The following is a 241,682-nucleotide window of genomic DNA, read 5'->3' as shown; positions in this document are numbered from 1 at the left end:
AGTGCTGCTGCAAGCAAGTACAGGCTGAGTATCAGAAGTATTCCAGGATCATTTCAGATAAGGATTGACAGGTACTGGTCAAGTTACTGTTCCAGAATTGGCTAGAGGATCATGGAATTCTCCCCCCCCATTTTGATCAGAAATAATGCTCAAATGGGACACAGACAAGATGCTGGCTAGAAAAATGGCAAATGTCCACAACTAAAACTTAATAGGGACTTTTATTAAAAAGTGACCTTACTTGATTCCCTGCCATTTACTAGCGACAGAAAGTTGGGAATACAAACGACAAAAACAAGATGTTTCCGCCCTCTATCTCTTCAGAGACTTGTGCCCTATATTTCAGAATCCATTTTAGCAAATGGCCATGTCTCATTGGGGACAGTTATGTTCTAGGAAGGTCAGCCAGTTTTTGTGGTGGTTTTAAATTTCAACTGAGCATAATCAAGGTAACAAAATTTGAGTCCACTTTTTAAGGCCCCCCCCCCCCCCCGCCCCCCGACCTGGGCCTAGAACTTGAGTCTGGGCGCTGTCCCTAAGCTCCTTTTGTTCAAGGGTTGCACTCCACCACTTGAACTGCAGCACCACTTCTAGCTTTTTCTATGATTATTTGGAGATAAGAGTCTCATGGACTTTTCCTGACCAGGCTGGCTTTGAACCACAATCCTCAGATCTCAGCCTCCTGAGTAGCTAGGATTACAGGCGTGAGCCACCAGCGCCCGGCCATCTTTTAGTTTTAACACAAGGAAAAAAAGAGGGTCATGCCATGGGGAAGTAGCAATACAGGTATATTTTATTTCACATTTTATTAGTAGACAGATGGGCAAAAAAAAAAAAAAAAAAAAAAAAAAGACAAAACCACTAAAGGGGAAGTCAACAGAAAATGCATCAGATAAATCTTTTCTCATAAGTTAAACTGAAGAAAAACATCTACAATTTCATCTACGAAAACTATTAAAGTCAGGTGTATCTTGCTGGTTTCAGAGTAGTTGAAAATTGCATCTGAATCTTTTTAGTTGTAAATGTAAACCTTTTTAAAAAAATCAGGATAGGAGGGTGGAGAGTTAATTTTCAGCAGAGAACTGTAAGCTGTCCCCTTCCAATCTTTTACTAGATACATACTCAAACGTAAAGAAACCAGCAAGTAAAAGAGCAAATAATTGCCAGGGAAGGGGGAAAGAAAAGAAAGGACTAAAGAAAAGAAAAAAAAAAGGTAGAAAAGAACTCTGGAATGATAGGAAAGGAAGGGAAACTCGGAAAAGCAACAATGGAATCATGATATTATACTTTCTCCACTGAGCTTCAAAATACATGGAACTGAAGAGAATTCACTGAGGCCTCAATTAGAATCAAAAGCAATCTAAAAACAAAGGACTCTGAGTTCATTTCACACCAAATAAGCAGTACAAGTGTACTCAAAAGGTTCTGGCGTGAGCCTGAGACTCCCATCCACTCTCCCAAAGAGAAACATACTCAAGTATTTTTCCACTGGATATGTTCTCAGGGACAAGTCTGGAACCAGCATCATCTGGGTTTTATAACTCATCTAAACTACCAGAATGTCTACCTGCCAACAAGTCAGCACACCCCAGTCTCCTGGAACTGGTTGTATCATCAGAGGCACACCCAGCCAACAACAGTAACACCAAGAAGTGCTGAGAGGCACAACTTCCACTTGGCTCTCTGGCTCCCTGAGTCAACATGCAACACATGCTAAACAGGGCCTAATGGGACAGCTGAACATCACAGCACCTCCCAAAATGCCGAGGTGCCTGGACTAACTTGGGAGTAAGACGTTTCAGCAGTAAGTAAGGGGAACAGAAGGCTGAATTTTAGAGCTCTATGAGAATGAGACCAACCTACTGGCTGCTGTAAACTTGTGGGGTGGGGAGGTAAATCAGAGCATTGAGAGGCTTTGGCTCTAGGTTTGCAGGTTATCTGGAAGCATTTAAGTGTGGGGAGCAACAAGCTAGTTCTAATATCCTTTTAGGAGAGTTTGCACTCCTGCACAGCTGCTCTGTTCCTCGATTAAGTAATCAAGGGTACAAATAGCAGCTCTGGGGGGATTAAATAGAGATTCTGGGACCAGGCTCAACAGAGTCCCTTAAGAATCATAACATGTTAAAACATTCCCATTTAATAAAAGACCAAGCTTTAGAGGCTAGAGAGGGCTTCTGGGAAATAGCATATGTTTGGGAGAGTTTGAAGAGTGAATGAAAACCCTGAGATCAGAAAGGAAGGAGGAGCTACGGAAGTAAGGATCATCTACTCTGGACATCCTAGGATCAACCTATTCCTGTCCCTAATCTGCCCTTTGGTTCTTTCTGAACTATGATCTGAAGAAAAAGATGATACTGGTGCACAGGGATCTTATGCAGGACTGCAGTCAATCCTTGCTGTTTTCCTTCTGAAATCTGATTTTGCATTATAGGTTTTCCCCAAAGAACAGTATGAACTTGCATACCCTAGTAATAAAAATCACCTTCAAATTCTGAAGTCCCTGGATGGTGAAGGCTATTGGATCTCAATCTTGATTGAAGCAACACTTGATTAAGACCTGGGAAACAAAGCTGCAATTGTATGGTCAAAAAAATCTAGCCTTGCCTGGGCTGAAAACTGCCAGCAGTCACCTCCCTGGGCCCTACCCTACCAGAAAAGAAAAGCCCAGGGGAAGCTCCATGCACAATTTCTGTTGCACTCCACAGCCAAAGTACATTGAAAGAAAAAAATCCAGATCACATCCAATTTGAAGAAAGCAAGAAGCAGTCACTCATGTCTCACACATTTCCACATTTATCACTATAAGCAGCTCAATGAAAACCAAAACCTTAACACATGCACCTAAGATTAATACTGAGTAGTTAAAAGTGGCTAAATTAAAATAACATTAACAACAAAACCTCATGGTGAGAATGAATCTTTGAGGGGAAGGCCAAGTTAAATACATAAACAGATGTTTTCTCTCCCAATCGTGGCCACCAGTAGTTTGACTTTTTCCCTCAGTAGCATCAACCAAAAACTGGTGTGATTTTTTTTTTTTTTAAAGAAAAAACCCTTTGTTCTCATCACTAAAAATCCACACATTTCCTCCCCATTTGTCCCACTCCCTGGTGGGGATAAAAATAACCCTACCTTTAAAATAAATAGCAACCAAGTGCTCAGGTCTATGTAAAGTATGAATATTTATTTCAGGCTTTAGATCCCAATTGATTTCAAAAAACAAAATCTGATTTCTCTCCTCAGAATAACTGAGGCCACCATGTTCAGATGATTTCATGGAGGCAGAAGAAGCGCATTTCATCAGGCTTAGCATGAAGTAAGTCCCTGATGCCCGCCATATCCCAGCCTTAGGAAGGGAAAGAAACAAAATTTACTACAATGGGTCTGAACAAATATGCACGCACACTAATGTAGATGAGCAGCTAAACCTTGGCAAAAAAAAAAAGAAAAGGATTTTTTAGTTTGTTTTGTGGTTTTTTTGTTTTTGTTTTGTTTTTCCATTTTCTTTTGCTACCCAGTATATTATATGCAGCACTTATGAACTCCCAATGGGTTCCCAGCTTTAAACACATTAAATGTCTTTAACTAATTCTTCAGGAATCTAAAATCAGACCAAATGTGTTTTGCTGTGAACATTCTTGTAGACACGAAGTGAGGTGGGAGTTTGGATGATGGTGGTTTTTTAGGGGGGAAAAAAATCAATACAGTGATGGAAGGATAATGAATGCAAGAATTCAGACATTCTGTGGAGGGTTACTTTCTCTCCATTAAAGGTCCATAAAAAGGAGCAAACTGAGATCCATAGGGGAGTCAGCAGGAGCTGTCTGTTTTCCCCACCCCCTGTGAATAAGTTTTTGCTGAGGGGCCACTGCTAGGTCCCCACTTGGCTCCCCTCCCTTTGGCCTGAGACGGCAGGGCAGTACAGGGCCATTGAAGGAGCCCGTCACGACTCCTCATTCCCAGAATCATCATCGTCGTAACAGTCGGCATCTTCCTCCTCTTCATCTTCATCATCAATGTCATCATCATACAAGTCGTCATAAAGCAAATCTGAGCTGTTGTCATTGGAAGGCACTTTAGTTTTGATGCAGTATTCCGCCAGAGTTGTGGGGACCTTCACGCCATCTTTTTCTGCTTCGGCCTTAGTGGCTGAAACCTGTTTCCTGAAGGTAGGATGACATAAAAATGATTGTAAGTCTCTGTCTTAAAGATGTATTTTATAACTGGCTTTAATCAAGACTCCTTCTCCATTTGCTTTCCAAACTTTGTTGCTTGCCTAAAAGTATCCGGCAGATTCCCTGTACATACACAAAAGGCCTTTAATATGCTCACTTTTAATAATGACCTTTTTTTTGGGGGGGGGAGAAGGGTAAAAAAAAACCTGAAAAATTTAAAACAATGGTTCTTAAATAGTAGACGTTCTGTTTTTGGAGGAAGGGTTCCTTTTTTCACACCAAGTCGTTATGCAGCCCTTAATAATTAACAATCATAATAAAATCCCAGTTTGTGCTGCATTCTAGAGCCCACTGCTTTCTTTAATGCTAGCACATTCCAGCCACCGAGGCCATTAGTGCTTTATTCTCTGGTGGCATAGAGACAGAGCCCCAGGCGCCCGAGTGCTCCAGCTTCCTGTTTGGGTTGGCTTCAAACTGTGACCTTAAGGTCTCTGTCACCTTCGTACTTAGTCTTACAGACATGACTCTCCGGCACCCAGAGAGCCCAATCTTTTTTTAATGCTTGGATATAGATGCCTTTTCTGTCTAGGTCAGTTTCTTCCTCTGATCTCCCTCCTTGGTTTATGCCAATTTAAAAAAGGCTTTCCCTGATAAGCTTCTTTTTGAGTGGGGGGTACTGCGCTAGATAACTGAACTATACCCCAGCTCCATGGGCAGCTCAATGGCAAGTAGCCATCTAGTCACTTTCATACCACTCTTACGTTATTCTCCATCTATGATTAGTGTGAACTATGTAACTTGTGGGCAGGGACAGAGAGGGAAACTGGGGAAAAGTGAAGGAATGGGTAATATTATACTCATTACCTGACTTATGAAATGGTAACTCCCCTGTGTATCACCTTAATAATAACAATAAAATGGGTTTAGGTTTATTTTTTTATTTTTTGGCCAGTCCTGGGGCTTGAACTCAGGGCCTGGGCACTGTCCCTCAGCTTCCTTTTGCTCAAGGTTAGCTCTTGACCACTTGAGCCACAGTGTCACTTTCGGCTTTTTCTGTTTGTGTGGTACTAAGGAATCAAACCCAGGGCTTCATGAATATGCAAGCACTCTACTACGAAGCCACATTCCCAGCCTAAAATTGTATTTTTAAAAAACAAACTAGTCAAGCTGGGCACCAGTGGCTCACACCTGTAATCCTAGCTACTCAGGAGACTGAGATCTGAGGATCATGGTTCAAAGCTAGCCCGGGCAGAAAAGTCTGTGAGACTCTGATCTCCAAAAACCACTAGAAAACCGGAAGTGGCACTGTGGCTCAAGAGGTAGAGCGCTGACCTTGAGCTGAAGAGTGTAGGGACAGCGCGTAGGCCCAGAGTTCAAGCCCCACAACTGACAAAAAACAAACCAAAAAAAAAAAAAAAAAACTAGTAATCAAGATTGGAAGAAAAAGTAAACAACTTGAGTTCAAATCTCCGTACCATCCAAATCAAGAAGAAATTAACAAAATATCAGAACATCAGTTTTCTTGAATACACCAGTGTTCTTGAGACAAAATAAAATATATACAAAATACAAACAAAATAAAATTTTGAAACAAAATAAAATTTATACAAAATAGAACGGAAGGATTACTACCAAACACATTTTATGAAACCAGCATTACACTCATCCCAAACCAGTAAGGGGCCCAACAACAGAAGACCAATCAATCTCTGATGAACACAGATACAAAGCTCCTTAATAAAATACTTGCCAAGAGAATTCAGCAACTAATCAAAAATAAGTCAGTTTTATCTCAGAAATGCAAGGCTGGTTTAATATATGTAAATAAACATAATTTAACAGAGCCAAAGACAATCACAAATGATAGTTTCAATAGATGAGAAAGAACCTTCAATAGAATCTTACATCTGTTCATGTTTAAAGCTGTGGAGAAGGTAGGAATAGGAAGAAATCACCTCAACATAATAAAGGCTTTATGGTACAGAAACAACCAATTTCAAGCTTAAACCATTTCCTCTGAAATCAGAACAAGGCAAAGATGTCCACTCCTTTTCAATATATGGAATTTCTAGCCAGAACAATAAGTCAAGAGAAAGACATAAAAGAGAGGATTCACATAGGGAAGGAAGTCAAACTATCCCTATTTGCAGACAACATGATCCTGTATCTAAAGGATCTCAATGACTTCCCCCCCAAGCTCCTAGAGTTGACCAATAACTTGGGCAACCAGCAGGATACACAACCACAAAAAATCAGTAGCTTTTTTGTATACCAACGATGTTACAATCAGAGGGAAATCAGAAAAAATTCCATTTGCAATAGCCTCAAAAAAAGTAAAATATTTAGAAATAAACCTAACCAATGAGACAAAAAATACCTCTATAGTGAAAACTATAAAAATATAAAGAAAGGGCTGGATGCCAGTGGCTCACACCTGCTACTAGCTACTAAAGAGGCTAAGATCAATTATCCTGAGCGGGAAAAATCAGTGAAAATCTAATCTCCCAATTAAACACCAAAGAGCTGGAAATGGAGCTGTGGCTAAAGTGGTAGAATGCTAGCCATGAGCACAAAAGTTAAGGGCCAGTGCCCAGGCCCAGATTTCAAGTCCCAGGACCAGCATAGTAAGTAAATCAATCTGAGGAAAGAAATCAAAGATGACATCAGAAAATGGAAAGAACTCCCATGCTCATGGATAGGTAGAACTGATCATGTGAAAATGGCCATACAGCCAAATGATGATCTACAAATTTAAAGCAATCTCCATCAAAATCCCAATAATGTTCCAAATATTAATTTGGAACAACAAAAGACCTTGAATAGCCAAATCAATTTTAAGCAAATAAAGCAATCCAAGTGGTATCACAATCATAGTCCTCAAACTACTGCAGAGCTATAATAACGAAAACAGCTTGGTACGGCACAAAAATAATTTCAAAGATCAATGAACATACTAGATGACCCAGAAATAAAGCCATATAGTTACAGTTATCTGATATTTGACAAGGAAGCCAAAGTATACATACAGTAGAAAAAAAGATAGCCTCTTCAATAACTGGTGTTGGGAAAATTGGACATCCATATGTAGAAAACTAAAATGCATAAGTATCAATTCAAAGTGTATCAAACACCTCATTGTCAGACCTGAAACTTTCAAACTACTAGAAAGGAGTAGGAGAAACATTAGGACTTACAGGTATAGGTAAGAATTTTTTTTAAAGAATCCCAGGGAGAGAGACAACAAATGGGATTACATAAAACTAGAAAGGTTCTACACAGCAAAGGACACAGTTTCTAAACTAGAAAAGACAGCCAACAGATTAGGAGATCTTTACCATGAGGTTCATCTTATTGAGACAAGGGCCTTTCTAACATTTTGACCACATGGGTTGAACAATGATAAACTCATCCTGAAGAGTTGGATTACAAGTATATGCCACTGCAACTAGCTCCAGTCTCCTTAACTCTATATTTTAAACCTTAAAATACACCTCTAAACACAGTTCCAAAACAGGCACTGTGGCTCAAGTGGTAGAGTGCTTGCCTTGCATGCTCAAGGCCCTGGGTTCGATTCCTCAGCACCACATAAGCAAAAAGAAAAAAGCTGGAAGTGGTGCTGTGGCTCAAGTGGTAGAGCGCTAGCCTTGAGCTGAAGAGCTGAGGGACAGTGTCCAGGCCCAGAATTCAGGCCCCACAACTGGACCAAAAAAAAAAAAAAAAATCTCAGGGACAGTGTCCGGACCCTGAGTTCAAGTCCCAGGTCTGGCAAAAATAATAATAATTTTAAAAAAAGAACATCAGTTTCCTAATTTAACCTGGAAAGGTTCTGTCCCTCCTAACTCGCATGCATTACGTACTGTTGCTCCTGAGGCTTCTGGCTTCACTCTGTGCTCTCACCATTCTCCTGACACATCTTACCTGTTCCTATGGTTCTAGTCACTCTCCATTTATAGTGATAATTCTCAAATCACAAGTCAGCTATTTCTTCTGAGTTCTAGCCACTTTAAACGTCAAATGTTTTTTGGATGTCCAAAGGATGAACCAAGTTCAAATATCAGTACTGTGGAGGGGAAGAGGGCTTGAAAGTTTTGCAAAATTCTTGGCCATTATGTAACCCTTCTATCTTCCGAAGCATGTGACAGGGAAATGAAATACTGGCCCATTTTCTTACTTTTATACAGATGGAGACATTAAACATCCCAAATGTTAACTGACAAGTGGTCACGTGAAATGTGCCAACACCAACAGTAGATTCTGGTTCTTGTTCTAGATCAGTTTTACCACATTACTATTGGTAACAATAATGATATCCAGGGCGAGGGAGGCTGGGAAGGGAGGTGAAGGGTAAACAAAGGAGGAGGCTGCAACACTTGATAAGAAGTGTACGCATTATCCTGCCCATGTAACTGTAACCCCTCTGTACAGTATGTTCACAAAAAATAAAAAATTAAACAATAATGATATCCAGCAGATGTTTGCCACCTTGGCCAAAAGAATCTTTAAATCATGGGACTTCATTATTAAAAATTACTGTCTTTCATACAAGTGTATGTAGTATACCTGCAATGTCTGATGCTCTGGATAAACATGGTTACTGCATTTAACGGACACAAAAGCCAAAAGAGGGTTCTTAAGGTGGCTAGGAAGGAAATCCTGCAAAACAGACCAGTTAAGCTACAAGTTAAACCAGGCATAGTGGTACAAGCCTGTAATCCAAGCACTCAAGAGGCTAAGGTAGGAGAGTCATGAGTTCAAGGCCAGTCTAGATTACAAGTGAATGAAGCTTTGTCTCAAACGAATAAAATCTGGGCCCCAGTGGCTCACACCTGCATTCTAGAGTTACTCAGGAGGCTGAGATCTGAGGATCATGATTTGAGCAAGCTCAGGCAAGAAAGTTTGTGGGACTCCAATTAATCACAGAAAAAGCTGGAAGTGGCTCAGTGATAGAATGATAGTCTTGAGCAAAAGGAACTCAGGGACAGAGTTCAGGACCAGCAACAGATAGATGATAGAGACAGACAGATATAGATACAGATAATCCAAGAATCTGGAAGTGCTGGTTCCTAAGAAACTAGATCTGTTTCAGCACTATTTTGAGGATTCAAGCAGAAACCTTCCTTTTGTATACTACAAATATAACTGAGAGGAATCATCCTGGAGTGGTCAGGATATTTAAATCTGATTTAAACCCTTGGTTCCAGAATATGTTTTGGCTTATAGAAAGATGAAGTAATAAAAAGACAAAACAAAGTACCTTACCTAATGATTTCAGCATATTCTTTGTCTTTTCCTTTGCTGTCCCTCCATTTCCTGAACATAACCGAAGCATCCACATTGGCTGGGGAGAAGGTGTTGGGCTCATTAAGCAGTGAGATTACACTTAACAGGATAGTCCTGAAAATAGGGGAAAAGGATCAGCTGTGAATACTCACATCAAATTTTCCAATACAATTTAAGGTCTTAGATAATCAAATGTTTTCAGTATTCAGCTGTCGAGGCTAGAGAAGCAGGTGCTTACCAGGCATGTTGGTACACTCAACCTCTTCAGGAGGACCACTAGGGTTTGAGGCCAGCCTGGGCTACAACAGTCAAAAGAAAAGTCTGCTGGCTGGGGGACAGGGCAGAGCAAATACATGAATCTGGCGTGGAGGTCAGATTGCAAGGAATGCAGTGACTGCTAGAACGAACTGTCTCAACTGCCTATATGTTCCATCCTGCAAAAAGCAGGTATCTGGAAGCTTTCAAATACCATGTATTAATAATTACTTAATTTAATTACTTAAACTTAGGTGGAGCAGGAAAAGAAAAGCATAAAACGGGTTAGGAAGGTGGCTCAGTGGTAGAGCGCTTGCCTTGCATGCTTGAGGCCCTGGGTTCGATTCCTCAGCACCACATAAGCAAAAAGAAAAAGCCAGAAGTGGTGCTGTGGCTCAAGTGGTAGAGCGCTAGCCTTGAGCTGAAGAGCTGAGGGACAGCCCAGGTCCAGAGTTCAGGCCTCACGACCAGACCAAAAAAAAAAGAAAAGCATAGAATAGTTTTAAGGCTATTTTCTCATGGAAGAAGGTAAACATACCAGTTATCCTATTTGTATTGTGGACACTTAAGACATCTGAAAAATATTAACTACTTTATACCTATAAGCAAAGGAAAACAATTTTCTCAAGAGAATAGAGGAAAAGAGAAGCCTTTGGAGAGCTGACCTCTTGAATAATCTACTTACAAAAAATAGTTACTAACTACCTACTGTCTTTCAGAGGCACCAAGTAAGATGTTAAACATATCATGGTGAGCAATTTAGACGCCATTCTTGACTGCCCAGTGCTAACTGGTCCAGTAGATTCATACAACATTCAGCAATTTCAAACCGTCAATCTTAACAGACTAAAGTTCCTAGGAACCACAGAAGAGGCCTCTAAGGCAAGAAAAGGGCTCTAAGACATTCCAAACTTCCATGGGGGCTTGAACCCTGGGCCTGGGCACTGTCCCCGAGCTCTTCAGCTCAAGGCTAGCAGTCTACCACTTGAGCCACAGTGCCACTTCCAGTTTTCTGGTGGTTAATTGGAGATAAGAGTCCCATGGACTTTCCTTGCCTGGGCTGGCTTTGAACCACAATCCTCAAATCTCAGCCTTCTGAGTAGCTAGGATTATAGGTGTGAGCCACCAGTGTCCAGCTCTGTAAGACTGATCTCCAATTAACCACCAAAAAGCTGGAAACAGAGGTGTGGCTCAAGTGGTAGAGTGCCAGCCTTGAGTGAAAAGCCAAGTGCGAAAGTGTGGCCCTGAGTTCAAGCCCCAGTACCAGCAGGTGCTCACATATGTGGGGACACATCACACACACACACACACACACACACACACACACACACACACACACACACACACACACAGTTGCATTATTGGTTTCTCTTTCTCCCAACCAGTCCCAACAGAGTGTTATTTAAAGCCACTCGGCTGCAGAATGTACATGTAAGAGACCTCAAACAAACCTTACTAAGTAGTGAGAACTGGGTGGAGAAAAGAGACTGAAAGATCAGCATGCTGTCACCTCGCAGACTACAGCCCTCTTATAGCTAGACGAGGTGGCAAGGATGCCAACCTCAAAGAAGCAAAGTTTCAAAGTAATATAAAATTTAAAGACTTGCACATAGACCAATCATGATTTCCCAAACACTGACTGATACAAAACAAAATTTGACACTTGTAGACAAGACATAGCTACTTCCAACCTAGAAACGGACGGTGAATTTCAAAAGGCTAAAAAAATGAGTGGTAGAAATGGGATTTTCTTTCTTTTGCGGAAGCAAGAAGAATTAATGGTCATGCATATAATCCTTTCTGTGAGTTTCTGGGAAGGGGGCAGAAATGGTACAGAAATCTTAGCTCTAACCATCTTATTTTGGTCAGCAAGGTTCAGAATTTTTCAGGATTAAAACTGTATGTGTATGCATATATCCCTCCAGGCAGTATATGAGAGGTAGAAAGGGCTCATTTGTAAAAATGCAAGTTTAGCTCACTTCAACTTCACACACACGTATGCGCACACGCATGCTAGCGCACACACATAGATTTGGACTGCATTTCATGGGACATAATTTTGTGTTAAGCTGATGTGTGGAAAATAAAGCCCAATTCTAATGCCACAAGGAAATGGCATATGCAATGTAACCATTTGTATTGACTTTGTATTCTATACTGACCCTTCCAATCTTTGAGTTCTTTTTTTTTTTTTTTGGGGGGGGGGGGGGGGGGTCCGGTCATGGGGCCTGAACTCTGGGCCTGGGCGCTGTCCCTCAGCTCTTCAGCTCAAGGCTAGCGTTCTACCACTTGAGCCACAGCGCCACTTCCGGCTTTTTTCTTTTTGCTTATGTGGTGCTGGGGAATTGAACCCAGGGCCTCACGCATGCAAGGCAAGCGCTCTACCACTGAGCCACCTTCCCAGCCCTCTTTGAGTTCTTTTAATCTCCCACTTATTCTCTTTCCAAGGACAGACCAGTAACACTAGAAAATGACTCGTTAAAGCTGCCCTCAATCAAAGTACATTGTATTCATAAATTGATACATTGAACTGAGATCCCTTTGTACAACTACTTAAAAACAAAAGGTGGCTCATGCCTGTAATCCTAGCTACTCAGGAGGCTGAGATCTGAGGATCCCGATTCAAAGCCAGCCAGGGCAGGAAAGTCTGTGAGATTCTTATCTCCAATTAACCACCAGAACACCCGAAGCAGCACTGTGGCTCAACTGGTAGAGCACTTGCCTTGGGCTGAAGAACTGAGGGACAGCACCCAGGCCTATAGTTCAAGCCCAACAACTGACGAAAGAGAAGGGGGGAGGGGCAGAAGGGAGAGAGGGAGGGGAAAAAGGAAGGAAAAGAAAAGAAACGATGGTAGTGAGGATCCTCAATAAGGCGATATTCTCACATCAGCTGAGGAAAGCTGTGCCACTGAGTGGGGGAGGACTAACAAGGGGAATGAATAAAGCTGATTATGAGTGAAGGAATTTGTTTGTGTGTCTGAAAACAGAACAATTAAATCTGCTGAAATTATTTTGGGGCAGGAGGAGTGGGATAGAGGCAAATAATACAAGGTGTATAGAATTAGGAAAGTGTATGCATGTGGGGAGATTTTACAATGGAAGCCCTTTGTACAACTACTATACGTTAATTTTTAAAAAGATTAAAAAGGTAGGTACCAGTGTCTCACTTCTGCAATTCCAGCGACTCAGGAGACTGTGGTCTGAGGATAGTGATTTGAAGCCAGCCCAGACTAGTATCTCCAATTAACCACCAAAAAAGAAAGCCATTAAGTGGAGCTATGGCTCCAGTGTCAAGTGATAGAGCACCAGGCATTGAGCCAAACAGATCAGGGACAGTGCACGTTCAAGCCCTGGACAGAGACAGAGAGACATATACCAAAAGGAAAGGGAAGGGAAAGGGCTAGAGGGAAGGAAAGAGAAAAGGAAGGGGAAAGGTAACCAAAAAATCATGGGCTTGAACTTAATGTAAAAGAATTCTAGCTCAAAAATTTTCTCCATAGGGGCTGGGAAGGTGGCTCAGTAGTAGAGTGCTTGTGGCTCAGTGGTAGAGCGCTTGCCTTGCATGCCTGAGGCTCTAGGTTCAATTCCTCAGCACCACATAAGCAAAAAGAAAAAAGCCAGAAGTGGCGCTGCGGCTGAAGTGGTAGAGTGCTAGCCTTGAGCTGAAGAGCTGAGGGACGGCGCCCAGGCCCAGAGTTCAGGCCCCACGACCAAAACAAAAAAAAAAAATTTCCTCCAATAGTGAACTCTAAGGAAGTTGGAGTCACATGTATTAAAAGTCAAGACATTTAGCTGAAACTTCAAATACTTCTTAAAACTGAAAGTGTTGAGGGCCAGTGGCTCATCCTAACTACTCAGACGCTGAGATTTGAAGATCTCAGTTTGAAGCCAGCCCAGGCAGGAAAGTCTGTAAGACTCTAACCTGCAATTAACCACCAAAAAGCCAGAAGTGGGGTTTTTTAAAAAAAAAAAAAAAAAAAGCACAGGGACAGTGTCAGGTCCTGAGTAGGTTTCCCAGGACAGGCACATATGCGGGCATACACATGCGCGCGCCAAGTGTGCACATGTACGCACGTGCGCGCGCGCGCACACACACACACACACACCACCACCACCACCACCCCAAAAAAAAACTAGCGGAAGAAAAATCAACCTAACACAGGAAACTTCCTGTCACACAAGTTAAAAGACAATGAATTAAGTTCACACAAAAATACATCAACTGGTAGGCTTCTATAGTCACAGCTATTCGGGAGGCTAACGCAGGAGTTTTCAAAGTCAGCCTGGGCAACATAGAAAGTGGCAACATAGTAAGACTGTCTCAAAAAGCAAAATGAAGTAGAACAGAACAACAAAAAGTATTAGCACCTTACCTCACGTTCTGAGTAGGATTCCACCTTTCTGAGGGGAGTTCTCCACTCTGTGGGTCATCTACAGGTGGATGAAGAATCGAAATGCATACATCTCCATTCTACAAGACACAAATATCACACTGCATAAATACCTAAAAAGTGATGTATAAGCCAGATGTGGTCACACACACATAATTCTAGCATTAAGGAGACCGAGGCAGGAAAATCTAAAGTTTGAAGTTACTAAAAAAAGTTTAAGGCTGGGTGCCAGTGGCTCATATCTGTAATCCTCGCAACTTAGAAAGCTGAGACCTGAGAATTGTGGTTCAAAGCTAGTAAGGGCAGGAAAGTCTGTAAGACTATCTCCAATTAACCAACAAAAAGCTACAATTCCAAGTGTGGCTTAAGTGGTAGAGTGCTAGCTAGCTATGTGCAAAAAAAACTCAGGGACAGCATGCCCAGGCCCTGAGTTCAAGCTCCAGGATTGTTGCACATGCCGGCATACACATGTGTGCACATATACACAACCATACACCATAAACAAGTTTCCTTCTAGTACACAACACATGAATAAAATCAAAGACAATAATTATCTCAATAGATCCAGAAAAGGCCTCTGACAAAATGCAGTGTTTTTATGATAAATCCCTGAAGAAATTAGGAATTATGATCCTACCTGAATTTAATAGAGGATATATACAAAAATAGCTATGCACAAGTTATATTAGGTAAAAACCTTTCTTTAAAAATTAGAAATAATGGGCTGGGAAGGTGGCTCAGTGGTAGAGCGCTTGCCTTGCATGCCTGAGGCCCTGGGTTCGATTCCTCAGCACCACATAAGCAAAAAGAAACAGGCCGGAAGTGGCACTGTGGCTCAAGTGGTAGAGTGCTAGCCTTGAGCTGAAGAGCTGAGGGACAGCGCCCAGGCCCAGAGTTGAGGCTCCACAACTAGACACCTTCCCCCCCTCCCCCAAAAGAAATAGAAATAAGGGCTGGGGAGGTAGCTCAGTGGTAGAGTGCTTGCCTTGCATGCATGAGGCCCTGGATCGATTCCTCAGCACCACATAAGCAGAAAAGGCCAGAAGTAGCCCTGTGGCTCTAGTGGTAGAGTGCTAGCTTTGAGCTGAGGAGCTCAGGAACAGTGTCCAGGCCCAGAGTTCAAGCCCCACAACTAACAAAATAAATAAATAAAAATAAAGAGGAAAAGGATTTCTAATTTCTCTCTTTTTTAATGCCAATCCTGGGATTTGAATTGAGGGTCTAGATGCTGTCCCTGAGCTTTTTTTATTTTTTGCTCTAAGGCTGGTGCTCTACCACTTGAGCCACAGCTCCACTTCTAATGTTTTGATGGTTAATCGGAAATAAGTCTTCCAGACTTTCCTGCTTGGGCTCACTTCAAACTCAATCCTCAGATCTGATTCCTGAGTGACTAGGATTACATGTATGAGCCACAGGTGCCTGGCTACTTTCTTTTTATTATTTTTAAATTTTTTTAATTTTAAAGTATTCTCTTTTTTAAAAAATTATGTGATGTACTGAGGGATTACAGTGTCCTAAGTCAGTAATAAGTGCATTTCTTTTTAGACAATGTCACCCCTTTCTTCCGTCTCCCCTAGTTTTTCTCTCCTGTTCCCACCTATAAGTTGTATAGTTCATTTTCAACATAGGATCCCAGAGAGTTCCAGTGATGCAGATGTTCCCCCTTTGTCCTTCCATTTCTGTGCCCCCCCCCCCCCCAAGAGGGCAAACAAGACAAATGAGCAAGCAAGAGTAAGAAAACAAAAAGAGCAACAAAGAAAAAAACCTCATTTCCATTTCTTGGGAGTTCATTTCAATAAATATTGTTATACGATCAGAGACACATAGGCATTGTGCCTTTATGTACTTTTTCCATTCTTTTTTTGTTTTTCCCGCCAGTCTTGGGGCTTGAACTCAAGCGCCTGGGCACTGTCTCTGAGCTTCTTTTGCTCTACCACTTGAGCCAAAGTGCCACTTCTGGCCTTTTCTGTGTATGTGGTACTGAGGAATGGAACCCAGGGCTTCGTGCATACTAGGCAAGCACTCTACCACTAAGCCACCTTCCCATCCCCTCTCCACTCTTATATTTAATATTGTGCTTGAATTTTTAACTAAAGGAAAGGCAAAAATAAGACAAATTGGCAAGGAAGATGTCAGATTATTTCTATTTGTAGACTATAGGACCCGGTATCTAAAAGACCCTGAAGACTCTACCACAGAACTTCTCAGATCTCTCAGATCTGACACTTTCAGAGAAGCAGAATACAACATCAACATACTAATACCACCAGCTTTTCCATATACCAATTTAAAAAAACCAACCCTTGGGGAGGGAAGGGGATGGTAGGGAAAAAACAAAGGTGGAGGTAACAATACTCAATAGGAAATGTACTCATTACCTTACTCATGTATCTGAAACCCCTCTGTACAGTACTTTTACAATAAAAAATATATACCAAAAAAAAAAAAAAAAAACACCCTACTACTCATTGAAAAAAGAAATCAGGAGAGCAAGGAAAGTGCTCAGACCCCGAGTTCAAGCCATAGAACTACACACACACACTCTCTCTCTCTCTCAAATTAGGAAAAAAAAATCCCACTCAATTTCAAAAAGGAAAAATAAAACTAAGAAGGTAAGAGATAACAAAACAACAAAACTACAAAACACTGAAAAAACTGTAACAGATGGCAAGAACTCCTGTTCATAGATCCTCAGAATTCATACTGGGAAAATGAACATATTGCATTGATCTACAGATTCAATGTAATCTCCATAAAAATTCCAATGACAGGACTGGAGGCATGGCTCAAGAAGTAGGCTAGCAAGAGCAATGCTCTAAATCCCAGAAGTACTAAAGAAAACCAATAGTAGTAATCTCAATAACATTCTTCATAGAATAGAAAAAATTCTGAAACTTATATGGAAACACAGAAGACCCCAAGTAGCCAAAGCAATCCTGAGCAAAAAAAAAAAAAAGCAACATTGAAAGTATCACAGTATTTCATTTCAAATTATACTACAGAGTAATCGTAACAATGACATGGCCCAAAAACATGTAGATCAATGGAATACAAAAGGGGACCTATTAGTAAATTCATACAACTAGAGACATCTGATTTATCATAAAGCTGCCAAAATCATTTCAGAAAAGTGGTGCTGGGAATAAACAGCAATGTGTATGGCAAAGACTGTAACTAGATCTAATCCTGTATAATAATCATTAAAAATGGATCAAAACCCTTTATATAACTTTGAAACTACTAGAGGAAAATACTTCATTGCTCAGGAAAGAAGAGCAAGACTGACAAATGGGAACGCATCAAATTAAGAAGCTTCTGCACAGCAAAGGAAACAATTACCAGATTGAAAAGACAGCCAAAAGAATGAGAAAAAACATCTTTGACAACTATTTATCTTACAGAGGCTTAATATCTACACTACTTAAAAGAACCTGGAAAAAAATTAAAATACCAAAAGAAATAATCTAATCAATTAAAAACATTTTTCAAATGAGGAAGTACAAATGGCCAATAAATCATTAGAAAATGTTAAATAGCTTGAGCCATCAGAAAAACGCAAACTCAAACTAAACATATGAAAGCCAGGTGCTGATGGACAAAGTCTCAAATCCCAGACACTCAGGAAAGCTGACATCAAGAAGATATTGATTCATGGACAGCTCAAGGCAGGAAAGTTTCAAAAGCATAAAATGCTTAAGTGATAGAGTAAAAATTTTAGATATGTGGTAAGGTAGCTTATCTTAGCTGAGTGCCATTATGGGAAAAAATAAACTGGGCTAGGCTAGGGGCTGAGGTCAAATCATAGAGTGCTGCCAAGGAAGTAGAAGTCTCTGAGTTCAGTCTCCAGCAGCAAAATTAAATTAAGCTAGACTACGTTAAAATTGAAAATTATTCAGGATATTGCTCAAATAGTGGAACATTTTGCCTAGTAAGCACTAGATTTAGTTCAAACACCAGTACTGCCCAATTAAATCAGTTAATTAATGAAAAAAATTTGTGCACATTTAAAAAACATTATGAAGAAAGTGAAAAGGTAACACATAAAATGTGAAAAAAATTGAAAATCAAATCTGACGGAGGTTTAATATCTGTACTATATAAGGAATTCCAAAAACTCAATAACAAAAAGATAAACCACCTGACTAAGAAATGGACAAAGGGGGGGGAGGGAGGGAAAGTGGGAGAAAAACGAGGGGGGGGTACCATTGTTCGACAAGGAATGTACTCAGTACCTTACCTAGTAACTGTAACGCCTCTATACATGGCCTTGACAATTAAAAAAAAAAAAAAAAAAAAACAGAAAAAGTTGAGCACAGGAGTACACAGCAATAGTTACCAGCAATTTGAGAAACAAAGGCAGGAAGATCACTTTCTCCAGGAGTTTGAGGACAGCCTAGTCAACAAAAGCTGGACAACATGAAAATCTGTCTTTAAATACATACATATGAGTATGATGGGTATGTATTTAATAGGTAAAGCACAATCATTTCTACAATAAAAATACACAAATGGGGGGCTGGGAAGGTGGCTCAGTGGTAGAGCACTTGCCTTGCATGCCTGAGACCCTGGGTTCGATTCCTCAGCACCATATAAGAAAAAAGAAAAAAGCCGGAAGTGGCGCTGTGGCTCAAATGGTAGCGCTAGCCTTGAGCTGAAGAGTTGAGGGACAGCGCCCAGGCCCAGATCCAGGTCCCATAACTGGACCAAAAAAAAAAAAAAAAAACCACAAATGGCCATTAAGTAAATGAAAGGATGTTCAGGATATTAGGGAATTACAAATCAAAATCACAATGAAAGATTAGTATAGCTACATTTGATTTTTTTTTAATTTTTTTCTTCTAGCATGACTATACTTGAAAAGAGAAAATAAGCCAGGCGCCGGTGGTTCATGCTTGTAATCCTAGCTACTCAAGAGGCTGAGATCTGAGGATCGCGGTTCAAAGCCAGCCCAGGCAGGAAAGTCCATGAGACTCTTATCTCCAATAAACCACTAGAAAACCGGAAGTGGTGCTGCGGCTCAAGCAGTAGAGCGCTTGCCTTGAGCTGAAGAGCTGAGGGACAGCGCCCAAGCCGAGTTCAACCTCCACGACCAACCAAACAAAAACAAAAAAAAACTCATATTATGAGGCGCTAGAGGAACTGGAATTCTCAGATAGTTTAAGTGCTAGAACAAAAAAAGAAAAAAGCTCTTCAAACAAGCTAGACAGAGTTCCCATTTAACTCCATTGTTCCTCTCTGAAGTAATGTCCATGAACAAATAACTGTATAAACTAATTTGCATATCAATACAATGGAATAAGATTCAGCCATAAAAGGTAATGAAGTACCAGGCACTAGTGGTTCACACCTATAATCCTAGCTACTAGAGATCTGAGGATCATGATTTGAAGCCAGCAGAAGGAATTAACCACCAAAAAGCCAGAAATGAGAGTTGGGGATTTAGCTCAGTGGAAGAACATTTGCCCGGGCTGGGAAGGTGGCTCAGTGGTAGAGCACTTGCCTTGCATGCTCGAGGCCCTGGGTTCGATTCCTCAGCACCACATAAGAAAAAAGCCGGAAGGCTGTGTGGCTCAAGTGGTAGAGCGCTAGCCTTGAGCTAAAGAGCTGAGGGACAGCGCCCAGGCCCAGAGTTCAGGCCCCACGACCGGACCCAAAAAAAAAAAAAAAAAGAACATTTGCCAGGGAAAGCAAGGCCCTGAGTTCAGTCTTTGGCTCTGGGGGGGAAGGTTGGAAGCCAGAAATGGCTCAAGTGGTAGAGTGCTAGCCTTGAGCAAAAAAGCTCAGGGAGAACACCCAAGCCCTGACTGAGTTCAGGCCCAGGACTGGAAACAGTGAAGTAATGATAAATAAATAAATAATGATAAATAGTACCAAGAAGATGACTCTTCAAAACATGTTAAGCCAGATAAAGAGTCACATATTTTATACTGTAAGTCCATTTATATTAGATATCCACAATATATAAGCAGACAGCAAACTGGTAGTTGCTAGAGAATAAGGAGATAAGAGAATGGGAAGAAACTATATAGTAAATAGAATGCCTTACGTTAGAGTAATAGACTTGATAGCTACTAGACATAGCAATTGTACAATATTAAGAACTTACTTTAAAGCCAGGCACTGGTGGCTCACGCCTATAATCCTAGCTACTCAGGAGGCTGAGATCTGAGTGTGGCAGTTCAAAGCCAGCCCAGGCAAGGAAAGTGCATGAGACTCTTATCTCCGATTAACCAGAAGTAGCTCTGTGGCACAAATGGTAGAGCACTTACCTTGAGCTAAAGAGCTGAGGGACAGTGCCCAGGCCCAGAGTTCAAGCCCAATGACTGATTAAAAAAAAAAAAAAATACTATATATCATTGGGTTATTTATGTCATTTTACTTTTTGTAGTGCTAGGGATCAAACCCAAGCTCATATATGCCAGGAAAGCACATTACAACTGAGTTACATTTTCAACTGAATCCTTCATTAAAAAGGCTTTTGTTTTAAGGGAGGAAGCAAGGATGAACAAACACAACCATGCTATTCAGTATACACTATGTAGAAAAGAACATGTGTGGGCTGGGAAGGTGGCTCAGTGGTAGAGCGCTTGCCTTGCATGCCTGAGGCCCTAGGTTCGATTCCTCAGCAGCACATAAGCAAAAAGAGAAAAGCCGGAAGTGGCGCTGTGGTTCAAAGTGGTAGAGCGCTAGCCTTGAGCTAAAGAGCTGAGGGACAGCGCCCAGGCCCAGAATTCAGGCCCCACGACCGGACCCCCCCCCCCCCAAAAAAAGAAAATAACCTATGTAACTTGTGGGCAGGGATAGGAAGTAGAAACTGGAGTTACGCAAAGAAAGGATAACATTGTCCAAAAATTAGAAATGTACTCATTACCTGCCTTAAGAAATGGTAATCCCTCTCTACAACACATTAATAATAACAATAGTTATTTTTAAAGGTTAATGGAAGTGATGTATATGGGGGTGCGTACATGCGCATGCACACACACATACACACACCACACGCACGCCTACGCGCACATGTTCACAATATGATGTACGCTGGTTCAATCCCCAGATTGAACTTCACCTGGGCACTGTTTCTAAGGGTATTTTGCTCAAGGCTAGGGCTCAAGTGAGCCACAGCTCCATTTTTTTTTTTTTTGTAATAAGAGTCTCACAGGGCTGGGAAGGTGGCTCAGTGGTAGAGCGCTTGCCTTGCATGCATGAGGCCCTGGGTTCGATTCCTCAGCACCACATAAGCAGGGGGGAAAAAAAGCCAGAAGTGGCAATGTGGCTCATAAGTGGTAGAGCGCTAGCCTTGAGCTGAAGAGCTGAGGGACAGCGCCCAGGCCCAGAGTTCAGGCCCCATGACTGGACCCAAAAAAAAAAAGTCTCACAAAACATTCCTCTGGGCTGGCTTTGAATGGAGATCCTCAGATGTCAGCATCCTGGGTAGCTAGGTTTACAGGCAAGAGCCACTCACACCCAGCTTGTATGTAAATTTTATCGTGACAAATTGTGGGAAGAGCAGGGAAGGGAAGGGAAGAGGGGAGGTGATGGGAGTGAAGGGGAAAGAAAGAAGGAGCCAGGTAGGGAGGAGTTCTTGGCTTCTAGAAAGGAAGTTCTAAAACGTAAGAAGTAAGGGAGTAGCGCTCGTGGTAAAATGCATGCCCTGGTTGGATCCCTAGGATCAATAAAGCAGCTGGATGTGATGCTGCACAAGACTATAACCCTAGAATTTTGGAGATGGGAAGATCTCAGGAGTTCCTAGCCAGCCAGCTTGGATAAACAAAGCATCAAAAAAAAAAAAAAAAAAAAAAAAAAAGATGAAATTCAAAATAGTAAGAAAAAAATGTGAAATTAAAATGTCTAGCCCAGGCTGGCACCAGTGGCTCATGCCTGTTATCCTAGTTACTCAAGAGGTTAAAGAGATCTGAGGATCACGGTTCAAAGCCAACCCAGGCAGGAAAGTCCGTGAGACTCTTATCTCCAATTAACCACCAAAAAACTAGAGATGGCTCAAGTGGTAGAGCACTAGCCTTGAGCTGAAGAGCTGAGGGACAGTGCCCAGGCCCAGAGTTCAAGCCCCACGACCAACAAACAAATAAATATAGAAATAAATGAAACATCTAGCCCAGACTCTACCCAAATTCAATTAATGAGTCTGCTAAGCAGCTAAATTTAGGCATATTAATACTATAAAAAAATCATCCCCAGGGGATGGGAAGTGGCTCAGTGGTAGAGTGCTTGCCTTGCATGCATGAGGTCGTGGGTTCGATTCCTCAGCACCACATAAGCAGAAAAAGCCAGAAGTGGCGCTGTGGCTCAAGTGTTAGAGCACTAGCCTTAAGCTGAAAAGCTAAGGGACAGCGCCCAGGCCCAGAGTTCAGGCCCCATGACAGGCAAAAAAAAATAAAGTAGAGCAGCCAGAAGCCAGTGACTCACACCTGTAATCCCAGCTACTTAAGGAGGCTAAAATTTGAGGATCATGGTTTGAAGCCAAACCAGGAAAGGCCATGGGACTCTTATTCCCAACTAACCATCAAACAACATAAGACCCTGAGTTCAAGCACCAGTACACCAACACAAAAAATAAAATCCTTGGATCATGTGTCAGAGAACTTGCTCAAGTAAGCCCAAGGCTTTGAATTCAATCCAAAATAATCAATTTAAAAAATAAAAGTTATGTACAACCATAAAACAAACATAATCCTTTCCTCTGTTGGCTAATAGCCAGGTGTATGTAGCACTTCAGTATTATTTAGAGGTTCCTACTCTATGTGCTTTAGCATACATCCTTCTCTGCATAGGGAATAAGAAGCAAACCAATTCAGGCATCCTTCCCTAGGTACCAGCTTTTTACTAGTTAATTGGAGTTAAGAGTCTCTCAGGTTTGCTGGGCGCCAGTGGCTCACACCTGTAATCCTAGCTACTTGGGAGGCTGAGAGCTGAGGATCCCGGTTCAAAGCCAGCCTGGGCAGGAATGTCCGTAAGACTCTTATCTCCAATAAACCACCAGAAAACCAGAAGTGGTGCTGTGGCTCAAGTGGTAGAGTGCTCGCCTGAGCTGAAGAGCTGAGGAACCAACCAGAGTTCAAGCCTTACGACTAGAGTAAAAAAAAAAATTCAATTCTGTCTACAATAGATGATTCAAAAACTGCAGTATTTATAAATGGAATTTCACACAGCCATTAGAAAGAGTATTATGTCATTTGCAGGGAAATGGATGGATATAGAACAAATCATGGTGAGTGGGGTAAGCCAAGCTCAGAGAGACAAGTCTCAGACTTATCCAATTAACCACCAAAAACAAGGAAGTAGAACAAGCACACATACAAAAAAGTGGGGTCTTCACACTATATATTCATGATTAGGATTGGTGCCCTTATAAAAGATGTAAAAAAAAAAAAAAAAGCCAAGTGCCAGTAACTCACACCTGTAATTCTAGCTACTCAGGAGGCTGAGATCTGAGGATCATGGTTTGAAACTAGCCCGGACAAGAGTCTGTGAACTCTTCAATAAGTTATTAAGAAAAGGCTGGAAATGGCACTATGGTTCAAGTGGTAGAGTGCTAGCCTTGAACAAAAAGAGGCTCAAAGAGAGAATCCAGGCCCTGAGTTCAAACCCCGGGACAGGCAAAACAACAACAACAAAAACCTGCAAAAGTTAAGTGCTAGTGGCTCACAGCTATAATCCTTGCTACTCAGGATGCTGAGATGTGAGGATTGCAGTTTGAAGCCAGCACTAGGTGCTGGTGGCTAACACCTGTAATTCTGCCTACTCAGTAGGAAGCTAAAATCTGAGGATTAAGGTTCAAAGCCAACCTGGGCAGGAAAGTCTGTGAAACCTTTATCTCCAATTAACCACCAAAAAGTGGAGCTGTGGCTCAAGTGGTAGAGTCCTAACCTTGAGCAAAAAAGCTCAGCACCCAGACCATGAGTTCAAGCCCCAGGACCAACAAGAACAACAAAAAGGATGCAAAAGAAAGCTGCTATTCCTCTTCAGCGATGTGATAAAGCATCAAGGCATTATCTCAATAGAACAAAAATTCTCAGGAGTCACTAAATCTGCTGGCACTTTGTTCTTAGTCTTCCCAACTCTCAGCACCAATATAAGCAATATAATTTAATTGCTCATTAACTACTCAAACTAAGGTATTCTGCTATAGCAACACAGTGAACCTAAGATACCAAGTATTCTTCTGAGACTACTGACAGTTTAATCTTAAGAAATAATAAATTAGTTCTACATACCTCTCCTACAATTGGGTAAACTTTGTTATACAGAATTGTATTTCTCTAATGTTTATTATTTTAAATTCCAAAACAAAATCAAACCACTAATACCCTAGGAACTTACTATTTCTGGAAAGGAAAACTGTATTACCTTTTCAGTACTAGTATGACCTATTTGAAAAAAAGAAATCACAGCAGATATGAGGCTTAGACTAGAATAGCCTCAATTCAAGGCTAGCCTGAGATACAGTATGAAATCCTGTCACAAAAGAAAGAGTCGGAAAGAGGGCAAAGGAGAGAACAGAAAAAAAGTGAGGAATTATAGAAAAAGCACATGTGTGAAAACTTAAAAGCTGCTCCATTATGCTAGTACATTATTCTTGCAATGTTATGACTTAGCCTGAAGCTATGTTTCAATCAACTAAGGTAATGCTAGTTTCTGCAGGCATGTTGATTTGTTCAGAAGAACCTCACCTTGGATTTATTCCAAAAAAGGCTTTCAAATGTTCAGCAGTAACTCCTGAAAGGAGGCCAGTCCAAATGTAGAATAAATCCCCCCAAAAAGCTGAATCTCTGATCAACAGGTGACCCTGGCTGTGAAGTTAGAGGATAGGTACACAAATAAATTTATATGCCTTAAAGCCTCAATAATTAGACAATACATTCTAGGTATTATAAATCCACTTCAATTTTAGATAATTAAACTTAGAGACTATTAACTGAATGTACAAAAATCACGAACACTTCTGTATGGCTATAGTACATAATGACATACAGAGAGCTTTAAAAGAACAACTGTGCACATGTGTGGTGTGGGGGATGGAACTCAGGGTGTTTTGTATGCTAACTGAATACTATCACTGAGCTCCATTCCCAGTCCCAGTCTATTTTAAGAATTAACCAGGAAAATAAATCTACACACAAATTTATGATTACATTGCTTACCTCATAAATGTTGGGGTGCCACATTTTGGTCAAGAATCTGAAGGTAGGTGGTGAATATGGATAGTCAATAGGAAATTTAATATGTGCCTGAAAAAAAAAGAAAGACATGCTAATAAATGAAACTAATTCATCTAATACTTCACCCTGTTAAACTCCCAAAGAAACAAAGCTTCTTTCTATAGAGCATACTCCTAAGTATAAAGTAACTCATTTATAATTTACTATCCCTAGTGATGAAGTTATAAAAGCATGATCTTTGAGGAATTCTTCAAACATATATGAAACTATGTTACACTGTCAAAACTGAAGTATTATAATTTTTAATTCAACTCATGGGAATGCATGTTACATCCATTGTTTTTCTTTTTTGTTCTGAAGTGCTGGGGATGGAATCCAGAGCCCTTCTTTCACAAGCTAGGCAAGCACTTGACCACTAAGCTACATGCCTAACATGGAATACTGATTTTTTTAATAGCAATAAACAACTAATAAGGCCATTCTGTACAGCATCAAAAATGAAAAGGTAGTATATTTTTCTTTTTACTCACATACTTTAAATATTATCTTCTCACCTAGAAATAACAGCATTCTGATGTAGTTCCTTATAATAGTTTTCTGCTTTATCCATGTTTTCATTTCCTTACAAAAAAAAAATACTTTTAAGCCAAGCAACAGTGGCTCATGTCTATTATCCTAGCTAACTGGGAAGCTGAAATCGAGGATTGCAGCTCAAAGCCAGGCTGGGCAGGAAAGCCTCTGAGACCCTTATCTCCAATTAACTAACAAAAAAAGCCAGAAGTGGAGCAGTGGCTCAAGAAGTAAAGTGCTAACCTTGAGCTTGACAGTGCCCAGGCCCTAAGTTCAAGCCCCAGGATGCCCCCCCCCCCAAAAAAGAATACTGTGTTAATCCTAATGATCATAAATGTAAAGATTTTTCTTTTCTGTGCTGGTCCTGGGGCTTGAACTCAGAGCCTGGGCACTGTCCCTGAGCTTCTTTTTGCTAAAAGCTAGCATTCTACCACTTAAGCACAGCGCCACTTGTGGCTTTTTCTGTTTCTGTGGTACCGAGGAGTCAACCCCACTAAGCCACATTCCCAACCCCATTAACACAATATTCTATCATATATATGATAAATACATATTCCATCATATTCATATAGATGAGCTTTTTTTTAATGATTTAATTATTTTGCAGCACTTAGGGTGCTTCTCTTTTGTTTCTTATTTTGGTGCTGTTAGGGACCAAACTCAGAGACTCAAGTATACCAGGCAAGCACTCTACCACTGAGCCAAATTCCCAATCCAGCTTCCCACATGTTTGCAATTATGGATACTATTGTAGTGAGTATCTTTGGTGAGCCCTCCAAAGTTCTTTGCTAGCTGGGCACCAGTGGCTCATGCCTCTAATCCCAGCTACTCAGTAGGCTGCGATCTGAGGACTGCAGTTCAAAGCCAGTGCAGGCAAGAAAGTCTGTGAGAGACTCATCTCTAATAAACTACTCAGAAAAAGCCAGAAGTGGTGCTGTGGCTCAAATGGTAGAGTGCTAGCCTTAAGCACAAAGAGACCCAGGAACAATCCCGAAGTTCAAGCCCCAAGACTGGTGCGACCACCCCTCCGCCAAAAAAAAAAAGTTATCTACTAAAAAAGCAATGAGAAATTTGCCAAAAATGGCTCACGTCTGCAATCCTACTCAGAAGGCTGAGATCATCTAAGGAGATTCTTATCTCCAATATAAAAAAGAAAAACAAAACCCAGAAGTGAAGTTGTACCTCAAACAATAAGACTACTAGGTAGTCTTGAGCAAAAAAGCTGAGAGACATTGTCCAGGCCCTGAGCTGAAGCCCTAGGACTGGCAAAAAAAAAGAAGATGAACTTTTTTAGAATTCTTGAAAATAGCCAAACCCAGAAATGGTGATGTACATATGTTGTACCAGCACAAGGATCTTGAGTTTGAATCTAGCTTTGGTCACTTATCAAGACTGTGAAAAGGATGGGAGAGAAAACAAAAAGCTTCCAACAATTCGCGAAAAATAGCTAAACTTAATTTTAAAAAACAAAACAAAAAGTTTTGGAGTTTTAAATTAACCTTCTCCAATCCTATGTATACAGCTCTGCAGAAGCTCTAAAAAGAAAAGGTCATGTTCAATGTGAAAAACGGGAGACGTCAGCTGTATCTCTTCCTATCACCCTGGTTAAGAAAAAACTTCCTAGAAAAGCTGGGTGTTGGTGGTTCACCCCTATAATCCTAGCTACTCAGGAAGCTAAGATGTGAGGATCACAGTTCAAAGCCAAGCCAAGGCAGGGAAGTCTGAGACTCATCTCCAATTAACCACCTAAAAACCAGAAGTGACAATGTGGCTCAAAGTGGTAGAGTGGCTAGCCTTCAGTGAAAAAACTTGGGGATAGTGCCGAGGCCCTAAGTTTAAGCCCCACAACCACTACCAACAACAAAATCTTCCTAGAGAATAAAGATATACCTTGGATCTCACATTATTCTAAAAAATTCGAAGCAGTGGTGATGACTGGTCTCAATTAAGAGTTTGCCACAAACACAATACCATGATTTACCAATAACTTTTGAAAACAAACTTCCTCACCCAACTGAGAAGAGTTCCACATACAGGAAGAAGCCTTTGAAATAGTGTTGCAATGTAGTTCTGAAATTGACTATCTGTCAGCCAAGATTCACCCTTCCAGTTTATATACTACCACATAGCCATCACCCATTTTAAGGAAACTACAAGAAACCACCAACTAAAAGGAGATAGGAGATTTAAATCACCAGATTCTGGACCCAGAAGTGCGGCACAAACCACACAAAATTCATGAATAAACACACAGCAATATGTTTCCCTCAAAAATTAGACATGTGTCAGTAGTTCACACCTATAATCCTCACTACTCAGGAAGCTAATACCTGATAATGACAGATTGAAGCCAGCCTAGGCAAAAAAATTTATAAGGCTCTTATCTTCAATTAACCACCAAAATGCCAGAAGTGGAGCTGTAGCTCAAATGGTAGAGCACCAGCCTTGAGCAAAGCAACTAAGGGAGAATGCCCTGGCCCTGTGTTCAAGCCCTCAAACCAGCACCCCCCCCCCCCCAAAAAAAGCCCCACTAACACAACATAACTCCAAACAATGACAAGAATGCTTAGTGAAATAAAGATACTGATATTTAAACAACTTTACAGAATTCCTAAAAGATTCAAACAGCAAGAACAAACAAAGGAGAATACAAACAGATGGTAATGCAGTATGTGAAAGAAGAATTCCCCCTCTGTACAGTGTGTTCACAAAAAAAAAAATAATAAAAAAGAAGAATTCAATAATGATATGGAAATCTTGGGGGGGAAAAATCAAACTGAAATCTTAGAAGACCTCAACTGCCCAAGTGAAAAAGCTCATTGAATACCTAGGGAAACAGAACAGAAAAAGTTTGAGTCAAGAGTATCAGATGTGGGCTGGGGAGGTGGCTCAGTGGTAGAGCGCTTGCCTTGCATGCCTGAGGCCCTGGGTTCGATTCCTCAGCACCACATAAGCAAAAAGAAAAAAGCCGGAAGTGGTGCTGTGGCTCAAATGGTAGAGCACTAGCCTTGAGCTGAAGAGCTGAGGGACAGCGCCCAGGCCCAGAGTTCAGGCCCACGACTGGAACCAAAAAAAAAAAAAGGAGTATCAGATGTTGAAAAAAAAGCAGAGGAAAAAAAAAGAAAAAAAAAAGAAAAAAAAGCAGAGGAATTAGATCAAACATTCAAACACATTGGAAATAACACACACACACACACACACACACACACACACACACACACACACACACACACACACACACACACACACACACACACACACACACACACACACACGAGACACCAGGAACTTAAAGAGCTCTCAGACTCCTTCAAAAGACCAACTTTATACATAATGGGAATAGATGAGGGAAAAGAAATGAAAATAAAGGCATTGATAAATTATTCAAAAAAAAGGGCAAAAAACTTCCCCAACCTTAAGAGTTTTGTCCATGTGATATAGACATACAGAACTCCAAACAAGACCACTGAAGAAATACCCCTAGATACTTAATGGTAAAAACACTAAATACACAGAACAAATAAGATTATAGGAAGCAGCAAAAGAGGAAGGCGACCTACAATGGCACTCATTTAGAGTAACAGCAGATTTCTTGATGCAAGCACTTAAGTGAAAGAAGGATATGGAAATATGTAATTCAAGCCCTAAAGGACAAATATCAACCTAGATTTAAGCTACCCTTCATAACTGGTGGAAAAATAAAAAAAATTCCATAATAAACATCAACTAAAGGAATTTTTTTGGGGGGGTCCGGTCGTGGGGCCTGAACTCTGGGCCTGGGCGCTGTCCCTCAGCTCTTCAGCTCAAGGCTAGCACTCTACCACTTGAGCCACAGCGCCACTTCTGGCTTTTTTCTTTTTGCTTATGTAGTGATGAGGAATCGAACCCAGGGCCTCAGGCATACAAGGCAAGCACTCTACCACTGAGCCACCTTCCCGGCCCATCTAAAGGAATTTATTATCACTAAACTAGCAGTACAAAAAATACCTAAGGGAAGTCTAGCTTAAGAAAAAATTAATAAATACAGGAATGAATATACCCTTCTAGATGAATAGCAAAACAGGAAGAGGAAAGACACAAGCATCACAAAAACAACAAAATGACAGGAACCACAGAACATATCTCTCAATAGAAATGTTAAAATGTTACTGAGCTCAACTCTCCAACTGAAAGACAGAACAGGCTGGGTGCTGGTGACAACCATCTATAATTCTACCTACACAGGAGGCTGAGATCTGAGAACTGCAGTTTAAAGCCAGCCCAAACAGAAAAGCCCATGAAACTTCATCTCCAGAAATGGAGCTGTAGTTCAAGTGGCAGAGCGCTAGCCTTCAGTAAAGAAGCTCAGGCCCTGAGTTCAAGCTCTAGGACTGGCACCAAAACAGAGAGAGAGAGAGAGAGAGAGAGAGAGAGAGAGAGAGAGAGAGAGAGAATGAATGAGAATGAATAGTAGCTTGGATAACAAGGTCTTTCCCTTCCCTTCCACAAATTATACCAACATTAAATACAGTGAAAGCAGGGGTTATACTGTGGGGGAGAGACATACAAAGCAATAAAGAAATCATCAAATGGTTTAAATAGGGATACAGGTAGACCCACTGCAACAATCATTAAAACGAACTTTACAACTTTGGGGGGGGGGAAGGGATAACAAAGGAGGAGGCAACAATGTTTGATAAGAAATGTACTCATTACCTTGCTCATGTAATTGTAACTCCTCTATACAGTATTTTCACAATTAAAAAAAAAGAAAACAAGGTCCAACTATTTGTTGCCTTCAAGAAACAGACCACTGATAAAGACAAAAATAGTTGAGAGTAAAAGGACCAAAAAAGCCTTTCCAAGAAAATGCACCCTGAAAGTAAACAGGAGTAGCCCTACTTACATCTATCTGCTAACGCTGACTTCAAGTTAAAATCATTCAGAAAAGGTCACTTCCTATTAATAAAGAAAATGATTACTAGGCACTGGTGGCTCACACTTCTCATCCTAACTACTCAGGAGGCTGAGATCAGAAGATTGCAGTTCAAAGCCAGCTGGGGCAGGAAATTACATGAGACTCTTATTTCCAATTAAACACCAGAAAACCAGAAATGGCACTGTGGCTCAAAGTGCTAGAATGCTAGTGTTAGTGAAAGAGCTCAGAGTAGCTAGGCCCAGAGCTCAAGCCCCACCACCACCAACAACAACACCAAAAAAAAAAAAGGAAGTGATTCATGAAAAGGAAATTACAGTTGTCAATATATAAGCATCAACACACTCATGCAATATGCAATATGCATCATATGTTCATTAAACAAAAACTCCTTGGTAAGATTCCCAACACAATAACAGTGGGAGACTTTAACAATAAATAATAAGTCATCCAAACAGAAGATAAGCAAAGAAAATGCAGATTTAAATGACACCACAAACCAAATGGACTTAACAGACATCTACAGAATATTTACCCAGTAACCCACAATATACCTTGTTCTCAGCAGCCCATGGAACTGTCTCCAAAACAGGTAAAATTCTAGGACATACTTTAAGTCTGAGCAAACACAAGAAAACTGAAATAATCTCATATCTGAGTATAATGGAGTTAAATGAGAACTCAACAGGCAAAAGGTAATACAGAAAATATATCAAATATATGGAAACTTAATAACACATTGTTGGATAACTGGTGGATCACTGAAGAAATAGAGAGAGAAAGAAATCAAAAAGCTTGGGGGTGGGAGAAAGGAACATTCAAATACATAACTGATTCAATTCAACTCAAACAAACCAAACTAGTAGGAACAGTAAAAATTAGGGCAGAAGTTAATGAAATAGAAACTTTTAAAAGTTTCTTTTTAAAGAAACTTTTTAAAGTCCCTCAGCTCTTCAGCTCAAGGCTAGCACTTTACCACTTGAGCCACAGCGCCACTTCTGCTTTTTTCTTTTTGCTTATGTGGTGCTGAGGAATGGAACCCAGGGCCTCAGGCATGCAAGCCAAGTGCTCTACCACCTTCCCAGCCCAATATTGATATTTTACATTGTTCTACATCGTCAGCATTCTTTTGGATGCAAATACTCAAGAAATTACAAAGGATATTCAATAGTTTATTGTAACGTAAGTTTTTTATGAAGATTATCTTGCCCAAAGAGTATCATATGTGTCTGAAGTACTACTAACATTGGCTAGGCTAAGTTATGATGTGTATTTGATGTATGAAATGTTTGAGATTTTTTTTTACAGGTGAGGATTGCCAGCCCTACATATATTTACACACACACACACACACACACACACACAATTTTGGTGCTGGTCTGGGGGACTTGAACCTTGAACTTAGGGCTGGGGCTAAGCTAGCTAGCACTCTACCACTAGAGCCACAGCTCTACTTCCAATTTTTTGATAGCTAGTTGGAAGATAAGAGTCTCAAACTTTTCTGCCCTAGCTAGCTTCAAACTGCAATCCTCAGATCTCAGCCAACTGAGTAGCAAGCATTATAGGTATGAGCTACTAACACTTGGCTCTTAACTTGTATTTTTTAAGTTACTGGTATGATCAAGACATAAGTTTTTCACTATTCACATGAGGACTACCTACTATTTTTAAAAATTAAAAGTGGGGCATTAGCTAATTGTGGTGGCATATGCGGTGGCAATAATTTTATCACTAGAGAGACTGAGAATCACAAGATCAAGGACAGACTTCGCTATATAGGGAATTCCAGACCAGAATCAAGTTAAGATCTTCATTCAAAAAAAAAAGCAATTACAAGATTAAAACAAATGAACTCTTCCACAAACCCAAATATAAAGTAAATACACTATTAGCCTGGCACCAGTGGCTCATACATATACTTGTAATCCTAGCTACTTAAGAGGCTGACATCTGAGGATTGTATTTTGAAGTGAGCCTGGGTAAACAAATCCAAGTGACTCTTATCCCTAATTAGGCAGCAAAAAGCAACAGAAGGGGAAGTATAGCTCTAGTGCTAGAGCACCAGCCTTGAACAGAAAAAGCTAAGCAAGAGTTGAGTCCCTGAATTCAAGTCATTACCAGCATAAAAAAAGACTATAATCTGTCATAATCTCACAATATAATACAATAATTCTAATTAGAAATTCAATGTAGCTCACTAAGCTCAGTGGAGTGGTGCATGCATACAATCTCAGCTACTTGAGGCTGAAGTAGGAAGGATTCCAAATTCCAGGGCAGCCTATATACACCCTTTCTCCAAAAAACAAACATACTATATATATAAAGGGTGGAGGTATAGCTCTGTGGTAAAGCATGAATGAGACCCTGGATTCAATCCCCAGTGAAATAAAAATACATACAACACATTAACATCTATACCGTATTATAGATTAGTTCTCAAGCAACTAAAGCTAAACAAAATTGCTCTAGTAATCATCTTTACATTTTCATTAACCTCTGGCTACAATGCCAAGTTAAGACATCTTCTGAAAAAGCACTATTTTGTGATAATGAAAACCAGCTACTCTTCAAAATCTAATTTATGAAGTGGTGCTGTGGCTCAAGTGGTAAAGAGCTCTCCTTGAGCTGAAGAGCTGAGGGACAGTGCCCAGGCCCAGAGTTCAAGCCCCATGACTGACAATAAAACAAAAACAAAAAAGCAGCAAAATCTAATTTAATCTTCCTGCTAGTATTTTTGTTGTTGTTGTTGGTTGTGGGGCTTGAACTCTGGGTCTGGGGACTGTCCCTCAGCTCTTCAGCTCAAGGCTAGCACTCTATCACTTGAGCCACAGCACCACTTCCAGCTTTTTCTGGTTATATGGTACTGAGAAATTGAACCCAGGGCCTCATGCATGAAAGGCAAGCACTCTACCACTGAGCCACCTTCCCAGCCCTCCTGCTAGTATTTTCAAGGTACCTCAAGACACTGTATCAAAACTGTTACTTTTAGCCAGGTGCTAGTGGCTTCTGTAATAGATGCCCAGTAGGCTGAGATCCAAAGACTATAAAGGTTCAAAGAACAGTCCTTGAGACTTAATCTCAAAAATCACCAGCAAAAAGTAGGGCTAGAACATGGTTCAAATAACAGTGACAACTAAGCAAGCAAGCTTTAAATTCAAATCATAATGCTAACGATAAAGAGATCAAACCCACACCCTTATTTGTACATTCCAGACAGATGCTCTACTATTGAGCTATATACAGAACTTCCGTAAATTAACTTTTATTATATATTCCCTGAGTTGAAAAAAAAAATCTTTTTTGGGGGGTTGGGCTTGGGGTGGGAATGGTACTGGGGCTTCAACTCAGAACCAGTATTTCAGCTTTGTTGCTCAAGGCTGGTGGCTCTACCACCTGAGCCATATCTCCACTTCTGTCTTTTTGAAGATAAGAGTCCCACAGACTTTTCTGGAGCTGGCTTTGCACTGAGATCAGGTCTCAACCCCCTGAGTAGCTAAAATTACGGCATGAGCCATGGGCACCTAGCTGAAAAGTAATTTTTAAATTAATGTAAAGTTCACATCTAGGATTTAGAATATGATCAATACTTCCTAACACACTTAAGAAATAACATGGGGCTGCGAAGGTGGCTCAGTGGTAGAGCGCTTGCCTTGCATGCATGAGGACCTGGGTTCAATTCCTCAGCACCACATAAGCAAAAAGAAAAAAAGCCGGAAGTGGCGCTGTGGCTCAAATGGTAGAGCGCTAGCCTTGAGCTGAAGAGCCGAGAGATAGCACCTAGGTCCAGAGTTCGGGCCCCACGACCGGACCCAAAAAAATAAAATAACATATTCTTAAGAGAATATGTACTTAAGTGGGCTGGGAAGGTGGCTCAGTGGTACAGTGCTTGCCTTGCATGCCAGAGGCCCTGGGTTCGATTCCTCAGCACCACATAAGCAAAAAGAAAAAAGCCAGAAGTGGTGCTGTGGCTCAAGTGGTAGAGCACTAGCCTTGAGCTGAAGAGCTGAGGGACAGCGCCCAGGCCCAGAGTTCAGGCCCCACAACCGGACCCCCCCAAAAAAAAGAAAAAAAGAGAGAATATGTACTTAAGTTTAAGAGAAGTACTTAAGTTTAAACAAAGAGCCTCACGCTTGCTACTTGAGCCATGCCCCAGTCCTTTTCACTTTTTTTCAAAGATAGTCCATTTTTCATCAGAGCCACAAACCTTCTACCTATTGGAATTACAAATGTGAACCAGGCCCAGCTTAAGATTCCTTGAGACGGTCTCACTAAGTTTTTGCACAAACTAGTCTTAGACCTTGATCCTCCCAATTTGTGTCTCTCAAACAGCTAGCATTTCAGACATTAAGTCACATACCTGATAGGCTTTAGTCATTATTAAAGAACTGAACATTGTATGCTACTACAGGCCAAATAATTCTCATATACTATTTTGTTGTTGATGGTCGTGGGGCTTGAACTCTGGGCCTGGATGAGGTCCCTGACCACTTCAACCTCAAGACTAGTGCTCTACCACTTTGAGCCACAATGCTACTTTCAGTTTTCTGATGGTTAATTGGAGTTAAGAGTCTCATGAACTTTCCTGCCCAGGCTGCTCTGAACCACGATCCTCAGTTCTCACCCTCCTGAATAGCTAGGATTACAGGAATGAGCCTGTAATCAAGCACCCAGCTTGATTCATATACCATTTTTTTAAAAAAAACTTTTTTATTCAGGAGCAGTGGCATATGACTATAATCTCAGCACTAATAAGGCTGAAGTCAGAAGAATCACAACTTGTTCAGACAACCATATATCAAAGTTTTTTTAAAAAACATAGGAACCAGGCACTCATATCTGAAATCCTAGCCTGCTCAGAAGCTGAGATATGAGGACTGAAATTCAAAGCCAATCCAGCAGAAAAGTCCACAAGACTTTATCTCCTAATTAACCAGTAAAAAGCTAGACTGGAGAGATGTGGCACCAGGCCTAAGAAAAATCATAAACAACAGAGCAAGAGCTGGAGGCTCTCAGTTCAAGGCCTAGAATCAGCACTAAATGAAGGAGTGAAGTGGGGGTGGGAGGGTAGAGAGCCCATGCCAGTGACTTATGTCTATAATACTAGCTAATCAGGAGGCAGAGGAGAAGGGAATGGAGGGCAGAGGAGTAAAGGGAAAACAGGAGAGGAGAGGAGAAGAGAGGGGAGGGGAGGGGAAGAAGGGGGAGGGGAGGCTAGGCTAAGATCTGAGGATCTTGGTTGAGAGTCAACTGGGACACACAAATCTCAAGACTAAGCAAGAGTACAAGGCCTGAGTTCAAGCTCCAGTACCTGACACACACAAAAAAAGAGGTGTTAAGAATGTAACTCAATTGCCCATGTAATTGTAACTCCTCTGTACAGTATTTTCACAATAAAAAAATAAAAATTAAAAAAAAAAAAAAGAATGTAACTCAGAAGCCAGGTGCCTGTGGCTCACGCCTGTAATCCTAGCTACTCAGGAGGCTGAGATCTGAGGATCAAGGTTCAAAGCCAGCCTGGGCAAGAAAGTCCGTGAAACTCTTATCTCCAATAAACCACCAGAAAACTGGAACTGGCGCTGTAGCTCAAGTGGTAGAGCGCTAGCTAGCCTTGAGCTGAAGAACTGAGGGACAGCACTCAGGCCAGTCTAATCAGCTAGCTGATTTTATACAAACACAGCTAAACAAATAATACAAGTAACTATATTATAACTTTCCAGTGTAGTTTATTACAGGAAATTAACTCAGTACTCTTTCTGTTGGTCATGAGGCTTGAACTCAGGGCCTGGGCACTATCTTTGAGCTTTTTCACTCACAGCTAGCAATCTACCACATTGAATCATAGCTCTACTTCCTGATTTTACGTGGTTAATTGGAGATAGAAGACTTGCAGACTTTCCTGCCTGTGCTGGCTTTGAACTGCAATTTTAGCCTCCTGAGTGGCTAGGATTACAGGAGTGAGCCACCTGCACAAAGCTAAGTCAATATTTATTTATTTATTTATTTGGTCAGTCATGGGACTTGAATTCTGAGCTTGGGTGCTGTCTTTCACCTCTTCAGCTCAAGGCGAGTGCTCTACCACTTGAACCACAGCACCACTTCTGGTTTTTTAGTGGTGTACTGGAGACAAAGAGTCTCACGGACTTTCCTGCTCAAGCTGGCTTTGAACCATGATCTCAGCCTCCTGAGTAACTAGGATTACAGGTGTGAGCCATAGGCACCCGGTTCAATTTCATTTTAAATACAGAAAAATGAGCTTTATTTCATCCCTATTCTCTTCAAAAACCCTATTGACAGCAAGAATAATAAAACAAACTTATAAGCTCACAAAATAAAGTTGGGAGAACAAACATAGAAGCTCACAAAGTAAATTTGGGAGAAAGAAGTAATTCGATAAAGAGATCTAACAGACACCACAAGACTGAAGCCTAAGTGTATGGGAGATGTAGAACAAGGAGGTGAACCAAGTTCATGCATATAGAAAAACCTAGAAACACTTAGGAACAGAACACTTAGTACTTCTGAAAGTCAAAGTGGGAGCTGGGGCTGAAACTGAAAGATGAAAGGATATATAAAGGAAGTTAACAAGTTAAACACCTAGATTATTTCCTTCAGCCTTTCAGAAAATGACTGTTCCCAGATAACAGAAGACTAAAGATTTATATTCAGGAAAGGTTAAACCAGAGAACCACTAACTTTGAATAGAAATTAGGTTAGAGAGGCTGGGAAGGTGGCTCAACGGTAGAGTGCTTGCCTTGCATGCATGAGGCCCTGGGTTCGATTCCTCAGCACCACAGAAGCAGAAAAAGCCGGAAGTGGCGCTGTGGCTCAAGTGGTAGAGCGCTAGCCTTGAGCTGAAGAGCTGAGGGACAGCACCCAGACCCAGAGTTCAGGCCCCATGACCAGCAAAAAACAAAACAGAAACTAGGTTAGAACTTTTTAGTTTTGCTTTTGTGCCAGTCCTGGGGCTTGAACTCAGGGCCTAAGCGCTTTTCCTGAACTTTCTTGATCGAGGCTAGCACTCTACTACTTGGGCCACAACTCCACTTCCAGCTTTTTTTTTTTGGGTCCGGTCGTGGGGCCTGAACTCTGGGCCTGGGTGCTGTCCCTAAGCTCTTCAGCTCAAGGCTAGTGCTCTACCACTTGAGCCACAGCGCCACTTCTGGCTTTTTTTCTTTTTGCTTATGTGGTGCTGGGGAATCGAACCTAGGGCGCCTCATGCATGCAAGGCAAGCACTCTACCACTGAGCCACCTTCCCAGCCCCAACTTCCAGCTTTTTTTGAGTAGTTCATTAAGAGATAAGAGTCTCACAGACTTTCCTGCCCTAGCTAGCTTTGAACCACAATCCTCCTATCTCAGCATCCTGAGTAGCTAGGATTAAAAGCATTAGATTAAAAGCAGTAGATTAATTAAAAGCAGAAATTAAGTAATCTGTAACTGAATAAATGATAAAACCACAAGCTATGTCACTCATCTACTACACAACCCAGAACCAACCCTGTATTCCATAAGTGGAGATTAGAGGATTATTCTCAATACAAACTATTTACTCAAGAAAAAAAAGGCTAGATATTGATATTTGAGGGCTCCTCAACTTGTTGAGGCTCATTTATCAGCAAGCTGTGCTCACAATTTTCCATCTATTACTCTTTGGTAATAAAGAGTAATAAATATGAAATATGAATAAAGGGCAAAACAAAATGAGACATTTGAGGAAAATCTCAAAATTAAACAAAAAACAATTTGAATAAAGCAAATACAAAGGAAACATTATAATTAATATCCTCAGCTTTTATTTCACAAAGTAAGAACAAGAAAAAAAAAAAGACTATCTTGTAGAGGTTGAAGGCATGGCTCAGTTGGTAAGAGCCTTAACCAATGAGCAAAACCATCAGATACCAAGTTCAAGCTCCAGTCTTGGATCCAAAAAAAAAAGTCTTCTAGTTAGTGATAATAAAACCACAACTGACTGGGCACCAGTGCTCAGAAAGCTGAGCTCTGAGGATTACAGTTCAAAACCAGTTCAGGAGGAAACTCCACTAAACTACCCAAAAAGCCAGAGGTGAAGCCAGAAGTGGTAGAGTACTAATCTTAAGCAGAAAAACTCACAGACAGTACTCATGCCATAAATTCAGGCCCCAGGACCAGCGCGCGCGCGCGCGCGCGCGCGCACACACACACACACACACACACACACACACAGTGTGTGTGCGCATGCGTACATACACACATGTACACACACACACACACACACAGTTGGAGAAGCATGTTGAATTACTTAGAAGTAAAATCATATGAGCCTCAAAGAAACTACAAGCAGAAAACAAAATAGACAAAATGATCACCACTAAGCTTGTTAACAGGCAAATGAGGGTTGTTTCGGCAATGCTAGGGACAGAACTCAATCAAGACCATTCACACGCTAGGCAAGTACTCTTCCACTGAGTTACATCCCCAGCCCATCAGGGTTCATTTTAACATCCATTCCACTCTTTTACACTTATATTTTCCATAATCAAGTTAAAGAGGACAATGAAAAAACATACAGTTTAAATAAAAAACATACAGTTGGTCTTTCCTACCAAAGGATTTTTCATCTGTGTTGAAACAGCAATTTGAGATTGAAAATATTCAAGAAAGGACTAAAGGTGTCCCCTCAGTAGTAGAGTGCTTGTCTTGCATGTGTAAGGCTCTGGGTTCAATCTCTATCATAAAAGAAAATATTTAAGAAAAAAATGACATCTGCACTAATTACTGTACTCTTTTTTGTCACTGAAGTAGGACAAATTAAGGAAAGTGAGGCAAGGGAAATAGGAACCAGAAATTCAGAGATAAACACTCTGTTAATATATTGATTAAAAGCACACTGGCCCTCTTTTCAGTTTCAAACTCCCTCACTAAGCTACAAAACCACCCTAAAAAAAAAAAGGCATCTTTTCTTCTTCTTTTTTGTTGGTTGTGGGGCTTGACTCAGGGCCTGGATGCTGTCCTTGAGCTCTTTTGCTCAAGCCTAGCACTCTGGCACTTTGAGCCACAGCTCCACTTCCGGTTTTTGAGTGGTTAATTGGGGCTAAAGGTCTCATGGAAACTTTTCTGCCCAGGCTGGCTTCCAACTGTGATACTCAGATCCCAGTATCTTGAGTAGCTAGATTACAGGCATAACTCACTGGTGCCTGGTGCATCTTTTCTTCTAACTTTCCTACTTGACTCAAATGAGAATTGATCCAGAATATCTATACCTAAAGAGGGAGGGAAGGAGACAGGGAAGGAAACGAATAGTAAAATATCTCTTTTGGTCACAAGTGTTCAAAAAGGAAAATATTTATTTGAAGGATATACACTGGCCTTGAAAGAAGCATCTACTTAAAGCTCATCTTTTTAACAAAGATACAAGAGAACAGATATCAATATAGTAACCCAAATTTAATAACTGACAAGGCTTAGAATTTTTTTCAATTGGTACTGGAGAGCCAGGTGCTGGTGGCTCACATCTGTAATCCTAGGAGGCTATAATCCTTAGAAGGCTGAGATCTGAGGATCACGGTTTGAAGCCGGAAGGGGCAGGAAGGTCATGAGACTCTTACCTCCAATAAATTACAAAAAAGAGCTGGAAGTTGAGCTGTGGCTCAAGTGGCAGAGTGGTAGCCTTGAGTGAAAGAAGCTCAGGGACAGTGCCCAGGCCCTAAGTGGACCCCAGAACAAGCAAAAAAAAAAAAAAAAAAAAAAATCGGGTTGGGAAGGTAGCTTAGTGATAAGAGTGCTTGCCTAGCATGCATGAAGCCCTGAATTCGATTCCTCAATACACAGAAAAAGCCAGAAATGGTGCTGTGGCTCAAATGGTAGAGTGCTAGCCTTGAGCAAAAGAAGCTTCAGGTGTAGGACGAGGCCAGAGCTGCAGCCCGCTTAAATAAAACAGCTGTAGAGTCTGACTCTCGGTGGTCTTCTTGGTGGGGGTCCTGCGACCTAGGCATAACATATTAGTGGGGGCTCGTCCGGGATCCTCCCAAAGACCCCCGAGACCTCAGACTCCAAAGGTAAAACAGCGCTGTCTTTGTTAATTTGTCTTGTCCTGTCGTTTGTCTATTTTACTTTTGTTTTTCCTTGTGAGGAGGGCCACTCCAATTCGTAAGGGGTTGTCGAAACGGACACGCTTGCACAACAGCCCTGAAGGAACTGGGAGACGTCCCAGATCCTCTTGTGGGGCGGGGGTAACTATGCGTGTGGAGCGGGGGTCCTTGGAACCCCGCCGTGTGGGGCGTGTGTGGCGAGGGGGTCATTGGACCCTCACCCGTGTGAATTGTCAGGCGGGGGTCGGTTCGGTGTTGGGCCGGAACTGACCAAGAGGCCTCCTAACCGAGGCCCAACTAGCCCACTGTGGGTCCACTCCTTCTGCTATGGGGCGTGGGGCGATGTGGAACCCCACCATGACAGAAATCAGCGGACCAACTCGGGAGATCTCCACTTCGTAAGCTTTTTTTCGTAACTGTCAGGCCTGCGTATGTTTTGTTTGTGCTGTTTTTTGGACTGTACCACTGACGGGACTGGAAACCATGGGCAACACTCCATCTAGCCCCCTAGACTTACAAAAAGAAACTAAGAAAGAGGAAAGGAAATTGTACCCCCCAGTTTTTCAGGGAGATAACTTGGAAGAAGAAATGTTTCCTCCCCCATACTCCCCTTCCCAGGTTCCTTCTGCAGAGCCTGAGAATGATCAAGAGGAGGAGGGAGCTAAAAAAGCCAACAGCCGAACCCTCAGCACCTGCCCTTAAAGTTTCTGAGGGGCCAGTCACTCGACGACACCGTGGGATCAGCCCCCCTTCTAGTGCAGCTGTTTTTCCCTTACACGCCATAGGTCCTGTAGATGCAGATGGTCAACAGCAACTCCAATATTGACCATTTTCTACCAGTGATCTATACAATTGGCGCACCCAAAATGCCCCCTTTTCTGAGAAACCCCAGGATTTAATTCGTTTGCTTGAAAATATTCTCTTTACTCATCAGCCCACTTGGGATGATTGCAGTCAGCTTTTACAGGTCCTTTTTACCACCGAAGAGAGAGACCGTATCGGAGAGGCTGCCCAGAAACATATCCCTGGCCCCACAGGAGCACCCATCACGGATCCTGCCCTGATCGCTGCCTATTTTCCTGAGATCCAACCAACATGGGACTACAATACGGTTGGAGGTAGGGAGCAACTCGTCTACCGCCAGGCTCTGTTGGCAGGTCTCAAGGCGGCGGCTTGCCAACCTACTAATATGGCCAAAGTTTATGATGTTAGACAGGGAGGAAGTCAGAGTCCGGCAGCATATCTTGAGCGGCTCATGGAAGCTTTTAGTCAATATACCCCAGGAGTCGGCTCAGATGATTATGTTTGCCTATATAAATCAAGCTGCACCAGACATAAAGCGAAAGTTGCAGGCTCTAGACAGACTTGGTGAGAAGTCTATTAGGGATCTAGTAGCCGTGGCAGAAAAGGTTTACAATAAGAGAAAGACAGAGGAGCAAAGACAGGAAAAGAAGGACAGAGAACATGAAATTGAGCATGAAAAGAGAGACTGGGCCAAGGAAAAGAGGCCAGACTTGTTGGACTCGCCACTATCGCATGCCGAGCATACCTGGTTCACAGACGGCAGCAGTTTCAGTTTTCGAGATGGAAAAAGGTTTGTGGGCGCAGCAGTCACCACGGACACTGAGATAGTGTGGGCAGAAGCACTCCCCCAGGGAATGTCTGCACAAAGAGCAGAACTAGTGGCACTAACAAAAGCCCTACAAATGGGAAAAGGGAAGAGACTAAACATTTACACAGACAGTCGGTATGCTTTTGCCACTGTGCATGTCCATGGAGCCATTTACCAAGAGAGGGGGCTGCTGACAGCTGAGGGAAAGACTATTAAAAACAAGCAAGAAATTTTAAGCCTCATCCGGGCCTTATGGGAACCAGCAAATATTGCCATTATGCACTGCCCTAGCCATGAAAAGGGAACTGATTCTATAACCAAAGGAAATAACTTGGCTGATCAGGCAGCTAAGGAGGTGGCCCTCCAGCCCAGAGCGGAAGTACTGACTCTAGTAGACCCAGGGCCATGAGCTTTGCCTCCTGAGCCTCAGTACTCCCAAGAAGACTTGGAGTGGATAAAGAAAATTCCCATGGCCTATAAACCCCCGGATAGAGAAGGAAACAAAGACTGGTGGAAAACTGGTGAGGGGAAACTTATCTTGCCACGAAGATTGGGCAAGGGGATTCTTAAGAGAATCCATTGGGGGCTGGGAAGGTGGCTCAGTGGTAGAGCGCTTGCCTTGCATGCCTGAGGCCCTGGGTTCGATTCCCCAGCACTACATAAGCAAAAAGAAAAAAGCCGGAAGTGACGCTATGGCTCAAGTGGTAGAGCGCTAGCCTTGAGCTGAAGAGCTGTAGGATAGCGCCCTGGCCCAGAGTTCAGGCCCCATGACTGGACCCCAAAAAAAAAAAAAAAAAAAAAAAAAAAGAGAGAATCCATCGGGTCTCTCACATGGGAGCCCAAAGAATGCAGGACTTGCTCAGAAGTAAAAATTAGGCATTGAGGACATAATTGTAAAGCCTGTCTGCTCACCAATGCCCCCAATCAACCGGTTACAAAAGGAGCTCGCCTCCATGGAGATAGGCCAGGTGTGTATTAGGAAGTAGACTTCACAGAAATTAAAACTGGAAAATCTGGATATAAATGTTTGCTAGTTTTCGTAGACACCTTTTCAGTATGGGTTGAAGTCTACCCAACAAAGCATGAGACCGCGAACGTTGTGGCTAAGAAGATCCTGGAAGAAATCCTACCCAGGTATGGCTTCCCATCCACCATCGGGTCGGACAATGGACCGGCCTTTGTCTCAAAAGTCAGGGAATAGCCGCGGCACTGGGGACAGATTGGCACTGTGCTTATAGACCCCAGAGTTCAGGGCAGGTAGAAAGAATGAATCGGACTCTAAAAGAGACTTTAGCTAAATTGGCCTTGGAGACTGGCGCAGACTGGGTATCGCTCCTTCCTTTTGCCCTGTTTAGAGTAAGAAATTCACCCTATCAGCTTGGCTTTACTCCTTTTGAAATAATGTATGGACACCTTTCACCCATTATCCCTAGCCTTCAGACTGAATTGCTTGCTGATTTGGATGATATTGAATTTCTGTGTAAGCTTGACTATTTACAGCTTAGAGCATTATATGATTATATGATTCTGCTTCTATTCCTACCCCCATTTGTTTAAACCAGGGGACTGGGTGTTTGTTTGAAGGCACAACTTGAGATCTCTGGAACCACTGTGGAAGGGACCTTACATGGTGCTACTGGCTACAGCCACTGCCCTTAAGGTGGACGGCATTGCTGCTTGGATCCACTGCTCCCACGCCAGACCGGCTGACCCCTTTGCACTGGATGACCATGGGGAAACATGGGAAGTTTCCAAGCATCCTACCCAACCACTCTGCATATGCCTCAAGAAAAGAAAAATGGACTGATTGTTATTGGTACTGTTGTTTAATAGTATGGTTAAGTCAGAGAGGGACTATACCTGTTCAAGATCAAGAGCTGTTGGAGTTTAGTTTTGGGCCAGAGCTACAAGATTGTGTCTCAGAACCATAAGTCAAGGGAGGAATGAAGGTTTAAAGTTTTGAGGCAGTGACCACTTGTTGCTTGTTTGTAGCAGAGCAACGCGTGGTGCTACATCACCTGGTTGTGTGCCTTTATAAGACCTGCAAATCCTTAGCTCAGGGCTTTCCTCCTGGGCTCCACTGTGTCGGAGTGTAGGACGAGGCCCGAGCTGCAGCCCGTTTAAATAAAACAGCTGTAGAGTCTGACTCTCGGTGGTCTTCTTGGTGAGGGTCCTGCGACCTAGGCATAACACAGGGACAGTGACTAGGCCCTGAGTTCAAGCTTCAGGACTGGAAAGAAAGAAAGAGAGAGAGAAAGAGAGAGGAAGAGAGGAAGAGAAAGAGAGAGAGGAAGAGAAAGAGGAAGAGAGAAAGAAAGAAAGAAAAAAAGAGGAGGAGAGAAAGAAGAAAGAAGGAAGGAAGGAAAAAAGGAAGAAGGTAGAGTTTGAATTCAGGCCCTTGCTCTCTGCTTCCTTGTTTCACTGGTGTTCTACCACCTGAGCCATAACTCCAGCTCAGCTTTTTGCTATTTTGGAGATGAAGTTGCTTATTACTCTTTTAGACAAGGTATATGTGTAACAACATGGATGGATCACTAACACTGCTTAATGGAAAAACACAGAATGAAGTATGAGAAATAATATCAAAATTATATAAAGATTAACAATACAGATTTTGTTTTTGTTTTTGCTTTTTTTTTGGGTCCAGTAGTGGGGCCTGAACTCTGGGCCTGGGCGCTGTCCCTCAGCTCTTCAGCTCAAGGCTAGCGTTCTACCACTTGAACCACAGCGACACCTCCGGCTTTTTTCTTTTTGCTTATGTGGTGCTGAGGAATCGAACCCAGGGCCTCAGGCATGCAAGGCAAGCACTCTACCACTGAGCCATCTTCCCAGCCCCAACAATACAGATTTTGTAGGAACAAGGGGGGAAAAAAAAAATCACATTGGAAAGGTTGCCTAGGAAGGAAAAAAAATGCAAACGGGGTAGGGAGAAAAAGAAGGAAGTAAAATAAGAGAAGTAATTTGCACATATCAATGACAAAGTAGATATAAACAAAGTATTAAGACAAACTTAACCTCTGGATTTGATATCCAAAAAAGAATTTAAGAGTTTATGGACTGCTATACAAATTTTAATAAACTTGTAATCCCAGCACTTCAGAGAATAAAGCAGGAGAGTTGTTCAAGGCTAACCTGAATAACATAACAAGTATTAAGAGTAGCCTGGGCTCTATAGTGAAACCTTACTTCAAAACTATTAAAAGGATGGGTGTTAGTGGCTCACACCTGTAATCCTAGCTACTTAGGAGGCTAAGATATGAGGATCATGGTTCAGAATCATGGTCCAAAACCAGCCCAGGAAAAAAATTAATGAGACTTATCTACATTTAACTAGCAAAAGTGAAGATGGTTCAACATGACAGAATGCCCAGCCTTCAGTAGAAAAGAAGTAAAAGCATGAAGCCCCAAGGTTCAAGGCCCAGTATCAGCACAAAAATAAGTAAAAGGAAATGCAAAACAAAAATAAAATGCTTATAGGTTGGATAAGTCAATCTAAATTTGAAAGTGATGGGAATACATAATAAAGAAATATAAAGCCAGGTAAGTCTTGCTTTGAAAGAGGTAACTAGTACTGCTGATAGACTATATAAATACTGCCTGAAAAAAAAAAAAATTAAGTGCTAGAAAATATTTTCTACATGAACTACCTACTTAATATTTTTTCCTCTTATTCCAGAGATAGCTAGGCCTTCTATTTTATTCATTTTTTGTCAAAAATTAAATATTCATATGTACATACTAACTTGAAAAAAATAGCAAGTACATATTTTCAAAGAGATAAAATAAAAATCACTAATAGAGTAGTTAACACTTCTACTCACCCGTTATTCCCACCCTCACAGAGGCAAAGCCTGGAAGCCAAAAGCAAGGCCACCTGTCTTAGAAAGCAAGAGGTAAAGAAAGAGATTTTTGATTTTCAGTATTCTCCTGGCCCAATCTCCCAGGATTGTGCCAAAGAAGCTGGCATCAACTAACCTTGCTTGAAACTGCTGCCAATGCCTGGAAGTCTTAGCCAGCTAGGTTTGGTCCCACTTATTTACACTGAAGACAACTGCCACCAGGTGGCAGCAAACCACAGCCAAGATTGTATAAGATTGTATCATATTTGAATCAAGTAGATTCAATTCCTCCAGGATAAAAATAACATTATATCATATTTTGTGTGCTTAAATTATCTTCACCTTTCTCTTTATGGTAGAGAGATTTCTACCACCAATCATATAATCACCATTCTAGACTATGACTACTATATTTTGATCATATTTTAGTATTTTCAGTTATACATGAAAATAATTCCACTTATGTCAACATAAGCATGCAATTAAACAATATACAGCTAAGCACAGAGATGTACACCTGTAATCCTAGAATGCAGAGGCTGGAAATGTGGCTTAGTAGTAGAGTGCTTGCCTAGTATGCATGATGCCCTGGGGTCGATTCCTCAGTACCACATAAACAGAAAAAGCCAGAAGTGGTGTTGTGGTTCAAATGGTAGAGGACCAGGCCTTGAGCAAAAACGCAGTTCAGGAACAGTGCCCAGGTCCTGAGTTCAAGCCCCAGGACTGGTAAAAACAATAAATAAATAAAATTGAAGGCATTTTTTTTTTCCTGAGGGGCATTTGCAAATCTGAGAATCAGGCCAGGCCTTGGCAGAGGAATTCTAAGAGAAAAAGAAACAAGCCAAATTTGAAGCAGAAATGAAGGATTTAAAAGTGCTTAAGGCCAGGTGCTGATGCAGCATGACCATATTCCTACCTGGGAGGCACAGATCAGGAGGATCATGGTTCTAGACTAGCCTGGGCATGAAAATTGGGGACAATCAAAATCAATCAATAAATGTCGTATGTGGTAACAACATGTCATCACAGCTATGATGGGAAGATTAAATATAAGGACCAAGGTCTAGGATATTTTGGGTTTTTTTTTTTGTTTTTTTTTTTTTAATTTAATTTAATTTTTTTTTTGTGAACATATTGTACAGAGGGGTTACAATTACATGGGCAGGATAATTCGTACATTTCTTATCAAGCATTGCAGCCTCCTCCTTTGTTTACCCTTCACATCCCTTCCCAGCCTCCCCCCCCCACCCCCCCACCCAAACATCCCCCCTCCCCCCCTCTCGCACCAACGTTGTAAAGCTCGTTTTCGACATGACAACTTGTACTTCTCATTGTTGCAACAGGTCCACCTGTATCCTTAAACGACTTGTTTTCCCCCATCTCCACAAGTTATACTGACATCAAATATAGTGAAAGCAGAGGTTATACTGTGGGGGAGGGACATACAAAGCAACAAAGAGATAATCTTATAAATGCGTTAGAAACACATGCATGAAAGAAAAAAACATTAAAATACATATCTAAAGGTTCATTTTCCTAACATCACATTATCTGACCTTTTCGGCTAGACTCATACATATACTAGATATTGCAAATAAGGGAAACCATGGAACCTATGTTTCTTTGGGCCTGGCTTACTTCACTTAATATAATTTTTTCCAAGTTTTTCCATTTCCTAACAAATGGGGCAATGTCATTCTTTCTGATGGAGGATATTTTGTAAACCCAATCTCAAAAAAAAAAAAGAACCAGGGGCTAGGAAGGTGGCTCAGTGGTAGAGCGCTTGCCTTACATGCCTGAGGCCCTGGGTTCGATTCCCCAGCACTCATAAGCAAAAAGAAAGCAGGAAGTGGCGCTGTGGCTCAAGTGATAGAGCACTAGCCTTGAGCTGAGGAGCTGAGGGACAGCGCCCAGGCCCAAAGTTCAGGCCCCATGACCGGACCCAAAAAAAAAAAACCATCAACAAGGGCTGGAAACGTGACTCAAGGGTGATAGCACCCGCCTAAGCAAGCATGAAGCCTGAGCTGAAACACCAGTACCATTTGAGCTGAAACCTTAATACCACCACCAACAGCAAAAAAAAGTCTGGTGGTAGCTCACACCTAGCTACTCAGAAGGTTGAGTCTATCAGAGGATCAAGGTTTGAACCAAGACCAGGCAGACAGGTCCTCTAAACATAAAAAAAAAAAAAAACAGAACTGGGGAAGTGGATCAAATGGTAGAGCATCTGCTGTGAATAAAAAAAACTAAGCAAGTATGAGGTTTTGAGTTTAGGAAGGAAGGGAGAGAGGGAGGGATAGTCAGATACTGGTGGCTCCTGTCTAGAATCCTAGCTACATAGGAGGACGAGATTGGAGGATTGGGGTTAGAAGCCAGTTGAGGTAGACAAATCCATGAAGACTGTTATCTCTAACTAACCAGCAAAAAGCCAGAATTGGAAGGCGTGATTCAAGTGGTAGAGTACCAGCACTGAGTGAAAAAGCCAAGGAATGCAAAAGCCCTATGCTCAAGCCCAATACTGGCATAAATTAATCTAGAGTGAACACTTTAGAAGTTTTACTTTATTGGGGGGGACCCCCTAGGGCTTGAACTCAGGGTACTGCCTCTGTGCTTCTTTGTTCAAGGCGAGTGTTTTAACACTTGAGCTGGGGTAGTTAATTGGAGAGAAGAGTCAAGAGTTTCCTGCCAAGGCTGGTTTCAAATTGCAATCCTAGATCTCAGCCTCCTGAGTAGCTAGGAAGGATTACAGGCATGAACCACCAGTGCCTGGCATTCCTTTAGAGGTTTTAAAATAGATAGCTCAAGTTGGTAGAGAGTCCCCTGAGTTCATACTCAATAACACCATCACCTCCCCAACCACTCCCCCTCCCCCAAAAAAGCTGAGTTTTTTGGGTATTCTGGTGCCCAATACACTCTTAATTAATTAATAATTTATCTGAAAAGCTAAGGCAACAAAAGATCACTTTACCTCATCAACAGCCCAGGAAGGGCACACCCTAAGCACAAGGACATTGAGACTGGCCAGGTCTTACATAAAAACTAATCTATCCTAGCATTCAGGGGAAAGGCAGTGATGTTGAGTTTGATGCCAGCCTGTGTTAAACAACAAGACCTTGTCTAAAAAAAAAAAATCAATAATAACAACAACAAAATCCCAAGCCAGGTAAGGATGTACTACTACTGGTGCAGACCTATAATCCTAGCTACTCAGGAGGCTAAGGCCCAGAGAATCACCTCCAGCTTAGGCAGAAAAGCCTGTGAGACTCCATCTTCCATTAACAAGCAAAGTGCCAGACTGGAGGTAAGGCTAAATTGGTAGAATGCCAGCTGTGAGTTAAAAAAAAAAAAAAAGCCAGGCACCGGTGGCTCAAGCCTGTAATCCTAGCTACTCAGGAGGCTGAGATCTGAGGATCATGGTTCAAAGCCAGTCCAGGCAGGGAAGTCCATGAGACTCTTATCTCCAATAAAAACCACTAGAACACCGGAAGTGGCGCTGTAGCTCAAGCGGTAGAGCACTTGCCTTGAACTGAAGAGCGCAGGGACAGTGCCCAGGCCCAGAGTTCAAGCCCCACGACCAACCAAAAAGAAAAAAAAAAAAAAAGACTGAAGGAGAGTGCAAGGTCCTGAGTTTCAAGCCTCAGTATAAGCAACATCAACAACAATACAAACACCACAATAAAAACCCCATTTCAAACTAAAGCCATCTTTGATTGTCTTGAGGTGAACAGCTAGTACCACCTATATACCCAACAGAAAGAACAACATTTTTGGAGGACTATCCTTAACCCTAGAGTTCTTTTTTGTTGCTGTTATTGGTGGTCGTGGGGCTTGAACTCTGGGTCTAGGCACTGTCCCTGAGCTCTGTCAGCTCAAGGCAAGTGCTCTACCACTTGAGTCACAGCAACACTTCCAGTTTTCTGATGGTAATTGGAAATAAGAGTCTCTCGGAGTTGGGTACCTGTGGCTCTGTAATCCTACCTACTCAGGAGGTTGAGATCCTGGTTCAAAGCCAGCCCAGACAGGAAAGTCTGTGAAATTCTTATCTCCAGTTAACCACCAGAAAACCGGAGGTGACTCTATGGCTCAAGTGGTAAAGCTCTGGCCTTGAGCTGAAGAGCTCAGGGACAGCAACCAGGTCCAGAGTTCCCATGACCGACCAAAAAAAAAAAAGCAATACCCCATCTCAACAAAAAAACTGGTCAATACTGGCATGCAACCAGTAGCTTCAGCTATGTGAGAGGTCATAGGTGGTAGGCAGTCTGAGGCCAGCCCCAGGAAAAAAGGACTTTTATCTGAAAAATAAAGCAAAATGGTTTAGGAGTATGACTCAAGTGTTAAAATATTTGCCTAGCAAGTATGAGATCCTCTAAGTTTAAACCTCAGTACCACACACACCTACAGACTTGTGCCAGAACTGAGTGTAAAATAGGGTGAAATATAGTCAAAAGGTCCAATATGTGATTGTGTACAAATGGAAAGAGAACAGACCAGACGCAATATATAAAGATACAGATATAAAACCAGGCCCCTCCAGTGGCTCACGTCTGTAATCTCAGGAGGCTGAGATCTGAGGATTGTGGTTCAAAACCAGCCCAGGCAAGAAAGTCTGAGACTCATCTCCAATTAACCACCAGAAAACCGGAAATGGCGCTGTGGCTCAATTAGTAGGGTGTTTGCCTAGATGAAGAAGCCATGGGTCCATTCCTTAGTACCACATAAACAGAAAAAGCGTGAAGTAGCACTTTGGCTCAAGTGGTGGAGTGTCAGCCTTGAGCAAAAGAAGCTCATGGACAGTAGCCGGGCCCCAGCGTTCAAGCCCAATGACCAGCAAAAAAAAAAAAAAAGTACATCAATAAAACAAATGCAGGCGTTATACTCAGTAGACACTATGTGGAAAATAAACTATGCAACTTGTAGGTATGGACATGAAGGAGAAACTGGGGGAAAGTGAATGGAGGTAAAAAAAAAAGTATTCATTACCTGACTTATGAAATGGTAACCCCCTATACAACACCATAATAAACAACAATAAAATTTTATTTTCAAAAAAATGGGGGTGGGGGGCTGGAAAGGTGGCTCAGTGGTAGAGCACTTGCCTTGCATGCTTGAGGCCCTGGGTTCGATTCCTCAGCACCACATTAGCAAAAAGAAAAAAGCCGGAAGTGGCGCTGTGGCTCAAGTGGTAGAGCACTAGCCAAGAGCTAAGGGACAGCACCCAGACCCAGAGTTCAGGCCCCACAACCGGACCCAAAAAAAAAAAAAAAATGGGGCTGGGAAGGTGGCTCAGTGGTAGAGTTCAGGCCCATGACCAACAAAAAAAAAAAATTAAGGAACCCAAAAATGACAACTTGGGGACTTGGGGAGGGGGTAGGTTGTTGGATAGAATTCTTTTTTTTTTTTTTTGCCAGTTCTGGGGCTTGTCAGGGCCTGGGCACTGTCCCTGAGCTTCCTTTTGCTCAAGGCTAGCACCTGAGCCATAGCATCATTGCTGGCTTTTTCTGTTTATGTGGCACTAAGGAATTGAACCCAGGGTTTCATGCATGCTAAGCAAGCACTCTACCACTAAGCCACATTCCCAGCCCTGTTGGATAGAATTCTATATGCAGTTAAAAACACTCCTTCAGGCGCTGGGAAGGTGGCTCAATGGTAGAGTGCTTGCCTTGCATGCATGAGGCTCTGGGTTCGATTCCTCAGCACCACATAAGCAGAAGTATGTGATTAAATACAAAAGAATTAGTGACACTCAAAAATTATATGTAATCCAGATTTCAATATCTAAAAAATTTTACTGCAACTGTCATAGCCACATTCAATTATTTTGTTTGTTTTGGTTCTAGTCCTGGGGCTTGAACTCAGGGCCTGGGTGCTGCCTGAGTTTTTTTTGTTCAATATTAGTTACCTACAGCTCCACTTTCAGCTTCTTTAATAGTACAATGGCAGAGTTCAGTAGTCTCCCAGACTACATGTGGCATTCTCATGGTTTCCTATTGTTTCCTGCATAGTATACCAAAAATCAATAATACAGTCATGTCTGACAAGTGCTTTAAGTACTAAGAAATGTTACTATCATTTCATAACTGAGTATATGGAAATAAGATTGAAGTGAACTTCAAATGTCACATTTTTAGGCACAATGGAGTGCTCTGTTATCAAATTAGATGGCAAAGTATTCTTTTTGTTATTTAATAATAATTATGTTAAGAAGAATAACATTACCAGATTAAATTATTTACAACAATCCTCAAATCACAGGAAAGTAGAACAAAAAAATTGGGAATTCTTAGTGGAGTATTTATTTCATCACAACAAAATTTCTTCAGAAAATAAACTACAACCAAACTAGGGTAGTAACTTATTAGCTTAGCAAGAAGAGATACTGACTAATGGTGAATTAACAGTGTGTGACTAGACCAAAGAATTTTCTCCAGAGAAAATAAACTTGTTCAAGTTTATTAACCTTCTGAAGAAAATAGTACTCAGGAAGTTACAAATATTGGGAGCAGTATCAATGGCTAAAAAACAAGGCAAATGATTTTGAGTATTTTACCCTGGCTCTACATGAGTCAGCAGTATCACTGACACTGTGATACGGCTCAGTTGCTGTTTATTTGACCAGTCAATACAGTCTGAAGTGACTGGAGAATTAAGACTATATGAATGTTTATTTAGAACAGCTACAGGCAAAAATATTTTCACACTGGAGAAAACACTAATTCAGTACAACCTGAAGTAGACTCTACATTACATTAGATGGCAACAATAAATATGTGTGGACAGAAAAAGTTATTAGTATAAAATTTACAAAATTTCTGAAAATAATTATAAATGTAACCAAGTGTTTCAGATTTATATGTCTTAGTATTTATTAGCATGTACTTGCTGAAAATACTAGAAACTATCCTGTGTAACTGACAAGTGGTACAAAAAGGTGAATTTCATTCACTTTTGTATATTAAAACCATTAGGTACCCAAATAGAAGCTAAATACCTTGACATGTCCTTATTCACATTAATTCAATGGCTTGACAGTAGTATTTTACTAAAACTTTTTGAGCTAGGGCTAAGAATTTTTTCTGAAGATGAACCACTGTTATAAAAACATCAAATGGAGGGCTGGGAAGGTGGCTCAGTGGTAGAGCGCTTGCCTTGCATGCATGAGGCCCTGGGTTCGATTCCTCAGCACCACATAAGCAAAAAAAAAAAAAAAAAGCCGGAAGTGGTGCTGTGGCTCAAGTGGTAGAGTGCTAGCTTTGAGCTGAAGAGCTGAGGGACAGCACCCAGGCCCAGAGTTCAGGCCCCACGACCGGACCCAAAAAAAAAAAAAAAAATGGCTTTGAAAATTAGATTTTTTGTTTTGTTTTTGTGCCAGTACAGGAGCTTTAATTCAAAGCCTGAGCACTGTTCCTTACTTTTTGTTTTGAGTTCCACATTCAGCTTTTTGGTGGTTAATTGGAAATAAGAGTATCATGGACTTTCCTGCTAGGACTGCCTTCAAATCTCAATCCTCAGATCTCAGTCTCCTGAACAGTTAGAATTACAGGTAAGATGGCTGGGAAAGTAGGTCCGTGGTAGAGTGATTGTTTTGCATGCATGAGGCCCTGAGTTCCATTCCTCTGCACCACATAAGTAGAAAAAGCTGGAAGTGGGGCTGTGGCTCAAGTGGTAGTCTTGAGCTGAAGAGCTGAGGGACAGTACTCAGGCCCAGAGTTCAAGCCCCACAACCGACAAAAACAAAAACAAAACAAGGAGAAAAAAAAAAAGAATTACAGGTAAGACCCACGAGAGCCTGGCCCATAATGCTTCTTAATGAATTTAAAATCATAAAATAAAACGGTACTCCCATGTAAAACACACACAGTAAACATAAAACTGGAAAACTAAAATCATTTGAATAAGTAATGTCACACTATGTTACATTCTTTCTGTTATTCAAAGTAAAAACAAGAAATGAAGTATTAGACCAGTGCTAATGGGTCATGTCTATTCTACCTACTCAGGAGACTGAGACCTGAGGGTGATGGTTCAACATCAGCCCAGGTAGACAAACCAGTGAAACACTATTTCCAAATATCCATCAAAAACCCAAAGTGAATAGCCGGGCTGGTGGCTCACGCCTGGAATCCTAGCTACTCAGGAGGCTGAGATCTGAGGATCACAGTTCAAAGCCAGCCCAGGCAGGAAAGTCCGTGAGACTCTTATCTCCAATAAACCACTAGAAAACCGGAAGTGGCACTGTAGCTCAAGCGGTAGAGTGCTCACCTTGAGCTGAAGAGCTGAGGGATAGCACCCAGGCCCAGAGTTCAAGCCCCACAACCGACCAAAAAAAAAAAAAACCCAAAGTGAAGATGTGGCTTGTGTTAAAGTGACAGCCTTGAACAAATAAGTCAAGTGAGAACACAAGGCCCTCAGTTCAAGCCTCAGTACCACCACCAAGAACAAAATAGTATTACAGTATGTAATGATTATATATTCTCACAGTATCAATATTATGCAAATATAATATGGAGAGAGTGGGGACAACATATGGAGCAATTTATGTGAATTCTCAGAAGTTATATTGGTAAGCCAGGCGCTGGTGGCTCACACCTGTAATCCTAGCTACTCAGGAGGCTGAGATCTGAGGATTGTGGTTCAAAGCCAGCCCAAGCAGGAAAGTCTGTGAGACTCTCATCTCTAATAAACCACCAGAAAACTGGAGGTGGCACTTTGGTTCAAGTGGTAGAGAGCTACCCTTGAGCTAAAGAGCTCAGGGACAGTGCCCAGGCCCAGAGTTCAAGCCCCACAACTGACCAAAAAAAAAAAAAAAAAAGAAGCCGGGCACCGGTAGCTCAGGCCTGTAAACCTAGCTACTCAAGAGGCTGAGATTTGAGGATCGCCGTCCAAAGCCAGCCTGGGCAGAAAAGTCCATGAGGCTCTTATCTCCAATAAATCACTAGGAAACCAGAAGTGCCACTGTGGCTCAAGCAGTAGAGTGCTCGGATAGTGCCTAAGCCCAGAAGAGTTCAAGGCCCAAGACTGACGAAACAAAGAAACGAAGGAAGGAAGGAAGGAAGGAAGGAAGAAGTCACATTGGTAAAGGTAATACTAGGATTTTATTCTGAGATTTATATATCAGAGGAAACAGTTAACAGTGAGTATATTTCAATTCATTATGCCCTATCCTTAAGAACTAGAATTTTGAGAGGCTGGGAAGGTGGCTCAGTGGTAGAATGCTTGCCTTGCTTGCATGAGGCCCTGGGTTCAATTCTGCAGCACCACATAAGCAGACAAAAAGCTGGAAGTGGAACTGTGGCTTAAGTGGTAGAGCACTAGCCTTGAGCTGAAGAGCTGAGGGACAGCACCCCACAACCGACCAAAAAAAAGGAAGGAAGGAAGGAAGGAACTAGGATTTTGAGTACAGGAAGAACAGATATTCAGGTGTAGTATACATGACTTTAAAAAAATTTACATGTCTGTATATACATGGAAAAATGACAGCTGGTCATAGTAGTACTACAGGCTTGTAATCTCAACACTGGCAGAAGGACTGCTAGTTCCAGGCCAGCTGGTACTACACAAACCTATCTCAAAATGACAAAGAAACAACAACTCAGGGGGCTGGGAAGGTGGCTCAGTGATAGAGCGCTTGCCTTGCATGCCTGAGGCCCTGGGTTCGATTCCTCAGCACCACATAAGCAAAAAGAAAAAAGCCGGAAGTGGCGCTGTGGCTCAAGTGGTAGAGCGCTAGCCTTGAGCTGAAGAGCTGAGGGACAGCGCCCAGGCCCAGAGTTCAGGCCCCATGACCGGACCAAAAAAAAAAAAAAAAGAGAGAAACAACAACTCACAATACATCTACATTTGTATTGGTCTATTTTCTGTTGCTATAACAAATTACTAAGGATTTGATAGTATGGAAAGAGAAGAGGTTAATTTTAGCTCAAGGCTTTATAGTTCAAAGGTATGCCTTGCTATCAACTCATACTCTGGTAAGAACTTCATAGCAACTAGCATAAATAGAATCCAATGAAATAGAATCCAGTGAGGCACTAGTCTTTTACACCTGTAAATCCTAGCTACTCTGCTGTGATCCTTCGAATCTCAGCTTCCTGAGTAGCTAGGATTACAGGTGTGAGACATCAGCACCCAGCGAGGACCAAGTTGTTTTTTTTTGGGGGGAGGTCTGGTCATGGGCCTGAACTCTGGGCCTGGGCGCTGTCCCTCAGCTCTTCAGCTCAAGGCTAGCGCTCTACCACTGGAGCCACAGCGCCACTTCTGGCTTTTTTTTCTGCTTATGTGGTGCTGAGGAATCGAACCCAGGGCCTCGTGCATACAAGGCAAGCGCTCTACCACTGAGCCACCTTCCCAGCCCAAGGACCAAGTTTTTAATACATGAATCATAGGGAAACAAAACACATCCAAAACGACCACAGCATCCTCAATGCTCACATTAGGTTCTCCAATACTATTTCCCGTGCCATCTCCCACTAAAATCAGAGTTTAGTATAGAAACGAAGGTTACAAATCTAGAGTAAGAAAAGTAAAATATAAGCCTAGTCTACTTGGTCATACCAGAAGGCAAGGATGCTACAAATCCTACAAGAAATGAATCAAGTCACTCAAGACCAATTTTCTCTTTTTTTGGAGGTACTAAGGATTTGAACTTTAGAGCCTTGTTCTTGTTAGGCAGGTGCTCTACCAATTTAGTCATACCTAAGTCAAGCAGCCACCTTGACTATCCAAAGATAGGACAATTTAAACATCAATAATAAAATTTCTATTGATTCAATGTTTTAATCCACTGACTTTGTAATTCAAAAATAGCTGGTTCTGTTAGAGGAAAGAGAACTAACAACATAGTCAAAAGGAAAAGATAAAAGCAAAGAATCAAGGATGTACCCTACTTTCCTAGTTATCTTTTGGATAACTAAATAGTAGAAAAGCAGTAGCAATTTTTAAAAACAGTCCATCCATCCAAGCCAGCATTAGAAATTCACATCTGTAATCCTAGTTACTCAAGAGGCTGAGATAGGGGCTGGGAAGTTGGCTCAGTGGTAGAGTGCTTGCCTAGCATGCATGAAGCCCTAGGTTCCATTCCTCAGCACCACATAAACAGAAAATCCTGGAAGTGGCGCTGTGGCTCAAGTGGTAGAGTACTTGCCTTGAGCACAAGGAGGCTCAAGGACAGTGCCCAGGCCCTGAGTTCAAGACCTAAGACCTCACTAAAAAAAAAAAAAAAAAGCCAGCCCAAGTATGAGACTCTTATCTCCAGTTAGCTAAAAGGCTGGAAGTGGTGCAATGGCTCAAGTGGCAGAGCACCAGCCTGTAGCAAAAAAGCTCAGAGACATTGCTCATACCCTGAGTTCAAGCCCCAGGACCGGCATAACACATACATACGTGTACACACACAACACACACACACACACACACACACATACACACATATTTATATATTCTTCCCAACTTCAGATCCTATTTCTCTGCTTCATTTTTATCTTAATACACTTTTACACTTAATAAACTTCTTGTTCATTGTCTATTCTCCCACTAAAATGTTAAAATTCCATAAAGGAATAGTCTGCTTTATTAACTGTATCCTAGATTCCTACAATAGTGTCTAACAGTTATATAATTACTTAATTGTACATGAAAGTACTTGATATAAACCATGAAAAAAATTCAAATATATTACCTATTTCCAAAGCTAACAGTATTGTGTATAACAAAAGGTTAAGGGTTGGGAAGGTGCCTCAGTGGTAGAGTGCTTCTCTTGCATGCATTAGGTATGGGTTCAATTCCACAGCACCACATAAATAGAAAAATAGAAGTGGCGCTGTGGCTCAAGTAGAGCGCTAGCCTTGAGCTGAAGAGCTAAGGGACAGTGCCCAGGCCCAGAGTTCAAACCCCATGACCATCAAAAAAAAAAAAAAAAAGGTTAAGAAAACTCACAGTAATAGGCCCCCAAATAATTTTACACAGGCCCCCAAGTAATTCTTTAGGTAACATATTACCTAAAAAAGTAAAATATTCAAGTTTTTACTAACGTTCTCCTTTACTAAGGTAAACATTTCTAACTTGGAAACACATTAACTGGTTGAAGTATAGAGTGTAGTTCAGTACTTACAGTACTTGCTCTATCCACTATGAGAAAGAGAGCAAGGAAGGAGGAAAGAAATTAGATGTGCTCTAAGGTTAACTACTTTGTCTGAACCAAAGTAAAATTATTCATTACAAACATAGTATACACAATTACACAATGTGGTATACACCTGCCTCAGCCAGCCTAAATCCTAGCACTAAGTAGTATGAGACAAAAGGAACAAGAATTCCAGGCCAGGTAGAAATTCACTGAGAGATGTCTCAAAAAAATAAGCACACCAAAAAAAAAAAAAAACAGGGCTGGGAAGGTGGCTCAGTGGTAGAGTGCTTGCCTTGCATGCTCGAGGCCCTGGGTTCGATTCCTCAGCACCACATAAGCAAAAAAAGAAAAAAGCCGAAAGTGGCTTTTTTCTGGCTCAAGTGGTGAACGCTAGCCTTGAGCTGAAGAGCTGAGGGACAGCGCCCAGGCCCAGAGTTCAGGCCCCACGACCGGACCCAAAAAACAAAAAAACAAAAAAAAAACTCAAAACAACAACAACAACAACAAAAAGACCTAATCTCAAAAACCAAAACAAAATGAAACAAACACACAGGTACACAAAGACTTAAAGTTATACAATCTATTAAAAAAAAAAATTCCTGGGCTGGGAAGGTGGCTCAGTGGTAGAGCGCTTGCCTTGCATGCCTGAGGCCCTGGGTTCGATTCCTCAGCACCACATAAGCAAAAAAGAAAAAAGCCGGAAGTGGCGCTGTGGCTCAAGTGGTAGAGCGCTAGCCTTGAGCTGAAGAGCTGAGGGACAGCGCCCAGGCCTAGGGTTCAGGCCTCACAACTGACTAAATAAATAAATAAATAAATAATAAAAATCCCTATGGTATAGGAGTATGGCTCAAGAGGTAGTACATCTGCTTAGTAAGCACAAACTCCAGTACAATCAGAAGAAAAAAAAAGGTATAGATATGTATCTTTAAAAGGCATTCTACTACTCCTAAAGCAAAACAGAATCACAATGAATCCCAGGAATAGAAACATTGCTTCACAGTAGTATTATCTAATTTTGATGTGCCAATGAGACAATAGTTCTTCAAATATTTTAATCCTAATAAAACATGTACACAGGGCTGGGAATGTGAGTTAGTGGTAGACAGCTTGCCTAGCATGCATGAAGCCCTCAGTACCACATATACAGAAAAAGCTGGAAGTGGTACTGTGGCTCAAGTGGTAGAGCACTAGCCTTGAGCAAAAAGAAGCTCAGGGACAGTGTCCTAGGCCCAGAGTTCAAGCCCCAGGACTGGCCACAAAAAAAAAAAAACAAAAACTAAATATTGGGAATCCTTGCTTATACTAAATGAAGCATGAAACATGCCACACTTTGTTTTCCTGTAAATGAAGGTTAAACTGAAAAATACCAGCATTTAATACTCAACACCATTCAAGCATGAATATCATTCAGAAAAAAAAATCAAAATATCCTGTAAGAACTTGCTTTAATTTCATTTTTTTGTGGAAATCATTTAAAAATCTCTACATATTAACAGTTTGACCCATAAAATCTATTTCTATAAACATCTACTAAAAAAAAAAAATCCACATATTTGCAGTATTATGTACCAATACTTTTGGGGTTTTTTTTTTGCTCAGTCATTGGGGCTTAAACTCTGGGCCTGGGTGCTGTCTTTAGCTCTTCAGCTCAAGGCAAGTGCTCTACCACTTGAGCCACAGTGCCACTATCAGTTTTCCGGTGGTTAACTAGAGGTAAGAGTCTCATGGACCTTAACTGTGATCCTCAGATCTCAGCCTCCTAAGTAGCTAGGGTTACACGCATGAATCACCGGCACCCAGTTACCAATACATTTTTAAAACACATTTTATAATGTTTATGTATATTCATTATATTAATCCATTAATTTATTTTCCTTATTGTTTTTTATTTTTGTTTTGGTTTGAGATGGGGTCTTGCTACATTGCCCTGGCTGGTCTTGAATTCCTGGACTCAAGCTTTTTTTTTGGGGGGCGGGTCTGGTCGTGGGGCCTGAACTCTGGGCCTGGGTGCTGTCCCTCAAGCTCTTCAGCTCAAGGCTAGCGCTCTACTACTTGAGCCACAGCGCCACTTCGGCTTTTTTTCTTTTTGCTTATGTGGTGCTGAGGAATCGAACCCAGGGCCTCATGAATGTAAGGCAAGTGCTCTACCACTGAGCCACCTTCCCAACCCACAAGCATTCTAAATAGCTTAGACTACAGATGCACACATACTGAGCTCAACTGCGTTTTTAAGTCTAAAATATTTCATTTCAGGTGCTTGCTTGCCAGTGGCACATCCTTCTGCACAGAAATAAATTTTTCCTTGCCTGAAATAAGAAGTAAAATAAAAAATAAAATATTTCATTTCAGGTTTGAGGATGTGGCTCAAAAAGTAAAGTGCCTGCAATATGCCCCCCCCCACACACACACACATACACACACACTTGAAATATTTAATTTCAAAGAAAAGAAACAATTCTAAGCATGTGTGCTAAAACGTATGTCCAGCAGCTGGGCGCCAGTGGCTCACACCTGAAGATCATGGTTCGAAGCCAGCCCAGGCAGGAAAGTCCGTAAGACTCTTATCTCCAATAAACCACTGAAAAAACCGGAAGTGGTGCTGTGGTTCAAGTGGTAGAGTGCTAGCCTTGAGCTGAAGAGCTGAGGGACAGGGCCCAGGCCCAGAGTTCAAGCCCCAGGACCGACCAAAAAAAAAAAAAAAATGAATGACAAACAGGTTGTTGTATGGGGCTGTGAGTGATAATATCAGGGGAAGAAGAAAAAGTAAATGGACAGGATGAATGAGGGTGAAATAGTTGAAATAGTTTATTTATTTATTTTTTGGTCAGTCGTGGGGCTTGAACTCTGGGCTTGGGCGCTGACCCTGAGGCTCTTCAGCTCAAGGAGAGCGCTCTACCACTTGAGTCACAGCGCCATGTCCAGCTTTTTTTTTTTTTCCGGCTTATGTGGTGCTCAGGAATCAAACCCAGGGCTTCATGCACACAAGATAAGAACTCTACCACTGAGCCACTGAGGGGAGAGGAAAGAATGACAGAAGGGCTGAGTTTGATTATATACATTATATGTACAGAGCCACCTTCCCAGCCTAATAATTTTTAATTCATAGAAGATCTAGTACACTTAAAACTAAATTTTATTGCCAACCACTGATGGCTTATGCCTGCAATCTCAGCTACTCAGGAAGCTGAGATCTGAGGACAGTGATTCAAAGCCAGCACGGGCACAAAGTCAATGGTACTCTTATCTCTCATTAATCACCAAAAAGCTGGAAATGGAGCTGAGGCTCAAGTGGTAGGGTACCACCCTTTAGCAAAAAAGCCAAGTAAGGGGACAGCATCTAGCATCCAGTTTAAGCACCAATACCAACGCCTTGTCAGACACCTGTAGTTCATGTCCACAATCTTAGCTACTCAGAGGGCTGAGGGCTGAGACCTAAGGATCACAACTCACTATCAGCCTGGATAGGCAAATCCTTCAGACTCTTATTTTCAATAAACTAGCAAAAAGCCTGAACTGGAGGTATGCCTCAAATGATGAGAGAATGAGGTTGTTAGTGATAAAGGGCAAGCAAGGTTTGAATTCAAGCCTTAGTATCAGCACAAGGAAAAAAACAAGCAAACAAATAAACAACAAAAAAAACACAAATATTTGATGTTTTTGCTCATATGTAAAACCTAGACCTGAAAGACAAAAAAAAATTCCTGGACATGTACGTGTGTGTATATATATATGTGTGTATAAATATATGGTTTATATATATTATACACACATATATACATACATAGAACATGATTCTAACTATGGGACAATGTAAAAGGAAGACTGGAAAAGAATGGAGATGGAAAGTGAATAATTCTGAAATACAGTGCAACTATATATGGAGATGTTGTAAACTACTGATCAATAAGGGATTGAAGGGCAAGGGAAAAGGAAAAACAATGATTACTCCAAGCAAAATATATGTGCATCTAAAATATAATAGTCAATTTCCTTGAGTCAATTAATATACAATAAAAACTTAAAAATAAGAGGCTTGGAAAGTGGCTTAGTGGTAGAGTGCTTGCCTAGTATGCCCTGGGTTTTACTGCTCAGTACCACATAAACAGAAAAGGCCGCAAAAGCAGCTCAGGGACAGAGCTCAGGCCCTGAATTCAAGCCCCAGGTCTGGTAAAAATATAAATAGATAGATAGATAGATAAATAAATAAATAGAAGGGGGGAACAGGGTGCTGGTGACTCAGGCCTGTAATCCTAGCTACTCAGGAGGCTGAGATCTGAGGGTTGTGGTTCAAAGCCAGCCAAGGCAGGAAAGTCTGTGAGACTCTTATATGCAATTAATCACAAAAAAGCAAGGAGAGCTGCAGCTCAAGTAGTAAAGTGCTAGCCTTGAACAAAAAAGCTCAGAGACAGTACCAAGGCCTAAAGTTCAAGCCCCAGGACCATTAAAAGAAAAAAAGAATGAAAAACAATCTTGGAGAAGCAAAGGGACAGATGGACCCTAGAGGGGCAGGTAAGAAGAGGATAAATGAGGATGAATATGGTCAAAGTTCTTTTGCACGTATGAAAATAGAACAAAACCTGTTGAAATGGTTTTATAAAGGGGCAGTAGGAAGGGGGGGAGTGACAGAATGAGGTTGATACAATTATTTACACATGTAGAAATGTCACACCCAACTCCCCAGGTACAACACTAACATATGCTAATTTTTAAAAAGATGTCACCAAAAATAACTGATAAGAAGGGCTGGGTGCTGGTGGCTCATACCTGTAATTCTAACTACTCAGGAGAATCTAACTATTCTGAGAATCGTGGTTCAAAGCCAGCCCAGGCAGGAAAGTCCATGAGACTTTTTTTTTTTTTTTTTGCCAGTCCTGGGGCTTGAACTCAGGGCCTGGGCACTGTCCCTGAGCTTTTTTTTTTTTTTTTTTTTAACTCAAAGCTAGCACTCTACCACTTGAGCCACAATACTACTTCTGGCCTTTTCTGTTTATGTGGTACTGAGGAATAGAACCCAGGGCTTTATGCATACAAGGCAAGCACTCTACCACTAAGCCACACTCCCAGCCCTTCAAGAGACTCATATCTCCAATTAACCACAAACAGCCAGAAATGGAGTTGTGGCTCAAGTGGTAGAACACTAACCTTGAGCACAAAAGGAATACACACACATACAAAAAGATAGAGAGTCTCAGTATGTTGCCCAGATTAGAGTTCAGTGGCTACTCACAGGTACAGTCTCACTAATGAACTGCTGTTTCCATCCTCTCCTTAGGTAACCTGGTAATCCCCCACTGGTAGAAATTCACCACATTAGTGTAGTGCAGATACCCAATCAGCATAGTAATATACAACCCAGAACTCCTAGACTCAAAATGATCCTCCTAGCTGGTCACCAGTGGCTCACATCTACATTCCTAGCCACCCAGGAGGATAAAATCTGAAGACTGCTGTTTGAAGCCAGCCCAGGCAGCAAAGTCCATAAGACTCATCTCCCTTAACCAGCAAAAAGCCAGAAGCAGAGCTGTGGCTCCAGTGGCAGAGCACTAGCCTTGAGCAAAAAGTTCAAGGACAGTGTGCTCAGTCCTTGAGTTCAAACCCCTTCTCCCCCAAAACAATCCTGCTGCCTCAGCCTCACAAATAGCTGAGACTACAGGTGTGCACTAACACCAACAACATTTATTTTAAAATATACTTCATCACCTCAAATTATGAATAAAATAAAAACTCAGAAAGTTAGGCTGGGCATTGGTAGCTTATGCCTGTAATCCTAGCTACTAAGGAGGCTGAGATCTGAGGATCACAATTTGAAGCCAGCCCAGGCAGGAAAGTCCATAGGACTCTTAGCTCCAATTAATTCCAATTAATCACAGAAAAAGAAGTGGCATGACTCAAGTGGTAGAGCACTACTACCCTTGAACAAAAGCAGTTCAGGGATAGCATGCAGAGTACAAGCCCCAGAACTGGCAAAAAAGAAAATGTTAGCCTCAATACTTAAAAGTTTTTAATATTTAAATTCCTCCCCCTCACTGCCCCAGGATTTTAACTCTCAGCTTCATGCCTGTGTGGCTTACTTGCTGGGCTACAGCTCTACCATTTGAGCCTCACCTCCAGCCCAGCTTCTGCTGGTTATTTTTGGATATAGAATCTCCTGGACTTTTCTGCCTGGGCTGCTCTCAAACACAATCCTTCAGATCTCATTCTCCTGAGTGGTATAGGCATTAGCCACTGGCACCAGGCTCTTTATTACTTAAACTTTTATATTATAAAGGAGGCACTCTCATTTTCTGACTCTAGACTCATTGCTATCATCCTTTCAGATACAGGAGTTCCAAAGAGGTTTTATACTGAAGCAACTCACACCTAAGTTATGATCATTATCAGGAGTTACTTCAAAAGACAGTTCCCTTTTTTTTCTTTTTCTTTTTTGTGCTGATCTGGGGCTTGAACTCCTGTCCCAGAGCTTCTTTTGCTCAAGGCTAGCACTCTACCTCTTGAACCACAATGCCACTTCTGTCTCTTTTGTGATTAGTTAGCCAAAAAAGAGTCAAACGTGGGCTGGGAAGGTGGCTCAGTGGTAGAGCGCTTGCCTTGCATGCTCGAGGCCCTGGGTTCGATTCCTCAGCACCACATAAGCAAAAAGAAAAAAGCCGGAAGTGGCGCTGTGGCTCAAGTGGTAGAGCGCTAGCCTTGAGCTGAAGAGCTGAGGGACAGCGCTCAGGCCCAGAGTTCAAGCCCCACGACTGGACCAAAAAAAAAAGAGTCAAACGTGGAGCTGCGGCTCAAGTGGTAGAATGCTAACTTTATGCACAAAAGATCAATGCCAGCACCCAGGCCCTGAATTCAAGCACCATAACCAGCACCAAAAAAAAAAAAAAAAAAGGAGCTGTGGCTCAAATGGTAGAGTGCTAGACGTGAGCAAAAAGCTCAGAACAGTGCCTAGCCTCTGAATTCAAGCCCTAGGACCAGCATACCAAAAAACAAACAACAACAACAGAGGGGCTGGGAATGTGGCTTAGAGGTAGAGTGCTTGCCTAGCATGCATGAAGCCCTGGCTTCAATTACTCAATACCACATAAACAGGAAAGGCTGTAAGTGGCACTGTGGCTCAAGTGGTAGAATGCTAACCTTGAGTAAAAGAAACTGGGGGGGGGGGGGGCTGGGAAGGTGGCTCAGTGGTAGAGCGCTTGCCTTGCATGCATGAGGCCCTGGGTTCAATTCCTCAGCACCACATAAGCAAAAAGAAAAAAAGCCGGAAGTGGTGCTGTGGCTCAAGTGGTAGAGCACTGGCCTTGAGCTGAAGAGCTGAGGAACAGCGCCTCGGCCCAGAGTTCAGGCCCCACAACCAACAACAACAACAAAAAAAGAATCTCGGGACAGTGCCTAGGCCCTGACTGGCAAAAAAAAAAATTTTTTTTAAAGTCAGTGCTGGTGACTCACACCTGTAATCCTAGCTACTCAGAAGGCTGAGATCTGAAGATCACGCGGTTCAAAGCCAGGCTGGACTGGAAAGTCCCTCATCTCCAATTAACCACCAGAGTAACCTTGAGTAAAAGAAACTCAGGGGAGGCTGGGAAGGTGGCTCAGTGGTAGAGTGCTTGCCTTGCATGCATGAGGCCCTGGGTTCGATTCCTCAGCACCACATAAGCAGAAAAACCCGGAAGTGGTACTGTGGCTCAAGTGGTAGAGCGCTCACCTTGAGCTGAAGAACTCAGGAACAACAACAACAAAATAATAATAATAATAATAATAGGTTGCCGAGCACTGGTGGCTCACATCTGTAATCCTAGCTACTCAGGAGGCTGAGATCTGAGGATCATGGTGCAAAGCCAGACTGGGCAGAAAAGGCCGTGAGACTCTTATCTCCAATAAACCACTAGAAAACCAGAAGTGGCTCTGTGGCTCAAGTGGTAGAGCACTTGTCTTGAGCTGAAGAGCTGAGGGATAGCACCCATGCCCCAGGACTGACCAAAAAAATAAAAAAGGCAAAAAAAAAGAAATTTCCCTTTACAAATACAAGCACTAATAAGATTTTTTTAATAATATGACAAAGAAACTACTTTTGTCCATATGTACCCATTACCAGCCAACACAAAGCTAAGAATCACATCATAACAGAAAATAACAGGACAATACTAAAAATTCTGAGAAATCATGAAAATTCTGAGAAATCTGTCCCCAACACAGATCACAATGGTTAAACCAGTCATTTTATGATGAAAAAGATCAATTAATAATCTATGAATATCTTCAAGCTAGAGTAGTTGATCAAAAATTTAAAGAATGACAGATGGCCCCAATGCCTTCAAGAGACTGTCTTATACAGTGGTTAAGTTTAATTTGAAAACAGACTATATTATTTGATAAGAGCTGCACAAGCTAGGAGCTGGAGGCTCACATTTATAACTCCTAGCTACTCAGCAGGCTGAGTTCTGAGGATCTTGGATCAAAGCCAGCCCTGGCAGGAAAGACAGGAAGACTCTTATCTCCAATTAACCACCAGAAAACAGGAAGTGGATCTGTGGCTCCAAGTAATAGAGCACTAGCCTTGAGCACAAAAATTCAGGGACAGTACCCAGGCCCTGAGTTCAAGCCCCAAGACTGATCAAAAAAAAAAAAAAAAAAAATCTGTGCCATCTTTGTGTGCATGTGGGGTGGAGGGGTATCAGGACCTAGACATTGTCCCTGAGCTTCTTTTGCTAGTGCTTTAACACTTGGAGCCACAGCTCCACTTACAGCTTTTGGTGGTTAACTGGAGATAAGTTTCATGGACTTTCCTGCACAGGAATGAGCCACCAGCACCCAGCCTGTGCCACTTTTAACTGCAGCTGTAATGGAATACACTAAAAGCCTTGTTTTAAGACAAAAACAGTGAAATAAAAAACAATAACCATGAATTTGCCTTTTTTCAGCTAAGGATTAATCAGATAAAAGGCAATACAATAGGGGCTGGGAAGGTAGCTCAGCGGTAGAGTGCATGCCTTGCAAGCATGAGGCCCTGGGTTCGATTCCTCAGCACCACATAAACAGAAAAAGCCGGAAGTGGCGCTGTGGCTCCAGTGGTAGAGCGCTAGCCTTGAGCTGAAGAGCTGAGGGACAGCGCCCAGGCCCAGAGTTCAGGCCTCATGGCCGGCAAAAAAAAAAAAAAGGCAATACAATAGGGACAAAATATAAGAAATGCAACTTAACAAATTTCTCACACAAAACAAAAATATAAAGCATATTTAAAAATCAAAGGTAAAGCAGGAAGAGCAGGAAAGACTCTGGTTCAATCTCTAACCCCCAAAATTCAAAACAAAACTAACACGAATTAAAACTGGTGTCAACAGCTCACTCCTGTAATACTCACTATTCAGGATTCTGAGATCTGAGGCTCCCAGTTCAAAGCCAGCCCTGGCAGAAAAATCTGTGATTTTTTTTTTTTTTGGTCAGTCGTGGGGCTTGAATTCTGAGCCTGGGCCCTGTCCCTCACCTCTTCAGCTCAAGGCTAGCGCTCCACCATTTGAGCTACAGCACCGGTTTTCTGTGGTTTTATTAGAGATAAGAGTTTCAAGGACTTTCTTGCCCAGGGTTGGCTTTGAACCGAGATCCTCAGATCTCAGCCTCCTGAGTAGCTAGGATTACAGGTGTGAGCCACCGGCGCCCAGCATGAAATTCTTCTTCCCAATAAACTACTAAAGAAAATGAAAATTATCACATTATTAAATGTGTGTGTCTGTGTGTCTATGTATAGATCAAACCCAGGGCAGGGCCTCCAGTATGCTAGGCAAGCATTCTAAATCAGTGTAACACAGAATAGGGAGTATCTTCTGTATTACCAATTTCACATTAAGGAGGGTTTGCTATGCTCTGTTACCAATTAAATACTAGGCAAAATATGTTAATTTCCAATCCCTTCTTTCACATATATTTGCTTTGTTTTTAACAAACTGCTATGGAGTAATATTATTATCTAACTAGTACTATTTACCTTAGTGTTAGCTGTCCCAAACAAAATACTTTTTTTCGTGCTGGTCCTAAGGTTTGAATTCAGGGCCTGAGCCCTGTCCCTGAGCTTTTTTGCTCAAGGGACAGCACTCTTCCACTTGAGCCACAGATCCACATCTGGCTTTTCTGGTAGTTAACTGGAGATAAGAGTCTCACAGACTTTCTTCCCCAGATTAGCTTCAAACCATAAGCCTCAGATCTCAGCCTCCTGAGTAGCTAAGATTGCAGGGGTGAGCTTCTGGCACCTGACTAAAAAATACTTGTTGGAAATTAAACTTGATCCACAAAAGTTGGCCAGTAGATTTTACTAAAAAAATTGTTAGAAAAGTCAAAACAAATTCCATTTGTGACTATTTCCAGCATCTTTAAATAGAGTATGTGTCTTAACATGGATAGGGTAATATCTTTCCTATCTTCTATTACTTTGTCACTAATAACTTGTACCTTTACTTAGTAATTTTAAATATCTCCAACTGAAAAGCATACGTGTATGCTGACCACAAAAATGAAGCAAATAATTGGTAAGGATACAACTCTTACATAATATCCTAAAAATGTCTTTTTACTAGATATTCAGTGACTATCACAGACATAAATATTAAACAAAGTTGACCCAATTTGAAGCCAGAAACAGAAGCTTATACCTTTTGAAGGGTAGAAAATAAGAGTTAAGTAATTGGGTAGTCCTAAAAATACACATCACAACTACATGACTAAGATAACTCGTTTAAAACTTGTGCCAAAATAACCCCTCCCTTCAAAACAAACTAAAATTGACTCACTGGCCTCTTTTACTTAATTTTGGAAATTAAAAAAAAATAAATAATTCCTTAACATTCATTTCCTCTAGCTCTGTCCCCACAATGTAAAACATTCTAATCTTCAGACTGGGAGCCCACCCTGCAAATATGCTCAAGTAAAAAAAAGAAGGAAAAATAAAATCATTCATCTCCAAGTTATCTACCTTGGAGTTAGAACAAAAACCACTGGATTCCAGAATAATTCATGGAAAACAATAGAAACAATGTCTACAATGCCTGCCTCAGGAGCCATCTCACCCCAAGAATCGCCTCCTCTAAGATACTTTTCATCTGTGAGCTGACCCCATTCTGGTGGAGTTAACTCCCTAAAGGGAGAAACTGAATAATCTCTCCAACATGTCATGATCCACCCTTTGTGGATGTTTCTCCAAAAGGGGAAATAAATAAAAGCTAGTAAACTTGGTGGCGGGGTGAGGACAAAGGGCATTATTGAAAAGAAGCACTGACCGAGGTAAATGTAGAGTAAGACCAGAAAGAAAGCTAAATTAAAGTTCCCTCCGATGGAGATTGGCAAGAAAACGCAGCACCTTGATATACATATATTCACACACACACACACACACACACACACACACATATCACTCCCTTTTCATTACTACCCACTAGAATATAAAGTTGGAACTCTCACTACCCAAGAAGCTCAAGGAATACTCAAAAGGTCAGGGCCTCAGGAATAACAGGCACCTCTCCCACCACTACCCCCTCCTCTAAAAAAAAAAAAAAAAAAAGTCCAATCCAGTAAGTGCAGGTCACCCTGCCCTCTGGGGCAGTTCCAGCTTGCGCAGAGAGGGCCCAGAGGGGAGATCGAGAAGGAGAAGACATCTCCCTTTCCAAACCCCCTCAGCTGGAGAAACAAAACAAAGACAGCCATCCTCTGCTCAGTAGTCAGTACCCCAGCCAGGGGGAGGCTTTCCCGTTTCCCGGTGCAGCCTGGCCTCCCGCCCCCGCCCCATGACAAAGAAAAGGCACTGGGTGAGCCAGGCCTTCCTGCCTCCACGGGGGGGGGGGGGGGGGGGGAGGCTGCGCCCACACTAACCCCCTCCCCGCCCAGTTTAAAAACAGCCCCCAAGCGACAGGGAGCCGAGGCCTGGGGCCGGGGAAGCCGCGGCTCGGAGGGGGGGTGGGGAATACCTTAAAGTAGCCGCCTTCGTAGAGGGTGTTGGGGGGTCCGAAGATGGCTACCTCCCAGTTGTAGAGGTCGGACTCGTCCACCAGGGTGATCCGGAAGCCCTCCACCGGTTCCTCCTGCAGGGATTTCAGCTCGAGCATCAGGGCCTTCTGCGAGCTGGTCATCTGCTGCTGGGCCATCGCGGCGGCGGCGGCGGCCGTGCGGGGCCGGGGCCCCAGTCCTCGCGCACCGGCCGGGCCGCACCAGGCCCCTCCCCTCCGCTCGCCCGCGGGCCGGGCCGGGCCGCGCACCGGGCCCCTGTCTTCACACGCCCGGCGGGCGGACGGGACCAGGCCCCAGACGGCCCGTGGGCCCGCCCGGGGTCCTCCTCACGCTCGACGCAGGCCGGCCGGGGCCCTGCTCTTCACACTCGGGCCGAGCGGGGAGGGGGGGGGGGGAGGTGGCGGGAGTTCGGGGAATTCGCTCCCGGTCCGGGGCCTCCCCCCCCCCGAGGGGGCCTCTACTTGGAGGGGAGGGGGGGGAGCGGAGATGGAAGCGGACGAAGGCGACCGTGGGGGCCGGCGATGAGGAGAGGGGGCCGAGCCCACCCGGGAGCACCGCGCTCGCTCACTCGCTCGCCCTCGCCTTCTCCTCGGGGGCCGCCGGGGTCGGAGGGCGCGCAGGGCCGGGGGGAGGGGAGCGCGGCGCGGGGGTCTCCGGGCAGCGGCGGCGGCGGCGGCGCGGCGGCGGCGCGGGGGGAGGGGCGGAGGTGGAGAGCGTGAGCGCCGCGCGCCGCGGGAGCGCCCGAGAAGGAGGGAGGGCGGGAAGGCGGGAGGGAGGGAGAGCGGGAGGAGGGGCGCGCCGGGAGGGGGGCGGCTCTCGGTGGCTGCGGCCCGACGCGCCTGCGCGCGCCCCTCCCTCCCTCAGCCGCCCGCCTCTCCCTCCTCCTCCTCCTGCTTCTCGTCCTCCTCCTCCTCCTCCTCCTCCTCCTCCTCCTCCCACTTGCCCGCCTCCTCCCTGCTTGCCCGCAAGGTGGCGGCGCTTTGTGACGCGGGCGCGTGTCCCCCGCCCTTCCCGGGCCTGGCGGCCGCGGGGGCCCCCACACGGACGGACGGGGATCGCCTCGGCCCCTGTGCGACTGTTGTGCGGCCCGACGCCGCGGTGCTCCAGGCGCGTCCGCGTCCCGGAAGGAACCTCGGGTTCTAGAGCGCCCCGCACCCTCCCCGCTGCGGGTCCGCGGCCGCCAGCCTCCGGGCCCCCCTGGAGGACGCCCGGTCTGCAGTCCCTGCACTTTGTGCGTTCTTGACTTGGAGATGATGATGAAACCATGTGGATCTGAAAAGCAGGAACCAGCCTGGCCGACATCTCTCCCCCCCCCCCCCCCCCCCGATGCAGTTCCCCAGGCCAGACAGTGTGCCCCTGGGCAAGTCATCCACCAGGCCGCACGGAGGACGAGTTCCCAAAAGAGAAACTCCCACTTCCCTTCTTAAAGACTAGAAGTTACCAGAAAATACTGCGAAATAGATCATCTGAGTTCCTGGGCCTCCTCAGAGGGGTTTGGGGCCAGCACTTGTGTTTGGACTTTGATCCTCCCTCTATAGGTCCATTCAGCTTGAACCAGGAACTGAGCAACTTTGAAAAACAATCGTGATTGAAGTGAGGCGTGCATAGTCTTCAGTCTTTGTGACTTAGAATCTTTTAGGAAGGCGAGTTCTGAACTGCCGAAATTATTTCCTAGGAAAGTCAGGCTACTGGGAGAGTTCCACCTGCACCATTTGGGGATCCGAAAGAACCTTGTTCCAATTCATATTACCTCTCTTTGTTTCATCAGCTTCTTTAAAAGGAGATTTAATTACACCTAACACAAGAAATTGTAATGATTAAATGAGATCATCTATGTACAGCATTTACTATATATGGTAAATTATCTATAAAGAGGAACTTTAAGCCGGTTGCCTGTTCAAAGCCAGCCCAGGCATGAAAGTCTGTGATTAGGGCTGGGAAGGTGGCTCAGTGGTCAGTGGTAGAGCGCTCGCCTTGCAAGCATGAGGCCCTGGGTTCGATTCCTCAGCAACACATAAGAAAAAAGCCGGAAGTGGCACTGTGGCTCAAGTGGTAGAGCGCTAGCCTTGAGCTGAAGAGCTGAGGGACAGCGCCCAGGCCCAGAGTTCAGGCCCCACGACCGGAAAAAAAAAAAAAAAAGAAAGTCTGTGATTATTATATCCTAGTAACCGGCAGAACACCAGAAGTGGATCTGTGACTCAAGTGGTAGAGTGCCAACTTTGAGGGGTGGGGGGAGTTATAGCACCCAGGCCCTGATTTCAAGCCTCAGTACACGAGCAAAAAAAGAAAGGGAACTTTTTTTTTTTTTTTAAATAAAGGCATAGCTGTATTCTGGATACCACCTTTTCTTTTTTTAATTCACTTTATTTTTAGAGAAGTTTTAGATTAAGCTGAGTGCTAATCGCTCAGAGACCTATAACACTAGCTACTGAGGCTGAGATTTGAAGATCTCACTTCAAAGCTAGCATGGGCTGGAAAGGCCATGGCTTTTTCTATTGTACAGAGGGGTTAACAGTTACATACATAAGATAGTACATTCCTTGTCAAACTTATTGTCCCCTCCCTCATTTTTCTCCCCCCCCATGAGACTCTTATCTTGATCCTCAGATCTTAGCCTCCTGAGTAGCTAAGATTACAGGCATGTGTGTGAGTCACTGGCACCGGATGCCCTATTACATTACATAGTCTGTTTATGCAATTAATAAGCCAATATTGATACATTACTATTAACTCAAGTTCACCCTTTAGTCATATTTATTTAGTTCTTACCTAACAATATTTTTCTGTTCCAGGATTCCATCTAAGCTACCAAACCACATTTAGTTTCCCTATTTATTGACATTTGTCTCAGTTTTCTTCTTAATGATTTTTATTTTATTTTTTATTTTTGTCAGTTGTGGGACTTGAACTCCAGACCTGGGCGCTGTCCCTGAGCTCTTCAGCCCAAGGTTAGTGCTCTACCACTTTGAGCCACAGGCCACTTTGGTTTTCTAGTGGTAAATTGGAGATAAGTCTCACGAAGTTTCCTGCCCAGGCTGTCTTTGAACCGCAATCCTCAGATCTCAGCATCCTGAGTAGCTAGGATTACAGATGTGAGCCACCAGCACCTGGCTTGATTTAAAAAAAATTGAATCATCTTGGTTAGTTTTGTTTTCTTTTGTTTTCAGATGTTCTCTGTAGCTCAGACTAGCCTCAAGGTTTCTATATATTCGAAGGGGACCCCAAACAATACTGTGCCTCCACTTCCTGAATGCTGGAATTCTAGCCACCAGACTCAGCTAGGTCAAAGTTTTTTTTGTTTTTTTTTTGGGGGGTGAGGGTGTTTTTGTTTTTGTTTTGTCAGTTGTGGGGCTTGAACTCTGGGCTTGGGCACTATCCCTGAGCTCTTCAGCTCAAGGCTAGCACTCTAACACTTGAGCTACAGCGCCACTTCTGGTTTTCTAGTGGTTTATTGGAGATAAGAGTCTCACGGCCTTTTCTGCCCAGTCTGGCTTTGCACCATGATCCAGTGCCCGGCTTTAGGTCAAAGTTTTTGTAGACAATTCCTCAACTAGGATTTGTGGGGTTTTTTTCTCTCATAGTAAGACTGGGGTTGTGTTTGTTTTTTTTTTTAAGGGAAAGATCAAAGAGGGTGGTGTAAAATGCCATTTTCATCACATCACATCAAAGCCAATAATAAAGCAACATGACTTAGCATTGTTTATGTTGACCTTAATTACTGGCTGAGGTAGTATGTCAGGTACTTCCGCTGTAGATTAATTCTTCCTCTTCTCCACCGCCTTGTATGCTGTATGTACTAAGTGTGGTATAATCCAAACTTAAGAAGCACTCCTTCATTTTTTTGATGTCTCGCCACCATAAATGAGGTTTAAGAAACAAACTGTAATTTAGAGCATCATTCTGTAACCTACAATCCTGTCTAGGTCTTGAGACCAAACCCCACTGGAATTAGAGCTCCCCTCAAGGAAGAAGTGTGTCCTAGTCAAAGCAGCACTTCCTCCCAAAATGATGATGTATGCTTAGTTCTGGCTTCCCTTCCTCCACCATTCAATTTAGGAACAAGAAGATTGCTGACCTGGAAACCTCAGAGATGATGGTGACACCTTTAATAGCAAGGCTGTGAGTAGATAAAGAGGCAGAAAGCTCATCTTCAAAGCAGTTCACCCACATTAATTCATCATAGCCCCACCCTAATTTATAGGATGATAGATCCTTAGTCTAACCCCACTGAAACATACACCTGCCACTTCAGAGCAGAAGCTGCTCCTTCGGCTCAAATCAACTTACAAACTCAGTACCCAGTATCTACTGTGGGTATGGCTCTGAGTTGGAAGACTGGCAGCTTCATGTGTTAGTGTATTTTGTATTCAAGGCTCTGCATTCTCAGGTCAGAGGAACTACAGTTCCACAGAACTAGCTCATGTCTATTTATCATAACCCGCAAAGACATTTTATCTAGTAGTAGGCTGCAAGTGTATCTTATTCATCCTGTATCTCAGCAACCAGCACACCATCTGACACAAAGTAGACACTAAGTAATTGTTCTCCCAGACTCACAGCCAAGGGCAGGAAGACAAGACAATCCCTATCACAAAATAACACATTGAACCCCACCCTCCACCTCCATGTCTGGGCTGTCTCAGGCACAGGCATGGTAGGTGCTTGTCAAGACTATACATTGTACGATCATATATAAGTTACTCCAATGTTTATTGCATGCTAGGTGCTCAAAGCTTTTTTGTCAAAGAAAAGCACAATTTCTTAGAGCTGTCTGTGTTGTTTCATACTGGCAGGATGATTTGACTGATTGGTGCCCTCTTGTGGTAAAGAAAACACAATAGTTAACCTCAGTCTATGGTATCACTTGTGCCAACCAGGGCATTTCTAGACTCCATTAACTTATTTCTATAGAGGAAAAAAATATAGAGCTAAATGTTAGTGGCTTATACCTACCTATTCAAGAGGCTGAGATCCTAGGATTTGATTGCAGTTCAAGCCAGTCCTAGTTCAAAGCCAGACCACAAAAAGAAAGTCCATGAGACTCTTATCTCCACTTAGCTACCTAAAGGCTGGAAATGGCTCTGTGGCTTAAAGTAGTAAAGCAGTAGCCTGAGCGCAAAAGCCCTGGGACAATGTTGAAGCTTTGAGTTCAAGTCCCAGAACGAGTACAAAATATGTATAGAAATCTTTTTTTTGGCCAGTTCTGAGGCTTGAACTCAAGGCCGGGGCACTGTCCCTGAGCTTTTTTGCTCAAGGCTAGCACTCTACCACTTGATCCACAGCACCACTTACAGCTTTTTCTGTTTATGTAGTACTGAGGAATGGAACCCAGGGCTTCATGCATGTTAGGCAAGCACTCTATCACTTTTACATTCGAGGGCTGGGAGAGTGGCTCAGTGGTAGAGCGCTTGCCTTGCATGCGTGAGGCCCTGGATTCGATTCCTCAGCACCACATAAGCAAAAAGAAAAAAGCCAGAAGTGGCGCTGTGGCTCAAGTGGTAGAGTGTTAGCCTTGAGCTGAAGAGCTGAGGGACAGTGCCCAGGCCCAGAGTTCAGACCCCATGACCGGACCCAAAAAAATAAATAAATAAATTTTACATTCGAAGCCCCTGGTACCAGTTGTTTTTTGTTTGTTTGTTTTGTTTTGTTTTTGGTCATGGGGCTTGAACTCTGGGCTTGTGCACTGTCCCTGTGCTCTTCAGCTCAAGGCAAGTGCTCTACCACTTGAGCCACAGCGCCATGCCCAGTTTACTAGTGGTTTATTGGAGCTAAGAGTCTCTCGGACTTTCCTGCTGGGGCTAGCTTTGAATCTCAATCCTCATATCTCAGCCTCTTGAGTTGCTAGAATTACAGGTGTGAGCCACCAGCCTCCGGCCAGGTAGTTGTTTTTTTGTTTTATTTTGTTTTGTTTTTGTTCAGTCCTAGAGCTTGAACTTGGGGCCTGGGCACTGTCCCTCAGCTCTTCAGCTCAGGGCTAGTGCTCTACCACTGGAGCCACAGCACCACTTCTGGATTTCTGGTGGTTAATTGGAGATAAGAGTCTCACGGACTTTCCTGCCGGGGCTGGCTTTGAACCATGATCCTCAGATCTCAGCTTCCTGAGTAGCTAGGATTACAGGTTTGAGCCACCAGTGCCTGGCAAGACAAGCTTTTTTATATTTGACATGTTAACACATATTTAAGACTTCAACACCGCATTAAGGAGTCCCAATCTTCCTCTAATAATAATAACTAATCTTTGCTTAGTATCACTTTTTTTTTTTGTTAGTCATGGGGCTTGAACTCTGGGCTTGGGTGCTGTCCCTGCACTCTTCAGCTCAAAGCCAGTGCTCTACTGCTTGAACCACAGCGCCACTTCCACTTTTCTAGTGGTTTTATTGGAGATAAGAGTCTCATGGATTTTCCTGCCCAGGCTGGCTTTGAACCATGATCCTCAGATCTCAGCCTCCTGAGTAGCTAGGATTACAGGCGTGAGCTAACGGTGCCTGGCCTTAGTATCACTTTTTGAAGGGCTCTTGCCTCTGTGTGTGTGTGTGTGTGTGTGTGTGTGTGTGTGTGTGTGTGTGTGTGTGTGTGTGTTTATGCCAGCATTGGGGGGCTTGAACTCAGGGCCTAGGCTCTGTTCTTGAGCTTCTTTTTGCTCAAGGCTAGCGTTCTGGCATAGCTCCACTTTGGCTTATTTGGTAGTTTTTTGGAGATAAAAGTCTGATGGACTTTCCTGACCAGGCTGGCTTCAAACCATGATCCTCAGAGCTCAGTTTCCTGAGTACCAAGATTATCTGTGTGAGCAGGCACATGGCTGAAAGGCTTTTTTTATATTCAGCATTTTATTACCTGATCATTACTAGAATATCCATTTTACTGAGTAAAGTAAGGCTTAAAAACATTAAGAAGGGGCTAGGAAGGTGGCTCAATGGTAGAGTGCTTGCCTTGCATGCATGAAGTCCTGGGTTCCATTCCTCAGCACCACAAAAGCAGAAAAAGCTGGAAGTAGTGCTGTGACTCAAGTGGTAGAGCACTAGCCTTGAGCTGAAGAGTGAGGGACAGCATGCAGGCCCAGAGTTCAGGCCCTATGACTAACCCTAAGGAAAGAAACTTCAGGTCATTCACTTAGTTAATGGCAGAACCTTGAGTTAACCTCAACCATCCCACTTCTTTTCGTTGTAGTGGTGATTTCATTTTGCTTCCTCAGCAGGACTATATAGATAGAAACAAAACAAAACTTACTATGTAGCCCAAGCTGGCCTAAAACTCATGATCCTCTAGCCTTCGCTTTCTCAGTGCTGTGATTTACAGGCATGAAGCAATGTGCATACAATTTCAATGTGATTGCAATTTCAGTGTGTTTGTTCTTCACCATATTGTAATTTTCCTGGTCTAACATGTCCATAGCAATCTGTGTCATCATAGCTCTATCCACATTGTCCTGCAGTGTTTACTTCTTCCAGTCACTGAAGTGCTATGAAGGAAGAACCATTTGTAGTTGTTCTTTAATGGAGTCCAACTTATTTTCACATGGCTTCTTGTGGGTTAGGTATCAGCTAAAAGACCATTGCTAATACAAGGTCAGGAAGACTTACACCAGTTCTTTCTTCAGTATTATATTGTTTTAGTTCTTATATTTAGTTCATTGATCCATTTTGACTTTTTTTTTTTGGGTCCCAGCCCCCATTTTGACTTTTTTTGTTGCTGGTCGTGGGTCTTGAACTTGGGGCCTAAATGCTGTCCTTCAGCTCTTCAGCTCAAGGCAAGCACTCTATCACTTGAGCCTCACTGCCACTTCTGGTTTTCTGGTGGTTAATTGGAGATAAGAGTCTCACAGACTTTCCTGCCGGGGCTGGCTTTGAATCACAATCCTCAGATCTCAATCTTTTGAGTAGGATTACAGGTGTGAGTCACCAGTGACTGGCTTGACTTAATTTTTGTACATGGTGGCAGGTAGAAGTCCAACTTATTTATTTGTGTATGGATATCCATTTCTTCCAGACTTTTTTTTTTTCAGAGCTGAGGCCCAAACTCAGGGCCTTAACTGCTCTTCCCCTGAGCTAAATCCCCAACCCTCATTTCTCTTTTTAATTAAAAAGGTAATTCTTTCCTCACTTAATTATTTTAGCACTGTTGTTGTCTTTCCATTCTATTCTACTGATTTACATGCCTTTTTATGCTAGTACCACACTGTTTTGAGTGTTGTAGCAAGTTTTGAAATTGAGAAATATGAATCCTCCAACTTTATTATCCCTCTCTCAAGAATATTTGGAGTATTTTGAGTTCTTTTCCACACAAATTTTAGGATCATCCTGTCAAACTCTACAAAAAAATCCAGATAGGATTTTGATAGGAAGTTAATTGAATGTATAGATAAATTTGAGGAGTATAGTAATCTTAGCGATATTAGACTTCATTACTATTGGCATAGTCTCCCCATTGCTGCAGATCTTCTCTAAACTCTTAATGTTTTATTGTTTCAGTATATCAATATTATATTTCTCCTCTTAAATTTATCTGTTTTTAAGCCTTTCTGATGCTAGGTTGTGTGTGTGTGTGTGTGTGTGTGTGTGTGTGTGTGTGTGTCTGTGTGTGTCTGTGTGTGTCTGTGTGTGTTTGTGTGCATGCGCGCACGTGTGCATACATGCGCCAGTGTGTGCCAGTTCAGGAGATTGAACTCAGGACCTCTTGCTCTCACTCAGTTTTTGGCTTACAGCTAGTGCTTCATGACTCAAACCACACCTCCAGTCTTCATTCTTTGCTGGTTAATTGGAGATAGTCTCTCAAATTTGCCTTCTCAGGCTGGCTTTAGATCTTGATCCTCAGATCTCAGCCTCTTGAATGGTTAGGATCATAAGCATGAGCCACTGGTTCCCAGCTCGATAACACTGTAATTTGAATTTATTTGCATTTTATTTTTAAACTTCTCACTCCTAATATAAATACAATTAATTTTTATTTATTGATCATATGTCTTGTAACTTTGCTTAACCTGCTTATAGATTGTAATATATTAGTGGGTTCATTAGTATTCTCTACATAGTGAGAGCTTACAGCCATCTCCCAACCAGTCTTCTCAGAAGCCGGAGCTGGGTGGGTCCTCATTACATGCTTATCAGCATTCTTGGATACTGACCCTTCCGTGCCCAGGGTCCTGGAAAATTGTCCAAACCATTCCTGACTAGTTGAAATGCTGCCTATAAATCAAACTGATCAAATAGGTCCTAGGTGGACTGACTCAGGGTAAAGGGGGATAAAAAGAGAGCCCACACACATACCAGTAGCCAAAGCAGACTTGATTTCCAGGTCCTACTACTCACTCTTTTGAGTGGCCTTTTTCTTTCTCTTTGCAATAAACTCTCCTGCTCAAAAAAGGAAAAGAAAACCATTTGCTAGGTACCAGTGGCTCACCCCTGTAATGCTAGCTACTCAATAGTCTGAGATCTGAGGGTTGTGGTTTGAAGCTAGCCCAGGCAGGCAAGTCCATGAGACTTTTAACTCCCATTAATCACCAAAAAACTGGAAGTAGTGCTGTGGCTCAAGTGGTAGAGTGGTAGCCTTGAGCACAAAAGCTCAGGGACAGTGCTCAAACCCTCAGTTCAGGCCCCAGGACTGGAACTAAAAAAAATTTAAAAAGTATAAAGATGAGCTGCAGTTCTAAAAGGAAGCAGGGAGGAGTTGTGGGGGAGACAGAAGAAACCTTTGTGAGGTTATATTTAAAATTCTTCCAGGCTTCTGCCTTATGATCAGGTCTTAACTCTTTTTCCTACAGGGAGAGCATGACATTTCTTAGGTATTATTATCATTATTATTTGCAGTGCAGAGAACCAAATCTAGGGCTTCTCATGCAAATCACAAATGCTACCACTGAGTTCAAATGTTAATTCTTGCCCATTTTTACCCCCAGAGTCTTACCTTCAACTCATTTCTCCTTTTTTTTTTTTTTTTTTTTTTTTGCCAGTCCTAGGACTTGAACTCAAGGCCTGGGCACTATCTTTGAGCTTTTTTTTTTTTTTTTGCCAGTCATGGTACCTGAACTCTGGGCCTGGGCACTGTCCCTCAGCTCTTCAGCTCAAGGCTAGTGCTCTACCACTTGAGCCACAGCATCACTTCCAGCTTTTTCTGCTTATGTGGTGCTGAGGAATCAAACCCAGGGCCTCACGCATGCAAGGCAAGCACTCTACCACTGAGCTACCTTCCCAGCCCCCTTGAGCTTCTTTTGCTCAAGGCTAGCACTCTACCACTTGAGCCACAGTGCCACTTCTGTTTTTTTCTGTTTATGTGATATTGAGTAATGGAGCCCAGGGCCTCATGCATGCTAGGCAAACACTCTACCACTAAGTCATCTTCCCAGCCCAAGTTCCTTCAGTTTTAGCTTCAGAAGTGTTGGGATTGCAGATGTGAACTGCAATTCTTGGCTCCTGACCATTTTTATTTATCAATAGTAGGATCTGAACTCAAGGTCTTGCCCATTTTTAACTATAGGATGTAACCTGCAGAGAACTCTAAAGCTGAGCAGTGAAACCTGGAAAAGGTTTGAGATTGAAACACTGCCTTGATAGCACTTGGAAGGCCGAGAGCTGGTCACGGAAGGGTTAAAACAGACAGCTTGCTGGACACCAGAGTCTCAGCCTGTAATCCTAGCTACTCAGGAGGCTAAGATTGAGAATCCTGGTTCAAAGCCAGACCCAGCAGGAAAAGTCCATGGGACTTTTATTTCCAACAAACCACTAGAAAACTGGAAGTGGCGCTGTGGCTCAAGCCATAAAGCACTTGCCTTGAACTGAAGAGTGTAAGGACAGCACCCAAGCCCAGAGTTCAAACCCCAAGACTGGGAGGAAAAAAATTGAAAAAAAAAAACCAGCTCTGGAGAGGGTGGAGAGACTGGGATGCCGCCTCCCTTACCTTAGTCTGACAGCTGTGTTGGGGACCTTGTAGGCTAGACAAAAGTCCTTCACAGCTTAACCTTGGACTAGATAAGTGGACACCATGTCTGGACTTTCCCTGGGCAGCAGTCTCCTGCCTCAAAAGAATAAGGAAACCAGTGTCTCTCACAAACTGTTTAAGCTCTGATTGTAATATTAGTATAGATGCTTTATGTTTTGCGTGAGTCCATGGTAACCCGCTGTGTAACTCAAATAAATATGCTTGTTTGTGGGAACTTAGGGCCCAAATGCCAGAAAGCCTTGGGACCCCTGGTCCCCGCTGATTCTCACCTCTCATTTTTTATCTCTCTATCTCTGACTTTTCTCATTTTCTGTGTCCTGGTATCCTGTCACACTGCCTCAGATTGTGTGGAGTGGACAGTCAATTAATCTCTCAGTGGTTTGGCCTTTCTTTGACTTTCATGGTACTTCCTCTTCTGTTAATTCAAAGTTAATCATGCTTCAAGACTTAGCATGAGCTCTGGCTTCTCCAGGAAATTTTCCTTAATGATCAAATTCTGAACAAGGAAAGGCAGCATCAAAGACACAGAGGAAGAAAGAATGGGGGAAAATGTCAAGTCATAAAATGTCAGGGCATAAAATTTGTGGGCCACAATGACTAGAGACAGACTACAAGATTGACAGGTTATGTTGATTAATTTCACAAACAGCTCCACTTCTAGATTATTTGGTAGCTAATTATAGATAAAAGTCTCATGGATTTTCCTCTCTGGGCTGGCTTCAAACCATGATCCTCAGATCTCAGCCTTCTGAGTAGAATTTTAGTTGTGAGCCACTAGCATCTTGTTTGAGCTGCTTTTTTTTTTTTTTTTTTTTTTCTTCGGTCGTGGGGTCTGAACTCTGGGCCTGGGCTCTGTCCCTCAGCTCTTCAGCTCAAGGCTAGTGCTCTACCACTTGAACCACAGCACCACTTCTGGCTTTTTCTGTTTATGTGTTGCTGAGGAATTGAACCCAGGGCATGCAAGGCAACTACTCTACCACTGAGCCACCTACCCAGCCCGGGAATAAGCTATTGGGTGAGATTAAATTTCATGCATTTGATAGAGTATGCTTATATAAAAGATAGGCTTTTATTCATTTTTTTTGGTTGGTTGTGGGGCTTGAATTCAGGGCCTAGGTACTGTCTCTGTGCTCTTTCATTCAAGGCTAGTGTTTTACCACTTTGAGCCAGAGCCACTTTTTTTTTTTCTTCTGGTAATTAATTGTTCTTTCCTGTCCAAGCTGGCTCTGTGATTCTGAGTAGCTAGGATTAAGCTGTGAGCCATTAGCACCCAGCAAGCCTTTGATTATTTTCTGTACTGGGTCTTAAACTCAGAGCCTCGATGCTGTCCCTTAAGCACTTTTGTTCAAGGCTGAACCAAAAGGCTACCATTTGAGCCACATCTCCGTTTCTGGCCTTTTGGTGGTTAGAGATAGGAGTATCATGGACTGTGGCTGGAAGTGTGGCTTAGTGGTAGAGTGCTTGCCTAGCATGCATGAAGCCCTGGGTTCCATTCTTCAGTACCACATAAACAGAAAAACCAGAAGTGGCACTGTGGCTCAAGTGGTAGAGTGCTAGCCTCTAGCAAAAGAAGCTCAGAGATGGTGCGCAGGCCCTGAGTTCAAGCCCCAGGAATGGCAGGGAAAAAAAAGAGTATCATGTACTTTCTTGCCTTGGCTGGCTCCCAAACTTAATCCTCAGATCTGAACCTCTTGAGTAGTTAGGATTACAAGCACAAGGCACAAGCCACTAGTGTCTAGCAATCCTTGATCATGATTGATAAGTGCCAAAGTATTTATGTATGCAATTCATTTCTTCTCTTTTTTAACTTATGGCCTTCCTGGGGTTTCAACTCAGGGACTCAGTACCTTGCTAGGCTGGCACTCTACTATTTGGGCCACTCCAGCCCCTTCTTCATTTTATTGGAGTCTAGTGCACTTTTCTGCCTGGTCTGATTTCAAGTTTCTCCAGATCTCATCATTCTGAGTAGCTGGGATCACAGGCATGAACCACTGATGCTGATTTACAGTTGGTGCTCCAGTAGTTTTGTAAAAACAGGTATAAAGCCAGGTATAATAACTCAGCTGTATAATTCCAGATACTAGGAGGGTGGAGACAGGAGGATCAAGAGTTCAAAGTAAGTTAGGCATCAGTGGCTCTCACTTGTATTCTCATATTCATAGGGCTGAGATCCAGAGGTTCAAGGTTTGTAGCCAACCCTGGCCAAAAAGTTGGTGAGACTATTTTTTTTTTTTTTTGGTCCGGTTGTGGGGCCTGAACTCTGGGCCTGGGCGCTGTCCCTCAGCTCTTCAGCTCAAGGCTAACGCTCTACCACTTGAGCCACAGCGCCACTTCCGGCTTTTTTTTTCCTTTCTGCTTATGTGGTGCTGAGGAATCGAACCCAGGGCCTCATGCATGCAAGGCAAGTGCTCTATCACTGAGCCACCTTCCCAGCCCCTGTGAGACTATTTTTTAAAATAACCAGCAAAAAAGTAGAACTGGAGCCGGGTGCCAGTGGCTCATGTCTGCAATCCTAGCTACTCAGAAGGCTGAGATCTGAGAATTGAGGTTCAAAGCCAGTCCAGGCAGAAAAGTCCATGAGACTCTTACCTCCAGTTAACCACCAGAAAACCGGAAGTGGAGCTGTGACTCAAGTGGCAGAATGCTCACCTTGAGCTGAAGAGCTCAGGGACAGCATCCAGACCCAGAGTTCAAGCTCCATGACTGACCAAAAAAAGTGAAACTGGTGGTATGGTTCAAGAGGTAAGGCACTTAGCCTCAAGGGCAAGGCCCATAGGTTCAATCTCCATCCACTAGAGAAAAAAAAGTGGGTAAATGTAATTGGTAAACAATAAGTAAATCTAGATGAAAGGTATGAGTTTTTTTTTTTTGCCAGTCGTGGGGCTTGAACTCAGGACCTGCACACTATCCCTGAGTGTCTTTTTGCTCAAGGTTAGCACTCTACCACTTTGAACCACAGCACTGCTTCTGGCTTTTTCTGTTTATGTGGTAATGAGGAATGGAATCCAGGGCTTCATACATGCTAGGCAAACATTCTACCTCTAAGCCACATTCCCAGCCCCTCATATTATTCTTTTTTTTTTTTTGGGTCCGGTGGTGGGGCCTGAACTCTGGGCCTGGGCGCTGTCCCTCAGCTCTTCAGCTCAAGGCTAGCGCTCTACCACTTGAGCCATAGCACCACTTCCGGCTTTTTTCTTTTTGTTTAGGTGATGCTGAAGAATCGAACCCAGGGCCTCATGCATGTAAGGCAAACACTCTACCACTGAGCCACCTTCCCAGCCCCCTTCATGTTATTCTTTAAATGTTTCTGTTTTATTTTTTTTGTTGTTGCTGTTGTTAGTGGGGCTTAAACTCAGAGCCTGGGCGCTGTCCCTGAGCTCTTTTGCTCAAGGCTAGCGCTCTACTACTTTGAGCCACGGCTCCAGTTCTGGTTTTCTGGACTTTCCTGCCAGGGTTGGCTTTCAACTGGAATCCTCAGATCTCAGCCACCTGAATAGCTAGGATGTGAACCACCTGGTGTTTTAAATTTTATTAAAGAAAAAAAATTTTTTTTGTTGGTTGTGGGCCCTGAACTCGGTGCTTAGGTGCTGTCATTGAGCCTGCTTGTGCTCAAGGCTAGCACTCTGCCACTTGAGCCACAGTGTCACTTCTGGTTTTTGAGTGGTTAATTGGAGATAAGAGTTTCATGAGGCTGGGAAGGTGGCTCAGTGGTAGAGTGCTTGCCTTGTACGCATGAGGCCCTGGGTTCCATTCCTCAGCATCACATAAGCAGAAAAAGCCAAAAGTAGCACTGTGGCTCAAGTGGTAGAGCACTAGCCTTGAGCTGAAGAGCTGAGGGACAGCACCTAGGCCCAGAGTTCAGGCCCCATGACTTACAAAAAAAAAAAAAAGTTTCATGGGGACTTTTCTGCCCAGGCTGGCTTCAAACTTCGATCCTCAGATCTCAGCCTTTTGAGTAGCTAAGATAACAGGCATAAGACATCTAGCTCAAATTTTAACTTTTTTCCATGTATATTTTTATTGTCAAAATACTGTAGTTTCATGAGTAGGGTAATGAGTACATTTCCTATTAAGCATTGTATTGTTACCTCCTCCTTTGTTTTTCCCCTACCATTCTTTCCCTCCCCACTTAATTTTTAAAAATTTATTTATTTATTCATTTTTTTGCTGGGCCTGGGCCCTTCCAGACCCTGAGCTTCTTTTTGCATAAGGCTAGCACTCTACCATTTGAGCCACAGTGTCATTTCTGGCCTTTTCATTTTATGCGGTGCTGAGGAATGTAACCCAGGGCTTCATGTATGCTAGGCGCGCACTCTACCACTGAGCTACCTTCCCAGCTACCCAGTTCAAATTTTAATAATAAAATTTCTTAAGTATAAAATTGGAAGCCAGGTGCCTTTGGCTAATGGCCTGTAATCCTAACTACTCAGGAGGCTGAGGCCTGGGGCCTGTAATTTGAAGCCAGCTCCCACAGGAAAGTTGGTGAGACTCTTTATCTCCAACAAATTACGAAAAATACGGAAGTGGAGCTGTGGCTGAAGTGGTAGAGCCTATGCTTGAGCAAAAAAGCTCAGGGATAGCATCTAGGCCGAGTTCAAGCCCCAGGACTGGCAAAACAAAAATGAAAATTAAAAAACACAAGTTGGAGGAAAGTTATTACAACAATCTAGGCACACAATGTTGGACTAAACCTGGGTAAAAAGAGCAAGGGCAGGGATGGGATAGAGTAACTGGAGGAATGCAAAGGAAGGAATGACAGGGTCCAGAAAAAAAGTAATGTACTCATCACCTGACTTATGAAATGGTAACCCCTTTGTACACCTTAAAAATAACAAAGAAATTATATATTTTCAAAAGGCAGAGCAAATGAATAATATTCAAAAAGTAGAAATGACATGATGAGGGAAGGGGGAGGATCCACTTAAGCATAAACAGCTTTAAAGGAGAAACCTAAAGAACACCGTGCCGTCCCATTTGACTCCAAGTGAGAGAATTGAGGAAGAGGAAGTGACAGCTAAACTACTTACAGGCTTCCGGTCTAGCGTCGCAAAAAGTGACAAAGGAAGCCGTAAGTTGCAGAATCTCCGTTTGGTCCCGCCCTTCATGGGCGGGCTTGAAGAATAACTGACCAATGGAGAGCGACCTATCGGGCAAGAACCCAATAGTAGTAAAGTGGGTGGAGCTCTGGAAAACTCGGCTCCACGGCGCTGGAGTTCGGCGTTTCCGCACACGTGGGGAGACACGCTGAGCGGACGCGGCTTGAATGTGGAAGTGCGGGACCCTTGCCTAGACTCGCGTGATGGGGCCGGCCCCAGCCGGAGAGCAGCCGCGCGGGGCGGCCGGGGAGCAAGAGGTGGGTCCAGGAACTGGAGGCGGAGCGTCCTCCCGCAGCCGCTGACTCTAGATAGCGGATCCTGACAGCCGGTGAGGGATGGAGGGTGGTGCACGTTGAAGAAGCCCTGTGGCTGGGGGCAGTGGACTAGTCACATATTGGTAGGGAATCTGGGACTGCCGGGGTTTGGGCCGAGCACGAATGGAGAAAGCATGTGAGAAATCCCAAGCCTGGGTCAGTAGAGGAGGTAACTTCTGGATTCGTGGTACCTGGGGGGCTTGTCCATTGCTTAGGGAAGTGTCCAGAAAACTTCCAAGGGTACCAACTCCAAATGGAGCTCCTTGCTTGTGCTGTCAGGTTACTCTAGTGAATGGTTCTCAAAGAAAGGATTGGAGCACATGAAGACTTTATCTGCAACCTGTGCCATAATGGCACTTTAGGCATCAAATGCCAAGTACCTATGATCTCACATTGTCTTCTCCTTCTCTGGTGACAGGTGATGGAAACAACCCTGGAAGGCACAGGCAAAGAGAAGAAGAAGGCATCCTCTAGAAAGCGTGTCAGAGCTGGGTCTCCAACAGAGAGCCTCCTCCTGCAGCCACCGAAGCTTAGCCGGGCAGAACTCTACAAGGAACCTACCAATGAAGAGCTGAATCGCCTTCGGGAGACTGAAATCTTGTTCCATTCCAGCTTGCTTCGTTTACAGGTAATGTTGGGTTACTAGAGCTTAGGTTAGAGGAAGCCCCTGTAAGGCTAATAGATTCTTCCTTGACCTCTTACAGGTGGAGGAGCTACTCAAAGAAGCAAGACTGTCAGAGAAAAAGAAGGACCGGATTGATGCCTTCCTAAAGGAGGTCAACCAGCGGATCAAAAAAGTGCCCTCGATTCCTGAAGCAGAGGTAAAACAGGTGGTGTGGGAACTGATAAACAAGGCCTTCAGAGGCCTGGGGTATTTCAGTCAGGAGCTTTGCTATTCTCTTGTAGTGCTGGGGTGTTAGAAAGCTTATTCTCACTGCAGGAAGCAGCTAAAACTGTGAAAATTGGTATTCACTCAACAAGCACTTAGTGTTCATAGGATACTTCAGTAAGTGAAATGGTCTGTGCAGGAGTATAGAGTTATGACCACCAGATAATAAAGAGATAAACTGTGTACTAGTTTTGGAAGGTAGCAGTTACTGTGGAAAAAGAAAAAGATAGGGTAATGCAAGATTTTATTTTATTTTTTTTTGGGTCCAGTCCTGGGGCCTAAACTCTGGGCCTGGGTGCTGTCCCTCAGCTCTTCAGCTCAAGGCTAGCGCTCTACCACTTGAGCCACAGCACCACTTCCGGCTTTTTTCTTTCTGCATATGTGGTACTGAGGAATCAAACCCAGGGCCTCAGGCATGCAAGGCAAGCACTCTACCACTGAGCCACCTTCCCAGCCCTAATGCAAGATTTTTTATGTATTAGGGGATTTAAATGGTTTGATTTTTTTTTTTTTTGCCAGTCCTGAGGCTTGAACTCAGGGCCTGGGCACTGTCCCTGAGCTTATTTTACTCAAGGCCAGCACTTTGCCATTTGAACCATAGCCCACTTTGGCCTTTTCTGTTTATATGGTACTGAGGATTAGAACCAAGGGCTTCATGCATGCTGGGCAAGAACTCTACCACTAAACCACATTCCCAGCCATGGCTTGAAGTTTTGATAGTGTGGCCAAAGTAAGCCCTACTGAAGTGACATTTGTGTAAAGATTGAAGGGATTCTGTCAGCCATATATTATCTAAAGGAGGAGGAACATTCCAGGAAAGGGAAGCAATCAATACTGAGTCTCAGAAATGGGAATTCGCGGGACTGGGAAGGTGGCTTAGTGGTAGAGCACTTGCCTTGCATGCATGAGGCCCTGGGTTCGATTCCTCAACACCACATAAGCAAAAAGAAAAAAGCCGCAAGTGGTGCTGTGGCTCAAGTGGTAGAGCGCTAGCCTTGAGCTAAAGAGCTGAGGGACAGTAGTGCCCAGGCCCAGAATTCAGGCCCCACAACCAGACCCCCCCCCAAAAAAAAAAAAAAAAAAATGGGAATTCTCCTTGGAAAAATGGTATTGTCCTTGGAATAAATGAGGTCAAAATAGAAGGGAATTCAGAAAGGTAATAGAAAGAAGTGACATATTATACTGGTCTTTTGTGTACCAAGGTAAGGACTTACGGAATTAGAAGTGGCCTGTGATAGCAACTGGCTTAGCATATACAACTTCTTGAGTATGATCCCAGCACTAACAAAAGAAGAAGGGAGACTCTTGCTGTTGCTCTAGTAGTGGAAAGTCAGTGCTGGATGTTTTGTTTTGCACAGCAGTGATGGACTGTACTTTTTAAAAGTTCACTTATGTAGTTTGAAATGTTTCACATAGTGGTGTGTTGAAAGTAGAATGAAAGGGACAAAGCGGAAATCGGGATTAGTTAGATATTTGTTGTGTACTGAAAATTGGTGGTATCTCTCTCTCTCTTTTTTTTTTTTTTTTTTTGGTCCGTCGTGGGGCTTGAACTCTGGGCTTGGACACTGTCCCTGCGCCCTTCAGCTCAAGGTGAGCGCTCTACCGCTTGAGCCACAGCACCACTTCCGGTTTTCTAGTGGTTTATTGGAGACAGGAATCTCATGGACTTTCCTTCCTGGGCTGGCTTTGAACCATGATCCTCAGATCTCAGCCTTCTGAGTAGGATTACAGGCATGAGCCACTGGCGCCCGGCTCTCTCTTAGATTTGTATAGAAAGAGAAGTAGTTTGCTTCTGTTTTTCTTTTTGTGGTATTGAGGATTAAACTTTCATGCCAGGCAAATGCTCTACCACCAAGATGTATTCTTGGTCCTAGGACTTGAACTCAGGGCCTGGGCTCTGTCTCTGAGCCTCTCTCTGCTCAAGGCTAGTGCTCTACCACTTGAGCCACAGTGCCACTTCCAGCCTTTTCTGTTTATGTGGTACTGGGGAATCAAACCCAGGGCTGCATGCATGCTAGGCAAGCACTTTACTACTAAGTCACATTCCCAGCCCGATTCTCAAAATTCTATGATAGATTTTTGGTCATGTTTTGATGAAACAGTACTGATTTCACTGGGTGTAGTAGCCGATAACTGTAATCCCAGCACCTAGAAGTTGAAGCTAGAAAGTAAGAACAGGGCAACTGGGCACTGGTGGCTCAAAAAAGTGCTGACTTTTTAAAACTAATAACTTAAAGGTTAGTATATTGGCATGTTCTTGTAGTCAGTCTCAGCTACTCAGGAGGTTGAATCAGGAAGATAGCTTGTGTCTAGGAGTTTAGTGCTAGCTTGTACAACATAGACTCATCTTTTAAAATTAAAAACAAAAAATCTGATAACTTAAAAACTACTATATTAAATACAAATTAAAAATGGTCAAGCCGGGCACCAGTGGCTCATGCCTGTAATTCTAGCTACTCAGGAGGCTGAGGTCTGAGGATCGAGGTTCAAAACCAACTTGGGCAGGAAAGTCCGTGAGACTTTTTTTTTTTGGGTCCGGTAGTGGGGCCTGAACTCTGGGCCTGGGCGCTGTCCCTCAGCTCTTCAGCTCAAGGCTAACTCTCTACCACTTCAGCCACAGCACCACTTCCAGCTTTTTTCTTATCATCAAATTGCAAGAATTTAGGGTCATCTCCCAGCTTCCTACCAGAGTGGTGATCAATCAGCAACCTTATAAAAGAATAAGTTGGGGGGTGGGGAGTGTAGTCATGGAGATGGGAGGGAAGGGATGGTAGGGGGAAAACAAAGGAGGAGGCAACAATGCTTGATAAGAAATGTACTCATTACCTTGCTCGTGTAAATTGTAACCCCTCTGTACGGTATTTTCACAAAACATTTAAAAAAAAAGTATAAGCTGTATGAAAATCTAGTACAAGGGAATAGGCAGCATTGACAGTTCAGGATAATCACCTGAACAATTAAACTAATTCCTTCCATTGTGGCTTGTTTGTTTGTTGAGATAGGGGCTTACTATATAGCTTAGGCTGGACTGGAACTGATGATTTTTTTGCCACCATCTCTCTCTCTCTCTTTTTTTTTTGGTTGGTAGCTCGTGGGGCCTGAACTCTGGGCCTGGGCGCTGTCCCTCAGCTCTTCAGCTGTAGGCTAGTGCTCCACCAGCCCCACTTCCAGCTCTTTCTGCTTATGTGGTGCTGAGGAAGGCCCCATGCGTGCAAGACAAGCACTCTACCACTGAGCCACCTTCCCCGCACCGATTGCCACCATCTCTCTAACATTGGATTTATCATGTTGAGTTAAATCAAGGTGGTTTAAATGTCTTTTTTTTTTCTCTTGAGTACTTAATAAGGAATTATCTTCATGTGAAAGACATTTATGGGCAAATTAACAATTCAGTTTCAAACATTTTAGTGTGTTAAGGCATCTGTTAGACATCAAGAGGCCAGTGTGAGGAAGGCAGTGGAGTGAAGATGTGTTACTGTTTCTACAGATTACTGACCAGTCGTGGCTTCCAGCTGAGGTTCGGGTCCCCCTGCATCAAGTGCCTTATAATGTGAAGGGTTCTTTCTGCTTCCTGCCTCCAACCCAAGTCACTGTTGTGGGCAGCTATCTTCTGGGCACTTGCATTCGACCAGACATCAATGTGGATATGGCATTGACCATGCCCAGGGTAAGGTTTCAGGTTTGGAGGATGAAGGAGCCCATGATAAGAGCAGCCTAGATGGTCCTTGGGTCAGCTGTTCCCTTTGGAACTTTGTGTTCCTTGTGTGAGAATGGCGTGTGTTGTTGCTGGATTAGACAACCCGTAGTCAGAAGAAACTCTGGGACGCTCACTTTGCTCCCTCTTAGCCCCTCACCTCCACGAGTACTCATGCCTCTGGTCCTGTCGCACCTTCCTTGACCCCCTCCAGGAAATCTTACAGGACAAGGACGGACTAAACCAGCGCTACTTCCGCAAGCGTGCCCTTTACCTAGCCCACTTGGCTTACCACCTGGCCCAAGACCCTCTCTTTGGCAGTGTTCGCTTCTCTTATACCAATGGCTGCCACCTGAAACCTTTGCTTCTGCTGCGGCCACATGGTGAGATTCATGCCTGGCCTAAGGGATAGGTGGGTGACAAATTTGGGAGGGGAGGCACAAGGTCCAGGGGAGTAGAACTTGAAGGCCAAGTTAAGAGGCTGAGGCCTCAGGTTTGAGGGGACAGATTAGGACCTCAAATTCTGAGGTGGGATGACATAGAGCTCTCAAACATGAGAGGCATAGTATGGGGGACTCCTTCAGTTCTAGAAGCCACAAGGCCCAAGCCCAGTATGTCTCTACCCAGGCAAGGATGAACATCTAGTCACCGTACGTCTCTACATATGCCCTCCTCTGGACTTTTTCCGCCCATGTCGCTTGCTGCCAAACAAGAACAACGTGCGCTCTGCCTGGTACCTTGGACAGAGTCCTCCAGAGGGTGGTGAGCAGGCGCTGGTGTCCAAGTGTGCTGGAGGGATGGGGTGTGGTGGAGGTTTCTCTTTTCATGGCTTCTCTGTTCCTCCCACAGGTAGCCCAGAGCCTCCTACTCCTCACTACAACACATGGATCCTTCAGGATACAGCTATGGAGTCCCATGCGCAGCTGCTGTCAGCTGTGCTAGGCTCTGCTCTGGGGCTGAAGGATGGTGTGGCACTTCTGAAGGTCTGGCTGCGTCAGCGGGAGCTGGACAAGGTGAGTTGAGGGTGACCTAGCTTTCCTGCCTCCTTGTGTGATGGACTGACTGAGCTCAGGTCTCCCCCCCATCCCCCTTTTTTCTCTCTCTTTCAGGGTCTAGGTGGGTTTAATGGCTTCATTATCTCCATGCTGGTTGCATTCCTTGTGTCCACACGCAAGATCCATACTACCATGAGTGGCTACCAGGTTCTGAGAAGCGTCTTGCAATTTCTGGGTGAGACCAACAGGGCAAGGAAGGTTAAGTGTTTACCTTGTCTCGGGAATCCTCTCATTCTGTCAGGGATCCTTTAGTTCCTTGCCGTTGGAATGAGCAGATGGAATCCTGGAGCACCTGGGCTGAGGGAGGGTGTCTTTAGAGTGGGGTCCCTGGGGAGAGATACCTTCTGACTCACCCACTGTCTCTGGTTCACTCCAGCCACTACAGATCTGACAGTCAATGGGATCAGTTTATGTTTCAGCTCAGATCCCTCCTTGGTAAGTAGGAGAAGGGCAGTTCTGTGCCAGGAGGTCTGAAGATAAGGCCCAACCCTGACTGTCTTTTCTTCACCTGTCCCTCCAGCCAGCTCTGGCTGATTTCAGCCAGGCCTTCCCAGTTGTCTTCCTGGATTCGTCAGGTCGTCTCAACCTTTGTGCTGATGTCACTGCCTCCACTTACCACCAGGTACCAATAGAGCCAATGGTCTCTATTTCTGTATACCTGAGAAGTCCCAGTTCAGTCTCATCCCTTCTGTCATTACCCAAACCCCAGAAAGTACTCTCTAAAGAAGTAAGATCAGAGCTACGTGCCAGTAGCTCACAATTATAATCCTAGCTACTCAGGAGTCTGAGGTCTGAGAATCATGTTTCTTAGATAGCCCGGGCAGGAATTCTGTGAGACTCTTACTCCAATAAATTACCAAAAAAGCTAGAAGTGGTGTTGTGGCTCAAGTACTCGAGTGCTAGCTTTGGGCAAAAGAAGCTCAGGGACAGTGCTCAGGCCCTGGGTTCAAGCCCCAGGACCAGCACAAAAAAGTAGAAGATGAAGTATGTTCCTAGTCTGAGTCGTTGGGTTAGCCAGGTGCAGTGGTGGTCTCTCTTACCTTGTGGCTCCAGGTGCAGCATGAGGCACGCCTATCTATGGCATTGCTGGACAGCAAAGCTGATGATGGATTTCAGCTCCTGTTGATGACTCCCAAACCCATGATCCGGGCATTTGACCACATCCTGCAGTGAGTTTAGGGGAGACAGGGTATGTTGGTGGGTCCTGTCTCCCCAAGGCAATAAGGCAAAATTTCCTCAGACAGGTGTTCAGGTATTCAATGGAGTAGGTGTATGAGGGGCCTGCAGACCCTCATACCCTTCTTTATATTTCTGTACCCCTCTAGTCTTCGTCCACTGAGTCGCTTGCAGGCAGCATGTCACCGGCTAAAGCTCTGGCCAGAACTTCAAGACAATGGTGGGGACTATGTCTCAGCTGTGTTGGGCCCATTAACCACTCTTCTGGAGCAGGGCCTGGGCTCCCGGCTACACCTGCTGGCTCATTCTCGGCTCCCTGTTCCAGAGGTGAGCCAGTGTAGTTTGGGGAGTTGGTGGGACTGAGGTTGGATTCAGGGTCCCAAAGGACACAGATGGCATGCTATCTTTCTAGCCTAATTTTTAAAACTAGTTGTAAAATTTATTTTCAAATGAGTCTGGAGTGATTCTTGGGTTGAGTCTAGCCTTTTTATTTTCATCAGTGGGACATCAGCCAAGATCCACCAAAGCACAAAGACTCTGGGACTCTGACCCTGGGATTACTCCTCCGGCCTGAGGCCCTAACCAGTGTCCTCGAGCTTGGCCCAGAGGCTGACCAGCCTGAGGTGAGGCATCCAGAATGTACATTGGGAGGAATAGATGGAGTGTTATCGTGTTGTTTGCTTGAGGCCTGTCACGAAAGATTCTCAGTCCCTTTTTAAAACAAAAAAGCAAAACAAAGTGAAAGTTTACAGTGTCGGATTTGAACTGAAGGCTTTGGTGCGTGCAGCTGAGTTACAGCACCAGCCCTGTCCTTTGTTCTTGATCACACCAACCACCTCTTACTTGTTCTCAGGCTGCTAGTTTCCGCCAATTCTGGGGATCCCGTTCAGAACTTCGGCGTTTCCAAGATGGAGCCATTAGGGAAGCTGTGGTCTGGGAGGCAGCCTCTCTCTCTCAGAAGCGCCTTATTCCTCACCAGGTGGTTACCCACCTCTTGGCACTGTGAGTATTAAGCATTCATGCCTGGAGGTCTCCATGGTCTTCTTATGAGAATCTAATCCAGAAGACTGGAGTGAGTAGCTCACTTTATGCTTAATGCACTGTGTCTGTCTCCCTTCAGCCATGCTGACATTCCAGATACCTGTATCCATTATGTGGGGGGCTTCCTGGATGCATTGATACAAGATCTGAAAGAGGTAGGAGGCTGGGAAAGTGGCTTAGTGGTAGAGTGCTTGCCTAGCATACACGAAGCCCGGGGTTTTGAGATCTCAGCACCACAAAAACAAAAAATTGGAAGTGGTGTTGTGGTTCAAGTGGTAGAGAGCTAGCCTTGAGCTAAAGAGCTGAGGGACAATGCTCAGGCCTGAGCTCAAGCCCAAGGACTTTTTGGGCAGAGGGAGGTAAGGGTCTCAGGGCCAAAGCTAGTAAGAATCACTGTGTGTCATAAGATGGGGATGAGCTAGTCAAGCTGCATTTCCTAGGAGGTCCAGCAGGTGGTGCTCTGGCTCTGCTGCAGTTTGAACTATGGCAAAATCCTAGTTGGTGCTGGGGTTTTACATTTAGTCTCCTGATCATCTTCTCTTCCCTCAGACCTCCAGCACAGGTGAGGAGGCTTTGACGGTGGTGGTGCGCTGCTATGATGAGCTCAGCCGCTTGCTGTGGGGGCTGGAGGGTCTCCCACTGACTGTATCTGCTGTTCAGGGAGCACACCCAGTACTGCGTTATACAGAGGTAAGGTGCCCTGATGAGGCAGAGGACCCATTTTGCTCAGCAACCTTCCGCCTCTATTCCAGTCACCCAGTATTCCTCCTTCCTTCTGACCGGGCATCCCTCCCAGGCCCAGGCACCTTCCTCAACCCCACTTCTTCGGCTGGCAGGTATTTCCGCCAGCCCCAGTCCGTCCAGCCTTCTCCTTCTATGAGCTGCTCCGGGAGCGGGCCTCACTGTTGCCCCGACCTGATAAGCCCTGCCCGGCCTATGTGGAGCCCATGACTGGTAAGAGTGCTCTTGAGAGGGAGAGGGACAGGCAGTTGGCCTTCCAGGCTGCAGTGAGAAACCTCTCATTCTTCCCCCTTAGTGGTTTGTCACCTGGAGGGCAGTGGTCAGTGGCCACAGAATGCTGAGGCTGTGCGGCGGGTCCGAGCAGCCTTCCAGCTTCGCCTGGCAGAACTGTTGACACAGCAGCATAACCTGCGGTGCCGGGCCACTGCCACGCACACTGATGTCCTCAAGGTCAGGGATGGTTTCGGAAATCACGTGGGAGGGATGTCAGGTATACAAGAGGATACCCCCAAGACCCTGGGTGACATTCACTTCCCTATCCCGTCCCCTCTTCCAACAGGATGGATTTGTGTTCCGCATTCGTGTGGCCTATCAGCGGGAGCCTCAGATCCTGAAGGAGGTGCGGAGCCCGGAGGGGATGATTTCACTCAGGGACACTCCCGCTTCTCTCTGCCTTGAGAGAGACACAAGGCTGTTGCCTCTGCTCACCAGTGCCCTGCATGGGTAAGGCCCCCTGCACAGACTCTTCCTGTCTATAGGCCTTCAGCTCCCATTCTTCTCTCCTGGCTGCCCCTCTATCTGGGAGGCCAGATGGCATCACGGGGGTCTAGATTCTAGAAGCCCAGCTTTGCCACTTACTGTATTCCTTTGGACAGGTTTTCCCCTCTGGGCCTTATTTTTCTCATCTGTAGGAAGGGAGTAACATTGGCATTGACTTCTTGGAGCATTTGTTAGAAGATGAGATTGCGTATGTGATGCATTAACACAGAGTCCAGGGTTGGGTAAAGGTGAATTCAGGCTGGCAGGGGGCTGTCCCTGGGCTCTGCAAGCCCTGATCTCACTGCCTCCTCTTCTTCCTTCAGACTCCAGCAGCAGCACCCAGCCTTCTCAAGTGTAGCTCGTCTGGTGAAGCGCTGGGTGCGCGCGCAGCTTCTGGGAGAGGAATTCACTGATGAGAGCTTGGATTTGGTGGCTGCCTCCCTCTTCCTGCACCCTGAGCCCTTCACCCCTCCCAGGTGATTCTTCCTACCTTTTCTCTAGCCGAGAACTGCTTTTATCCTTCATGTTTTACCCATAGTCCAAATTGGAGAAAGTGGCCAAAGACACGGTAGAGGGGCCAGGTGCCTGTGGCTCACACCTGTGATCCTGCCTACTCAGAAGGCTGAGTTTTTTTTTTTTTTGGGGGGGGGGGGGGGTCCGGTCGTGGGGCCTGAACTCTGGGCCTGGGCGCTGTCCCTCAGCTCTTCAGCTCAAGGCTAGCGCTCTACCACTTGAGCCACAACGCCACTTCCAGCTTTTTTCTTTTTGCTTATGTGGTGCTGAGGGGTCGAACCCAGGGCCTCAAGCATGCAAGGCAAGCGCTCTACCACTGAGCCACCTTCTCAGCCCCAGAAGTCTGAGATCTAAAGATCACAGTTAGAAGCCAGCCTGGGCAGGAAAGTCTGAGGTTCTTAATCTCCAGTTGACCTCCAACACCAGAAGTATAGCTTGGGCTCAAGTGGCTTAGCCTTGAGTGAAAAAGCTAAGGGATACTTCCCAGGCCTTGTGTTCAGGCCCCAGTACTAGCACGTGCTTGTGCTCTCTCTCCCTCCCCCTCTCCCTCTCCCTCTCCCTCCCCCTCTCCTTCTCCCTCTCCCTCCCCCTCTCCCTCCCCCTCTCCCTCACCTCCTTCTCCCTCTCTCCCTCCCCCTCCCCCTCTCCCTCTCCCTCTCCTCCCTCTCTCTCTTCTCTCTCCTCTCTTTCCCCCCTCTCCCCCTCCCTCCCTTTCTCTCTCTCTCTCTCTCTCTCTCACACACACACACGCACGCGCGCGCACGCACGCACACACGCTCACACACACACAGGGTGGGAAGCACCCTCCCTCTCCCACTGTCTTCTCTAAGGGATCTGAGCTCCCTTGATTGTAATGGAAGCTTGAGATCAGTGGCTGAGCCATAGACTCCTCCTCACTTCTTTACGCAGCTTCCCCCAGGATGAGGGCTCCCTAGATTGTGGGGGAAAGCACCTGAGGGGCTGATGGCTGGGCCTCAGCCTTTGACTCCTTCTACTTAGCTCTCCCCAGGTTGGGTTCCTTCGGTTCCTTTCCTTGGTGTCTACCTTTGATTGGAAGAACAACCCTCTCATTGTCAACCTCAACAATGAGCTCACTGGTAAGTTGGTAGGACCACTAGAGTTCCCCTTTACCAGTTGCACAGTGGGACACATGAGGTGTCTCTCCCATCCCAGAGGGTGAAGCCTGCCCGTCTATTTGGGAATAGAGAATGTCAAAAGGAAAAGGTCCAGGTTCAGACTGGCTATAGTGAGGTTTGTCCTTGTGCGGTCATTGACAGAATGGACTCCAGCAGTCTGTCGGGAGGCAGGCTGTGGAGAGCAGAGAGGAGTGGAGGACTCTTGAACACTAGGTGAGAGGTCTTAGGGGAGCAAGGAAGTATAGACTAGGTGCCCACACATCTTGGGGGTGGGAATAATGATTTGTAATCTGAGAAGCTCCGAGTTCCAGAGAAAAGCAGGGTATTAGGTTCCTAATTCCCCAGGTGTGTGGGACCCCAAGGTGGGAGGGGCCTGGGAGCAGGCCTGAGCTTGTGAAGGCCCAAAACTAGACTAGGGGTGCCAGGCAGTGAAAAATGCTGCTTCTGCTGCAGCTAGGGGATTAACACTCCACCCCACTAAGGCAACTGGTGTCCATTTCATCCCTTTTGTCCTTTGGGGGAGGGGGATTGGAAAATCCCTGTGATGATAGGCCACTGGGCACATATGGGGAGCACCTGGAGTAGTAGAAGGCGCCTTCTGGGGATGGCTAGGCTGACCTAGCACACACTTTTGTCTCTAGTGGAGGAACAGGTGGAGATACGTAGTAGCTTCCTGGCAGCTCGGACCCGACTACCAGTCATGGTCATCATTACTCCGCAGGACCGCAAAGGCTCTGTGTGGACACAGGATGGACCCTCAGCCCAGGTTCAATTCCCTATTTGTCCCCAAATTTTATTTTCTTGTCCTGTCCCTATGCCCCCCCCCCCCCCAAACAAAAAACAGTAGGACCTAGCCTGAGCTGAGAGAGATCCATGTTCAATTCTGGTCTGATATTTCTGTATCACTCAGATCCTTCAGCAACTTATGATCGTGGCTGCCAAGGCCCTGCCTATCCTAGAGAAGCAGCTGACAGATCCCCGGGGTCCTGGAGACATCAGGGTAAGCTGCTGACCAGCGGTGACTCCAGGGGCTCTGGGAATTCTCTGAACCCTGAAAGTCCAGAGCTTGAGTGGGTCCTCATGTGATGCCTAGCCCTCTTGTCTGGTGAGATGGTACAGAGAAGACATCAAAAGCTGCTGTGGTGCCTGGGAGTGGTAGTTTGAGGGGAACTGGGCTCAAGCTGGCACCAATTGCTTCTCTCTGTGGGTCTCTGTTCTTGGCCTTCAAATGAGCACGCTGACCTGTACAGGGGAAGGTAGGAAGCAAGGTGGGTGTATGGGAGTGTGACAGGAGGCACCTCTGACCTGTCCCTCCTCCCTTCCTTAGACAGTGTTCCGGCCACCCTTGGACATATATGATGTTCTCATCCACCTGTCCCCACGGCACATTCCCCGGCATCGCCAGGCGGTGGACTGTCCAGCTGCCTCCTTCTGCCGGGGCCTTCTCAATGAGCCAGGGCCCTCATCCATGATGCCTGTACTGGGCTATGATCCTCCTCAGCTCTATCTGGCCCAGCTTAGGGTAGGTCCTAAAGGGCTGGCTGACCTGGCAAACGGACCTCCAGGCGGAGCTGGGGCCATGGAGGAAGTACTTAGGGGCCCTCCTGTAATCTTGTTTTTGTTCTGTCTTCCTAGGCAGCCTTTGGGGATCTGGCCCTTTTCTTCTATGACCAGCATGGCGGACAAGTGATCGGGGTCCTCTGGAGGCCTGCCAGCTTCCAGCCCCAGCCTTTCAAGGTGACAGCCGTGTGTTTCTGAGCATGTATATGTTGTCCCCTGTTGTAGTCTGCTTCATGAGCGACCCTGAGTCAAGTGTATTACACTCTCCTCCCACCTCTATTTACCCCCCTCCCAGGGTCTCAGGATGTACCTTGTTTCACCTCAGTCCACATTTCTTCTGTCTCCCTCAGGCTTCCAGCACAAAGGGCCGCATGGCAGTATCACAAGGTGGGCAGCTAGTGACAGTGCCCAATGTAGAAGCAATCCTGGAGGATTTTGCTGTGTTGGGTGAAGGCCTGGTTCAATCTGTGGAGGCCCGAAGTGAGAGGTGGACTGTGTGACCCCAGCCCTGGAGCACGTGGTAGATGGACAGCGGGACTTCGAAGCCCTAGAGCAAGATGTCGGAGGAAGTCACCTTCCTTGCATATGGCCCCTCCATGGAGGACCTGTTGACCTTCACACACTGAATTGTTCCCAAAGAGAGGCTTGGTCCTGGACTGGGACAGGGGCCATGGTGTATTGTGAAGACTCCTAGACCTGATTGCCTGAACTCCCAGAAGAGGAGTAGGAGCCAGCTCATAGGAAACTGAGCCAGGAGACCATCTGCCTGTCAGCGCTGGCCTGAGATCTTTCCACTCTTACTTTGTCATGGGGCTTGAACTCAGGGCCTGGGCACTGTCCCTTAGCTTTTTCACTCAAGGCTCTACCACTTTGAGCCACAGTGCCACTTCCGGTTATTTGGAGATAAGTGTCATGGACTTTCCTGCCCAGGCTGGCCTCAAACTGTGATCCTTAGCTCTCAGCCTCTCCTGAGTAGCTAGGATCATTCTGTTTCTTATTACCCTCGTAGGCTCCTTCCAAAAGCAGTTCAGACGTAGAGGATGTGTGCCTGGGGTGGAGGCTGTGTCTAGTTCTCCTTGGCACGACAACCTGCCCTTCATTGTAACTTCACACCTTTAAGCTGGGACCCAGAGGAGGTATGGCTCTTCCTGAGAGTCAAGGCTCAGCAGTGGAGACCACACTAAAGGGGCACAAGTCCCGCCTGTGTTGGCACTGCTGCCCCCAGCGTGGAGACAGTGGAAGAGGACAGAGGACGGGAAGGCCTGGGTGGGTAAAGGAGTCGGGGTTCTGGAGGTCTTTAGTCCGGGAGAGAACAGAAAGCACTGAGTGCTGCCCCCAGCCTCTCAGTGTCCAAATCTCCCCAGCTCTGAGCAGCTAGCTGCCCATTCATTTTGCAAACTGCCCCACCCCACTGCAGCGGGGTTATAGAGGTAAATGAGACCCAAGTCCTGCACTCCAGGGGCCTAGGGAGGAGGGGATGCTGTCTCTTTCACTGTGGTCCACACCTCCTTTCTGGCAGCCGCTCCCTGCTCCTCTGTCTCTCCTAATCCTAGCTGTTTTTCTAGACTCAGCTCAAATAGTGCCCCTCCTAGGTCCTGCCCTGCCCCCCAGCCTGAGGTGCTTATTCCCTCCTGTGAACTGTGAAAGTAGTTACTCCTGTTGAGTTCACTGGGCAGGCACTGCAGTATGAAACCTGTCTATTGTCTTGACTTCTCACTTACAATTAAATTGCCTAATTCTTCCCATGTTCCTGGTTTGTCTTCCCTTTTCATATGGTTTTTACCTGGTCTCCCACGTATAAACCTCATGGAGGTTCTGTAACATATATGTGGAATTTGGTCATATTGCCATACCAACTCGAAAGGAATTGTGGTATTCCATCCTCAAGTTGCTAGCCACACATGGGAACTCTGGTCTCCAGGGTCTCAAAATCTGTTGTTCTTCATGGACTTCTTTTTCCCCCCACCATCATGGTATAGTTTAGCCCAAGGTTGGAACAAGCATAGGGGATAAATTGATTGATAGAGTGATCTGGGGTCTGCATCTCTCTCTGTACTATGTATTCATTTATGTTCAAGCACAGTGTCCCAGGTTTTATTTGGGGCAAAAGAAATGTAACCTCATCTTATGATGCCCTGTAATTCATTATCCACTAATTCATGATCCACAGTCGTCATTGGCTCATTCCTTCTGCACAGCCTCTTGCAGGTCCTGGAGAAGGCTAGAGATTTCTACCCCATTTCAAACCATCTTGTTTCATCCCCAGGGCAGCTCTTTTACTAACCCAGTGTGGGAAGATGGAATCTGCCCTCAGGCAGAGCTACAAGTGGCTCGAAGAGCTATGTAGACCGCAGTACCCATGCAGAGGATGGGATGTGGGCCTGTACTTCCCTATTGTGGTCTTAGGCAGATTACTTCCTCTTGGACTCAAGTCTAAAAGAGGAGTGACAACTCAGGAACTCAAAATCCCCACCATCTTGTCCTATACTGTGTTCCTGCAGGGTTGAGGATAGCCCAGGCTTTAAAGTCCTTCAAGTGACAGCTCCAACCTGCTTTTCCCAGATTTTCTCTGGGAAGTAAATGAGGAAGAAAGCTCATGTCCAAGATGACTCTGCCTTGCCTCCTTGTTGGAGCCCAAGACGACCCTTGTCTGACCATTTAAGTTCCAGCACATTGGGGTACCAGAGTAGAGAGGTACTCAGGATGTGGTTAGAGTTTGGGAGGGAGCCTGGCAAGTCTTATGTGTCTCCTTGGTGGTGTCTGACTCTGGGTTTTTGTTTTTTTGGGTCCGGTCGTGGGGCCTGAACTCTGGGCCTGGGTGCTGTCCCTAGGCTCTTCAGCTCAAGGCTAGCGCTCTACCACTTGAGCCACAGCGCCACTTCTGGCTTTTTTTGTCCTTATGTGGTGCTGAGGAATCCAACCTAGGGCCTCATGCATGCAAGGCAAGCACTCTACCACTGAGCCACCTTCCCAGTCCTGACTCTGGGGTTTTGCCCTTAACTGCAGGCAGATCTAGATGGGATCTGAGGTGTGTGCTGGCATGTGCACATCAGTATGCACTAGTCCTTGTATAGGCTTTGTGTGTGTGTGTGTGTGTGTGTTGATATTAGGGCATGAACTCAGAGTCTGGGTACTGTCTCTTAATTTTTTCACTCAAGGCTGGTACTCTACTAATTGACCCATAGTCTTCACGTTTAGTGTGTGTGTGTGTGTGTGTGTGTGTGTGTGTGTGTTGGTGATTAATTGGAGAAAAGAATTGCATGGACTTTCCTGTCCAGACTGGCTTCAAACTGGGATCCTCAGATCTTAGCCTCTTGAGTAGATAGGTTAATAGGTGCAGATGTGAGCCACTGGCACCTGATTTTGTGTAGGTTTTTGCTTCTGTTCTAGTTAATGTGAGAAAGGGAAAGCATCTGCTTTTGGAGACCAGGTCAGGAGACAAAGTTCTTGAGGAAGAAGTAGAAATCCTGGATTTTTTCCTACTGCTTTAAATAAAATGCTTTCTTTGGGAGAGGGGCCCTCAAATTCCCCCAGTTCTCACCTACTCTCTAGTTCAAGTTACTGAACCCAAAGGGTCCTTTCTTGCTGTACTATTGGCCACCTCCTCTCTACCTCTTGTTCCTCTGATGGGTCCTCTGTCAGGTTCCCGTACAACAGGTTACCTTCAGTTCCTAACCTTTTATGTCAGATTTGGGCAACTAACCTCCCTCTACCTGTCACCTCCTCTCTCCAACATCCGGTACTTAGGTTTATGAGTCACAGATTATCCAGGTGAGTGATAAGGGAGAGGGGAAGCCTGGGGCACATGAGTCACTCTACCCTGTGCAGGAAAGGCCAGTCTACCATCCCCCTGCTTCAGAGAGGGAGAAGGAGACACCTCAGAATGACCCCAGGAACTAAGGGGAACCTAGACAAGGGGTGTTTTAAATCCAGAGAAATACTTCTTTCTCATTTCAGGTTCTAAAAGGGAGGGAAGGTAATTTTTCTAGGGTTTTTTGGTGGTGGTGTTTTGTTGGTTGTGGGGCTTGAATTGAGGGCCCATGCACTGTCCCTGAGTTGTTTGTTTGTTTGTTTGTTTTTGGGTCCGGTCGTGGGGCCTGAACTCTGGGCCTGGGCGCTGTCCCTCAGCTCTTCAGCTCAAGGCTAGCGCTCTACCACTTGAGCCACAGTGCCACTTCTGGCTTTTTTCTTTTTGCTTATGTGGTGCTGAAGAATCGAACCCAGGGCCTCATGCATGCAAGGCAGGCACTCTACCACTGAGCCACCTTCCTAGCCCCTGTCCCTGAGTTCTTTTGCTCAAGGCTAGCACTCTACTTTGAGCCACAGTGCCACTTCCAGTGGTGGTCTTTCCCTGTTCTCCCTCCATACCTCCACACCCCGCCCCCATACACACATACAATCTTCCAACCTATGGGGTTCCCTTGGAGCTCTCCTCCCAGGACTAGAGAACCTCAGGAAGGCATTCCTGAAGTCTGATTGCAGAATCGCCTGCTGCACCACCTGTACCCTCCCCTGGATCCTTTCCTGTGACTTTTCTTCTTTGGGTGGATCACTGGAGGCTTCCCTATAATTAGCAGTCAGACTAGGCTGGGATGAGGGGAGAGCACACTGGGGCTCACATATACTCATCATCTTTCTGGCATGTCAGATTCAGAGCCCTCTGTTCAATCTCCATCTGTGTCTCCTGCCCTTAGACCACAGGTCCTTCCCAGAGCTGGTCCCCAGACCCTATTTCAGCTTCTATCCAGCTTCAACTTCAGTTTCTTCACCATCTGCTTTTCTCACTCTGCTTCCTAAATCCTGAGTTTATACCCCACTCCCGCCCTCCATCCATTGCCCTACATCTGGTCTCCTATTACCTTTCTATGACCTCCTAGCTTTAGGTCTCCTGATTCAATCCATCCAGTCAACAGCTATACTGTTCAGAGCTCCCATTAGCCACGATCCCAGTGAGGGGACATTTGACAACTCAGAACTCCAATGTCAAATTGGATTGACTGAAGTGATAGGTGGGGTAATGACTGTTCCTTGGCTTACTTGTCCCAACCTCCAGTTGCAGCAGTGTCTGTGAGAGCCTGGGGCTTAGAGCAGCACAGTTCAAATATCTCTTGCCCTGTGGATAAGGTCCAGGCCCTTAGTATTAGAACCCAAGCACTTACCAGTCCACACATCTTCCCTAGCCCCTTGACTGCTTTTGTCTTTATGCTCAAGTATGAGCCAGCAGTCTTTCACTAGAAAACTATATAGACCTGCGCCCTGGGAGCGTGCGTGCGCGTACACACACACACACACACACACACACACACACACACACACACACACACACACACACACGAGTGCACACGCACACATAAAGCTAAGTATGTTCCTGGAGGTGCATGAATATTCACATGTGAAAAAATGTGGCTCTGGTTAAAGAGTTGGCTTTTCTCAAGAATGTTTGGGGCTGGGAAGGTGGCTCAGTGGTAGAGTGCTTGCCTTGCATACTTGAGACCTTGGGTTCGAGTCCTCTGCACCACATAAGCAGAAAAAAGCTGGAAGTGGCACTGTGGCTCAAGTGATAGAGCACTAGGCTAGAGCTGAATAGCTCAGGGACAGTGCCCAGGCCCAGAGTTTAGGCCCCATGACTGAAAAACAAAAGAAAAAGAATGTTTGCTGCAATGGTGACTGTGTAGCTTGGTGTTCAAAACATAAAACTTTTATTTTTAATTTTTTTGTCGGTCATGGGGCTTAATCTGTGTGCCTGGGTAGGATTACAGGTGTGAGCACTGTCGACGGGAGGCACATAAAACATTTTTTGTGTGTGACAGTACTGGGGTTTGAACTTAAAGTCTTGTGCTACTGCTGCTGCTGCTGCTGCTACTGCTGCTGCTGCTGCTGCTGCTGCTGTGTGTGCACGCGTGCGTGTGCGCACAGGCGTTGGGGCTGGAACTCAGGGTGTGGACACTGTCCTTTAGCTTTTTCACTCAAGGCTAGGGCTCTACCACTTCAGCCACAGTTTTTTTGTGGTTAAGCTGAGATAAGTGTCTCATCCTATCTGGGCTGACTTTGAACTGAGATCCTCAGATCTGAGCCTCCTGAGCAGCAAGGACTCTAGGCATGAGCCATCAGCATCCAGTTCTAAAACATGCCTAAATCTTGTTCGAAGCCCTAGAAGTGCTTCCAATTGAAGACATCACTATGTGAAGACATGGACTCTTGGGTGGTTGCCACCAGGTTGGTCAGTGTCTAATCTTGGCACTCAAATTCTGGGTCTGCCAGAGAGACCTCTGTCCCTAGCCACTTATTTCCCAAGATTCTGGGTTCTGGATGGGGGGAGGGGATTAGGAGGGAGCGAAAGTGGGAGAAAAATGAGGGAGGGGGTAACAAGTTTGACAACAAATGTACTCACTACTTTATAGAACTGTAAACCCTCTGTACCTCACCTTGATGATAAAATGCAATTAAAAATAAAAATAGGTTCTAGGTCCTTCTCCAGCAAGGGTCTTGGCCTTCATCCCATTTCTCTGCTGTGTCACTATGCCCTTCTGCTGTCCTATCCCCTCAAAGGCTACTGAAGGCAGCTCAGACCCCAGGGGTGCAGCTAAGGTCCCTATAATAACAGTTAGAAGGTGGGTTTTCTCAAGGTCCAACTGGATATTTGTGTGGAAGTGCTCAAGAGGGGTTCACATTCATGGGCCTGTCTGGGTAACTGTTGGCGCAGGAGGAGGAGTTGCCCGCCAGGTCCCCAGTCTGGGGATGCTCATAATCAGATGAATCATCTTTGCTCTTTACTCCTCATTCCAGTCTAGAGCTAGCCCTCCCCCTCCCCCACTGCCTGGAAGCAGAAATCATTTCCAACTGGGCCCTAAGATTGGGGTAGCTGGAAAGATGGTTGAGCATGGAGGGGCTCAATAGCTTCTAAATGTTAGCTTTCTGTTGCCCAAATCTCAGATTTGTAGAGCTCTCTGGCCTCTTCTCCCATCCTCCCCCACCCCGTGGGGGTTTGAATCTCAGTTCAGAACTCAGCGAGATGACGCGCAGGTTGCGTCTCTTTAAACCACAACTTGATCGTCTCTGAAACTGGGAGAACACTCCCATGCCTGGATGTTATTTTTCAAAATGGGAAGAAATGCTTCCTATCCTTGAAAATGAGCGTCTGTTTGGCTCTGCCCCTCCTCCACTCCCTCTAAGGCTCTGCAAGAGGTTGGGGGTTGCAGGGCTGGGAGGGGACTCCGGAGGAGTTGCTTTTGGTGTTCCCACCCCACTCCCCACTTCTGACTCACTAACAGTAAAGTTCTCTTTTGCTAGTTCAGGCTGCTCTCATTCAGGCAGAAAAGGTTTTTTCTTGGAGGGGGGAGGGGAACGAAGGGTGTGCACTCCCCCCCCCCCCCCCCCCCCCCCCCCCCCCCCCCCCGCTTAAAGGCCCCAGCCAGCCCCTCTGGTCCAGCAGGCTGGAACTTGTATCCTTAGCCCTTCCCTAAGCTGAGAACCCACTCCTTCAGCTCTGACCTTAAAGGAGTCATGACCTCCCACAGAGGATGGGCTGTGCAGGCCCCTTCCCTGCCCAGGTGAGACAGAGGCCTTGCTCAAGATGTCATGGGAGGAGGTAGGACCTCTTCACCTGCCTCTTCCTGAAGCTCCTAGAGTGGCTGGCTCCTGGCCCACATTCAGCCCTGGCTGTCCTTACCAATTGCAAGAGAAAGCCCAGAGAGCTGGGTGAACTGTGTGACTCAGAAGGTTGAGGCCTCAGTAAGCTGCCTCTTCTGTGAAGCCATGCCTTCTTCTCCAAGGGCTGCCAATCCCATTGATTACGATGAGAATGATGCTCCCAGAGTTATGGAGCAATGAGACCGACTCACTTGTGCCCCGTACTCGTGCCTACCTAGCACTTCTGTGTGGGCATCCCTCTCCTCCCAAGTGACTCAGGAAAGGCTAGTAGGCCAGATGCTGGTGGCTCACGCCTCATCCTAGTTACTCAGGAGGCTGAGATCTGAAGATTGCAGTTCAAAGCCAGGCCAGGCAGGAAAGTCCAGACTCTTATCTCTGATTCATCAGCAAAATGCAGGAAATGGAGCTGTCGCTCAAGTGGCAGAGTGCCAGCTTTGAGCGAAAAAGTTAAGGGACAATGCCCAAGCACTGAGTTCAAGCTTCAGTAGCAGTGCAGAAGAAGAAAAAGAAAAGAAAAGAAAAGAGGGGCTGGGAATGTGGCTTAGTGGCAGAGTGCTTGCCTAGCATGCATGAAGCCCTGGATTTGATTCCTCAGTACCACATACACAGAAAAAGCGAAAAGTGCTGCTGTGGCTCAAGTGGTAGAGTGCTAGCCTTGAGCCTGGACAGAGCTCAGGCCCTGAGTTAAAAAAAAAAAAAAGAAAAGAGAAAAGAAAAGAACAGAACAGAAAAGAAAAAAGCTGATAAGACTAAGGGGCTCTTAAAAGGCAGTGTTTCTTTCCCTTTCTCCAGGCAGGCAGGGACCTGAAACATGAAGATGGATCTATCTGTACTTTCTCAGCGCCAACCCCAACCATCTCCAAACGGGGCATATGTATGAGCCTGTGTGAACTTTTGTGTAGACCTCCTTATAGATATGAATGAGCTTGGTAGGAGTACATAGGGTCATGGTCCTGCAAGTTGGCCCTGATTAGGGGAATAGGGGAACAATGGTACTGAAATCCAATTCTTGTTTTGCTTACTAAGCTATGTGTCTGATGTGGAGCTGCATTGACTAGAAGGGGGTCACAAAGATGACAGTTGGTAAGCTGCTATTCCAGGATTATAGACCTAAAGTACATACATATATACATAAATACATGGATCACACACACATATATGTATCTGTATACTTTCCTGGAACTTTTTTTTGGGCCCTGGTACTGGAGCTTCAACTCAGGACCTGGCACTCCACAACTTGAGCTATAGTTCCACTTGGAGATTTTTGGTGGTTAATTGGAGATGAACGTCTCAGGATTTTCCAGCCCAGGCTGACTCCAAATCACAATCCTCAGATCTCAGCCTCATGAGTAGCTAGGATTATAGTCACCAGCCACCTGGTTTTCCTATGTGAGCTAAGTGCACACACATGTATGTACAGGGACGCTCATAGACTGCCCCCTGTTTTCTCCCTTGCTCTGCTTCCCAGTCTCTGCTGCCAGCAGGCCTAGGATGGGACAGGGAGAAAGGAGGGCTGCAGGCCTGAGTTCAGGATTTCCGGCCTGCTTTTGTCTTTGCAGGCCCACTTGATGAAATGAGGAATTGAGAAGCACACTGCAGGGTGGGGAGCAGGGAAGGCAGCCTGGCAGGGGCTGTTCCCCCAGTCTCATAACCTGTGGTTGGGGCTCTGGCACCAAGAGTCTAGGGTTGTCTCTGAGTCACAGGTTAGAAATACAGCTAGCAGGCAGGCAACTCAGTGATGGCTCTCTGATTCACCATGGGGCCTCCCAGCCCAGGAGGTAGGGGAGTCTAAGCCAAGGGCTATGAGAAGCTCCTGTATAATATATACATATATGATATATGATATATATTTATATGATATATGATAGCTATATGATATATAACATGTGTTTATATTCACACATATACAAGTACACATACCTACCTAGATATATGTGCCTATGGCCCTGCTCTCATGTGAATGAAATCATATAATAATAAAAAATTTTTATGTGCGAGTCCTAGGGCTTAACTCAGGAACTAAGCACTGTCTTGGAGCTCTTTTTTTTTTTTTTTTTGGTTGGTTGGTCATGGGGCTTGAACTCTGGGCCTGGGCGCTGTCCCTGAGCTCTTCAGTTCAAGGCTAATGCTCTACACTTGAGCCACAGCACCACTTCCGGTTTTCTGGTGGTTAATTGGAGATAAGAGTCTCACAGACTTTCCTGCCCAGGCTGGCTTTGAACCATGAGCCTCACAGCTGAGCCTCCAGAGTAGCTAGGATTACAGGTATGAGTCAACTGTGTCCAGCAAAATCCTGTAATTATCCAAGCAGAGCTGTGTCTATAGGCAAGCATGTGACTGCAAGCTATGTGGAGGTGGGGTATTTATGTGTATGTGTGTGCACATTTGCATGAGTGTGAGTCTACCCTATTGCATCTCTCTGTGTGTGAACTGCCTGTAAGACATTTCTCATTTCTGACAGCCATTTCTCAATGGAAAAGTCCTCAAGGCCCCTTAGCCCATCTGGATTAAGTCCCTCTCAAAAATGTAGTTTCTCTGTAATCCTAGCTACTCAGGAGGCTGAGATCTGAGGATCGCGGTTCAAAGCCAGCCTGGGCAGGAAAGTCCGTGAGATGCTTATCTCCAATAAACCACTTGAAAACCAAAAGTGGAGCTGTGGCTCAAGTGGTAGAGCTCTTGCCTTGAGCTGAAGAGCAAAGGGACAGCACCCAAACCCCACGACCGACCAAAAAAAATGAAACAAAACAAAACAAAATGTGGCTTCTGCCAAGCACTAGTGGCTCACACTGGTCATCCAAGCTACTCAGGAGGCCGAGGATCATGGTTTGAAGCCAGCCTGGACAGGAAAGTCTGTGAGACATGTTATCTCCAACTAAACACCAAAAGGCCAGAAGTGGAGCTGTGGCTCAAGTGGTTGAGCACTCGTTTTGTGTAAAAAAGCTCAGGGGTAGTGCTAAAGGCCTAAGTTCAAGCCCCAGAACTGGCATGAAAAAACAAACAAACATAGTTTCTTTGGCCTCCCCTGGCAATACTGCTATGGAGAACTGAGGTGAAGCCATATTCTTTAGTCTCTGTAAAGCCCTGTGGGAGAAGGGCCCAACTTATCAAGCCTCAGTTTCCTGATTCTTCTTCTTCTGCTTCTTTTCCACCTCCTTCTTTATCTCATTTTGGGCTATGGGTCAAATCTAGGGCCTTGTACCTCCTGCTCAATTGCCTGAGACAGAGTATGTAGTTCAGTGATGTAGCTTGTGATTAGCATGTTGTGAGCGCCTGGGTTCAATGCCCAGCACTGCAGAAGATTAAAAAAAAAAGTAATAAAAGCCTGTAATCTTAGCAGGGGATGTTACCTGCCAAGCACGCCTATAATCCTAGCACTCAGAGGCTGAGTCAGTAGGATTGAGAGTTACATACTGAGACCCTGACTCAAAAAAAGGGCTGGGAATGTGGCTTAGTGGCAGAGCGTTTGCCTAGCATGCATGAAGCCATGGGTTCCATTTCTCAGTACCACATACACGGAAAAAGCCTAAACTGGTGCTGTGACTCAAATGGTAGAGTGCTAACCTTGAGCAAAAGAAGCTCAGGGACAGTGCCTAGGTCCTGAGTTCAAGCTCTACGACTGGCAAAAGAAAAGAAAAAGGAAAGTAGATAGCAAATTGTCCTTGACCCTCTCCATATTTTGGGCAGCCAATTTCTTTTTAAAGACAGACTCCCTTTGGTCAGAAAATCAACAAAGTAGGAGAGGAGAAAGTTAAACACATCTGGAACTTAACTCTGCTGGCAAGATATAGAATGTGGCATGTCAGGACAACTGCATCTCAGCCTCTGGAGCATGTGAGCAGCACGGCCAGGTACACGTGTGAGAGCTCAGCCCAGCCATGAGGAATGCCCCGCAAGGATGATCAGCACCCAGGACCTATGCCATGTGGGCACAGCTGTGGACACAGTAGACGAATGCATGGAGCATGTGACATGTTCTCACAGTACATGGAAAAGGGCCTGGGAACTCTGGAACTCAGCACACCTGTCATGTGAGCTTAACCTGGGTCTGGACTGCAAGAGTATCTCTCCTCCGGGCCTCACAGCTTCCTTTCTTCTGCCTCCTGATTGAAGACCCACTGGGTCCTTGTGTGTGTGTGTGTGTGTGTGTGTGTGTGTGTGTGTGTGTGTGTGTGTACACACACACCAATACTGGGCTTGAACTCAAGCCTGAGCATTGTTCCTTAGCTTTTTCCTCTCAAGGCTCAAGGCTGGTGATCGATTACTTGAGCCACAGCAACACTTCCCAGCTGTTTTTAGTTTTTAGGTTTTTTTTTTCTTTTTTTCTTTTTTTCACTCATGGGACTCGGGCTATCCCGAGCTCTTTTGCTCAGGGCTAGCCCTCTACCACTTTGAGCTGCAGCTCCACTTCTGGTTTTCTGGTGGCTAATTAGTGATACGAGTCTCGTTGGGGACTTCCTGCCTGGGCTGGCTTTGAACCATGGTCCTCAGATCTCAGTCTCCTGAGTAGTTAGGATTACAGGCATGAACCACAGGCCCCTGCTCCTGGGCGGGGGAGTGGGGGGAGTCCATTCTTTGGTAACTGTACTCCCTCCCGGCCAGCACCCAATTCATGTCTGACCCCCCTGGCTCTCAGATCTCCACAACCCCCTCTCAGCCCTCAGATGCCCCCCCCCCCCCTTCTCCACCAACGTCCCTCCGCCAGCGTCCCCACGGGGCGCCTCTGGGGTAAGTGGTGGGTGTCGGCCTCCCCGCCCCCAGGGCGCAGCGGGCGGGCGGGGCGCAGCGCAGCGCTCCGGCCCGGCCTCTTTCGCCGCCTATAAAAGGGCGCCGCTGCTGCGGGTCGGGGCCACCGCTGGCTGCTCCTGGCTGCTCACTCGCCCGCCCGACAGCGCCGCCGCCTGCCCTCGCCATGGGTCGACAGAAGGAGCTGGTGAACCGCTGTGGGGAGATGCTGCACATTCGCTACCGATTGCTCCGCCAGGCGCTGGCCGAGTGCCTGGGGACGCTCATCCTCGTGGTGAGTGGAGTAGCCCTTCTCCCGTCCCCCCCACCCCGCTTCCCGTCCCCCCACCCCGCCTCCACCCGTTTGCACCCCAATTCCCAGCTCATCCGAGGCGCGGTTGTTTCAAGACAGCTCTGACTGGCTTTCGCCGTCTGACCCCCAACGGAGCTCCGAGGGTTCAGGGTCCAGCTTGCACCCCGCTGCTCCCAAACTATCCAAACTCCAGCCCCGACAGACAGCTCTGACTCCAGGAGTGACAGCTGTCGCTCCCCCCCCCCCCCCCAGCCCTGTTCCTTTGCCCTCCAGCCGCAGGCTAGGGGAGAGGTCACCCCTGCAGTCCCCAGCCACCAACGTCTCCTGCCTTCTTCGTCTACAGCCTCATACATTCTCAGTAGACCCGGCCCCAGGAGGCACAGAAGGCAGAACCAAATAGACCCCTATTAGGTTATTTGGGCCCCTAGATCTCTGGCTCCTAATGAATAATTAAGCCTCTGAGAGTCCAAAAGTTGCAGTGAAGCGAGGACAATTGGCCATGGTGGGGGCAGAGGGCGCAGGCCACATAGGCTGCAAATAACCCAGTAGGAAGAAAAGATTCTTGAAGATAGAAGGCTGGGGAAGGAAGTTGTCCCTCACACAGAGCCTGTTCCAACCACAGGGCTTGCACGCCCTCTCAAGTCACCCTCACAGAAGGTGTCAGCTTCTTCGCAAAAGATCACTGGTTTTCTGAGTTTCTTCACTTTCCTGCCTCAGTTTCTCCTGCTCTGAGTGAGTGGCTTCTCTGCCTGGGTCTCGTCCTGAATTCTAGTCACTCCGCAGCTACACCAGCTTCAGCCTGGATTCTTACCTGCCCCCGTGAGCTTCTTGGGTCTGACAGAGTCTGGGTTTCCTGTGCTAGTTTCTTTGATTTTTCAGTGGCTCATGCGGTCACACCTGGTCCCCTCTGCATTCAGTTGCTAGATCGCAGCGGGTGGATTATTTTCTGGGTTCCAGCCTCTGCCTGGGTAATACAGACCGGTTAGCCTCCTCTGGGGACTAGGAAGCTTAATGAGGGAGCTAGGAGGACTTGAAGAAGCCTACCATAAATGGAGGTGGTGGAGCAGGCAGGCTTAATGAGAGGAGGGTCCAGGCTTACCTCTGGCTTCATAGGACTAGTGGCCCTATCAGTTCCCTCTCCTTTCTCCTTCGTGCCAGAAAGGGAGTAGAGGGAGGTGTCTATCATGAGTCAAACTACCTTGTTTTGGAGCCTCCAGGACAAGGGAGGCTGTCTTTCATGTTGGTAAAAGAGCCTCCTCATCCCTTCCCCCAGGTCTAGGTTTGACCCCTCCCCCCAAATGAGCAATCAGTCCTCCAGGAGCCTCGGGATCATTTGGCTTATCTTAGACCACAAAAGGAAAGTGCTGGGTTTGTGGCTAAGGCTTTCAGGTGGATGAATCGTCAGGTGTCAGTGAAAAGCAGAACCTTAAGGGCAGAAAGAACTGAAAGGACCAGGCCTGAGGGATCCCCTAGGGGAAGGCCCAGAGCTACCTTCTCGCGTCCACATACCTTCATGTGTTGGGGGATTGGGGCCTGTAACAGAGTTGGAGTTGGTTTTGGGGTGAGCGAAGCCCCTTTCTCTGAGTTACCTACCCTGGGGGTGGGCACTGACCAAGAACTAAGGGGTGGGGGTGGGGTGGAGAAGGAAGAGGAAGATTAGCCTTGAGGTGGTGAAACTGGCTCTGACAGCTTCTCCCTCCAAGGCCTCCTGGGATGGAGCCAAGTCTGAGCCTCAGGCAGGTAAAGAGACCTGCGTGGCCTTAGGCAGAGCGTCCCACACCTCCACGTGCCTGCCTCCCTGCCTGCCTCCCCCTCCCATCTCTGATCTTTGCTCTCACCTGCCTGAATACCTTTGGCCTGCATCACCACCTCTGGCTTCCCCATTATCTCTTGGTCTGAGAGATGATAATCAACATTCTTAACAACCCAGTACACCGCCACTGACCTATTAGAATGAATAGGACCCTTCGCACAGTTCCTTTGACATACTTGCTGCGGCAGCACTTACTTTCAGTGAAGTGAGTGCAGATTCAGGGCTGGCCTGGAGCGCTTTGGTTGGTGCTGACGGTTCAAAGCTCTTTACAGCTGGTGCAGAGTAATTTCCTATTTGAACAAGGCTAACATATATAGTCACATCATTCTGGGCTTCCAACATCAGAATCCTCTGTTCTTTCCAATCCCCTCATCCCTGGAAGAACATTTAGCACTGATCTCCTCACTTTCTCTTTCCTGGGTTCCAGTCTGGGGCTAGTGAGAGGAGCCACTCCCATGATTGTTTTCAGGACCTCCAAATCTGAGTGGGAAATTTGGATCCCCTGAGGTCAGGGCAGTGGAGAGAGGAGACACTAGAAAAGGGACAGGTCCAATGTGAGATGCCAGGTGCTTTGACATCCTAGGATCAAAGGAATTGGATTCCACTTCCTTTTGGCCTCTTCTCATTCACTCGTGCCATCCTATTGCCCCCTCTCCCCTTCTTAGCCTCTTTTGGGGTAGCTAGGGCTGAGGGAGTGCATCCCATCGCTGGGCTCCAAACCTACATTGCCAGGACAGAAGCTGTGCTACAATAAAAGCTGTCCCTTTTCAACCCTCTCCTCCCCCTGGCTTTTCCTGAGCTTAAAGAAAAAAATTGGAAGAACATGTTTGAACCATTTTCCAGGCTCTTAGACATAGACCTGTTTCCAGTCCCTCCCATAGTGCTGGGGTAGATTACAGTGGGACAGAAAGCATGTCTCCTATTTCTGGGGTGTGGAGTTGCAGCTGAAGGGATTTGGGTTGGATTCCAGGAAGGACCTCTAGGCCTCTTGGTAGTGGCAGGTGAGGTTGTTGGCTTTACTCCTTCCCTCTGGGAAGCTGTAGGCCCTCAGTAAGGCTTCACCATCTCTACCTTGTTCTGTTTCTTGACACAGATGTTTGGCTGTGGCTCTGTGGCCCAGGTGGTTCTCAGCCGAGGTACTCACGGTGGTTTCCTCACCATCAATCTGGCCTTTGGTTTTGCTGTCACCCTGGGCATCCTGGTAGCTGGCCAGGTCTCTGGTAAGACTTGAACCCCACTCTCAGTCCGGGTCCCTCAACAGTGTTCTCACCAGATGTCCCATTGAAGAAGACGATGGGAGGGGATGTATTCCCAAGGATGGGGCATAGCCATGGCCTCAGCCCTGGGCTCTTGGGAGGGGAGGAGGCAGAAGAGACTTGACCCTTAAAACCTTCAACTCTCAGGCTGGGAAGGTGGCTCAGTGGTAGAGCGCTTGCCTTGCATGCCAGAGGCCCTGGGTTTGATTCCTCAGTACCACATAAGCAAAAAGAAAAAAGCTGGAAGTGGCGCTGTGGCTCAAGTGGTAGAGTGCTAGCCTTGAGCTGAAGAGCTGAGGAACAGCGCCCAGGCCCAGAGTTCAGGCCCACGACTGACCAAAAAAAAAAAAAGAAATCTATCTTGCTGGAGTCAGAGAGGAGAAATACATAGGCCACTGTGGTGGGCTATGGATAATAGATCCTATCGCTTCTCTGTCCAGGGGCCCACCTGAACCCAGCTGTGACCTTTGCCATGTGCTTCTTGGCACGGGAGCCTTGGATCAAGCTGCCCATCTATGCCCTGGCTCAGACACTGGGTGCCTTCCTTGGTGCGGGGATCATTTTTGGACTGTACTATGGTAAGCATTCCGCACTCCAGCCTCCACTGCCCTCTATTGCCCCCTCCTTCAGCTCAGGACCTGTTGGCACCAGGCCTTGTGATGACAGACAGCTGGGGCCTGCCCAGGCCCAGAGCCCATGACTCATTCATTCATGCTCAGGCCCAAGGTTTGGGGCACAATGGGAGAGAAACAAGTTGGGCAACATCATCAGTCTCAGGCCCTCCACCCCACTCTACCTTGCCTTCTCTGTACCCCAGAGAAATATAGCAATTTCTGCTCATCGTGACCCTTGGGAGAGTGGAGCGGACCTAGCTGGAGATGGGGAGGCCCTCAGACTTCACTTATTCTGTCTGATCTGTCACCAGATGCAATTTGGAACTTTGCTGACAATGTGCTTGTAGTTTCGGGCCCCAACGGCACAGCTGGCATTTTTGCCACCTACCCCTCTGGACACTTGGACATGGTCAATGGCTTCTTTGATCAGGTATGGTCTGGGGCGTGTGTGTAAGGGGGAACAAGTGAGCTTGGTTGTTCATAGACTGGGTGGGGAACAGGACTCTGGATTTCTCAATTTGTGGGGACTCCCAGTCTCAGGACATGGTGGTAGGTCCTTATAAAACATACAGCTTCCACCGGGCACCGGTGGCTCACGCCTGGGCAAGAAAGTCCTTGAGACTCTTATCTCCAATAAACCACTAGAAAACTGGAAGTGGCGCTGTGGCTCAAGTGGTAGAGCGCTCGCTTTGAGCTGAAGAGCTGAGGGATAGCGCCCAAGCCCAGAGTTCGAGCTCCACAACCGACCAAAAAACAAAACAAAACAAAAACATACAGCTTCCACTGGGCACCAGTGGCTCACACCTATAATCCTAGCTACTGAGGAGGTTGAGATCTGAGGATCACGGTTCAGAGCCAGCCAGGACAGGAAAGTCCGTGAGACTCTTATCTCCAATTAACCACCAGAAAACCAGAAGTGGTGCTGTGGCTCAAAGTGGTAGAGTACTAGCCTTGAGCTGAAGAGCCTCAGGGTCAGGCCCCAGCTCCATGACCAACAAAACAAAAACAAACATACAGCTTCCCACTGAATTATTATTATTATTATTATTATTTTTTGCTTATGTGGTGCTGGGGAATCGAACCCAGGGCCTCATGCATGCAAAGCAAGCGCTCTACCACTGAGCCACCTTCCCAGCCCCTGAATTATTATTATTATATTTGTCCATTGTGAGCCTGAACTCAGAGCCTGGGAGCTGTCCCTGAGCTTTTTTGCTCAAGTCTAGCACTCTACCACTTTGAGCCACAGTGCCACTTCAGGTTTTCTGGTGGTTAGTGGGAGATAAGAGTGTCATGAACTTTCCTGCTTGGGCTGGCTTTGAACCAAGATCCTCAGATCTCAGCCTCCTGAGTAGCTAGAATTATAGGCATGAGCCACTGGCACCTGGTTAAGACTGCAGGCAGGGGACCATCGGGATGAGAGGGTGGGGAGGGGGAGCTGCTGCTCATTCTGTTTTTGTCACTCCCTAGTTCATCGGCACAGCGGCTCTCATTGTGTGTGTGCTGGCCATTGTTGACCCATACAACAACCCTGTGCCCCGTGGCCTGGAGGCCTTCACAGTAGGCCTTGTAGTCCTGGTCATTGGCACCTCCATGGGCTTCAACTCTGGCTATGCTGTCAACCCTGCCCGGGACTTTGGTCCCCGCCTTTTTACTGCCCTAGCTGGATGGGGTTCGGAAGTCTTCACGTGAGTACAGTGTATACCTGGCTTATTCTGCCTGCCCCTCTTGCCCTGCCCCACCTGCTCCAAATGACGTGTGTCTATTATTCCCCAGGACCGGCCGGCACTGGTGGTGGGTGCCCATTGTCTCGCCACTCCTGGGCTCCATTGCAGGTGTCTTTGTGTACCAGCTCATGATTGGTTGCCATCTGGAGCAGCCCCCACCAGCCGCTGAGGAAGAGAATGTGAAGTTGGCCCATGTGAAGCACAAGGAACAGATCTGAGTGGGCTGCGTCCATCCCTCCAAAGCCCCCCTCCCCTGAGCATGCAGTGATGGGGCGGGAGTCCCCTCATGAGTCCCTTCACAGGCTAAGAAGCTCTCTGCCTACCCTATCCCCTCTGGAGGGCCCCTTCTAGGATTTCCCTGGACTCTGCCCCATAGGACCTTAGATCACCACTGTGAGCCTGGGTGGGAAGAGAGTAGGGCCAGACTTGGTTTTGTCTCCTAAAGGGAAAGAATAAGTAGCAGTGGTGTGTGTGTGTGTGTGTGTGTGTGTGTGTGTGTGTGTGTGTGTGTGTGTGTGTGTGTGTGTGTGTGCGCGCACATTCATATGAGTGGTTTCCCAGATATTCAGGGCAAGGGACCAAGCATTTAGAAAGGAGCTAGCAGTTTAAGCACTCCACAAGGAAGAAGGCAATGTATCAACCTGAGGGAAGAAAGAGTCAAGGTGTGTATGTTCTAGGGCTCTATGTGGAGGAAGGTCCAGACCTGTGTGATTTTTTTTTTTTTTTGGTTGGTCATGGGGCTTGAACTCTGGGCCTGGGTGCTGCCCCTCAGCTCTTCAGCTCAAAGCAAACACTCTACCACTTGAACCACAATGCCACTTCCAGTTTTCTGGTAGTTTATTGGAGATAAGAGTCTCATGGACTTTTCTGCCCGAGTTGGCTCCAAACCACAATCTTCAGATCTCAGCCTCCTGAGTAGTTAGGATTATAGGTGTAAGCCACCAGCACCCAGCTCACCTGTGTGATTCATGAGTATGTCTGGGTCTGCCACTTTCCCCTCCCTAAATGGGGCCTCTCTAGGCTTTTGGGAGGTGAAACTGAAAGGAGAGAATCACAGTTCAGATCTGGGGCTCTTGGATCCCAGGGTAGAAGCTGTATAACATGTTTCTGTCATGTCGTCTTGTTGTGTGCATGTGTACATGCGTGCATGTATGTGTGTGTGTGTGCAATCCAGGTAATAAGTTTCATGTTTGCTTTTGTTTATTTTGTTTTTTAAAAATATATATAGCTGATGTTACAATCTTAGGGATGGGGGTTGAGAGACTCCTCTTTGAAGAGGTCTCCATTCCTTTAATCCTCCTCAAGAATATACTTTTTTGCCTTTTTTATATAAAATAAACCATCTGCCTAAAACTTTCAAGTGTGCACATATCTTTCTTGTTCTGCTATTTTTCTGGAGTCAGTTAAGGAGCTTTGTTGTATCTGGCTACAAATTCCCAGGTGCCCAGCTAGATACCTAATCTTCCAGCTCCCATTCTTCTGGACTTCTTCTTAGCTCCTGTAGCTACCATCACCCCAGGAAGACAGGCTGGAGCCCCATGGTGGTGGAGAAGAACCTTCTAGGCACAGCTGCCTAGAAAAGAAGTGAGGGAGTGAATTCCCTATGGTGGGAGATCTATGGACCAAGGGACTTGTATTGTCCTCTGCAGCCTCTGCCTCCAGCCTGAGGTTGGCTATGATCCCTTTAGCATCCAAGTGTGCATGCGATTCAGTCTGCACAATTGTCAGAAGGAGCCAACTAGCACTCTGCCACTTGAGCCACAGCACCACTTCTGGCTTTCTCTGTGTATGTGGTACTGAGGAATGGAACTCAGGGCTTCATGTATGCTGGGCAAGCGCTGTACCACTAAGCCACATTCCCAGCCCACACCTGGGGCTCTTTTAGGGTACCTACCACATAAAGACAGTCAAGCTCTTCATCAACATCTTTTTTTTTTTTTTGGGTCCGGTCATGGGGCCTGAACTCTGGACCTGGGCGCTGTCCCTCAGCTCTTCAGCTCAAGGCTAGTGCTCTGCCACTTGAGCCACAGCACCACTTCCGGCTTTTTTCTTTTTGCTTATGTGGTGCTGAGGAATCGAACCCAGGGCCTCAGGCATGCAAGGCAAGCGCTCTACCACTGAGTCACCTTCCCAGCCCCTCTTCATCAACATCTACGTTCTATAGGACCTGCCCTTGTCTCTGACTCTCCCTTTGTAATGCCATCTACCCTATCCCAGCCTTCTTTATGTGCCCCTGGGTTTTGGCCTTCTCTCACATTTTTCTATTAGAATCCTGATCTGCCTAATACCTTCTCCTCGAAAGTAAGTCTTCCCTAAATCTTTGAGTGTGTGTGTATGTGTGTGTTTGTGCGCACGTGTGTGTGTGCGTGCCAGTCCTGGGGCTGGAAAATCTAAACCTGAGCACTGTCTCTGAGCTTTATTTTTTTCCTCACTCAAGACTAGTGCTCTACCATTTGAGCCACAGCTCTACTTCCAGCTTTTTGGCAGTTAGAGATAAGTCTCACAGACTTTGCTGCCCAGGCTGGCTTCAAACCATGATCCTCACATCTCAACCTCCTGAGAAGCTAGGATGACAGGTGTGAGCTACTGGCTCTTCTCTAAGTCTTGCACCATCTTCTACGGTCACTGGCCCAAGCCCGGAAACCACTGTGGTATACACCCCTGGCCTTCCTCTGCTTCGCTTCTTGAGTAAGGCATGTCTGTGCCCGGGCACCACGGGTGGTGATACGTACTGTCACCCAGAACACAAGGGCTGCACCATACCTGAGCCCAGAAGCTCTTCTCATTTCCACTTAAAAAAAAATCTTTTAAATATGCATCTGACTTAAGTTTCACCAAGCGTACAATTGAAGGCATAGCTTCCCGAGCTCTCTTGCAGAGTTAACCCCATGAGACCCAGGAAAATCTCAAGTTCACAGGTTTATACTTTCTAGAGACCAAGCCTACTCTTATTGCCCAGCCCCTTCATAGAAGATTATGACCGTGACCATGACTCAGAGAGGGTGGGTGGCAAATATAGGGTCACACAGCCAGAACAAAGACCAGGGAGGCAGAGGTGGGATATGGGATGCGGGGAGGTTAGATATAGAAATTCTCCCCCTTCCTGGTCCCCAGCTCTTAAGAGGTGTGTCTGGAATGCTGGAGGGACCTGAGCCAGAGGGAGTGTCCTGTACCTGACCCTGAGGGAAGTTAGGAAGGAAGGGTAAGCCTTGGGAGGAGAATGTGGCTGTAGAGTTTCATTCCAGTCACACTGGTCCTAACTTGGGTATCCCTACCTCCCCTGTGCCCCATGCCCAACATTCCTTTCTCTGAAATCCTGCTGTTGGTCCTGATTAGTCAGCCCATGGGGTGATGAGAAACCTTGTGCTGGGATTAATAGAGAGTTGAGCCTAGATTACATTTCCAGCTTGGCTTTACTCAAGCTTTGTGACTTTGGAATATGAATATATTCTTTCCCAGAACCTCAGTTTCCTTCTCTGTGACTTGGATGTTGTCGAGAGGAAATAATAGAAGTCATGAAAAGGACTTAACACAATGTATGATAAGACTCAATAAATGTCAACATGGGCTTTTCATTAAGAACTAGAGATGGGTGGGAAAGTAGGGGTCAAGGAGGGGTGCTGACAGCTTTGTGTGTGTGTGTGTGTGTGTGTGTGTGGTAGTACTGGGGCTTGAACTCAAGGTCTACATGGTGTCCCTGAGGGTTTTTGTTTCTTTTTTCTTCCTTTTTTTTCTCTCAAAGCTAGCAGTCTACTCATTTGAGCCACAGCTCATTTACGGCTTTCGGGTGGAAATTGGAGATAGGAGTCTCTGAGAGTTTCCTATCTGGGCTGGCTTTGAACCCAAATCTTCAGATCTCAATTTCCTAAGTAGCTAAGATTATAGGTGTGAGCCACCAGTGGCTGGCCGATGGCTAGTTTTTATTTTTATTATTTATTTAGGCTCCGGTCGTGGGCCTGAACTCTGGGCCTGGGCGCTGTCCCTCAGCTCTTCAGCTCAAGGCTAGCGCTCTACCACTTGAGCCACAGCACCATTTCCGGCTTTTTTCTTTTTCTGCTTATGTGGTGCTGAGGAATGGAACCCAGGGCCTCTGGCATGCAAGGCAAGCGCTCTACCACTGAGCCACCTTCCCAGCCCAACGATGGCTAGTTTTTAAAGGTAATTGAATTCAACATCCTCTTTCGCCTCAGCTTCCTTCCATGATTCTGAAGTTTTTTCTTTTTTGGTTGGTCGTGGGGCTTGAACTCTGGGCTTGGGTGTTGTCCCTGTGCTCTTCAGCTCAATGCTCGTGCTTTACCACTTGAGCCACAGCGCCACTTCAGGTTTTCTGCCTGGGCTGCCTTTGAACCTCAATCCTCAGATCTCTGACTTCTGAGTAGCTAGGATTACAGGCGTGGCTACCAGTGTCCGGTGATTCTGAATTTCTCGAGAGAGGAGGGAGGAAGAGAGAGGTAGCGGCTTGCTGTGTCTTGATGTTAGATGGCTTTTGTGAGGGATAGAAAGGAGATAAGATGGGTGATTGGGGGTGGGCACATGTCCAGGGGTACGTGGCAAAGGAGCACATTTCCAAGGGAATATGTTGGACATTTCCTAGGATAGCATGGAAGAAAGAGAAGGCCAGGCCAGGCTCGGGAGCCATGAATCAAAATCGAATTGCACAATGGTTACAAGAGGGCAAGGATGGAGCCAGTCTCCTCTCTCCCCGCCAGGCAAGGCTTCCAATGGCAGTTCTGGTTGTTAGCAAGGTCTAGAAGGAAAACTCTTTACCTCCTACTGGAAGATATCTCCCCTATGCTATGTAACGCACTTTCCAGGGCAGATGTGGAAAACACCCTTCATGGGAGGGGAACCACCTCCTGTGACCCACCGAGGGTTCCACTAGAACAGGAACATGGAAGCCGGGCACTGATGGTTCATGCCTGTAATCCTAGCTACTCAAGAGGCTGAGATCTGAGGATCGAGGTTCAAAGCCAGCCTGGGCAGGAGAGTCTGTGAGACTCTTTTTTTTTTTTTTTTTTTTTGTCGGTTATGGGGCCTGAACTCTGGGCTTGGGCGCTGTTCCTCAGCTCTTCAGCTCAAGGCTAGCGCTCTACCACTTGAGCCACAGCGCCACTTCCAGCTTTTTTTTCCTGCTTATGTAGTGCTGAGGAATCGAACCCAGGGTCTCATGCATGCAAGGCAAGCCCTCTACCACTGAGCCACCTTCCCAGCCCTGTGAGACTGTTATCTCCAATAAACCACCAGAAAACCAGAAGTGGTGCCATGGCTCAAGTGGTAGAGTGCTTGCCTTAAGCTGAAGGGCTGAGGAACAGTGCCCAAGCCTAGAGTTCAAGCCCCATGACCTAAAAAAACAAAAACCCAGGAACGTGGAAACTGCTTTTGCTAAGGGCACTGACTCTTTGCTTGGGCAAATGTTCAAAGGGTAACAAAAGCAGGAGCAAAGATTGGCATCTGGGTCTCAATTGTGCATCTGGCTCCTTTGCTCTGAAGCCAGTCTCTGTTGCAGTCACGGCAGGTTCCAGGAATGGGAAGACAGGATTGAACAAGAACAATGTGAGGCACGAGGAGAAGCCCCCACCCCCGTCCCGAGGCACCAAAGACTCCTGGTGGAAGGCTATGTGGAGATGCACCTTCCAGTACACCTTGGATGGGACTCTTGCATTATACATACCTCTTGTCCCGTCCCAATTTGTCCTCTATTTAAACTGGAAGCTCTGCTCAGCACCTGGAAGGGGGGATGAAATGCTTCCTCTTCTGCAGCACTTTCTCTGACCTTCACCACTACTATTCTCTTTAATTGGCATATTGGGGCAAGCGGCTAAGCTGACATGTTAGAAAACCCTTAGAGTCAAGCTTCTGTCCCAGATTCTGGTTATACTATCTTTCTTTCTTTTTCTTTCTTTCTTCCATTTCTTTCTTTACCTTCCTTCCTTCCCTTCCTTTTCCTTTCCTTTCTTTTTCTTCCTTCCATCTTTCTTTTCCTTCCTTTTCTTTCTTTTTCTTCCTTCCCTTCCTTCCATTTCCTTCCTTCCTTCCTTCCCTCCTTCCTTCCTTCCTTCCTTCCTTCCTTCCTTCCTTCCTTCCTCTCTCCCTCTCTCTCTCCCTCCCTCCCCCCCTCCCAGCAATACTGATTTCTAAACATGGATTTTTGCTTGATAGACAGGCATTCTCTACTTGAGCCAAACCCCCCAGCCTATTTCTGCTTTACTTGTTTTTTAGATAGGGTTTTGCTCATTTGTTTGGGCATGGCCTTGGACCCTAATCCCTCTATCTATGCCTTAAGGGATCACAGCATGCTATGCTAATACTGGCTTGGAGACCAAGCTGATGTTGAACGTTGATCCTCCTGATCTTTACTACATCTGAAGTAGGTGGAAGTACAGGCAGGAGCCCCTGGGCCTGGCCATCTTTCCTTAAAGTTCTAATTTCAATTGAAATTAGCCTTTCTGAAACTTGAGATTGGTCTGGTATATTCCGGCCTGTGTGTATGTGTGCACAAGTGCAAGTATTCTCTGTGCTTCGGGTGGGCCTTTGCCTCAGTATGTAGGATATCTCTGTGGATCTGAGCCTCTGGCTTATCATCTGGCTTTCTTGGTCTCTGTCACTGCCCTGAGTCTTGGTGCCTATGTGAATATCCTGTGTACTTAGGCCAGGTTTCTGTATGTCCCTTGGAACCCATCTCTCAGTGTAGCTGGAGCACAGCTCTGTCTGTACATAGTGTATTACTCTACAGATCCCTGCCCGCGATTCCTGCCAGCCAATCCCCATGGGCATGCCTCCTCTTTAATCTCTGCTGGCTAACTCTCCTTGATTTTGTTTTTCTGAAAACCTGGGTGGGGCACCTCTAAGCCTCTAAACACCTCTAAACATGGGTGGCATAGACTTGGGTGGAGTGGGAAAGGGACAAAAAAGCCTATCCACCTAGGGCACAGACCCTAGAAGCTGGAGATAGCCGGGGTCGCCCAAAGCGGGGCTAGGAAGTTGCTGGCCTGAGCAAAGCCTTGCATCTCTTCACTGGAAGGAGGGGGGAGCCTGTGCTCCTAGCATGGTGCTCCTGAGCTGTGGGCCAGGGAAATGCTGAGAGGGTGAAGGAAGATGACCTAGAGATGCTTGCATTCCCGGGGAGGCTGAGAAGAGGCTTGATAGTAAACACCTGAGCCTCCAGGGCACAGAGGCCTGGGTATGTCTGCCCAACAGGTAGGAGGGGCTTCCTCTGGAACTCTGGAAAGGTCTCCATGTCTGGGGCTTTAACCTTGGTGATAGATTTATTTAAATTTAGAGGGAGGGAGGTAGCAGGCACAAAGTATCTGTGTCTGGCCTGGTACCTTGACTGTGTAGGTTGCCCAGAGGGAAACACTTCTTCTTTGTGCAAAGGAGAAACTGAGGCTAGCAGGCTCACATTGCAGAGCAGCAGACTCTGGACGAGATCCTTATCTTCTGCATTTCCCTCCTTGAATAGCACTTTATGACTGTCAGGGAGCAGGGCTCTGGATCCAGATGGCTTTGGGTTCCAAGCTAACTCTTGCCAGCTATCCAACCTGGGACAAGCAGGCATCTCTCAATTTGCTGGGCTCTACTCTTGCTTTGCTATGTGTTCAGGAGGTTTAAGCTCCATGGGAGGATGGGAGAGAAAGAGTAGAGTATTTCAGCTGTTTCTGGGGCTCCAACTTCTACTGCATCCAGACTGCTACCCTCCTTGCCTCTTCTGAGGGAGGGGGCAATGGCTGCTGCTCCTTGTCCTCGGTGAAGCCTTCTGCGACCACTAACTGTTCCTGCTGGATCCTCGCTGAGGTTCCTGCTCTGGGCTTTGGCTCCTTTGTCTGTAAAATGGGGGAGCGGGTAATGGTGGTACTGACCCTTTAGGTTTCATAAAGTGAGGATTACATGAGTTAACATGGGTATCAGAATAATGTCAGAATGAGTGAGTGAGTGCTAGAGGAGAGGTGGTTACGACAGGGATGGTGAAAGTGGTGGTGATTGATGGTGGTGATGGCGATGGTGATGATATGCCCCCTGGAGGGTTTCCTGTGTATTGTGGTGAGGAACTGTATGACTCAGGCTTGGTATTGCCATACCAGATTCCCCAGGCCTTCTGTCTCCTCTGGCACCAGGAGCTTAGTGCTTACATGGGGCTTTAGACATCCCGAGAGTCCTATTTCCAGTGCCTTCAACTGTAGTGAGGTCAGCTTTCTAGGGGAAGACTGGGGTTTGGAGAGATGAAAGCCAGAGCCCCTCCTTGCTCTTCTCTAGAAAACTCAGGCTCCTGAAAAAGGGACAGCTGGCATCCTATTACTTGTGGGGCTCCAAGAATGTGGTGGGGCAATAAATTAGGGGCTTAGAAGGTAGTATGAATAGAATTAGGGAGGGAGTCAGCCCCAGGGAGGTTGAGGACATGAGCAAGATCTCCTAATCTGTATTTTCTTCCTTATATGACTAGAGACCAAACTCAGAGCTATGCACAGGCAGGAACTCCGCCACTGAGCAATCCCCCTAATCTGTGTTTTTAGTCTTGTGTTACCACCTTGGATCAGGAAGTCCTTCTTCAGCTCTCACCATCATCCCACTTTAGCTCTCCAAGAACAAAGGGAGAAGACAGGATCATTCTGGAGCCCTTCTCCAGCTGTCACTGATACACTGAGAGTTCCAGGAGCTTTGCTAGGGAAAGGATCTGTGTCTTTTCTCATCCTTCCACACTGAAATACAGGAAAACTAAGGGGGTACTAATGGCCGGGGGTCATAGGAGACAGCTGATGCTTGCAGTGGGAGGCTAACCCAACCTCTTCAGGGGAGCCCCCCTAAGCAGTGAGCTATGTGGTGTCAGGAGGGATGGATATGTAGATACTATGTTGAAAATGCAGTATACAACTTGTGGGTGGGGATGGGAGAAGGACTGGGAGAGAGCAAGGGAAGGGGTGACATTGTCCAAAGAGAAATATACTTTTTTTTTTTTTTTTTGTCAGTCGTGGAGCTTGAACTCTGGGCCTGGGCATTCTCCCTCAGCTTTTCAGCTCAAGGCCAGCCCTCTACCACTTGAGCCACAGCTCCACTTCTGGTTTTCTAGTGGTTTATTGAAGATAAGAGTCTTACGGTCTTTCCTGCCCGGGCTAGCTTTGAACCATGATCCTCAGATCTCAGCCTCCTGAGAGGCTAGGATTACAGGTATGAGCCACCGGTGCCCGGCTTGGGAAATACACTCTTCACCTGACTTAAAAAATGGTATCCCCTCTGTATAACATTTTAACAACAAAATTATATATATATACACATATATATATACACACACACACACACACACACACACATATATGTTCACTTCAGCATGTACATAAGTTATTATTTTTTTAAACAAAAGCTTCTCTGACCAGCAGCCATGGGCACTTGTCACTGTTTTTCACTATGCACAAAGTTTAGGAGGCCTGGGCAGGAAAGGTGGGGGAAGGGAAGGAGGACTTACTCTGGGAGTCTTGATAATCATCTGGTCATGGTCCATTACTCATCTCTATGGAGATGCCCCCTCTCCCTCCCTTAGCTGAGGAGGCCCCTGGAATGTCAAGTTACCACCCCCATTCTCTGCCTATCTACTTAGGTCATTGCCATGGCTTGAAAAGTGGGTTGGGGAGGGAGGAATGGCCTGACCCCAGATGCAGGAAGCTTTAGCTGGAGCATGCCCAGTCCATGTCAGAGGTGGAGAGGAGAGAGTGACCCTTGACTTGTAGATAATGCCATTGCTTTATCAGACTAAGTGTTTACAACTTGAGCCACCTTCAGCCCTTGGAGCTGTGTTTACCTGGATGCATGAGCAGACATGTCTGTGACAAATGAAGGACGTGGGGTGTGTACATGTTCACTTCTACTCACCAAACACCTACTCACACTCACGCCACACCCAACTCATCTCTGTTTATGTGTACACCTGCCCTGACATCAACTTTTACTTGTTCACACTTGCAGATGCTCAGACACACTTAGGTATACTTACACTCACACTCTTGTGTATGAGCCACACCATGGTTCCACATAGATGCACCATGTCCTCATATTCCTACTTGCAGCGGGCAAAAAAGCCACTATCTTTGTCCTGAGTCTGACAGACTAGAAATATCTGGGGGTGGTTTTAGGGGACAGAAGAGCATGTGGGGGTGGAGGGCTATGAACAAGTCACAGGGGTCAAGATGTGGGTTGAGCAATCTTTTGGATTTGGAGGTCCTAACTCAGATTTTCAGAACAAGTGGTTAAGAGGCAGAAGGGCTTTGTGCTTTATGTTAGTTTTAGTTTAGTTTTGTTGAGATGGGGTTTCCCTATGTACAGCAGGCTGGCCTCAAACTCATAATCCTCCTGCCTCAGCATCCTCAACGCTGGGATTAGAGGTGTGTGTGACACCACACCTAGCTTGGGAGGTTTCAAGACTTACTGGAGTCCTACTGCCTGGGTGAGGTACACAGTAGCTGTTAGTAAATTCTTTGCTGGGTAAGCAGATAGCAGGATTGTCTGTGTCTCTCCATCTCTAACCACTAGAGCTGTCTGTCATACAGAAGTTTAGACTCCTAGGCAACCAAAGGGGAAGGCCATTTACTCTCTGAAGTCAGCAGTCCATGTCCTTGCTGCCATTCTCTAGAACAGGAGGCTGAATCTCAAAGGTGATCTGTACAAAGCTACAGGGTAAGGCAGTGGCCAGTCCTGGCTTGGTCCCCAAGCTCAGGTACATCTTCTAAGCCTTGGGACACCTGACTGCAGAGAGAAACACTCAAGTGTCCCAGCTGGCTGGGTATACATAGAAAAAGACAATTCTAGGCTGTCTCAGACATTCGGGGCAGGAGCCAGGAAATGGCATCCTTTGAAGTCTGCAGGACTGTGGAGACCAGCAAATTTAGTGGTGGTGGTGGGTGTGGTGGTGGTGGTAGTGGTGTGTGTGTGTGTGTGTGTGTGTGTGTGTGTGTGTGTGTGTGTGTGTGTGTGTGTGTGTGTTTTGTATATGTGATAGTACTGGGGCTTGAACTCAGAGTCTGGGTGCTGTTCCTTAGTTTTGTGGGTTTTATTTTTGTTTTTGTTTTTTTTTTTTTTGGGTCCGGTTGTGGGGCCTGAACTCTGGGCCTGGGTGCTGTCCCTCAGCTCTTCAGCTCAAGGCTAGCACTCTACCACTTGAGCCACAGCACCACTTCCGGCTTTTTTCTTTTTGCTTATGTGGTGCTGAGGAATTGAACCCAGGGCCTCAGGCATGCAAGGCAAGCGCTCTACCACTGAGCCACCTTCCCAGCCCCTGTTTTTGTTTTGCTCAAGGATAGTGCCCTACCATTTTAGTTACAGCTCTGTTTCCAGCCTTTTGGTGGTTAATTGGAATGAGTCTTATGGACTTTCCTACCTGTGCTGGCTTTGAACCATGAAAACAGAGTTTTCAAAATGCTGTATGAGACTGGAAAGGTGGGTGAGGCCAGGCTCAGGTGAGACCTAGGTAAGGGAGGTAAGAGAGACTTCTGTGGCTCCTGTGTAGTGGACCCTATGAGCTGATCACATGAAAGACGGCACACTGGAAGGAAGGGAGAGAGCCTTCATCTAATTCAGTTACCTTCAAACACATGAAAGAATGAACTCACCCTAGAGAGAAACCCTACAGGTGTAAGCGATATAGGAAGGCCTTCCCTTGTCTAGTGCTCTTCAAACACAGGAAAAAACTCACACTGGAGAGAAACCTATGGATATAAATGATGTGGGAAAGCCGTTAGCCATTCCAATCCCTGTCAAGGATATAAAATTACTCATGGTGGTGCATGCTGGAGATGCTCTGTGAATGTAAATGTGCGAAAGCCTTCATTTGTTCCAGTTACTACTTATTTATTTATTTATTTATTTTTGCCAGTCCTGGGGTTTGAACTCAGGGCCTAAGCTTCTTTTTGCTCAAGGCTTATGCTCTACCACTTGAGCCCCAGTACCACTTCCAGCTTTTTCTGAGTGCTTTATTGGACATAAGAGTCTCAATGCCTGGTTTTTCTTCAAACTGCAATTCTCAGATCTCAGCCTCCTGAGTAGTTAGGATTACAGAGGTGAGCCACCTGGCCTTTTTTTTTTTAATTTAAATTTTAATTTTTTGTTGGTTATAGGGATTGAACTCAGGACCTGGGTGCTGTCCCTAAGGTCTTTAGCTTAAGGCTAGCACTGTATTACTTAGAGCTACAGCTGTACTTCCTGGTTTTTTTTTTTTTTTTTTGGGTCCGGTCGTGGGGCCTGAACTCTGGGTCTGGGTGCTGTCCCTCAGCTCTTCAGCTCAAGGCTAGAGCTCTACCACTTGAGCCACAGCGCCACTTTTGGCTTTTTTCTTTTTGTTTATGTGGTGCTGAGGAACTGAACCCAGGGCCTCAGGCATGCAAGGCAAGCGCTCTACCACCGAGCCACCTTCCCAGCCCCCCCCTTTTTTTTTTTAATTGTGAAAATACTGTACAGAGGGATTACAATTACATGGGCAAGATAATGAGTACATTTCTTATCAAGCATTGTAGCCTCCACCTTTGTTTCCCCTTCCCATTCCTTCCCATCCTCCCCCCCCCCCACCCCCCACCCCACCAAAGTTGTAAAGTTTGCTTCCTGTTTTCTTGTGGTTAATTGGAGATAAGAATCTCAAAAGACTTTCTTGCCTGGCTTTGAACTATGATCCGCAAATCTCAGGTCCTGAGTACCTAGGATTATGGGCAGGAGTCACTAGCACCCGAATAAGTTATCCTTTAAGTAGTGAAAGAACTCATACCGGATAGAAATCTTATATGTGGAAACTGTTAGAGTAAATTAGACTTAGCCAGAAAACCATGCACACATCCAGGTAGGAAGAACAAAGGAAAGGTTTATTGCCAGCAAGGGGGCTGGCAAGACCCCAGCTCACCAGGTGAGAGGAAGTGAGAAGTGCTGTTGTCTCCAGTGACCTCTTATAACCTCTGGGGTTTAGGGGAATCTCATAGCTATCCCAACAGGGTGCTCTCTCAGGGAAATGGTGGGTAGGAGCTAATCATTGCTGCCTTTACTACATGGGCCTAGCGTTGACTAGGAAAAAAAGCATGTTAAGCCATGAGGGAGGAGGCTTCTGGGCCCACAGAAACTATGAAGGTTTGCCTTTATTCCTTTTTCCAACATGCAACAACTCACACTGGAATGTAACAGAAATATATAATGCGAAAAGACCTGAATATCAAAGATCTTTCTTGCATTCCTGAGAATGATCATTGGATAGAGCTTTATTAGTGAAAAGCATGTGTTGAGCTGGACACTGGTGGCTCACGCCTGTAATCTTAGCCGCTCAGGCTGAGATCTGAGGATCATGCTTCTAAGCCACCTTGGGCAGGAAAATCCATGAGACTCTTAACTCCAATAAATTACACACACACACACACACACACACACACACACACACACAGCCATAAGTGGAGAGGTGACTCAAGTGGTAGAGCACTAACCTTAAGTACAAAGAAGCTCAGGACAGTGTCCAGGCCCTGAGTTTAAGCCCAAGGATCAACAAAACAAGACACACACACGCGCGCGCACACACACACACAAAACCCAAAACAAAACACCCAACAACTAAAAACCCCATGGGGAGCTAGGAATGTGGCTTAGTGGTAGGGTGCTTGCCTAGCATGCATGAATCGCTGGGTTTGAATCCTCAGTACCATATAAACAGAAAAGGCTGGAAGTGGGGCTATGGCTCAAGTGGTAGAGCACTGGCCTTGAGCACAGAGAGGCTCAGGGACAGAGCCCAGGCCTTGAGTTCAATCCCCAGCACGGGCAAAACAAAACCCAAACCCAAACCATGGGTTGAGCCTTGTAGTTAGCCAAGTTCAATCTAGCAGTATGAGAAAGGATAGGATAGGATAAACATTGATTAGAAGGATGTGCAAAAGTAATCAAAACCTGTCACCCGGTGCTGGTGGGTCATGCCTGTAATCCTAGCTACTCAGGAGGCTGACATCTGAGGATCCCAGTTCAAAGCCAGCCCAGGCAGGAAAGTCTATAAGATTCTTTTTTTCTTTTTCTTTTCCTGGGGGGCTTGAACTCAGGGCCTGAGCACTGTCCCTGAGCTTCTTTTGCTCAAGGCTAGCACTCTACCACTTGAGCCACAGCACCTCTACTGGCTTTTTCTGTTTATGTGGTACTGAGGAGTAGAAGCCAGGGCTTCATGCATGCTAGCCAAGCACTCTATCGCTAAACCACATTCCCAGCCCTGTGAGACTTTTTTTTCTTTCTACATTTTACTATTTCAAACCACGTGAACAAAAAATATGGAACGCTTCACATATTTGCATGTCATCCCTGCACAGGGGTCATGCTAATCTTCTCCATATAGTTCCAATTTTAGTATATGTGCTGCCGAATTTAGCACCCTCTTATCTCCAATTAACCACCAGAAAACTGGAAGTGGAGCTGTGTCTCATGTAATAGAGTGCTAGCCTTGAGCAAAAAAAATCTCAGGGACAGTACTCAGTTCCTGAGTTCAAGAAAAAAAAAAAACAACAACCAAGACTGGCAATGTAGCTCAGTAATAAAAGTAAATAAATAAATAAAACTAACCCTGTAAATTTTGCCAAGACAATTGTGTTTGTGTAGTGTTTTTTAAAAATCAAATCAGTTAAAAAGGTATTTCTACTTTATTTAAATGGATTTGTAATTTTCCAGTTGTTATTGTTTATGTAGTTTTTGAATACTTGTGATTAAAGTACCATGGAAAATAACTTTGTGCCGGGGCACTGGTGGGTCATGCCTGTAATTTTATCTACTTCAGGAGGCTGAGATCTAAGGATTGAGGTTTAGAGCCAGTGCTGGCAGACAAATCTAAGAGACTCTTATCTCTAAATAAAGAGCAAAAAACCAAAAGTGGAGGTGTGGCTCAAGTGTTAGCCAGCTATGAGGGAAAAAGCCAGCTTATAGGAAGCCCTTAGTCAAACTCCAGGACCAGGGCTCTAATGCATGCGTGTGCGCACGCATGTGCGCGCACACACACACACACACACACACACACACACACACACTCCCAAAAGCTTACTAATAGTATTTTCTTACTGCTTTTTTTTTTTTTTTTTCTCCCAGTGCGGAGGACTGAACTCAATACTTTGGGCTTGCCATGTAAGTGCTCTTCCACTAAATTATATCCTCAACTCCTCTTTATATTTATTTGTATAGTCTGACTTTTTTTTGTTGTTGTTGTTGTTGTTGATCGTTGTGGGGCTTGAACTCAGTGCCTGGGCAGTGTCCTTGAGCTGTTTTGCTCAAGTGGTGAGCCACATCACCACTTCCAGTTTTCTGGTGGTTAATTGGAGATGAGTCTCATGGACTTTACTGCCCGAGTTGGCTTCCAACCACAATCTTCAAATCTCAGCCTCCTGAGTAGCTAGGATTGTAAGCAAGGGACACCAGTGCCTGGCTTCATTTTGCCTTTTGATGTGTATATTTTTACATATCCTTTACTTCTTAACCATTTTCCAAAAAGTTGTACAGGTAACCTTTTTCACTTCAAAAGATATATGTACTGGGTCCTGGTGGTTCATGCCTATAATCCTAGCTATGCAGGAAGCTGAGATCTGAGGGTTGTGGTTCAAAGTCAGTCCTGGACAGAGAAGTCCCTATGAGACTCTTAGCTCCAATTAACAACTAAAAAATCAGAAGTGGAGCTGTGGCTCAACATGGTAGAGTGCTAGCTCTTGAGAAGAAGTTTATGGACAGTGCCCAGGCCCTGAGTTCAAGCCCTACAACAGAAAAGAAAAAAAAAAAGATATTTACAACTGAGCATTAGTGGCTCACACCTGTAATCCTAGCTACTTAGAAGGCTGAGGTCTGAGGATCATAGTTTGAAGTCAGCCTGGGCAGAAAAATCCATGAGATTCTTATCTCCAATTAACCACCAGAAATTGGAAGTAGAGCAGTGGCTTAAAGTTTTAGAGCACTAGCCTTGAGTCAGAAAGCTCAGAACAGTGCCCAGACCCTGAGTTCAAGCCCTTTGATGGACAAAAAAGAAAAGGGCTGGGAATGTGACTTAGTGGTAGAGTGCTTGCCCTGGGACTGGTTCCTTAGTATCACATACACAGAGAAAGTCTGAAGTGGCACTGTGGCTCAAGTGGTAGAGTGCTAGCCCTGAGCAAAAGAAGCTCAGGGACAGTTCCTAGGCCCTGAGTTCAAGCCCCAGGACTGGCAAAAATAAAGATATATGTACATGTCCCTTGGCAATCCTAGATTATATGTTACTAATAAATTTGTTAAGGTTTTCTTTTGTTTTTTTTTTTTTTTGGGTCCAGTCATGGGGCCTGAACTCTGGGCCTGGGCGCTGTCCCTCAGCTCTTCAGCTCAAGGCTAGCGCTCTACCACTTGAGCCACAGCGCCACTTGCGGCTTTTTTCTTTTTGTTTATGTGGTGCTGAGGAATCAAACCCAGGGCCTCATGCATGCAAGGCAAGCGTTCTACCACTGAGCCACCTTCCCAGCCCCTTGCTAAGGTTTTCTATCAACAATCACAATTATATGTATATAAAAAAAGGTGTTTTTCCTCATGCAAACAAAATAAAACCTTTATGCTAAGTGAAAGACTTCAGGCACAAAAGACTACAAGCTATGTATATAAAATGCCTAGGCCGGGCGTCAGTGGCTCATGCCTGTAATCCTAGCTACTCAGGAGGCTGAGATCTGAGAATCACAGTTCAAAGCCAGCCCGGGCAGGAAAGTCCCTGAGACTCTTATCTCCAATAAACCACGAGAAAACCGGAAGTGGCGATGTGGCTCAAGCGGTAGAGCGCTCGCCTTGAGCTGAAGAGCTGAGGGATAGCGCCCAAGCCCAGAGTTCAAGTCCCAAAATTGACAAAAAAAAAAAAAAAAGCCCAGAATAGCTTGCTCTATTACTCTGATACTAGTGAATAAATAAAATCTTTAGTCTGATGGTGACTGCCATTTACAAGTCTGCCCCACAAACAGAGTTCCATGGAGACAGGAACACAGACCTGGTTACAAAAGCCAGCCTTAGTATGTTGTAAGGGACTCAGTATAGGAATACCTGAGATGAATATTCAGTTTCTACCTTTTAAACCCATTTTTTTTTTTTGTTTGAGTTTGCTTTTGCTCATTAGCTAGTGCTCTACCACCTGAGCCAACCCATTAAAATTTTTTTGAAGCTGTATCTCACTGTGGAGTCCAGGCTGGCCTTGAACTTGGGATTCTCACTTCAGTCTCTTGCATGTTAGATTATAAGACTGCTGGGCTAGGAAGTTGGCTCAGTGGTAGAGTGCCTTGCATGCATGCGGCCCTAGGTTTGATTCCTCAGCACTACATAAGCAGAAAAAGCCGGAAGTGGTGCTATGGCTCAAGTGGTAGAGTGCTAGCCTTGAGTTGAAGAGTTGAGGGACAGTGCCCAGGCCCAGAGTTCAAGACCAGGACTGGCAAAACAACAACAACAACAAACAGACAAAAACCCCAAAACCAAGACTGCTATACTTGACTCTTATTTTCCTTTTTGTCACTTCCCAAGAGATGGTTATAAGAAAGATTTAGAAGGCCCAAAAACTTCTAATAGAGTCAAAAGTTAAAAGGGTGTGACAGTTTTATTCTCCAAGGAGACACAGCCAGGGGATGTTGGCAAATCTCAAATGGTGACAGATATGGATCCAGGACGGGGAGGCAGCGATGACACTGAGGTTCCATGCCTGGATCCCTCGATGGGTCTAGGCACAGCAGGACGGGCACCCAGCCAGCCCCTCTTGGCTCTGACTGTGACTGGAAATCTTATCAGATATTTGGCTGGTCCAGAGTCTTTAGTCATGGGACCTGCGGCCTAGGAAACAGTTCCTATGTTGTAACTGCCCCAGGATCGTGGGTGCATGGATGTCTCTAATTTATCACTAGCATGGACCTCATCACCACGCACATTTCCTGTCACCCTGGGTCACCTTGATGGTCATCCCTTATCTCTGTGCCTGTCATCACCTTTGCCATCACCCAGGCATGACATCTATTGCCCCTTTCATCCCTTTGCTATCAGTGACTCAGTTCCCATCACTACACTACCTTCTCTGGCATCATCAACATCCCTGCCCAGTCTCATGCCCGGGTGGTTGCTATATGAACCAATTCTGTCATCCATCACCTACCTCCACCCAGATCCTGTTGTTTGCTAGTTCCATTCTTATTCCTCCTGTCACCTGGGCTGTCCTCATCACCCGAGTCATCTTTGTTGCCACAGCCTCATCCATTTCATTCTTTATCATCCATTCTTCAACATGTTCCCCCAGATCTTACCACCTGGCCCAGTTTTCTGGATTGTCAATGCTTTCCCTCCTCCTTCAGCTCTCCTTCATTTTCCCAGCTCTGCCACCTCTTAGTTTCCAGCCCTTCATCTAGATTCCTGAGTGGGATGAAACACATGCTCACCATTGCCTTTCTAGCCCCTGGACCACCTGGATTCACCGTTCCTCACCCTTGCCCTCTGCCCTGGCCAGCACAGCTTCATTTGACTCTCAGGGTGTCTGGGCCCTGAAGCCAGGCCTGCATTTAGGGTATTCTCCGGTAGATGACTGCCAAGAAGCCCTGACTCTTCTCTGCTGGCACCTATGACACCTGGCAGTTACCCCTGTCCAGCCTTGTTCTAAAATTCCACTTTGTTGTATTGGCTGTGATTTCCTTTTATAGAACTGCCAATGTCCTCTGCTTATGATCTATCTGCCTATGAGAGCTGCACCCCAATTACCTTAACACTTAGGAGAATCACTTGTTTGAGCAATTAGATTTAAGGTTGCTATCTTACCCACCAGACAGGACACACTAGGACTCAAGGGGCAGGGCAGGAGGAGGGAGGTGGGGGGGAAATGTGGGGGGGGAAACTGTCTTTCTTGGTCACTTCCAGGTCCTAAGAACCGAGCACAGCACCTGACTTCTATTGGAGCTGAAAAAATGCTGTTGAGCTGGGTGCCAGTGGGTCATACTGGTAATCCTAGCTACTCAGAAGCTGAGATCTGAAGATTCTGGTTTGAAGCTAGCCCAGGCAGGAAAGTCCCTGAGACACGCTCTCTCTCTCTCTCACTGGTTTTTGCCAATCATGGGACTTGAACTCAGGCCTGAGTGCTGTCCCTGAGCCTCTTTGTGTTCAAGGCTAGTGCTCTACCACTTGAGCTACATCATCACTTCCAGATTTTTTTTGAGTAATTTATTGAAGATAAGAGTCTCACAGGGCTGGGAAGATGGCTCAGTGGTAGAGTGCTTGCCTTGTATGCCTGAGGCCCTGGGTTCGATTCCTCAGCACCACATAAGCAAAAAGAAAAAAGCCGGGAGTGGCGCTGTGGCTCAGTTGGTAGAGTGCTAGCCTTGAGCTGAAGAGCTGAGGGACAGCATCCAGGCCCAGAATTCAGGTCCCATGACTGGACCCCCCCCAAAAAAAAGAGTCTCACAGACTTTCCTGCACAGCAGGCTCTGACCTGTGATCCTCAGATCTCAGTCTCCTGAGTAGCTAGGATTACACACATGAGCTTCCCATACCAGCTGGCCAGGAGATTCATCTCCAATAAACTACTAAAAAAAAAAAAAAAAAGCAAGAAGTGGAGTTTTGGATCAAGTAAAATCTAGTCTTGAGCAAAGAAATCGCTGGGATAGTGCCTAGGCTCTGAGTTCAAACCACAGGACTGGCACACAAACACAAAAAATTCTGTTGAGTAAATAAATACCATTTATTGAGCCCTTTACATGTGCTGGGCACTGTGCTGTGTACTTATACCTATATGTTGTCTTACTAATTTCAAAGGCTCTTGAGCTGACTTGGCACAAATACCTCTGACAAGGTTCAAGCACAGAAGCACATTTTCAGTTACTCATCAGAAAGTGAGGGCATGTAGAGAAAGCCAGTTACTCACCAAATAAGGAAATCACTTTCTTGTAATTAGGGCAAAGACTGTGACATTTGATTTCATCCGTCTTTTTTTTAAGGCAGAGTGGAGAAGGTGGAGCTAAGAGGATGGGGCGAAGGGCACCTAAAGAAGATCCATTCAGATTTCTGGAAAACAAAACTAAAATCTTTATCTCATACTCTAAATCTGATCGGTATAAGATGATAAACTGAATAATTAAAATCAGCATCACTAGCTGGGTGCTGGTGGCTCATGCCTGTAAGCCTAGTTATCAGGAGGCTGAGATATTAGGAATGAAGCTCAAAGCCAGTCAGGGCAAATAAATCCAAGAAACTCTCTTTTTGTTGTTGGTGGTCGTGGGGCTTGAACTCAGGGTCTGGGCATTGTCCCTGAGCCTCTTTGTGCTTAAGGCTGGGATTCTGCCACTTGAGCCACAGCACCACTTCTGGTTTTCTGGTGGCTAATTGGAGACTTTCTTCCTGCTCTGCTGTTTCCTTCCTTCTGCTGGCTGTGAACTGCAACTCTCAGATCTCAGCTTCCTAAGTAGCTAGGATTACAGGCATGAGCCACCCAAGAAACCCTTTATCTCCAATTAACCAGCAAAAAAGCTGGAAGTGGAGCTATATAGCTCAAGTGTAGAGCACCAGCCTTGAATGGTAAAAGCTAAGCAAGAGTCAGACACCCTGAGTTCAAGCCCCACCAGTATACTCAAGAGAAACCAGCTTAGCTTTCTTGCCTGCCTATCTTCCTTCCTTCCTTTTTCCCTTTTTCCCTTCTTCCCTCCCCCTCCCTTCTTCCCTCCTTCCCTCTCTCTCTCTCTCCTTGCTTCCCTCTCTTTTTCTTCCTTTTTTGTGCCAGCCTTGGGACTTGAACTTCTGGCTTTTTGGTGGTTCACTGGAGACAAGAGACTTTCCTGTCTGGGATGGTTTCAAACCTAGATCTTCAGATCTCAGCCTCCTGAGTAGGTAAGATTACAAGCATGAGCCACCAGAGCCTGGTTTATAACTCTTTTTGCTTTCAACTCTTTTTCAGGTAAGGTTGTCTAAAATCCACAATCTTCCTACATAAGCCTCCCATGCATTGTATACTACCATGTCTGGCTTGTATGTTGAGACAAGATCTCACTAACTTTTTGCCTGTACTGATCTTGAACCATGATCTACCTAATTCTCCCCTACCCCAACAGTAATGGATATTACAGACATGTGCCACAATGCTTAGCCCTATTTCTCATATTCTTTGCTTCACTTATTTCATTGTGTGTGTATGTGTGCATATTGGGGTTGGACTCAGATCCTTCTGATCTTTTCTTGGCATTTTCTGCTCACAGCTTGTTTTCTGCCACTTAAGCCACACCTTCACTTTCAGCTTTTTGCTGCTTAATTAGAGATCAAGAGTCTTTCAGATTTGTTTACTCAGGCTGGCTTTGAATCTTCATCTTCAGATTTCAGCCTCTGAATAGCTGAGTATACACATGAACCACCAGGGTGCCTGGCTCCTCTTTTGATTTTTTTTTTTTTTTTTTTTTGCTGGTTGTGGGGCCTGAATTCTGAGCCTGGGCGCTGTCCCTCAGCTCAAGGCTACAAGGCTAGCGCTCTACCACTTGAGCCACTTCCAGCTTTTTCTGCTTATGTGGTGCTTATGCATGCAAGGCAAGCACTCTACCAATGAGCTACCTTCCCAGCTCCTCCTCTTTTGATTTGAAGATAATTAGTGCTAGGTCTCATTTATTTCCTTTCTCTCTCTTTCTTTCTTTCTTTCTTTCTTTCTTTCTTTCTTTCTTTTTGTTGCTTGTAAGGCTTGAACTCTGGGCCTCAGCACTGTCCCTCAGCTCTTCAGCTCAAGGCTAGTGCTCTACAACTTGAGCCACAGTGCCATTTCCGGCTTTTTTCCTGCTTATGTGGTGCTGAGGAATCGAACCCAGGGCCTCAGGCATGCAAGGCAAGCGCTCTACCACTGAGCCACCTTCCCAGCTCCTCATTTATTTCATTTCTAAGGATTCATCCCTGGAAAAAAATTGGAAATGTACCCATTGCAATCTGCTATTGTTTTATTGCAGGATTTTGAATATTGATACATTAAAATATTATTATTATTATTATTTTGTCCATAAAGAAGCAACTTTATTGAGAAGGTTCCTATACTGACTGGCCAGGGCCGCGGCACAGGCTTGGGAACTTATACTGCAACCCCAAGTTAAAATATTATTATATGTAGGGCTGGGAAGGTGGCTCAGTGGTAGAGCGCTTGCCTTGCATGCCTGAGGCCCTGGGTTCGATTCCTCAGCACCACATAAGCAAAAAGAACAAAGCCGGAAGTGGTGCTGTGGCTCAAGTGATAGAGTGCTAGCCTTGAGCTGAAGAGCTGAGGGACAGCACTCAGGCCCAGAGTTCAGGGCCCACGACTGGACCCAAAAAAAAAAATATTATTATATGTATGAATGAACAAGTAAAACATAAAATCACAAACTTGGAAGCATGAACTATCTAGGGACAAAGAACAAATCAAGTGAAGTATGTTTTGTCTTTTAGTTACTAAAATAATGGGTCTAAAAGCTGATAATTATTCTAGTCATCCCATTAAGTGCAAAGGGCCCTATACAGACAGGCATATACAGAATTATTTTCAATTATATCAACAAAGTACTTAGATTAATGAATAAGGAGGAGTGAAAGCATTAAATAGGCCTTTTGCTATTCTTGAGTTGTGAGCAATTTATCTTTCTTCTTGTACTTTTCAGATTTTCTTTGATGGGTGTTATTACATTTATAATAAAAGCTATGCATTTACAAAAGAGAGGCAGAAGTAGTGCTTTATGTGAAGGTGTCAGTGTTTTATAATCCCCTATTACTTTTTGATTTACTAGATTGTAAATTATATGAGCCCAGTATTCTGTCTGTTTCCCATCACCAGATTTGGTGGATGTCAAATGAAAGGACCGTGGGCAAAATTCAATAGAGTTCATTCAATTTTTTTTTTTTTTAATGGTTCTGGGATTGAGCACAAGGCAAGCTTTCTACCACTTATTCCAAGTCCCTAACACTTTGATTTTAGCTTGTTTTTGAGAGAGGTCTCCGTTTTGCTAGGGCTGATTTCAAACTGAGATCTTCCTCTTACACCTCCTCAATCATTGGGATTAGAGATGTATACCACAATACCTGGCTATTAAATATGTGTGTGTGTGTGTGTGTGTGTGTGTGTGTTTCTGTATCTCTCTTCTTTTTTTGGTGGTGGTGTGTTTTATTTTTATTTTTTTGCTCCGGTCATGGGGCCTGAACTCTGGGCCTGGGCGCTGTCCCTCAGCTCTTCAGCTCAAGGCTAGCACTCTACCACTTGAGCCGCAGTGCCACTTCTGGCTTTTTTTTTCTTCTGCTTATGTGGTGCTGAGGAATCGAACCCAGGGCCTCATGCATGCAAGGCAAGCACTCTACCACTGAGCCACCTTCTTAGCCCGGTGGTGTGTTTTATAGGTCAGTATTGACCTATAAAACCAAACACACACACACACACACACACACACACACACACACACCCCTGATGGCACACTTAAGAAACAAAGTGAATTTGAATTACATCACATGTGTGAGAGTGAGGCCTGATTATGCACTAAGCCTGCTGCTCATCTATTTTCATGTCTGAGAGGGACACCACCTCAGCCAGAAGCCTGGGAGTTACCCTAGCTTCTCCTGCACCCCACAGTCAATTAGCCCAATCTCTTTCTTCCTCTGACGTGACTCCCTTTGCTCCAGGCCCCATATCTCTGATCTTTGTTACCATAGCTGCCTGCTAACCACTTCCTCTGCTCTCACTTTGTTTACCCAAAATCTGTGTCTTCTGAACCAACACCATGCTCTGGACATTTCTAGGTCATTTCTTTTCTTTATAGGCTCTCAATGGTTCTCCACTGTTCTCAGGGGCAAATATAAGACCATTGAAGGTAAGCCCAGGATGACTGTTCTTCAGACTACCCCTTACCCTTTGCTTGGCTTCCACTTCACCTCTGCTGTTAAAGTGGATGTCCTTTCTTCCGATGTCCTCAGACCCCAAGCTTGGTTCAGAACTCTCTTCTCAACTCCCACCAGCCTTGTGCTTATCTCTAGGTGTATTGTTTGTGAGGTGTGTGCTCACTAGCTTCCCTGTGCATACCTTAAAGTCCTCCCAGACTGAAACAGGCTTGTCCCCAGTGTACTTCCAGCACTCCGCACTAGGGAGGGCTTCCATAGCTGTTGAGGGACGAATGAGGAAAGAACAAAGGAAGGACTCTTGGGGTACTTCTTAGGGATGAGATGTAGCTCAGTGGTAGAATATTTGCTTAGCATGCACACAAAAACCCTAGGTTCCAATCCCCAGCATATGAAACAAAAAGGAGTTAGTACTTCTTCAATTGTTTACATGTGAATAACCAGAACAAGGTATCCTAAAAGAGTCCATAAATTCTCCAAAGAAGATTAAATTGTTTTGTGTGTGTGTGTGTGTGTGTGTGTGTGTGTGTGTGCCAGTACTGGGTCTTGGACTCAGGGCCTAGGTGCTGTCCCTTGAGCTTTTTTTTGCTCAAAACTAGCACTCTACAATTTGAGCAACAGCTCCTCTTCTGGCTTTTTGCTCACTAATTGCAGCTACAAGTCTCATAGACATTTCTCCCTGGTCTGGCTGTGAATGGTGAGTAGCTAGGATTACATATGTGAGCCACCAGTGCCTGGTGAGATTTTTTTTTTAAAAGTCCTTTATTTTGTCAGTCATGAGGCTTGAACCTGGGTCTGGGCATTGTACCTGAGCTCTTTAGCTCAAGGCTGGTGCTCTACTACTTTGAGCCACAGCATCACTTCTGGTTTTTTGGTGGTTATTTGGAGATACGAGTCTCATGGACTTTCCTGCCTCCTGAGTGGCTAGGATGATAGGTGTAAGCCACCAGCACCCAGCAAACAAAGCAAAACAAAACAAAATGAAAAATGAAAAAAGTAACTCATAATTTAAGAAACAGTGTGGGAGCTAGGTATGATGGCCTCCAACTGTAATTCTCAGCATTCAGGAGGCTAAGGCAGGAGGACCCAGAGTTTTTTTTTTGGTTTTTTTTTTTTGGTTCGGTCATGGGGCCTGAACTCTGGGCCTGGGCGCTGTCCCTCAGCTCTTCAACTCAAGGCTAGCACTCTACCACTTGAGCCACAGCGCCATTTCCGGCCTTTTTCTTTTTGCTTATGTGGTGCTAAGGAATCGAACCCAGGGCCTCAGGCATGCAAGGCAAACGCTCTACCACTGAGCCACCTTCCCAGCCCAGTTTAAGGTCTTAATATACACTATGTAAAAAAACGAACAACTTGTGGGCAGGAATGGGAGGGGTAAACCGGGAGAAAGCAAAAGAAGGGCTGATATTGTCCAAGAGGAACTGTACTTATTGCCTGACTTATGGAATTGTAACCTCTCTGTAAAACACCTTAATAATAACAATAGAATTATATTTTTTTGTCTTTTTTTGCCAATCGTGGGGCTTGAACTCTGGCCCTAGGCACTATCCCTCAACTCTTCAGCTCAAGGCAAAGGTTCTACCACTTGAGTCATAGCACTAATTATAATTTTTAAAAAAGAAAAAAAACACCAAAAACAAAAATTCAGTGTGGATTTGATAGGCAGAAATGTGGGTGAATATGTGGATAGAGCTGGGGCAGTGGGAGCAGCCACTCCATTTGTGTGCTTTATCAGACATTGTTTAGAATTGCTGCTGCTGATGACAAATAGGAATAGACTGACTTTGGGTCATATTATTTTTGTTGTTGTTGTTGGTTGTGGGGCTTGAACTCTGGGCCTGGGCGCTGTCCCTCAGCTCTTCAACTCTACCACCAGAGCCACAGCGCCACTTCTGGCTTTCTGAGTGGTTTATTGGAGATAAGAGTCTCACGGACTTTCCTGCCTGGGCTGGCTTTGAACTGTGATCCTCAGATCTCAGCCTCGTGAGTAGCTAGGATTACAGAGGTGAGCCACCAGCACCCGGCTAGGTTTTTGTTTTTTGTCTTGATGCTAGGGATCAAACCAGACTCTTGCATATTAAATTTATTGTTTTTTAGTTCTCCTCTGCTAATTCTCCCCCATTCTTAGACCCGACTCTCATATTTTGTTTGCCAATGGATGAGCTATTCTTCTTTCCTCCTCTCAGCATTGAGTTGGCCACCACCTCTGGAAACTCTGTGGGTAACTAGGTCCTCTCCCAGGGCTGAGCCATCTCCCTGTGACTCCTCTGGCATCTTAGCTCTTCTGGAGAATTCTCTGAGCTTCCTGGCTGGCAGCCATCTTTGGGGAAATGGCCTTCCCATGCTGGCACGGACACTACATAGGATTCTCTTGGGATCCAGTCCTACCCCTGCCCCTGAGGCCCAGACTGGCTCTCAGAGCCTTACTTTACTCACCATAAAACCAGAGTGAGGGCTGTGAATGTGGCTTAGTGGTAGAGTGCTTGCCTAGCATGCACACAGCCCAAGGCTTGGTTCCTCAGCACCACATAAACAGAAAAGGCTGGAAGTGGTGCTGTGGCTCAATGGTAGAGTGCTAGCCTTGAGCAAAAGCAGCTCAGAGACAGCGCCCAGGCTCTGAGTTCAAGCCCCAGCTCTGAGAAAAACAAGAGAAAACAGTGTGAGCTTCAGGGTTGTTTCCCAACCCTTGTCAAGCTGGGAAGGAAGGAATATCAGCAATGGAAGGGATGTTGCTCCTCATGTTCCCTCTTGCTGCTTTTCTCTCTGACCTGATCAAGACATTCTCCTGAGGAGACTGGCTGGAGTGGGTGTGTCCAGCAGCAGGACCGGAAGCGAGTCTGGACAGGTGGACTCTGTGTGTGTGTGTGTGTCTGTATGTGTGCGTGTGTGTGTGTGTGTGTGTGTGTGTGTTGGAGAAGGAGGGGACAGGGGTGGCTCCCAGGTTAAGTGTGGGAGAGCGGCTCCAGCAGGCTGGCTGTCCTTACTCAATGACCACCTCCAGGAACTGCTTAGACAGACACTAGGCTTGGCTAGATTGTGGCTACACTATGGTGCTGGGGAGGGGCTGGAGAGCCGAGAACAGTTCCTTAGTGAAGTCATTTCTAAAGTGGAAGCCAAGGTCTCTTTGTGAAAAGGAAAGGCGTTGTCATCCAAGCAGGAGGGATTCACGTTAGCTAATAGGATGGGCAAGTGATGGTGGAGCAGGGAGCAATGTGTCTCCATATTTGGGCTGCTTCTGAGAAGGAAGAGGAAACTACACCCTCCTGCCAATGAGAGGGAGGGATGTCTTATTAGAAAGCAGGAAAGATGGCAAGTAGTCCCTGGGGAAGGGGCAGCCTTAGTCAGGGTTTGGGAAGCCACAGCTGAGGAGGACACCCTGGGACATTTGAACCTTGGGTCAGGCCATCTTTGGACCTCATTGGTTCCTTTGTGAAGTGAGGAGAATTCCAAAGGGAAGAGACTAAGTGTCCTAGGCCTGGTCACTAGACTCAGGAATCTTCCTTACCTGTTCCTTCTGAAGACTTGAGCTGAGAGGAAAAACTGCACGCTGAGCTCAGTGAGGTGGTGAGAGGAACAGAAGGATGTGCCCGGGAAGAGTGGTATTCAGGGCACCTGGAGCCTGGACCAGACTACAGGAGCGGAGGGATATCTTGACCCTGACTTCCCAACTTTCTTAATCCCATCTCTGTGCCATATAGTTCCTCTGCAGGGCCCCTCAGCCCTTTCATTCTATACAGTGTGTGTGTGTGTGTGTGTGTGTGTGTGTGTGTGTGTGTGTGTGTGTGTGTGTGTATGTGTGTATGTGTGTGCTTACGCTGGTCCTGGGCTTGAACTTAGGGTCTCCTATTATCCTTTGGCTTTTTCTGTTCAAGGTTGGCTCTACTACTTGATTATTTTTTTTTTTTGGATCCAGTCGTGGGGCCTGAACTCAGGGCCTGGGCGCTGTCCCTCAGCTCTTCAGCTCAAGGCTAGTGCTCTACCACTTGAGCCACAGTGCCACTTCCGGCTTTTTTCTTTTTGCTTATGTGGTGCTGAGGAATTGAACCCAGGGCCTCATGCATGCAAGGCAAGCACTCTACCACTGAGCCACCTTCCCAGCCCCGGCTCTACTACTTGAAACACAGCTCCACTTCCAGCTTTTTGGTGGTTAATTGGAGATAAGAATCTCATAGACTTTTCTGTCTGGGTTGGCTTCCAACTGTGATCCTCAGATCTCAGCCTCCTAAGTAGCTAGGATTACGGACATAAGCCCAGTGCTTGTCTGATTTTTCTGATGTTAAACCACCCTTACATTTTTTTGGTATGTGTGCGGCCAGTCCTGGGGCTTGAACTCAGGGCCTAGGCACTGTCCCTGAGATTTTTGTTGTTGTTGTTCAAGGGTAGTACTCTACCATTAGAGACACAGCCCCACTTCCAGCTCTTTTAGTAGTTAATTAGGGATAAGAGGCTCATGAACTTTCTTGCTTGGACTGGCTTCAAACCACAGTCCTCAGAGCTCAACCTCCTGAGTAGCTAGGATTATAGGTATGAGCCACTATCACCTGACTCCTTGCAACTTTTTTAAACTCTGGAGATTGTTGGACTTTATGATTTTCCTTCTCCTTCTCCCCAAAGAAAAACAGGCAAGAAAATAAGGTCAGAGCCTAGCTTGTAGGGCTATAAAGGAGAGAAGTCCATATGGGAACCAGAGGGAACCCACAAGGCCTCACAGCCAGTCCATGGGAGGCAGGAAGCAGGTGATATGGATCCTGAGCTCAAAAAGCAAGTTAGCAATCACCAAAGAGAGCTGTGGGCACAGCTCAGGCATAGGCAGGGTATACTGGAGACATTCCAACAGGCTCACAGGAGCCAGAGTAAATCTTCACAAGCTTGCAGAAAGCTTGATACATACACAGCCACCATTAGAAAATTAAATGGTATAAACATATAATTAACTTAATTATTTAAAAAACAAAAGTAATATATAATCACTTCCTAATTATCGCTGTATTTTACTATTATCTATGCTCTTCCAAGTGTTAACATCTATTGTGTATTTAAGGTGGAGAGACCATTTAATAAGGTACTGCTACTATCTCCTGCAAGCTCCTTTCTTTCTCTCTCTTTCCTTCCTTCCTTCCTTCCTTCCTTCCTTCCTTCCTTCCTTCCTTCCTTCCTTCCTCCCTTCCTTCCTTCCTTCCTTCCTTCCTTCCTTCCTTCCTTCCTTCCTCCCCTCCCCTCTTGCTTTTTTTCTGTCAGTCATGGGGCTTGAACTCAAGGCCTGGGTGCTGTCCCTGAACTTTTCCACTCAAGGCTAGCATGCTACCATTTTGAGCCACAGTGCCACTCCTGGTTTTCTGATCGTTAATTGGAAATAGTCTCAGCAATTTTCCTGCCCTGGCTGACTTGGAACTCTGATCCTCAGATCTCAGCCTCTTGAGCAGCTAGGATTACAGGCATTATTGTATGAGCGAGCAGAGCTGGCAGTTTGGGGTCTGGACAGAGAAGTCGAGCCTGGGTCTTGTTACACCAGGCTCTCCTCTAGGGCATCTGTATTTGAGCAGAACTTTGATGGTATTCCTTAGAGTACAGTGACAGCCTAGCTGCAGGTGTGTGTGTGTGTGTGTGTGTGTGTGTGTGTGTGTGTGTGTGTGTGTGTGTGTGTTTGGTGCTAGGAACTGAATTCAGGGACTGATGTGTGCTGGGCATGTTACAGAGTTACACTCCAGCCCATCAGATATACATTTGAAAGGTGCAGAGAAGCTTTGTTGGTCTGAGTCCTGGCTGAGTGAGAGAGTAGGAGGCAATAAGGGTGGAGATGGCTGGAGGCTGGTGGCAAGGTGGGTCTCACTTGGGTGTTGGTCTCCTGAGGCCATAGCTGTGAGCTTGGGTTTCCCATCGTGCTGGCTCAACAGGTCACAGGAGGTGATGAGTGACTCACCTCTTTAACCCTCTAATGCCCTTGTTCAGGAAGGGGGACAGGGGTACACAGAATGCAGCTCCTGTGGGTTCTTCTGTACGGGCAAACATCCTGTGTTACACACCTGGGACTGAGATGTGTGCCTGGTCTGACGGTGCACAGGAAGTCCTTGCTGGGAAGGATCCTGTGGCACAAAGCACAGGTAGCACATGAGTGAGCACATCGTACTTCCGGGAGCACATGAACAGAGGTGGAAGTGCCACACAAAAGAGGGGTGCACTTTTAGAGCCCAGTAAGACAAGGCTGGTGACTGGGGGGCTGGGGAGAGGGCTTGTCTGGTTCAGCTGGCAGAGCCTGGGGCCCTGTCTGTGATGATGGTGGCTGCTTCCCTAAGCTTAAGCTTCCCTTAAGTTCCCCAGCTGCAGGATGGGGTGGGTACTCCATTGTAGCCCTGAGAGAGCATGCGCACTCTACAGGCCACACAGGCAGGCCTGGAGGATTAAGTGTGGCAGGTTGGCCATCCAAACAGAGATTTCGCCGAACTCCCTTGGCAGACAGGAAATGTGGGCCCCACTGCTGTGAGATCTTCAGAGACAGGAGGAGAGCCTGTCAGCTCTAGGTCCCCCATGCCCCTGGCTAGTGTGGGCTGTGAGTGCTGGCATGTGCTGTGTACACACACCACGGCTGGCTGTGTTGGCTCCTGCCCCAGCGCCCCAGGCCTGGTGCTGCTTTGCACTTTTCTCTGTGATCTCAGAGATACCCAGAGAGTGGGGCAAAGAGTCAGGGCCCGGAGCCAGAAGTGTGGACTGCTCAAGCTTTCACTCAGGGACTGTTGAGATATTTCTTTTCCACTGGAAGATGGAATGAGGCAAAAGCCTTGCACAGAGAGCTAGCGAAGGTGCAGAAGGCCTTCACAGGTGGGATGTGTGTGTGTGTGTGTGTGTGTGTGTGTGTATGTGTTGTTTCATTCCATTACAGGGGCTTCCAGAGGCTGTAGACTCCAGAGAATTGTGCTCTTCCCGAAAAGGCATTCAGCCTTCTGGACATGTGAAGCATTTAGAAGTTCTAGGGCTGGGCTTCAAAACAAATTAGCAGTGTGACAGGTCAAGACTTGCCTGCTGAGAGGCTGGGAAAGTCTTTCTACCCATCCCTGCCCCTAGGTCTCGGTCCTGAGCTGGGGAAGGGGTGGGGGTTGAATCGCAATGCCTCCCCTCACCCTGCCACTGAAGCCTGAACTGGCTCCCAGTGGTCCCTCCAGTGTTCCTCCCGCATCCCAGCTTGCTGCCGCTCACATTCACACTTCTAGGCTTCAGAGCTTTCATCCTGGGGCTGTTGGCTTAGCCAGAGCAAACAGAGACAGCACTAAAATCAACAGAACAAGAAAAGAAATGACCCAGGTGACATGCAAAAGAAAACTTCGGTGCCACAGTGAAAGGTGTGTGGGCTGGACTGATGGAGCCCTGTGTCTCCTCGGGGCTGGAGACCCAGAGGTGGGCTTTGGGGCTGAGCTTCCAGAGTCAGTGCAGACCACAGGAGGAGTTCATGCTTTACCCAGGAGGATATGGGTGGAGAGGGATGCACCCCTTACCACTCCCAGGAAAGCCTCAGAACCTGCAGAGAGTGAGTGAGAGGCTTCACTGGGGCTGGGACTGGGCTGGTGGGAGCCAATAGTCTGTGAAGAGAGTGAGGAGCACCTGGCTTTCTGCCAAGCCCCTGCTAATTCCCGCCCCCTCCCCCTCCCCTTGCACCTACCCCCCCCCCCCCCCCCTGCTCTCCCATGCCAGGTCTTGGAGCCAGGAATTCCTAGAGATGCTGGTTTTACCACTTGGCTCCTCCAGGCAGATGTTCCCTCTGGACAAACTATTTCTCTCTCATTCAGGGCAGAGGGGCTCCATTTGTTTAGCACTCACTTAGACGCACTGGCTGTGGTTCTAGGGAGGAGGAACCATTTGGGACTTATTTCTGCCTCCCTCCAAACCCCACCCTTCCAGGGCAATGGGCTCAGATAGCCTGGTGTCCATAGGAGCAGCCTGCTTGGATCCCCTTCCGAGACTCAATGAGGGATCCTGTGGAGGGAGCTTAGTGATTGCAATGACCCCTGACCCAAAGAGTCACCAGGGGTTCAGGTTCAGAGCACTAAGAGTTCAGGCAACAAAGGTCAGGGCTAGGAGTCCAGACACACCCAGCTGCAGAGCTCAGGGAAAGACTCTGGGCATGGGTCTTGCTGCCTGTGGAATGAGCACCTTATACTCTACTCCAAACCATCTAACTTGGTCCTATCATCAGGCAAGAAAGAGAAGGAGATGGACAGCAGACCCCCCCCCTCTTCAAATAAGTGCCAATCTACCACTTAGAAATTTCCAAGCACTTGCCACACCCTTTGCCAGGGAAATCCATTGTGTTTCTTCTTTTGCAGAGGAAGAACCCAGCAAGCTGTCTTGTCTAAAGTCATCAGCACCAACTGGGAAGCTGAGCTGAGCTGGACTCACAGGTCACCTGTCTATAAAACCTGAGCATTGAGCAGTTCACCACCCAGACGGGGGAACCCCCCTGAATAAGGAAACATCAAGCCAGCCCCAAACTCGGGCTTCTGGCCAGGTGTCTGGGTTTTTCCATTGTTCATTCCTGCCATGACTTTCAGCATTTTTTGGGGGGTGGGGTGGGGGTGGTTAAGGGTTGGTGGTTCTGGAGACGGACATCAGGGCTAGCACATGCTAGGTAAGGAAGCTCGCTATCACTGAACTACACCCTCTCTTTCATTCTTCTTGTATTCTTCATCCTGACTCCTATCCCTCTTCCAATTGGCATAGTGCCTGAGTCTTGGACTTTTTCTTTCCTGTGGGTTAAGAAATTGCTGCTTGTGCCGGGCGCTGGTGGCTCACGCCTGTAATCCTAGCTACTCAGGAGGCTGAGATCTGAGGATCGCGGTTCAAAGCCAGCCCGGGCAAGAGAGACTGTGAGACTCCTATCTCCAATAAACCACCAGAAAACCGGAAGTGGCGCTGTAGCTCAAGTGGTAGAGCGCTTGCCTTGAGCTGAAGAGCTGAGGGACAGTGCCCAAGCCCAGAGTTCAAGCCCCACGACCGACCAAAAAAAAAAAAAAAAAAAAAAAGAAATTGCTGCTTGTACAGCCCAATGCCTTTGGCTCATGCCTGTAATCTTAGTTACTTGGGAGGCTGAGATCTGGAGGATCTTGGCTGGAGGCAGGAAAGTTTTTGAGACTTCCTTCTGGGAGAACTAGCCGATGGAAGGGTCAGGCTGTCACACTTGAATCCCACTGGCTGGTGGCCATCATTAAGCATGGGAAGACTACACCTTATATACCTCTGGATAGTATGCAGCTCATTTTCTTGTCTATACTGGGGTTTGAACTCAGGGCCTTTCATTTGCTATGCAAACACTCTATTATTAATCTATGTCCCCAGACCTTGGATTGGAGTCAGTAGAAGTATATAGTACCATCTACAAGGAGTTCTCTGCTCTACCTGAACAAAAAAGAAAAATGGTAGAAAGAAAAAAGAAAATCCCATTTGCTTATTGTATGCACTAAGCCATCTGAAAGAAAAGGTAAGTGGCATTACAAGAAAGAAAACGAATTGCAAACCCAAGACTTCCTATATAGGACCACATTTACTCAACAAACCAATGGTGTGTATAATGTATAATGGAGAGAGGGAAACTTGTTTTGATGAGAATATTTAACCTGGTGTGTGTGTGTGTGTGTGTGTGTGTGTGCGTGCGTGTGTGCGCGCATGTGCATACACATGTGTATGACCTTGTTTGGATCCTGACTCAAACCAGCAAATCATTGCAAAAAGACATTCAGAAACTATTACTGGTAGAACAATTCCATGGAATTGTTAATTTTGTTAGGCATGGCATTGTGTTAAGTAAAAACAAAACAAAACCATGTTCTTTTTTTTTGGGTCCAAGATCAGATTTTGAATTGAAGAATTTGTACCTAATGTTGTTTTCATTGGGTAGTGCTTTAGCCACACCATCAACCCCCAAAAAGGTTCTTACATTTCAGAGATGAACACTGAATAATATACAAAAGACATGATAGAATATCTGTAATTTTTCTTAAAATACTTTGGAAAAAGGGCTGGTGTTGTATGTAGTTCGGTAGTAGTGCTTGTCCAGCATGCACAAGGTTCTGGATTCAATTCTCAGCACCTAACAACAACTTTAGAAAAGTACAGATGAGGGCTGGGAAGGTGGTAGAGTGCTTGCCTTGCACGCATGAGGCCCTGGGTTCAATTCCTTAGCACCATATAAGCAGAAAAAGCCAGAAGTGGAGCTGTAGCTCAAGTGGTAGAGCGCTAGCCTTGAGCTGAAGAGCTGAGGGACAGTGCCCAGGCCCAGAGTTCAGGCCCCATGACTGGCAAAAAAAAAAAAAAAGAAAAGTACAGATGAGGGAGAGTGATAGAGAGGGTGAGACTCTACACGTGTAGAAGGGTCAAAACATGGGCTAATATATGAGGCGACAAAGTCCCAGGAGTTAATGATTTTAGACTCTAGATAGGGCTTATATGGGAACCTGTATTTTTGTACATTTAAAATTTTCATTTAGAAATGCTATAGGGACATCACAAAGAAGGCTTCCCTAGAGGTGTGGGAACCCCTGCTTACACAGCATGAGGCCTCTGTACTGCCCCCAGCCTCCCTGCCAAAACAGTAAATAAAAGAGCCAGAGAAAAGGACTCAGAGCATCAGATGACCCTTAGTTACTGCCACAATAGGGCAGGGAAATCAGAGCTGAGATTATATACCTACCCAGACCCCTCCCCATCCAGCCAAGAAGGGAAAGGACACAAGAGGGGAACACTGGTTTAGATGTTCTCCTGGGAGTAGGGCAGGGTGAGGAAGCACTTAGGCCATCACTCTAAAGCGGAGTGAGCCATACACTATCTTAGCAGGATCTCTAGCTTCTAAATTCACTTACCAACTAGGTCTACTCTCTTCTAAATTCATTTACCAACATGTCATTCCCTTGCTGCTATTCCATCTGACCATTAATCAACCACAATTATTGCATCGCACCCTAATTGTGTCATTATCCCCTACCATTCTTTCCACCAGCAGTGAGTTGTTCCTCTGTTCTCATACTAACACCAGTGCAATGCCTACAGGCACTCAAGTGCAAGCACGTGGCACTGGGCTCCATGGCCTTGGTAGGATGGCAAGCAGGAACACTGGAGTAAGGGAGCTGGAAGTGCTGTGGCAAAGGTAAGGACAGGCTTCCTGGAACCAGGGAGTAGCATTGGCATCCATGAGGTAACGTGAGATGGCCCAGAGGATGATTCATTCTTCAAGTAGATTGGATGGTGGGGGCGCAACCCTGGGACTTTCCTTCCTTAGAGGTGGCTCTGAACCTTGCTCCTCAGATCTCAGCCTCCTGAGTAGCTAGGATTACAGATGTGAGCCAACAGTGTCCTGCTGTTTGTTAGCTTTTTTTTTTTTGAGGCTTGAACTTGGCATGGGTGCTGACCCTGAGCTTCTTTTGCTTAAGGCTAGTGCTCTACCACTTGAGTCACAGCTCCACTTCTGGCTTTTTCTGAGTAGTTTATTGGACATAAGAGTCTCACAAGCTGGGCGCCAGTAGCTCACACCTGTTATCCTAGGTACACAGGAGGCTGAGATCTGAGGATCCCGTTCAAAGCCAGCCTGGGCAAGAAAAGTCTGGGGGACCCTTATCTCCAATTAACCACCAGAAAACTAGAAATGGCTCTGTGGCTCAAGTGGTAGAGCACTAGCCTTGAGCTGAAGAGCTGAGGGACAGCGCCTAGGCCCAGAGTTCAAGCCCCATGATTGACAATAAATAAATAAAAAGAGTATTACAGACTTTCCTGCCTGGGCTGGCTTCAAAAAGCAATCCTCAGATCTCAACTTCCTGAGCAGCTAGGATTACAGGCTTGAGCCTGTAATCCAGTTATTTGCTTGCTTTTTACACCAGCAAAATCATTAATTCGTGGGACACTAGTCACCTTATATTAGTCCATGTTTTAACCCTTCTACACATGTACAGTCTCACCCCCTCTATCACTCTCCCTCATCTGTACTTTTCTAAAGTTGTTAGGTGCTGAGAATTGAATCCAGAACCTTGTGCATGCCGGACAAGTACTACCACCGAACTACATACAACACCAGCCCTTTTTCCAAAGTATTTTAAGACAAATTACAGATATTCTATCATGTCTTTTGTACATTTTTCAGTGTTCATCTCTGAAATATAAGAACATTTTTGGGGGATTGGTGGTGTGGCTAAAGCACTACCCAATGAAAACAGCATTAGGTACAAATCCTTCAATTCAAAATCTGATCTTGGACCACACAAAAAGAACTTTTTTTTTGTGGGGCTTGAACTCAGGCCTCTTACTCTCATTTGTTTTTTCCACGCAAGGTTGGCACTCTGCCATTTGAGACACATCTCTACTTCTAACTTATTGCTCATTAATTGGAGATAAGCTTTCTCTGTCCAGGCTTGCTTTGAACTTTCTCAGATCTTAGTCTCCTTACAGGTGTGAATCACCAGCACAGGGTGTGCAAAATGTTTTAATTTGCTTCAAAATAAGAAAAATGAACTTGTAAGGCTGAAAAATGTTTTAATGTAAAACATTTATTATCACAGTTGTAAAAGAAAGAATTCCCCCCCTTCCCCCACCAGATATAGGAGCTCCAGCATACAAAAATGCCTGGGTATATACATCGAAAGAACTGAAAGCAAGATCCTGAAGAGATATTTTCATTTGTGTTCATAGCAGCAGTAATGATCATAATAGTCAAAGGGGAAAACAGCCCTAGTGTCCATAGATGGATAAAGAAAATGTGGTCTGAGCTGGGCATGGGAAATACTGTTGTTTAATGATAGAGAATTTCAGTTTTGCAAAATGACTTTTGGTGGTTGATTGCATGACAATAGAATAGTAGTGAATTGGATGCCTAAAGTAGGTAAGACAGCAGATTTATCTACTTGCCATGTCAAATGAAGAGAGAACTGGTGTGGAAGAGGTGCAAGGCTTTGGGGCCTTGAGATCTGTAGTTCAGGGCCAGGCTTGCAGCCTGGTGGTAGAGCATTTGTCTATCATTCAGAAGGGCTGAAGCTGGATCCTCAACACTTTGTGAAAAGAGAAAAAATAAAATCTGTAGCACAACAAGAGAAACCGGTTGTGGTCTCCAAAATACAGCAGGAAGTGTGTTCTCAAACTAGATTTGGATAATTTCGAATTAGAAGAGCTGTGAATATGGGTAAATACATTCTAGATATTCTGAATATAGTTTCCTATTTTCTCATCTAAACAGATCTTTTTCTTTTTTTGAGATAAGTTCTTGTTATATAATCCAGGCTGGTTTTGAATGCAAGATCCTCCTGCTTTAGCCTCCTTAGCACTGGGATTCTAGACATGTACTTCACATCTGGCTAACCAGATCATTATTATATATTAGGTCCTGACACACACACTGACCACAGTGCTGTGAACCATGAGAAACTCCTTAGATGTTTATATGTAAGCACTGTGGGCTGATGGGGGCACAGGAGTTTTCTGATTTAGCAGCAGTTTATGTGGGCCTTTAAACCACTATTTTCCCTGTCAAGTGAAAGACCTGGGCTTTGATTTTTTTTTCCATACCATCATTATAATGTCTTTATCTCATAAAATCTTTCTAATAAAAGATGTCAAATCTTAACATATCTTTTCTTTCTTTCTTTTCCTTCCTTCCTTCCTTCCTTCCTTCCTTCCTTCCTTCCTTCCTTCCTTCCTTCCTTCCTTCCTTCCTTCCTTCCTTCTTTCTTCCTCTCTCTCTCGCTCTCTTTCTTTCTTCTTTTTGCTGATCCTGGGGCTTGAATGCATCATCTGATTGCTGTCCCTGGGCTGTTTTGCTCAAGGCTAGCACTCTACCGCTTGAACCACAGATCTACTTCTGGCTTTTTTGGAGGGTGATTAATTGGAGGTAAGAGTCTCATGGGCTTTCCTGCCTGGGATGATTTTGAACCTTGATCCTCAGCTCTTAGCCTTCTGAATAGCTAGGATTACAGGTGCATGCCACCACTGCCTGGCTAAGTTATATTTTTGTCCCTGAAGGAAAAAATTAAAAAGCCAAGGGCCCCCAAGATTCTGAGTACAGCCGAGAGAGAGAGAGAGAGAGAGAGAGAGAGAGAGAGAGAGAGAGAGAGAGAGAGATGCTGCCCAGAGATGGAAGGATGTAAGCCCCAGATCCTGTACTGGGGCAAATAGCAGCCCCCATTCGTGATGTCCGTCCCCTTCCATGTGCCAGCTTGCCTCCTGTTGCTTTCTCAAGCTGTGCTGGCGCTGTGCTGGCAGCCAGGACACCTGGGTTTGACTCACACTCACAGAGTCTGCCTGCCCAACCTAGTGGGCCCAACCTGCACCTGAGGGACTAGTGCGGGTGTGGGATGGCCTTCCAGCAACACAGGGAGAGGCCCAGCAACAGGGAAGGCCTCACCCTGCCTGGGGTCCCTGTGTTCTACCATGTGTTCCTGGCCGAGTCTCAGTGCCTGCTGGGGGGACGGGTGGTGCCCCACATGCTGCCCACACAGACATCTGCACACGCCCCGGTGCAAACCTTTTGTTCCTGGAAAGCCATTAATGGAGTCCCAGTTTTCCAGTGGCTCCCACAGGCAATTACAAACTGCTTCCATGAGCTTTTCCTGGCTTCTCTGTTCTGTTTGGTCTCCAAGGGGATAGCTATGTGTGGAAAGGCCTTGGGATTGGGGCAAAGGTGAGGACTAAGTCAGGGAGCCGCTGACCTTGTCCGTCTGCAGAGGGGCACAGAGGCTGCCCCAGTGGGAAGTCCTAGTGTGAGCCAGGAGGCAGGCAGTCATGCTGGAGCTGCCCGGGCATCAGGGTGAATAGGAGGGTAGAAAGAGGGTAGCTTGCCCTGGGGGAGCTGAGATGGGCTCCCTGCCCACCTCAAGCCCCCTGTTCCAGGCCCCCAGCTCCTGACCAGATCAGATAGGGCACGTTCCTGCAGCACGCTGCCTGCTGACCGGGCCCATGCTGACGCAGGCAGGAAAATATTAACCCAGCTGAATGGGCGGGCACATTGCTCACATGTGTACACCTGTGTGTGTGTCTGTGTGTCTGTGTGTGAGAGGGAGAGAGGGGGGGGGGGAGAGAGAGAGAGAGGCACATATCCACAGAAAGGCTTTCACATGCAAACCAGACAGAAGTTCTAGGCGTGGTGGCACACATCTATAATCCCAGCATTTGAGAGGATTCTGTTTGAGGCTAGCCTGAGTAGCAAAACCCCATCTTACCAAAACCAAACCAAAAATAAAAATCCAGACACAAACACCTCCCGCCCCCCTCAAAAAGACACAAACAAACAAAAAAATCCAAACAGGGTTGGTGGCTCACGCCTGCAATCTTAGCTACTCAAGATGCTGAGATCTGAGGATCAGAGTTCAAAGCCAGTCCAGGCAGGAAAGTCTGTGAAATTCTTATTGCCAATAACTATCAAAAAGCCAGAAATGGAGCCTGGCTCAAAGTGGTAAAGCACTAGCCTTGAGCACAAAAGCTTAGGGACAGTACCTAGGCTGAGTTCAAGCTGAGTTCAAGGCACACACACACACACACACACACACACACACATTCATATTCACATGTACACACACACAATGGTCCATTTATACAAGGAACATACTCACATATGGACATATACTAAGACACAAACATGTCTCACACAAATTCCTTTCTTGTTTTCTCCTTAATTGTTTCTGTTGCCCTCCTCCAGGAAGCTCCAGCTTACACTAGAAAGTGAGAGGTCTGAGCTCTATCTTTGGTGCCAAGTCACCTAGCTCTACATGGGCTACGGAGTACAGAGCTGCATTTAACTTCTTGTTCCCAAGGGCTGGGGTGTGGCTCAACTGGTACCTGCTTAGTAAGCTTGAGGCCCTGAGTCCAATCCCCAGTACTGACAAAATAAAAAAGGTGGGGGGGGGGGAGTATGAGAGACTGGTAAATTCTGGTTCCTCGACTTGGAGTGGCCATGTCTGGTCCTGTCTGCTCTAGTTTCTGTCCACTCTGTCCTGGGGGCCCATGTGTGACTCCAAGAGTCTGTGGGTGAGTGTGTGTTTTGGCAATTGGTGGGTACTAGCGTTCAAGTGCCTCACTGCTCCCTAGCTTAGTCTCCTATTCCCCAGCTCCCCCACTGGGGGGGACCCTGGTGGTCTGGCCCAAGGCAGGGCAGAGGCCGGCTGTACATGTTCTAGTTCTGGATCATCTTGGGAAAGTTGCGACCTTGCCTTGAATCTAAGTTTTCCTCCCTGAAAAAATAACTTTGGAAGGAACATTTACTGGGTGAGGCTAAGTATTTCCTTCTTCCTTCCCTCCCTCCCTCCTTCTTGCCTTCCCCTCTCCTTTCCTCTTCCCCTCCCTCCTTCCCCACTCTTTCTCTCTCTCTTTTTTTTTTTTTGAGACAAAGTCTCACTGTGCAGCCCAAGCTGGCTTTGAACTGACAATCCTCTTGCCTCAGTTTCCTTGGAGCTGGGTTACAGGTATGCATAATGCCTAGGAAGTCTTTTACTTTTGGCAAGTCAGAGACTCTTCCTGGCTTCAGGTGATTCCAGAGAGAATATTCCCACACACCCCCAGCCAGACCAGCTCCTTCCTGGCTTGTTTATATCACAGGCTCCCATGTTACATAATGGGTTTCATGGCTATAAAGAATCTGAGAGAGTATGAGTGTAAGACAGTTTAAATGAAAAGAGTTTCGGGGGCTGGGAAGGTGGCTCAGTGGTAGAGTGCTTGCCTTGCTTGCCTTGCATGCCTGAGGCCCTGGATTCGATTCCTCAGCACCACATAAGCAAAAAGAAAAAAGCTGGAAGTGGCGCTGTGGCTCAAGTGGTAGAGCGCTAGCCTTGAGCTGAAGAGCTGAGGGACAGCACCCAGGCCCAGAGTTCAGGCCCCACGACCGGACCCAAAACAAAAAAACAAAACAAAACAAATGAAAAGCAGTTTCGGCATTCAAGTAGTATATTAGTTTAAACAAATAACTATTTGAAATGATTAGGATTTCATATGTCAAAACTTTGGGAGCGTTTGGGGCAAGTTCAGAGAAGTTTTTAGAATCCTTGGTTGTTCTGATTTTTGAAACATATCTTTTTGCATTTTCATTTCTAATTGGGTTTCAGCCCTAGGCTATTCACAATCACAGAGAGTTGGATACATTTGAAGCTGGGAACAATCTAAATGCCCACCAATAAGGGATTCTGCAATATGGAAGACCCATCTGGTAGAATGCAGGGCAGGATAGCCGTAAGCTTCAGATGCTGTAAACCAACTAACAGAGAAAGATACACCCAATGAATGAGCTTCAGGTATCATTTTTATTATTGACAAAGCTTGTAGTGGATTTGTTAGTTCTGGGATGTCTGCTAAAATATGAAAAAATATGGACAGGAGAAATGGAGGGAATTTTTTGTTCGTTTGGTGCTGGTATGGGCTTAAGCTGGGTACTGTCCCTTAGCTTTTTGGCTTAATGTTACTACTCTACCATTTGAGCCATAATTCTACTTCCAGCTTTTTGCTAGTTAATTGTAGATAACAGTCTCTCAGATTTGTCTGCCAGGGCTAGCTTTGAATCTAGATCTTTAGATCTCAGTCTCCTGAATAGCTGGGATTTCAGATTCAAGACACCAACAACCAGCTGGGCAGGATTCTTTATTATTTTTCATTTTTAGTGTTATTATAAAGGTGATATGCAGAGGGGTCACAGTTACATAAGCCACCCCTTCCCTTGCTGCTTCCTAGGGTTTCCCTCTCACTCCCCCCACAGGTTGTATAGTTCATTTTCAACATAGTTGGATATGATTGTATTGAGGTCCTTTTGGCTTATTTTTAATTTATTTAGCATCTGGAAATCAGGGTTATACACTTGGTAACAGGAGGCTCTACCACTTGAGCTATGTCTCCAGTCCTGGCTTATTTGTATTTTAGGTACTCTAATACTAAAAGAAGTTGGGTGCAATTGGCTCATACCTCTAATTCTAGCTACACAGGAGGCTGACATCTGAGAATTGCAGTTTGATGCCAGCCCTGGCAAAAAAGTCTATGAAGCTGGGTGCTGGTGGCTCACACCTATAATCCTAGCTACTCAGGAGGCTGAGATCTGAGGATTGTGGTTCAAGACCAGCCCAGGCAGGAAAGGCCATGAGACTCTGATCTCCAATAAACCACTCAGAAAACTGGAAGTGGTGCTGTGGCTCAAGTGGTAGAGTACTAGCCTTGAGCTGAAGAGCTGAGGGACAGCGCCCAGGCCCAGAGTTCAAGCCCCATGGCTGACAAAAAAAAAAAAAGAAGAAAGAAAGAAAGAAAGTGTGCGAGACTCTTATGTCACAAATTAGTCAGAAAAAGCTAAAAGTAGTACTGAGGCTCAAGTGGTAGAGCATTAGCTTTGAACAAAAGAAGCTCAGGGACAGTGCCCAGGCCTGAGTTCAGGCACCAGGACCTGCAGAAAAAAAAAAGAAGGGAAAAAAACCCCAAACACACAAATACAAAAAAAAAAAAGAAAGAAAGAAAAGAAAAAGAAAGAAAGAAAAGAAAAAGATAAAAAGGATCTGCTATTTAAAATTTAACATATTCTCTTTAAAAAAGGAAAAAAGAAAAACCCAAGCAAACCAAGCTGGGTGCTGGTGGCTCATCCCTGTAATCTTAGCTACTCAGGAGGCTTAGATCTGAGGATTGTGGTTCAAAGCCAGACTGGGCAGGAAAGTCCATGAGACTCTTATCTCCAATAAACCACCAGAAAACTGGAGGTGGCGCTGTGGCTCAAGTGGTAGCGAGCTTACCTTGAGTTTAAGAGCTCAGAGACAGTGCCTGAGACCCAGAGTTCAAGCCTCATGACCGACAAAACAACAACAAAACAAAAAAACAACAAAGAACAAAACACTTCCAGTTCAGTGATAAACAGCTGTGTCTTCTCAATTAGTTTGGCTAATGCATTTATAAACATTCATTTTTTTCAGGTAGGTAAATATTAATGTCCCCAATCACCAGCTCTCGTGATTTTTAGTATAGTAATAAGTGAGAGGTCAATGGGCGTTGGGTGATTTCCAAACTTTCAGTGGAAGACATAGTTGCACAGAAGACAAAAATAGAAAACAACAGTTTCTAAAAAAGGGACCAAATGCTTAAGGATACATCCAAGTCTACAAAGTGGCCCTGTAGGGCACCAATCCTACCAATTCATTTGCAACCAATTTATCATTCCCATCAAATGAGTCTCTGACTTAACGATCTGCTACTGCTTAACACACTGTTTTGTTGGTGGCTGGGGAGGGGGGGGGGGGAGGGTGTTCTCTGGATGGCGGAAATATCTGGGTAAAAGGACCTCATATCCTCCAATGCTGCTTCACAGATGGGGAAATGGAGGCTGAGGCAGGGACTGAGTGTGGACAGTGAATGTGATGCACAGGGAGGATCAGATCCAGGTCAGTGCAGCCCTCACAGCGGGTATCACTCAGCGCAGATGGTTGCCAGACTTCACAAGTAAAATCATAGATGGGAAGCCGGTGGCTCACACTTGTAATCCTTGCTAACTAGAAGGCTGAGACCTAGAGGATCACAGTTAAAAGCCAGCCCAAACAGTCATGAGACTTTATCTACAATAAACTGACCAGCACTAGCCATGGAGCAAGCAAGCTGAGTGAGAATGCAAGGTCCTGAATTCAAGTTCTGGTTGAGTGTACACACTATCTATCTATCTATCTATCTATCTATCTATCTATCTATCTATCTATCTACCATCTATCTATCTGTCTGTCTGTCTGTCTGCCTGTCTGTCTGTCTGTCTACCTATCTATCTATCTCTCCAGTATATATCCAATTCAACATGAATTTCAGGTACTGCAGATGGTGGAGCTAATGGCCCTGTTCCTCCTCCAGCTGGGCATTCCTCCAGTACCCAGGCCACAAATCCACCCTTGCCTACTAGATACCCAAAGCCTTGGGCACCCTGAGTAAGAGACTTTATGCTACTCCTTGCTTAGAATATTTTGGAAGCTACTTGGCCCTCAAGATGAAGTCAGAGGGGCTGGGAATGTGGCTTAGTGGTAGAGTGCTTGCCTAGCATGCATGAAGCCCTGGGTCCCATTCTTCAGTACCACATACACAGAAAAAAGCTGGAAATGGCGCTGTGACTCAAGTGGTAGAGTGCTAATCTTGAGCAAAAGAAGCTCAGGGGGCTGGGAAGGTGGCTCAGTGGTAGAGTGCTTGCCTTGCATGCATGAGGCCCTGGGTTTGATTCCCCAGCACCACATAAGCAAAACAAAACAAAACAAAAAATCCAGAAGTGACGCTGTGGCTCAAGGGGTAGAGTGCTAGCATTGAGTTGAAGAGCTGAGGGACAGCACCTAGGCCCAGAATTCAGGCCCCATGACTGGACACCCCCCCCCCCACCAAAAACAAAAAAGAAGCTCAGGGACAGTGCCCAAGCCCTGAGTTCAAGCCCCAGAACTGGAAAAAAAAAAAAAAAAGATAAAAATCAGAATCAGACAAAAATAAAATAAACCACTTCTCTAGCTCTCTGCAAGGCTCTCTCCATTCCCAGAAAAGGAGGTTAGACTTCCACAACCTCATGCAAATTTTCTCTTCTTTCTTTCTTTCTTTCTGTCTGTCTGTCTGTCTGTCTGTCTGTCTTCCTTCCTTCTTTCTTTCTTTCTTTCTTTCTTTCTTTCTTTCTTTCTTTCTTTCTTTCTTTCTTTCTTTCTTTCTTTCTTTCTTTCTTTTTCCTTTCTTCTTTTTCTTTCTTTCTTTGGCCTGGGCTGACCTCCAACCTCATTCCTCCTACCTCTATCTCCCAAATATCTGATATTACAGTCCCCTCCCCCCCCAGTGCTCTTTTTTGGCAGTACTGGTGTTTGAACTCAGCATTTCTTTCAGCCACACTTCTACCCCTCACCTGCTCTGCTCATCCCGGGGCTTGAACTCACCTGTGCACTGTCTCTGAACAGTTTTGTGCTCAAGGGTATCGCTCTACCATAGTGCCACAGAAGTGGCGCTGACAGTTCCACTTCTGGCTTTTTCTGAATAGTTTATTAGAGCTGAGAGTCTCTGGACTTTTCTGCCTAGACTGGCTTCAAACAGAGATCCTCAGATCTCAGCCTCCTGAATAGCTAGAACTATAGGTGTGAACTATAGGTGTCCACCTCTTTTAAAAACAATTTAATTTTTAATTTTTTTTCCAGTTCTCTTTGACCTTACTTCACCCATGACCCTGAATGCACAGACAGCACATGAAGGACAGTATAAGAGCAAGTCTTCCTCTTCCATGGATTTACCTCTCCCTGAAGAAGCACACGCAGCCTCCTGAATCCACTGAGGATATGCATAGAGGAGCAAGGCCTCTGGAGTTGCAGCAAGAGTTGGTTCCTGACTAGGAAGCCTTTGCACCCTAGCCTACTGCTGCTGCTCCTTGTAGTAAGCTCCTGGGCAAACAACTGGGTGTGTTCAGAATGGAAACGGCAGCCATGCAGATTCCAGACCTGGCCTGGTCTTTGGCACCCTCTAGAGGAATATTTCATTCTCATACCTGTGCTTTGAGTAACCAAATCCTCTACCATGTACACTGTTGGCTTCGTGAACTCTTCAGACTTACTGTTCATCTCCACTGGCAGATGTCTGCAGCATCGAAAGATTGGCAATGACTCCCTCTCGTGTCAGCACGATGTCACCTGCTCAAGTCCCCAATCTCTGCCTTGTCCTTTCAGACCCAGCCAGGCCCTGAATCTGAAGGACTTGGACCTCCCATGGTTCTCGGTTTCCCTCTTGGCCTCACCTCATTTATTTAGCTCCCCAGCCTTCAGCCTGAACCCCACATGGGGCCAGCTTTGGTTCCTTAATGGAGGCTTGCCTTTCTCAAGGGAGGCATTTTCCTGAGGGCTAGACCATGTTTCTTCTTTCTGACCTCAGGTAGGGGCCCCATAGGAACAGGCTGGGGGGACAGGGGGTGCAATCCCTTATCTCAAATGAGAATGAAGGCTCCCTGAGGACTGACCCAAGGTCTTCTATATCCTTCTGTTTGCTTGTGATTTCCAGAAATTTCTACTCATAGTTTCTATTCTTCTTGGCTTTCCCCATGGGTAGCCTCTGCTACCTCAGGCTCTGGCTCCAAAGTAGGGCCCAAAATGTGGCTTTCCTCTGGGGCTGAAGCTCAGAGAGCCCACCTGGACCTCATCTCTGGCCTCACTAGGGCTGCTTTAGAATTCAGTCACTATGACGCTACTGGCCAGAGGAGAGATTCTATTTTGGGCCGTGTGTCTGGATGTGGCTCAAGTAGCACAAGCCAAACCTCTTCCCTACTGACCTCTCCCCTGGAGGAGTGGACATAGCCTTGGACTCATGCTGGGGAGGGCCGAGAGGCAGGCTCCAGGCTGAGGTCACCAAGATAGCAGAGGCTCAGCTGTGGGTGCAGTGTGGAGCCTGGGTCACACATGGAGGAATGAGATCAAGCTTGCTTTAATCCAGGAACTCCTGAGGCAGAGGCTGAGGTGTGTCAGCAGCGTGAGTGGGGCTCCAAGCTGCTGGGGGCAGGTTGGGCTCTTAGGAACTTCCAAACCTGGAGACTACTGTATGGGTCGGAGGTGATGGTGGAGTTATTTGGGAAAGAAGACCCAGCTGGGAGTGGAAGGCTTGGCTTTCTATCCTAGCCTCTGTTTCTTTACCTGTAAGGTGGTAGCTGGCAGGACCAGAGAAGCTGGGGACAGCAGAGGCTGGGAGGATGTATTGGGCCAGGTTGTCAGCAGGGACTGGGGATGGGAGGAAGAAGGAGCCAAGAACCAACTCCACTGGTCCAAGGCAAAAAAAAGTAGGTCAGAGATGGGTCAGACTAGAGACAGATTTTGGTGATAGGGTTTTGTGCTTGGAAAGACTTGGGAAAGGCGAACAGGACCTCTGAAGGACCTGGCCCAGGGGTCTGGCTTCCAGAGGCCAATATGGGAATAGAGGGTGGGACTCCAGGGCCTGTCCTCATTGGCTGAGACACACCTAACCCACCCCATTTCTCCCTTTCCAGCTAGCAGAACTGTGTCTAGTGTCTTTTCCCATGGAAACGGGGCGGGAGGGAGTGGGGGAGCTGACATATGGGTCAAGTTCTGTATCCCCCATTCCTATTTCACCTCTCTGTGATTCCACAGCATTTAGAAATCTGAAAGACCAAATATGGCTTGGATGGACAGGCAGAGACGGTAAGCAACCCAACTTCTATTCCTCCCCCTGCCCACTCTTGGCTCAGCATACCTTATCCTCTGACTCAGTCTCTCTCTTGCAGAAACTGTTCTCCTAAACCCCCTCCTTTTCATCCACTTAGTAGCTCACTGGGCCCCAGAGGAAGGATCCCTCCTACCTGTCTCTCATGCCCCATAATGCAGCTGACACTGGGCCCAGGGTAAGGGAGTTTGAAAGACCTGGATGGGGATCTGAGGTTGGCCATTAGATTTTTTTTTTTTGGTTCCGTTCGTGGGGCCTGAACTTGGGCTTGGGCGCTGTCCCTCAGTTCTTCAGCTCAAGGCTAATGCTCTACCACTTGAGCCACAACGCCTTTTCTGGCTTTTTTCTTTTTGCTTATGTGGTGCTGAGGAATCAAACCCAAGGCCTCATGCATGCAAGGCAAGTGCTCTACCACTGAGCCACCTTCCCAGCCCCCGGCCATTGGATTTTGATTGCCCCTCTATAGGTGGCACTCAGCTGAACTGAACTCATCACCCCTCAGCTTCTCAGGCATAACTCTCTTTGGGGCAAAAGCATGAGCCAAAGTCCTTGTACTGGCCAAGACTCTCCCTATCTGCTCCCTTTTACTTCTCTGGACCTCATCCTAAGCCTCGCTCTACCTGCTCCAATCACACCAACTTCCTTTACTTTCTGCACACATGTGGAGTCCTGCATTGACTTCTTTTTGCTTGAAGTGCTCTTCTGCATTATTCCTTTTATCTCCTCCATGTTTGTTCAAAAGCTACCATCCCTGCAAGGCTTATGACAGCCCCACTTGAAATCAAATTCCATGCCCTCAGTTCTTTTTCTCTACCTTATATTTTCCCATAGGACTTAATTATCTTCTAACAAGCGACTGTCCTTGCTTATGCAAGTGCTGCCAGTACCACGTGAGTTAGAGTATCTGTGCCCTTGTGGGTGTGGAAAACAAGTAGATTCCACTGTGTATGGCTGACACTTCTGTCTCTAGCCCACATCTCCCTCCTGGGCTTCCAGAGACCCACTGGTAGCCCAGATTTCAGTTGAAAACAGATTTCTACACTTCCCCCAAACCTACTCCTCTTCCTATGGTCTCTGCTTGGTCAGGGGTCTCCTCCTCCAAGTTCAAGCCAGAAGTCAAGACCACATCCTTGATGTTTTTCTTTCCATAACCTCACACCTACCGAGTGGCCAATATCCTAAAATATCTAGAACACGTAAATTTCCTGTCATTGTTTCTACCTGATTGAGCTACCATTTGTTTTCTTCTTCTTCTTTTTTTTGGTCTGTTGCTGGTGTTTGAACACAGGTTCTCATGTTCTTGCTTGGCTATTTTGCTCAATGCTGGTGCTCTATCATTTGATCCCCAGCTCCACTTCTGGCTTCTTGGTGGGTTAATTAGATAAGAGACTCAGGGGTCTGGAAATGTGGCTTAGTGGTAGCCTACCATGCATGAAGTTCGATTCCTCAGCACCACATAAACAGAAAAGGCCAGAAGTGGTGCTGTGGCTCAAGAGGTAGAAGTATTAACCTTAAGCAAAAAGAAACTCAGGAATAGTACTCAAGTCCTGAATTCAAGCCCCAAGACTGGCCAAAAATAAAAAGAGTCTCAGGGACTTTTTTGCCTGGGCTGGCTTCAAACATCAATCCTCAAATCTCAGCGCCCACCCCCTTTTTTTTGGTCGGTTGTGGGGCTTGAACTCTGGGCTTGGGCGCTGTCCCTCAGCTCTTCAACTCAAGGAGAGTGCTCTACCGCTTGAGCCACAGTGCCACTTCCATTTTTCTAGTGATTTATTGGAGATAAGAGTCTCACGGACTTTCCTGCCTGGGCTGGCTTTGAACTACAGATCTTCAGATCTCAGCCTCCTGAGTAGCTAGGATTACAAGTGTAAACCATCATGCCCGGCTCAGCCTCTTGAGTAACTAGAATTACAGGAGTGAGACACCAGCACCCAACGCTCTTCTTTCTCTCAATCCTCTAGATCCCAGGACCTTCTCCAAACTTCAGTCTAAGACTTCCTTCCACACAGATGTTGGGGCCTGAAACTCATCTTTTCATCTGTCTATCCAACTAAGCATTCATTAAACAAATACTTGTTAAGTGTTGGGTACTATGGGAAGCTTTGGGATGTAGTTGATTGCAAGAAGCAGATTCTCCAGTTCTCATCCAACCAATATTTATTGCACATCTTCCCTGTATTAAGCACTGAGGATAAAGCATGAAGAAAGGTCCTTTCTTCCCTTTCTCACTCACTCATTCACTCATGCATTCAGTTACTCAAAATTGTCTTTTTATGCCCACATGGTGCAGGGCTGGTGTGTTTTGCTGACTCCCTCATCTTCAGAAGCTGATGCATATATGTATGTATGTATATATATATATATATTTTTTTTCAGGACTCAGTGCTGCTTAGAGTCCACAATCAGTCTTTAATTTATGCAGTTATTAGGTTGCTTTACTATTGCCGGCCCTGACCTCTGTCTCCTGCAGATAGACAACTCTTCAGCCGACTTTCTCCAGCAACTCATAATTCCCTATAGTATGTGTGTGTGTGTGTGTGTGTGCCAGTACTGGGGTCTGAACTCAAGGTCTGGGAACTGTCTCTTAACTTTTATTGCTCAAGGGTGATACTCTACTACTTGAGCCGTAGCTCCACTTCCGACTTTCTGGTGGTTAACTGGAGATAAAGAGTCTCACAGACTGCCCAGGCTGTCTCTGCAGCTTGATCCTCAGATCTCAGCCTCCTTAGTAGCTAGGATTTACAGGTGTGAATGAGCCTCTGGCACCTGGCTGCCAATGACATATTCAACGGTGCCACTTGTTCAGGCCTGGCTAGAAGAAAGAGCCTGGATGAGTCATCTTCCCCAGTTCCCCTCCATGTCCCTGTGGTGCTTGATGCCTCCAGTCCCAGCTGTCCTGACTGTCCTGGGCTGGAGAAGGCATAGGTAGAAAGGCTTCAGGGTTACTCATTAACTCAACCGTGAGCTGAAGAGCCCATCAGCAGGAGGCTGACTTGAGTCTTCTTTCTGTGCATGGGCTTGGACTGCGGCTGCTTCACGCCCACCCACAGCTCCATGATGAACTCTGGGCCTATACTAGCAAGGATAAAAGCAGTATTGCGGAAGGAGATGGTGCGAGAGTTCCTGGCAGAGTTCATGAGCACATATGTCATGATGGTAAGTGGGCAAGTAGTCTAGGGTGGGTGGGATCCCTCCCTCCCTCCCTCCCTCCCTCCCTCCCTCCCTCCTTTCCTCCCTATTACCCTTACCCCTTAGAGCCTATTATCCCTTCCCCTGCCACTGAGCTGGGAGTCTGGGAAAGAAGCAAAGGAAAGTCTTTTGGGGGATGGAAAGGGCTCATAATATGCCAGGATAGAATGCAACAGTAGATTGGAGGTCAGGGATCATGAGTAGAATCATGACTCAGAAGTCATGATGGAGCTTGGTACCTGTAGCTCTCACCTATGTAATCCTAGCTATTCAGGAGGCTGAGATCTGGGAAACCCAGCTCAAAGCCAGCTCTGGCAGGAAAGTCTGTGAGACTCTTATCTCCAATTTAGCACCCAAAAAAAGCCAGAAATGGAGCTGTGGCTCAAGCCTAGATCTTTAGTGTTGAGCACAAAAGCTCAGGGCAGCATCTAGGCCCTGAGTTCAAGCCCCAGGACTGTCATTAAAAAAAAAAGAAGGGGCTGGGAAGGTGGCTCAGTGGTAGAGCGCTTGCCTTGCATGCATGAGGCCCTGGGTTCAATTCCTCAACACCACATAAGCAGGAAAAAAAAAATCTGGAAGTGGCGCTGTGGCTCAAGTGGTAGAGCGCTAGCCTTGAGCTGAAGAGCTCAGGGACAGCGCCCAGGCCCAGAGTTCAGGCCCCATGACCGGACCCCCAAAAAAAATTAAAATTAAAAAAAATTAAAAAAAAAATTAAAAAGGAAGAAGGCATGATGGGAAATGTGGAAGAGAAAAGCCAGGAATAGAGAGATCTGGGAAAACCTTGTCTGTTAGGCCTTGGGAATTAAAGGGGAGACATTGAAGGCTCCCAAGCAGGGGATTTTAGAAAGTAACTGAGGGTACAGTGTGGAGCCTAAGCAGACAAGCCAGTAGTGAGGTGGCACCATGACTGAGGGGGAGGGAGGACAGCGATGGACTGGGGTGGTGAAAATTTGTAGATGATGGAGGAAAGAAATTCTTCAAGCAGCCGACATGAACTAAGCTCTAGGGGCTATTCTGGAGTATGGGCTCAGCACAGGGCCAGAGATGAAGTTGCTTTGGATGTCACCAAATGAAATGTTGCTGGAACAACTTGGACAGTAGTTAAATACTCGAGAGGCTCGGGCTGGAAGGAAAGAAGTAAAGTTTGTAAGAATATGGGTGCCCGTGGCTCATGTTTGTAACCCTAGCTACTTAGAAGCCTGAGATCTGAGGATCACTATTTGAAGACAGCCTGGGCAGGAAAGTTTATGAGACTCTTATCTCCAATTAATCAGCAAAAGGCCAGAAGTGGATCTGTAGTTCAAGTGGTACAGTGCCAGACTTGAGGAAAAAAGTTCAGTGACAGTGCTCAGGTCCTGAGTTCAAACTACATGATTGGTGCCCCCCCCCCCCCCCCAATGATTGTAGAGTTCTTATCCTGATGTCACTATTGAGTTAGTGAGCTGTCCATGGGTAGGATTCTGGCTGACTCCAAGCTTGTTTTCCTAATTCTGAAGCATAGACTCCATAGAGGCAACCCTTCATAAGTTTGAAGTTGGGTTTGAACTCTGGATGTGCTGCTGTGTATTTTTTTTTTAATCCCCAGCCTTTCCTTTATTTTCCCCTTTTCTCCTTTCCTTTCTCTATTATTATTATTATTATTTTGCCAGTCATGGGGCTTGAACTCAGGTCTAGGCACTGTCTCTGAACTTTTTTTGCTCAAGCATTTTAATGGCTCAGAGCATTAGCTTCCTTGTTGATAAGCGTGAGCACTAACACGGGTGGCAGACTTGTGTGTAGGAGGCCAGGTACCAGCACCTGGCCTATATGTGGTCTGTCAGTTGGCCCCTTGTTACTCTGAGCCTTTCTTCTTCCCTTCCTTTTTCTTCTCTCTTACCTGCTTTGGCTCCTGAGTGTGAACACAGCCTGATGTCTGTCCCTCTTTAATCCGGGACAAAGTAATTCATTTATGACAAGACATTCCAGTCCCATGAGGGCTGTTAAACCTTGGAACCTGGGAGGCACAGGGTGATTCCTCGGGAGTTCTTAGGAAAGCAGGCACTGCCCACACTCCATGATATCCGCCCATTATCTCCCAACCCTTCTCCTTTCTCTCCTTTTCAGTGCTGGGGATCGAACCCAGGGCGTTGTATGTGTTAGACAAGTCTTTTTTTTGCCAGTCCTGGGGTTTGAACTCAGGGCCTGGGCTCTGCCTCTGAGCCTCTCTGTGCTCAGGGCTAGCGCTCTACCAATTGAGCCACAGCGCCATTTCTGACTTTTTCTGCTTATGTGGTATTGAAGAAAGGAACCCAGGGCTTCATGCATGCTAGGCAAGCACTCTACCATTAATCCACGTTCCTAGCCCAACTTAATTATTTTTAAAATTGTTATTAGTAAGGAGTTGCACAAAGGGGTTATAATTCCATTAGTCAGGGAATGGGTACTATGCTTCTTGGACATTGTCACCCCTTCCTTTGCTTTCCCTCACTTCCCCCCCTGTCCCTGCCCATACGCTTTACATTCTACCACTTGAGCCATTGGTCTACTTTCAGCTTTTTGGTCTCACAGACTTTCCTGCCTGGGCTGGCTTTGAACTGCTATTGTCAGATCTCAGCCTCCTGAGTAGCTAGAATTACAGGTGGGAGCCACCAGAGCCCGCCTCCTTAGCAGGCTTGTTAAAGCCTTCATCTTCAGGCTGTGCATAGTTCAAGACTCTTTTCAGTTTCTCCATCTGTAGGGTGGGAGACAAATATAAAACATTTGCTACACAGATTTGCTGTGATGGCTGAAGGAAAGTAATGGTTGTACAAGAACCTGGTGAGTTGGGCATGGTAATGCATACCTGGCATCCCAACTACTTGTATGAATGAGGCATGAGATCTCTGAGCTCACTTTTGCAAGATTAGAGAGAGATTATCTCAAAAACAAGATACAAAACAAAAGGGCTGGTCTTGCAGCTCAAGAGGTACAGTGCCTGCCTGTGAGTCTGTAGTACTCAAAAACAAACAACAAAACCTTTCCAAGCTTCAAGTTTATATAGGACATTGTGTTGTTATTTTTAGTTACCCATCCTAAGCCAAGAAGTGGAGGCTTTTTCAGTTGATAGGAAGCCCAGTGAATCACCAGGGTAAAGGTTTTACACAAAAGGCTAGTGTGACCTTGGACCTCATTTATTGAGGCTGGAGTGAGGGCAGTGGACTGTTCTCCTCCACTACCTCTAGAGATGTCTTTGGAGCCAATTTCCTGGCTATTGTGGAGACTTTGGGGCTGGGCTATTATTCACTGACCAAGAAGAGGAGTAGCTGGAGCTATTAAGGCCCTGGTGGAAACCCAGCTGTACCCTTGGGCCACGGGGCATGGATGGCAAACTTACATGCTACAAGGGCCAAGCCAGTCAAATTAGGGGACTAGGGGCTTGGGTTACGCAGAGTAGGTAAGGGAATGGCTGCCACTGCTCTAGCTGACTGTCGCTGTAGAGGTGGAATGCAGGCCAGTATGGCCCAGGCTTCTCATTTTTTCAAAAGGAGTTGAAACTTGTTGTCTTCAAAATCAAGTTAACCAAGCCTGGCCTCAGTGGCTCATGCCTGTAATCTTAGCTGCTGAGGAGACTGAAATCTGAGGATCAGAGTTTGAAGCCTGAACAGAAAAGTCTGTGAGATTCTTTTCTCTTAACTACTGAAAAGCTGGAAATGGATGGAAATGTGATTCGAGTGAAAAAGCTAAGAGACAGTACCCAGGCCCTGAATTCCCCAGTTACTGGCAAGTACTACACACACACACACACACACACACACACACACACACACACACACACACACACAAGTGCTATCAGAAATTTCATTCAGGGACTGGGAATGTGACTTAGTGATAGAGTGTTTGCCAAGCATGCATGAAGCTCTGGGTTCTATTCCTCAATACCACATAAACAGAAAAAAGCTGAAGTGGCACCATGGCTTAAGAGTAGAGTGCTAGCCTTGAGCAAAAGAAGCTCAGGGACAGTGCCCAGACTTTGAGTTCAAGCCCCAGGACTGACAAAATAAAGAAAAAAGAAAAAAAGGAATTTCCTTCAGCCTAGCTTGTAGTTTGAGATTCCCTAAGTTGTGCATTTTATCTCAGGAACCCCTTTTTTATTTATTTATTTATTTTTTGGTCAGTCGTGGGGCCTGAACTCTGGGCCTGGGCGCTTTCCCTCAGCTCTTCATCTCAAGACCAGCGCTCTACCACTTGAGCCACAACACCACTTTTGGCTTTTTCTGCTTTTGTGGTGCTGAGGAATTGACCCAGGACCTCATGTATGCGAGGCAAGCACTCTACCACTGAGCCACCTTCCCAGCCCCAGGAACCCCCTTCTTAAAGCTCTACCTCCACTCAAACTTCAAGTGGTCCAGGGTCAAGGTGCCTGGAAATGTCAAAGACCTGAATCCTTTTTTTTTATGGCACTAGAGTTTGAACTCAGCGCCTCCCACTTGCTAGACAGGTACTCTACTACTTACACTATACCCCAAGCTATTTTATGCTTCAGTTTGTTTTCCAGGTAGAGTCTTGCTTTTCTTGTCCAAGCAGTGTGGACTGTAGTCCTCCTACTTACACTTACTGTGTAGCTGGGATGTTAAGTGTACTCTGCCACACCCACCTCTATTCACTGATATGGGGAGGTCTTCCTTTTTGCTCATACTGGCCTCAACTTTTGATCCTCTCAATCTCAGCCTCTTGAGTAACTACAATTAGGAGTCACTACACCTAGGTCCTTAATCTTTTTGTCGGTCATAAGGCTTGAACTCTGGGCCTGGGCTGCTGTCCCTAAGCTCTTCAGCTCAAGGCTAGTGTGCTACCATTTGATCCACAGTGCCACTTCCAGTTTTCTGGTGTTTTATTGCAGGTAAGAGTCTCATGGACTTTCCTGCCCGGGCTGGCTTTGCACCACAATCCTCAGATCTCAGCCTCCTGAGTAGCTAGGATTAGAGTTGTGAGCCACCAGTGTCCCGCCTGTGAGTCTTTTTTTTTTGGGTCCGGTCGTGGGGCCTGGACTTTGGGCTTGGGCGGTGTCCCTCAGCTCTTCAGCTCAAGGCTAGTGCTCTACCACTTGAGCCACAGCGCCACTTCCGGCTTTTTTCTTTTTGCTTATGTGGTGCTGAGGAATTGAACCCAGGGCCTCAGGCATGCAAGGCAAGCGCTCTACCACTGCGCCACCTTCCCAGCCCCCTGTGAGTTTTTTTATACTCACCATCAGCTCTCCCTGGGTCAGGTTTGAAAGGCCTCCCTGAGGGCATGGAAGAGAAGGCTCTGGAGAATGAGGATATGGTGGAAGGGTTTTAAGGGCAACAACAGGGAGATAGATGGAATGGAAGCGGTGGGAAGCGAATTGACTGTGAGCTCTTCGCTCAGGATGTGGCTGCTGGGCAGGCAGACCCTCAGAAGCCCTCCCTTGCAGGTGTTTGGCCTTGGTTCTGTGGCTCATAATGTTCTAACAAATCAAAAACAAGGGAGCTACCTTGGTGTCAACTTGGGTTTTGGCTTCGGAGTCACTATGGGAGTGCACATGGCAGGCAGCATCTCTGGTGAGTGAGCCCAGACCTTACCTGACTGGTCACAGTCAGGTATTTCTTAACAGATACCCCACATAGCTTCTGTGATCCGGCCAGGGCCTCACTGGTGACCATGAGGAGGGAGAATACCTCAGAACCCCTTGTCTCTATCTGTGTCTTCTCCAGACACTCCCTGGGCCCTCTCTCCCACCACTTCTACTGGCTGGGTCATCTTAAAAAAATGCTTTTACCTCCTCTGTCCCTCACTTTTCTTGAGTAGAGGGGTTAAACTGGAGGTGGGTCCCTAAAGTCATTGTAAGGGGTTAAATAAGAGTATACTTGTCACATAGTCTGTACTCCGTAAACACTAGCTGTTAGTATTGTTGCTCTCAATGTTATTTATTTTGTTGTTCATTTCTATTTTTGCTCCTCCATTAAAACCTGTCCCTCACTACAACAGGGGCCCACATGAATGCAGCTGTGACCTTCACCAGCTGTGCGTTGGGCCGTGTGCCCTGGAAGAAGTTCCCTGTGTATGTGCTGGGTCAGTTCCTGGGCTCCTTCATGGCCTCTGCCACCATCTACATGCTCTTCTACAGTGAGTTTTCTGCTTCCAATCTCAGCCTCCTCCCCCGAAATATGAGCAAATCAGATTTTGTGTGTGTGTGTGTGTGTGTGTGTGTGTGTGTGTGTGTGTGTGTGTGCACACCCGCAGGTTCACATGTGCATGCATGTGCATGCATACTAGGGCTGGGGCTTGAATTTGGAGTCTGGGTGTTGTCCTTTAGCTTTTTTTGCTCAAGACTGGTGCTCTACCACTTGAGCCTTAGGCCCACTTCTGGCTTTTTTGCTGGTTAATTGGAGAACTTTGAATTTTTCTGCCTGGGATAACTTAAACCTTGAGCCTAGCTCTCAGCCTCTGGAGTAGCTAGGATTAAAGGTATGGCCCACTGGTGCCTGGCCAGCAGATGAGATCCTGGTACCCCAGTCTGTAAAAAAAAAAAAAATGCCTTGGAGAATCTGATCACAAAGACTCAACATCCCTAATATCAACTACTTAGGAGGAGATCAAAAAGATGATGGCTGAAGATGCAGCTCTGGCAAAACTCATCAAGACTCCCACCTCAATAAGCTAGGCAAGTTGATGCGCAGCAGTGATCTTAGTGTAAAGGAAGCAGAGGTAGGGGTATGGTGTTCCAGACTGGTTTGGGCAAAAGCTCAAGACTTTATCTGAAAAATAACTACTGGAAAAAAAGACTTGGAGTGTGGTTTGAGTGGTAGAGGGTCTGTGTAGCAGATGCCAGGTCCTGAATTTAAAAGAAAACAAAAGATGTGGGCCTCCAGTGGTGTAGGTCTCTCTTTATCTCCACAGCGGCCATTCAAGACTTCTCAGGTGGGCTGCTGACAGTGAGCGGCCCCAAAGCGACCGCGGGCATTTTTGCCACCTACCTTCCTGGCCACATGACATTGTGGCGGGGCTTCCTGGATGAGGTGAGTAGTTCAGGGAGGGCTCCCCTTCCCAGATCCCCTCATGACAAAGAGGACGTGAGCAATTTGGGTGAGGCGTGTACCCAGACGTGTCTCTGCCAAGGCGTCTGGACTTGGGGACCTGCTGAGGCCCCGTGACCAGGCCAGGGCCTCTGCGGCTGCCATGGCCTCTGCTCCCCAGGTGTTCCTCACAGGGATGCTCCAGCTGTGTCTCTTCGCCATTACGGACAAGAACAACAATCCGGCCCTTTCAGGGACAGAGGCCCTAGTGATTGGAACCCTCATTTGCATCATTGGGGTGTCCCTAGGCATGAACACAGGATATGCTATCAACCCATCCCGGGACCTGCCTCCTCGCTTCTTCACTTTCATGGCCGGCTGGGGAACACAAGTGTTCAGGTACTGCCCTGCCTAGGCTCCATTTCTGAAACTTTCTATGGGTCCCCTGCATGCGGAGTCCCATGGCGCCTGCAGGTGGTCCAGGGGGCAGGAGGAGGTTCTGAGGCTTCTTGGGGGAAATGCACATGCTTCTGTGGGACTATCAACTCAGCCTTAAATTGGGCTGAGGCTGGCCAGGACAACAGATATCCCCTGAGGTAGATGGAGGGGAATGGTAGCTTCTCTGCTCACTCCATCTAGGCCTCCGATGGACAGGAATGCCAACCTGGGCACCATGGCCCTCATAGGCATCCTCTTTTTCTCACCTACAGTGCTGGGGACAACTGGTGGTGGGTGCCAGTGGTGGCACCGCCCCTGGGTGCTTACCTAGGTGGCATCGTGTACTTGATCTTCATTGGCTGCAACAGCTCACAAGAACCCCCGAAAACGGAGAATTCTGTGACATACGAAGACCACAAGATAACCATATTGCCCAACAGCAGCTCATCCAAGTCTGCTCTTACCCCCATGTCTGTGAACCCTGCTTCAGTCCAGCCTGCCCAGCCCTTGGGCAGTTCCGGGATTACAGAGCGTTTCTAAGTAGAGATTATTTGTGATCCCAACCCTACTCCAATAAAGCAAGCCTTGTCCCACATCAGCACCCTCACTTCCTGAGGGCTTCCTGGGGCAGGCTTCCCTCTGGAGCTCTTCCAAGAGCTCCAGGGTTATTCTTTTGGGTCTTTCTTAGCAGGTTAGAACATAGAATGAGGGGGAGCAAACTCAGAGGGTCCTCTGATTAATGTTCACACAGAATGGCTTTCAGGCATAGGGGAGTGGGTGGTGGTGGTTTGAGCAAGAGCTGGTAAGGGCCAGTTTTGGGGACAATTTGAGGTTCTTAGAAGCAGGCAAGGTCCATGTATTTAGAGTCCATGTATTTTCAACCTTCTTCCCCTGACAACTTTTTTTCTTAATTATACATATGAATACTACCTGTATACTATATTCTGTTTGTGTACTATATCTGTGCTTTATACATAAAAGATTGACTTTTTTCACTGCTGTCCCCTGAATCCATTTTCATTCCCATGGGAATACTAGGTATGGATGGAACACCTCTACGGGGCAGGATCTTGTTCCTCTTTCCAAACACTGGAGCTCTCCCATGTGAAGGGTCAATTCCAAAATTGGGAAGGAGGATGTAATGAGGAAATTCCTTATATTTTTTCCTGCTGGTCCTGGGCTTTGAATTCTGGGCTTGGGTGCTATCTTAGCTATTTTGCTTGACTAGTGCTCTACTATGTGAGCCACAGCTACATTTCTCACTTTTTTGTTTAATGGTTAATTCAAGATTTAGAGTTCCATCAACTTTTCCTGCCAGGTTGTCTTTGAACCTCCAAGATCAGATCGCAGTCTTCTGAGTAGCTAGGATTACAGGCATGACTACCAGCTCCCATCTTGGCAATTCCTTCTAATAGTGAAGAGACAAGAAATGAGTGTGTGCACATGTGTGTGTTCACGCATACACACACACACACACACACACACACACACACACACACACGGCTCAAGGGGAGCTGGCTCTGGAATGGGGATGGGGGTAGCCAAAACCCATTGATGGCAGGGCCAGGAAGGAGTCGTCTTGGTTTGGAGGAGTCTTCTTCTGCTCTCACTCATCCATTTAGCCTTTCCATAATCACTGTGTACCTACTGTGTGCAGGCCCTTGGGGGTTAGACATGTCTAATGGATTCTCCGCCTGTGAGGAAGAGTACAGTCTAGTAACAAAGGAAATGGAGGAGAGTTGGAGGCTTGGAGTCGGTGGAGCTTACAGGGGGACTTATAGCCAGTCTCAGGGCTAAGGCTAGGGATGGCTTCCCAGAAAAGGGAGGACAGAGTGGGGGTGAAGGGTGTGGCTAAGATACCCACATTACAGGACAGGGGCAGAGGAAGCTAGGCTTGGACCTCCTTTTCTTTTGTTTGGGGGGTCCGGTCGTGGGGCCTTGAACTCTGGGCTTGGGCGCTGTCCCTCAGCTCTTCAGCTCAAGGCTAGAGCTCTACCACTTGAGCCACAGAGCCACTTCCGGCTTTTTTCTTTTTGCTTATGTGGTGCTGAGGAATCGAACCCTCATGCATGCAAGGCAAGCGCTCTACCGCTGAGCCACCTTCCCAGCCCTTGGGCCTCCTTTTGAAGCTGAGGCAATTTAGGAAGCAGACCTGAGCAGCATCATGTGAGATGATGGAAATGGGGAGAGGCAGTAATCCAGGAGGCACAGCAAGGTGCCCAACAGGCAGTGCTATGGGCAGGGAGAGGAGAGATGTGATTTGATCAAGCCTTGGGAACTACACCAGGCAGGACTTGGGTTCGGTTTGGATAAAGTAGCTGGTAAGGAATGGGAGGAGTGAGGCTTGGACTTGAGGGGCTGAGGATCTCCACTGAGAATAGGATTTGGAGAGGAAGACTAGTAACATTCTGGGTATATTCTGTCTGAGTTGCCTATGGAACTTTGGGAAGGGGGATCAGAGATGTGTGGTCTTGGGCATTCAAACTCTGAATCTTCTTTGTCTTTTCACTTGTAAAATGGGGTTAAGACTATCATCTACTAAGCCAGGCGCATTATACATGGGTAATATAAGCAGTCTAGTAATTTTCAAGTTCTAGGGCTGGGGGGTAAATTTGTGCATTTGTTACATGATTGTGCTGATAACATATAATACATAAATATGATGTGTATGCTATGAATCTAAAGTCAGCTGTAGTATAACATCAGGAGGGGCTGACAGAGGTTACACGGCTAAGATCACAGAGGCCCAGGAGGCAGGCACCAAGCCCAGGGGATCCAGGTCTGGGAGTGAGTAGGAAAGAGCTAGCAGCTGAGTCACCAGTGCCCCCATCTGACCCAGGCAAGCCCTTTCCCCCCTGTCAGCCCCAGCAGCCTTGTGAGCATGAAGGTGGTGTCCTTTCATTCCTGGCATTCCAGGGGAACATGACCCCCAAGGCCTCAATGATAGCTGAGAAGCATGTGCAAGCCCTAGGGCTTTGAGTCTAATTCCTATGCCCCTCACTAAACCCAGCCTTTTCTTCCTTCTTTTCTTTCATCTATCTATCTTTTATGCTAGCACCGGGGCTTGATCTCAGGGCCTGGGAGCTGTCCCATAATGCGTGTGTGTGTGTGTGTGTGTGTCTTGAACCAAGGACCTGATAGCTTCGCTTTTCTTTTTCATTCAAGGCTGGTGCTCTTCTACTTGAAGCATGCCTCCATTTCCTCCTTAGCTTAATTTTTAAGTTTTTTCTTTGCAGCCCTACTGCTTGAGCCAAAGCTCTTCTTGGTGGTTAACTGGAGATGAGTTGCCTGAATTTTCCTGCCCGGGCTGACTTTGAACCTTGATCCTCAGCTCTCAGCCCAAGTAGTTAGGCTGATAGGCATCAGCCACCAGCACCTGGCTCTGAATACCAGCCTTTCACAGCCTCACGTTCCTGGTAGTATGTTCATCTAGAACTCCTACCTACTGTGTGCTGTCCTGCCACCAACTTGCCTTTGATGTTTCCTGTCACAACTTGCAGGTTCTAGTGCCAATGGCAGGCTCAGTCCGATGGGCCCTGACCCCAGGCACATTCTCTCAGCAGACATTGGTTGAGAGCTTATAATGTGACAGCCATCATTCTAGCACCAAGGATATGGGAACAAGGAAAACAAACAAATCTCTGGACTGTGCAAAATATATGGTGGGTAACTAATGCCAAGAAGGATGAACAGGAAGTTTTAGGGAGCTATGAACCGAAGACAGCCTTGCTGAGAAGCTAATTACGGGAGGACCTGGAAGGGGTGACGGAGTGAGGCATGGAGACACTTGGGGTGGGGTGGGAGAGCGTGTCAGGATGAAGAGCTCAGGAGGTGGGACCTGGAGGCGCCATTGTGCTGGAATGGAAGGGGAAGAAGAGGAGGTCAGAGAAATAGAGGGTACGGGTGGACTGAGGCCAGGTCCAGGGGAGAGGTGAGGACAAAGGCTGGGGCAGAGGTGAGAGTCTCTAGAGGGGAAAGGCAGGTCCTGGTGCAGGAAGGAAGGAAGCAGGATGGGTGGAGTGGGCCCCTTGTGGGGCCTTGTTGGCCAATACATGCAGGCATATTCACATGTGCGCATGCACACACATTCCCATTTTCCCAGCACAGACTGCCTATGTGACACAGACAACACTGCTCCCTTCTCTGGGCCTTGGATTCCCTTCTCCACAGTGAGATTTGACTTGTTGGTGTCTGTGGGCCTCCTAGCTGACTTCTTCCAGCAGTTTGAGGCCTCCTTTTAGAGGCCTATTCTCCAACCTGCCTTCGCTAGCTGAGGCTGAAGTTGAGATGGGTACAGAGGCTGGGCAGGAACAACTCCAAGCCCCAGGCCAGGCTCTTCCAGGGCTTTTCTGCAAGCCCTTTGCAAGCACAGCAAAGCAGGTTTGGTTTGCAGCCTGTTGGTCCCAGCTTTGAGAAGAGACCCTGTCTGCCTTACTCCACGGATATCCAAGGGTCAATGGCTGTATCCTGATGCCCCTCAGATGGGTCCTGCACCTCAGGTCCAGGCCTTGTGCTGACATCTTCAGCATTAGGAGGCTGTGGCCACTTCTCAGCAGTGCAGTTGGACCTTAGCTCCACCTCCACCTCTGCACTGACCTCAGCTGGATCTTAGCCATCCAGCCAATCTGTACACAGCATGGGTGCTAAGAGCATAATGAAGCCAAACACCTGCTCTGCCACTTCCTGGCTGTGTAAAGATAGTCTAAGAGCTCCTCCCCACAGAACTACTGTGACAACAGGGTCGCACCTACATTTGGGAATGTACATGCATGTTTCATCACTATGGCAACAACACACATCACCCACATCTGATATACAAGGAAACTGAGGCTGAGGAGATAGGTTTTGTAAGGGCAGAGGAGGGAGTGTAGCTGTGAGTATGCTTCTGAAGCCTTGCATTAACTCTGCACCCAAAAATCGAATCTTACACTTTAATCATGAAATATGCTCTGCAATCAGTGTAACTAACAAAGGTATACTTACGATAACAACACAAATACTCAAGGCAGCCAGGTGTAGCTGGATATCACTGGCTCACAGTGTAATCCTAGCTACTCAGGAGGCTGAGATCTGAGAATCCTGGTTCAAAGCCAGACCAGGGAAGTCCATGAGACTCTTATCTCTAACTACCAGAAAACCAGAAGCAAAGCTATGGCTCAAAGTGGTAGAACACCAGCTTTGAGTGAAAAGGCTCAGGGACAGTGTCCTGGCCCTGAGTTCAAGCCCTACAACTGACATAAAAAGAAAAAAAGACACACATACACACACACACACACACACAAGTGCCAGATGTCCATGCTCAGGGGGCTGAGGCAGGAGGATTACTTGAGCTCAGGAATTTGAGGCCAATCAGAGAGACATAGGGAGATTGTTTCAAAATAAAACAATCCTCAAATAAAATGGAAGTTCAGACAGAGTAGGGTTTTCAAGGGCTCAGGTCTTAAGATCCTTGTCTCTGACTAGGAGCTAAGATGGGGGTGCTAGAGGTGTGTGAGGAGGATCTGGACCTCTCCAGCTATGGGCTTAGGGAGAAGCCATATAGCTCAGTCTGGTACACTCAAGCACACAGATGTGGCCTCAAGTCTTGGACTGAGCCTTTGAGATCTCCAGTGACCCAACCAAACCTTCAGGGATGGATACAGATGTCTCAGGTGGTGGTGTCAGAGTACTGCAGCGATGTCTCCCGGGATGGGCATGTAGCATTGTGGCAGAACACCCGTAAAGCTTGTGCAGACAATGGGTTCCGTTTCCACACTCTTCTACCCAAAATGTGTCTTTGACCCCATTTTGCCATTCCTCCACACTTGGCTCCAGGTAAGGCTCCCTTAAGACCAAGGAAGATCTACACTATGTGGAGTAAGGGCTGGGGATTTATGTTGGAAGGTGCCCCCTTCAGACTGCAGCCCCCTGACTGGGAAGGGGATGCCTGCACTTTGGGAGGCCCTCCAGAGCCTCACTAGAATACTGTCCTGGGGCTTTGAATGCTGTTTCTAAGCTTTTGTGCTAAGGCAAGTGCTCTACCACTTGAACAACAGTTCTAATTTTTTTTGTCAGTTCTGGGGATTGAACTTGGCCTGGGTGCTGTCTCTTGAGCTTTTTGTGCTCAAGGCTAGTGCTATACCACTTAAGTCACAAGCTCCACTTCTGGCTTTTCTGTGGTTAACTGGACATAAGAGTCTCATGGACTTTCCTGCCCAGGCTTGCTTCAAATCACAATCCTCAGATCTCAGCTTCCTGAGTAGCTAGAATTACAGGTGCGAGTGACTGGTGCCCAGCTTACTTCTAGCTTCTCGGTAATTAATTAGAGATAAAGAGTCTCAAGGACTTTCTTGCCCAGGCTGCCTTTGAATCACGATCCTTAGATCTGAGCCTCCTGAGTAGCTAGAATTACAGGTGTGAGCCACCAGTGCCTGGCAGATTGTCTTCTTCCTTAGCATTCAGGCACCGTTCACATGTACTAGGCCAGAATCTTTTTTTTTTTGTCAGTTGTGGGGCCTGAACTCTGGGCCTGGGTGCTGCCCTCAGCTCTTCGGCTCAAGACTACCACTCTGCCACTTGAGCCACAGTGCCATTTCCGGCTTTCTGTTTGCATGGTGCTGAGGAATCGAACCCAGGGCCTCATGCATGCAAGGCAAGCACTCTACCACTGAGCCACCTTCCCAGCCCCTAGGGCAGAATCTTGTTCACTAGGGATACAAGGTGAGAGTGCTCCAGCTAGAAGGAATAGCAGCAGCACAGATACAGGGTTGTGTGTGAACCACTGGGTGTTCAGTAGGGTAGAAGAGACAAGGCAGAGAACAGCTCAAAATGCCTAGGGCTAGAGAGGCAGTGGAACTTTCCTCCTGGAGAAATTTGAAGCATGTTAGCTAAGTAATAGAAGAGCCAGACTGGTTTCTTACAACAGTGCCCTTTGACCACTGTGGAGGTGGCTTGGAGGGGGAGGGATGGGACAGGATTGCAGTGAGAGGCAGCTGGTGAGGCATGGGATGGGGAAGGGATAGCAGAGAATTTAGAAGCTGAAATCTAGGGACCTTGAGTGTGATGAGGCTGCCCGGGGCTCTGGGTATGTGGTAGAGATACCAGGAGGTACTCTGGGAAGAAATCATGGGTTTGATGTTAGACATGCTGAGCTGGAGATGCTGTGAGATGTCTAGACAAAGACAGATGTTGGCTGGAGACCTAGCTTTTGAGCCTGGAGCTGGCAGCTGGTAGTTTGAAGGAAAAGATGGTCCCAGGAGAGATTATGGATCCCTAGGGTGAACCCATTTTCAAGGAATAGGGAAGGAAGAGGAGAATCTACTACCCTGATGCTGGGGGCTTGAAGTGACTTGGGCCCAATCCTCCCCCCAAAAGCATCATACAGGTGATGCTTTGGACAGGCAAGAGAAGCCTACATTCTCCATGGCAGCCTGGAAGGAAACCCCAGGTACCTTCACACCAGTCAACCATCATCTCTGGCTATGGATATTCTACTAGGGAAACCGCAGGAACAAAGGCTCAGAGTTGCAAACCCCAGGCTGCTTGCTCAGTGTGAACAGAGGAAAGGTAGGGAGTAGTTGAAGCTGCTAATGCTTAGCTCCTTTACTTTGTGGCCCTGGATGATGGAGTATCCAGGGCCTAGTCCTTATAGCTCTGCTTTCTCACCGGATCTCCCAACATATCACCAGCCTTTAAATATCACTGTATATAATGGCTCCCTAAATTAGATCCCTTGCCCAGTCCTGTCTCCAGACTTCAGATGCTCATGTTCAATTGCCTACCAGCCAGATTTCCCTCCACCAAGCTTGTCTCTCCCACATGCTTCCTTACCTCAGAAAATGGCAAATTCAGTCTTGTAACTGCTCAGACCAAAAACTTGGAAGTCATCCCTGACTCTATTACTCACATCCTACACCCCAGCTGTCAGCAAGTCCCTTAGGTACGGTCTGAAAAAAAATGAATCCAGAATTCAGCAACTCTTACCACCCACACCAACCCTGCTTCAAATCACTGGTCTCTTTCTACAAGCAGTGGTCTTCTGACTGGTCTCCCAGCCTCCTTCCATTGCCTCTTATTCATCCTATAACCTAGTCTCACAAATAGAAAATGGGGGAGAATTCTTTTTGAAAGTGAGGTAGGGGCTAGGAAGGTGGCTCAGTGGTAGAGCGCTTGCCTTGCACGTCTGAGGCCCTGGGTTAGATTCCCCAGCACCACATAAGCAAAAAGAAAAAAAGCTGGAAGTGGCGCTGTGGCTCAAGTGGTAGAGCGCTAGCCTTGAGCTGAAGAGCTGAGGGACAGCACCCAGGCCCAGGGTTCAGGCCCCACGACCTGACCAAAAAAAAAGAAAGTGAGCTAGGTCTTCTCATTTTCTCCAGTGCCCTTTATCTTCCACTGGTCTCCAAGGCCCTGCAGCATCAAGTTTTCTGTTACTTACTTGGCCACTTGCTCCCCCTGCAGAATGATGGTTTTGCTGCTTGTGGTGTAAGGCATTTCCTTTGTAGAGCTTTGTAGAGCTATTCTCTCTGCCTGGAATAGCCCTCCTTCAGGTGCTTCCTCCCTGTGCTTATACTTGGTGTATTGTCAAGAAAATATGACAAACTTAAAATATGGGTTGTAAGCTGAATGCCAGTGTCTCATCCCTGTAATCTTAGTGATTGTGGTTCAAAGCCAGCATGACCAGGGAAGTATATGAGACTTTTTATCTCTAATAACTACCAAAAAGCTGGAAATGGACCTGTAGCTCTAGGAATAAGAGTGCTAGCCTTGAGCAAAAACCCCTCAAGTCCAGGACCACCCCCTCCCTCTCCACAATATTGGTTATAAATGCTTCTAAAAAATTGGAAATGGAGAACTCTGAGGCACTCCCCAACTCTTTATGGTTTGGGATCCATACTGCACCCTAGTGGCCATTTCTGAAAAAGACGTTTTCACTGGTTTACTGGTATGTGTTCTGCTTAGGACTGGACTTGGTATAATCTTCCACTTGATGTGACCTGCTACACCACCCTGACCTCCAGCTGAGCTGTACGTGCTACAGACCCAGTAGATTCCCTGTTGTTCACTGAGTGATCTTGGGCAAATGACTGAACTTCTCTCATCCTGTTATGCTACTGGTAAAATAGGGTTGATAATACATGCTTCCTAGGGCTTTGAGGAATAAGATTTGAGCACTATGCTCTGTTACATCCTTGTTCTTTCCTGGTAAAGTGTGAGTAAATTTATGACTCTCTCATTGGTATTGGGTGATCAGGTAAGGGGATGTGATTGGACACTCTTGTCCTCATCAGGGAAGCTTCATCTGTCCCTCCCCTGCCCGCAAGAGCTACCCGAGGCTGTCCTAGTATGAGTTCAAGGCTTGACAGTACTGATGTGACACAAGGAGCCTCCGGATCTCTCTCATGCTGCCTGCTATCTCCATGACAGCTCAGGCAGCACATAGGCAGAAACCCTACCTGAACCATGCCCATGTAGAACCAATTGCCCATTATAAGCAAGCTGAGGCAGCAAGACAGATATTATGGCTGTTCAGCTGGGTTCCCCCCCCCCCAGGTCTTCCAGGAGGCTGTGCAGTACCAAGAGCAACGTTATAGAAGAAGCCTGGGGCTGAGGATCACCTGAGTCACTGGGCAACTCTTCAAAGTAAGTTATTTAAGTAAGCCAGAGAGGGAAATGTCACTTTTTCCTAAAGGCTTAGCTATCTCCTGGTGCAGAGCACTCTTAGGTTTGGAAATGGTCCTGGATTCCATATTGTGGTCCTAAGGGATCTGGCTCCTTCTAGGCTCAGTCTTTGTAGGTTGAGGGGCCAGATTACCTTCCATAACCCCTGGGGATCCTTGAGCTCTAAAAGGCCATGTAGGATGGTATAGGGTATGTGTGAAGTTTGGGAGGCAGACTTTCCCCAGTGTGTATGAAGGTTGAGGGTGACTGATGAGAAAAGCAAGAAGCAGCGCCTCACGTTTTAGAAGAGAAGGAACCCAAGCAGGCTCTCCTTAGGAGACAAGATATCCACATGAAGCAAGATGGCAAGTACCACAGGGACTTCCCTAAGTCGATAGGAACAACTGAGATTTGGCACCTCCCCCTATTTTTCTTTCCCTGCCTTGGTCTGTTTTCAAATCTGACCATGACAGGCAGTTACTGGAGTTTTGAACTCATACTTTCTTGCTCAGCTAACAATGTTCTACCATGCCTCAGCTTTTTGCTGATTATTTTGGAGGTAGAGTTTTTTTTTTTTTTTTTTTTTTTTTTTGGGGGGGGGGGGGTCCAGTCGTGGGTCCTGAACTCTGGCCTTGGGCACTGTCCCTCAGCTCTTCACCTCAAGGACAGCGCTCTACCACTTGAGCCACAGCGCCACTTTGGGCTTTTTTCTTTTTGCTTATGTCCCAGCACCAGAGGTAGAGTCTTGCGGACTTTTCTGCCTGGGCTGGCTTTAAATTATGATCCCCTGAGTAGCTAGGATTACAGATACGAGACAACAGTACTCAGATTCAAGGTTTGTTTTGAAGCAGAAGGAAGTTGCTGGAAGTCTGGCTGCATAACTGACGAATACTAATACAAAGAGTGCCAAATCTATGTAACTGTCAATGTAACTGTCTCACCGGAGCCTGAGATTAGCTTTCAGCGGGCTGCTTTGGCATCAGCTCTGGACTATCCACAACTATTCATATCAGAAGTCCAAGGCAGGTGCCAGTGGCTCAAACTTGTAATCCTAAATACTCAGGAAGCTGAGACTCAGGGGAAGACAGTTCAAGACCAGCCAGGAAAAGAAAGAAAGAAAAAAAGACCAGTCAGGGAAGAAAAGCCTGTGAGATTCTATCTCCAAAATAATCAATAAGAAGCTGGGCTGGAGTTGTGGCTCAGATGGTTGAATGCCAGTTGAGCAAGCAAGCTGAATAAGTACAAATAAGAAAACCAGAGGTCCAGAATCAGAGACAAGGAGAGCTCATATGGCTGGTAAAGGCCTAGAAAAAAGCAACACAGAACAATTGTCTGAGACTCTTTATCAATCAGAGAGGAGTTAGGGCTACACGGATCAGTTCCCATGGGCTACAATGTGAATCTGCCAAAAGGAGAACTCGATTCACATCCTCCACAAATGAGGGAGGACCAAATTGTCAACACACAGGCTTGCTGATGTGGTGTGAAGAGATGCAGGGACTTGGGAAAATGGAATTCTATAAAGCAACCTGACTGTCCTAAAATGGATAACACTAAAAGAAATTTGGCTAGATAGAAGTGTCAGTGTTTGGCAAAAAACTTGCGTAGGATGGCAGCATTTAGGACGTCATGTGATTCCATGTGAGGGCCATCTGAGGTTGTAGACATTTTCAGGAAAACAAATAAATGTAACAACTAAGACTATGATTAGATGCCATGAAGTCAGGTTGGGGATAAAATTCTGGTTTGTTCAAATAAAATTCAATATTCCTCCAATCCTCAGAGCAATTACAGTGATGATGTGAGGAGCCTCAAAATAATGACTAAAACCTAGTGACTATACAATCAGAGATCTGGCCAGGGTGAAACACTTTATACAGATAAAAATGGACAAGGGGATTTCTGACACATTCATGCTTCAGATGTGTCAGTGGAAGACACTGACACAGTGTAGAACAGCATGTAAGACTGTGATTCTGCCAGGCAGCGAGAAACAAGTATGATTAATCTGCTGGTAAGTGAGTCTCCATCTACGACACCTAATCATTGTCTTAAGTGCATCCTCCTCTTCTCAGTCCTGGACATCAAAGTAGTCAATTATTGGCTCCTTGATTATCTTCTGTAAATTATTGCTTCCAGAATTCCTGAAAAGCAAACAAAGATTGACCAATCTTTTCTTCTCTGGGAGAAACACACAAATCTTCCGAAAGTCAAGGACTGACTTGATTAACCACTTTGTGAAGCTTTGATAAGACAGAACAGCAAACACAAACTGGTTATTGCTGAAATTTGGCAATGGGCACACAGGTTTTCATTGATACTATTATTTCTACTATAAAAAATATCCATAAGAAGCCAAGTGCTGGTGGCTCACATATGTAATCCTAGCTACTCAGGAGGATGAGATCTGAGGATTGCAGTTCAAGGCCAGCCTGGACAGAAAAATCCATGAGACTCTGCTCTCCATTTAACCACCAGAAAATCAGAAGTAGCATTGTGGCTCAAAGTAGTAGACTGCTAGCCTTGAGCAAAAGAGCTCAGGGACAATACCCAGGCCCCACGACCAAAAAGAAAGAAATAACACTGGGTGCTGATCACTCACACCTATACTTCTAGCTACTCACACCTATACTTCTAGCTACTTAGGAGGTTGAGACTGAAGCCAGGCACTGGTGGCTCATGCCTGTAATCCTAACTACTCCGGAGTCTGAGATCTAAGGATCATGGCTAGTCAGTGGGACTCTTTTTTTTTTTTTTTGGGTCATGGGGCTTGAACTCTGGGCTTGGGCGCTGTCCCTCAGCTCTTCAGCTCAAGGCGAGCACTCTACCACTTGAGCTACAGCACCACTTCAGTGAGACTCTTATCTTCAATTTACCACCAAAAAGTCAGAAGGGAAACTGTGACTCATGGTAGAGTGCTAGCTTTGAGTGAAAAAGCTCAAGAACACCACCCAGGCCCCGAGTTCAAGCTCCAGGAATGGTACCAAAAACAAAAACAAAAAACAACATTCAAGCCACATGGAGGTAAATAAAAGATGAAGTCTCCATACACTCCCTATACTCACAGCTATACACTGCCAACTCTCCTTGTAATCCCATTTCCATACCCATAGTGATGATTGGTAACTAGGTAATGTTCCAGTTTTAATTGGGTGACAGACTTAATCCACTTCCCAGGACACCAGCTACACTGTGGAAATTATGTCCAGTCATGCCTTCCCTGGTGTGGAATTGGGATTACAAACAGCAAACTTAAGTACTCCTTGGACTGAACAAACCTATGACACTTTACTTAACCTTAATTAATGCTACATTCTAAGGCCAAACCCAAGGGGGTCACCAGTGGCTGATGTAGCTCAGGTCAGTTCACCCTTGTTGGCTTTGATGACCAAATGGTCTCTTAGGAAAGCAACTGAAGAATACTTACTTGTCTGCCTGATGTCTGTGATGAGGAATTGGTGGTGGAGGCCGTGTCTGCAACTCCCTTTCAACCACACCTGTCAGAGTGGTGGGAGGACAAATAGACTTCCCTCTGATAAGAGAAAACACAATACTCAAGTGAGAATTGCTACAGAGATGAGGCAAATGAGTACAAACTCAGCCTTTGACTTCGGCACTGTGATGTTGTTGAGCAATTCCTCATATAATCTGTCTCTCTCAGACATGGTCACTTGCATTTACCTTTCCACTTACCCCTGACTCACTGTTGTGTTGCCTGCTTCCTCCCAGCTATACTTGGTTGGAAATTCTTCTGATGACCTCAGCTTCTGAAAATGACCCCAGTTTCTTCCTGTCCTCTTCTGACTCACACTACTACCTGTTTCCCCTGATGGCAAAACACTGTTTACAGAGAATGCCTTGAGATGGAGTCCGGCATTCTTTCTGTTTTCCTTAGGCCAGGAGGGCAGAAATAGGAACAGGAGACAGAGAAGGACAAGGGAGTTTATATACTTCTATGCTTTGATGAGAAAGCCATCCTGCTCAGGCCCCCAGGGTTGTTCCCTCTACTTCCAGAAATGTCGCCTTTAGAATTTGTCATGGATTAGGGCAGACATGCGGCATGTGCACCTTAGGTGTACCTGTCCTGTGGAATGGGGCAGGGGCTTTAGATCGTGGTAAAACGGGTGTCCTAGATCAGATTTTGCTTCTATTATCCTAATAGAGGAAGCAAGGAAAGCAAATATCAATACACTGGGTCTCCTGGGTTCAGTCTGCCCTTCTAAGGAGTTCCTCTTGGAACAGGAAGATCAACCCACCTGATGGCAGTGACCACAACATTGCGCTTTGGTTCACTGTCATAGCTCACACTCTCCAGGCCATAAACTTGGGCCAGGTCATGGATGATCCGGCGGTGATCTCTGTTCATGGGAGGGAAGCAGTGGCTTTTCTTACTGTTCTTTCCCTGTATTGAGGGAAGAAATGACTGATTGATATCATCCTGAAAACAGAAAACACAACTATGCTTATCACAGAACAGCTTGGCCAACTAGAAGTTACTGAATTTTAGAGGTTCACATTATACAGTATACTTCCCTACCTGCCATGTAATCCCAGAGGGGTTTGGAATGATGGGAACTGATATATTTCTACGCTTTGATGAGGAGAGGGACAGGGTTTGGGACCAAAAGGTAAATGAATTGAGACTTTAGTGGAGAGCTTAATTGTTTCTCCTGAGGAAGCTAGGGAGTATATGATATCCTTCCCCCCGCCCCGCCACCATGAAATGACTAAATAAGCTGAAGACCTAAAACAGCAGTATGAGCTAGTTGCTGGTGGCTCATGCCTGTAATCCTAGCTACTCAGGAGGCTGAGATCTGAGGATCTTGGTTTGAAGCCAACTTAGGCAGGAAAGCCTGTGAGATTTATCTCTAATTAACTGCTCCCAAAAAAGGTAGAAGTGGAGCTAAGGCTCAAGTGGCAGAGTGCTAGCCTTGAGCAAAGAAGCTCAAGGACACTGCTCAGGCTGAGTTCAAGCCCCAAGACTGGCACACAGAACAACAAGAAAAACCCAACAAAAACAAACAACAAAAACAGAAGTATGTGACAAAGACATGCTCCAGTTATAATTAGGAGCGGAAAATACATTCCACTTTCTTCTGCAGGAAAATGGTAGGGAATGGGAAGAGGGCGAGGAAAACAATAGGAAGGATATAGACAAGGAGGTAAAGCAGCCATCTTCTAGTCCCCACTAATCATAAAGGGAACCAATGATGTGTTAGCTGCTTCTGACTAAATTAAGACTTTTCAGTTAAGTCTACCTCCTTGCATTCATGGCTGATGCCACGACATGGGCCTTACTCTCATAAAGTAGTCTTATCTCCATTGCTCTTCAGCAATAGTCATACAGTGTTTCATCTTCCTCCAGGGTTTCTGTCTTGCCTTTGAGGTAACAAAGGAAGAGCGTGTTCTCTTCTGACATAGCTTTTGGGAAAGATTAAGATCCTCAAGGAAGCAGTGGCTTTTTCCTATAACTAGCCTGAATGTGTTTTGGGGACAAGATTTGCTCTTTTTAAAAAAATCAGGTTGGCCCTGGAGAAATATTTGGATTTTTTTTTTTCAACCTTATTCACAGCCTCCACAAGGGTTTCCATTTCCTTCTCAACGTCACTGACAAACTTTAAGTCCTTCCTGAAATGAGAAACCATCATAGTTAATTCCATCTGTTCCTGCCCTTTCAGGAACCCCTTTTACCCACCCTCTGCCTATAAAGTGCAAACAAGACAATGTTGTCAGAAGAATTGTAAGGATCAGAAATTGTAAGATAACTTGAGAATCACAAAACAGAAAAAGAAAAGGCAAATATGACAAGAGAAGGAGGAAGAAAAAACAGTCATCAGAGGACCAGGAAATAGTAGAACAAAAGTTACTGCCCCAAGTGAAAAACGTGATTATGAGACCTGGGTGTACAGAGGTGGAATGTGACCCAGAAATCCTTCATTCAGCCTGGTCCAGCCCTTGGCAGGTTCATAATCCTGCCACAGGGTCAGTTTCTCAACCCTAAGTTCAGTTCTTTGAGGGATCAGCTTCAAGAAACTAGGGATAGGTTTTATGAAATAACATGTAATTTATTACAATAAGTAAATCAGAAACACTAGTTTATACTAAACACTCTAATATATCACCAATTAAAAAGTAGATAACAAGTTACAAAAAAAGCAAACAGAAAAGTTACATACCTGGCATCATCTTTCAAACTATCACTGAATTTTGAGCCTGAAGATCTTACATTGAAAGGATCAGAATCATCACTGATATCAAATGCCTCTGCCAATCTCCTGGAATCGAGAGAGAACAATACAAATACAAGGAAAGAAGGGAAATTATCTTCTACTGTGCAGTAAAGTAGAATAATTATCAAGTCCTAAGTTCTTTTTGTATTGTCTCATTTCAGTAAACTAGAACACTAAAGAAAGAATAATTTGGGATAAATGTAGTACTGTCTCCACTGAAGAAAATACACAAAACGCATCTAATTTGGATTTGAGTGAGCTGACTACTAGAGACTTGGATTTTTTAGGGGAAAAGAAGGCTGGGTTTCTGAGATAATTTATCTGAGGTTTAAATCAAGAATAAGGTAAGCGAGGTACCAGTAGCTCATGCCTATAGTCCTAGCTACTTAAGAGACAGATCTGAGGATTGTGGATCAAAGCCAGCCTGGGTAGACAACCCTAAGACATTCATCTCAATCCTCACAATGACTATGTAAAGTAGAAATTATATCACCGTTGTCAGATTCTTAAGAAGAAAATATGACTAGACCAAGGCTATGAGCTTTGGGAAACTAGATTCATACTCCAATCTGACTTTGGAGCTCTCAACAGCTCAATACTGTCTCTCAACTACAAAAAGATATATTCTCGTATTTTGCAGGACGTTAGTGTACTCAATGCATTTCGAAATGGCAAGAACTTTTCTCAAGTTCACATTTTGTAGCACTTGTAACTAAGGGTTCTAAAAAGGCAGGAAGTTTGAAAGTTGCCATGAGAGTCAAGCCAAGGGAGAGATGGACAGCACCACTAGGCATCACATTACCTTCTACATATTCACTTAAAACTACCCTACACATTCTTCTATTAATCCAGGAAAATGATTACAGTTAAAAAGACAAGTACGGGTAAAAATATGTTGTAATGGGAATTTCCATCCTGTTAGAAGGATGTTGTTTAGCCAAATCGACTGAAACTGAACATTTATTTGTATACTGTATCAGCAATTCTACTCCTGTTTATATTTAACAGAAGCAAGTGCATATATACAGTAAAAAGTAAAAATATTCTTAACAGCACTATTTATAATCCCCAGTAGTGATGACAATACACATGCCCATAAATGGTAGACTGGTTTAATATATTAACGCAGCAAAATATCATGCAGAAGTGAAAATGAATAGAACAACAGTGAAGGTCACAAATATAATGAAATAAACTATATGATGTTATTTAAGCCAAGCACTGATGGCTCTTACCTATAATTTTTTTTTTGTCGGTCGTGGGGCTTGAAATCGGAGCCTGGGAGCTGTCCCTTAGCTCTTCAGCTCACGGTGAGCACTCTACTACTTGAGCCACTGTGCCATTTCCGGTTTTCTGATGCTTAATTGGAGACAAAAGTCTCACAGACTTTCCTGCCTGGGCTGGCTTTGAACCGCAATCTTCAGATCTCAGCCTCTTGAATAGCTAGGATTACAGGCCTGAGCCAGTGGCACCCAACTTTGCCCTGTAATCTTTACTATTCAGGAGGCTGAGATCTGAGGATCATGGTTTGAAGCCAGCCAGGGCAGTAAAATCTGTGAGACTTTTATTTATTTATTTATTTTGGGTCCGGTCGTGGGGCCTGGGTGCTGTCCCTCAGCTCTTCAGCTCAAGGCTAGTACTCTACCACTTGAGCCACAGCGCCACTTCCAGCTTTTTTTGTTTTGCTTATATGGTGCTGAGGAACCGAACCGAGGGCCTCATGCATGCAAGGCAAGCACTCAATCACTGAGCCACCTTCCCAGCCCCAATCTGTGAGACTTTTATCTCCAATTAAGCACCAAAAAGCCAGAAGTAGAACTGTGGCTAAAGCTCAGTAACAGTGCCCAAGGCACTGAGTTCAAGTCCCAGGACTAGCTCACATACACACACAAACAAAAAATTATGTTATCTTTTTTTTTGTTTGTTGGTTGGTTGGTTGTGGGACTTGAACTCTGGGCCTGGGCACTATCCCTGAGCTCTTCGGCTCAAGGCGAGCACTCTACCACTTCAGCCACAATGCCACTTCCGGTTTTCTGGTGGTTTCCTGGAGATGAGTTTCACAGACTTTCCTGCCTGGGCTGGCTTTGAACCACAATCCTCAGAACTCAGCCTCCTGAGTAGCTAGGATTATAGGTGCGAGCCACGGGTGCCCCACTTATGTTATCATTTTATACAAAGTTCAAAATAGGACAAAACTAAAGTGCTAAAATCAGGACAGACATTACAACTTTGTGGCTCTAGTAATTTTCTTTCTTTTTTTTTGTAGCCCTGGTGCTGTTTCCACCGCTGTATTCATTATTCACTGCTCTGTACACTTACATTATACCTTAGTAAACAAGTCAGACATTTTTCATTTTTTAAAGTCTCTTATCTCTGCTGGAATCAGGAAGTTGGCCATACACAAAATAAGCATATTGTGGCATGTGATATTTATATTACACCCTAAACCACTCAGCTCATGTTTCTGACACATGCTGAATTTACTTGAGTGGTTTATTCTTAGAGAATTCAAATTCTTGATGATCACATTTCTGATGCTGTCTGATAACAGTAATAATTCAGATCACTCCCTCCCAGGAATTACACTGGGCTCAAGGAGAAGTAGATAACAAGCTGTTGAAACCACTTACTTTTTCCTTTCCAAGGCTGAGCACTCCTCATCGCATTCTAGCCTTGAAAAGCAAATGAAAAACAAAAACACAAAGTCAAGGCACAAACTTCACAGCTCCTATCCAGCAAGAAAATCTTAGGTAGACCACCCAAGAACAAGGCCACTACTTTAGAGGTTTCTAGCACCCTCTACCCCCAAAATTTCATTGCTTCCTTTGGGCCCTAAGCCAGGGATGGCTGGTGAGTGGGACACAGGAATACAGGAAGTCTAGGAATCCTCAGTGGGCTTCAGGGTGTCCCCTGGATCCCCAGTGTCTAAAATGCTTCACAAATATCCCTTTCTAGGTGCAGTTATCATTCTGTAGGCTTGCTGTGGGCATTCCTGCCAACTACCTGGAATGAGGCCTGGATAATGTCCTCTGGTCTTAGCTATGTCCTGAGTAAGATCTGTTAGGTCAGTGTGTGTGGCTTCAACATCTAAATTGGGGGAAGATATGCTTTATGTGTGAGGGACCACTGTTGGGAGACTAAGATAAATGTTATGCTCTCTACAAATTAAGTCTAACTGGAGAAAGAAGCTAGCTATATCAATCAACACACTTTCAAATTTACCTGGCTTGTTGAACTTCCTTCTTGGTAATTAGCTTGCTGATCTCCACTGAATCTCCAAGCTGCATGTCTGTTATTTTAGAAGCCATAGAAATAGCAGCTATTCTGAAACACAAAAGAGAGAAAGGGATACAGAAGCCTCTTTCCAAGCCAAACTATCAAAAGATAATTTGTATGGCCTTGTAAGCCTGTCCATTACCAGCTACCTCCACACGTGTGCATATGTCCTCAGTTAGATCCCAAGCAGCTACACAGGAAGTGAAGAGGCAACAATTCCTCAATACCTCCTTGAACATCCAGGCCAAGGGTCATCATCCTAGGTATTCAACAGTCAACCTGATGTCTAGTCATGCCTAAGGTCCTATATCCAAGACACACTTCTACATATAATCAGAGATGCAACCAACCAGTTTTTTCCTAATACCTCTTCATGCATATATGTAGACCTCTGTATGAGCACATGGGTTCCAAGATTCCCAGAGTAATCAGAAGCCCATGCTGGGAAAGGGACTTCAGGATATCTTCCTTTCCTATCTCACAGTATAATAAGAAAAGGCAGTGGGGTGGAATGAGAGGGGAAAAAAGAGGAAGAAAAATAAAAATATTCCTCAAATTAAAATATTAAACAACTTTAAAGCAGCATCTTTTCTTTCAATGTGAAAAATTCAACTTTTAAAAATTTATTGTAAAACTTTCTAGTGTTGGGGTTAAAGTTCTACTGGTAGAGTGCTAGCCTAGATGTGTGAAGCCTGCAGATCTGATCTCTTAGCATTAGAAACTAACAAAAAACAAAAATGAACAAGAAAAATTTCCACAAGATTATATACACACAAATTTTCTTCATCTAGACCCACAAGCTCCATTTTGGGATTTTGCTAGTTAACTGTAAAGGAATCTTACAAATTTGTCTGCCTAGGCTGGCTTCAAACCACAATCCTTAGATTTCAGCTTCCTGACTACCTAGCATTACAGGCATGAGCCACCAGTATCAAGAAAATAAATCCTCGTAAAAAGCATGTATTCTCCATACTGCTTAAAAAAAAAAATTCAGTAGTACTAACCTTTGATAAGTACTGGATGCTTCAGAGCAAATCATCATCTCTTTTCTTCTTCCACATTCACACTGTAGCTCTACCTGAAATACGATTTGCCTGGAGTTACTGCTAGTATGTGGGAACCATAAGAACAAGCAGGCTTCTTTCAAACCACAGCAGAGAATAGTGTCAGTGAGTGTCTTTTTTCAAGACAGAAGAAAGTAACCACATGTGCAAACTGACAACATGGTAAGTGACATACTAGGAATGACATGGCCTACAATACAAACCTTGGCTTTACAAGCGGTCACAGGGCAGGGTAAGCTGGGGTGGCAGGATGCCATACATGGGTGGCCACAGTTGGCTCTGGGAGTAGTGCAGGACTGCTTACAGGTCTCATCCACAAGACATTCTCCTTTGTGACAAAGTCTCTGACACTTGTGCATCCCACATGGTAGCATGGCATTGCAGGGTAATCCGCAAGAGATATCAACCAGGTGACAAGGGATGTTGCTTCGTAACTAGGAGAAAAGGAAGTAGCCAGGTTCTCATTTCTGTATGGGGTTTGGGGTGGTGTTTTTTTGTTTTTGTTTTTGTCCATGCTGCGGATTGAATCCAGGGCTTTGAACATGTTAGGTAGGCATTCCACCACTAAGTTATATGTCTAGCATGATTTTTTTTTTTTTTGAAACAGAATCTTGATACATAGCCTAGGTTAACCTTGAACTTCTAATCATCCTGCTTCAGACTCTGGAGTGCTAAGATTACAGGTGTATACCACCTTGACTATGATAGTGGTTACATGACCATATGGATGCTTTTGTTAAAAAACAACAAGAACAACAAAATCAATCTGAAAAGGTTTTTTTGCTGTCAGTTGTGGGGCTTGAACTCAAGCCCTGGTTGTTGTCCTTAAGCTTTTCTGCTCAAGGCTAATGCGCTACCACTTTGAGCTCTCTCTCTCTTTTTTTTGTCAGTCTTGGGGCTTGAACTTCTGGGCCTGAGCACCATCCCTCAGCTCTTCAGTTCAAGGTGAGTGCACTACCATTTGAGCCACAGTACAACTTCTGGTTTTTCTGGTGCTTTACAGGAGGTAAGACTCATGAACTTTCCTGCCGGGCTGGCTTTAGATGTGATCCTCAGATCTCAGCTTCCTGAGTAGCTAGGATTATAGGCGTGAGCCACCAGCACCCGGCTTTGAACTCTTTTTTTCTTTTCTTTTTTTTTTGGGGGGGTCCGGTCGTGGGGCCTGGGCGCTGTCCCTTAGCTCTTCAGCTCAAGGCTAGCGCTCTACCCCTTGAGCCACAGCGCCACTTCTGGCTTTTTTTCCCCTGCTTATGTGGTTGCTGAGGAATCGAACCCAGGGCCTCAGGCCTGCAAGGCAAGCTTTCTACCACTGAGCCACCTTCCCAGCCCTTTGAGCGCTTTTTATCTGAAAATAATCAATTTGATTTTCAAAGTCTGAGAGGTTAGTCTGAAAAAAAAAAAACCAAAAAACAGAAACAAATTTGAATTTTAATAATAATGCTCTTTATGATACAAAAATATCTGTGGTAGTAGCCACATGTAACCTGAGACAAATTTTCTAAGGTAGGCAACAAGAAATGAGGCCAGACAACTAGAAATACTTAGAAATTCTACAGCTGTCCCACAAAGTGGTAGCCAATGTAGGAGCTATGCCAGCTGGAGAGTGATATTCACAGTAGAGAATGAGGGAGCTGTGCCTCATTCCCACTCACAGCCACTGGAACACATGGAGGTCCACAGAGGCAGTGCTGGGTGGGGCAAGAGAGCTGGATAAGCACCTGGTGAGTTTGTCTTACTGAGGAAAAGTGACTTAAACATGGGCAGTGGAGATCCCAAGAAGCCAAGAGGCAAAATGCCATTGTGTACAATCTTCATGTAAATTTGCTAAGAGCATAAGCACCTGGATGTGCCACAAAAATAAAACAAAACAAAAAAAGGAAAATCTCAAGACACAGCAAAGGCAGCCAAGGTTCATTATCAAAGATAAATGAAAACCCATATCTGTGCTAAAGGGGAAACAAAAAAAGGAGTTCAAGGACTCCAATGTACCCAAGAGACTTTTTCCAGTCTTCTTGTTCTAAGTATTGTAAATAAATAAATACATACATACAAAAATATTTTGGCCTATCCTTTGGGTAGTGTTGTCTAGAAACTGAGGCAGATAAAGTCTTGTTTTTTTTTGCTTAGGGCTGGCCTCTTAGCACTCTTCCTATCTCAGTATCCCAAGTAGCTGGGATCACTGGTATGTGGAGATGACAGCCTGAACTGAAAGTAAAATTAAGGCAAGGATGATGCTGCCTATAAGGCTATAGGAAACATGCCAAGTGGTGGTTCATGCCTATAATTCCAGCTAGTATGGAGGAAGAGATCAGGAGGATAATAGATTAAAGCCAACTGGGAGAAAAAGTTCATGAAAGCCAGGTGCTGGTGGCTCATGCCGGTAATCCCAGCTACTCAGGAGGCTGAGATCTAAGAATCTGGTTCAAAGCCAGTAGGGACAAGAAAGTCTGTGAGACTCTCTCTCATTTTTTTTTTTCTTTTTCTTTTTTTGTCAGTCAAGGGGCTTGAACTCTGGGCTTGGGCACTGTCCCTCAGCTCTTCAGAATCAAGGCGAGTGCTGGTTTTCTAGTGGTTTATTGGAGATGAGTCTCTGGCCTGGGCTGGCTTTGAACCATGGTCTTCAGATCTTAGCCTCCTGAGTAGCTAGGATTACAGGCATGAGCCACTGGTACCTGGCTTCCGTGAGACTCTTATCTCCAATTAACCACCAGAAAACTGAAAGTGGTGCTATTGCTCAAGTGGTAGAGGGCTAGCCTTGAGCTGAAGAGCTGAGGGACAGCGCCTAGGCCCAGAGTTCAAGCCCCAAGACAAAAGACCCCCCCAAAAAACCATGAAATTCCCATTGCTTGTGGTTGCCAGGTGTAGAGGTAGTGAAAGTAACTCTAAAGATCATGAAGGAATGTTTAAGTAAACTCTTCTATACCTTGATTGTGACGGTGGTTACTGTCTGGATAGATACATTTGTTAATAACAAAAAAACTCCACAGACCTTTACATTTAAAAGGCTATTTTATTGCATAAACATTTTAATGCGATAGAAAGCTGTTTCTTAAGAGTATATTTATGGGGTAGAAGTGTAGCTTAGTGGCAGAGTGCTTGCCTAGCAAGCACGAAGCCCTGCATTTGATTCCTTAGTACCACATAAACGGAACCGGCCAGCAGTAGTACTGTGGCTCAAGTGGTAAAGTGCTAGCCTTGAGCAAAAGAAGCTCAGGGACAGTGCTGAGCCCTGATTTTAAGCCACAGGACTGGAAAGAAAAAATAAAATTTTTTAAATTGAGAAATGAGACTAACAACTCTTGTGTAAGTAAATCATAATTATCTGACTGGGATAAAGAACATCTCAGAGAAAAAACTTACCTCGTGTTTGCCCATGCACCACTTCTGAGTCAGGAAAGTACAAGGAGGGCACTTTTCCTCACTATGACAAGAATGATACACTGTAGGAAGAGAAAGGTAACATTAAGAATTAATCTCTAGGTAAGGCCACATAAACTACATGAAACATTAAAAATGATGTATGATATAGAACTTTAAACTTTGGGGCTAGAAACTGGAGGGATAGCTTGCTTAGCAGGAGCAAGATCCAGAGTACCATAAAAACCTAAATAAAAAATAAAGAAACTAATTCTGGTACTCAGAATACTTTTTCTAAATGGTCACAGGAAAGTAAAAGTATCTTTTCACACTGAAGTATTGAAGAATGAGCACAAGTAGAAAAAGAAGCCCAAAATGAGATGGAAAGGGACATGCCAAATCCCAGGTGTAGATGAGGAAGCTTTCACCCATCTCCTGCAGATGTTCATTTGCTTTCCTTACGATGTATCTGCTTAATAATAATCAGGTATCTGCCATGTACTCTTAAACTGCTTCTAAAGACAAGCATGGTGATATACATCTGTAATCCCAGCTACCTGGAGTCAGAGGTAAGAAAACCATGGTACAAGGCTTGTCCAGGGAAAAACAAGGAACAAGGGCTGTTATCCGAGCATGACCTCAGAGCAGTTAAACAAAAACATGTTGAACATGGTATGAGCAGGCTGTAAGGTATGGAGAAGAGAGACTCACCTGGATGGTCACACTCATGAATTCTGGCACAAGTCTGGGAACACTCAGGGGGCCTAGTGCCACAGGGAACTGGAGGATAGATGACTGATGCACCACAGTGGCAAGTTAATTCATCAAAACCTGGTGAAACAAAAAACAAAAAGTAGATGAAACGAAAGAATCTTTCCTGAGTTTGGAATATACAGATATTAAGATGCACATAGAGATATGTGTGTGTGTGTGTCTGTGTGTGAGTATATGTTTAAAAGTGAGTTTGAGTATTACAATAAAAAGCTGTCAATATTTTAAAGATCTACATAACACAGTCAACATTTGTTTTCCAAATGAATAATGTATACTACTGTATGAACGTGTAGATAAAAGCCAGATGTAGTGCCACATATTTATAATCAAGCACTTTGGAGGCTAAGACAGTATGGCTATCAGTTCAAAGCCAGTCTGGATCACAGAGCAAGACCCTGTTTCAAAAGCCAAACCTAACCAAAAATCATGCATGTGTTAAAAAAAAAATTCATTCAAACTATAAGACAGGCTGGCTGCTGGTGGCTCACACCTGCAATCATAACTAGTCAGGAGGCTGAGATCTGAGGATAGTAGTTCAAAGCCAGACAAGCCAGAAAAGCCCATGAGACCCTTACCTTGAGTTACCACCACACACACACACACACACACACACACACACACACACACACACACACACACACACACACACACACACAAATTGTGGCCCAAGTTGTAGAGCACTAGCCTTGAGCACAAAAGCTCAGGTACAGTGCCCAGGCCCAGAGTTAAAGCCCCAGGACCAGCTCCTTGCAGCCCTTCCCCCAAAAAAGGACAAGACAGGTCAATGTATTGCAATGAGAAAATTATCACTGACTTGCCCTTTCTATTGTTTTTTGTGTGTGTGTGGGGGGTCCGGTTGTGGGGCCTGAACTCTGGGCCTGGGTGCTGTCCCTCAGCTCTTCAGCTCAAGGCTAGCGCTCTACCACTTGAGCCACAGCGCCACTTCCGGCTTTTTTCTTTTTGCTTATGTGGTGCTGAGGAATCGAATCCAGGGCCTCAGGCATGCAAGGCAAGCGCTCTACCACTGAGCCACCTTCCCAGCCCCATGTACACTTTTTTTTTTAAATTTAGCTGTGACTCCAGACAGGATCCAAATAAGGGTTTTACAAAGTTCTTCACTGGGTTTTATGGAGGTATCCTTTACTTTCCTGTGTTAGCCTCTTAAAGCACTGTCAGCCTTAAAAGGGCATAGGAAAGGGTGGGATTTTTGCTTGTTTGAAACAAGGGTCCCCACTATGTAGCTCAGCTGGCTGTGAATTTCTCGTTGTCCTGCTTCTGCCTTCCAAGTGCTGGAATTACAGGTTTGTACCACCAAGTTTCAACCTACCTGAAGTATTTTCTTCAATAATCCAAATCAATCTTAGCAAATCAATCTTTCAAAATACATTATGCCTGAATTTCTAGGAAACTTGTTTTTTTTGGGGGGGGGAGTGGAAGGTGGGATTTGAGACAGGTAGGCCTGAAGATAGAGCTATCTGTAGGTCAGATAAGCCTCAAATCCATAATCTTCATGACAATGCCTACTTAGTGTGTTAGGATTATAACAGTATGCTACTGCATGAGACTTAGGAAACTTGTGAAAATGTAGAGTGAGGTTGGGGACATAACTCAAGTGATAGAGCTCTTGTCCTAGCAAGCAAGCATGAGGCCCTGGGTTCAATTCCTAGTAGGAAGAAAACAAGAAAAGAAGAAAGAGTTATAGAGAGTGATGACACTCACTGGCTTGCCAACATGTCTGGCAATTCCCTCGATGACAAGGTTCTTCACACCTATGAAGGCCACAACGGAGTTTCCTCCCACAAATCAAAGGACATTTGTGCTCCTTATCCTAAAAGAAGAAATTTCTGTTTACTCATAAATAAAAAATATATGTGCACATATATACATATACATAAATATTCTCCATAAAGACAGGCTACAAAAAACAAAGTTCAACACATTTATGGATGGAATGATATTGGAGAACAGCTTCAAAATAACAGGAAGGGGGCTGGGAATGTGGTAGAGTGCTTGCCTAGCATGCATGAAACCCTGGGTTTGATTCCTCAGTACCACACACACAGAAAAAGCCAGAAGTGGCACTGTGGCTCAATTGGTAGAGGGTTAGCCTTGAGCAAAAGAAGCTCAAGGACAGTGCCCAAGCCCTGAGTTCAAGCCCAAGGGCTGGTAAAAACAAAAAATAAAAAACAAAAAACAATAAAAAGGAAGAGGGAAAAGGTAGGGATACAGAAGAGAAAAGATAAGCATGAATTGATCACTGCTGGAGCTAAATGTTGTGTAGATGTGATTTACTACATTGGTCTCTTTTTGTATATGTTTGAAACTGGTAAAAGTCTTTAGACCTTCAAATACTCATTTATCAGTCTCAGCATATAGCATAATTTCACCACTCTTCACTTTGTCAATGTAAACACTAAAAAAAAAAAAGATCATGTATATATAATGATCATGTATGTATACATACATATATACATATGCATTACCTAATTATGGATACTGTGCTATCTTATCTTGTTTGTACATATACACGTATATGCATATATGGTTATGTATATATACATGTGTTATCCTATCATATATACACATATATATATATATAATTTTTATATAGGTGTATGTATAAGAAACACAAGAAAACAGTATCAACAGTCAGGATGTGCTTCTTGATAGTGGTTTCATAGAAGTAAGTATCTCAAAAAAATGAAACTTGTCCCTTTAGAAAATGCCACAGTAAAAAAAAAAAAAAAAAAAAGAAAATGCCACAATAATTTTCTCCACCAAGTATATGAAGCCCAAAGCTCAAGTTGCTAAGTCCAGGTATTTGTTAACAAATAACTTCTTACAGAGGATGGTGTGTTCATATAGAATCCTTGGGCCTTGGGATAGTATGCAGGCTGCTGTTTTTCCTCTTTCTCTTCTTCCATACTGCCCCTAGATGCCACTGTCTGACTGCCTGACTTGGCTGAGGTTTAAAAAGACTCAGTCTCAACAACAACAAAAAAAGACTCAAGTCTCTCTGCTGAGGACAATGAGGTCACTCAGACTGTTAAACAGTGGCTCCTTCCACTGAGTTCTGTATCTGGGCCACACTTCAGATGGTCAAGTCTTTTGGATGAATGGAATCTGATACAGATTATATAATGGTAAGTCCACTTACCACACAGCATATCTCATTACATTTATGCCGTCCACATAACCGCTTCTTGTTACACCGCTTGTCACACATAAATGTAGCATCTGCTGTGGCCAATTAAAAAAAAAAAGAAAACAAACATGCAGAGGATGTAAACATTAATTCAATACACATGAATGACTACAGGCTGAAAAAATAAAATAACGTAAATACAAAAAGATGAAAATGCATATTAAAACATTATTGGGGTGGGAGGCATGGGCTCAGTTTGGTAGGATGCTGGCCAATGAACAAAAGCATCAGGTATCAAGTTTGAGTCCCAGTCTCAGACCAAAAAAAACAAAACATTTTTTAGGCCAATGGTAGAACAAGCACAAGGCTCTGAGTTCAGTCCCCAGTACCACATTAAAAAAAAACACACCAAGATTATAAAGTTTTGGGATGGGAATGTGGCTCAGTGGTAGAGTGCTTGCCTAGCATTCATGAAGTCCTAGGTTTGAGTCTTCAGTACCACATAAACAGAAAAAGTCAGAAGTGGTGCTGTGGCTCAAGTGGTAAAGTGTTAAGAGTTAAGCAAAAGAAGCTCAGGAACAGTGCCCAGGCCCTGAGTTCAAGCCCCAGGACTGGCAAAAATAAAAAATTAAAAGTTTCAACCTGTCATGTTGACAAAAAATTAGAAAAAAATCAAGACTGACTACTGTATGCTATGGATGAGGATATAGAGAAAAAGGTACACTCATTTAATATATGTATATGTTTACATATACTTTAAAAGTACATATGGACCTACCAAAAACTTAAGTGGGGGCTGGGACTGTACCTCAATGGTAGAGTCCCCGACTGGTCTTAAGTTTGATCCTCAGGACAAACAAATAACATCTTCCTCCCTGAAAATAATTTAAGTGGAAATTCCATTTTAAGGAATCTTTCACATATTTTAAACTGGGAGGCAGAAGGACCTAGAGATTAGTAGAGCAGTTGCCTACCAATATGTGAGGCCCTGAGTTTAATCAGCAGGAGAAAATTGGCTAATACAGCAAAGGCAACACAAGGGAAAAAATGTATAAATTTAATTGTATAAAATTAAAAGCTTTTGTGTATCAAAGGATACCATAAAGCAAGTGAAATGACAACCCACATAATAGAATATTTATAAATCTCATATCTCATAAGGGCTTAGGATCTAAGATAAAGAATACTATCACAAAGGACCAACACACTCAACTAAAAATTGTACAAAGGACTTGGAGAGATCTTTTTCCAAAGATGATATACACATGGCCATCAAGAACATGAAAAAATGTGCAGGATTATTCACTATAATCAAAAGGTAGAAACAACCCAAATACCCACCAACTAAATGAATAGACAAGTGAAATGTGGTACCTAGATAAGGCTGGGTGCAAGTGGCTCATGCCTGTAATCCTAGCTATTCAGGAAGCCGAGATCTGAGGATCATAGTTTGAAGCTATCCTGGGCAGGAAAACTGAGACTCTTATCTTCCAAAAAGCTAGAAGTGGAGCTGTGGCTCAAGTAGTAGAGCATTAGCCTTGAGCACAAAACCTCAGGGACAGGGCCCTGGGAACGGCATTTTAAAAAAAGGTCAGCTGGGCACTGGTGGCTTATGCCTGTAATCCTAGCTACTTAGGAGGCTCAGATCTGAGGATGGAGGTTTGGAGCCAGCCTAGACAGTAAAGTCCATTAATTACAGAAAAAGTCAGAAGTGGTGCTATGGTTCAAGTGGTAGAGTGCTAGCCTTGAGCAAAAGGAGCCCAGGTACAGTGCCCAAGTCCAGAGTTCAAGCCCCAGGACTGGTGGTTAAAAAAAAAAAAGTTCAGCCTCATTAGTCATTAGGGAACTGCAAAGCCAAACCTTATTTCACACTCACTTAGGAAGGCTTGATTTTTTTTAAACCCAGAAAATAAATTTGGTAAGGATGTGGAGAAATGAAAACCCTTATACATTTCTGATGGGAATGTAAAATGGAAAACAGTATGGCAGTTCTTCAGAAAATTAATACAGGGATGGGAATGTAGCTCAGTGGAAGAGCATGGTTTAACATGTTCAGAGGTAAAACAAAACAAGACATTAAGAAATAGCATAGGGCTGTGTCACGATGGTAGCTCACACTTATAATCTTAGCCACTCAGGAGGCTGAGATTTGGATGATTGTGGCTTAAAGCCAGCCTAGGCAGACAAAATTTGAGACACATCTCCAATTAACCAGGAAGAAGCTGAAAGTGGAAGTATGGCTCAAGGTGGTAGAACACTAGGTATTAGTGGAAAAAAGAAAAGAAAAACAAATCACAGAATCTAGCAATTCTATTTGTAGCTATGTACCCAAAGAAATGAAAATGTTTTCAAATAAAAACTTGTGTATAAAATTTCAAGCAGGATTATTTACTATAATCAAAAGGTAGAAACAACCCAAATACCCACCAACTAAATGAATAGACAAGTGAAATGTGGTACCTAGATAAAATGGAATATTCAGCCATAAAAAGGGAATTAGCTAGGTGCCTGTGGCTCATGCCTGTAATCCTAGTTCCTCAGGAGGCTGAGATCTGAGGACCTCTGTTCAAAGCGAGCCCAGCAGACAAATCTGTGAGACTTTTATCTCCAGTTAACCAGCAAACAACAGGAACTATAGGAGTTCCTCAAATGATAGAAAACCAGTTTTAAAATGTACGCATTATCCTGCCCATGTAACTGTAACTCCTCTGTACAGTATGTTCACAAATAAAATTAAATTAAATTAAAAAAAAAAACAAAAACCAGTTTTACATGAAAAAGATAAGCAACAGCATAGGCCCTGAGTTTAAGCCCTAGTACCAGCATGAAAAAAAAAAAAAAAAGAAGAAAGAAAATAAATGAAAACCAGATGTGGTGGTACACACCTGTAATCCCAGCACTCGGGAGGCTGAGGCAGGAGAATCATGAGTTGTCCAGGCCAGCCTGGTCTATACTGCAAGATTCTGTCTCAAAAATAAACAAAAATGAAAAGATTCAGAATCTCTCTAACCAATGCTTCTTTCTTCCTGATTCTAATAAAAGCTTTTATTTTGTACATGCTGCCTTCTAAAACCTTTCCAAAGAGGCTTTAAGGTGACTTAAACAAGACCATATGTGTTGGTTATCAAGATAAGGATAGCACCAGGATATAATAGAAATCACCATTAGGACTAGCTAGAGAAGAAACAATGTTCCAGGCCTCAAGGCTAAAAAGGCTGCCAGTTGTGTCTATATCTGAATTCAGCTCTTGATATCTAGCAGTTGAAACAAGCCTGAAGAGGGCCAAGTATCAGAGCTGGCATGTAAAAAGGTAACAGGTACAATTTGTTCCCCAACATTTTACTATAAAAACTTCAAATATATAAAAAAGTTGAAACAACTTTACAGTGAATGTCCAGATTCTACCTAGATTCTATCATTAACATAATTACTTTTCCCATGTATTTATCCATTCTTCTACCCACCCTACCAAGAAGTAAATAAGCCACTGACATGAGTATGCTTGGCTTAATTTATTAAAGCAAATTTTGCATTTTTAAAGCAAGTTTAGCAAAAGACTTCAGTGAATTTTTAGCAATTGAACTAGAATTCAATTTATGATTTTTCTCCCTGATAAAAAGTAGTACAATCTAAGGCACAAAATGTAAATTTATCTTAACTGAATTTCAACCAAAATGCAACTCAATTATCTATTAATATGCAGAACATCATTTTCATGCTAGGAGATTTACCCCACATCCCCTTTTCTTGTCATACCTTCACTTTTGAGACTGGTACATGGAAGCTCCTATAGAAGAAAGAAAAAGAAACAATATCTACTTTAGGAGCAATTGAAATAACAGCCTATAGAAAAATGACAACTAACACATTTATTCACCAGCTTTGCCTACATAAAGCTAACTCAATTATATTAATGTGCTTTATTCACAAACAGACCCTGATTTGTTTCTTTCTACAAACACAGTTCTGACAATCTTTATGATCTAGTTTCCAACCTCATAGATTATGAATCTCACAGAAAGAGGAGCTGCTAAAGATAAGCAAAGTGAAGACAAATATTTGTCTGGTCAGTGTGCAAATAGAAAAAGCTATAAAATGTAAATGTAAGAATTGAAAATAGAAGCTGGGCGCTGGTGGCTCATGCCTGTAATCCTAGCTACTCAGGAGGCTGAGATCTGAGGATCGCGGTTCAAAGCCAGCCTGGGCAGGAGAGACTGTGAGACTCCTATCTCCAATAAACCACCAGAAAATTGGAAGTGGCGCTGTAGCTCAAGTGGTAGAGCGCTCGCCTTGAGCTGAAGAGCTGAGGGACAGTGCCCAGGCCCAGAGTTCAAGCCCCACGACTGACAAAAAAAAAAAAAAAAAAGAATTGAAAATAGAGGCTAGGATGGTGACACATACCTAAGATCTCATCAGTTGGGAGGCAGAGGCAGAAGGATTATGGATTTGAGGCCAGACTGGGCTATATAGTGAGACCCTGTTTCAAAAACAAGAAAATTAGCTGGGGCTAGTGGCTCACACCTGCAATCCTAGCAACTCAGGAGACTGAGATCTGATGATTGTGGTTCAAAGCCAACCCAGGAAATAAAGTTCATGAGACTCTTATCTCCAATAAACCACCAGCAAACCAGAAATAGTACTATGGTTCAAAGTGGTAGAGTGATAGCCTTGAGCAAAAAGAGCTTAAGGACCCTGAGTTCAAGCTCCATAGCTAACAAAAATAAATAAATAAAAAATAAACAAGGGGCTGGAAATGTGGCTTAATGGTAGAGTGCTTGCCTTGCATGCATGAGGCCATGGGTTTGATTTCTCAGCACCACATAAGCAGAAAAAGCCAGAAGTGTTCTGTGGCTCAAATGGTAGAACGTTAGCCTTGAGCTGAAGAGCCAAGGGACAGCGCCCAGGCCCAGAGTTCAGGCCCCATGACCGGCAAAAAAAAAACAACAACAACAAAGCCGGGCGCTGGTGGCTCACGCCTGTAATCCTAGCTACTCAGGAGGCTGAGATCTGAGGATCACAGTTCAAAGCCAGCCAGGGCAGGAGAGACCGTGAGACTCCTATCTCCAATAAACCACCAGAAAACCGGAAGTGGCGCTGTAGCTCAAGTGGTAGAGCGCTCGCCTTGAGCTGAAGAGCTGAGGGACAGCGCCCAGGCCCAGAGTTCAAGCACCACGGCCAACCAAAAAAAAAAACAACAACAACAACAACAAAAACCCAGCCGGGTGCTGGTGGCTCATGCCTGTAATTCTAGCTACTCAGGAAGCTGAGAGCTGAGGATCCCAGTTCAAAGCCAGCCCAGGCAGGAAATTCCATGAGACTCTTATCTCCAATTAACTACCAGGAAACCAGAAGTAGTGCTGTGGCTCAAGTGGTAGAGTGTTGCCTTGAGCTGAAGAGCTGAGGGACAATACTCAGGCCCAGAGTTCAAGCCTCACAATGGGCCACCCCCCCAAAAAAAACCCCAAAACAAACAAACAAACAAAACCCCAAAATAAAAACAGATAACAAACTGCTGCCATTTAATGCAAGGGTAGGGCAAGTAGCTTTAAATGCCTGGCAAAAATGCTGAACTGCAAAAGTAGAATACAGCAAACTTTTTTATTTTTGCCAGTCCTGGGGCTTGAACTCACGGCTTGGGCACTGTCCCTGAGCTGCTTTTGCTCAAGGCTAGCATTCTACTTCTTGAGCCACAGCGCCACTTCTGGCTTTTTCTGTGTATGTGGTATAAGGCATCAAACCCGGGATTTCGTGCATGCTAGGCAAGCACTCTACCACTAAGCCACATTCCCAGCCCACAACAAACTTTTGGCCTTTTAAAAAACTGGTCTGAGAATGGGATTCTAACTTGATACCTGATGCTTTTTTTTTGTTGTTGTTGTTGGTCATGGGGTTTGAACTCTGGGCCTGAACGCTGTCCCTGAGCTCTTCAGCTCAAGGATAGCACTCTACCACTTGAGCCACTGTGCCACTTCTGGTTTTCTGAGTGGTTTACTGGAGAGAAGAATCTTACAGACTTTCCCGCCTGGCTGGCTTTGAACCACGATCCTCAAATCTCAGCCTCCTGAGTAGCTAGGATTACAGCTGTGGGCCACTGGTGCCTGGCTCATATCTGATGCTTTTGTTCATTGGCTGGTGCTCTACCAACTGAGCCACGCCTCCAGCCCTAAACTTTTGGACCTTTTAGTCTTAATACAGTTGTTTCATTATGTGTAAACAAATCAAAGGTTTATCATATGTTATTTGCTGAGACAGGATCCTGAATGTGTGGGGAGTAAATGAGTTATTTAGGGTAGTATAAGCTAACTAGCTGCCTATAATCTACATCTGAATTTGACTTTGATCTCATTTATAGAAACTAGCCCCCCCCACGTACATTTATATATATATGTACATATGTACTTAGTAAAAATGATCCCAATTTTAAAATAAGTGTAATGGAGTTAACAGAAAAGGCCTAAGAAGTTGAAGGTTCTTAGCTGGAAAGTAAGTGTTGTAGCTTAAAAAATGAGTTGACCCATTGCAGAGTGCTGGTAGCTCACACCTGTAATCCTAGCTACTCAGGAGGCTAAGATCTGAGAATAGAGATTCGAAACCAGTCCTGGCAGGAAAGTCTGTGATACTTATCTACAATAAACTACTCAGAAAAAGCTGGAAGTGGTTTGGGGCTCAAGTGGTAGAGCTCTAGTCTTGAGCAAAAGAAGCTAAGGGACAGCACCCAGACCCAGTGGTCAAGCACAGGACCAGGGGAAAAAAAAATTCCCCATTTGTGCTCCACAGATACAAAGCCCAACTGACATGAAACTGCTAATTCAAACAATGGACCATGCAGAGAAATTATATGCTGAAGTTACATCCCAGATATGGAGAAAGGCAGAGCCTTTCCTAAATTCCTGGTAATGAATCACCAATAAAACCTTACAATATAGCATTCATTGTCATGATATTGTAAAGTATAGCAAACACATTTCTCAAAGTTTTTCTATCAAATAAAGGAGGGGAAGCAGTTTTTTTTGTTGTTGTTGTTGTTTTGTTTTTGGTCAGTCATGGGGCTTGAACTCTGGGCCTGGGTACTGTCCCTGAGCTCAAGGGACAGCTCAAGGCTGATCTCTGAAGAGACTGGAAACTGAGACTGGCCATGTAGAAAGAAACCATGTTCAAACAATGGAGCTTCAATAAAACCTCTAAACCCACAGGCCTGGGTAAGCTTCTCTAGTTAGAAATACTCTGTGCATAGTTATACATTGTCACTAAGAAGTCTTGATTTTATAGGAAAGGACAAATGAAGCTCTGCCTCTGGTTCTTTTTTTTTTTTTTGGGTCCGGTTGTGGGGCCTGAACTCTGGGCCTGGGCGCTGTCCCTCAGCTCTTCAGCTCAAGGCTAGCACTCTGCCACTTGAGCCACAGCACCACTTCCAGCTTTTTTCTTTTTTTTGCTTATGTGGTGCTGAGGAATCGAACCCAGGGCCTCAGGCATGCAAGGCAAGCACTCTACCACTGAGCCACCTTCCCAGCCCATGAGCCACCTTCCCAGGCCGCCTCTGGTTCTTTCTAGGACTTTCCCCCACATGTTTCTTCTCTTAGCTGATTTTAATTTGTTTCCTTCCTCATAATAAAATGCAACCATAGTCAGGCATTGGTGGCTCTCACATGTCATCCTGGCTACTCAGAGAGCTGAGATCTGAGACTTTTGGTTTGAAGCTAGCCCAGTTAGACAAACCTGAGAGACCTTCATTTCCAACTAACCAGCAAAAAGCCAGAAATGGAGCTGTGGGGCTCAAGTAGTAGTGCTCCAGCCTTGAGTTAAAGAAATAAAAAAGCAAGAAGCCCTGGGTGTAAGGTCAGTTCTGACACAAAAATAAAGTAAAATAAAATAATGCAAATCATGACTATGTAAGGTTTCAGTGAGCTTAGTGAGCCCATCTACTAAATTATCAAGCCATGAAAACACTTGCTTGCAGTTGTTATCATATGTAAGTTGGTATCAGAGGTAAGAGGTCATATGGACTGTTCTAATTATCCACAGTCTTATAGTGGGTGTCAAGAAATAAGGACAGTCTTGTGAACTGAATACCTCTATCTTTGAGCCTTGAAAGCTGCAAACCCCCATCTCTGTCCTACAACTGGTTCATAGTAGGTTTAAGTATCCACATACATTGGGTGGATTCAATGACTCATACGTTAATAATAAAACTGATATTATATTGGTTCCTTCCCTTCCCTAATTACTATTTAAAAAGCCAGTGACAATTATAGCATAATTTATGATTTACCTTTGTTCTGAAAGAGCATCTGCAGGAAATAACCGATGTGCGAGAGCATGGTCCACAGTCTCCTTCATGGCAGAGCTTTTCACAGGTATGAATGAAATCTTTAATAAAAATGAAAAGAACTAATAATGAAAACTGCCACTACTCATTTTTACACTGGCAAATTCACTAGCCATTCTGGTCTTCCATTTCTGCTCCATGAAACTCTATTCAGAGTTGAGGAAGAGAATGTAGTGATTGCTTCTTCTCCTATCTTCTCTCTCTCTCTCTCTCTCTTTTTTTTTTTTGGCTAGTCCTGGAGCTTGAACTCAGGGTCTGGGCACTGTCCCTGAGCTTCTTTGCTCAAGGCTAACACTCTCACTTGAGCCACAGCATCACTTCCAGCTTGTTCTGTTTATGTGGTACTGAGGAATTGAATCTAGGGCTTCATGCATGCTAGGCAAGCACTCTACTACTGAGCCACATTCCCAGCCTCCCTGCGTTTACCAGGCCCCTCCCGCTCCCCCATCTTCTCTATCCAGCAGGATGGGCCTTTACAGCCTGATTATTCCATTAGTCACAGGAATATGCTTTGGCATCATGTTGCTTTGTTTAAGAATAGATCTTTTGACCTTTTCTAGGCCTCCATTCTCCAGATTAGACTCAGATCTCCTAAAATTATATTTAAGGATGACATCACTGAAATTCTCTTAACTCAGAAATTTATTTAGGGATAACTCTGAAGTTATGATCCATATTAGGTTAAGAACAAGTCTCTTTCAAGGACCCTTTAGGGATCACTTAGTCTTTTTGTCAGTTGTGGGGCTTGAACTCAAGGCGTGGGCACTGTATCTGAGCTCTTTTGCTCAAAGCTAGTGCTGTACCACTTTGAGCCACAGCTCCCCTTCTGGTTTTCTGGTGGTTAATTGGAGGTAAGACTCTCACAGGCTTTCCTGCCTAGGCTGGCTTTGAACCACGATCCTCAGATCTCAAACTTCTGAGTGGCTAGGATTACATATGCCTAAGCCACCAGCACCCGGCTCACTTAAGTCTTTTTCTTATGAATACTATTGTTGCATTCTTTCCATCCTTTAACTTTCAGGCTCATTGTATCATTAACTCTACTGTCTGTTTCCTGAAGATAACAGGTAATTCAGTTTGGTGCTTTGTTTTGAAATCCAGTCTAAACTGCTTTTGCTTAACACATTCACATTTAATATTATTACTGACATAGCTGGATCTATGTCTGCTGTTTTAATTTCTGTGCATTATCAGTCTCTTTTGTTATTCTTTTCCTCCTTTACTGCTTTCTTTTATATTAAATCAGCATTTTGTATATATATCGTATCATTTTTATTCCTTTAATAATATTTGTCATTAGAGTTTTAAAAATCTGTTTCTTTTTCTTTTTTGCTGGTCCTGGGGCTTAAACTCTGGGCCAGGGCACTGTTCCTGAGCTCCTTTTCCTTAAGACTAGCACTCTACCACTTGAGCCACAATGCCACTTCCAGTTTTTTTCTGTGACTAATTGGAAATAAGTCTCATGGACTTTCCTGCCTGGGCTGGCTTCAAACTGTGATCCTCAGATCTCAGCCATCTAAGTAGCTAGAATTACAGGTGTGAGTTGCTGGCACTTGGCTTAAACGGTTTTCTTTTCCTTTCTTTGTGTGTGTGTGTGTGTGTATGTGTGTGTGTGTCTGTTTTATTTTGAGCTCGACTACTGAACATTTTCACCCTTTTCCCCTTGAGTTTGAACTCTTTTCTTTATTTTTTTTGCAGTTACAGGTGTGAGTTGCTGGCACTTGGCTTAAACTGTTTTCTTTTCCGTGTGTGTGTGTGTGTGTGTGTGTGTGTGTGTGTGTGTGTGTGTGTGTGTGTGTGTGTGTGTGTGTGTGTGTGTGTGTGTGTGTGTGTGTGTGTGCTTGCTTAAACTGTTTTCTTTTCCGTGTGTGTGTGTGTGTGTGTGTGTGTGTCTGTTTTATTTTGAGCTCGACTACTGAACATTTTCACCCTTTTTCCCTTGAGTTTGAACTCTTTTCTTTATTTTTTGCAGTTGTGGGGCTTGAATTTGGGGTCTGGGTGTGGTCCCTGAGCAATTATGGTCAAGACTTAGTGCTATACCACTCTGAGCCCCAGTATCACTGCTGATTTTTGAGTGGTTAATTGGAATCTCACAGGGACCTCTCTCACAGGGACCTCTCTGCCCACACTAGCGTCAAACCGTGATCCTCAGATCTTAGCTTCCTGAGTAGCAAGGATTACAGGTGTGAGCCATCAGCACCTAGCTGAACTATTTTCTTTCTTTCTCTCTCTCTCTCTTTTTTTTTTTTGGGTCCGGTCGTGGAGCCTGAACTCTGGGCCTGGGCGCTGTCCCTCAGCTCTTCAGATCAAGGCTAGTGCTCTAACACTTGAGCCACAATGCCACTTCTGGCTTTTTTTCTTTTTGCTTATGTGGTGCTGGGGAATTGAACCCAGGGCCTCATGCCTGCAAGGCAAGTGCTCTAACACTGAGCCACCTTCCAAGCCCTGAACTATTTTCTTAATGGTTGTTCTAAGGTGTATCATAATCACCTTATCAGAATTAACTTCAGATTTAATTCAAGGAAGATATAAAAGCTTTACTTCTATATAACTATTCTTCTTCTTCCCCTGCTTTGTGTTATTCTCTTGGCCTATGACCAAACACTACATTGTTCTTGTGGGTTGGGGTCACCATTTGGAACCATTTCCCAATATAAGTTTGATCCACCTACTTTGTGCTATTATAAAACGTATTTCTATGTTAGAAGCCTAACAAGCCTTATATTGTATACGAAGGCTGTTTTTCTATACAGTCACTTTTTTGGTGGTTGTTGTTGAGTTATAGGGCTTGAACTCTTGGCCTGGGTGCTGTCCCTGAGCCCTTCAGTTCAAGGCAAGCATCTACCACTTGAGCCACAGCACCATTTCCAGTTTTCTGGTGGTTAATTGGAGGTAAGAGTCTCATGGACTTTCCTGCCCCGGCTAGCTTTGAATCAGGATCCTCAGATCTCAGCCTCCTGAGTAGTTAGGATTACAGGCGTGAGCCACTGGTGCCCAGCTTATACAGTCACTTTTAAAGTCAAGGAGGATAACATTTTTTTTTAAATCCTTTATTTTATTTTATTTTTTTGCCAGTCCTGGGGTGGAACTCAAGTCCCTTGAACTCTGAGCTTTTTTTTTAACTCAAGGCTAGCACTCTACCACTTAAGCCACAGCGTAACTTGCTTCTTTTTCTGTTTATGTGGTACTGAGAAATCAAACCCAGGGAATCAGGTATACTAAGAACTCTACCAACTAAGCCACATTCCCAGCCCTTGCCATTCTTTTTAATCTTACAATTACTTTTCTAGTACTTTGTATATTTTCATGTGGTTTGGAATTTCTATTTGTGTTTACTTGCTTTTAGGCTGCTAGCAATAAATTCTGTTTGGTCTATATTTTTGGTAGTTAATTGAAGAACAAAGAGTTTCACAGACTCCTGCACAGGCAGGCTTTCAACTATGATCCTCAGATCTCACTCCTGAGGAGGATTACAGGCATAAGCCACTGGCATCCAGAACTATCTTTATTTTTATTTTTTTGCCAGTCCTGGGGCTTAACTCAGGGCCTGGGCACTGTCCCTGAGCGTCTTTTACTAAAGGCTATCACCCTACCACTTGAACCACAGTGCCACTTCTGGCCTTTTCTGTTTATGTGGTACCAAGGAATTGAACCCAGGACTTCATGTAAGCCATAGGCAAACACTCTACCACTAAGCCACATTCCAGCCCTCTATTTTTTTTGTCAGTTATGGGACTTGAACTCTGGGCCTGGATGCTGTCCCTCAGCTCTTCAGCTCAAGGAGAGCGCTCTATCACTTGAGCCACACACAACTTCCAATTTTCTGAGTGGTTTATTGGAGATAAGAGTCTCACAGACTTTCCTGCCTTGGCTGGCTTTGAACCGCGATCCTCAGATTTCAGTCTTCTGAGTAACTAGGATTATACCAGCTCCTGGCTTCTATTTTTATTTTTGAAAGTGTTAGATCTAAGATTCTTGGCTTTCTTTAAGTGTCAGTACTATGAGTGTTGCTCCATTAACTTCTGCTTGTGAGGTGTTTTCTATTGTTTCTGACAAGAAACCCACTGCTAAGATCCCTTACGTGCAATAAGACATTTTTTTCTTGCTTCTGTTAAGACTTTTTTCCTTGTCTTTAACATTCAGGTTTTTGGTGGTGTTGTTGCTGGTTTTTTTTTTTTTTTTTCTGTTTAGAATATTTGTGTGTAGATCTGTTTATATTTATCCTCTTTGGAGTTGGATGACTCTCCTGACATACAGTATTTCTTTGTTGTTGTTGGTCATGGGGCTTGAACTCTGGGCCTGAATGCTGTTCTTCAGCTCAAAGCTGGCGCTCTACCACTTGAGCCACTTCTGGTTTTCTGAGTGGTTTTATTAGAGATAAGAGTCTCACAGACTCATGGACTTTCCTGCCTGGTCTGGCTTTGAATCGCAATCCTCAGATCTCAGCCTCCTGAGTAGCTAGGATTACAGGTGTGAGCCACAGGCTCAAGATTTTTAAATAAATCTGAATGCTTTGATTTGTTATCTGGTTTTGTCCAGCCCCTGCGTCTGTTACTAACAGTTACCTGCAACTCAGCAGAGGATTTCCGGGCATTCAATCTACATGAAATTCTTACCAAATTCATCCATGTTCTTTATGAAAAGAACTCTTCTTGATTTAGAAGATATCTGATCTCCATTTCAAATATCCATTTTTGTGGCAGACAGAACCAAGAGGAAATGGACTAAACACAACTAAACATATTAAAACACTAGAGAATTTCTCTTCTATACACACTGTTTTAAAGTCACTATTTTAACTGATCCTGTTAATACTTAAAAGAAACATTAAATTTTTTAAAAATAAATGGAAACCAAAGCTGCCTGGCTCTAGCAAAAGAGACACATGATTAGTTTGATCTGTTGCTGACTTTCTTTTTCCCAATTAATTTACACATTCACAAGACATTGTCAAGTCACTATAAAACCACCTATGTAGTTGGGCGCCTGTGGCTCACGCCTGTAATCCTAGCTACTCAGGAGGCTGAGATCTGAGGATCATGGTTCAAAGCCAGCCAGGGCAGGAAAGTCTGTGAGACTCTTATCTCTAATTAAAAAATCACTAGAAAACCGGAAGTGGCACTGTGGCTCAAGCGGTAGAGCACTCTTCTTGAGCTGAAGAGCACAGGGACAGCATCCAAGCCCAGAGTTCAAGCCCCACAATTGAACAAAAAAAAACAAACAAAAAACAAAAACCACCTATGTACATTCTTCAAAGACAGAGTCACAAAGGTTCAGCTGGAAACTCATAGGCCTAATTCTAGTAAACCTTTTCTGGTTACTATATCCAAATAACTGGAAATCACAAATTAGAAGGGGAAACACTAAATATTGGCAAACAAGTACACAAAAAGTATTACCAAGGGGTTGGAAGGGTGGCTCAGTTGGTAGAGTACCAGCCAATGAGCAAGCATTAGGTACCAAGTTCAAGACCCAGTTCACAACAACAAAAAAACTCAAAAAGAAAAAAAAGTATTGGCAAGTAAAAACAACAAAAAGCTCAACAATCATTAAAAAAAAAAATTCAAAGTACATACTGGTATGGGGAAAAGCAGCCTGAGACACCTCAGGAGGCCCCGAGACCACCAGTGTATTTAGGGTAAGAGGAATGTGAAAATGACAAATCTGAGACCATAGGTAGAGAATTTCTGAACCATGTTCATCCAAAATTATGCTCATCAAAAGAGTTTATTCTCAGCTACATGGAAAATTCACCTATAGAGAATGACATTCTTTGAATGGTCTAACTGGCTGAAATTTTATTTTATTAGAACCTTTATAGTTCTCAAAAATCCCACCCAATTGTTTTTGCATGTTCCTATTATAGAAAAAAGCATTTAAACACTTGCTGAACTCTGGATTAGTAAAAGTTTAGAGGGTGATACAACAGAGTAGGCTGATAAGAGACATAATTCTCCTGAGGCATAGCATCCTACAGTTACCAAGTTGATAATAAATAAAATACCTGAATTGGAGAGATGTCATTTTCCCAAGAATGTTTCGAGGAGGAAAAGTACCCACACAAATTCAATAACAATATTTACAAGAACCCCCTATCCTATAAGTGAATCTTAATACTCCTTTGTGAGTGTGTCACTGCTGCTAAGCATTTACATGAATATTTTTAAAGCCATTTTATGCTGACTAGTTACCTGAAGAACCACAAGGCAGAGGCTTGCCACACACTTTTCCACATGAGGGAACAGGATCCATGCATGTTTTCCGACCACTGCTTCCAAGTTCTAGCAATTGGCTGAGAGGAGTCTGGCCACAAGGGCAGCAGCGCACTAGATGGGGAAGCCGTGCACAAGGCTGACAAGGCTGAGGGTGGCACACTTGAGAACAGGTATGGCTTCCACATTTCAAATCCCTATTAAGAAAAACAAGACTATTAAATAACTGTTGTGTTTTTAAAAAGCTGCATTCTAACTGAGGAAAATGTAAAAACCTTACTTGCCACATATCTTTAAACAGCCGAAGTCTCCAAATCCATCAGATTTTCCTATGTCTGTTCCACATAATACATCTCGGGAGGTGCTGCCGCAATAGCATACTAGAAGAGACAATTACAAAACAACACATTAGGGCTGGGAAGGTGGCTCAGTGGTAGAGCGCTCGCCTTGCATGCTCAAAGCCTTGGGTTCGAGTCCTCAGCACCACATAAGCAAAAAGAAAAAAGCCGGAAGTGGCGTTGTGGCTCAAGTGGTAGAGCGCTAGCCTTGAGGTGAAGAGCTGAGGGACAGCGCCCAGGCCCAGAGTTCAGGCCCCATGACTGGACCCAAAAAAACAAAAAAAAACAAAACAACAGATTAGTAGCCTGAATGTGTTCGTGAAATACTCCTGACAATCTATAAGATGACACAAAATGCTCTTTGGTCAAGTGGTGATCAGACGATGCAGAAATTAATGTGATTTATACACATGAAGTTTTACACAGGAATAAAAAGGACTATTTACCAATATCTCATTATGCCAATGCAGCATATCCCAAGAACACGTTACTGTGAACACCTCTAGACTAAGAGGATACTATCTGGTTCCTAAGCCCATGATGGACACCATGGATTGTGTGGTACTTGAACTCAGGGCATGAGCACTGTCCCTGTGGCTTTTCATTTGCAATGCAATTCACATACCATGTAATTCCAGAAGTCCCCAAGCATTGCTTACCCTGGTTCAATATGATCCGGCAAGGCTGGCATTGACCCCCATGGCACAGCTCTGCACAGTGGTGTTGACCACAGTTCAAAATATTCTCACATGGGTTAGAACAGTGGACTGAGATAGCCTGGCCACAGCGGACTGTGTGTCTATAGAAAGTAGATATAAATATGTCAGTCTAAAATTCCTGCTGGACGCCGGTGGCTCACACCTGTAATCCTTGCTACTCAGGAGGCTGAGATCTGAGGATTGCAGTTACAAGCCAGCCTAGGCAGGAACATCTGTGAGACTTTTCAATTAACTACCAGAAAACCGGAAGTAGCACTGTGGTCGGGCACTAGCGTTGAGCCAAAAAGCTTAGGGACAATACCCAGGCCCTGAGTTCAAGCCCACCACCTGCCCTTCCAACACCCACCCCCCAACCAAAAAAAAAAAAATTCCTGTCACCTTGATATTTCATCTGAATTTGATAGTTTTTTTTTTTCCCTCCCATCCTGGGCTTAAATCCAGGGCCTGGGCACTGTCCCTGAGCTTTTTTTTATTCAAGGCTAGCACTCTACCACTTGAGCCACAGTGCCACTTTTGGACTTTTTTGTTTATATGGTACTGAGGAATTAAATCCAGGGCTTCATGCATGCTAGGCAAGCGCTCTGCCACTAAGTCACATTCCCAGCCCCTGAATTAGGTAATCTTACAACTTTACTGTGCATAGAACTTCACCAATTATAAGATTGCAAAAGAGAATCAAGGATTACAAGAAACTATTTATAGAAAAGTATTAAGGTTGGGGATGTGGCTTAGTGGTAGAGCGCTTGCCTCATATGCATGAAGCCCTGGGTTCAATTCCTCAGTACTACATAAACAGAAAAAGCTGAAGTGGTGCTGTGGTTCAAGTAGTAGAATGCTAGCCTTGAGCAAAAGAAGCTCAGGGACAGTGCCTAAGCTCTGAGTTCAAGCCCCAGGACTGGCAAAAAAAAAACCCTCTAAAATAAAAAAAGTATTAAAGTTAGCTCTGTGTATCTAAGATTTTTTTTTTTGGGGTCAGTTGTGGGGCTTGAACTCTGGGTCTGAACGCTGTCCCTCAGCTCTTCAGCTCAAGGCTAGAGCTCTACCACTTAAGCCACAGCACCACTTCTGCCTTTTTCTGTTTATGTGGTGCTGAGGAATTGAACCCAAGGCCTCATGCATGCAAGGCAAGCACTCTACCACTAAGCCACCTTCCTAGACCCCTAAGATTTCTTAATACATAGATTCAACAAGAGCAGATCAACAATATATTTTTTTAATTTAATTTTTATTTTCTTTGCTGGTCTTGAGGCTTGAACTTTGGGACTGGGACCTGTCCCTGGGCTCCTTTTGCTCAAGGCTAGTACTCTCCCAGCTGAGCCACAGCACAACTTTCCACTTTTTTCTGTGATTAGTTGGAGATAAGAATCTCATGAACTTCCTGCCTAGGCTGGCTTTGAACCTCAATCCTCAGATCTCAGCCCCCTGAGTAGCTAGGATTCTAGGTGTGAGCCACCAGTGCCCAGCCTAATATTTTTTTTAATTGTGTATACTGAATGTATATAGACTTGTTATTTTTGTGGTCTGGGGCCTTGAATTCAAGGCCTAGGTACTATCTCTGAGCTTTTTTGCTCAGGGCTAGCACTCTATCACTTGAGCCACAGCTCCATTTTCAGCTTTTTGGTGGCTAACTGGAGATAGACTTTTCCTGCCTAAGTTAGTTTTGAACATGACCTTCAGACTTTAGCCTAGCCAGTAGCTAAAAAGTTATCTATACTGTATTAATATAGAATATATAAAGATGATTAAAGGCTAGATAATTTGTGAATTTTAACCCTCAGATGTCCTGGGAAAAAATTCCCCATGGATACCAAGGGATGGCTTTATTTATACCTACCATTTAAAAAATACCAAATTACTATTGTTTTTACTTTAAAAATTTACAAGTAAATCATGCATGTAGAAACTGAGGTTTTCTGGGAAGTGCAAATGTATCTTTACCTGGTCCGTCCACATTCACATGTCTTAGTCATAAAAGCAGGGCAAGGTGGGCATGGTCCAGGATGGCAGAGACTAAAAAAGAAAGGCTTCAATGTAAATCATACCCATGTACCCGAACCAAAACAAAGCTTCCTCAAGTGGATCCTATTGTAAACATGGCAGCAAACAAAATTACCATGAAATATTTCTGTATATTTCTAAACTTGATTAACCTAAATAAAGCAATTATTATTTTCTTCTTGGCAGAACCAGGGTTCGAATTCAGGGTTTTGCAATTGCTCAGCCGACCACTTGAGCCATGCCTCCAACCCAGCTTTTTGCTCCTTATTTTTTTGGTGATAGAACTCTTGGACTTTTCTGGCTAAGCTGGCTTCAAACCATGATCTTCTGGATGCTGGCCTCCTGAGTAGCTAGGAGGTGTGAGCCACTGGCACCGGGTTAGCAATTGTATTTTTATGCAGGACAGACAGACAGCATTATCATTTTGGAGTATTAAGCCAGAAAAACAAAGCCTAAGTCAAAACAGAATCAAGGGAATCACAAAACACTGTTTTTATATAGATCTAACATTCAACAATGACATTCTTCAAATATGGACTAGGTCTATCCAGGGAATATGCCTCTTGCCCTTCAGCTGTGGCACACTTGCCTAGTATATGGAAGTCCTGGGTCTAATCTCCAGCACTGCCAAGCAAAAAAAAAAAAAAAAAAGGAAAAGAAATATGCCAGGCAATGGTGGACCACATCCATAATCCTAGCACTTGGGAGGCTGAAGCAGAAGGATTGAGTTTATCCCATTCTGGGATATATACCAAGATCTTGTTTCAAACGAACAATGGAGAGAGGGAGGGAGACAGGGAAAGATAGAAAGAAGGGAGGGAGGGAAAAGAAGAAAGGAAAGAAGGAAAAAAAAATTTAGCTTGCCACTCAATTGATTGGCAGACTGGTATTGGGAATCCTATACAAGATCAGAATTTGAGCAAATCTACTTAGTTCAAGAGAACTATGTACATCAGCTAGTGAAGTAATATCCAAACAACAGAGTAACGACAGAGTAACAGTGATAGGTTGATATGAGGTGACACATTGGTAAGAAACAAAGAGATGGAAGAGGCAGGTGTCATGAGTAGACGAGCTCAGTAATATATTACATGTCAGAATTAGACATCTGAAGAGAATTTTTTTTTTTTTTTTGGGTCCGGTCATGGGGCCTGAACTCTGGGTCTGGGCGCCGTCCCTCAGCTCTTCAGCTCAAGGCCAGAGCCCTACCACTTGAGCCATACTGCCACTTCCAGCTTTTTTCTTTTTGCTTATGTGGTGCTGAGGAATCAAACCCAGGGCCTCATGCATGCAAGGCAAGCGCTCTACCACTGAGCCATCTTCCCAGCCCGAGAATTTTTTTATACTAGAAAACAGTAAAAAAATATATAAATAAAATTTGTATAATCAAATACATATAGCTCTTTTCTACCAGAAAAGAGCTTAACTTAAAGTGTGCATACTGCTTCAAAAGTATCACTATTTACATTTTGGGACCTTTTACAAGAACTCTTTTGGGAGACAAGCATTCTAAGTGATGGCAAAGTATAAACCTGTCAGAATTAAAAATCAGTATGAGGCACATCTAAGTAATGGCCTGGGTAATAGAATTTGAAGTTAAAAAAAAGCCAAACATATTTATAAAGTAGTCTGACTGGGTATTTGGCTTTATATGTAACTCCTAAACCAACAATAGTAACTCTTAAAGAAGGATTGAGGCTGGGTGCCAGGGGACCACCCCTGTAATCTAAGTCCTAGCTGCTCAGGAGACTGAGATCTGAGGATCTCCATTCAAACCCAGCTTGGGCAGGAAAGTCCATGAGACTATCTCCAATTAGCTACTCAAAAAAGCTGGATGTGGAGCTGTGGCTCAAGTAATAGAACACTAGCATTGAGCATAAAAGTTTAGGGGCAGTTCCCAGACCTTGAGTTCAAGCCCCAGGACTGCCACAAGAAAAAAGTTTGAGCAGTGGAAACAATCCAGGAAAGAGAGTTAGTCTTCTAAGGTAATCCCTCACAGACCACTGAAGACAAAAGCATGTTTCTTTAAAGATGACAATCATTTTCACTAATTGTATGTCATATGGTATGTTTCAATTCTTTCAGTTGGAACAATTTAAATAATTTTAAATGACAAACTGTGGGTCAGATTATATAGAGGTAATCTCAAAAATTTAAGACCTGAACTCAGTTCTAGGATTTTTTTTTTGTGCCAGTCCTGGGGTTTGAACTCAGGACCTGGGCACTGTCCCTAAGCTTCTTTTGCTTAATGCTAGCATTCTACCACTTGAGCCATGTGCCACTTCTATTTATGTGGTATTGAGCTTCATGTGGTACAGAGCTTCATGCATGCTAGGCAAGCATGAAGCCACTGAGCCACATTCCCAATCTCAATTCTAGGTTTTCTTAACTTCACTACAAATTGAAATCACCTAAAGAGCTTCTAAAACTACAGAGGTAGCTGGGGATTTAACAGTGGTAGACTATCACTTAGAATAGTATATGCAAGGTCCTGAGTGATCCACAGCAGCAGTACCACCATAACACACACACAGACACCTGGAGAAGTTCAGAAAACACCCATAGAGATTCTGATTTAATTGCTCTGAGATAGCGAATGGTGTATTTAAATTATTATAATACATAGCCAGGGGTAATGAACACTGCTCTAGAGAACTTCAGGACAAACTGGAACAAATGAAAATGGAGAAAGAAGTCAGTGTCCTTTCTGAGTCCTGATAAGTGTAAATGAGTATGTTTGAGGACATTAGTTCTCTTCTGGCACAGTACTGACTAGAATATTTCGATGTTCTCTGATTGTTAGAACCAGAGCCCATTTCTGCAAATACTTTGAAGAGAATATTTTCTTTTTACTAAATTTATTTAAAATGCCAGCTAGAGAAAGGAACAATCTTAGTAAATAAGTTCCGAAGGAAGAAGGTCCCAGGGAAGCAGTCAGCCTCTACCTGCCCAGCAGATTGTGGGCCACGCTGTTTAAGCCAAGTCTAAAACAGCTCTACCCCCCCAGCTGATTCCCAGGCACCATCACCTTCACTTGATCAATCACGAGGCCCTAGTCCAACATCTTCCCCAGCTCCATGTAGCAGAAATAGTGCAATAACCCTCTGTGCTTGTTTTACTCTTATATTTTTATTTATTTTTTGTCAATTGTAGGACTTGAATTCAGGGCCTGAGCACTGTCCCTAAGCTTTTTCACTCAGAGCTAGCACTCTATCACTTTGAGCCACAGCACCACTTTTGGTTTTCTGGTGGCTAATTGGAGATAAGAGTCTCACAGACTTTCCTGCCCAGGCTGGCTTTGAACCAAAATCCTCAGATCTTAGCCTCCTGAATAGTTAGGATTACAGGTGTGAGTCACCAGTACCTAGCTCTTAGATTCTGTTAATAAACATTACCATTTTTTTAACCACTTGAAAGACTCTGTACCAAGCCTCTATGTGCATTAATTTTTTTCCATTTTCACAGAATCATGTGAGTATTACTCATAGCAACATTATTTTACAGATGCAGAAACTCAGGCTTAGAGAAGTTAACTTGTCCAAGGTCATATAACTATTTTAAGTGACTCAGATCCAAGATTTAACTCTGTATACACAAGGTCAAAGCTTGCAGAAATTTTTTTCTTCTTCATTTGTAACTGATCAACTCTATGAGTTTCTCTCTGAGCCTGTTACTACTACTAATACTAGTACTACCACTTATTTAGATGCTAAGTGGATACATTCTAAAACTGGATACAGTCTAAAAAGACAAGACAGGAAGTGGTGCTCTGGCTCAGGAGGTAGAGCACTAGCCTTGAGCTGAAGAGCTGAGAGACAGCTTTCAGGCCCAGATCAACAAAAAATAAATAAATAAAATAAAATAAAAAGACAAGATACTAGACAAGACACAGACAAGATACTACACAAATGCCTTTTCTCCTGGCCATTCAATACTTCCTCTTGAATCTGGAAATCACTGAGGGATAAAATATCTGAGTCTTAGTTCTTTTTTAGAAGCACTGTAGAACTAAACGCACCACTCAAGTGGTAGAGTACCACCAGCCTTGAGCAAAAAAGCCAAGCCAGAAATGAGAGGTCCTGAATTCAATGCCTAATGTTGGTGCATGCACATACAAGCACTCACGCACACACACAAAGCCAGCAATTTAGTACAGTTAAAGAAACACTGGATTGAAAAAATCCAGCTCCATTATGTTCTATAATTGTGATACTGGGCAAGATGCTTTTCTGAGCATCTGTGAGGATCACTGAGCTGTGGTAAGGCTCAGGTTAACTTACATAGAGTGCTTGGTATAGAGTAATTGTTCAGTAAATAGTATCCTATTACTCTTTGCCCCAACCTGTTAGATGCTAACCAGGTATGTGTACTCAAAACAATCAGCAAAGCATGTGTACCAGGAATCCCCAGAGGTCTAGCATTCCAACTTACAGGTTACAGGAATGTGGGCAATCCTGGCCAGGCTGCTTCTTTCTACAAACCTCACCACAACTATGTGGAATTTCATTTCTGCTCCATTCAGGATTCTTTACCTTGCCTAAAACATATTAGATCAGAGAGTCAATGCTACAAATTGAAACTACGTCCTCATCTCTAAACAGTACTATATATGTAGACAGTATGAACCTTACGTGTAGTTTTTATTAGTGTAACGAATGCATTATTTCCAAATCCTAATTTTTTTAAATGGCTGAATATTACCAAAACTTCACCAAACACAATAAATATTAAATTCTAGATTACCTGAAAATAAAGACATTTTTACTTATGAAAATGCTGTTCTGTCTAATGAATACAACCTAAGATGATAAAACTATGATAAGTATTAGCTAAACCTTCAATAAATGGACCCCTGGACTGACAAAGTAATATATTTGAGAGAGATGAGAAAGAAGTAAGTGAAGAAGGCTGGGAGATATAGCTCAGTGGTAGAGAACTATGTCCTGGACTTGGTCTCTAGAACAGGAAGGAAGGAAGCAAAGAAGGAAGGAAGGATGGAAGAAAGGGAGGGAGGGAAGAAGGGAGAAAAGGAAGAAGAGAAAGAAAGGAAGGAAGAAGAAAGGGAGTAGGGGAAGTGGGAAGAAAAGAGAAAGAAAGGAAAAGAAGGAAGGAGGGAAAGTATTGAGAAAGGAGGAGAGGTATGCTCTAAGAGGAAAGTACATAAATTTCCTATATGGTAGCTATAAAGTAGGCAAAGGGCAATAATTTCATAGTCAATGTCACTGTATGAATCTTTACCGAGGCCTTCCTTAGATTTAGTACAGAGGTGGAAAGATAAAATTGTGGCACACTTCTTGTTCTTGAGGAATCAATTCACATATTCAAAAATGACAACTGTTGTAAGGAAACTCAGTTGCAAGAAACAGAGAAGCCACCACTTAAGAGGCTAAATTTTTGTGAGTCTATTGGAAAGCCAGAGGACTGCTGCTGGACTCTCGTCTCAGAGACCAGGAGCTAGCAGCTAGCACAAAGCTTATATAGGCAAAAATCACATAAGGTGTGAGGAATTAAACCTACAAGTGTTATACATAAGAAAACCAATGAAGACGCGTTAATCTAGTAAAGGCGTTAAATATAAGCAAAGCAAACCAGATGAGGACACTTAAACTTAATAGACATGTTAAATAAAAGCAAACCACCTAGGGAAACAATCAGGAGAAATCAAGGGCCAGTTATCTAGGGAAAGCATAACCCAGTCTCCTTACTTTCACCTTCATCTCAAATTCTTTTTTTGGTCAGTTGTGGGACCTGAACTCTGGGCCTGGGCACTGTCCCTGAGCTCTTCAGCTCAAGGCTAGTGCTTTACCACTTGAGTCACAGTGCCATTTCCGTCTTTTTCTGCTCATGTGGTGCTGAGGAATCGAACCCAGGGCCTCATGCATGCAAGGCAAGGAGTCTACCACTGAGCCACCTTCCCAGCCCCCATCTTAAATTCTTATGCCTTCTTAGAGTCTCTTATCTAACTTGCCAGTGAAGCCTTTAACAAGATTTTTAATTATATTATGGAACTTTATATTTAAAATATTTTAAGATAATTAAGTCATTTTCCAATGATTTCTGATTCAACTGTCGGGATATTTTTTTATTCAAGAATATTTATTCCTTCAACTAATACCAATTTAATTATCTTTTAGGCTTAGAGTTTGGCAATAAGACATATAAAACCAGCAGATTCCAAATAAAAGAGAGCCCAAAAGAGAAAAGGAGTAACAAAATGAAGGTTCCTTGGGAAGAGAGAATTTGGGGTCCAACTCTGAATGAGAAGTAGATGAGAATTTAAAGAAAAGGAGTGTGTAAGGGCTGTATCCTGGCATGCATGACATCCTCAGCTTGATCCCCAGTACCACCACACCCAAAAACAAAGCAACAGCAACAACAAATGACAGTTATGCTTACAAAAATGTTAAGAAATTATAAATCAGCCCTATGCATAGCCAGGGAAGGGTTTCTGGTAACTGTGAATGATTTCAGGGAGGCAATGAGGACAGAAGCAAAATTGCAATGGTTTCAGTAGGAAGACAAATAAGAAACAAAATCTGAAAAATATCAACTAGATGGTAAAGGTTAGTTATTAAAAGTCAGGAAGGAAACAAAAAACACATAAACAGGCTAGCAGTATCCAATAAGCATCTGCATTAAAGAAAGCTTTTCCTAATACATAGGAACCAAGGGATTAAAAAACAAGAAGAAATAACCCATAGAGGGAGGATGCAAGAGTAGAAAAATAAAGAAAATGCTGGTTTATAGAAAAATCTCTCTTTAAAGACAAACTATTTCTTCAATTGAAATCAATCCTACCATCACTCATGTTGACTATACACAAAATACCAACTCTGCTAGAGTTGGGGCTGAAGCGCCCACATTAATTAATACCTGCCTCTGTCTCCTTGTCAGCTCTGTTATCAAGCTAAGATCAAGGAGGCCAGCTCCACAATTCAGAAGCAACATGAGTCTGGTTGGCATAATAAGAAAGTCCATCTTCCTAACAGCCTGCCAAAAACATCAAGGACGTAACTAGCTGGGCCATAGACCACAAGCATATGCTCTTACAGACTCATATCTTTCAAGTAAAACAAGACCAGAAGACTACCTCTCCTTGAATGAGAACTAAGGTACAATGTATAAAGTGAATGATGCCCCAGTGTATGCAAATAAGCTTACCACAGAAACAAGTGTAGATATTAGGGACATGTGCAGAAACATTCTGACAGGCAGGGCACCGCCAACCGCTCTGGCCATCTGTCATAAGAAACAAGAGTACATTAAGTAAATTTTCTTTCAGAAGCACAAGGATGGCTAGGAGTGTAGCTCAGTATTAAGAGTGAATGCATAGCCTATATAAGTCTCAAGGTCAATCTCCAGCACCCTTGTTACAAAAAGCACAAGTAAATTTTAAAAATTTAAATCTATAGCTGGATACTGGTGAGATTCATACATGTAATTCTAGAATCTCAGTTCAAAACCAGCCCAGGCAGGAAAGTCTATGAGCTCTTATCTCTAACACCAAAAAGCTGAATGTGAAGCTGTGGCTCAAGTGGTAAAGCTTTGAGCACAAAAACCAGTGTGAGTTCAAGCCCCTGGACCAGCAAGAAAAAAAAAAAAAAAACAAAAGAAATTACTACCTTTGTTTCAATAGTGTAGCTTTTTATATATTTTATTTAATTAATTAATTAATTTATTTATTTATTTATTTTGGTCCGGTCATGGGGCCTGAACTCTGGGCCTGGGCGCTGTCCCTCAGCTCTTCAGCTCAAGGCTAGCACTGTACCACTTGAGCCACAGCGACACTTCCGGTGTTTTTCTTTTTTGCTTATGTGCTGCTGAGGAATCGAACCCAGGGCCTCATGCATGCAAGGCAAGAGCTCTACCACTGAGCCACCTTCCCAGCCCTATTTATTTATTTTCATGTGTGTGCTGGTCCTGAGAACTCAGACCAGAGCACTATCCTTGAGACTTTGTGTTCAAAGCTAGTGTTATACCACTTGAGCCACAGCTCCACTTCAGCTTTTTGGTGATTTATTAGAAATAAGAGTTGAATGAGGGGCTGGGAAGGTGGCTCAGTGGTAGAGCGCTTGCCTTGCATGCATGAGGCCCTGGATTTGATTCCTCAGCACCACATAAGCAAAAAGAAAAAAGCCAGAAGTGGCGCTGTGGTTCAAGTGGTAGAGCACTAGCCTTGAGCTGAAGAGCTAAGGAACAGCACCCAGGCCCAGAGTTCAGGCTCCATGAGTGGACTCCCCCCCCCCCCCCCCCAAAAAAAAGAGTTGCATGAACTCTCCTGCCCAAGCCGGCTTTGAACCATCCTTAGATCTCAACCTCCTGCATGGCTAGGATTACAGGTATGAGCCATGCAACCAAAGGTAGTAATTTCAAAGTTGAATGTATCAGACATTTAAGAAAAAATCCACAGGGGCTGGGAAGGTGGCTCAGTGGTAGAGTGCTTGCCTTGCATGCCTGAGGCCCTGGGTTCGATTCCTCAGCACCACATACACAAAAAGAAAAAATCTGGAAGTGGCGCTGTGGCTCAAGGGGTAGAGTGCTAGCCTTGAGCTGAAGAGCTGAGGGACAGCGCCCAGGCCCAGAGTTCAGGCCCCACGACCGGACCCAAAAAAAAAAAAAAAAAGAAAAAATCCACAGTAATGAATGCTTTGCTTAAGTACAGGATTTCAGCTTTTAAGGACTTTTAGATACAGTGAATAAGCTATCTACATTGCTCAAGTATTTCTTTTTTTTTCCCCTGGTCATGCTCAACTATTTCTTTTCTTTTCTTTTTTTTTTTTTGGTCTGTTCTGGGGCTTGAACTCTGGTCTTGTGTGCTGTCCTTGTGCTCTTCAGCTCAAGGTGAGTGCTCTACCGCTTGAGCCACAGCGCCACTTCCAGTTTTCTGGTGGTTTATTGGAGATAGGAGTCTCACAGAGGGGCTGGGAAGGTGGCTCAGTGGTAGAGCGCTTGCCTTGCATGCCTGAGGCCCTGGGTTCGATTCTTCAACACCACATAAGCAAAAAGAAAAAAGCCGGAAGTGGCGCTGTGGCTCAAGTGGTAGAGCGCTAGCCTTGAGCTGAAGAGCTGAAGGACAGTGCCCAGGCCCAGAGTTCAGGCCCCACAACCGGACCCAAAAAAAAAAAAAAGATGTCTCACAGATTTTCTTGCCCAGGCTGGCTTTGAACTGTGATCCTCAAATCTCAGCCTCCTGAGTAGCTAGGATTTTACAGGCGTGAGCCACAAGCACCCAGCCATGCCCAACTATTTCTAATGTTAACATTATTTGAATCTTGGTTTGAAAAAAAGGGTGAGCTGAGCATTGGTGGCTCATGCCTGTACTAGCTACTCAGGAGGCTAAGATTTGAGAATTATGGTTCAAAACCAGCCCAAGTAGACAAATCTTCAGGCTCATCTCCAGAAGTGGTAGCGTGGCTCAGGTGATAGAACACCACCCTGAGTTCAAGCCCCAGTACCAGCATGAAAAAGAAAGGAAGTGGCACTGTGGCTCAAAGTAGTAGAGTGCTAGCTTTGAGCAAAAAGAGCTCAGCAGCAACCAGACAGCAACCAGGCCCTGAGTTCAACTTTTAGATGTTTTGAATTATAAAAAAGCATAAATAATACGTTGATAAGTATATTTACTTGTCCATAAACAATATTACACTTAAAAAAAATTTTTTTTGTTTTTGGGGCTGGGAATGTGGCTTAGTGGTAAGAGTGCTTGCCTAGCATGCATTAAGCCCTGGGTTCCATTCCTCAGTACCACACACACAGAAAAAGCTGGAAGTGGCACTGTGGCTCAAGTGGTAGAGTGCTAGCCTTGAGCAAAAGTAGCTCAGGGACAATGCCCAAGCCCTGAATTCAAGCCCTAGGACTGGCAAAAAAAAAAAAAAATTAGGGGCTGGGAAGGTGGCTCAGTGGTAGAGCGCTTGCCTTGCATGCCTGAGGCCCTGGGTTCGATTCCTCAGCACCACATAAGCAAAAAGATAAAAGGCGGAAGTGGCGCTGTGGCTCAAGTGGTAGAGCGCTAGACTTGAGCTGAAGAGCTGAGGGACAGTGCCCAGGCCCAGAGTTCAGGCCCCACGACTGGACCCAAAAAAAAAAAATTAATTTTTTTATTGTTATTATAAAGGTGATGTACTTAAAGTTACATAAGTCAGGTAAAGAGTACATTTCTTGGCTGGGAATGTGGCTTAGTGGTAGAGTGCTTGCCTCGTATGCATGAAGCCCTGGGTTCCATTCCTCAATAGTACATAACCAGAAAAAGCTGGAAGTGGGCTGTGGCTCAAGTGGTAGAGCACTAGCCTTGAGCACAGAGAGGCTCAGGCCCTGAGTTCAAGCCCCAGAACTGATAAAACAAAAACAAGGGGCTAGGAAGATGGCTCAGTGGTAGAGCACTTGCCTTGCATGCATGAGGCCCTGGGTTCGATTCCTCAGCACCACATAAGCAGAAAAAAGAAAAACAAAAACAAAAACAAAAAATAAAACCCAAAAACAAAACAACAACATTTCTTTTTGGACAATGTCTTCCCTTCCCTTGCTCTCTCCCAGTTTTTCCCTCCCAACCTCACCCACATGTTGTAAAGTTTATTTCAACATAGTGTGCAGTGAGTACCATTGCTGTATTTGTTCATCCTTCGTTCCTCCATTTCTGGGGCTCCCCTTATACTCCCAAAGACACATAAACGAACAAACAAAACAAAAAGGAAAGAAAACTGAGAGCCAGTGGCTCATACCTGTAATCCTACTCAGGCTGAGATCTGAGGATTGCAGTTCAAAGCCAGCCTACGCAGGAAAGTCTGTGAGAGTCTTTTGTTGTTGTTGTTGTTAGTTGTGGAGCCTGAACTCAGTGCCTGGGTACTGTCTCTGAGCCTCTTGCATTCAAGGCCTAGTGCTCTACTACTTGCACCACAAGGCCACTTCTGGTTTTTGTGGTTAATTGGAGATAGAAGTCTCAGGGGACTTTTCTGCCTGAGCAGGCTTCAAAAGGAGTTAATTTCAATATACTATTTTGTATGATCAGAGGCACATTTGCTCAAAACTAGTGCATTACCATTTGAGCCACAGCTCTACTTCCAGCTTTTTGACATAAGAATCTCAAGGACTTTCCTGCCAGAGCTGGCTTCAAACCTTAATCCTCAGATCTCAGTCTCCCAAGTATCTAGGATTATAGCATATACCACCAGCACGTGGCTAATACTACTACACTTTAAGACAAGCCTATAATATACTATGCAGATTAGTGAAAGGCCAAAACAAGTTTAACATCCTGAGGGTAAGTGAAACAATGGATTTGCAATTTCTAAAGCAAATTATATAATCAGTACTTTCTATAGTTATACTTGGGTGAAAGTCTCCATTTTCACTAACAGTGACTGATTTTACCATACTCTACTCTTTTTTTTTGGTCAGTCATGGGGCTTGAACTCAGGGACTGGGTGTTGTACCTGAGCTCTTTCGCTCAAGGCTGACATTTTATCACTTGGAGCCACAGCTTCACTTCCAGTTTTTGAGTGGTTAATTGGAGATAAGTCTCACGGGGACTTTTCTATCCAGGCTGGCATTGAAACCCAATCCTCAGATCTTAACCTCCTGATTAGCTAGGTTCATAGGTGTGAGCCATCGGTGTCCAGCTTACCATAGTTTAGCTGCACCTGAAACATGTGATCATAGCAACATACTCTACTTGCAGATAAAGTACTTAAAAAGTAATTACATAGTATCTACAAAGACATATTTATAACCTGAATGTACCAAAAGGCTGAGATTAAAACTGCTGATATAACTGACCTGCTTGAGACGCTGGAGACCTGGCCCATTTCTTTATGCAGTTCAAATGAAACACATGATAACAGCTCTGACAACTCCACACTGGGGCTGTGACTCGAACCAATTCACAGCATACCATGCACTCATATTTTTCTGCAGTTAGCTGTTCAACTAGAGAACCTATTTTAAAAAACAAAACAAGAAATGGGGTTGAAAGATGGGGAGGAGGAGGATCTACTGCTGTACAGCTAATAAATTATAACGGATTAACAGGTAGAAAAAAAAAAAGAAGAAAAGAAAGGGTTATCTAGGATGGATATTCAGATCTTGAGGCAAAGATGGGACAGGAATATGCTGAAGTAGAAGATATATAAAGGAGATATTTACATTCCTAAGAAGCTGCCCAGGAAGACAGCAGAGTAGTCAAATGCTACTTATAGCATTTATAGCAGAGCTTGAACACACTCTGGACACTGCGGTGGGATTTTGCCTTGCAATCTCTGAAGCAACTAAAACCATAGTTAGGGTTCATTAAACTACAGTGGTCAGCTGTAAGCCTGTAAATTTAACAACACTTTCAACAGTTGTTCTAAAAACTGGTAATTCATTCAATGAAGATATGTTTGGCACCTACCACAAGCCTCGTAGTGGGGTTACAGATTGAAGGAGAGACAAGTCTGATGGAAGAAACTCACCATTTAGTGAGAGACTGGTATACAACATCATAAGATCCTCTCAGATTAAGTTAGGTGCATGGCACATGCCTATAGTCCCAGCTACTCAGGAAGCTGAGGCAGAGGATCACTTGAGCTTATGAGCCTAAGACCAACATGGGCAACATGGCAACACACAGTGCAGAGAAGGAAGGAAAAAAAAAAAACAAACTCCCAGACTCTCTCCTGAAGAAATAGCTATCTTTATTCACTTCCAAGTCTGGGGGCTTGAACTCAAGGTCTAGGGACTGTCCTTAAGCCTCTTTGTGCTCAAGGCTAGCATTCTACCACTTGAGCCACAGTACTGTTTCTGGCTTTTTCAAAGTCCTGTATTGGAGATAAGAGTCTCATAGATTTTTCTGCTTGGGCTAGCTTCAAACTCTGATCCTCAGATCTCAGCCTCCTGGGTAGCTAGGATTATAGGCATGAGCCACTGGTGCCTGGAGCACATACTATTTTATAGGTGAAGAAACTGAGACCCAGAATACATAGATCACTTGTCCAAAGGTCATATGACTGGAAACTTCGAAAAGAAAAAATTCAAATTCATCTAAATGAAAAACTCACATTTAATCATTCCATAATATTGTTTCTCCTAAGTTACTGTTACTTTCTGGTTGTTCAATTTAATGTAAAAATTAAGGAAACTCCTGTCTTTTAAATTTCACATGTAGTTTGCTTCTACTGAAGGAAACTCATTTTGCCCATAAAGCTGACCCTGTAATCTCAGCTACCTGGGAGATGAAGGGGAGAGAACTGTAAGTTCAAGGCCAGCCTCAACAAAGTTGGTAAAATTCTATTTCAACACCAAGATTAAAGCAAAGAACTGGGGTCTTGACACAGTTGGAAGGTAAGCTTGGGGTCCCCCAGATTCAATCCTCAGTAACAAAACAGGAAGGAAAAACGACAGGAAGGAGGAAGGGAAGGAGTGAGGAAAGAAGTAGGGAGATATGGGAAGAGAAATACAGAAAATCTTGAGACTATAACTACAAAGTCTGTGACCAGAAGGGCAGGGACGTGTGAGGGCAGGGCTCAAGATAGTGTTTCTAGTATCTAGCAACAAATATTTGGTAAATGAAGGTATAAAGGATCAAATTAGTGTTTCTTTAATTTGTCCTGAAAGTTAAAGGTTTCGCCAAAGTTTTTGGAATAGCTTTCCCTACCTAGGTAGAGAATACATGAAATAAGGACCATTTTGTGTGGCTGGCTTAAAGGGAAACCTAAATCTGGATGCCTATAATCCCAGCACTTGGGAGGTTGAGGCAGGAAGATTATGAGTTGAAGGCCAGCCTAGACTATATAGCCAGACTCTGCCTCCAAAATAAATAAATAAATACATAAATAAATAAAATATACAATAAGAACTCCAGAGGTAGGTGCAGATGGCTCATGTCATCCCTAACCACTCAGGAGGCTAAGATTTGAGGATCATAGTCTGAAGCCAGTTCAGACAGGAAACTCTGTAACAGACTCATCTCCAATTAACCATCCAGAAGCTGGAAGTAAAGCTGTAGCTCAAGTGGTAGAATGCTAGCCGAAAGAAAGAAAAGAAAAGCAAGTAAGCAAGCAAGCAAGCCAGCCAGCCCCACAACCAACAACAAAAAAGCTCAGTAACTTATTGGTTAGGCTATAGCCTGTACGAAACAAAAGGAATCAAAATGATAACAGTTAATGAGGAAGAGCTGGCAGAATTAAGTTATTTTGCCTTTTTCCTTAATATTTTAAAATAAGGTACCACTATGTAGTATTTTTATTGGAGATAAGAGTCTCACAGACTTTTCTGCTCAGGCTGGCCTTGATCTCACAATCTTCCTGCCTCAGCCTTGTAAGTGCTAGGAGTACAAGTGTACACCAACTAGTTATTTAGCCTTGATGAAATTACAAACTCAGGGAAAAAATGAGGGATGAGACTGATTTGAAGCGAGGAGGAAGAAAGCTGTAAGGATTTAGTTGCTTAGGGTTGAAGGTTTAGCTCAGTTGACAGAGTGCTAGCTAATGAATCAAAGTGTCAGAAACTGAGTCCTGGTTTTGGACATTAAAAAAAAAAGGACTTAATTGTTATGCTGCTCTTTATAAGAAAGTTTTCAGTTCAATGTAAGGATGAACTGCCTTAACAATCAGAACCACACAACAACTACCATGTATTCTGAAAAGTACAATTCTCAAACTTAAGTGGCTTATAGACCAGGGGAGGTTTACAGACTAATGGACTCATAAACGATGGTTTCCAGTGTTAAGCTCTGAATGGAAAAGTGTGTGTGTGACTGGCTAGAAGAGATGAATGTGACCTATAGGGGTGAGAATAGGTTCTTGAATATCACTGAACTAGCTTGTGAAATATTAGTAAAAAATGACCAATGTAGGCATGGTGACACATGCTTATAATACCAGATATTTGGGAGGAGACAGGAACAACTGAGGTTCAAATTAAACCAGACAAAGTTAGAAAGACCTCATCTCAACAAAAACAAGAGGAATATAGTTCAAACCTACAATCCTACCTACAGTTGAGAAATAGATAGGGCTACCCCTGTGTGTAGTCTGTGTGTGTTCTGAGGCCAAGCCTGGGCAGACTGTGAAACTCTATTTGAAAAATACCTAAGAAAAGCAGAAAGGACTAGGGTAGGAGATATGGCTCAAGTAAGAGAGTACTTGCCTAGCAAGTATGAAACCCTGAGTTCATATATCAGGACACAGACACACACAGACACACAGACACACACACAAACTAAAGAAAGAAAACACAATGGAAAAGGAATTCATCAGTAAAGTGAGATGCATGGTAGGAAATCTAGACAAACGGAGCTGCATCCACCTGCATAGAAAGACAAAACAGTACAGATTCCAGGGAATAAGAGAGGTGACAGAAAAAGAACTGGTGAGGAAATTAGAAGACAGAATGTCCATATGCTAAGAAGCTCGAAAGGAAGCAGAGCAAGGACAGAATTTTCAAGATGTGTTAGAGATGAGCTGAGAGATTAAGAGACAGTGAAACTGAATTGTTGCACCTGAGCAGACAGATGAGGTGAGGCAGATTGGATCCAGTAGAGACAGGGATGTTATTACCCCCATTCTGCTTTCATAACTCAAAAATGTATCTACAGCACCTGTATCTACATTTTAAAAAATTCTCCCTATTTGGGAAAAAATCCTATTCATATTTGCTTTTGATTCATATAAAACCAATTAATGATTGTTTCCTGGGGAGAAAGGAAATGGACAGTAGCAGGACCTAGACAGATGGTGGTTTAAAATAGAAATAGGGGCTGGGGGTTTAGCCCAGCGGAAGGGCACCCGCCTGGCGCGCCCAAGGCCTTGGGTCCGGCTCTCAGCCCTGGTTTAAAAAAAAATAAAAATAAAAAAAAATAAAATAGAAATAAACTTTGTATTTCCTAGTTTTTTTTTTCAATTATAGGAGCATATGATTTAACTAATATTAAAAGTTTATTTTTTTGTTGGTCATGGGGCCTTAACTCTGGGCCTGGCCACTGTCCCTAAGCTCTTCAGCTCAAGGCTAGGGCTCTACCACTTGAGCCACAGCGCCATTTCCGGCTTTTTCTGCTTAAGTGGTGCTGAGGAATCGAACCCAGGGACTCATGCATGCAAGGCTAGCATTCTACCACTGAGCTACCTTCCCAGCCCCTAAAAGTTTATTTTTAAACACCTAGACACATTTACCTGTATGTGTTTCCACATTCTTGAGCACAAGGTTCTGTTTGCCCCGAGGAAAAGAAGATACCACTTTAGGATCTTGCCTCTTTATAACGTTTTTTTCTTGGTCAACCCTTCTGGAAGACTTATTGATGACTGCCAAATTTCCACTGTCACAGGCAGACTGTGTTGGTCTTTCATTAATATTATCCTTTGGAATGGGAGTCATATGTTTGGATCCTGCATTTGTATGTCGTTGACCTTCGTGTTTTGGTAGATTCCTTCCTGGTCTTGGCCTGGCCCCTTCTACTTCCCAAGGAGGCCTCTTCTGGGGGTATCTTCTCTGCTCATTTCGTTTAGCTCCATACCCATCCAATACCCCCTTTCTACTGGATATATCTGAAGAGTCAGAATGGGAAAGCCCCACAGGTCTCGTATTGTCAGGTCCAGCATCCTCAGGTTTTGGAGTCACTCTATGACCCCACTCACATTTGAGTTTCCCCTTGACTTTTGGTCCTCTACCATAGCTGTACACAAATTGTGCTGCTTTTTTGGGTTTTGCTCCCCTGGGATCTGCACTAACAACTTCCTTCTCATTCTCAGAAGGGCTGTGCTCTCTGGGGTTTGTCCCACTTTCAGATCTGGCCACACTTTCTAACCTAGCTGTATCTGAGGTCTGATCGGCAAGCGCCTGTGCTTTCTTGACTTTGATATGGTGCTTTTCATTCCTCAACTTTTGCCAAGGTTGATTCTGAAGACCATGATTCTTGAGTGATTTATTTAAAGAAGAATGGAAAAAAGCCTGCTGACTCTTAGGTTTACTTCCAGAAGGATAATTGTGCTGATGAACAGCAGAGATGTCATCATAAGGGACTTGCCTGGAGAGATGACAGGGAGGTGATGAACTATGATTTCTTCTGCCAATCCTACTAGCGTCTAGTCGTCTTTGAGTCCCACAATTTAGACCAGAATTTTTTCTCTCCTGAGGAATGAACTCAGCAGCATCTGTATTGAATTTAAAAGTACCTAGGACATAAGAAATTAACTTTCAGAAATGCATAAGACAAAGATATGTCTAAAATTATTTTTCTAAAGACACTGTATAAAGCAGGCTGTTAGTAAAAACTGTTTCTTGTGAATGTGATGGGTTCAAGGCACTTGGGAGAGGATAATTTCACATTGAACAGTCACATCAGTACATCAGTATATGCCACACATTACTATAAGTATTTTGCTTTTTTTGTCAGTCCTGAGGCTTTATCTCAGGGCTTGCGCCCTGTCCTGGAGCTTCTTTTACTTAAGGCTAACACTCTACCACCTGAGCCACAATGCCACTTCTTACTTTTTCTGTTTATGTGGTAATGAGGAGTGGAACCCAGGGCTTCATGCATGCTAGGCAAGCACTCTACCACTAAGCCACATTCCCAGCTCAAGTACTTTTTGTTTTAACTCATTTAGTCTTTACATTAATAAGAAATGGCGCACCGAGAGTAAGTTGCTTAAGGCCATGGAGGTTATTACAAGACAGACTCAGAATCCTTAGAATATATGGCTTTTACACTCACTACACTGATAGAGGCAAGGCAATGGATACCATAGAAACATAATGACAAACTGAACGAGATCATAAAGGTCAGAGTAATCTCTCACTTAATTCAGGAATTGTCCTGAACACTTTCACATAGGCAGGCTGGGCACTAGTGGCTCAAGCCTGTAATCTTAGCTACTCAGAGGTTGAGCTCTAAGGATCATAGTTAGAAGGCACGCAAGGAAGTAAAGCTTGTTGAGACTCTTATCTCCAATTAACCAAAAAGCTAGAAGTGGATCTGGGGCTCAATGGCAAAATGCTAACACTGAGGTAAAAAAATTCAGGGACAGTGTACAGAATCCAAGTTCAAGCCCAGGACTGGTACCAAAAAAAAAGGATTAGACAAATTCAGCAAGTGGCCAAGGTGTCCTGGAAACATGAGATAATTTAAATGAGAATGGGTAAATGGTACAGTTCTCTCCTTCAAGAAGCAAGGCAGCATCGATGAAAGTAAACACTATACAACTTGGGGGTGCAGATAAGAGGGAGGGACTGGGAGAGAATGAGGGAACAAAAGACATTGTAGGAAAGGAAATACACTCATGACCTGACTCATGTAATTGTAATCCCTCTGTACATAATCTCTATAATAACAAGTAAATTAATTAAATAAAAAAGGAAGCAAGGCTGGAGAGAGGGACAAACATATGGTCAGTATATTTGTCCAGATTAGTCTGGGAGATATGCAAAAAAGTGTTCCATGTTTAACAGTAATGAACTGATCCAGATAGGGATGCACTTAATCACAGTTTATATTTCACTTAAATAGAGACAGCTCTCAAAGCCCTCAGAAAGGTCCACTTTAAAAGACAGGAGGGACACACAAATCAGAAAACAAGGCAGATTAGACATCCTTTTGTTATTTTAAAAGGAAGTTACTCAGTAAATAGGACTTCTCCTCACCAAAGCATAGCTATTAATATAAGTGGGTCCAGAGATCCAAGATAACAGGCAGGTGACTCACAGGTGAACAAAGTAGAATAAAAGAGGTCCAACTGGTAGTTTGTAAAGTCCAGAGAAAAGATGGCATTGGAGAGTCGGCCAAAGAAAAGAGACTGTTGTTTGTTGAAGGATCTTAAATGGAAGGCTTGAGATGATACTAAGTTAACAACATGGAATAGGAACTAAAGCATAGTGGTGCATACTAATTGGGATCAGTAGAATTGAAATTTGAAGCCAGTGGGAGCAAAAAGTGAGACCTACTTGTCTCAATGAATGAGCTAGGCATTCCGGTATGTGCCTGTCATTTCAGCTGCCAAGGGAGAGGCAAGAGGACTGTGATATGAGGCTAGCCTCAAGCAAAAGCTAGCCCTTATAGAAAAATAAAAGAAAAAGGCAGGGAACATGGCTCAAGTGGTCAAGCACTTGCCTAGCAAATGAAGGTCCAGTTCAAAATTCTATTTAGGAAAAAAAAAAAAAAGCATCAGAAGTGTGAGGATAGGAAATGAGTTTAATGGGTCTGGGGAAGGACTAGATGGAGAAAATAACAAAACATCAACCTAAAAAGTTTTCTCACACCCAAGATGACTTAATATTTATGTCAGGACTTACGGTACATCAGTAATGTATGTTTTCCAACTTGTAAAACTTGAGATTTGCAGTAATAAATACAATTTACTTGCCAACCAGTACAAAACTACATAGTCTTACTGGAGTCCTAATAGTCAGCATCAAACCAACAACTTAAACAGTGTTTTCATGCTGTTAAGTGCTGTGCTTGCAGATTTTTAGAAAGTGTGAGAAATAAAAATCAAATCAATGAGGTGGGTTGTGATAAATATCCTTTTAAAGGGAAAAATAAAAACTATTGCTGGTACTAAAGCCAGTACTTCTTAAAACATGTGGCTTATTTCTATACTTAGGTACTGTTGCACCAAGACAGTAATGCAAAATGTTTCTTTTTTTGGTCGCCATCCACCAGGTTTGGAAAACAGGGATCTCTTCCCATCCACCCTGAAGGCAAACTGAAATGGATGTTATGTAAGTTAAATGAGGCTCTCTACACACAAGAGGCAATTCCAAAAGAGGAAGAGTTAAAAAGTACGGAACAGGTAAAAAAGTACAGGGCCGAAGCCTTCACAGGAATAAAGTTCTTTGCTCTCGACTGACAGATGAGGAAAGCGAGAGTGACCACGAAGTCGGTGGCAGGCTGCGATTCCTGCCACCAGCGTTCTGCTCCCGCGCGCGCACGCCACCGCACACCCCAAGCACAGGGCACCAACTCAGCGGAGTCGCGAGGCCGCGATGGTCCCGGCGACCCGCCCGACGCCCGCCCGTCGGAGGCCGGGGCAAGGCGGTCCTCGGAGGGCCGGATGACCCCTGTGGAGGGAGGCCAGGACACCCACATCGCCTCGCTGGGCGCGGAGACGAGCCCTCTTTCCCGAGAAACCCAGCTGCTTGGGCTTCACCACCCAGGAGAAGATGGTGGAGGACCTCGGTGCGCGCCAGGCGCGTGGCTTGGCCCCTCAGAGCCACGATCCTCAGCTCCGGCATGCGCCGCTCTCGCGATATCTAATGGCCGAAGCCATATCTTCATCCCTGATCATCCTGCCGCTCCCTGAGAGGGGACCAGCCCCGTGAGGGCCAGGACAGTACCTGAGACTGGAGGCGCCTCCGCCATCCCGTGCCGGAGCACCTAAAACCAGCTCTGCAGCCAAGCGAGCACTGTCACCCGGTCACGTGTCCCGGACTTCCGGCACCGAAAAAAAAAGTCGCATCTGCGCGCGGGGCAGCCAGCCACGGAGGTTGCGCGGCCCGAATCCACTGTGCGGCGCCTTGCTGACGTCATGGACACGCGCCAAGCGCCGGACGGAAGACCACCAGTGGTGGAAGTGGCAGGAAGTTGCAAGGAACTCCTGGCGTTAGGGGAGGAGTTGTGTGAACTGTTCTTGTTGTTGTTTGTCGGGTGTACGCGCTGGCCCTGAGTCTCTTTATGCTCAAGGCCAGCGCTCTACCAGTTGAGCCACAGCACCACTTCCGGGTTTTGAGTGGTTAATTGGAGATGAGTGTCTCCTGGTGACTGTAATGCCTGAGCTGGCTTTGAACCACTATCCTCACATCTCAGCCTCCTGAATGGCTAGGGTTACAGGCACGGGCACCCTGCTGTTTTTTTCCCTCTTCTGTTTTTGTTTTTTGTTTTGTTTTGGAGTTGTGTTGTGCTATTATGTCCTTTTGGTAGGACATAACCATAAGTAGTTAAGGCCTATCCAAAAGAAAATAAAAGTCATTAATGGATGTGCTGGATGTCTAATTTTGTTCAGATGACTGCAGAACCTGGAAAAGCTGTTGCTGCTATTGATGCATAACATACTACTATTATTGGTCTTTTTATGTAAATATATTTTAAAAAAAAGACCAAATGAACCTTGGCACTGGTGGGTCACATTTGTAATTCTACTCAGGAGGCTGAGATCTGAGGATCAAAGTTGGAAGCCAGCCTGAGCATGAAAGTCTTAGAAACTCTTTTTTACTACCCATGGAAGTATAGCTATGGCTCAGGTGATAGAAGACTAGCCTTGAGCACAAAAGCTCAGGGGCAGCCCTCAGGCCCTGAGTTCAAGCCCCAGGACTATCCCCCTCCCAACAAAAAAAAACCCAACACAAAAAAACTAAGACTAGGCTGGGGGGTTGGCTTAGAGTGCCTGCCTCACAAGCATGAGACTAGGTTCAAATCCTGTTACCAAAAAAAGCTTCCAAACCTACAAAAGCAAAAACCCATCACCTCTATTCAATTCTATGTCTCCTTAAATGGCTATGAGGTAAGATGCTGAACAGATAGGTTGTCTAATAGTCGTTATTGGAGTGACAATCTATACTCTGGTACCTGGGGCTCCTCATCACAAGTCTCATCCTTTCTCCTTTCCTTTCCTTCCCCCTCCCTCTCCCCCTCCCTCCCTTTCTTTGTGTGCCAGTTCACAGATTAAGGCCTGCTCTCTGGCTTTTCTCTTGTATAGGAAGAATTGTCTCTGAATGACAGGCATTC

General features: G+C 44.8%; 5 protein-coding genes, 1 long non-coding RNA gene and 2 other non-coding genes across 10 annotated transcripts; 4 read left to right on the top strand and 4 right to left on the bottom strand.

Moving 5' to 3' along the window:
• Positions 1-3,163: 3,163 nt before the first annotated feature.
• On the bottom strand, positions 3,164-70,993 carry Ube2r2 (ubiquitin conjugating enzyme E2 R2). The gene is made up of 5 exons (XM_042695733.1): positions 70,331-70,993; positions 25,261-25,347; positions 14,084-14,181; positions 9,435-9,569; positions 3,164-4,163 (listed from the first exon to the last, which is right to left on the bottom strand). The coding sequence occupies exons 1-5, from the start codon at positions 70,505-70,507 to the stop codon at positions 3,944-3,946; spliced, it is 717 nt and encodes a 238-aa protein (XP_042551667.1). The 5' UTR covers positions 70,508-70,993; the 3' UTR covers positions 3,164-3,943.
• A 15,538-nt stretch (positions 70,994-86,531) lies between these two features.
• Positions 86,532-100,149, top strand: Nol6 (nucleolar protein 6). Of its 2 annotated transcripts, XM_042697846.1 has the most exons (27): positions 86,532-86,655; positions 87,131-87,340; positions 87,417-87,533; positions 89,186-89,191; positions 91,089-91,268; positions 91,510-91,678; positions 91,923-92,057; positions 92,145-92,308; positions 92,405-92,525; positions 92,727-92,785; positions 92,871-92,972; positions 93,404-93,519; positions 93,676-93,853; positions 94,027-94,149; positions 94,380-94,528; positions 94,647-94,722; positions 95,117-95,257; positions 95,404-95,521; positions 95,604-95,758; positions 95,868-96,031; positions 96,391-96,543; positions 97,580-97,677; positions 98,358-98,482; positions 98,627-98,716; positions 99,044-99,238; positions 99,352-99,453; positions 99,627-100,149. In XM_042697846.1, the coding sequence occupies exons 1-27, from the start codon at positions 86,602-86,604 to the stop codon at positions 99,774-99,776; spliced, it is 3,450 nt and encodes a 1,149-aa protein (XP_042553780.1). In that variant the 5' UTR covers positions 86,532-86,601; the 3' UTR covers positions 99,777-100,149. The 2 variants fall into 2 exon arrangements, with proteins under 2 accessions (XP_042553780.1, XP_042553790.1); XM_042697856.1 differs by lacking the exon at positions 89,186-89,191.
• An 11,625-nt stretch (positions 100,150-111,774) lies between these two features.
• Positions 111,775-117,601, top strand: Aqp3 (aquaporin 3 (Gill blood group)). The gene is made up of 6 exons (XM_042695877.1): positions 111,775-111,943; positions 114,868-114,994; positions 115,471-115,608; positions 115,956-116,074; positions 117,112-117,329; positions 117,418-117,601. The coding sequence occupies exons 1-6, from the start codon at positions 111,836-111,838 to the stop codon at positions 117,584-117,586; spliced, it is 879 nt and encodes a 292-aa protein (XP_042551811.1). The 5' UTR covers positions 111,775-111,835; the 3' UTR covers positions 117,587-117,601.
• Positions 117,602-131,620: 14,019 nt separating this feature from the next.
• Positions 131,621-131,727, bottom strand: LOC122124292. Its single transcript, XR_006150518.1, has one exon. It is a non-coding gene; the product is annotated as a U6 spliceosomal RNA (small nuclear RNA).
• A 9,344-nt stretch (positions 131,728-141,071) lies between these two features.
• On the top strand, positions 141,072-163,004 carry LOC122123817. Its single transcript, XR_006150447.1, has 4 exons — positions 141,072-141,154; positions 149,495-149,676; positions 150,504-150,645; positions 162,287-163,004. It is a non-coding gene; the product is annotated as an uncharacterized LOC122123817 (long non-coding RNA).
• Positions 163,005-167,300: 4,296 nt separating this feature from the next.
• Aqp7 (aquaporin 7) lies at positions 167,301-175,920 on the top strand. Its single transcript, XM_042698312.1, has 6 exons — positions 167,301-167,462; positions 172,906-173,032; positions 173,460-173,597; positions 174,372-174,490; positions 174,669-174,886; positions 175,198-175,920. The coding sequence occupies exons 1-6, from the start codon at positions 167,319-167,321 to the stop codon at positions 175,463-175,465; spliced, it is 1,014 nt and encodes a 337-aa protein (XP_042554246.1). The 5' UTR covers positions 167,301-167,318; the 3' UTR covers positions 175,466-175,920.
• Positions 175,921-185,887: 9,967 nt separating this feature from the next.
• Nfx1 (nuclear transcription factor, X-box binding 1) lies at positions 185,888-240,446 on the bottom strand. 2 transcript variants are annotated; one of them, XM_042697822.1, is made up of 24 exons: positions 240,296-240,446; positions 236,140-237,138; positions 231,770-231,928; positions 227,162-227,239; positions 224,432-224,537; positions 219,941-220,012; positions 217,943-218,082; positions 217,226-217,325; positions 216,925-217,142; positions 210,677-210,774; positions 206,164-206,194; positions 202,420-202,499; positions 200,982-201,090; positions 199,200-199,319; positions 198,492-198,571; positions 195,335-195,565; positions 195,072-195,145; positions 194,014-194,115; positions 193,422-193,463; positions 190,738-190,836; positions 190,123-190,189; positions 188,818-188,963; positions 187,989-188,093; positions 185,888-186,705 (listed from the first exon to the last, which is right to left on the bottom strand). In XM_042697822.1, exons 1-24 carry the CDS (start codon positions 240,318-240,320, stop codon positions 186,633-186,635), a joined length of 3,354 nt encoding a protein of 1,117 aa, XP_042553756.1. In that variant the 5' UTR covers positions 240,321-240,446; the 3' UTR covers positions 185,888-186,632. The 2 variants fall into 2 exon arrangements, with proteins under 2 accessions (XP_042553756.1, XP_042553747.1); XM_042697813.1 differs by having other exon boundaries at positions 202,420-202,502; positions 240,296-240,389.
• LOC122124407 lies at positions 200,332-200,452 on the bottom strand. The gene has a single exon (XR_006150534.1). It is a non-coding gene; the product is annotated as a small nucleolar RNA SNORA26 (small nucleolar RNA).
• Positions 240,447-241,682: the final 1,236 nt, after the last annotated feature.

This window comes from Dipodomys spectabilis, unplaced genomic scaffold (genome assembly GCF_019054845.1).
Source record: "Dipodomys spectabilis isolate Male_0828 unplaced genomic scaffold, ASM1905484v1 ptg000006l, whole genome shotgun sequence".
Taxonomy (NCBI): Eukaryota; Metazoa; Chordata; class Mammalia; order Rodentia; family Heteromyidae; genus Dipodomys; species Dipodomys spectabilis.
Note: the sequence above shows the minus strand (reverse complement) of the source record. Positions and strands in the feature narration are given on the sequence as shown.

Bases quoted from the DNA above. Each gene is read 5' to 3' on its own strand.
- Nol6 (XM_042697846.1), top strand. From the start codon at position 86,602: ATGGGGCCGGCCCCAGCCGGAGAGCAGCCGCGCGGGGCGGCCGGGGAG. The intron at 97,678-98,357 runs GTAAGTTGGTAG...TTTTGTCTCTAG, and splicing joins CCTCAACAATGAGCTCACTG to TGGAGGAACAGGTGGAGATA. The intron at 98,483-98,626 runs GTTCAATTCCCT...TGTATCACTCAG, and splicing joins AGGATGGACCCTCAGCCCAG to ATCCTTCAGCAACTTATGAT.
- Nfx1 (XM_042697813.1), bottom strand. From the start codon at position 240,320: ATGGCGGAGGCGCCTCCAGTCTCAG. The intron at 220,013-224,431 runs GTAAGTTGGAAT...TTTCTTTTTTAG, and splicing joins TGCCCACATTCCTGTAACCT to TCTCTGCCATCCTGGACCAT. The intron at 195,566-198,491 runs GTAAGTTTTTTC...CTTTTCTCCTAG, and splicing joins GGTGCATGGGCAAACACGAG to TTACGAAGCAACATCCCTTG.
- Aqp7 (XM_042698312.1), top strand. From the start codon at position 167,319: ATGGGCTTGGACTGCGGCTGCTTCACGCCCACCCACAGCTCCATGATG. The intron at 173,033-173,459 runs GTGAGTGAGCCC...TCACTACAACAG, and splicing joins CATGGCAGGCAGCATCTCTG to GGGCCCACATGAATGCAGCT. The intron at 173,598-174,371 runs GTGAGTTTTCTG...TTATCTCCACAG, and splicing joins CATCTACATGCTCTTCTACA to CGGCCATTCAAGACTTCTCA.
- Aqp3 (XM_042695877.1), top strand. From the start codon at position 111,836: ATGGGTCGACAGAAGGAGCTGGTGAACCGCTGTGGGGAGATGCTGCAC. The intron at 111,944-114,867 runs GTGAGTGGAGTA...TTCTTGACACAG, and splicing joins TGGGGACGCTCATCCTCGTG to ATGTTTGGCTGTGGCTCTGT. The intron at 115,609-115,955 runs GTAAGCATTCCG...ATCTGTCACCAG, and splicing joins CATTTTTGGACTGTACTATG to ATGCAATTTGGAACTTTGCT.
- Ube2r2 (XM_042695733.1), bottom strand. From the start codon at position 70,507: ATGGCCCAGCAGCAGATGACCAGCTCGCAGAAGGCCCTGATGCTCGAG. The intron at 25,348-70,330 runs GTATTCCCCACC...TTTTTTTTTCAG, and splicing joins ACGAAGGCGGCTACTTTAAG to GCACATATTAAATTTCCTAT. The intron at 9,570-14,083 runs GTAAGGTGCTAA...CCCTATTTTCAG, and splicing joins AATCCTACTCAGAACGTGAG to GACTATCCTGTTAAGTGTAA.